General features: G+C 40.8%; 2 protein-coding genes across 2 annotated transcripts; both read right to left on the bottom strand.

Annotated features, from left to right (window-relative positions):
* Positions 1 to 8,156: 8,156 nt before the first annotated feature.
* cd34 (CD34 molecule) lies at positions 8,157 to 28,037 on the bottom strand. The gene is made up of 6 exons (XM_053643863.1): positions 27,762 to 28,037; positions 17,827 to 17,979; positions 17,206 to 17,420; positions 17,026 to 17,085; positions 10,010 to 10,138; positions 8,157 to 8,741 (listed from the first exon to the last, which is right to left on the bottom strand). The coding sequence occupies exons 1-6, from the start codon at positions 27,835 to 27,837 to the stop codon at positions 8,553 to 8,555; spliced, it is 822 nt and encodes a 273-aa protein (XP_053499838.1). The 5' UTR covers positions 27,838 to 28,037; the 3' UTR covers positions 8,157 to 8,552.
* A 24,441-nt stretch (positions 28,038 to 52,478) lies between these two features.
* Positions 52,479 to 286,024, bottom strand: plxna2 (plexin A2). The gene is made up of 32 exons (XM_053643848.1): positions 285,451 to 286,024; positions 242,152 to 243,482; positions 236,069 to 236,251; positions 183,193 to 183,327; positions 152,243 to 152,343; positions 138,277 to 138,400; positions 135,196 to 135,349; positions 133,349 to 133,445; positions 126,328 to 126,442; positions 123,397 to 123,597; positions 122,748 to 122,844; positions 121,272 to 121,471; positions 110,918 to 111,069; positions 107,176 to 107,293; positions 105,192 to 105,328; positions 103,865 to 104,032; positions 101,313 to 101,406; positions 93,189 to 93,422; positions 92,741 to 92,884; positions 90,313 to 90,547; positions 88,764 to 88,906; positions 86,488 to 86,756; positions 76,454 to 76,520; positions 75,680 to 75,826; positions 75,186 to 75,345; positions 73,990 to 74,093; positions 64,625 to 64,724; positions 61,075 to 61,265; positions 60,163 to 60,332; positions 59,800 to 60,012; positions 58,930 to 59,080; positions 52,479 to 54,107 (listed from the first exon to the last, which is right to left on the bottom strand). The coding sequence occupies exons 2-32, from the start codon at positions 243,352 to 243,354 to the stop codon at positions 54,012 to 54,014; spliced, it is 5,703 nt and encodes a 1,900-aa protein (XP_053499823.1). The 5' UTR covers positions 243,355 to 243,482; positions 285,451 to 286,024; the 3' UTR covers positions 52,479 to 54,011.
* Positions 286,025 to 288,358: the final 2,334 nt, after the last annotated feature.

The raw sequence follows: 288,358 nt of genomic DNA, 5'->3' as shown, positions 1-288,358 counted from the left end.
ATTGCAAGTTGTCCAGGCCCTGAAGCAGCAAAGCATCCCCACAGCATCACACTTCCACCACCATGCTTGACCGTAGGGGTGACCTTTTTGTGGAATTCTGTGTTTGGTTTAAGAGAGATGTAATGGGACCCCTGTCTTCCAAACAGTTCTGCTCTCGACTCAACAATCCACAGGACATTCTCCCAAAAGGTTTGAGGACCATCAAGGTGTGTTTTGGCAAAATTTAGACGAGCCTTAATGTTCGTCTGGGTTAGCAGTGGTTTTTACCCCAATATCTGAACCCCATTATGAATGCAGTTTAATAGATTTGGGGAATTAGTAACTACGGGGGCAAATACATTTTCACACAGCCCTAGTTGGTATTGGATAACTTTTTTGCTTCAATAAATAACATTATCATTTAAAAAACTGTATTGTGTGTTTACTCAGGTTCCCTTCGTTTTATCTTAGATTTTGTTTTCATTTCTGAAACAATTTAGTCTGATATATACACAAAAACAGAAGAAATCAGGATGGGGCGAATACTTTTTCACGGCACTGTATATACACAGTAGGGTCCAAAAATCTGAGACCACATTGAAAATCTGAGATTTAAAATGGGAAATAAACAGAAGGGTTTTTTTTAACCTTGATATTTTGAAATATTTAAAACAAAGAAAGTCAATGTTCAATATCTTTTCTCTGATTTAATATGTTTCTAGGTCGCTATTTAAATATAAGCAAATTTGTGATATTGACCATGTTAACTGCTTTGTACAAAAGGTCAGATGTTCCTCATGCTTAAGCAGCATAATTTAAGCATGTGTTCAGATGACCCTCTGATGGATTTGATCTATAATGGATCATAAGGTTTTGCACAAACTTGTGGAGTCCATGCCAGCTCGAGTGCACAGTGTACATTAAGAGTACATTATAGAAAGCCCTAGAGAAATAGATCTGCCATCAAATGGTCTGATGTATTGACTGGAATATTATAGTATTGCCTTACCTGACTAATTTAAATGTCTTTAGAACCTTGTGAACGTATCATACAAAAGCCAGATTATTGTTTTTATCTCAGTCGATGCTATAATAATTGCTATAATTGTGATGATTATGAGTTTCTTGATTGTGTATCCGCTTGAACAACAGTTTTGCCATTTTATCTAATGAAATTAGTAGATTAGTTAGCATTAGTAAATAGCTGTGTAAATGAGAGAAGAACACACGTCATGACAAAACTGTGATGCGGTTAATTACCACTGGGGCCTTTTAGTTACTACTGTTAAAGACAAGGAATTGTTCTAATTGATTAAATGCTTTTGCTATTTAGATGGAAAATTCATTATGTGTGTCGTCCCATGGAGATTCCAAGTCAGTGAATATTGCAGTCATGGTTGAGGCATGGTTATGTTCCATGGTTATTTCTTAATTTGTTGTGTAGTCAAACTCTTGGATCCAAACTGAGTTATAATTTTGGAAAAAAGTTGTTGCTTCTCTGTTATTCAAAAAGGGAGTAGTCACTCGAGAGCATTTGACCCATGAGAGAGGAACCCAGCTTACCAGACACTTTCCTGCTTGCGTGCCTAAGGCAAGATATTTGACCTTTTCCTGAGTGCACATATAAGGGCTATGTCAATATGCAGCTGGAATGCGTGATATACACAGGAAGTATGAAAGTGTTGTGAGACCAGTGGGATATTTCTGGGAGTTCAGCCCATCCATGCGACTCTAACGAAGCCTATAACTGGCAAGTTAACTCTATCCACCTTTTTCCTGGGGGTGCTGCTGTAAAATGATTATGGGTATAACTTCCGGGGGAAGTAGTAGCGCAGAGATAACTAGCTGTCGTTTATATTGTGATTCGTGTGTATTAAAACTAATACTGCTTCAGGTGGGAATATCATTCGTTCCACAGTATTGCAGCTGTGTGACTACAAGAGCACCCCGATGTCTGTATGACACCTGACGTCGACACTAAAACCCAAGCTTTATGGTGTGACACGTTCAGGCTTTTGATTAGGCGCGATGTCAGCTTTTAAGTACACAAAATCATTACCCACATCCTTCAGTAACACACGACTGACTTTATTACTGTGAAGGTACTGCTAAGCCTCCGAGCTCTTCAGATTGCTCATTGCCTTAACGTCACAAGCAACTGGATCAACAAAATAGCTAAATATGCTACCGTAAATGATCAATGGCCACGTTTTAAATTGTCCTCACATTCTCTATTAAGGAAAGGACGGGTATTCTGATGCCCTTTATACGCTCTGTCAGTGTGTGATTCCACATTTTGATACGAATGAATTACTAGCCACACTGCAGCGAAAGGTTTGTTTACGTCTTAACAGAAGTTACTCCCATAATTTGCGCAAAGCATAGGGAAAAGGTGGGTCGTAGGAAAAAGGTGGGTAGCAATGGCTATAAATTCTTAAAGCATACAAAATGCTCGCTGCTCTGTACATGTATGTTGTGCTATAAAATATGTACGTTATCTCAGTCAGTTGTTGTTCTTATTTATAGGCATTATTTAATTTTAAGTAATAAAATATGATGGGCTGTGCTGTCATTGGAAAATAATCAGTGAGGACACAAGGCGGATTTACTGTTACCACTCAGAAGTTGATTATTTCCCAATAACGGCAAGTGTTTTAATCGTCTTATATGGAAGCAAATGGTCAATGATTAAGATTTTTAATTTGTTATCAAATGACAGGGCACACATAATATTTCAGGCCTCCAGGATCACAGTACAACATAGAATATTGGGGGTTTGTACAAGGCACTTCAAAACAGTGTAAAATACGACAACTTTATTTTATTTATCTGATGTCATGTAAACTTATAGGAAATGTATGTAGATGAGAGTAGAAAATGTGAATCGGGACCTGCTGATGAGTCCTGGAGATGTGGGTTAAGTACTTTGTAAGAAGTAACTAGTGCAACACAGTACAATGCATACCTAAACTCTTAAAAATAAAGGTTCCAATTAGAACCAAAAAAAGTTTTTCAGCCTGATTCCATAGGAGAATTCTTTTAACCTTTTACTCTCAAATTCTTCAGAGAACCATTTACTGGTGCTTTAAAGAACTCAGAAATGGTTTTTCACAGCAGTGCCACAAGGAACCATGTGATCATAAGTTATCTAAAACCCCTTAGTTTGTGCTTTAAGGAACCAAAGTAAGGTTCTTAAGAGTGATGCCAGGAGAACCTTTTCCAGTCCCACAAAGAACTTTATAGGGTTCACTTTAACCTGTTAAGGGATGATACCTTAAAGAACCAATACACTGCTCTGAAGAACATAGAATGAAACATAAAGAAATTATATTTATTCTCCAAAGAACCATATAGCTCAACTCAAGAACCCTATACAATGAAAAAATAGTTCTTGACAAGAAGGTTCTTTGCAGAACTTATGGTGCTGTAAAGAACCATTGAAGAACCTATATTTTCAAGAGTGAATGACAGCATGGTACACGTAGCATTGATTCCACTTTAGTTAACAGAGGATAAACTACATAGTGTAATTATGCAAAGCTGAGCAAACGGTGAGACTGGATTTGACTGGAAACCTTAAAAACTCACAGCATATGTAGCAGCATAAAGATAATAGATAGTGTTCCCAACTAAACTCACAATAATTAATGTCTTAGAATGGATGTTATAGGTGGATAGATGTGATATTGTAACCCCCTTTTTTCCCGATGGTATTGTAAAACTAGTAATTATCTTCGCACTGGGTTCAGACTGGAGCGTGAACATCAGGTGAGATCATTCACATTACACTACTGAGAGTTAATGATAATGAGTCTTTATTGGTCACATATACAGTAGAGCACAGTGAAATTGCTTTCTTCGCATACCCCAGCCTGTCAGGAAGCTGGGGTCAGAGCACAGGATCAGCCATGATACAGCGCCCCCTGGAGCAGAGAGGGTTAAGGGCCTTGCTCAAGGGGTCAACAGTGGCAGCTTGGCAGTGCTGGGGCTTGAACCCCCAACATTCTGATCAGTAACCCAGAGCCTTAACTGCCAAGCCACCACTGCGAGTTATGATGATATCTGATACAGAATCAGCTCCTGGAGGCAATACTATACTTGTGTAACATTATCCATGATCCCTGGTGTTGTATTTATGTTTATCCAGAGCATTCAAGTCAAAATACCACTGGATGAAATTGCCATAACTGCTTCCCCTGGGCACAGTTAATATCCATGTGATTCTAAGCCATTGGTCCCTTTATCTCTTCCAGTATCTCACTCAGCATCTCTCACACCCTTTCTCTCTCTTGCCATTTCACTCACACAACAGACTCTGGGTGTTCCAAGCTCATCCGGCATGGTCGGAACCCTGACACATCCCTAACCCTTTTTTTCCTTCCCCTGTCCATTCCTCTGGCAGTCTGTGAAGAGTGAGAGTCAACATGACAGGTCTCACAGCTGCAACAGCATGCAATGGCCCTCACCCGATAAGAAAACTCCGTCTTGTTGTGTGAGCATGTGCATGTGTGTTTAATCCCCAACTCCTACTATGACCTGCATTCACACATGCAGCCCCAAATCACCCTCCTGGACAGTGATTTGAATCCAGCAAAGCAAGTTCAGATGGCCCAAATAGGGCACACTGTATATTTTTTAATGATATGACAGTGATCATTGGTTTCACCAATGAAGTCTTGAACATTTTATCTAGTCATCTTGGTCTGTTTCTTTTCATGTTTTCATTTGGCTTGCTTTATACAAAGCTCACGAAAACCTTGATTCCACAATCTCCCTTTGACAAAACAATTTTTTTTTCTCCAGTGACACTGCAAAAACAACATTGCATTTAATATATAATATTAACATATCGTTTCGCATTTAAATGTTATAGCATTATTGCCTGAGGTCCAGTTAGAAACCCCTGCTGAATTCTGTGAGCTTGATCGATTTATATTCTTCAGGCGATGAACTTATGGCCTTAGGGAGGTTTTTGTGATGTGCTCTTGTTGTTGAGAGTGACAAATTTATGGTGTGTGCTAAAGTCTGGATAAGGTTCCAGAGATCATGTGAGCGTCCTGTGATTGTTGGGGAGAGATTATTATCAGTCCAGTTATAGAGGATTAAATGATCAATGCTTTTTCTTTCAAACTTGGGTGTAACCATTTGCCTTCTATATCATGAAAGGATCTTTATTCTGATTAAAAACAGGGGAAAATTTATGCATGCTGTGTAAATCATTAAGGAAACGATTATGAATGATGCCAAAATGTTTTCCCCCACCCAGTTTCTGGGGGAAAAAAAGTGGAGAGGTTAATTCAGATAAAAACACACATGGATAGCTGATTTTGCTGAGGAGGTCTTACTGGGGTTCATTGCAGAGACAAATCCCTCCACCATGATGTCATCACTCATACTTATACAGGCCAGCTGTTTGCACTTAAGCTATAGAGCCTTTCCAGATCTGCAAGCTATTTTACTTTATTACATTTTATTTTGAATAAGCATGTGTTCTTTATGTTTTTACGTCTGCGTGCACGCAATTGATCTAAAACGGTATTCTCTCAATAAATACCCTTTGCTGCAAATAGTTTAAAATGTCATATAGCTTTAAAAATTAATTGCATGCTCATTTAGTTTCCAAAACTTTATTCATATTCCAAACTTACATCACAACAAGTTCTTCAGTTTATAAGAATTGTACTACGCAGCGCACAGACCCAGAACGGTGGAATGTTAAACATAGGAGGAATTAAATTAAAGAACAGAACATTAATAGTCATGGTTTGCGTGCTAAAACAATTGATAGCATTATGCCTATTGCTATGGGAGTCTATGTACACATTAAGCCAACTGCTTGACTGCTCTGTTCATTGTTTTCCTTTGGCTAATTAGCAATTAACAATCACAAATTGCATTCAAATAGCAGAAGAAGGACAGGTTTCAGGATAGACCACTATATCTAAACAACTATGGAATTCCAGAGATATTACAAAAGAGCATAATACTGGTTTAGGACAAACATACAATTCCAAAGTGTGTATTGGTCCATTGACAAGGCCTACAGTATAAACCCTGGTTGTTTTACAGGGTTTTGAAGTCCGGTTTGAGCTGTGGTTTGCCGTGATGAAAGGAGTTCATGGTAATTGTTATCCAATGAAGTCCAGCACCATACAAGTGCTGTACAATCACCTCAACTCTGCAAGTCATCACATTGTCACATTGATTTATAAACAAAGGTTGGGCAGTACTGTTTACATGGGCACACATGCTTATATCGACACAATGAAATATGCCATCACTCATATTTATAATTCACACATGACATCTTTAGAAATGAAATTCACACATGTGCATAAAAAAACAAACAAACAAACAAGCAAACAGAGTTTGTTTCATTTTGAACATTTCTTCATTGAATGGCCCAAGAAGACGTGTGCTCTTGGACAGACATCCGTATGGAGGTTTAGGAAACTGTGGACCACTGGAACATGAACAGGGACTAACTCTGTCCAAGTCTGTATACACTTATGGAAGATAGCAATCAATCGCATTGAAGGATACCCACCTAAGGCCAGTATTCAACATCAGCTCAGAGAGCCACAGCACTTGCACTCTTCACATTATAATAGACTAATATTGTATAATATTATATAATAACAAAATTATAAAACATTTAAACTGCTGTTTTTAGCATAACTCAAACAACCTAACTTTATTATTTTATGTACTGTAGAAGTTAACTACTGTAGCTATGTTTAAAAGGTTTGATTGTGTGTGGGGAAGGTAAGCGATATAACCAGGTAACAAGATAAGAAACTTGGGTGGGTTTCCCAATAACGATGAATCTTAGTGAATAATGAACAGCTTTAAGAAGGACATACATTACTGTAAATATGAGCCTATTTTGCGAGTGTTTCCTGGGCGCCTTCATTATCAGATATTTAAAGATTGAGTTGTAAGTGATTCTTTGTTGGCTCCGCCCACTCAAAGTCCAAACATTCAATTCACAGTCTGGAGGTAAATTCATAAGATGAATCAGCAACTTAAACAGCATAACCAGCTGCAGATGTTTATAAATAGAGGACGATATACACAAGCATAATCAACAATTTACGTTAAAAATGATGTTTGTTTGGAAGAGCAACACTGAAAAATGCAATATGTCAGAGTTAAGAGAAAATGTATAATATATAATGTATAGTTTGCGTATTGTGGTGCTAGAAGTGCCTGATTGGCTTTAATCACTTAATTATTCATGGCAGTGCATTCTGGGTGTCTGCCCTCTCTGTTTGGTGGCACTGAAACCTTTTATTATTATTATTATGTATTATGCTTCTGAACCATTTTTTTTCTTTACCTTTCTTTACTTAGTGAGGTTCAGTTACTTGTCACACAGTTGCTGCTTATGCTAGGTTTAATCTAATCTTTAAACTTGACTTATATGGAATGAGCGTGAACCTTTATCAACTCTCACTAATATTAAACAAATGTAATTAAACAGTGTGGTATGGTAGTCTAGTAATGGTAATGTCACTCAGTCTTTCAGATCCAGAGCCCTGGGATCTATCCTAAGCTCTGGTAACTGTGTGGAGTTAAAAAAGCATTTTTTTTCCCAAGGCTTTGAATATAGCCTTCATTAACAAATCATTTTGACTGTTAAAGAACAAAAACAACAACAGCAACAAAAAACTGTGTTAAATCAATTCATTCACATGGAACCAATGTACACATCTGAAACAAGTAAATTTCAGTGAACTTTTTTCATTGTACAAAACAACAGTGACAAAGGTGGTACAAACGCTACATTAAAAAAAGTGAATTGAATTGACCCGATTCAAATGCATACATTAATTCCACACAAATGAAATATGTTACATTAACATAAATTTACACTTGTTGGTTCCATGTGAACTGATGACATTACATGAACACAGTTTTCAAATGCAGTTTGCTTCATTTGGTTTTTTGTATATCTAACATCAACAATGTGTAACCCCACATAGACAGTCAACAAAGCTGTGGATTGAACTTACTACACTAGCGCTCTGAGAAGACCAAGCTACCCACTGCATCACAGATGCTAATTAAGCAAGTTACCACTAGGGCAATAAATCACAGTCACTCCATAAAACTGTGAGGCTTTATATATATATATATATATATATATATATATATATATATATATATATATATATATATATATATATATAGGAATGAGCAGCCTCTGCCTTTTTTGAGGTAGAACTGCATGCAAGCTCTGAATAACAAAGTACTTGAAAAAATAATGGGTCAGATTACTCATTCATTTACAAACAAGTTTATGCACTACGTTAATAAAGCATTTCGGTAAATGCTTGTTAATTAAAGAGCATCCTTATGAATAAGATAACAAAGTATTTAGCATTACAAACATTTTGGGAAACCCACCCCCTGGTCATTATCATCTTAGAAGCCAGTTATTAATTCGATTGAGATAAAGAGAGAGAGAGAAAAAAGGGAGCCTGTGCATTTGTTTTGTCAGTTCCCTAGTGTTGTTTGTAGGTCTGGGTTGGTGAACTTTGACCCAGAGCATGTGTAGGTGAGACGGACTCTCACAGCTCAGTGTCAGCTTTGGTGGTAGAGTGACCATTGGTGGCAGCAGGAGGATTTTGGGTCTTCACTGCCTCTAGAGACTCGCCATTCTGGCTTGGCTTCTCCTGGCTCTCAAGTGGGTTCAGAGGAGCCACAGACACTAGAGTGTTGCCCTGGTTATCTTCATCAGCCATGTATGACTCCTCTGCCTGGGGGAAAACACATACCACGCACTGGGTAAATAATAATTTTCTCCCCTTGCTGCATACCCATGATAAATAAGAATGTCTTTCAGTAAATCCATTGTTAGTACCCATTTAACCTCTTTTATATGAAGCAAACATTGTTAGTACTAAAATACTTCCATTAATCAGCAAAACTTCAGCTTCATTTTTTCAGTCTCTTTAAGAAGTTAAGGGCCTTGCACTTTTTTAATGAGCTTCATTGCTTGAAAAACGTGTACCAATTTGACATGCATATAAAAAGGTAATATTTCACTCTGATAATGCATTTGCTCTGATTTAGAGGTGTGTGGTGGGAAAAAAAAAAACCCTCTTCTGATATAGTGTCAGGTTCTTGCCACTTAATCACAAGCCTAACACGTTTCCGGAAAAAACTTGTACACAAAAATCCACTTGAAAATGTCTTGCAGCTTAAATCAGTGGGCTCTGATTAAAACACCCACAGCTGATGTAGATACAGGAAACATTTTCACTGACACACAGAACGTCTAGTATTAGATTATACATGTTTGTTTTAATCTCTCAATTTCACAACGGCAAATGTGAATGAATGTGTCTTCAAAGAGGTTGGACTTCAAATTGAATGTGCTCAGTGGAGGAAAATACATGTAGTCATTTAGGGGATTAGTACTTATGTATAACTGACAATGAATACTTGCAGTCCTACTCAATAACCTCTACATGAAAAATAAACTGCCTTGTATTAATTAGACTTTTATTTACACCTTCTTATAATCTTGAACTTCGTTCTACTCAAATGATTTCTTCTATCAATTGTGACTCAGCTAATGACGGTATGAATTGTCGAAAATTTGCAAGTAAGTCCATGTAATTTAAGTCAAAAACATTCTATTTTATTTTAACATATTTCCGTACATTTAAATTCATTTAAACTTTTGTAACTGTTTGGGTTGTGGACTATTCTCTGCACACCAGACACACTGGCAATTGGTGATATGGTATTGTGGCTAATTATTACAGTTTCATTCAGTCATTCACTGACCACAGTTGATTGGATATTTTAATGAAGGTTTTTTTTTTAAAAAAAACAAAACAAAACAAAACACAAAAACAGCCATGTTGCTGTACCTGATACACTTAGACCAGTGCAACACACTACTATGTAAGGGAAAAGTGGTCGAGCACTGTGTGTCATATGGTCATTAGGGTGAACAAAGGATTTGATTTATTGGAGCTAAAAGAAGATGTTGTGTTTGTGTGTGATTTGTACTCACTAGTTTCATGCTATTGGCATTTGTGCGACAGTGGTTCTTCCATATATATACTCCGACCAGGACAGCAGCAAGGATTATCCCGCTCACCAATAGGGACGTGAATATTGGCAAACTCCTCCTATCTCCCCCCTGCACACAAAATGACATGAATTAGCTATAGATATTTATATTTATAGAAGTCATAGGAACTTACTTAGTGACGCTTTGCTGGTGCTCATAACCTTATACATTCAGTAGATATACACAGATTTCTTTTAAGCCACTGCAAGTACGCCTTTAAAATTAGAGCCTCCAGGAGGACTGTTATTGTCACTGAGTTGTATAGAGAGCTCTTTAACTACTGTTATGCTCTCTTTGTAGTTTCTCTTAAAGTTTAAACACCAGGCACAAGCACCTGGGCATGGAGCCTAGAACCCATCTATATTGCTTGGCAAAACATTGGGCCTCATTTATCAATCTGGATATGAATGGATTTATTCATAAATTATTAGTATGAGTGTTTACACAAGAAATGTGGTATTCATGAAAATCCTGTAAATTTGGAAAAATGTTCGTATCCTACTCCTGCTCCCGAGTGTGTGTAAATTCATGCACGAGAAGACTACCTAACGTAAACCTCGACTCGATCGACTTCAAATCATGTAATCTGGGTAATGTGTAAATGTGTAAAGGGAATATGGCGAGAGAAATGAATAAAGTAATGATTGGTGCTTGCGGAAAGCTTATGTTGGGTGCATTTGATGTCAGTAATGGGTCTTTGGGTGGAGAAGGTTCAGCCAGGAGTTCTCTCTGAAAATTCTCACCCCAGTGAATACACACATCATGTCATACTTCTCTCAAGGCTTCATATTACTCTAAAGCAGGGTTTATATCGACGGCCGTACAATCTCAGTCTCTCAACTGTCAGTAATGTTTTGGATATGGCATTTACTTCACATTCGTACCTATGAATTTGAGGTTAAGCATACATGTGTCTTGGCTTTGTAAATATTACTGCGAAATTTTTCATAAGTACATAGGGCGGCTGTGGTTCAGGTGGTAGAGCGTGTTGTCCACTAATCATAGGGTTGGTGGTTTGATGACTCCACGTACCGAAGTGTCCTTGGGCAAGACACTGAACCCCAAGTTGCTCCCGATGGCAAGTTAGCGCCTTGCATGGCAGCTCTGCTACCATTGGTGTGTGAGTGTGTGTGTGTGTGTGAATGGGTGAATGAGAACCAGCGTAAAGCGCTTTGGATAAAAACGCTATATAAGTGCAGACCATTTACAATTTTTTTTTTTACACGCAAAAGAATAAGGGCAAAAAAGATGCATATCGGTCAAATGGGTTAACTAAACGGGAATAATTGCGATAGGAAATTTAGAATGTGTAGTTCACTTTGCAAATTTAAAAAAATGTTTAAGAATAAGGTGGTAAACAAATATAAAACTCAAAAAATGAATCATTCGTGTGTGTGATATTGAAACTATCCTATTAATGTATGAACGGTGTATCCTGTAGTTATGTCTAAAAGTTTTGGGAAATGACCTGAGTGACTGTTTTATTTGGATTTGGATTTGGATAGATCAAATCTAGTAATGAGAGTGACGCTTACTAGATTTATCATGAAAAAAGGGTAGGCATAATAAGCAAAGGCTTCAGCCTACACCTTTTCCAGTTAATACTTATACTTACTTATACAATTTATCATGGGTAATTGTTTATGAGGACTGAAAATGGATGTTGTTTTTGTTGTTGTAACCCTAGCCATTGCTCTTTTTTGAACACCGTTGAAAGGTTTACTGTTAAATAACACCATGACTGCTGCTTCTTGTGTAATCTGTTCTGAAGACTGATTCTGTAATAAAGATATAAGGTATACTCCATAATCTTTATCAGGACAGAGCTTCTTGAATTGAAATGGGTAAAGCTATGGCCTTTCAGAGAACATAAAAGGCTGATACAGCTTTATCGATGTCCACCTATCTGCACTGAGTTATTATGTCTTTGATAGGACCATCTAAACTCTACTGCCAGTCTTAGTCTAAAGAGAACAATGGAGAACAATAATCTACAAAAGCACAAGGCTGTAATGTAACAATGAGTAACATGTATTCTTCATTAACATACAGAACAAGAAAGTAACACTTCGGCCATTACTAATGAGTTTCAGTTTATTGTTTATACTCATATCCATATATTTAAAATACATGCAAACAACATTCTGTAAATTTTAACAATAAACCTGATTTTCAATGGGCAATTTTGATTGCAACTGTATATACTATACTATTCTTTATATTCTGAAGTACTGAATTATTGTGTTTTCAGTGTTGATAAAAGCAAACCAAGACCTAGACCAATTTCACGAGCCGTGGGGATTGTTTCTCTGGGCATTTCAGAGGAAAAAAAACAAAACAACAAAAAACAGAATTCACACTTCATCAGTTGTACTGAACTTTGAGCTCCAAGGACCAAAATATGCTACTGTGAAAACAACCTAAGAGGTCATACTTCTGTGTCTCTCAACACACACCTCTTGCTGTAAGTGTTACCTATTATTAAGTTTGATGTACACCTTCCCGTCATATTCTGCAATTATTATTCCTTAACTGTTACAATAAAATTGAAACTGATGAAAAAACTACATTGTGTTTTTGCCATAATGCTGCAGTTTTGTTCATTCAGTAAAAAACTGCAGTAGATAGTGTAGTGTGTGTGTGTCGGGGTTAAAACGTCACCCTTATTAACTACGTGGCCAATGAGCTATCTTCGTACCACAGTATATAAGTGGTTGTTTAGGCCTCCCAGAATGCGTCATTGTCGAAAACCCGCCCCTTCCTTTCGTTGCTATGGACTACAGAGGTATGTGTATTTAGCTTTGTCACCTAGCTGTTTGATGCTAGCGTTGTCCATTTACCATGCGATTTACTTGTTTAGTGTGACGTTGGGCTACTGAGACTGTGTGCAGGTGTGATGTGCTGCTCTCTCTCAGTGCGGTGTGCCGTCAAGGCTCCCATCTGTGTAGCATGGTAGTTTAACGTAGCTCCGGTCGGAGCGGCAGCTGTTGACGTCACAACTATTAAAGACGCTGTCATGATTTTCGGTTGTGACATCGTGAGTATCATGTCATCGGATCACGGTAGGTAAATCGTTTAGTTCTGTTACTCGAGCTGAACTATCTTGCATGCTTTTCCAATTGAAGTTGTAACACCTGTTTGTTGTTAGGGTCCTCGATTTTGCGTGCGTTAAGGCGGGCTGAGTGAGGTGTGGTCATATCGGTATAGCCCCTCCACGTCACTCGGAGCCACGCTGCAGCTTGATTCTGTTTGGTGTTGGACTGCTTTGCTTGCTTTTGGCTGCCTTGGGCTGTTTTATTTTTTCTTTATTTTGCTTTGCTTTGTTCTGCTTTGTTTTGTTATTGTGCTTTGTGTTGGTTACTGTCACTGAGATCAGCTTTCTTTAATTCAACTGTGTTGTAACAGTCTTTATCAATTATGCTGATACTGCTATGTGGTAGTAGTGGTTTTAGTCAGTCTTGGTAAACTTGCTACCTGTAATCAGTTGGAGCTCAGGGTTATCTGTGTTTTTGTGACAGTAAGTTTCTTTTTGTTTTGTTTTATTCTTTTGTTTGTCTGCTTTGAGGATATTGTAATTGACTTTGTGTTTTTGTTTTCTCCTTGTAGGAGCTGAGTGCTTCCTGAGGCTGGGGGAGTTCTTTGCTGCACCTTAGGCTCTACCTACCTAAGGGTCGTTATTATCGCTGTGTTTATTTGCAGTGAATGCAGTGAATTTTTGTGGGTATGATTCTGATTGGTGGGGTTCTTTTCCCTTTTGTATAGCTGGAGCTGTCGTACTACCCTGCCCTTCATACAGGAAGCCTCAGTCCTCCTATGATTGTTAATTATTATTATTTTTTTTAAAAAAAATTTTTAAAAAATTTATTTATTAATTTTTTTAATAATTCTTGGCCAGTCTTTTTAACATCAAAATAAAATGTATTTTTGTGTGGAAACCCATGCCTGTTGCCTGTTCTAAGTGTAGTAGTAGTATTTGTGGGTTATTTTCCTGCGTTTTCTCGGGGTGGCGTAGTTGCTGCGAAACGAGCCACATTGCTACACTATGAATAGACAGGATCACTTGATTTGGATGGTCTATTTTAGACACTCTTCAAACCACTTATAGACTGTCAAGAACCATCTTATCTACTGATTCTCAACAACAAAATTTAAACAAATGATGTTTATCTGTTTACCAACATGTCATTAAATATATAAAAGGGACAATGAGATTTGGGTGTGTACACAATATCTACTAAATATCAGCAACCATAAAACAGTGACATAGTTTTAGAATAACTTAATAGACTGGTTGATGAAAGTCACATGACAGACTTTTGACATTCTACACATGGTTTGTTGACTGGTCTACTGCTTGAGTGTCTACAGTGGACTATCCAATAAACGTGGTACTGAATAACCTATCAACATGCAGTGGCACTTCAAATGTGCACTACATGAATGTCTGAAGAAGTTTTACCAGTATTTAATATGAGGTAACTAAATTAATGTGGTAAAAATTGCGGTATAAGAGAGAATATGATCCAGATTTGGATATCGGCGCTGACATGCCTCTGGAAGCGTTTATGAATCACGTCCTCATTTTGAAGTCATAAGGGTTGGGGATTATAGGGCTAGTGGAGACAGTTTATCATTTTCTCTCTTTCTGTCCCTCTTCTTCTCTTTTACTCCAAGGACCATGATCAAGAAAATATTGGAACAGTATGTGCATGAATCTGTATGAAAACACTGCAAACGCTTCCAGAGCGTCACAGTGAATCCATTTTTGACACATATTACTTTAGTCACAGGGTGGGACAGAGCAGACCACAGTCCAAACCCATTCCCTACCTAGTAAACTACAGTTTGTAAGCATTTGTGACTTGACTTACTTGTGTGTACTGTATAGGTTATCTTGGAAGTGATAACTCCTGTTAGGATAGAAATGTTTCATGATATGAGCAGACAGAAGAACCTTGTATTGATTGTGACTGTATTGACTAGTGATTGCAGTGACTGTTCCCTCTAAGAGAACAAGCATAACCCACCTAAACATGCAATGACAGGTACATCAATTCTACTAATGTGTATTCTCTTTAGTGTTTAGCTGGGATGAGGTTAACTCTCATGACATGGCCTGATACATTCCTATCATCAGAATATTTCTGACCACCCCCTTTTCCTAAAAGGCACCATGCTTTTCTTTTACGGCTATTTCCAGTTCTTAGTAGTGCACGCAGCACATGTGTGAAGCAGCGTATGTCCAAACATCATTGTAATGTATGTCTACAATATGGTTCCTAGCTGGGGAATGAAATATGAGATACAATAATAGAAATCACTGCTGAGTCCTTTCTCTAGTAAGCAGGTGTTACATTCCATATGAAGTGCCTCTGCCAGTCCTCCACAAGGACATCTGTGAGGCTTTCATTGTGGTCAGATGAAAGCCCTAGAACATTCAACATCCTGTCATAATCAAAGTTATAGTCAATTGGACTTGATGAAAAATTTTCACATAGAGTTGGCAATTTTACCCGTAAAGGGAAAACAGTTCTTTTCTTTGCTGTTATTCTCACCAGCCCTAACAATGGGACAATGTATTGTACAGATTCCATATCTTACTCCACAGACCTTCACAGACCACTTCCTGTGCCTTGGTGGTAATAACCCAAGGCCACTGGGAGTGGAAGCACCTGTTCCTTCACTGGCTAAACTGTTGTGTGAAAAGATAATTTAGTGCTGCCTTAAAGTGACAAGTGGAACAGAATCTCCATAGTCTGGCCCCATACACTAAATCACCCCAAACCGCCTTAGCCCACGCATTAATCTTTCCTAACTGAAGCTTCCTTCCCTGACAGTGTGCAAAGGCGTACATAGAGACTATTGCAACTGAAAACAACCCATGCTTACATCCATTTTAAGCTTGCAAGAGATTAAAACAATTCATCTACTTCCCGTTGCCTCACACTATGCTGTTGGTGTTTAAGAGCGGTGACATATAGTATATTTCAGTAACATATATTTCTAGCTATATGTGTTCTTATTCTTGAATGCAAAGGGATTTCTAATCGCCTACGGCATCTATTAAAAAATAAAGCAAGAACAAAATAACCATATAAAGCGTGTATCCTCGTAATTATCTCAGTCCTACAGAAAGCCATTCTTTTGAAGTAATTGTTATATTTTTAACAGTTTATTGCATGCACTGATTTTTAGATTTCGTTTTCTATTAAATCATGCTATTAGATTATTACATTAGATTAAGTAAGGAATACCTGATGGACTTTGTTATTATTTTTATTTACTTGTTTGAAGGAATTCGCATGTAACTTTTAATTCGTTTTGTCCGCCCTGTTTTGTACCACAACGGCTCCAAGTTGTGTGAATCACTTAAGAATGTTGTTTGCATATATTGAAACTATATGGATATGAGTTTAAACAATAAACTGAAACTCATTAGTAATGCTTGAAGTGTTACTCTGTTGTTCTTGTTCTGTTAATGAAGAATATATGTTACTCATTGTTACACTACAACCTTGTGCTTTTGTAGATTATTATCGTCCATCGCTCTCTTTAGACTAAAACTAGCTAAATAAAAACAACACTACAACCCTATGCCCTTCCGAGGACACCTGTAATAACTCATATAGACGTTTACATTTTAGACACTGAAGTATTGGAATAGGTTGTAATATATTAGGTCGGAGATCTCCAGACGGAATGCAAGGCTTAGCTAATGGGAATTAATGCTAGTGTGATCAGTAATTAATCAATAAGTTATTTTAAAAGGAACACAGTTAGCTAGTATTACTGCAGGGAAATGTAAGACTCAGTAATTACTTCTTAAGACTCAGTAATTACTGTATAGTTACTAGTGAACTCCTACTAACATATTGAGGAATTAATTAATTAATTAATTAAGAATAAGTGTTAATGAAGAACTACTATTCGTTCTTACTCAGTTCCTGCATAGTTACCTGTGTGTGAGGTGTTGGATTCACGTAGTTGGGAGATTGGTGCTTCACACTTATTACATTCTGAGAAAAGAAAGTAATTGTAAAAAATGTGAGTGCATATTGTGGTATATACGTTCTTGTTTGCGCGGTGACTTGAAAAATATTTTGAAGGAATACACACTGCATGTGAGAATCACTCACCGTTTCATTTGGACTGTTATTCTCTGTGTTGTTGTTGTTGTTTTCGCTGCTTTTAGGATGGTCGTCACCGTTTTTTGCCATGAGTTGTGATGTGGTTTCCTCAGAAGTAGATAGGATTTCAGAAATTTGTGTATGTAGGGGGTATGTGTCTGTCTGCAGTTCTGTGAGTTTTAGGAGTGTATCCTTGGTTGTACCTTGAGAAGTACCTTGAGAAACTGTAAAAATATCATATTAAAAAATATATATAAATATCTTTATATATAATGTAAAGATATTAGGACGTAGCCTATATTATGATTAACAATGTGCAATTGTGATTAATAATCACCAGCTTACTGTATTCTCTCAGAGCAAGACTAGTTGACATTGTGTAGACACATGTACACATAGGCGCACAAACAGTATTCACGTCTTTATTATTTATCTTTTCTCTTTTTAATGGACGATTTTCTGCAATATATTCACAATTCCTTTAAACTAATTTATATATAGTGCATATGGCTTATTGGTGATGCTTATAATAATGGTTAATATGCTCAGACTCATATAGTATGGCTGAATTTGTATAAGCATTAGTAAAAGACCTGTGCACATGGAAATTGTGTTTAGGAGAGTTCTTACCCTCAGTGGTTGGTCCTTCCGTGGGTTTATTTGTGGGGTTTGTGGTACTTGGATCACTTGGATCAGGTACTCTGGGGAACGTCTGCGTGCTGATAGGCTGTGTGACTGTATTTGTTTGAATTGCCACTGTAGTCTCAGTCTGCCCCTGGTAAGCTAAACAGAAAATGTTGGATATGAAAAGTTAAAACAAGCCCAGTGTTCCAATAAGGAATGCAAATGCAATACTAAAATCTGAAAGGATAACGTGATAATCACCTATGCAGATATAATTGTCACGTGAGCATTTTAGAAATGAGCAGTATTGTGAAATCAGGGCATAGAAAGCTGTTAGACTGTACATGTAAAAATCACAACATAAGACAGATTGTTGATAACCTAAATGTTGATAACTTACTGATCTCTGGTCTCCAGGTGTAAATATTCAAACTTGCTTTTTCAGCCTACGTTCGGAATTTCTCCAGTTAACAAACCCCAAAATGTTCTTCATTAAGGTGTTAGTTCATACTGTGTTGATCATTGCTGGTTTCATTTCACTCATTAAGGCTATAGAGTCTATAACCAACGTCCAACGTCCAACGTTAACCAACGTCGATATTTTAGACGTTGGTTAACGCAGGTAATTATTTAGGTTATTTAGTTTATTATCTAAAAACATCAATTGTTAATGAAGTGTTAGTTACTTTGCTAGTGTGGTTTTTCTTATTGTGTATTAATGCTGAAGGTGATGGTTTGTTCACGTTAACTATTGTGTTAAATATTGTCAGTTAAGGGAATCTTAATGTAAAATCATACTGATTTCTTTACAGTGTTACTCAACCTGCTTACTTGAGTGTGCGAGATAATTACTGAATTCAAATAGTTTTCATTAACTTAACTCATCGTCCTTTACATAATACTGTAAGTGTCACCTGGGGGACAAGGGATGACCCACCCATGTTTCTTCCACAGATAATAACATTTCTTTTTAATGTGAAAATCTCCATACCCTGAGCTTTTTAAAGACATTAATCCATCATTTGACTTCATCTTCTTTCTCTCAGCACAACTTTTTTTTAAAAATCTAACTCAAATTTCACATGAAGGAATGGAACCACATGCAAAGCATCTGTATACAAAGCAGTCTAATGAGCTGTTGCACTTTTAGTGTTTCTTTCACAAGGGTGGCATGTTTACTTTGTGGCTGAGGTGAAAGAAAACAATGTGGCATGTTTTTTTTTTTTTTTTTTTTTTTTTTTTTTCCCCCCCCAGTAATGTGTAGGCTAACATTCTCATCATGACATTAGCCTAAAAGAGTCAAGACCTTTAGCTTTGCCACCCCAACAATGCTCCTCTGGGCAAAATATTGAGTCAAATGAAAACCTTAAACGTGTGACATAAATTAGGTTTGAATTGAAATTTTTCTGGAGAATTCCAGGTTCCCCCGTGACCCTGAAAAGGATAAAGCGGTATAGAAGATGGATGGATGGATGGATATATATATTGGGGATAATGTGGAGAAAATATACACTTTTGTGATACCTATTTGCAATAAACAAACAAACAAAAAATTCTGACTAACTTTTGTACATTGACTAACTTTTGTACATGAATGTAGTAAAGCAGTCATGCTTGTGATGACTGCATTGCTCTCGGATTATCCTGTTTGTTGTTTTTTTTGTGTGTGTGTGTGATTTATTCCCTTATATTATTACTTTTGGCAACTTGATAAACTGTAACAGAAGTCTGATTTATTAAAACCTTTTCCAGCTCTGAAATGAGGACATTGAGAACTTTAAACATTAAAACAAGCTGCAATACTAATGTTCTCAATGATGCATATAATAATGAGCCCTAGCTGTTATTCAAATAAATGCCACAAATGTGACATTTACCCTTGTCTGTAATTTTAATCCAACAATTATGGATAAAAAAACAAACAAACAAACAAACAAAAAATCTAATGTATTCATCAGCAGATCATTTGCCGTGCTGACTCTGAGCCTTCTAAAACGAAAAGCCTTGCTTAAGACATTCCTGGCATTCCCTAATCCTCAAACTCATTGTCACCTAAGCTTCAGAATGCTGACTAGGACACATGCTGGGTGGCTTGCCTTTGTGTATCAGAGAACACACTGCCACACCCACAGCTTTCCAACTCTTAAAATCTCCACTGAGGGAATCAGTTAGGCTTCACAGGTGTCAGTCCACATTTAGTGCATATATCAACCCATACTTATATAAAACTTCGCAGTTAAAGTGATTTGATATTAATAATCCCATAAAAATTCGAAAAGTGTTAATCTTGCTAACCATGTGGAGTATAGAGAAGACCTTTATTTCAGAGCTCATATACCACATATATCACAATTACTAAAATGACCTCAATAAACACACCATTCTTCAAAAAACCTACAAAAACGACATGTCTAAAAGATTGCGTGAACATTCTTAAACAATATGTTCCTTGTATACAACTGTGGCCCCACTCGGGGTCACGGAAAAATCACACTGTGTGATACTGGCTGGACTGGACCTAATTCTGAACTGTTCCTAACACAGCACGCTAACTCATATAGACCAGAAGCTGGCATGTTTATTGAAGCTATAACTTTTAAGAAGAATGCGCACACTCTTGCAAGCCTCGGACAAACAAGCGAGTGCTTCTGTTACCTTATAAGTGCACAGCACTCTAGTCACATTCTGGGTATATGCTGTGTGCTGCGTTAAAATAATTACTACATTAGTAAATAACTCTACATCATGACATCATTAAAAACTGTGACAACATATACATAAAGACAGACTTTCATAAAGGGCCTTATGTTTTTGGGCTTTAACAGCTTCAATGTGCTTTGATAGAGATTCTGTGAACCTCTGGAACTGTACTGAAGAGATGAACATAATCCCTCCAAAAGATCTTCCCTCCTTGTCTAACATGGTCCAATGGGTTGAGATCTGGTGAAAGCTGTAGGATATGATTAACATCATTTTCATACTCATAACAGAGCCTTCTGTTTTTGCTTTAATTTGGCATCCATCTGTACATTTAATACAACTTCTTGGTCATTTGAATGGCTGAAAAAATAATATATATAACCAAATGCCCACCCAATTGTGGATCTTTATGTTCTCTTTATGTTCTCATACTCCATTTCAAGACTTGGTCTCTAGTTCTCTAACCACACCCTGAGTGTGAATGAGACACAAAGTGTCGAGTTGCTTCAAAGTACAAAGCTGGCTGTGGTTCTCTTAGTCACATCAAAATATAGTTAGCTTGCATGTCCATGATTTCTGCACACTTAGAAATCGAATAATAATAATAATAGTAATAATAATAATAATAATAATAATAATAATAATAATAATAATAAACACAATTTGATCATTTCAAAGGACATAAGTAGTAATCTCAGTCCAGTTTAACATGTCTGGAATGTCAACACAAGATGTTTTTAATTAAGATGAAGTTTGTGTCATTTTATACATCGCATAATCATATCTGCTGATGTTAGAAATCAGCTATCATCCCAGAGAGATCATTTTGCAAGTCCAAGTACAACTGTACTCCCTACAGTGTGCATCGATCCATGTGTGATATGTGACATATTGACACTACCCGAAGAGCCTCAGTGTTCATCAGAAGCCCTGAGAGATGTCACGTCTAAATGTGTTTTCCAGATTGGAAACGGCACACAGGAAGAGCCAGTGCGATGTTGAAAAAATATACTTGTTCCACCCGTGTTATTATATATTCCCGCAAAAGACGCGAGGAGGTCCCTTGAAAGTACTGAAACTATCCCCAGGAATTTACAACCGTCCCAGAAGAATTTGAAATGATGTCTGATATTATCCAGAACAAGTAGACCACTGAAAACTTTTTTAAAAAAATTAAATAATAATAATAATAAAAAATATATATATATTAGTTCAAAATGATATGTCTTTAGATACAACATCCACATGTAAATTCCTCATTTATAACAATATGATAGTGCTATTGAGAACACCACTTGTAGATTCTCTCTCTCTCTGTCTCTCTCCGTCTCTCTCTCTCTCTCTCTCTCTCTCTCTCTCTCTCTGTCTCTCTCTGTCTCTCTCTCTCTTTCATGAAATGGTTACGATTGGATTCTAATCATAATCCCTCTCTTCCTACCATGCCTTTGGTGTCGAATTTCAGTAGTCTAATTGTGAAAGCCAAACAAACAAATGACCTAGGGCAGAGAGGAATTAAAGGTCATGCTGAGAATCATTATGAAGACTAGTCTTGTAATCAGCTCTATGTTTCACTCAGAGAGAACTAAACATGTGGCATCTGGCAGGGAGTAGTTTCTCCACTGCGGCAGATGTGGAGGTCTCCATGGAGCTTTTCTCCTCCTTGTGTACTCTGCACTAAAATCTCAGACTTGGCCCTAAGCCTGGGGCTCACACAGCTGCTCCACCCAGGATCTGAGAAAGAACATCAGCTTTCCTCATCCTTGTTGTCAACCCCTACTTCCAGATGTTTGTGCAGCAGTTCAGCAGCTTCATTTTGTTCCATCAGGAACCAGTGTTTGAAATGCAAGCTCAAATTCCACAAAGTAAGGTTACATTTATCTACATCCACACTTTGACTGAAATGTTAGCCACACATTGGTTATTCTCTCCACCAGGAGTGAGAGACCTATTTATGTACCTGGACAGGCTAATTGTGAAGGTTTGGAGTCTATACTCCAACAGTTTTTATTTTAAATAAATAAAACCAGAGTAAACGAATTAAATTACCTCCAGTCTAGGAATGTTATCTAAGGCCCTTGAGTCCTCAAACAAGCTATGACATCAACGCTTTTAGGTATGGTCAGACCAGGCCATGTGGGAGTGAACTGGGGCACTCCCCATATTCCAACACAGCTCTCAAAATTTAACCACCCAATGTATTGTCTTAAAACCTTTACAGAACATCTTCAGTTCATTATACGTAAACCCTAAGACATGCAGTTTTTACCATATTCGGATTGTTATGATATGTTAGGCCAAATGCCAGGCTTCTTGTAAGCACCTAGGACAGAATTCAAAATCTGAAAGTTGGATAATTAGACGTTATTTATTTATTTATTTATTTATTTTCAAAGTTGTGCCTCAAACCCTTTTCTTATGCAGGACCCCCATTTGTAATCCAGATATGAGCTTACTCTTGGTCAGAATACTAGCTACAACCCCCAACACCCCACACCCCATTGCTCTTAACAACATGCACTCATGTGCATGGATTGCATCCAAGCTCTGGTTCTTTGACATATGTGTACAGATGAATACAGGCATCGGCTAACTGGATATCTAAAAGTTCGGTTCACTGCAAACTGAACCTACACAATGCTTTTTGAGAAAGACATAGCAGACAATTTGTAGGGCTTCAAGAATACTTTTTTTTCCCCCACAAAAGAAAACTGAGATTGGGGTTTGCACTCTCCCTCCTTTTTGGCTAACCATAACAAATCCCCTGGGGTGTTTAAAAACGGTGGTTATGGGGGGGAATGGCAGCCATGAGAAAGCCCTGGTGCTCTCAGAGGCAGGAAAAGGATACAATCTTATGTTTTCAATTAGGGAACATTAGATCAAATAGCCCCTGTGTTCTTTGTTCACCATTAACTACCTAGGGCAATTACTGCAGGACTTAAAGGGCCGCTATGTGTTTATTCCTCATGCAAACCTTATGCTTGTACCAGCATTGTTTAGTCAACTCTCTTTATTAACAAGTTATTAGTAAGGAAAATTTTTTTACAAATGTAATGACAAGCAAAGAAAAAAATGCATCTTTGTGATTAGTATTTCCCTGTGCTTATTCTGCAGAATTACAAATCATTTGTTGTTACGTAAGCTGGTTGTAAAATGTCTTTGGGGATTCACTCAGGTAAATCTATAACCTAAACTTCTCTATCTGTGGAACTACTGGATTTGATGCAAGCACTAGACTCTGATGGCTTGTGATTTTCCACTGCTCAGAGTTGTGTGTATCTTTGGGCTAATTACACTCTAATGTTTTGACTTAGGTCTTTGGATGTGCGTGTTGCCAGAGCCTGTTGAGCCAGAGTTTCTCATTCGAAATGAATGTGCAGTGTTGGGAGCATGCATGGGTTCTGTTAAACGCCTAGCAACTGTAAAATTGTATCACTATGCCAACAGTGACGGGAACAAAGGATTATGAGGAGAGCAATTACTGAGAAAGAAAAAATGAGTACAGATGCATGTTTTCTCTTACTACCACATGCTGTTGTTTCAAACAAGCATATATTTATGATATGGCCTCTTAGTAATATCCGTACCCTTGATGTTTTTGAATCTCTCGAATGTTGGGTAAGTTGTGTGTTCTTGTTGCTAACATGTACCAGCATTGCCAATAATGTAATGTTGTTGAATATAAGGTGTGGTGCTGTTTCGTCTTATTGTATAAAAATACAGAACTCATTCAGAAATATCTCTTTCATCCATCCATCCATCTTCTCTACCATTTATCTAACGCAGGGTCATGGGGAGCCTGGAGCCAGGGGACTCGGGGCACAAGGAAGGGATTACCCTGGATGGGGTGCCAACCCATCGCAGGGCACAATCGCACACAGACAATTTAGAGATACCAATCAGCCTAAAACACATGTCTTTAGACTGGGGAAAGAAACTGGAGTACCCGGAGGAAACCCCTGGAGCACGCGGAGAACATGCAAACTCCGTGCACACAGGGCAGAGGCAGGGATTGAACCCTCTCAAGATCTCAAGACTCAAGAGCCACCACAACCATTAAAGCTATTAGTGAAGTTGAATGAATAAATGAATAAATAATCATCTCTGCTTGTGTGAGTTCAGCTTGAATTGCCAAACTAAGGCCATCACCTCACATCAATTATAACTCTATACCTTGTTTTGTTGGGTCCCTTGAGATAAAGCACACCCAAAGAGGGTGACCTTATGCACTTCTTTTTTACATAATAGTTCCACAACCGAAAGTAGGCAATGTTAAATGAATTTTGCCAGAACGGTCTGAGACTGCAGAAATGAATAGCTGCAGGCCATGAGAAAGTGAATGGCAATTTTTGGCTCATATTTATTTTGGCTAGGGACTTGACTGTCTGTCAGAGAGAATGTTCCAGATGTGAGGCTGAGTGATATGGGGCTGCATAATGATCTCACTGTTCCTTATGGGATGCTTTTTGTATTGAAATTTGCCATCTGTCTTGCTTTTATTACAGAAAGGTGACTCAATAATGTACATGGACACTTGCAGCCAAGGACTTACCTTCTGTTTGTGCCAAGGTTGTGTGATTTTTGTGCGGCAAAAAGCTAGTGAAAGTTAACATCTGCTCTTCACTGAATAGCTGACCAGTGTTGGTGGAGCCTATAAAAATGTCAGTTAGGTCTCATCTATATTTCGATAATGCTAAGCTGCTTAATAAACTTCAGGGAAGCTAGATGCTTGGATGTGGATTACGTCCTGTGCTCCTCAGTGTTTCTCCAGACTGGCCCAGCTGTTGCCAAGGGTGTTGTGTATGTAATTGGAGCTCTGGACTGGACGTTCTCCTTGTGTGTTGCAATAACAACATTAGCAATGGAAACACGCAACTTCCTGATCACACTGGGTGTGGATATAATCTTCAAAAGCCAACTAGGCCAAAATAACAAACAAACAAAAACTAACAACTAGACAAACTTATTTAGACAAAAAGAGATAACATACACATTCTCCCCTTACTCCCTAACCGATCATGATGAGAAACCTTTTTCAATAGAAATGGCATTGACTTTCTTCTTACCATTATTTACACTGTATCTATTCACAAGCATACTATATACAGTTTGTATACAATGAAAGTCAAACTGAACTAAATCCAAAAAGAGCAAGGGGAACACAGGCAGATGGTCACTCATAAACAATCAGAGGAAACAAGCAAGCGTCCTACAACGCAGGAGAGACGAAGCATGGTTTGCATACAGTAGGTATGTAGTATGGCAAGTCAAATTAAAATGTGAAAATTTAGGATTCTGTCAAATCCAACTACAGTTTGGCTTTCCTTTGAAATAATTCCACAAGGAGACCAGGACAGCGCAACGTCATTTCAGTTAGACGGCTACCGCTCTGCCACCTGACTGAAAAATTCAGGTTCAGGCTCGATTCCAGCCCATGGGGAAATGAACTGAAATAGTACTGATGCAAGCGTGAGAAGAATTTGATCTGTTCACACATTCTGCCTACAATTTTAAGATCAGTCCATGTTTTTCTCTCGTCTACCCGCTTTACTAACAGCTGAGAGCTAATGTCTCTCTAATATAGGTTTTCAAACTGTCAGCGGAGAGATCTTTTATTTCGTGAAACTGTCCAAGAAATAGTGAAACTGCCTTTTCCACTCATGTGTTAGATTTTATTTGCTAATTCAGACGTGGTGCTGACCGTCCCACCTACACCTGCCATCTTCTTTATGATGCATGTCAACTTTGATGAACCTGCTTGCCGTCCTGAGCTTCTGAAAATTCCGTGATCTTTCCATGTTTGACTGGAAAGTGAATATTGACCACCAGAATCCCTCACATTAGTGTCAATTGCACACCAGTGTCAACAATGTAACACACCGGTGGGAATGATCATATGTGTTAGTCTGTGTTCCAAGCAAGGGAGGGGCAGCTTAAAAGTTTTTTGAAGGTTAATTAATTGGGAAACTCTTCAGCCTAGGCTGTGAAATAAACCCGTTCAGCATCCATTTTTATTATTTCAAGCACTATTTAGAATATATAAAGACATGCTTAATATGTTCGAGGTCATCTTGAAGATTTTGGGACCTGTAATCTTTACACGACGTGACATGGACAACCTAAGCCAAACTCTGACATAAATATAACATAAATATCAAATGTGTGTGTGTCTTGTAAATGTGTTTGTGCTGCTTCAACCCACTGCTGCGTTTCCCTCACTATTGGCAGTGTAGTGGTGTGTTTCCATGAACTTCTTGTTGCCAAGTCTACTTTCCTGGTAAAGGCTACCTTGTGCTGCCACCAAGCTTTACAGAAGTTGTTCCATTGGACTACGAGAAAGAAAAAAAAACAGAAAAAAAAAATCGACCTTGGGCCCTTACGTGTAGAGCGTCCAAGTCAGACCTCACCCTGCAATTACCAGTAGCGCTACTAGCTACCTTCAATAGAAATGGGCAGAGTAGAAGAGGCTAGAAATGACTCTATGAAACCACCGAGCATGCCTGCTGCTAAATTGAGTGTCACTTTCAAGTATTTTAATCCAATAAATCAACAGACATGCACTCACTTGCTTTGTTACAAAACATACACACAACCTCGTCCATCATAGTGACTGGTAAAGTAAACACTCATTTCCTCTGGATGAACATGCAGGAAGGACCCCATCCTTTGTGCAGCATAAAAAAAGGCGCTAAGAAGTTTTCCTTTTGAAAAGGCTTGTTAATAAGAGAAGAAAATGGCTGTGTATTGCCTACTGTCTTCTATATTTCCATCACACACACACACGCACACACACACACACACACACACACACACAAACGCCTGCCCGGCTCCACCCAGTCCATGAGTAGGATAAACTCCATAATTATGTTAACGGCAAGTTTCCACTCTGAGCCAGCCCTCTTTGTTTCATCTTCCCGCTACTTTTTAAAACAAGCCTACTTGGGTTTAATAGTTACAAGCTACTTCTTCTGCTTAATGAATGTACCTTCGAGAGCACGATGTAAAGTTATAGACCATCCTAGTGAAATGAAATCATTCTGTCCTATGAGTTCTGAAAAAAATAAAATAAACGAAAAATAGCCATCCTGGCTGAATTCCACTCTTCTAATCATTTTTAGTTAACATAAATGAATTAAAAGGTTTAACGATCAGAAACAGCTCCAAAAGTTAACATGTGGGAATTTAAAAAAATAAAATAAAATAAAAAAAATCAGAATTTACTGAGGCGTTCAGCTTGTACTTACTGTGAAACAGCAGAACATAGAAGACTAAAGTTAGAGCCATCCTTCTGCACATTTCATTCATTCTCCTCATGGCCATCCTCTTTGTGAGCACGCTGCAGTGTGTGAGAGAAGACAGCGTATGTTAGAGTGCTGCTGGAGAGCTTAGGGGTTTCCTGTGACTGAATATGTTCTGCGCAGGACACACTGGCAGGTTAAAGCATGGTTTGTGCTCGGGAGGTTTTATATCACCCCACCATTGCCCCCCTTTCCCCTCCACTCTCTCTCTCTCTCTCTCTCTCTCTCTCTCTCTCTCTGTGTTTCTCGCTCATGATCTTTCATGCTCCACACCCACTTTCTCACTGACTTGTGTAAATTCTCCTCCGTCCCCTTCTCTGTAAACAAACCCGACCACCAGCTTATTTTGTGAGATTTTTCAGTAAAGAAACAAAAGAGGTGCATGCCTGTAACTGTATTTTGTGTTGGAATGTACAGTCATTATATCATTATACACTCATTTACACCATACCTTCTCACCCGACCCCGAGTCTGTATGATCTTTTAAATTCACTCACAAAGGAAAATATAACTTGGGCAGTCATTTTTAAGGCATGTTGTCAAAATATTTGCATCTATATATATATTTAGCACATTTATTTGACTCACACCTCTGGGGTTGGGGCTTCAATTCTTGCCTCTACCCTATGAGTTTGCATGTTCTCCCTGTGCTTTGGGGGTACTCCGGTTTCTTCCCTGTCCAAAGACATGCATGGTAGGCTGATTAGCATCTCTAAATTATCCACAGTGTGTGAGTGTGTGTGTGCATTTGTGCTTGTGCCCCATTCAGGGTGTCCCCTGGGCTAGACTCCAGGCTCCCCCGCGACCCTGTGTAGGATAAGCGGTACAGAAAATGGATGAATCAATTACATCTTTTGTGTCAGTTTATTGTATTTGCACCTGGTCAAAAGACCAAAAGCTGCCTGGAATCGGTCTCATATTGTGTGCACAGCAGAGAGGCTTGTAGAAATCCAAACTGCACTGGGATGCATTTTTCATCTTTACAACTCTAACACAAGAATGCACACATGCAAAAATGTGTATTGCAATTACTCACCATAAACCCTGGGTTTGTTTCCCCCAACACAGGATAGTGATTTTTCACATGAAGCAGTGTGAGTGTGTGTGTTTGGGTGGGGTTTCTCTTAGGCTAGAGAGCATCTGGAAACAGGGCTCTGGTTTATTTTTTCTTGGGGACCACTCACAAGATGGCTTGTTAAACAGTTTGGCCAGATGGGTGCACACAAGTCTCCCACAATACTCATTTTCTTTCCTCAGTTGTTTAAAGAAGGCCACAATAATCGAATCCTCTTACCCATGAGGAGAGCAGCTTGTAAGTACAAACTGACACTTCCATAAACGTATTCATCCGAATAACACTTGTTTGCATACTTGCTGGTTGTCCATCAAATCCAATAATGACATCGACTTCAGCGGGTTCTTTATAATCGAATCCCCAGATCAGGAAGTGTGATACCCATTAAAACCTTACAAAATGTTTTAGATCCTTCAAAGTAACCTTCAGTTGATCACAGTTGTGTTATTTACTCCTGCGTTTCCAACAGTTCTCAAGATGTTCCTATGTGACATGCTAAAGTTTGAAGCTTAAGTCAGAAGACTTGCCATTACTTTCATAGAATGAGCATATGTTTTTGGGCATATTTTTCAATATTGCAAAGATTGGGAGTTTTTTTAAAAACAAAAAACAACAAAAAAACAGGCTTGAATAAGCTTAATATGAGTCTAATGTGAAGCTTTTATAATCAAATTATTTGGTTACCATAAAAAAGTGAATTCTTGCAAAACACTGAAGATGAGTGTATCAAGAAACTATATGCTAGTTTTATGGCAGAATATCCTTAACTGCTGGCCATATATGAACAATTAATCAACACTATTGTATTTCTCATGACAGAATGAAGATGTAATTAAAATGCTGTCAACGTAATTGTCATGTAAGTAATCAGGTGGTATTATTTGAGGTTCATTTGAGGAGTGATAACGTGCTGAAACTTCCCACATGGTTCATTGTGGTCACTGCATCAATTCAGCACCAAGGGTTCCTGACATTCAACTCAGCCAAGAGAAGGATCCTATCCCTGTTGGAGCTGTGATGAAGGGCCTCATAGAATAGGCTACTGATATAATTCTCAGACAGTACTGTTGGGGCTTATACACTGAGAACTGTAGTGAGTGAGCTTGTGGTTCCTGGCTAAAAAGATACAATGGAGTTTTTCAACTGTTCCCACTGAAGTCATGGGGAGGCTAGAAAGGCTGCTTTTTATCAGTAATTCTACACCATTCTAATGGTAATCACAGAGCAGAAAACCTTTCTTGGAGCAGGGTGTCTTTTCTCTGCTCCATCCAGGACCCTGCTTGAAGAAATCTCAATAAATCATATAAAGTACAATAAAGCAAAGCAGTATTGTACACAGGGTGTCAACCCATTGCAGGGCACAATCACACACACATTGACACACACTACAGGCAATTTGGACAAACCAATCAGCCTACAACACATGTCTTTGGACTGGGAGAGGAAACCCCCAAAGCACACGGAGAACATGCAGGCTCTGCGCACACAGGGTTTAGGTGAGATTCAAACCCCCAACCTCAGAGGTGAGAGGCAAACATGATAACCACTAAGCCACCATGATGCGCTCTTTTGTCATATATTTATTGTTATTCATATTTTTATTTTACTTTCTGACTCTCTGTGCTGCTGTAATACTGTATGTGATTTTCCCCATCTGCGATGAATAACATGTTCTCTCGCTCTTTCTCCATCATGTCCCAATAGATAAGGTATACTATCCACGAGTGTACACGAGTGACCAATTTGTAGCTCACCTTTTCTAGCAGTGGGACCTAAAAAGCTCAGTCACACAGTGATAAGCCAATAGAACACTTGATCAGAGACACCACATAGAGCTGCTTTCCTGTAGATATGAATTTCTTGACACTCGCATGCAGTGAGGTTAGGCAGCTCTAGAGAGCAATAGCATGATTTGGAGAATAGTTTTTAACTGAACAGTGACCATGTTCCCAAAAAACATGATCTGATATAAAGTATAAAATCACAAGACCCTGTTCTTTACTCCAGTGAAACTTTTTTTAAGTGCTAGATGCATGAACAACATGCTTGTTCATGATTTGTACTATGCCTTTGGGGGGCACCGCATCACACACACATTTATTTTCGAAGTTCACAGAAAATGAATGTATCGTTTGTCCAAATGTGCAGATGGTAATAACAGCCTTTAGCTTTGGAAAGATTTTGTCCTGTCTTGAGAGGAAATGGGAATTGCCCTGGCGCTCTATCATCTCTTATTTGAAACCTGTTCAACAGAATTACGTTAATGAATGCTATTTTGTCAGTTTGTTTACACACTAAATCATACATGTACACACACACACACACACACACACACACACACACACACACACACACACACACGCACACAGAAATACATTTTTTGAATAATAAAAAAAAAGCATTATACTACACAGGTCTGCACAATAACTGGACATTTGATCCCACAAAGAGTTGAATACATGCACACACATGGTTTTAATTACCACTGAAGAAGAATATCTTTTTTTCAGAGGGTAGTTAATGGATTATGGTCCTTTTCAGGGCAAAAACAACCTTGTCCACAATCTGTTATATAGTACACAATCTGTTTCATACAATTTGCATGACTGTTTCAGTATACGCGTATCTTATTCACTTTTGCTTAAGAATGGATTGAGCCTGAGGACTGAGGGTGGGGCAGACACATGAAGGTTTGTTTGTAGACACACTCCCACTAAACTTGTGTGCATCTGTTCGAACTTCATAATTCAGGATTACATGTTTGATCTGACAACAGGGGTGTAGCAGGAAAACATTAGAGAGAACGAGACAGAGCACGGTTCATCTCTGAACCTTTAGGGAACATGGGATTTCAGGTTTCGTTTGGGGTTGAGTCTTGTGAAAACGGCAGTGGTCTGTGTACACGTTTCTAGTGGCAACTTGAAACCATCCGACATAAAGACTCTTTAATATATTAAACAGAATAATGAATAGCAAATGCTCCAGTTGTAAATCTTTAATAGGCAGTTACAGACTTACCACACACGTGAACAATGACTGCAACATTGTTATATTGCCAGACCTTGGCATCTAAACCTTCCAAACAGCAGCACTACCATGCAACCTGGGTTGGGAATACAATCAGGATAATCCTTTACAAGGCACGTTACACACTTATTCCCACCTACCACCATCATGTTTTTGGGCAGTGAGAGGAAACCAGAGCACCCAGATGAACCCACACAGACACTGGGAGAACATGAGACACTCAGAGTATGCTGAGGTCAGAACTGAATCGGTGACCCTGGAACTGTGAGGTAGCAAAACTTCCCTCTGTACCACCATGTCACCACCACTTAAGAATAAAAAATCTAGATAACTCGGTGGCGACGATAAAATGTAAGCAGAATTGCAGTGATAAAATGTCAATTACAGCAATTTCCACATCACCCCATTGCTGTTTTCCCTCTATTGTGTCCCGCCTCAGAACATCGATCCTCACCTACAATACCAAAATGGTCCCCTACCAACCTGAAGGTAGTGTCTAAACCCGGCACTGTACTGTTCACTTTCTTCCACAAGCATGGCTTGACTTGACCTGCCAAACCCTTAAGACACATCAAGACTTCTCTCTGTGGTGGAAAGGACTTTCCCTGGCTATCTTCAGATGAAGGCTTAACACCCAAATCTTCACAATCCACCTAGGCTGGATTAAAATAAAACCTTCACTTGCACTGTATTTATAGATAACGTCTCTCCGACACGGTTTTAGCCTGATAGTTTCCTTACACCATGGCTTAGCATGTACTTTGTACTAGTGTGAGAATTTAATTTATGACAGAGCTTATGAAACACTTAGTATAAAAGTGTCAGACAAATGCTGTAACTTGAGTAACGCCTTGCACAGAAGAATGCCAGTAAATACACTCCATGGTTGGAGGACTGATTAAAGCTTGGAGGTGTAACTGAAGGAAAAATATGCAGCGCACAGTCATTAGAGTTTGTCCAGGATTCATGTTAAATTAACGTCATCCAAACCGGTGTCAGGAAAAAGTGCCAGGAAGCTCCTAATTCTGAATATGTAACCCACCCTAAATGCCACATCACATAGTTCCGAGAATTCATCATCTACTTTAAAAAGCCCTATGTATAGTTTCCTCAGTTATTTATTCTAATCACAGAACAATGTATGTTTGGGCAGAGCAACTCTATTTAGATTTTCACACACACACACACACACGCACACGCACACACACACACGCTCATACACTCACAGACAGAATCAAGCGTGTGCCAACATTAGGATACACTGCTCTTCCTGTTACTCAGTTTATCCTCTCATTTCAAGGTATTTGATACTATACATGGCCTTCTGTTCATGGGGATCTTCCTTTCTCCTGAGATATATGGAAAATAAAATCCCACAGTCAAGGATATTCCACAAAACTCATAAAGGAAGGAAATGAGTAATAGGATGCAAGAGAAACGTACAAGTTGCACTGTTGCATGTGGGAATTTGATCATATTGGTTAAGAAACATGCTTTTGGTGTAGTAATCGTAGGACTGATTGATTCTTTAAGGAATGCTGTGTGTTGGAGTGATTCGATTTCCCTGTACTTTTGCGTATGCTTTGAATGTGTTTTTATTTCGTTTTATCCTCTTTATACTGATTCTTATTATCTTTGAATGTATTCTGTACCAGAGTGTTCTGACCTGATACAGTATGTCACACCAAAAGTAGATAGAAGGATATCTATCTAGATAGATAAGTGGTACGTTGTCATTAGAAGACCCTTTTATCATACAATGAGCTAAACCTCTCTGATTATGTTATTACATACTGTAAATGATGTAAAAACTTGTTATATATTGGGTAGGCTTTCACACATTTAGCTAGACAGGTAGAGAGTACATCCATCCTACCATCTTCTATACTGTTTTATCCTTTTCAGGGTCACGGGGAACCTGGAGCCTATCCCAGGGAGCATGGGGCACAAGGCGGGGTACACCCTGGACAGGGTGCCAATCCATCGCAGGACACAATCACATACACACTCACACACCCATTCATACACTACAGACACTTTAGACACGCCAATCAGCCTACCATGCATGTCTTTGGACTGGGGGAGGAAACCGGAGTACCCGGAGGAAACCAACGCAGCACGGGGAGAACATGCAAACTCCGCACACACAGGGCCACGGTGGGAATCGAACCCCCGACCCTGGAGGTGTGAGCTGAACGTGACAGGTAGAGAGTATTCTGTGTAATACTGTTGACTGATTGAAGTCAGGTTGGAGTCACATTAAGGACATGGGAAAGCATGCTTGTGGTGCTGTACACAACTTAGACTTAAGATATAGTCTGAAGGTGGCACTGCTAATGTTGTCCATTTACATTTATGGCATTTGGCAGACACTCATGTCCAGAGCGACTTACAGAAGTGCTCTGTCAAGTCTCTATCAATAAGTACACCTTGATACTGATTCACTAGATCACAGACTACGAGCACTATCAATCTAAAAACGCTGCTGGGGAGGTAATATAGTATGAAAATACACAATGCAATATGCAAGTTATATTTCTTCATTTTTTTCATTCATAAAAGTTTATTTATTAGTTATTACCAGGAATGGTCATAATTGATACAGAAACACCAGTGAAATGAATACCATCCATCCATCCATCCATCCATCCATCTTCAACCGCTTACTCCTTTTCAGGGTCACGGGGTGAAATGAATACATTTTAATTAATTCATTAATTAAACACAAATGTCTTGTTGATATCTCCCCAAAATCCTATTTATCAGACCTCTTTATTTCCCTCCACCCTTACTGTCTGCCGCCTGCACCAGAGTCGATGCAGATGTTTCACTTTAGCAGCTGTCTCAAGTGGGAAAAGCTCCAAATGCTAATAAACCGAACCCCACCACACCCTACAGAGCACATAACCACAATCATCTGAGACAAAATATATCTCATATTCAACAGAGGTATGGACCAGTATGAACCCAAGAGCATCAACATACAGCACTTAACACACATAAACACACAAATACACAGGCATGAATAACACAACGCCTAAATCTTTTTCTGTACTACTTATCCTACACAGGGTCGTGGGGAGCCTGGAGGCTATCTCAGGAGACTCGGGCGGACAAGGCAAGGAACACCCTGGACAGGGTGCCAACCCATCACAGGGCACAGTCTCACACACACACACACACACACATCCATTCACACACTACAGACAATTTGAAATGCCACTCAGCCTACCATGCATGTCTTTGGACTGGGGGAGGAAACTGGAGTACCCGGAGGAAACCCCCGCAGCACAGGGAGAACATAGTCTGCTTCGTTTCAATTTATTTCAACATTTAGTATGAACACTTTTCTCCTCATTCCTCCATGTCTCGACAATGCACCTAGAACCAATGTCCTTAACAATATGGTCCTAGTTTCATGGCTTGGCAGACAAACTGAAAAGATATAGTGCAATCACAGGATTTGGAATACTACCAAAGATTAACAGAAGCGAATACAAGAAGAGCATGTCAGACAGGCAGACACAGATACCTGGACCCCTTTATTGTACCGTCCATTTCTGTGCCATGCTAGCAGATAACAACAATGTAAATAACACCTTCACTTTACACAAATATCTCGGCTTTACAGCTGGTAATTGGCAGACAAAGTCAATTTGTGTAGACAAACTGTCCAAAAGTTCACACGTACACATGGAGATACAGTAGTATATCTAGGTTATAGCTCCCTCTGTTGAAAAAGGTGTCACATTGTGTGGCCTAATCCTGAATGATGTTCAGTATCTCAGCAAGTGCACTGTCACTGAGTTACAGTGCTCAGATTGATCTCTGCACATATTTAATCACTCAAAATCACTCATGAGAAACAATTCAGTGTTGGAACTAGAATAACTGATGCATGACATTGCAAACATTTTGAATCAATGTGAGTAGGCTGTTGTGTATCTCACACATTGGTTTCCATTAAATTTGTGCAGCTGAGTCTTCTAAAGAACCAGTTATTTCAATCCACTGGATTAAAAATATCCATGGATTTATTATATTCACAACTACATTTCTATAAAAGGGAAAAAAAAAGATGTTTTTTTTCCTCCCAGCATATTTTAGTTGGGAAGGAAGCATGCAGGGTCAACAGTGATGCAGAGCCGTGGGAGCAGTTGAGGGCTGGGGAACTGCCCAGTGACCCAAAGCTTTCAGGACTCAGTTATGAACTTAAGACTCCAATCGGTAGCCTCGAGCCTTTACCGCTGAGCCAGAATCTAATACGATATGATTTTATTTGTGTAGCACTTTAAACACATCAAAGCAGCTTTACAGAATTTTGGATATGCAGTACAGGGTGTCCCAAAAGTCTCCATACATAGGAGCAGAGGTGTGTAGTACCGTGCTATATTTACTTCGTTATATGTACTTGAGTAACTTTTTTTTTTTCATCGGGCCATACTTATACTCTTACTCAAGTTCATTTTTAATCACAGAAATGGATGTTTACTTTGCTACATTCGGTGGTGTTCCTCCATCACTGTTAAATGTTAATGAATATTTGTAGTTTTAATAATTACCTTATATCACGTCTAATGAGGTCGCAACTCTTGCGATACGATGTAGTGGTCTGAATGCAGACGCACCAACCGCTAACCGCTTTTTTATTACTTTCGTCTCGGAGAGGTGGAAGAAGAGAGAATTTATAGCTATAAATGTTTTTATTTTATGACTTCTACATGATCAAGTCATTACAAAACCATTTTAGATTTCTCAACATTAGTTTTCCAGCCCAAAATGAAATATTACAGAAAAATGCTCGTATGTCAGTAAAGAAAGCAGCATATTATGTAAGAGACCACTTTTCAGAAAGAAAAAAAACAACAAAAAAAACACATAATGAAGGCTGCTGGGTTTTGCTGCAAACATAAGAAACTTGTATTACAGTCAAAGTCTCCAGAAAAGCTGTGTTCTGAAAGAAGCTCAATAACACGTACAGCTCATTTCCTTATAAAACTGCACACATTGTACCTGAGAGTGCGATTTTTTTGTAAGCAAAGGGTCATCACACCAAATATTGACTTTGTTTCATTTATTACGGTTTACTCCTTTTTATAGTATTATTTTTTTAATATAAAAGCATTTTAATTTCATTATTTTTGAAGGCATGTTCACTCTACAGCATTTCTTTGCATGTGCCTAAGACTTTTGCACAGTACTGTACTTACACACACAAACACTCACTCTCTCTCTCTACACACACACTTTCTCTTCTGTTCTGTTCCATACTCTGTTCTTGTCTTGTTTGATTGCAGATGCTGACAAGTTTGTGTTGTTAACATGTTAAGTCAGTCAACTGTTGGGGAAATGTTGGGTTTTTTTTTTTGGGGTGGGGAGGGGGGGGATTTTGTGTCGAAAATGATAGGTTGTATGTTATTGAACCCATCACAGGTCTGGGATATGCTGCTTCATCTTGAACCCAGGTTTTATAAACTGAGGCTGAGACGGAAGCAAGTGCAGGTTAATTAGTTTAATCCAATAGGTACAAAGGATCAGGCAGAAATCAAGGTACATAGGCAGGCAAAGGTCAGTCGATCAGGCAAACAGTCCAAAATAAGTAAGGCGAAGAGACAAGGTCGTAAACGAGAACAAGGTCAAAACCAGTATAAACAAACACGGTATCAAGGCTTGGTAACGACAGAGACAGAAGGCAACTGAGCGTATACTTCACAAAGACTGAGTTTTCAAACAGTCTCTTTTATGTGTGGTGTAATCGTGTGTGAGATCGGATGCAGGTGAGCGTGATTAGAATGAAAGTGAGCGATCTAGGAATTTCGCTCCATGGCGGGCCATGTTTGTAGGCCGCAATGCAGGATGGGAAATGTAGTCACTGGTTTGCTGTGATATGACATAAACAGAACAGACAGACTTTCAAGGAGAGGTGTGACTTACTGTTCTTCATGTAGTCTGAGAGTCAGGATTTTCCATTCATTTGAATCAAATCCAAAGTACCTAGTAACTTGCTACTCGAGTAGTCTTCTCATTGGATACTTTATTTATAAGTCGTTTCACTTGTACTTGAGTAAAATGTTTGGCTACTCTACCCACCTCTGCCACCTCTGGATGTTCTTGGAAGTCCACTTCTTGGTTGGTCCACAACACTTCCAGTCCTTTTGAATTTGTTAATAAGTTTTTCAATAGTGTTTCCTGTGTGATGTGCTTGCCATGTTTCCTGTTAAAGTCCATCACAACCTCGCGGGCGTCCCGATCCAGGCATGAGAATGATTTCAGTACGTTCTTCTGTTGTCAAAGGCATTCTTAAAAGCTATCTGAAAAAATTTTAATAAATAAACCAACTATGATTTAAATAAACCAACTACCAATATTCCAAACGTTTGGAAGCCATGGTGCTACAAATTCTTAATTTTAATCTGTTAATATATGGAGACTTTTGGGATACCCTGTATATCCCTACCCTGCTGGAAAAACAAACAAACAAACAAACAAAAAACAAACTATAGAAACCATCACAGTAATTCTAATGGTTTCCATTACAAATACCATTATAAACCATCAGCTAACCATTAAAACCATTACCATTATTGGTCCTTAATGGTATCCACTAGACATAACATGCCATCAATAGAAGGCAACAAATTACCAGTAGATACCCACAGAGACCATTACAGTTTTCATTAAAAGCACTACTATTCCCATTAAAACCATTACAAATTCTATATAGGTTTCTCTTTTCTTTCAGCTGGTAATGAGTATGCTCCTGAGATGACGAGAGGAAGAAACTTTGAGAGTAACCAGACTCAAAAGAGAACTCATCTTCCTTGTGACACCGGATAGAGGGATTATAAATCATTACGTTTGAAGAAGTGTAAAGGCAGACATTACTATGTTGAAACGATGTCCTGCATAATCATATTGTGAATAAGAGTCCTGACATTACTACTGGACAGTCTTTATAATTTATCAGTCAGTTCATTCTTCACTATCAGGGTACTCTCAGTCTTGGAGAGACCACTAGATGGAACCCTAAGACCTGTTTAAGGAGATGAGATCAATTCTGGCACAGGACTTCGAACTGTAGGATTGGGCAGCTTGGTGCTGCAAAGCCTCCTTCTTGTGGAACGACGGGGAATGTTTATTTTATAGCAAGAACTGCCACAGACAGTTGTCTACAAATATCAAATAGAAACCCCAAAATAAAGCCTATTACATTCAATGTTACAAAATAGCCTGGATTCACATTTAGACGGATGACTGCTTGTAGGACTCGAAGCAATTCAGATGTTGCAGCTCTCTCTCTCTCTTTCTGTATATTAGTGTAATACTGTGTATGAACAGCTGTATTTCAATGCACATGTGAGTTGAGGTGTGTGTGTGTGTCTGTCAGTCTCATTGTAGGCTGCCTCAGAAGTATTTGCTCTGGGCTTCGGCAAAGACTCTCAGGTCCAGCACATTAAATATTCATCCAGCTGCAACCGTTAAACCTTTAATAATTCTCAGAGAAGTGTCCTGAAAGCAAACCCTTACTACCCTAGACACGTTCCTGCCTGGACAATGAGTTCAGATGTGCAGACAGTGAGACTGAGAGAGAGAAGGAGAGAGAGAGAGACTGCAGAAAACAGATGGTCTGTATTTAGAGGAGCGGAAATGACATGCACATGAGGACAGAGGGGCGCGAAACAACCCGTGTTTAGTTAAAATGACGTCTTTCAGAGCTAATGGATTGTCCATGAGGCTAGTGGAATGATTTGTTAAGATTTCTTTAAGTTGCAATTACTTTGTTACATTAAAGTTAAAAAAGTTTCAAGGTCCAGCTTATGGGCATGAGACATCGTACATAAATGTTAAATAAACCTTTCCACAGAAAACTGCTTTTGTTTTCGCTTCTAAATAACAGCATGTCTTTTACTCCATTTATTATTAGGTTTAGATTATGTGTTAAGCAAGATCTTGTGAATTAGATGTTACTATAGAAACGTACAAGAAGAGCACATTGATATAATCCTGTGATTTGCCTTGTACACAACTACTGTTAGAGCTGCTGTTATAGAAAATTAATCAACACCTTCTGAACAATTCATTTAGAGAATTCAACAGTGCTGTGGTACAATACAGGATGTGTGTAAAAGATTTTAAACACATGCTGCATTGAAAGAAAAATGGCACAATAAAAATGCCCATTTCCACCATCATGGCAAGAAGTTCCAGTCAAAGGGAAATGTTATGAATCGACCTGGAATTGGACGTGTGTCTATATCGTCTCAACGCACTGTGAAGAGGACGGTTCGAGTGGATAAAAATCTCCAAGGATCACAGCTGGAGAATTGCAGATGTTAGTTGTGTCTTGGGGTCAGAACGTCTCCAAAACTACAATCCGAAGTCACCTACATCACCACAAGCTGTTTGGAAGGATTTCAAGAAAAAAGCCTCTACTCTCATCCAAAAACAAACTCGAGTGTCTTCAGTGTGCCGACACTACTGGAACTTCAAATGGGATCGGGTTCTGTGGTCAGATGAAACCAGAATAGAGCTTTTTGGTAATAAACACAGAGGTGGTTTTGGTGCGCACAAAGAGGTAGCCATATGGAAAAGTACCTCATGCCCACGGTTAAATATGGAGGTGGATCTTTAATATTTTGGGACTGTTTTTCTCCCAGAGGACCTGGACATTTTGTTAGGATACATGGCATCATGGACTCAATCAAATATCAACAGATATTAAATGAAAACCTGACTGCCTCTGCCAGAAAGCTTCAAATGGGTCGTGGTTGGATCTTCCAGCAGGACAATGATCCAAAACATATATCAAAATCAACACAAAAATGGTTTACTGACCACAAAATCAAGGTCCTGCCATGACCATCCCAGTCTCCTGACCTGAAACCCATAGAAAACCTGTGGGGTGAACTGAAGAGGAGAGTCCACCAGCGTGGACCTCGAAATGTGAAGGATCTGGAGAGATTCTGTATGGAGGAACGGTCTCAGATCCCTCACCATGTATTCTCCAACCTCATCACAGGAGAAGACTCAGAGCTTGACAAACGGAGGTAGCACAAAGTAATGACTACAAGGGTGTCAATAGTTGTTGCACACCTATATTTAACAAAGGTTTTTTTTCGTATAAACCTGTTTTGTTTGATATCCATGAGAGCAGAGTATTTTTGTTAATATTTTGAACAAAAGAAAAAAAAAAAGGTTAAACAAAAATAAAACATTTTCAGCAGCCATCTTTGCATTTGCCAAGGGTGCCAATGTTAGTGGAGGGCACTGTATATATTATTCACTAATTTATGTTTTGACATTTATTTTTGGCCAGTTTTATATATTAAAATGCATTTGAATGAATTTTTGTCTGTCCATGCCACTGAAGACAAAAGTCACCTTTCCAACACATCACTGCAAATGACATCTTAGCCTTGAAAATATCTTGAATATAGTCAAATCTTTCTAGTATGCCCAATTATAAGATTAGAAAAAAAGATTATTAAGCTCATTGCTAGACATTTGCACCAATTTCAAGCTTTACATTTTCATTTCGCTTCTTTCTAGAAATACCGTAAATATTTAAAATGGCCCAAATTATCAGCCAATAGAACAAGAACAAGCTTAAAATTAGTAATATGTATAGAAATAAGTTTGATAATCTTATATTTGATTTTAATTTTAGGGGCCTGACTACATTCAAAATATTTTGACTCGCTAAGATGTCAGTGTAAACTTGTAGTTCAGTCATATATTTTTTTAAAAAGGGGGTTAAAAAAAAGATTGACAAATGCATCATTACGTGGCTGTGGTAAATCTCTTTGCCTTTTTTTTTTTTTTTAAAGCAATTTAACAGAAGACACTATCGTGTACACTGATCTGTAGTCAAGGCAAAGTGAGTAGACAAAGGATCAGTTGAGTAGTAGCACACAAAATGGCTTACAGCGTTCAACTGATATGCGATCACTATTTAGCTCAACATAAACCGATTGCTAGCCAAATCCACTTATGCAAGCAACACTAAACCCTTTCCTCTGGCTTCCTCTCTGTGATAAAGGGCAGTGATGGAGAAGGTGATCTGCTGCTGCTGCTTCAGACAACAAGGCATGCAGTCCAGGATGAGCCAATCATTGTCATCATCCGCTAGAGGGAGAAACACAAGCATCAGCAAATCAGAGAAGCCATTGACAAGCTAAACACAATTCCCACCGGTTATTGAGGTAGGCGTCTGTAAACATCTGCATATATAGTAAAGGAGCATGGCTATTTGGAAGCACTTGGCAGCTTTTTTTCGCGGAGCTGTCCGTGGTGCATGTACGTGCATTGAGTGGCAGGAGTGAGCATTTCTCTTGGCTAGCCATAGTACAAATGGGCATAAAGTGAATCCTTGAGCATTTGAATGTGTCACACTGGGTTGCGTGTATGCTGCAATTCAAAGCTCAGATAACAAAAGAAAACATAATGGCACTAAACCATGTGAATGCCCCCTTCAGTGGTGGACTCTAGAGTGACGGAACACACACACAAACACATATGAAAGGTTGAAGTTTGGCTTACAGATCTGTGTGTAATAGCACCGGGTTGATTGACAACTCTAATGACGTGGGAAGAGATAGACCTGCTACAGGGCCAAGGGAAAGTGGAATATGAATGCAGGTGAAGGAACAGTGGAGAAATTTCCATCTTTCCACACTCCAATCAAGCCAAAATTGTGCATCCAAGCTTAATTGTTGAAGCGGATTTACACTGGTCAGATTAATATTGTGAAAGGTGAAACGCGTACTAGAGGCCTGTGTTAAATAAATAACTAAACAGCTATTCGCCAAGAATGACGTTTTGTATCCATTTGCAGTTAGATTAAATGTTACGGAATGTCAATAAGGGGAACGGTGGCTTAGTGGTTAGCATGTTTGCCTTGCACCTCTAGTGTTTCCACCCCTGCTCTGTGTGTGCAGAGTTTGCATGTTCTCCCTGTGCTTCGGAGGTTTCCCCTGGGTCCTCCAGTTTTCTCCTCCAGTCCAAAGATGTGTTGTGAGCTGATTTGCATCTCTAAATTGTTTGAGTGTGTGCGATTGTGACCTGTGATGGGTTGGCATCCCGTCCAGGGTGTCCCCCACCTTGTGCCCTGGGGTAGACTCCAGGCTCCCCGCAACCCTATGTAGGATAAATGGTATGGAAGATGGATGGACGGTGCACAAAATCAGTTAGTTCCTGTTATCCCATACTTTATAACAGCTGTAATGGGTCATTCCATCATCAGCCACTTTTTTTTTCTCTCTCTTTAGGTTATATCTGAGAAACCACACTACACACTCTCTATTTCCATGTTACAATTATACTTCTTGCACTAAATATGTCAAATGTAAATCATTTACACATCCTCGTACGTTGAAAACATACAAGGTTAGAACTTTCTTGTATTAGAACTTTCCTGCTGTTTGTAAAATAATAATAATAATAATAATAATAATAATAATAATAATAATAATTTATTTATTTTAATGGGGTTTCTTTGTAATGTTTGTTATTTTTATGTTGTTTGCATACTTCATTTGCTGCAATTATATATCTGTATTATTCTGTGTCACATGTCAACTGCCATACTCCCTTGGAGTTCTACTTTTGCCAATTGAATCCAGCTGATTGTCCCTAATTGGTAATCTACTAAGAAAAGGGGAAATGTTTTTTGCAATGTGAGCCCTGAAGAAAGATGAAGAATGTGCTGAAACGCCTGCTTGGACTGGTCTGGCTTTTAATTCACATGCACTTTGCACTTTTTGCACCATGCAGTTTATTAAATAATTTTTTTTTCTTCCTAGACTTTTTAAATGTGGACTGAATTCAGGGTGCGGTCAGCAATTTTTTATTTTTTTTTTGGTTGCTTGTTTGTAATCATTCCCTCACCAGCCACTCTTTTTTCTCTCTCTTTAAGTTATATCTGAGAAACCACACGATACACGGCTCTCTATTCTGAATCAATGGTTATACATTTTCAATGTTAAAGAGCAGCATTTTAAAAACGTGTTTAATAGGTGGAGCATCTGTCATACAAATCTTGTTACTATAGAAACGATAACATACTAGAACTATTCTAGAATTTTTATTACCGACAGAAAAATACTGCAGTGTTGAAATTTTGAAACACTTTCTGGCCAATCACATTTGAGAATTCAACAGGCTGTGGTGTAAGCAATTTGAAGGGTGTAAACGGCTGTCAGTCCAGTTTTAGAGCTGCAATAATACACTATACAGTAGGGACAAAATTATGGGTGGAGCTACGTATAAATAACTGATAAAAAAAATAATAAAAAGTGTGCCCATTACAAAACCATGGGAATTAAGAAGAGTTGCTCCCCCATTGCTGTTATATGAGCTTCCCTTTGTCTGGGAAGGCTTTTTGCTAGATTTTGGAGCGTGGCTATGGGGATTTGTCCATTCAGCCAGAAGAGCATTAGTGAGGTTAAGGAGACCTGGTGCACATTCAAAACATTCCAAAGGTGTTCAGTTTGGTTGAGGTCAGGGCTCTGTGAAGGCCACTCAAGTTCTTCCATGCCAGCCTTGGCAAACTATGTCTTTATGGAGCTCGTTTTGTGCACAGGGGCATTGTCATGCTGGAGCATGTTTGAGCCCCTTAGTTCTAGTTATGGGAAATCTTAATGCTACAGTTCACAGATTTCATTAATTCACCTGTTCCTCGCTTACATTTTCCCTGTAATCGCTATCTCTGTGTTTCTCTCTCCTGTCTTTTCACTTGGTCTCACTGACTAGCTAATTTTTTTTGTTTTGTTTTCTTTCCCCATCAGTCATTCATGTAGAGTAAGCTCTTACATTAATCTTTTTATTCCTCTGTCCATTTATTTCCACCTTTCCAGTAGCTCTTTCTTCATCTCCTCATTTTTTCACCATCCATTACAGCTGTGACTCTCGTCCCTCCCCTCCATTTATCCCCCATCTCTATAACCCCCCTTTTTTTTTTTTATCTCTTTTTGACAGGTAGCACTGGCAAGCTGATTTAGGAGGGAAGGTGGGGTTTTAGCTCATTGTGTGTCATAAAACCAGATTTAGAGATGACAGGAGACAAAATCACAGCTCCTGCTGTTAAACATGGACAAGCACAAGTAATTTTGAAATGTCTATTAGTGTGTCAAAGTGACTGGACTATCCTGAAGACTAACCTCTTATCCGAGGGGCATCACCAATTTTTCTTCAGGACAGAAATCCACAAACTAGTTAGATACAATTTCACAATATACACGCTCAGGATTCAATACTGATATACAGAGTTTTATGCGAGCATTGTGTCTATCCGTGTCTGGCCCTTCACAGTGAAAAGAAAAATAGCAAAATAAAATAAATAAATAAAATCTTGAAATATGCATTTTGCCAAATGGCATTAATTATTTTGGAATTTACATCCTAATCCAGGCGAATATAATCCATAACCTTTGGTTTGTCAGCTCCGTGCCAGTTCCCAAAATGGCATTATAAGTGCATTAAGCCCCATGTGGGTTGGAATTGGTCTCAGTGGTACAGGATTACATTCAGACAGGGATTACCCCCTCTCGTCAATAACAATAGAGTTATGTAAATCTATTTGTGCGTGTGTGTGTGTGTGTGTGTGTGTGCGCGCGCGTGTGTGCGTACGTGCATGTGCAATGAACAAATGATTCATCAGTCCAGCAAATTTGTCCAAAACAAGCATGTGATTTTTACACACAAAAATAATTACTAGAATTCTCTGAATGTTTTAAATGCTATAGTAAATGAATGTATGTAAATATGTGGCTAAATTCCAACTTGTATGTATATCTGATATTAGTTTGGGTTCAATTTAAAATGTAAAGTGCTCAAAACTATTCAGTTCAATCAAATTTTATTTGTATAGCACCTTTAACAATGGACATGGTCACAAAGCAGCTTCACAGAAATATTATATATATATATATATATATATATATATATATATATATATAATGAGCAAGCCAGAGGCCATGGTGGCAGGGAAAAACTCCCTGAGATGATATAAGGAAGAAGCCTTGAGAGGAACCAGACTTGAAAGGGAACCCGTCCTGATCTGGGTGACACCTGATGTGCAATTATAAAGAATTCCATGGTCAAATAGTGCACTTGTGTAAGCAGGAAATTTATACCAGGTGACTTGAGTGCAGAACTGTTCATGGCAATTGCAGTCCTAAAGCTACCGTAACTGTAAAACTGTTACTATCAGTTGCAGTTCAAAGCTATGTCCATGGTTTTTTAGTGGTACCATCCTCAGTAATCTCATTGATCTTTTGGCTGTCCGTTTGGGGCCATCCTCAGCAACAGAGAGTGATTTCCTAGTGATGAGAACTCAAGCACAAGTAGGGCATCAAGACGGATCAAAAACAAGTAATGTTTTCTGGATCTGATTGGACACTTGCTCATGTGCAAATCGACGCGTTCGGACCCGAAGAGGACCATGAGGTTCCTGCGACGGCGCACAGGAGTTATTTTTTTTTTCTATTTCCTTCGCATATGTTTAATACCGAAACTGAAATGATCACAGTCATATAAAATTCAAATGAAGACTGGCATATACTGTATAATGTTGTAGCCGTGCCATGTGTTGTTGGAGGCGTGGCTTTTGAACTCGATTTGCATATGGGTCTGACTTTGAAACTGCTTTCAATTCGGGTTGTTTTTCAGTACTTTTGTATTCGTTTAAAACTTGGGGTTATTGTGTTATGAAATATTTTTGCATTATCAGGTATCAAGTAAAAGTTTTCTGAAAGTTTCCTTTGTGTGTGTGTACCAGTTCAATATCACGTATCGAGTTGTTTCTTCCTGCAGGTTCGGCTGACTCAGTTGTCTTTATAACGACTTCCCTCCAGGGGGAAGGGCATGTTCATATTATGAGTTCCATTTCCAGTTTGTTGTTTACCTACTGTTAGTAATTTAGCATTAATAATGCTAACTAGCTAGTGAAATCAGATCTTTTGAAATGGATATACACAACATGGTTTGAGCCATGTATTTAAAAAAAATGTTGTTTTTTGTTGTTGTTGTTTTTTTTTTTAAACAAATAATTAAAATTTACTTTCCAGTGAAACTATTCACTGCCAGTAAGGCCTCTCACTGTAGCACAGGGTGTAATATTTATGTCAAGCTATTGCAACTTGTTTAATTATTGATACAGTGAGCTTATGAATGTCCAGATGGACTACATCAGACCTCTCGTGACCTCCTAATTAGACATAGACCTGGCAGAGAGAGAGAGAGAGAGAGAGAGAGAGAGAGAGAGAGAGAGAGAGAGAGAGAGACAGAGAGTTTATGCAGATCATTTAAACATGTATTTTTCCACTCGCAAGCAAGCTCAGTGTACTGACCTCTGTGGCCTACGCATCTTGTTTGTTATTCATACCATATCCATATAAGAACAGACTTCTAAAATGTACAAATCCTTGCTTCTAGTGGACATCATCACCTGTTCCCTCACCCGAATGCCTGTGCTTTAAGACATTTTCTGTATTGATTGAAATTCGGTGGCATCTACTGCAATCCCTTACAAATGGCTCCTGCGACCCCCCCCCCAGCATCGAATCGGTAGTCATTACTTCATTTCCACTGTAATATAATTTGTCTCAGAGGGCTGTTGAAAAAGTGTCTAGAGAGGCCTAATGGTAGCCCGTGAAGACAAACTGCAGCCCCAGCCTGCATTTGCACCATCGCTTATCTTGTTACGCCACTTGCCCAAGTGTGAGCATTCACTGATGGCAGGGTTTAAATTGCATGCTAGGATTAACCCTGTCTAAATGGGATAAATGGGCAGCCATTTTTGTCCTTAAGGGTTGAAAGAGGGGGCTTTGCTGAGCTAATATCGGATTTGGTTGTGGTGCTGAATCAGATGTCATTTTTATAACATAAATTAAAAATAATATGCATGTCTTGCATGCAAATGTGGCTATCAGGGAATTTGAACACCAGGATTTAATAAAATGGCCAAAAACCTACTGACTGTAATAAGTGCTTTTTGTACTTTTGTCAGTTGGGGTGAGTGGGGTCAGTTGTAACGTTATCATCTGCTCCAATCAGCAACAAGCTGCACATGATCAATAGCATCCTCTGCCTGCTTGCAAAAGAACAGCAACATAATCACGGCTCTGGAGAATTTCTCGTCAAAAACTTTGAGATTTTTATTCCATCTGCAGAATGTTTTGAATTAGGTGTTCATTTTTGTCTGCAAATGAAATCAAAATAGACTCGTAAATCACTAGGTGATCAAAACCTGTCTAGTTATGAGTAGACTGTCTAGGTGACTAGGAGTTAGCTTGATTGGTAGTTGACAATGCTAAGCTGATGGTTGACAGGTTGGTGTCAGTTGTAACAGTGTTATCAATACAAGTATTTTACTAAACCCAAACGAAATTGTGAAATTGTTTCCTTCCTGGAAAATCAAATGCCGCAAAGACCTCAGTATATCAGTATATCAGTATATCAGCTGCTATTCATGTGATTGGCATATTTGTGCTTCATGCAGTGCCCAACATTATTATGCATCCACTTAAGAGAAGATTTTAGCAAAGCAAGTGCTTCAACTTCTGCAAACAACTACTTAATAATTATGCTATATATATATATATATATATATATATATCTCCCATTAACATACATTAGAGGTAGGGTCAATTGTAACATTTTAGTCCTTTGATTTACTTCTCTATATCCTCTGATATTAACATCCATACTGCTTTGAGTCTGGAGCGCATTCAATGGAACTTGGGGCAGAAGGCAGGGGCTTCTGAACAGGGTGCCAACCTAAAACAGGGTGCATTTGCATATGCATTCACACACTACAAACAATTTGGAAATGCCAATCAGCCTACAACAAACATCTTTGGACTGGGGGATTAAACCAGAGTACCTGGAGGAAACCCCCGAGGCATGAGGAGAACATGTAAGCTCTGTGCACACATGGTGGAGGCAGGACTCGAGCCCCCAGCCTCAGGGCTGCTAGACAAATGGTGCCCCAAATGGTATTTCCTTCTAATTAATAGTTAACAGAAAAGCGTACCTATCACGTGTCAAGCACTGAATGTTCAGAATATTTCACAAATATATCAAAGGGGGCTTTCACACTGGCAGTTCAGTCTGCAACAGAGCACAGTTTGCATGAAAAATTTGTAATGTGAAGGCTGTCACGTGGACCGGGAAGCACACCGCAGTACCCGAGACTGAGTCTGAGTACGGCTGCACTGGAACTGTGCCGCGATTCCTGTGAATGTGAACGCAACTCATACTCGGGTCTGCACTTGCTCAGGAAGTAAAGTAACCTGTGCGTGTGTTTTAGCTGATGATGACATCATTAGTTTCCACATCAGACGTGTACCCTGAGTGGCAGGGGAACGTTGTGGGTCACAGAAGAGATCCACTGCTGCGGATAATACCTGCTGTGCATAATTATTAGAAAGCAAAAGATATGTTGAGTCTCTCTGCGTTGTCCATGTACATTTGAGATGATGTATTGTAAGATGAACACAAATGCACCGGGATTTGCTAATCGAGTGAAGCTAGACCAGTGCTGCAGGGGGCACTGGGTACAACCGCACTCAGATTTGGATTCTAGTGAGACAAATAGAAAAAAAAAAAAGACATTTTCTAACCAGTAAAATTTATTTATATATAACAACAGTACAAATTGAATCCTTGGCTTGCAAAATAGGTGTGCTTCATATTTACAATAGGTACACAATAATATATAACAAAACCTAAAGCAAATAAAAAAGACCAAACTGTTTTTTTTTTGTTTTTTTTTTTTAAATACTTTAACATTCTTACAGTTTTCACAACACTTTTATAAAACAACAAGAACAGACAGCAATAAGTACTATTATCATCATGGTCATTATTATTATTATTATTATTTTTTTTGTATTAACTATATTACAGACCTCCAGTGTCTAAAAAAAAAAAAGAAAATGTTCTATAAAGGTTTGTGTAAATGTAACATATATCCAGGTAGCATTCTGACTGCAGAGATCTCTCCCTTTATTTCTTTTCATCCTCCGATGGATGGCTGGATTGGTAATGTGACGTGTACATGACTATAATTCTGCAGCATGCTATTCGACCACTGATGGCAGGATGTGAGCTCATAAAGTGCACAAAACTGGACGTTTGTGCCAAAAATAGGAAAGGGCTGCACTAGATGCATCACTGCACATCACTTTAGTAGTAATGCCCCATGCTCTGAATTTCTATTCTGTTTTGGATAACAGTGAGAGGGAAAATAAGAGCTCAAACCACACTTTACAAGAAGCATTATGTTACAGAGGGGAATGTTAGACCTGTATGATTGTTATAATAGAGCGACTTTATTTGGATAGGTTGTAATATGTACCAGTGTATATGTGATGTAACGATGACATCCGATGTAGAACGGTTCTATTTACTAAAGAGTTAGCATTATTCTGGATCTTCTCGGATGTTGATTTGAAACCAGGCCACGGTGTCATCGCTACTATTACTAGCTACTACCACCTATCATGAACTGTTATTAACTACCAGCAGACGTGAGAAGCATCTGTATTGTTCTTGCCTTGACAGTACTTTTGATCTAGAGCAATTTGAGCTTGAGGGTTCTTAGCGTTGTCGTGCGTGCTGTGCTGTTGATGGCAATCCTTTATATTTTAAGACTTCTTCTGGAAAGTCGAAAGAAACGCTCACACATAGAGCGGTTTTACCGCTGTAAGTTGCCAGTCGTTGTACTAAGAAGTCCTACTACTGGTTGCCATAGTAACATTTATCAAAGGACGACGCAACTAGCGTTCCACTTTTGACAACAAATGAGTTTTCTTTCTGCTAAAAGATAAAAGATTCTGGATTTTTAATTTTTTTTTTTTTTGTATATAAAGTTCACCAGCGTATATATGTATCAAATCCTACGAATATGATGAAAGAGAAGCAGTGTGTGCTCTTTGCCATTGCGGTCATCTATCTGCGGCGAAAAATGGAAGCTTCGGACTCGCAGGCAGCATGGCGGACCACGGGTCACGTGCGCTCTACCGTATTCACTTCCGTTAGTAGTTGCCACATCAAGTCGCTCAACTTTTCTCAAAAGACACGCCCACATCTAGTCGCCAAACGGTTGCTTTGTCACTGCGAGTCGCTGTATATAAGTGAACGTACCTTAAGCAAGGTTTTTTTTTTATCTGCGATTGTGAATTTTAGATAAAGGAATCATTTTATTACTTAATTCATATAGCTATATCAACATTACATTCCAATTTAAGAAAAAGGGAGGAGCTAAAGGTGTGAAATCTGGGAAAGATGGCTGGAGCTGGAATGGGCTTGTCTGGCAAATAAAAAATATAGGAAGACCTGTTAATAGTCTGAAGCAGGTTGCGCTTCTATATCACCTGATGTCACTGGAATATGACACGTCTTATGTCCATGTGCTTATGTGTGTGCATGTGTGTGTGTGTGTGTGTGATATTCTTAATGAATGCAATTCACATGCTCAAGTGCATTTTAAATGCCTATATATGACTATATACAAACAGCATTCCTGCAGTGTTTCTAACATGCTGTAGCTTGATGAATTAATTCCATGTCAGTCATGTCAGTCTTCTTCTTATTCCTCACTCCCTCCTATTTTTGATGTACGTTCCATGTATGCTCTTTTTTTTATTTTTTTATCTCCTGATCTTGGTGTGCACATGACTAGCTGAGATCAAAGCCACGCTTCAAAGCCCTGGCAGGAAACTGAGAGTAAAGCCCCCCCATCTATCTCTCTCTCTCTCTCTCTCTCTCTCTCTTCCTCCTTTTCTCATCTCTATCCTTCCTAAACACTCAGTGCAATATGGCTAAGCAATAAAGCGCTGCACACTGTCCGTGATCTTTCAACCTTTCTTTCGTCCCTCAGTTGATCGTCTTTTTTTTTTTTTGTGATCGGTCTCAATATTTTGTTTGTCTATCTCAGACTAAACGAATTTGCCGACGCCGGGGGCAAGGAACAATATAGGAACAAAAGAAATAAACAGACGAATGGAAAAGTGGCTTTACATCTGATTGTGAGGTTTCGAAAGTCAATTCAGAGTGCAGAAATTCAATTTTGAAGCAGAATCAGGTAGATTGAACTGAATAAATAACTTCATTTTTACACTGCTGAAAGACTCCTGGAAGAAAATGATGACCATCATGGCCACAGGTTGCGCTATGCAAATAAGTCATCAGCTTAACTCACACACACACACACACACACACACACACACACACACACACACACTGCCTGTAACCATTTATGAGGTTGTTCATTATCATTCAGATCTTTAAAAACAGCTCTAGCTAGAATCATGCATTATAAATTAAAGCTATGTCATATTTTGTTTGTGCATGCTGATGCAGAAGGGGAGAAAAGAAATACACACGCACACACACACACACACACACACACACACACTTCCAATTTTTCAAATAGCATGAGGCACTCACTATCTCTCTGTACTGGTTCTTGGCTTCAGTGGCCACAGCAATATTAGCAGCTATGTCTGCTTTCTCTTTTCCAGTTCTTCTCCAGTGCCACTCTGTTCTCGCTGTTCAAGTTTTGAAGGGTTTGCCGCCCCTTAATAAAGCAATAACCGTTTCTGACATTGATAATCAAGACTGACCTTTTGGCACTTAAACATGATACAACGTCACAGTCAGTTTAGTGCTATGCAAATGTAAGGTTAACAGGATGGGACACTCTATCCTCAGTTTGCCTCTGAGCCAGCCACATGCACAACTCAAGTAAAACCCTTGGCACTTGAAAATATGAACATATGGGAACAAAGACATTATTCTTCCTTTATGAGGTACTCTATAATGCATGCAAAATACACACACATTGGACCATAGGTAATAAGTAATACTGCCTGGTACTGAGGTGAGGTGACCTCAGGTCAGTGCTCTCCTTCTAAGGAATGTTCCTCCACCTACAAGCTGACCTAAAGGGCTCTCATTGCTGCTGTCTCATTGAAAATCATGTAACTAATTGATCCAGATTGAAATCAGTGGTACAGCATATTCTGGCAATGTAATCAAGAATGAAGAAGTCAACGCAGCATAAAAAGATGCCCTTTTGGCCATTTTGCCATAGAGATCAGCTCAACTGACCTCTTCTCTTTTTTTTTTTTTTTTTTTTTTTAAAGAACAAACGAACAGACAAGATAGAGGAACATTTGTACATTCACAAAGGCTTACATGTAGAAAACAGGACGTAGAGACGTAGAGAGATTGCAGGAGGATTCTATTAAGCCAGTCTCGTAGAATTTTCCATGGGTGAAGTGCAGTCTTGGAAAACATGAGGGCTGCGTGGATGAAAAAAAAACAACATGCTGGTCAAACTTTGACCCCTTAAACACCAACAGTCTGATAAGCGTTCTGAAAATACAGCTGGTTGCTCACGAATCCTAGAGAGTTCCGTAAAGTCCACGTTCTTTGTATGATGGGCGTACACGAACACTTAGGGCTGCGGCCTCCGATTGAAAAAAGACGGATATAGAAGTGTCATGATCACGTTATTTGACGAAGAGGACTACTAATGTCACTATGCCTTTAACGATTTGGAGGCACAATCGCAACAGAATAAATTAAATAAAAACAATAATCGTATAAAAATAAAATTTGGAAGTAAAACCCATCCGCTGGATTTAAATTGAGGCATTAAATATCCAATGCTCTCTCTTCTGTTCTTCTGACATGCCACCAGAAAGAAAGAAAGAAAGAAAGAAAGAAAAAAACAATTACAAAGAGGTATTGTAGCTGTAGTCCTGTCACATCTGCCAGTCGTGGGTATAAAACCAACAAAGACTAAATAAATACAAAAACAAACATGCATGATGCTGGGCCCAGCATATAGTTTTAAACAATTTGAGATCTTGAGTTGACTCCTCTTATACATTGGAAGGCAAAAGTAGATGGACGTGCAGACTGACTTGCGGAGGTAACCATTTCGACCCTTTTCAAAGAAATACTATAAGAAGATATCAGAAAGTCAGCTGTATCCCGTTTCCATTTGAGTTGCAGGACCAGGCTTTGGATAAAGGATTCATGGCAGAGAATTTGTGTTCCATTGCTCAATCCATGTGTGTGTCTCAGCTCTCCAGGGACATAGCAGCAATCAGTTGGTCCACCTTGTACGCCAGCCTCTGCTTCCTAGCCTGCTCATCCTGCTCCAATGCGGCAGTGATCTGGAGACACAAATCAACCACTTATTAACACACAGACCATCGCAGCTGATGTCAGACAGGCTAATTATATGACCAAACAGCACTTAATTGCTGACCTAAGGATAGAAATCAAGCATCAGACAGCACCCAGTGCCAGTTAAGGACAATATTTGCAAGCAGAAAATATTTAGCCAGTGTGCTTTTCTTACTGATGTCTGATGTTGGTTTTCTGCATGTGTGGCCTTAGGCACAAACATCATTTGTTTCAGTACAAAGTTTGTTATGAATTTTTATTTTATGACTCCTACATTATTGACATCAGAGTCATGTTAGATTTCCAAACTTTAGCTTTCCAGCACAAAATTAAATGTTACAGAAAAACGTTGCATGTAAGTAAAGAAAGCAGCATATTACATAAGAGACCCCTTTTCAGACAAAAATACATCATGAAGGCTGCTGGGTTTTGCTGCAAAAATAAGAAGAAAGTACAACAGTCAAAGTCTCCAGAAGAGCCGTTCTGCCATTCAACCATTGGACAGGGTGCCAACTCATTGGATGGCACAATCACACACACGTTCACACATAACGAACAATATTGGAAAAACCAACCAGCCTACAGCGCATTTCTTTGGACTGGGGGAGGAAATCGGAGTACCTGAGGAGAACAAGCAAGGCCCATGCATACAACGCGGAGGCAAGATTTGAACCTCCCAACGCGGGAGGTGTGAGGCAAACGTGCTACCCACTACACCACTATGCCCCCCAGGGTCCGGACCACTTTGTCTAATCAAGAAAAGTACAACAGTCAAAGTCTCCAGAAGAACCGTGGCTGGTTCTGCAAGATGCTCAATAAAACCTACATCTCATTTCCTTATAAAACTGCACTAATTGTACCTGAGACTACTATTTATTTTTTTTTTAAAGCAAATGGTCATCACACCAATTATCGACTTTGTTTCAATTATTACTGTTTACTGCACTATAGTATTTATTCAAATGAAATATTTAATTTCATTATTTTTGAAGGCATCTTTGCTCTAGGCATTTCTTTGCACGTGGCTAAGCCTTATGGACACTACTGTATATAGAGCATTTTATAATGTGGCTACACCAGTGACGATTGATTGACAATGGAGAAAATTACATTTATAGATTCAAAGATGAAGAGAAGAGATCTAAAGACGGATTTCCCCAGTCCACCATACATATGCACTATGTTCACGTCCTGTCCTATTGAAATGTGCTGCTTACAAGCGTGTCACGTTAAAACATATGTGATTCTAAGAATACATAAGCTACAAGATGTGAGAGCACTGTAATGTTGTCAGAGCAAAGTAATAAAAATGTTGTTAAATATGCCACAGCACTGTCAAAGTGAATCTAGGCCGTGGATGGAAACTCTGACACATGTCAGACTCTGGACGCTGTCGGATGAACTGCCTGAGACTTTAATGCACTAATATGATATTCAAAGAAAAAAAGTGTCAGTCTCCTATTCTCAAGAGAGATGAAGGAAATCTCTCACAGTCCCATTTCCCTATTAAAAAAAATGTGTGTGTGTGTATATATATATATATATATATATATATATATATATATATATATATATATATATATACAGTATCTCACAAAAGTGAGTACACCCCTCACATTTTTGTAAATATGTGATGATATCTTTTCATGTGACAACACTGAAGAAATGACACTTTGCTACAATGTAAAGTAGTGAGTGTACAGCTTGTGTAACAGTGTAAATTTGCTGTCCCCTCAAAATAACTCAACACACAGCCATTAATGTCTAAACTGCTGGCAACAAAAGTGAGTACACCCCTAAGTGAAAATGTCCAAATTGGGCCCAAAGTGTCAATATTTTGTGTGGCCACCATTATTTTCCAGCACTGCCTTAACCCTCTTGGGCATGGAGTTCACCAGAGCTTCACAGGTTGCCACTGGAGTCCTCTTCCACTCCTCCATGACGACATCACGGAGCTGGTGGATGTTAGAGACCTTGTGCTCCTCCACCTTCCGTTTGAGGATGCCCCACAGATGCTCAATAGGGTTTAGGTCTGGAGACATGCTTGGCCAGTCCATCACCTTCACCCTCAGCTTCTTTAGCAAGGCAGTGGTCGTCTTGGAGGTGCGTTTGGGGTCGTTATCATGCTGGAATACATGCTGGGATCATGCTCTGCTTCAGTATGTCACAGTACATGTTGGCATTCATGGTTCCTTCAATGAACTGTAGCTCTCCAGTGCCGGCAGCACTCATGCAGCCCCAGACCATGACACTCCCACCACCATGCTTGACTGTAGGTAAGACACACTTGTCTTTGTACTCCTCACCTGGTTGCCGTCACACACGCTTGACACCATCTGAACCAAATAAGTTTATCTTGGTCTCATCAGACCACAGGACATGGTTCCAGTAATCCATGTCCTTAGTCTGCTTGTCTTCAGCAAACTGTTTGTGGGCTTTCTTGTGCATCATCTTTAGAAGAGGCTTCCTTCTGGGACGTCAGCCATGCAGACCAATTTGATGCAGTGTGCGGCGTATGGTCTGAGCACTGACAGGCTGACCCCCCACCCCTTCAACCTCTGCAGCAATGCTGGCAGCACTCATACGTCTATTTCCCAAAGACAACCTCTGGATATGACGCTGAGCACATGCACTCAACTTCTTTGGTCGACCATGTTCTGAGTGGAACCTGTCCTGTTAAACCGCTGTATGGTCTTGGCCACCGTGCTGCAGCTCAGTGTCAGGGTCTTGGCAATCTTCTTATAGCCTAGGCCATCTTTATGTAGAGCAACAATTCTTTTTTTCAGATCCTCAGAGAGTTCTTTGCCATGAGGTGCCATGTTGAACTTCCAGTGACCAGTATGAGGGAGTGTGAGAGCGATGACACCAAATTTAACACACCTGCTCCCCATTCACACCTGAGACCTTGTAACACTAACAAGTCACATGACACCGGGGAGGGAAAATGGCCAATTGGGCCCAATTTGGACATTTTCACTTAGGGGTGTACTCACTTTTGCTGCCAGCGGTTTAGACATTAATGGCTGTGTGTTGAGTTATTTTGAGGGGACAGCAAATTTACACTGTTACACAAGCTGTACACTCACTACTTTACATTGTAGCAAAGTGTCATTTCTTCAGTGTTGTCACATGAAAAGATATAATCAAATATTTACAAAAATGTGAGGGGTGTACTCACTTTCGTGAGGTACTGTAAATATGGCGGGTGAGGTAGAGTTGTGTATGTAGAGTATATGTAGAGTGTAGACATGAGTCACATTATTACAATGAGATGGAGTTTAAAACTCAAGAGTCCTTGGAGGCACATTTATCAAAAAAATACTTATTCTTTAAAGTTTTATCAAAACATCCGAATAAAACATCTTTATACCACAAACAAAAACTATCCAAAAGAGATGCACGTATAAACAACTGGACTTTTCTCCAAAATAATGCAACATGGAAACATTCCCAAAAAAGATGGGGGGCAGATTCATCCACAAAAAGAGCACAGTGGATCCTTATCAGGGAACATGTTATTTAAATAACGCTTGAAAGAGTTAGTGATGGTGACGTTGAAGTCAAGCGACCATGGTGTAGTTCGTTTATCGTCTAAATATAGCTTTTTACTTCTGGCAAATTTCAAACTTCATACAAGTTGCATTCATTTGTGAAGATTGCCTTGATGAACAAAATGTGTAAGAATCATAAACTTTTGATTATTTTCCGCAATAATCCAAAAGCCAATGGAAAAATCCCATCATCTTTTTGTCGAAGGAAACAGGGTGATGCTAACTTCCAGGTTGGCCTACAAAAATACATCATGCCTGCAGCACTCTCACGTCATTCTTGCACTGTTCCTTCGCTCTTCCTGCCCCAACACACTTGATTTGACTCATGAAGGACTTGATGGCTGGATGATGAGATGAATCATATGTGTTAAGGAAGTGAATTCACTAAGCTGTATAGACCCCCAGCCCTGGCGTGGAGAAGATGATACTGCATGTATATCACTAGAGTTAAAGGAAAGTTTCTGCACCACTGCTCCCAGAATTTTGATTTACATGAAGAGCTTGTTACTCTCTCTTCCTTTCCATCACACATGTGCATACAGTATATTACAAACACTTCATGCTAAATGCTCTTCCGTGTAAAGGCTGGTATGACTGTGTGGTGCCAGTTGTGCTATATATATATATATATATATATATATATATATATATATATATATATATATATATATATATATTCCTTAACTTACAGTATAGCATATTATACTACATGATGTTTTTGTTATTATCTATAAATAAAAATCAATAGAAATGGATATGGAATATGAAAAAAAATTATTAGTACTTGTTAGTATTTCATCCACAGATGCATGCAGCTCTTACAGTAGTGCCTCTACTTACTTGAACCTGGTAGTGTTGTTACTGTGTTTTACATTTTTCATATATACATATATATATTTTGCACAGTGAGCAGATCAGATACACACATAATCGCATTTGCACAGCCATGGCTCAGTATAATGCTAATAATTTAGCACTTCCTCTTGCACCTCATGAAGTTTGCATCTTTATGTATGAGTAAAAGCAATATAAAAGATATAAAAGACATTCAACGCAGCATAATGTGAAGGTCAGGTGCCGGAGCTGTGTTGCCATTATGAGTGAACATCTCCATCGAGGGAAGCACTTTGATTAGGAGAACCTGATCTTGCTGTGTATAATCTTCCTCATCACAACTCTATTCATCCTCTCTGTTTGCTGTCTTGCTCTTCCTGTGTCGTGTGTGTGTGTGTGTGTGTGTGTGTGTGTGGTAGCTCACCTCTTCGCTGTACTTGCTGACGTAAGAGTAGATCTCATTCAGAGCACTCAGCATGTTAAACTCATGGGAGTGGAGCCGTGCCTGCTCAGCCAAGTATGCGTTCATGTCCTGGTCGCTGATCGCTGGCAGTCTGCTTATATCAGCGTAGTATCTGAGGACACAGAAAGCAACAGTGATAAGCAGATCTGGTTCTTCTATATATTGTGCCTGTTACATTTGTCTCAGGTCACAGATGGACTTCTGAAATTAAACGTCTTCTTTTTTTTTTCCTTTTCAACAACAAACGACTTAAAATATGGCACCTTTTGTTTGAACCCACCCATGTGACTGACGGGTGTTTCTGGCTGCCCGAGTGTGCCCTGTTAAAACGTATTGTGTAAAGAATGTCTACTCTTTGTTTGAGCCATAGGTTTTGCTGTTCGAATACTTTCGGAGGGGACCGTAGATACCCTAAAGATCTGTACATCCCAACGACAGTTTCTCCTTGTGCTCATCCCAGACTTATTCACGGTATGCTCATGCTGAACGCTCTTTAAACACATTAAGGACTGTTTGCTTTTACTCTTTTACAGCTGTATACTGCAATTATTTATGATTTGACTATCCGTTGTCACCCAGAACATGGTGGATTCCCTTTCGAGTCTCACAATTTATCTTGCCACTGTCACATCTGATTTGGTCTTTAGGGATCAAGAGCTTTAGGGTCCCTTTAGGGATCAATCTGGATTTGCTTAAACCTAATTAGTGACCATGTCTTTTGTTAAAAGCAGTGCACAGATAAAATCCCATTGCATTAAATATGAAGGTTCACAGATCGGACGTACCACTGTACTGAAAGCAGGCAAGGGGAATCAATTTAGAGCATCTCACCTTTCCACCCAGTTCTTGTAGTTGGGGATATCTTTAGCATAGAGCAGCTTGTTGGAGGGAGAGTCTTTCCCCAGCCTGTGTTCTGAAGTGGAGCATGAGTCCATGAACGTCTGGGCCACCACGGATAAACACGCGTCTGTGATGCTGCTCTTGTGAATGTCAAATACAAACTGAGGGTTCTTAATCACGTTCACCCAGAATCGCAGTGGAAGGCTGAAGGAAAGACCCACAATAAGATCTCAGCAAACTGAGCAAACTAATGGTCAGAAATGAATCCTTACACATCAAGCATGCAGCTTCTGAATGACAAGCGTCTCACTTATAACCATGTATAAGTTTCGAACTGCCTTGTTCTGCCCTTACCAGTTACTTTTCCAAGTGTGGCGAACATCCATGTCATGGATGCCATGCTTGTCGGCCTGCTCGTCCAGGAAGTCGAACATGTATTTGATTGCTAAAGGCAAGGCGCTGCCTCTATGAACTGTGCTGAACAGAGTCTCAAACAGATCGTCCACAAACTTCTGCAGTGTACCCTAGATCATCACAGAAACAGAGCGAGAGAGAGAGAGAGAGAGAGAGAGAGAGAGAGAGATTGAATACACACTTAATAATAACAAATGGACTGCTATACAGGTGCACTGCTAGTCAAAAGCTCTGGAGTTTATTCTGATTTACTACAATATAAGGAATACTTGTGCCACAGACAAATCTAAAGATATATACTAGCAATTAAAATAAGGAAAAACATTAAACAAGTGTTCCAACACAGATCTAAATCTTTGTATTTACGGACTTGCTGGCAAGCTCTCGGATCCTAATGGGTCTCTAAATTAATCTTTTATTAATGGCAAGTACACTTGGAAAGTAAACCACTTAAGCCTACAGTATAGATAAAGGACTCAGATATAAATTGTAAGACAAATATAGTATACACTGTGAGCTAGAACTGCCCAATTAAAATGCTCAAAATCTATTTTAATTAGATCTAGAAAATAAATGAATAAAAAGTCACACATCAATTCATTCATTTCTATTGCTTACTTATTGTTATTTATTTAAAATTGCTAAAAAAAAAAAAAAAAAAAAAGTTTGACTGGTAGTGCAGAGATTCATAAAATGAACAACCAATCACAAAACACTACTGCATGCTTTTATGTAGTAGAATCCTGGGAAAGAAAAGAAAGCTCATGGCCTTTACTCCAAATTGACATGACTGGAATTTATAAGCTAGACATGAACATATATTTGAAGCACACTTCTATAATCAAATGTTACCTTAGTAGCTAGCAGGCGGGTGAGGTAGATCTCAGACACCATCTTGCTGCCACGGTCGCCCTCCTTCTGGTCTCCGTGTTCATGGTTCTTGACCAAGTGCCACACTTTAACTCCGCTCTCCAGGTCTGGAGTGATCATAGGAGCCCGGGAGCGAAGGCTGTCTGGACTTCCTGTGTAGCGAAATGACGAATCTGTAGAGGGACAGCACAGTTTATGGTGCATTGAGACAATAAGCAGGTGTAGAAGTGCATGCACACATCCAAGCACATATACAGGACATTGAACTGTTCGTATTCCAGATAAAATCCACTTCCAGATCCATCCATCCATCCATCCATCTTCTATACCGCTTATCCTTTTCAGGGTCACGGGGAAACCTGGAGACTATCCCAGGGAGCATGGGGGACAAGGCGGGGTACACCCTGGACAGGGTGCCTATCCATCACAGGGCACACCCACATACACACTCACACACCCATTCATACACTACGGACACTTTAGACACACCAATCAGCCTACCATGCATGTCTTTGGACTGGGGGAGGAAACCGGAGTACCCGGAGGAACGGGTAGTACGGGGAGAACATGCAAACTCCGCACACACAGGGCCACGGTGGGAATCGAACCCCCGACCCTGGAGGTGTGAGGCGAACGTGCTAACCACTAAGCCCCACTTCCAGATGTTAAGTACAATTCTTGTTCATCTCACTGTCATATAGTGGACTGGTCTCAGACTGACTGTCTCACTAATCTTATAGTTTCACTAGTCTTAAGGCTTTCACATTTGGATCCTCTTAATGTATTGTGCTTCTGACATGCTATAAGGGTCTGGACTATCCACTGCTTATCCTACACAGGGTCACAGGGGAGCCTGGAGCCTAACACGTGGGAACACCCCGGACAGGGTGCCAACTTATTGCGTGGCACAATCACACACACGTTCACACATTACGGACAATATTGGAAAAACCAATCAGCCTACAGCGCATTTCTTTGGACTGGGGGAGGAAATTGGAGTACCTGAGGAGAACAAGCAAGGCCCATGCACACAACACGGAGGCAGGATTTGAACCTCCCAACGCGGGAGGTGTGAGGCAAACGTGCTACCCACTACACCACTATGCCCCCCCAGGGTCTGGACCACTTTGTCTAATCAATGTATCTAAAAACCTAAAAAGGTTAAGCCTATTAGTCTCCACTTCTCACAATTAGATTTATGTCTTTTTTCCCCCCACAGTGGTAGAAATATCTCTAAGGTCACAGATCATTCTCTATAGTCCTTACTCTGTCTAATACTTGCTTCTTCATCTGGCCTTTAATTAAAAAGAAGACAACACAACAAGGCAGCTGGCCTCAGTGACACTGAGGTTTTAGTGTAATTTTGTGCAGATTGCTGTTAAAATGACACAAATGCAAGGATTTGGGAATGAGGGGTTGTGAATGCATGTGAGCGTGTGTGCATCATAAGGGAAGTAGGATTGTGGTTGTAGATCCAACTTAAGCTACTGCATATGGCCAACCTCTTGACTATTCCCAGCGTTCCTCTCTCTGGCACCAGTCAAGGTCATGTGAGAAATGTGCTATTTCGGGCTAAGGGTGTTGGCATGCTAAATTCAGGTGAAATGCTAAGTGCTGAGCATTAAATTGATATGAATCAATCAGCGGGTGACTAGCTGCAGCTGTGCCACTCTGTGATTGATGGGCACTGCGGATGTGAGAGCTGTTCTCTATGCACCTCACACACACGCACACACACACACACACACACACACGCAAAATAAAAAAAAGTGCTCTACTTTGCCTCCTCATAGTCATTTTATGACTTTCTTTTATGACTGAAATATTCAACAAGCCCTTTTGTAATATAACAAGTTGAAGAGTCGCTTAACTTAACTACCTAATGCCTAAAAGGCTGCAGGATGTGAAGAACTAAATAAAGCGTGAAACGCACAAATAATGGCTGCTGTTCAAAAGCGTTAAAGTTTCAGGAATGAAACAGCATTAAACAAGTGCTGATTGAGTTCCTAATCTGTTCCCGTTTGAAATGTTGTTAAATGTCACTCTGTTTGTAAATGGTAAGGTGAGATAATTATGTCTACTGTGCCTAAATGACAAGTTTATTCCAGGGCTTCGATTAACTGAAGTCTTTAATGTGCCTACTTGTAAGGACAGATTTCACACGCATGCAGCGAGCTCAAGGTGGGTGACATATTTGAGCAAAGCTGTCTGGGTTGCTAGGTGACAATTCAGGCTCTAGCCAATCCAGGCTCTAATATTTGGCTGTGCATCTTTTGTGGCTTTTTTCCCTGTGTGAAGTTATCATTTGCAGCGCATAATTAGCAATCAGAAAGGCCTGCAGCTCTGTGCTGGAAAATGAGAGAGGTCCAGATGGGAAGCCCTGAGGCACTCCCTTAGAGTTGAGATAAGGGGGGTGCTAATGTGTGTGTGCCCAATACGGATGGCATCCAAAGTCAGCAGAGGTATCAAAATTATTGGGATTTTTGGTAAATGCTATCAATTCTCACTTGCTCTCTTTCTCTCTCTCTCTCTCACTCTCTCTGCCTGTAGGCTCCCCAGGGCTTCCTCTAGACTGTAAAGCAAACTGCAGCATACACACTAGTAAACACTGTCACCAGAGCCATCATTTAAAACTGCACACAAGCAGACATGGGCTCATAGCAGTCTTGTTGGCCATCATACAAAATTATGCATTATATACTTTTTATTGTACTGTCGGTATTAGAGTTTTAGGTACTTGTGAACATGGCCACAACCAACAATGAGGAAAACGGTAGTTTTTTTTTTAGCGAGAACTAATTTAGACACTAAAAGAGTTACATGCACACTTTTCTTATTAATTACTCTACATAACAGTAATGGCTTGCTGTCCACTTGCAGGTAAATGTAATATACAAATGACATATAACAGTTTATAAGAAGGTTAGGACAAATTCTAATGATTTATTAAAAAAAAAAAAAAGTATATTGTATAATATCTAGATCAAATAGACAATGTATTAATGGATCTAAAACATCCCTATTCTATTGTACGAGTGACAATAGTGATATTTCTTCAGTTTTGAGGTTAATAAAAGGCTATGTTTTAATATGTAAACAAAATACATGGTATATCCTTGCCTTCTACTATGTGCTCCTTTAATATGAAGCCAATTCACTGTCAGTTCACTCTGATTTTTAAGACTTCTTAGAGAAAAAGCTCTAAGATATCGAAAGCTCTAAGCTGAAATTAATTTTAAAAACCAAAATATGTAACTCAATCAAACTAAATGGTCTGACTGGAGTCCGAGCAGTTTATGGAAGAAGGGAAAGATAACAGAACGGAAAATGAAAACAATTGATTGAACGTACACATTCCGGATGGTGATGTGTTAACTATGAAACGCTGTGTTTCAGTGTGGACCTCACTAATATGTTGATCCTGGTTACAGCTCTTCTTGTGAATGCACTAGACTGCATAAATTGGCACCGTTTCCTTGGTAATGGCATCTCATCAGCGTTCATGGCTCCAGAGATGTTCGTAAACACTCACCGTATCGGCTGATGGATGTGCGGGAAATGCTGGCTGTGGGAGGAATGTTGTAGGAGGAGGTCTGCTTCGGAACCAGCGCCACTACAGAGCGGTCTGACACCTGCACAAAGACAAAGAATGGCCTAGGTAAAAGAATGTAGTGGGTAAAGGAGCATTTTCAGTGACTTAATGAAGCATAAAGAAAATAATAGCAAAACCATTGATACATGATATTAGAATGAAACTAGCAAACACTAAGATAAGCTTCACAATTTCATTCGGCATTTGCAGCACTTCTGTTCAAGACTCGAGAGCCATTTCACGGTTACTGACTCCACAAACTGTCAGTGCAGTGTGAGGCAATTAGGAGAGTAGTGAGGCAAATAGTTTATCTGCTGATAAAACAAGTGAATGTTCCCTGCATACATTAGATCTGAGCGAACAGAAGCTGAGTCAAAAGACAGCACATACTCGTGGAGGGTCCTCTTCATCCTCAACGAACGTCCTAAGTGGTTTTCCGAGGCGGAAATTACTTTGTTCGTTTACTTAAGCACTATTTGGGAGGATTTGTTCATGACTCATTTGAGATCGAACACTTTTACTCGTACTCAAATAAATGTCCAAGAGAACAAAATATACTTTTTACTCATATATTTTCATTTACATTCAAAGTACGCCTCACAATTATCAAACGGCATGAGATTTTTTCTTTTATTCTTTCTCTTGTTCTGTTCTATCTATAAGATCTTTTGCTGGCGTTTCATACCGCTTCATACAGGACGAGGTGTCTCATTTGCCACACACATTAAAATAAATGCTCAGCCTTGAAACTTTGCTATCAAAGCTAAAGAATAATGTTAAGTGAACTTTAAGTCAGCCGTCTGAAAGCCAATGCTGAGTCTCCGGATCCCCAAAACGGAGAATTCGCCTCATTCCAGTTGAAAAAGTTGAATTCAAGCGTTACTCTTAAACCTGACTCGCCTTCTGTTGCAGTTTGTTTCCCTGCGTCCGTGTGAACATTTCCATTGCAAATGTACTGTATAGCTGTGCTGTAAATCCCCTGGCTGTGTTTTCTTTCATCGCCTCTCTGTGGTCCACCCACTCGGAATGCTTGTCTCGATGAGGCCATTTCAGCGCTCACCTCTTTGGATGCCTACAGAGCTCCCTGCATTGTGACAAATGGCTAGATACAGATTACTCGTTCATAAGTACTAGTAAGATGAAGGGAATCTGATTTCAAGAATGAAGTCTGAAAGCGCTCTATTTCAAGCGCTTTAAGGATTCAGCTAACATTCTTAGATTGAAAAAAGGAGGTGAAAAAGCAAAGCAGAAAGGAAACACAGGGTGGTGTGTCTGTGTGTGTGTGAGAGAGAGAGAGCGTGAGAGAGAGAGAGAGAGAGAGAGAGAGGTCAACTCCAACAGCCTAAGATAGTGAAAGCTTCAGAAAGTCCATTTCACAAAGGAAAAAACAGGTCTCTCTCATCTCTGTAATAGAGTCCATAATCTCTTCTCTTTCACTGGCTCAGTGTAAAAGCTGCCTGTAGTCGGAAATCATCCTGCACTGCTCTTCTTTCTCCTTCTCTCCTCCAGTCCTCCTCCCCCAGGACTATTAGTAAGTGTCCAGTTCAGGGCTGAATCCTACCTTGCATGGGGCTAATGGCCTGGCTGGAGAGACACTCGAAGGAGGGGAAGACTGTGAAAGAAATCATGTCAGAGTCGACACTCTGGTTATCAGACTCTCAAAAAGGTAACCTTTCTTTCTTACTCCTACCCCTTGCTCTCCATGCTCCCATTTTCTCCATTTCTTGTATCTCTGGCGTTCACCCTTGACGCCAGGAAAGGCTCCAGTAGCAGCACCTTTCAGCACTCTCGCTTTCTCTCTCTCTTCGACTTTCTCTATCGAATAAGACAAATGCTTAAATGCTGTCTAAATTTAAAAGCCCCCAAAATGTTGAATGCTGACATTTTGAACAATGTCAACGGTCTGAAACAACTATTAAATTGCAAATGCTAAAACAGTTATCATTCTAGCATTTGCGATGTAGTAGTTGTTATGAAGAGGCATTAAGAGTCTCGTCCATTCGTTTTTCTGGCTGGAGAATCACGTCCTTTGCTCAAATTGCACACGGGGAAACGGCTTTCGTGACAGTGTCACAGTGTTAAATAGAAAACTAAGGAAACCGGCAGTGGGTGGTTTAGATCTTTAAGAGGTCCAACATTCCATATTCCTGTATCTTAAAGACTAGGTGATACATACTTTGTGTAGACTTCATAAGTCTAAGCATGATTTTGAATTGCTGAGGCTTGCAAAAGTGGCTTTTTCTACATCCCTCTGCAACCACATCAGAATTTAGCCATATCTCTGCTAAATTCTCTTTTCTTATACTTCATGTGTGCATATGTGCCTGAGTATTTCATAAAGCAGCAGGAAGCACATGGAGTGTCTATATGGAGATAGATGGCAGATGATTGAAGGAAGGTGGATTTGCCCTTGAGAGATAATCCCGGGCTGGGAAGGCTGTCTGATAGTGGCTGGGTGGAAGTGATAAACGGCCAGCGTTTGGTGAGATAAGACCTCAATCAAACACAAAAAGCCAAGCCTTTTTTCCAATATCTCTGATCCCCATGGCCTTTCCCTGATGGGCATCAGTAAAGGCTCCCTGAGCAGGCAGAGCATTAACTCAAAGGCCACCTTCAAACAAGCGGGAAGTGAAACTGTCATTGCTCTGCCCAGCATTCAGTTCATCTAAAACAAATCTCATAATTAGTGCTTTCTTCCAAAAGAAAAAAATTTACATTAATTTACATTAATTTAAGAGAACCATGCAAATATGCATTAATAAATACATCACAACTATCTACAGTGTAGACTTACAGGAGCATATCCATAAATGTTTGTGCATCCATTTGCATAGGGCTGTTTTTTTCTTTTAAATTGTATTTATTATTATTATTATTATTATTTTTATTACCAATACGTGTGCAGGGGGCATGGTGGCTTAGTGGTTAGCACGTTTGCCTAGCACCTCCATGGTTGGGGGTTCGATGCCTGCCTCTGTCCTGTGTGTGCGCAGCTTGAATGTTCTTGATGCCCTTCAAAGGGAACTCAACGTTGCATGAGCTTCACGTTGTGGGAAGTGCCCTCGCGCATGACCGGTTACTGAAGTACGTGTGAAATCACGGCTATTTATAGGCATGCCATGGTCAGATGACATGGCAATTTCCCACGTCGCGTGACTATAAAAACGGCACCTGCAAACCACGCCGTCAGCCTTGTTTACTTCAGCGAAAGCGTGTATGCCGGCCTGTTCGTGTAAACAGTCCTAAAAACTCTTCACTTCCTCTCTATTTTAAAAAAAAAACTCTTTACTTTTCTGTCCTGTTAAAAAAAGAAGAAAAGCATGAGTCAGAGAGAATTCAGGAAGTGTTACTCCTTTCTCTTATGAGTAACGATAGGCGAAGCCTATGTGGCAGTGGCTCTTGCTCTTTACTTTTCTGTCCTGTTAAAAAAAGAAGAAAAGCATGAGTCAGAGAGAATTCAGGAAGTGTTACTCCTTTCTCCTATGAGTAACGATAGGCGAAGCCTATGTGGCAGTGGCTCTTGCTCTTTACTTTTTGTCCTGTTAAAAAAGGAAGAAAAGCATGAGTCAGAGAGAATTCAGGAAGTGTTACTCCTTTCTCTTATGAGGGTAGGCAGGGACACTTTCTGTGTGAAGCTAAGCTGAAGTGAGATGGGTTTCAGAACCTCAGGACTCTGAGCCGGCCGCTGTCGAGGCAGCCTGGAGGGGGAATTGGAGACGAGCGCTGCTCTATCTCTCGCTTTCTTCTGGATCTGATGCCACTGCTTCCGGGTTTACAAAAAAAAAACAGGAAGATGCAGCTCACGTTAACCCACCCTCGCTGACTCCAAGGATCCAGAGGGGGGAGCCAGTGCATCATTTTTATGAGAGTGAAGCATATATATATATATATATATATATATATATATATATATATATATATATATATATATATATATATATATATTTATAATTTATTGATTTAGTTAATTTACAAAAAACAGGGCACAATGAAGCAGCTCTGCTCTTGGCTCTCTCACTTCTCAGCTGAAGGGTGCTAGGTTCTCCCTCTGCTATGGAGAGTCAACCCACCCTACTCTGACTCCGAGGAGCCAGAGGGGGGAAGTCACTGAGAAGCACAGTGCTTCCTCACTCTGCAGAAAACTCCCCTTTTTTACCCCTTTTCTTCCTGACAGTTTGTGGAGTCAGTAACTTTTTTCCCAGTGCACCATGAAGTGTCATGCTTCTGGGGAAAGCGGTGTTTATTACCCCGCAATGTGGGATTATTCAGCCATTGGGGGGAATAAACAGTACCAGTATTTTGCTATGCCGAAGGTGGAGGAGGCGCTTGCAAGCCACCTCTCTCCAGCAGCAGGCCGTGTAAGACCACCTCGGCATTGGTTGGAGAAGCCTATGTGGCAGTGGCTCTTGCTAGAGGGGCTCAGCATACAATGGCAGTCCTCCTGTTCAGACCTGCTGAGCTGTGAAGGAGGCACAGTAGAGGTGACAGTAGAGGTGATGCCGCATCAAAGCAGCACATCTCTATTTGGATAGTAGAAGCAATCTCTATCGCTTATGAGGCACGTGGTCTCGCTATGCCTCTGGGCATAGGGGCTCATTCCACAATGGGGGAATGGCCCAAATCTAGTAAACAGGAGTGGACCGCCAGGTGCCATCATTCCATGCGGTATGTGGGCCGGATGAAAGTGTCAGGTTTGGGCCGGAGCTGGGCCACAGCAATTTTGCTATATGGGATCTAAGGGGTACCCTTACAGGAACTGTGTGTTACTGGGGTAGTCTATGCCACACACATTCATTCGGTATTATATTTTGGCCTTATGGGCCAGCTCATATATGGTTCTTGGAGATAATATCTCTGCTGTTCACAAGGATCTATTGTCTCAAGCCAGAGGGAGATTTATTATCCTCGGTCGGAACCATGGAAACTGTGAGTGTGGCCCCTGAGGGGCACCAACTCATAGATTCCGGTCTCTCAACCGAGGTTGTAGAGACCATGTTAAACGCTAGGAACGTCAGTGAGACAGAGTAAACTCCGCGATGGCTACAGTCCTGGAGTTCTTACAGAAATGTTTCTCAGCAAGGTTGGCTCCTTCTGCAGTTAGGGTCTACATGGCTGCCATTTCGGCCAGCCACACCCCTATTGATGGAGCATTGTGACGGGCCTTACCCTCAGTATGATGGAGTGAGTATACTCATTCCCACAGTGTGAAGCTCATGCAACATTGAGTTCCCTTTGAAATGGAAAGTCTGGGTTACGCACATAACCCTGTTCCCTGAGAAGGAAACAAGATGTTGTGTAGCTTTGTCATACTGGGGCATGCCTGTGAACTGCGTCTTCAAATAATAGAGGCTAACAGCGTGGTTCACAGGTGCCGTTTTTTAGTCATACGACGCGCGTAATTGCCATGTCACCTGACCATGGCAGGCCTATAAATAAGCATGATTTCACATGGACTGCAGATACCGGCCACACGTGAGGGCACTTCCCACAGCATGAAGCTCTCTTTCCCTTCTCAGGGAACAGGGTTACATGCTTGGCCCAGACAGTTTCCTCTGGGTACTCTGGTTTCCTCCCCCAGTCATAGACATGCTTTGTAGGCTGACTGGTATTTCCAAATTGTCCATAGTGTGTGAGTATTTGTGTGAATGTGCCCTGCAATAGGTTGGCACCCCATCCAGAGTGTCCCCCGCCTAGTGCCGCAAGTTCCCTGGGATAGGCTCCAGGCTCCCCACAACCCTGTATAGGGAGGAAAATGGATGGATAGGTTTGTGCACACTGAAGAATCAGTTTTGTCTCTGCCACAGCATCACTGTGGCTGTTGTGGTGCAGGCAGAGGTGGCTTTGTGGTTAGGACCCTGGACTAGAAGTTTGAATCCTAATACTGCCAAACTGTCAGTGTTGGGTCCTTGAACAAGACCCTTAACCCATATCTGTTCAACTCAATTGTAAGTCACATTGGATAAGAGGCTGCCAATTGAATAAATGTAAATACAAATCTGTTCAAGGTTCAGTCTTGATGAGGAACAGATGAAGCTGTGCTCTAGGTGTCAAGAAAACATGAAATAAATTTGATGCATCAGTGGGGCTGATAATTCCAATGATATGCCATATTTATAGCACCACTGTTATCGATGTGTATCATCATCTGTTATTCTTGTGTCACCAGCAGTAATGAACAAAGACAACTTCCAGAGACATGATTAAGACCAATTGCTTAATATGTGTTGGATTGGCTCATGACTAATTCCATACCCTGTGCTATGTTTTAAAACACATTTTTTAATTGCTTCTTCAAAACTGAGTGGCATACTGTACGAGATATTCTAGGCATGAATCCATTGCCATTGACACTCAAAGAAACAGATGTACACTTCAGCACATTACACACACACTCTTGGGCACACTACTTAGCTCACACTCAGCACATTTGAATTGTTAATTTCTTATCTCTCATGCCATTCAAATCCTTGAAATTGGAAATTCATTTGCTGCCCCAAGAGTACAGCAGCCCCTCAGGGACACACTTCCAGCCTGCAAATGATATTCAACCTGTGCAAGGTTAACCATCTCACCTCTGCTGATTGGACTGAGAAACACTGAGTGACTGACTTTAAAAAAAAAAAAAAAAAAAACCAACCACAAAAAAAAAAAACCTTTCAAACATAAAAACTTAGTTTCTTATTTCAGTTTCTGTTTTTTTTTTCTAGAATGTAAGTGAATTTAACTGAATTGATTAGAAAGAAAGAAGGAGATACAGAGATTAATAGAAAGAAGATAATTGAGAGCAATGCTATCTAGGCTAATGAAATCCTTATTTGATGACCTAATTGACTAATCACCCTTGTGCAATTCTAGTCAGTAATCAGTGGCGAGTGCTTCATGTCATCACATTTCCATTTATAGCTGTTAATCTACTGTAACATATTAGTTAGGAGCTGATTGTTAATTTGGGGGAAATCTAATGGTACACAATAGATTGTGGCATGGCCTTGTGAGTGGTGGGGGTTTGGGGTAGAGGTGTGCATGGCATCCAAGATCTGGTAAGATCAAACCAAACAGTTGTGGGAGCAAAGATTTTTAACTCGTTCATTAACATGAAAGTGTATTGAATATTCAGAATCCTGGGCACAGTGGTTTAAATGACTAATTTGTTTATATTTTGGGAAACATATTGGGAAACATATAACGTAAAGTTGTTAGAAAATATCATGGACGGGTGAAAAAAAATAAAATAATAATAACAGTAGGAGCAGGCGAGACTGGTCAGAATTCTCTTACAGAGTGGTCAAGAGTATCTGTCGGAGACCAAAATCAATGCCAAACTGCATTACTTTTTCATTACTGCTCAAAGAAAAACAGCTTTGCAGTGAACCCAGACATTTGGATTCTACTGTACACAATTTCTGAGGGTACATAGTGATATTCGCTTGGTAGAATTGACTACAATGTTTCTGTGGTCTACAGAGGCATACACACTTGTTGCTTCCATGGATGCGATGGATGGAGTGGACATTTTATATGCATTGAGACAGATGAACATAACTTTTTTCCTCATCTACGTATGTAATTGAGCAATTCTAGATTTACCGCTTATACTACACAGGGTTGCGGGGAGACTGGAGCCTATCCCAGGGGACTCTGGGCCAACCCATCACAAGGCACACACATTCGCACACTATGGACAATTTGGATACGCCGATCAGCCTACAATGCATGTCTTTGGACTGGGGGAGGAAACCAGAGTACCCAGAGGAAACCCCCAAATCATGGGGAGAATATGCAAACTCGGCACACACAGGGCGGAGATGGGATTTGAAGCCCCGACCCTGGAGGTGTGAGGCAAATGTGCTCACAGCCACACACATACACACACGCACACAAAGCTCTTAAGAACGTTAAAGGATACTTATTCTGTATTAGTGGCTCATAACCAGACGTGTGGCAAGGAATTTTAAGCTCCACTTATCACAGTTAATGTAATTGTGTACCTCTAAAAGATACAAAACACCTGCTCTTCCTCTCTCATCTCCTGTGCCTTTCTTTTTCTTGATCTCTGCGAAGATTTTCAGGCTGTATTAAGAGTTTAGACAGCCCCAAACACAAATCACCTTAGATCTATCATCAATGCTGTAGACGCGGATTATTTTCGCGTATGCGTGAGTCATGTTTCTCTTCCACACAGCTTTCATTCTCGATAATGACAGTGATAAAAAAAAAAAAGGTGATGAGCAAAATGAAGCAAGCTGAGATGGAGAGAAATCAGTCTACAAACAAACACTCCATCATGATGCTGTTAGAGGAGAGAAAGGCGGAGAGAGAGAGAGAGAGACATATTAAAACATATGACCAGTAGTGATTCACAATCACTTTTCCTTTCATTTCTTCACCTTCCTTGTTTGTGTAACGCACTGCGTTCTGCAATGTGTAGAGTTGAGATAAGTTGGGGCAAGGATACACTCCAGTACTCAGTACTCAGTACATGGTTAAAAAAGCACAACAGGCAAGAGCCTCCAGTCAAAACCCACACACATTCTCTCTCTCTCTCTCTCTCTCTCTCTATCTATATATCTCTCAAAACATACATCTCTTTGCTCCACCAACTAATAATAGCCATTACTGCATGTGAATGAGAGAAATACTGATAAAGGCTGCAGCTCTGATCTGTTTTCTCCAAAGCTGCTCACTTCAGACCACTCAGACAGACACTCACCCACAGACTGTCTGATGTATATTGTACACTTAGCGGCCACAACGATCAGAACTTTGCCAATTACAATCTCACTGGCGATCAATGAGCTGCTTTTTATCAGTCTGACGGGCAAACAAACTGTGACAACGAAACACTTTTAAAGCAGGATACTGCCAGTTTTTTGCGAAGTTCACATCCCATCTATAAAAGCAGGTAGTGGAAAGAGAGATTCTCAATCTCAAACGCTCCACCCACATATCTCTTAGCAGTGTAGGTGCTAGCAGGTGGTTTCTTGGACAAATTGAGTGATGAGTGCTACCGAAAGCATAGCTTTGCTTCCAGAGCTAGAAGAACACCGTTTCGACCGACAGGATGAAATGCTTTGTGTAGGAGTCAAACGTTTCTGTTTCTTTTCAGAGTTTCTGTACCACTATCGTGATTTAATCGTCTTTTAATATTCAGTTACACAACAACCTGATGTGCCAGGAAAAAGAAAGGACTTTTCTTGTCCTCAATGACTTTGGTTTTGCTAGTTACTTTCTAATTTTGTTATACGTTGGCTAGCAACATCACTGTTCAGCTTTCAGTTATGAAACCAGCAACAGAACAACGTTACCTGATAGTGCATGAGAGTGTTGAGCCTCTTCCAGTCATTCTCAATCTTGGTGGTGATATCTTCATCCTGCAAGACCACTCGTGCCAGCCGGCCTTGACGCCACTCTGGAAAACATCACCCACACATGCATAAATAAGGAAACACTACAGAGTGTGTTGATGGAGAATTAGACAGGTTCAGAGGAAAAATGATCATCGATTTTCCTCTCTGTTGAATGGTCCTCATTAGACTGTGTGCTTGCCAGATGCACAGATGATGGCTGTTTAAAAAAAAAAACCAACCAAACAAAAAAAAAAAACATGCAGAGCCGTGCCAGTTCCAGGCCCAAAAAGCTTGCAGTGGAAGCGGTTGTTCAGGCCAAGGTGCTGGAAGGCTGCTTTGAACCACTGATGGGAAGCTTTTGTGCCGTATTTATGTGGTAAATATGTGTGCCAGAAATGAGGCAGGGAATTGGGAAAGGTTGATTTCTTTTTTGTGCATTTAGCAAACTTATCCAGAGCAAATTCTAGAAGTTTTTTTTTTTTTTTTTTAAATCAAAATCACATCCTCAGGCTAGTACAAATAGGTCAGGGTCTGAGAATAAGCTAAAACCCTATTAAGGAGGAGTTCGTGCAACAAGTTGGTACAGAAACAAAAAAATAATGAGTCATGTTTTTTTTCGTATTGAGATATCAGTCTTATTCTGATAAATTCCATAGTTGGGGTCTAGTCTGATTTTGGCTTTATACGCAAACACACTGTTTAAATCTGACCAATAACATGGCTGAACAATGTAAAATCACCAGTATATTTTACCAAGGGGAACACACACAGACATCTCACTCGCTCTCAGCTCCTATGGTGTTGGTGGGGTAGCTGACCGCCAATTTACTCAATGGCGTATGGGGAAAATTATCCTCTTAATGCCTGTGACAATAACTATGATTACCACGACGATGACAGCCTGCCGAGATGCATGCGTGCGTGCGTGCGTGTGTGTGTGTGCACGTGTTCATTCCCGTGCATGTAGGTTTTTTTTTGTTTTTTTTTTTGTGTGTGTGTATGTGAAAAAGACAGAACAAGTATGAACGAGGCTTGCTGCAGATCTGTCAATCACACATGCACACATCCAATGACAGGGAAATAACTAATGACAGGGAAAAACATTTTTGCTATGTGTGCCATCAGTACACACGTACTCCGGGATGAGTACTCACCCAGGTCCATGTCTACAGCTCTGGGTCTCTGAGAGTACGGCATATTCTTATAGATGGCATCCAGTATCTTTTCCTTCACCTGCGTAATGGTATCACAGTTCAGCACCTTCACTGCAATCTCCGGACTGTTCTCGTTATCTGGATTCACACAGTTCAATATCTGAAAGAGAGAGATAACAAATGAGGTCGAGGTTGATCTGGATGAAGAGTAATCCACAGTTGGAGCGCTGTGATGGAGCCGAGCTTTGGGTACATGGCAAGGTTGAGAGAAAGGCCATTTGCTGGTCCCACAAATCTAATTTCACACCCACTGCAGGAGCCCAATTTCAGCTTCAGCAGGGTATTAGGGCTTAATGAACAGTCTGTCCGAGCACAAAAAAACACGCACGCATACACACAGGAAGCTATACACACAGGGCATATGCAAATACATGTCAACACCACTCACCCCAGTGATACATATGCAGTATAGGGGCGTATGTTAGACTACTAACCAATGTTTTGTACTCTATTTGCTGTCGGATGAGCTTGTCTTCACTGAGTGAGTAGCGAGCTTCCCCAGTGATGGCATCTATAGGCCCTTTCTCCATCTGCTGCTTAATAGCACAATAAAGCATAAACAAAGGCTCTCCAGCACACTCCTACAGATAAAAAGAGAGAAAACAGCAGAGAGTAATATTAGAGATAAAGCATGTGTAAAAAAAAAAAAAATAAAATAAAAAATGTTTACTTCATGAAGGCTAGCCTGCTTTTTCTTTGGTCTATCCAAATGAAGGTAAGTCTACATGATTCTGTATTAAATTGCGTTCGAAAATATACTCATTCATCTTTAATTTAGGTCTTATTGTGCCGCTGGAAGGTGATTATTATGCATACAGGGTATGCTGTATGTCTCAATTTCTACAGATGCACTCGAATACTAAATATAAAAAAAAATGATATGTTGTTGTTGGTTTGGATAAATAAATGATACACACACCTACACACATCATGGGGAACTGTATGCTGTCAAACAGTACGAACAGTAATTCAGCATAGGCTAGTGAAAGCTGAGTGGATGGATTAGCTGAACTCCAATACGAGATGCATGTTTCATTCACCATCTTACTTACACATGCACACCGATGCACACCAGAAAAGGTCTTACAAACATTACATTTTTTTTTTATATATATATATGAGTCCAGCACAGAGTACATCTACACAACGTGTGTAATGATTTTGCTTCATATGAGTGAAGAAAGGCATCGGTTTACTACTGATATTACCTTGAGGAACTTGTGAAGGAGGAAAGCGAACCAGTTGGTGAGCATCTTCTCAGCTACAGACTCAGTCCTGAAAAACACACAAAAAACCCCTTTGAATTTAAAATAAGCATTTTAATTGGCTTATATTTTATATTTTAGCGTTGGAAAAGTCATTCGACGGCGAAATTCAGGCAAAGAAAGGAGGATTTTTCTGCCTATAACATTCTTTGACACTCCACCTGAAACCATAAATACATTTCACCCAAAGGACATAATCATATTACATTTTAATCTTGACTTTGCTATCGTCCTGCAAAGATCATGTTGGGAAGGAGTCAGTTCAACAAACACAGTGGTAAGAACAATCAGCCTGCCTAAAGACGTCTAAAATCCTGCTAGCGATGTGAGATTTCCTCACACCGTCTCGACTTGATCAAGTTCTCGGATAGTCACATGACATAGGAGAATGGACGTATGCCGATTCGATCCAGTCTGTAATCAGACAGTCAACATGCTCCCATGCAGTCAGAATGAATCTTCAAAAGCAAAATTTCTCTTTTTTGACTTTCGGTAGTAGACAGACTATAAAAATGATATAGCTTGAGTTTGAGAAACATGTGAAAGGGAAGCATTTTGGCCAATCACAAATATATTCTTTCATTAACGGACTTCACTCTTCTGTACAGTACAAAATGTGCTACATAAAACAAGAAGCGAGGAATCCAGGCTACTATGGTATGTCCTGTATTGCCATCATTATATTCTACAGACCCCTCTGAAAGTATTGGAACTATAACCATACGGGTTTGAGATCAAAGCCATGACATTACCTCCACCATGTATGACGAGCTCTTATGTTTTGGATCATGTACAGATCCTTTATTTCTCCACACTTTGGCCTTTCCATCGCTTTTGGTAGAGGTTATTCTTGGTTCCCAAAGTGTTGTGGCTCATGTCTGTATTTCTTTGAGAATTCCAATCTGGCTTTCGCTGCTGATGAGTGGTTTGCATCCTGTAGTATGGCCTCTCAAAGTTTTCTTGAAATGGTGGATTGTGATACCTTGTTGGTGATGTCACTGGCTGTTGTTTTTGGTTTTTCTTCACAGCTCTCGCAAAGTGCCTGTCGGCTGTTGTTTTCCTTGGCCGACCTGTTTGATGTCTGGTTGTTCGTACGCCCTTCGTTTCTTTCTTTTTCAGGACATTTCAAATTGTTGTACTGGCTATGTCCAGTGCTTGCGCAATGGCTCTGATTGATTTTTCCTCTTTTCTCAGCTTCAAAATGGCTTGCTTTTATCTCACAGACAGCTCTCTGGCCTTTACGTTGGTTTATCCTCTTTAACAACAAAAGCAGTCTTCACAGGCGAAACCCAGGGCTCAAACCAAGAGTAGACATTCAGGACTATTAAGTGTTTAAACAGTCAATCTAACATGACACACCTGAGATACAAGAAACACTTGCCAGTCACATGTTCCAATATTTCTGATCCCTTGGAAAATGGATGGGATCAAACAAAAGGTGCCATCTAGATGTAAATATCAGGATTTTGATCTATCGTCTTATATTCATCTTTTGATCTCAAACCCGAAAGTCTTCAGTGTATAGCAAAGCTAAAAGAACTGGCTTTGCCTTTCCAATACTTTCAGAGGAAACTGTCTACAGTGTCAGAGGTGAAGTATAGGTGTGGAGGAGAGAAGCAGTACTTCACTTCTTTCTCCCACAATTCTTTTCACTATCCTTCTCTCTCCATTTCCATATTTTTCTGTCTCTGTCCTGACCGCAGACCCTTTCATGTTTTGCTTGCCTTTGAAGCAATGCGAAGGATACACACACACACACACACACACACACACACACACACACACACATTCCCCCATGTGAACTGTATTAAACACATTCATAAACAGATTTTCATGCTGTTCTCTAGAGCACATGAGGATTATTTTGGAAGGGAGATGAGCTGATGTTTTTTTGTTGAGGGGAGGAAAAAAAAAAAAAAAAGGATCAGGTAAAACCCAGAAAAAGAGGGAGAGAAATAAGAGAGGGAACAAAAAAGAGGGAGAACAAACAGCATCCAGACAGGAGTGGTTAACGAACATGAAAAATACATGAAAGAGTTACTCTCCCACTCCGAGAGATCAGCATGCCTGTGGAATACCAATACCTTTCCTCCTTCTTCTCTATCACACACACACACACACACACACACACACACTGCCTTGTCAGAACATGCATGAATTTTGTGTTCAAACCAATATGCAAACCAATACATTTGTCTCCTGAGTATGTACACACACACACACACACACACACACACACACTCACACACAGGCTATGAAGGGTAGCTGTTCATCAATTTAGCATGTAGGGAAAATGACTCTCCTAATGCTCATGAAAATAACTGTTATTATCTCGGAGCTGACAGAAGCGTGCACGTGTGTGTCTGTCTGTGTGCCAGAGAGGCGAAGAACGAGGTGGGTGGGACAAGGCTTACTGCAGGTCTCTCTCCCTCGCACACACATGAGAAAGAGATAATGCTCTCACTGCACTCGAGACAAGAATGGAGAGATGACTATACAGTGTGTGACTGAGAGGATGTAACCTCGCTGAATGCTGCTTTTACTGTATTGTACGTGAATAGAGCATCCTCGTGCTGACCATGTTACACACACTAGTGGATTTTTAGACCACAATAACAATACACACATATAGTGATTGATCTGTATACTCGTGATCACGTTCCCACTCCGTCTTCTACTCCTCTGTGTAGGTCTTCTACAGTCCCCTCTGAAACTATTGGAACGGCGAGGCCAGTTCATTTGTTTATGATATACAGCACACCACACACAACACATATGGGTTTGAGATCAAAAGATGGATATGAGACGAGAGTTTAGGATTTCAGCTTTTATTTCCTGGTTTACATTTAGATGTGTTATTAAACATAAAACATGTATCAGACCACACCCAATTTTTTAGGTGAGCAAAAGTATAGGAACAGACCGATCTTGAAGTAAATTAAAATAATAAAACACTTAATATTTGGTCGCATATCTTTTGCATGCAATTACTGCATCGAGCCTGCGACTCGCTGACATCATTGTATTGGCTATGCGTGATGTTTGTGCAATGGCTGGGATTGATTTTTCCTCTTTTCTCAGCTTCAAATTGGCTTGTTTTTCTCCAATAGACAGCTCTCTGATTTTAATGTTGGCGTATACTTTTTTATCAACAAATGTAGTCTTCAAAGGTGACACTGAAGGCTAAAACCTAAGATCTATTGTTTAAACAATCAGGGCACGCCCGGGTAATAAGAAACACCTGTCAGACACACGTTCCAGTATTTTTGCTCGTCTACAAATTGGGTGGTCGGAAACAAAAAATAAATGAATCGGCCTTTCTGTTCCAAGTTTCGGAGTGGACTGTTAGTTTCGGAGTGGACTGTAAGTAAAACCAAAGACGTGGGGAAGGCGGCTTTCAGCTCACGTGTCATTGGTTCTTTAAATGACACGTAGGTTTCGGCTCTGCGTCTCACAGCATAAATGATGCATTCAATTAGACTTGTAATTCCTGACCTCTGACCAACAAGAACTGAAAGAACACGCCCCCTCCCTCAACTCGGAGTTCCTAATCTCCTCAACACGGCAGCACACAGCATCAGCAGTAAACAAATTAGCGTGTGTTACCTTTAAAAAACATACTGTATTTACAAGTTACGATCAATCAACATATAGACATGGTCGCCTATTAAATCTATAACTGTGCAATGTTTTGAGAAGGAACATCTATATCACTCATCACAGTTAGCTGGCTAGCTTGTTGCTAACAAAAGGTGAACAGTGGAGGCAGCCATGCTTTTTCGCCCACGTTAAATTGAATGCCGCATAAGAACAGCGAGTTATATCCCAGTTTACACCGTACAACTACAAACCTGTTTTTACTCTTGCAGACAAAAATCGTACACTAGTTGTGAGTTGAGGTCAGTGGTCTTAGAATCGATATTAAGTCGATTGCGCAATTCCACTTTTGTGCATTCCGATTTGGAAAATGGCCCTAGCTTTATCCATTTCCTTTTTTTTTCTTTTTTTTTCCTCTCTCCTGTCGTACCATCACTCAGCGGCCTGGATGCAAGTCATGTCATCCCCCAGGAATGCCTTCAAACAAAGGAGCTGTTCGCTTATAATAACATTTTTAGGCGTGTTTTCATTCGCAGCACAAAGGTGATATAATTGCAGCGCTCCATTACTATGAAAATCAGGAACAATCATAAACCTTTCCCCGGCATCGCAAAAGGAGAAACAGGAAGCAACGGAACTAGTCGAAGCGTTCACGTTACTCGGCGTGCAGGCGAGAGCGAATGGCTTCCGTGCCACGTGCAGACCACACCAGGGTTTGGTTGAAGCAAACCACAGGCCAGCGTTTTCAAGAGGACCAGCGATCGATTCTCCCAGGATTGAAAAATAATTTTAAAAAAACACATTATATCAAAGGACTACGTTAGCAGACGGAATACATTCGAATTTGTAAACGGATTTGTACGTACCGCCATTACAGAGCAGAACATGTTAATAGTTTGCAGCTATCAGCTATACCGCCGATTCAAAACTGTTTTAATAATTTCATGAGTTAAGGTCTAGATGCAAAATTCACCTCTGTTTATATGATACTTTCATTTATAAAAATGTGTGTGCGTGTATATGTGTGCAGGCAAATTGGAAAGGAAGTACAATATCTTTATTTACTGTATGTGTTCGCTGAAAGAATGATAGATACACACACACACACACAAACACGCACTATTAACTGAACACCGCTGTGTTTAATATTGGTTGCATCAGGCAGGGACAGATGGAGGTTCTTTTGCCTGCAATCACAGGCAGCCACTTGGATGACAGCTGCACACACACACACACACACACACAGCTTTCTTTTGCACAAATATGACTTGAACTGACAAACATTTTAGACGATGGCCGTGTTCCCATTTTCTATTCAACCGTGGGTTTGGCAGACACACAGAGAAGAGTGAAAACAACTGAGCTTCAATTAGAGGAGAAAAAACGTTAGAGAGAGAGAGAGAGAGAGAGAGAGGGAGAGAGAGAGAAGAAAAAAAAAGCAAATTTCTAAAAATTATTTATTAAAATCCATTATGTGTCAGATGTTTCCTAAACACTTTTACATAAGAGTCTCTCAGCAGCAATGTACCCTACAGAGAGCACCCACACACACACACACACACACACACACACACACGTACATTCACATGTGTGCACCCCCAAAACACAAAACACACTCATACAGAGACAGATCTTAATGGGAGCTATTTGCATGACTAAATGAGCTTGCCTCATCCTCGAGAAGCAAGCCAAATAAAATCTTTTGTGCTTTCTCCCACTTCTCTCCCCTCTTAATGTCACTCTGTATTTGAATGCTTTAAAAGGAAGAGTCTCTCTCTGACTCTTTCTGCAGCCTTTTAATTGAGTATCATTAATGAACATCACGGTTTCATTAGCCAATTACACACTGTGCGTGTGCGTGTGTGTTTGAGTTTGTGTTTACGGGGGTAAAGGAATGCTTCGGGGGGGGGGGGGGGGCATACAGAACAATGTTCCTCTAATAGTCCATTCCTAGCTGCTCTGGATGGATGAAAATCTCATTACTGAACTCAGAGAAGCACACACACACACACACACACCCACAAACACACACGATAAAAACACGCGTTCACACAGCGTGAACACCATGAGGGAGAAATGGCCGGAGGCAACAGAGCCATACCATTTTTAGCTACCATTCCCTTCAGATTCAGAAATTTACATGCAGAACTATAGATGGGAGTGTGTGTGTGTGTGTGTGTCTGTGAGAGGGAGAGAGATCAGAATCATATTTTACACACTAGGTTAAAGGATGGCCATGAAGACAGTGAGTTATAACTATATGACTCAAAAAATGAAACACATGGGGAAGGAGAAGAAGAAGAAGAAGAAGAAAAAAGAACATTTCTTATAACTTATGAAATATTAATGTTCATTCTATATTTACTACTGTATGCATTCTCTCTCCAAGCACTGATAAACTCATCAGTGATACTACATAAGTATGGAATAAAACATGACCAGGCATGTTGTTTTAGGAAAATAAATAAAAACAACAAGGAGTGCCATCACCACACTAAAGCTGAATGCTAGAACAGTACATTCCGAAATGTTTTACTCCTCTTATACCTCAGCAGCTTGCCCCTTGATTATTAATTAACAGTATAAATAGTAATTCCATCTCTGGCTTTTTTTTCTCTCTGTCTTGAAATTTAAGACAAATAATAATAATAATAATAATAATAATAATAATAGCTTTTTTCCAGGTTTCCAAGAAACCGGATCCCGAACTGATCACATAAGTCTTCATCATATACACTGATCCGCCATGACATTCAAACCACCTGCCTGATATTGTGCAGGTCTTTCTTGTGCCGCCAAAACAGCTCTGACCTTTCGAGGCATGAACTCCACAAGACCTCTGAAGGTGTGCTGTGGTATCTGGCAGCAAGACATTAACAGCAGATCCTTTAAGACCTGTAAGTTACGAGTCGTCCAGCACATCTCACAGATACGCGACTGGATTGAGATCTGGCAAGTCAAGCCCTTGAACTCTTTGTCATGTTCCTCAAACCGTTCCTGAAGAATTTTTGCAGTGAGGCATGGTGCATTATCCTTCTGTAAGAATCCACTGACATTAGGGAATACTGCTGCCATGTATGGGTGTACTCGGTCTGCAACAACGTTAAGGTAGGTGGTACGTGTCAAAGTTACATCCAGATGAATGCCAGGACTTAAGGTTTCCCAGCAGAACATTAACTAGAACATTAACTTCCTCCGCCGGCTTGCCTTCTTCTCATAGTGCATCATGGTGCCATCTCTTCCCCAGGTAAGCGACGTACACACACACACACACACACACACAGCCGTCCAAATGAGGTAAAAGAAAACGCGATTCATCAGACCAGGTTACCTTCTTACATCGCTCCATGGTGCAGTTCTGATGCTCACGTGCCCACTGTAGGCGGCGCTCAGCATGGGCACTCTGATCAGTCTGGGGCTACACAGCCCCACACGCACCAAGCTGCAATGCGTTGTGTGTTCTGATACCTTTCTATCATAGCCAGCATTAACTTTTTCAGCAATTTGTGCTACAATAGCTCTTCTGTGGGATCGGACCAGACGGGCTAGCCTTCGCTCCCCATGCAGATCAATGACCCTTGGGCGCCAATGACCTTGTCACCAGTTTGGCCCTTGTCAAAGTCGCTCAGACCCTTACACTTACACGTCAACTTCGAGAACTGACTGTTCACTTGCTGCCTAATATATCCCACCCCTTCACATGTTCCACTGTAAAGAGATCATCAGTGTTATTTACTTCACCTGTCAGTGCTTTTAATGTTATGGCTGATCGGTGTAAATGATTATATATTTAATCTAAAAAAAAAAAAAACACACGCATTTTTAATAATTTTTTATAATTAGACTTAAATTTTGTGGAGCATCTGTTACTATAGGAACAATAAAATATCACGGTTAACGTTTCTGTTATCGATTACGGTATGTTATGTTATAGCAGTGATAAATTGTCATTCCCTCCCCAGCGTCTCCATTTCTCTCTTTTGAGGTTAATGAGATGAAAAAAATGCAGCTTGTCATTTTACTGAGAAACCATAAAAGCACAAACTCCTCTTTCCTGAAGACTCTCCCATGCTGGGAAATTTTACAAAGCGCTGACAAATGAAAATCCAAAAAAAAAAAAAAAAATCCATCACATCAACGATTATATGTTTTTCTCTGTTACAAAAAAAAACCAACAACAACAACACAGCTTTAAAAAATAAATAAATAATTCGCTTATCATTAGGCTTAGAGAGTGTTAAATGTCCACCATACAAGTCCCTGTGTATGGAGCGGTTACTATAGAAACCAAAAAACATTTGAACCAATGCATTAAAATCAATGTAGCATTTATGTCACAGCTATTATATAAAATGAATCCACACTTTCTGACCAATTAGAATCAAGAATTCAATAGTTTAGTATAATTCTAATAAATTCTCAGTGTTTACTGATTTATTGACGATATCAGAATGTGGATGCACGCTACATGCAATTTACAGAACCTAATTTCCAAAAATGACCATAGTTCAGGCATCTCAAAAGTTTTTTTTTTTTTTTTTTTCCACCTCATTATTTGTTTAACTATTATTAAACGCATGTGGGTCAGTCTGAGAAAATAAATTACTCACTCTGATGACATTGTGCACAATTCCTCAAAGATGTCTCATTCGCAAGCAACTGCCTCAGGGGTGGCTTTGACATACATACTGTCAAATAAATATAAGCGTCTTTTGTTCTGTTCATTTCAAGGAAATGCTGTAGAGTTGCACATGTCATCAAACTACTTCAGGTGCTTCTTGTTTTGTAGCATTATAAACAAGTCCCCCCCCCCCCGTTTGACTAGTAAATACAACACAGATGTTGAATGATCAAGTTAAAAGATCTCGACATCTGCGATCCAAATGTAACCTACTGGGCTACTGTAGTGTTTCAAGCTCTTTAACACATCATTCCATTAAATCCACTCGTAAGACTTGGACATAACTTAGACTTAAACTGACAAGTGTATGACTCGTATACATGTGCGCTACATTAAGCCAGTGTGGTCAAGCGGAGACACAGGACGAGAGACCAAAAACAACGTGTCATGTTAGGAAGAGATAAAATTGCAAAACAGTGAGCAGGGAATGACGGGGGGGGGGGGGGGGGGAGCGAGCGAGCGAGAGAGAGAAGAGATTTCCAGCGGCTCTGCTGCAGCTAGCTCTTTACTTCCACCAGCCTCTTTTTGACAGGGTGAAGGGCGCCGAGCACGAGAGAATACAAAAGGAGCGTGTCGAATTGATAATCCCTGAAAATTTCAGGAGGAAGAAAAAAAAGTATTGTCTAAAGCGATGGGCTTCTCAAGCTGGTTGTTGCGCGCCCCCCCCCCCCCCCCCAGCACAGGAGGATTACAGCATTATGCTCCTAATGACGACTGATAATGAGGGAGATGCCACGTCTGTCACGTTAAATAACAGCATAATCCGTGCTTTTGCCTCCACCACTTTAAATGTATGCATGTGCATGTATTTTCTACGATTATTAATGAGCCTCACATTGAAGAACATACTATTACAAATGGAGGGAAGCAAGACAGGGGAAATTAAATAAAAGAGAGAGAGCGAGAGAGAGAGAGAGAGAGGTCCTAGATCCTAGATTGAAGCCCTTGTTTGCTGCACAAAGACAACTTCATTTAAGCTCAATCAAGCCTTCAGGAGTCTGAGTCTTTGGAGCACCATTTAATTAATCAATATGACATTAAGAATGTCTGGGTAAAAAACGAGGCCTTTCTTTGATCGACACATAATTCTGGGAGATCAGAAAATCAAGCCAAATGTGGAAACGTCGAATGATAGAAGCCCGGAAGGAGGGAGAGATAGAGGAGAGAGATGAGTGTGGAAAAAGTGATTGAGATAGAGAGAGAGGGCTAAAGCCCAGCTGCTCCTGCATGTTTTATGAGGTGGTAGAACACAGACGATAAACGACACTGACAACCGCACCGCATTCTCAGCCCGGAGAGAGAGGGAATGAGAGACAATAGCTGAAAGAGAGACCGGGCAAAAATAGCGAATAACGAGAAAGCGATGCAGAAAGAGGACATCGTAACATTCCTCTGCTCCTCATTAATAATTACCATAAAGTTCCGAGCCATAAGCTTGAGTGAGATAACAGATGAACAATCGCCTTGGCCAATTTGTTCCATTTTTAGTATGTGCTCTGTCTTATACACTATATGGGTGACGCATTGTGTGTGAGAGCCTAGCATCGCGACAGTACTTCTCAACTCCTCAATTCCTGTGCAGTGTGTTAGTAATCGCAAGCCTCTGCTCGGCAACTTCACCGGTAAACTTTGACAGTTTTTGACAGTTTCTACCGGAAAGTGCACGTTTGTGTGTATGCGCACGTGTGTAGGATCCTACCTGCGCAACAGCAGCTTGGGGTGGTTCTTACTCTCCAGGTTCTTGTCGATGAGGTCAGAGAGAAGGTGTTTGAGAACATCTGTTGCGTACTCCAGTCTTCCCTGCAGCGCCGTCATGATGAGCGAAGCCACATTGCCGCGGTCTCGCATCGAGAACGAGCGCTGCAGCTCAAGCGTACGAATAAACGTCAACAGAAACACTTTGTTGTTGATCAGCTGTGCAAACAGCTTCAGAGCCTTTTCCACCGTCTGCTGTCCGTTACCCGAGACCTGCAGACACACACACACAGGCAATGCAGGGTGGTCTTTTAGTGGTCCTCTGTTTGTTAAAGGAGTACTTCATTGATCTTTCATCTTATACAAATCTCTATGTACTGTATCTGCAGTATATATGCGATTACCCAGACATTTCCCAGTACTGAGAAAACATTTTTTTTTTTTTAAATCGAATAGTGGGTAATGAATTCTGTCAAAAAAAAAAAAAAAAAATTACTTAAAACTATGTATATCACACAAATCATATCATACATTGAATTTATAAAGCAGCTCTACATAACTCATAAATGATATAAGATTTAGATTCCTAATTAGCAAAGCGGAGAAAACCTTCCTGAGATGAAATAAGGAACAAAATCCGTACTCTTTTGGGATTTTAAATCATTATAGTACATAATTATAGAAGAGTAAAGGCAAACAGTACCAGTGTGCTGAAAAGATGTTCAGTATGAGCATGCCATCCATCCTTCCATTTTCTATACTACTTATCCTACACAGGGTCGCAGGGAGCCTGAAGCCTATACCGGGGAACTCATGGCATTACGCAGCGGACACACTGGACAGGGTGCCAACCCACTGCAGGGCACACTCACACACACATTCACACCCTACAAACAATATGGGAATGCCAATAGGCCTACAGCGAATGTCTTTGGACTGCGTGAGGAAACCGGAGTACCCAGAGGAAAACCCCAAAGCACTGGGAGAACATGCAAACTCCATGTACACATACGCCACTAAGCTTAGTGTGATCTGACACACACAATTTTGGTTGTAGTTGAGGCTGATTTAGAAATACCATTGCTTGATGATTTAATGAAAACCATCCATCCATCCATCTTCTATACCACTTATCCTATCTTCGGGGTCACGGGGAAACCTGGAGCCTATCCCAGGGAGCATGGGGCACAAGGCGGGGTACACCCTGGACAGGGTGCCAATCCATCACAGGGCACAAGCACATACACACTCACACACCCATTCATACACCACGGACACTTTAGACACACCAATCAGCCTACCATGCATGTCTTGGGACTGGGGGAGGAAACCGGAGTACCCGGAGGAAACCCCCGCAGCACGGGGAGAACATGCAAACTCCGCACACACAGGGCCACGGTGGGAATCGAACCCCCGACCCTGGAGGTGTAACGTGAACGTGATAACCACTAAGCCACTGCGCGCCCTTATTTAATGAAAACATTCTACATGAATATAGTGTTTCGCATAAACGTTTACACTGCTTGAGCAACTGCTTTTAAATGTCAGTGCTAAGTGAATTTGGAGTAATCAGGTTTCCCATTCTTTCCTCTTTGCAGGCAAACAAGTGTAAATTATTGTGTGTGTGTGTGTGGTAATTCCTACAGATATAGAGATTAGGTTACAGAACCTGATGCGGATACTCCATTGATGTTTTACATTTAAAATGATTCTGTTTGTAGCTTACAGATATTGTGAAGCACACATTAAAAGTCAATTAGGAATGAGCGCCTGCTGGAGGAGAACTCCTGTTCTCAATAAGGAAGTGGAGGAGAATGGCTGGATAGAGACATTGGGAAACCATTTTCTATCTACAGGCTTCTGAGCAACTGAGCACTTGCTACTCCATTACTCCTGATAAGATGACTGCTGGTGGGTGAAATTCTGCAGCGCTCGGTATGTGTGCAAGGCTCTGTATATGTGTGTGTGTGTGTGTGTGTGAGTGTGGAGCAAACGCCATGCTGGCCCCTGTCTGACAAAAGACATTGAGATGCATAAGGTAGGCATAATGCGAGTGTGTGTATATACACGTGTGTGTGTGTGTGTGTGTGTGTGTGCGCAGAGATCGTCCTTGTGATGTCGCTTTGTCTTTTCTCGAGTTTGTACTTCTTTCTACTTCACGTCACAATCTCCACACTGACACTGCGTGTCTTTGCTCAAACGCAGAGTGCGGAGAATATCCGTTCCACTTTCTCAAATGAAGCTCATTCATGAATATTCGTTTGGCACGTCACACATTACCTCGAGCTCTCGGAGAACTGGGTGGTCTTCGATGCCAGGGAACAGCACTCTCATGGCGTAAGTGCGGTAGTCCAGGTGAGGGATTCCAGCTCTGTCGAGATCGCTGGTCAACTCGTTAATGTCTGTTTGCAACTCCGCGAAAGCTGGTGAAGGAAAGAGAAAGGATGTGTTTAATATATTTATAACGAAAGGCTTAGACATATCATATGATGATGACAAATAATGTTAGCCTCAGGTTTTGATCAGGATGTTTGACAGTGAGGATCTTGACTTTTAGTCAATGGTAATTCCGCATTTGATGATTTCTTTAAAGCCCCATATGGTGAAGAGCACTTAACAGTATTGATCAGCTTGACTGTCTGTTTTAGACGTCAACGCCTTCAATCGGTACTTGTGCCATTTGAGAAATTGCCAGAGACTGGCTTGATGTGTTCCGTCAGCAAAGTGTCTCTGCAAATAAACTATATTTTCCATCAAGCTACAAGTTGAAATTGTGGTACTGCAAAGCTGTTGAATACGTCTCTGAAGCATTGGGTGTCAGATTAAAAAAAAAAATATATATATATATCTATATACGAGCTCTTTTGTTAATTTTTCCCCAGTGTAACTGGTGCCTTTGAGACTGACAGTTAAGCTTGCTTGCTCTACCTCCCACGCACAGACTGATGTGGCATCAGTGGGAATTAAATGCTTATTTCATTATCTAACATCCACATAATCAGTTCTAACAACGCAGATGTTTTATTTTCAACCATACTTGCATGGATCCATGCATGCACACGCGCACACATATACAGACACGCACAGATGTGCAGATAATGAATTGACTGTCTGCTCAAGTGTGTGTCCCCTGCTGCTGGAGAGCGGAGGTGAGGCTGCTTTAATTGGGTCCATTCTGACTGAGCAGCACTCTACCCTCAGGGAGTCTCTCTCCTATCTCCTATCCCTCATTCCCTCTCTCACTTTTACTTTTCTCACTTTTCTCCTTTTCTCTTTCTTTTCATGACACACAAACAAAATCTTTCACCCACACACGCACGTACTCTGAAACCCTATACGACATGGATTCAGGAACAGCCTCGTGCCCCATGCCCATAACTCACCAGCACAGCGCCTATTATCCGCCTGAAAGCATGCGTGTGTGTATGTGTGCGTGTGTGTGTGTGTGTGTGTGTGTGTGTGTGTGTTTGTGTGTGCTACACTCGCCTCATGAAAAGTTCACTTTAATACAAGCAAAAGAAATGAGTGGCTTGCCTGAGTATTACATCACTGCACCATGGCTGAAGGCTTGCTGTGTGTCATTTAGCTACATCATTAACCACAGAAGACTACAGTAATTGAGGTGAAATCGAGCATCTGAAAATAGGACCAAAAAGGAGCGTGATTCAGGAGGACATCACGGGTGAGTGCTTGAAAGAGTGGGCACCAGAGAACAGGAAGCTGATTGAGCTTGTGTCTTGAACAGAGTGAAGTTTTTTTTTTGTTTTTTTTTCCGCGCTAGTTCGATTTCATATTGTATTGCTGGATCAGTGTGTATCAGTCTACTCACCTTCTTTGCACTCGAGTGCCACCCTGGACTCCAGGTTGTCCATCTGCATCTGCAGCCGCTTGAGCGTTAGGTCGTTCTCACGCGACTTACGCTTGTAGGCAATGAGGACGAGGATGACGATGATCAGGAGAAGACCTCCGCCAGCTGCTATGCTTACGATGGCAGGGAGAGTCAAGAGACTGTCTGATAGGATGTTCACAGATCCAGGAGAGACGTGAAGACCGCCTACCTGCACCTGAGCAAGAAAACACACACCCACACGCACAAATTCATACTGTCAAGCATTTCTGTCCGAGTTATGACTCAACTTTATAAAGTTATACACACAGTTGCTAGCCCATTTAATGCACATACCAGAGATGACCACAGAGCCACCTATGACCAATATTACATCATTACACCTTATTATTTGGTGGGGAGATCAGCATTCTCTGGCAGTGACACTGTACATCAGATGCAGTTTTATTGCTGGGATTATTAAACGCTGTGTTCACCTTATTAGACCACATGCCTTGATATACCGTTACAGACTTCAGCTTATTTTACAATGTATAATTTGTGTTAATCCCACTCCAGCCCCTTATTAATGATCACTTTCTGCCTACTGAACTGATGTCTGTGTTGGTGGACTAACACAAACCCAGCAGTGACACTGACTACGTTTACATGGACAGCAGTAATCTAATTATTGACCTTACTCTGAGTAAGACAATATTCTGATTAATGTGTTTACATGAGTCACTTTTAGAATATTCCTTTCATGTTCCTGTGTTACATGTTATAGAACATAGATGGATTAATGGCACGCGTCATTACATCACCGCGCCACGCCGTCCGACGTCCCTTCAGAATTTCACGTACCGACATACAGTTGGTCTTCGTTATGGTACCGTATACAGTTTTGTATGTTTCATTTTTAATTTGACGAAAGCTTCAAGTGCAGTTAATTATTTGTCGTGCTGTACGTGCAAACAGACGACTGCTTGAAGCCGTGGGCTGCGTCCCAAACCGCGTACTTACCGTCTATATAGTAGCTGATATGCATGTATTTCTCCGACTATATAGCAGGTAAGTACGCGGTTTGGGACGCAGCCGTGCTCTCTTGTTTGCCGTAAAACGGTTGAGCACTGCCGTGTGTGTACGTGTCCTGTCTCACAATGTGGTGAAAACTCTCACACGACGTTAATAGTGTGATTAAGGTGCGTACATGTCTGTAACGCGACTAAAACAGGAATACTCCACACGTCTTAATTCCATTTGTGTTTACTTCGAGTATGACTTTAATCGGATTAAGATCATCAGTAATCTCTGTTTACATGCTAGTTTCTTAATCAGAGTATCGTCTTAATCGGGTTCATATCGGATTATCGTTGTCCATGTAAACGTACTGACTGAATCCCAGTAATGTTGAACCTGATTCACTCGTAACTCCACCACAGACACTAAGATACTGCGATCATGTCAGTATCAGTGCTGAGAAAAGTCATTAACTAAATAATATCTGGGCAGTTGGGATCTTTTACTAGGTGGACAGCAACAGATGGGCTAAATATATCTACAAAGTCACCTATGAGGCCAATGAGTGTAGTTAGCTTGTATTGTACTTGATCCGGGTCAAGTGGTTAAGACATTGGACTCCTGATTGGAAGGTCATGAGTTCACATCTATGTCACAAATAGTCACTTCTATGATTGCTAGGCCCTTGAACAAGGCCTTTAACTCTCAACTGTTCAGTTGTATAAATGAGATAAAAGTAAGCCAGTGTATAAGGATGTCCACCAAATGCTGCAAATGTAAAAGCGGATAGAAAATAACCCCAAAATTACATTAGGAGTGCCCGTTCAAACACATACGATTAAATGACTTTGGAGCTGAGCTCATAATTAATAGCAATAGCAATTAATAGTCTTAAAGCAGCTTTTAGCCACGAAAGCACTGAGGCTGCCAGAGAGATCTGACTGGGGTAAGAAACGCTTACACGTTCTCGGTCATGCAACCCACAACCTTAACATCTGTGCACGAAACACCAGCTGAATTTAAGATGACCTTTATACAAATCCATGAGAATTACACTATTAAGTAAAGAACACTGGGATCCTATACAGGAAGTGTCTTGGAAAAGCTTTCAGATGGCATACCATATTTATATACACTTACAGCATTTTAATATCTGGATACCTTCGAATGTGAACAGGGGAAACGATGCATTTAAAGATTCCACTTTTATACACTGCAGCTGGTTAAAAATCTGAATTGACTCAGGTCTCTTTTGCAGTGGCACAAACAAGATTACGCAAAAGAATTTCCATATCGTTACTGTTATTTTGTAATAATGTTTGCCAGAATTCAGCCACGACATCCAACAGCTTTTCCTAGACCACCACATAAATGCTAGTCGTCTCTTGCTCACATACACATTCTATCTTACCATGACTTTGTACTGGCCAGTGAGGTTGGGCGGCTCACACAGCAGCTGAGTGTCGGAGACCGTGACGGAGCAGGGCGTCTCTCCCAGGAGCACAGTGTAGTTCAGCTTCACTCCGCCTGAGCCTGGAGGAACCAAGTTCTTCCCCTGAGAAAACACACACACACACACACACACACACACGTCCATCATACTATCCTCATGATATCATTATTAACACAGCTTATTCGTACACCAAAATCTAACCCTTACTTTAACCTCAGTTATTATTATGTATACAATTACTTTAAATGTCATGATATTAATAGTAAATGTTTTTTTTTTTTTATGTTTATGTCCTGCGTCTGTCTAAATATGAATGGGCAGTGTATGCTGTACTGCATAGCTTTTGTGTGAACATGTGAGATCGGATTGCACAGTTTACAACTAGTATGATGAATCATGGTGATACCTTCAGAATAATAGGAGAGCCTGGTTTCTGCTCCAGGACTCCATTGGTATTGAGAGGCTCGAAGTAAGGGTTTGGGTAATACAGGAAGTTAGTGTTGTTGTAAACCAAAAGGGCCTGCACGTTATTAAAAATGAAGCCAAATTCGTCTGCGTGCTTTACTGAGTCCAGCCCAGAGTCCGCCGCCAGAGATGGTGCAAAACAGCTCATAGTGGTGCTATTCTGGACCTTACACACCTGAGAGAGAGAGAGAGAGAGAGAGAGAGAGAGAGAGAGAGAGAGAAAGGGCAGAGAGAAAAAGATGTTCTTCATGAAATGAAACTATCAAATATGTAGGAGCTATGACAAACAAAGCATCTCTTGTGGTCATGTTTCTACCTGAGACAACACAAAAAGCTGTATAAAACTACACCGAGACATGAAATTGCTCTTTGCTTTCCGTTGTGCCAATACTGACAAGGAACAAGCTTACAAAAGCTTGTCCTTATCACAAATGACCTTTCAGCTCTACGTGGACATGCACCAAAATGAAAGGTGCAGGTATCTCCTGATGTATTTACCATGCTTTTACCGTGGAAAAAAACAACAACAAGTGAACATTTTAGTGTTGTTGTTTTTTTTTTTCACCTACTCGACCTTTCTTACAATGTAGTAAATGAGCTTGTTCTTTTCCCCTAAAAAACACAGTCATGCACAGAGACACGACAACACACAAACCCCATTCACATTGATACGCAGGTGCTGTGCTTCTCCTGCACGCTCCAGAGAGCCTGGCTAAACCTCGAACAACAAAATTGATTGCCGTAAATCCCTGACTGTGCTGGGAGGGTTTCATCTCATCTCTTTCGCCTCTCCCACTCTCCAGGGAGAAACTTAATTAGAACTAAATATCTTCAAAGCACAGCAAACACCACGCCCCATACCTGTAGTTCTGGCCTGCATGGTGACGGAGGTAATCGATACAAACTCCTTTTAGCCACACAAACTTGATTTTTTGCAGATGTGAAATACGGCCCTCTGGAGTCTGAGAGCGTCTGGGTGAATCTCATTTCAATACCTTTTGTTCCTGTACGCTTTCCTTTAGGAGGATGCACGCAAGATAATCTGCTTCACTGTTTCCCAGGATAGAGGTTGTCCATAAGGAATTTTAGCATGACGTGCTTGACCAGTGTACTGATAACTAATAAAAATTATGAGATATCCATCCATCTTCTATACCGCTTTATCCTTTTCAGGGTCACGGGGAAACCTGGAGCCTATCCCAAGGCGGGGTACACCCTGGACAGGGTGCCAATCCATCGCAGGGCACAATCACATACACACTCACACACGCATTCATACACTACGGACACTTTGGACACGCCAATCCGCCTACCATGCATGTCTTTGGACTGGGGGAGGAAACCGGAGTACCGGGAGCACAGAGAGAACATGCAAACTCCGCACACACAGAACCCCCGACCCTGGAGGTGTGAGGCGAACGTGCTAACCACTAAGCCACCGTGCGCCCCACACAAGATATCAAACGCTAAAATAAGTCTTGGACACCACCCAAATAATAATGACATATATCTCAGATATCTGCCAAGGGACAGTGAAACAATGGTATTCTGGGATAAATATAAGTATAGTTTTTGAAAAGGAGATGGCAGGTTTGCTTTTCTGGGTGCTGTGCTGTCTTGGCCTCATCCACAGAACAGCCTGTTTTGCATTCTCTGGTTTCAGAAGAGAGTGAGCTTCATCCAGAGTGCATGCTGACAGAAACACAGATCGAGCATTACAGCTGTGTGGGTGGACCGATGCAGGGCCGCGCTATCGCCTTGTCCCAAACATTGACTGCTGAATGGAAACAGTTTACATTATGCTAAAACTGTCACAATAGTCATATCTCCATCATGACAGACATGGTGTAAGCATGTTTCAAAATGAACCGCACCATGATATCGTGCTACTCCTGAGTCTCCCGTCTCCAGTCAGAGGTCAAAAACAGCTGTAATGTTGCCTGTCTGCATGTTTATAGCAGGGTGTGTGTAAATCTTTAAAAGAGGCGGATATATTATTATTATTATTATTATTATTATAATATATTTATATATATATATATATATATATATATATATATATATATATATATATATATATATATATAACATAACCAATGTGGCATACAGTGCAAATGAACATAGACAAAAAAAAAAATTTATTCTTCAACAAATGAATTCTTATTTGTAAATTTCACACAATGAAATGTAATACTCCTTTGCTACCCTGGCTCTGCGCTACAATTTGAATCTAGCTGTTCCTTGGATGTTGTTCTTTTTCCCTCAGCAGACGTGTCATGTGACAGGGAGCAGGGACAGATGCTACCACAGCAACACGCTTCATGCTGCCTGAAACCAAACTTGCATTAGCATTTTAACTCTGGCTCACAATACCATCTGCTCAAAATTGTCTGGAAGCTGCTTGGTTTTGCCACATTTCTGCTCACTTCAGGCATTTTTCACTCGCCAGGCTGCAAATACCCTTCTTTCCACACATTCTTTCAGTCCCAGAAAATACAACTGTCCAAAATGAATGAATTTGGCCTTGTAACAAGCATGTGTGAATTGTAGATTTAGGATGAAGCGATTTTGGTGTTACTTTAATGTGTAGAAATAAGCAGGTTTTCCCATACTATTCTGTATGTTATACAATCATGTGTGCTTTTGTCACTTGTGCGTTTGGTATATCCAGGTACACGGGATTGAAGGCAAATAGGAAGGAATGCACTCATACTGGATATCGATGTCAGGGCTAATCGTAGCCTGTAGCCAGGACACAAATTGACTAAAAGCATTCCACTAACATGCCCGTGAGGTTTTGTACAACTTGCTTCCAGAGGGTTCTGAGAATAGCAGCATCACGTCAGTATTTGGTATCAGCTGATACTTAGAACTATGATATCAATATGGTATCAAAGATGGTAAAATGGAATGAGTCCATACAGATGTACGACATGTACGATACCAGTGATGTAAGTTGGGACCTGCTCGTAACATATTTTCTTTATTTTTAATGTTTTCCCTAATTTTTATGTGAGTAAGAGTGGATAGTGAATAACAGTTAAAGACAGCAACATGATAATAATAAATAGTATAGAATTTTTCACCACCCAACAAAAAAAAAAAAAAAAAAGATTTCACAATTCAAAACAATCTTATACTTTTAAGACACCTTTGTATAATCTTGCCATTGTCTCAGTCATCTTCACAGGAAGCTACAGCGGATGTAAAAAGTCTACTGTTAAAATGGCAAGTTTTTGTGATGAAATAAAGGTAAAATAAACCAAGATGAATCATGTCAGAACCTTTACAACATATAACAACACATAAAAACTAAGTGAAAAACAATCATAAACAAAGGACAAGATCAAAACTTACCAGGGAGGGTGCCAAGAGACCTAGAGTACTGATTAGAGTAACATTAAAGGAGCTGCAGGAATCTCTGACAAGTATTGATTACTCGCTGCATGTGACAATGATCTCTTATATTCTCAAATGTCTGAGCTATGGGGTAGGGTGGCTGGATGGAAGCCCTTTCTCACAAAAAACATCCAAGCTCAACTAAAACCCATCCGTCCATCTTCTATACCGCTTTATCCTTTTCAGGGTCACGGGGAACCTGGAGCCTATCCCAGGAGGCACGGGGCACAAGGCGGGGTACATCCTGGACAGGGTACCAGTCCATTGCAGGGCACAATCACATACCCATTCATACACTACGGACACTTTGGAAATGCCAATCAGCCTACCATGCATGTCTTTGGACTGGGGAGGAAACTGGAGTACACACCACGCACACACAGGGCAAAGGTGGGAATCGATCCCCCTCATCATTTTTCTGATGAGAAAAATTCAAAAAGGCATAATAATTTCCTAAGTCCAAAAGGTATGTCTGGTAGAAAACAAAAGAACACCATACCCATGGTGAAGCATGGTGGTGGCAGGGCTGCTTTTCTTCAGCCAGAACTGGGGCGCTTATCAAGGTGGAGGAAATTATGAATAGCTACAAATACCAGTCGATTTTAGCGCAAAATATTCAGGTGTCTGCTAGAAAGCTGAAGATGAAAAGGAATTTCACCTTTCAGCAGGACAATGACCCAAAGCATACATCCAAATCAACAAAGGAATGGCTTAACCAAAAGAAGATCAATTGTTTGAATGGGCTAGCCAGAGTCCAGACCTGGATCTACAAATCTGTGGGGTGACCTGAAGCAGGCTGTGCACATGCCCTTGCAATTTGCTGGATCTAAAATGTTTCTGCATTCTAGATGCAAAAATACAGTGGGAAAATACGGATGTGCCACGCTGATAGATTTTTACCCAAAAAGACTGAGAGGCATAATACAATCAAAAGGTGCTTCAACAAATACTAGTCTAGGGGTGTGCACACTTACCCAAACAGGTTATTGTAACTTTTTTATGAAAGCTTCTGATTGTTTTTCACTTTATTCATATATTTTGCAATTGCAACATTAAAGGTGAGAAAAGATCTGACATGACTTATCTTTTACTTCACAAAAACTATTTTTATATCCATTGTACCTGGGGTGATTTCTCATAAGAAGAATTTCCCTTCATATGCTAAGTACTCGTTTGGCTGCGTTGCCTTAGTTTTAAACAAAATAAAATAAAACAAAACAAACAAACAAACAAAAAAAACTTAGGTTTCAGCTTCACTATTTACATCTCAACAGATCATCAAAGCTTGAAAAGAAACATACAGAATACAATTTTGCTATCACTGTGAATCAGAAATCAGTAGAATCCATGGCCCCACTGGCCTTCATTTTAATAATCTCTCAACTTCACACTTTACATGGGTTTTTAGCATCTCAGGTGCACCCTGGCAGCTGGCAGGTGCACCCTTTCCCATATGGAAACGTGTGTAAAAAAAAAAAAAAAAAAAAAAGGAGAAAGTATATTCCATACTTGAAGGATCAGGATCAGAGAAACCACTTGAGGCAGATTTTGAATAATGCCCTTTGTTGTCTGTCTATCTATACATGCGTGACCAGGTAGAGTACCTTAAACTGACTGACTGAAGAGAATCTTAAATAATTCAACTGTCCATGCATATGCACACAGCTCACTGTTGAACTGGTGAAGGGGTGCATAAGCCATCAGTCTTTTATCATCTGTTTGAGTTGGCGTTCTTTTAAGAGTGGTGTCTGAGGAGGTCTCTGACACTGATTGCTGGGAACATTGTCTGATTGCATGTGTTCCTGAAGTACTTCCCTTCAGAGCTGTGCAGAAGTACTGTTCTGATCAGCTAAGATAGCGACTGATAACACTTTAGGAATCCATCTCCTCACATCATTATTGTTTCTTCCTGCCATTCCATGCGCCTGCTGCCTCTTTTTACTTCAGAAAGAAAATGGAGCTGGGGGGGATAATCTTTCCCCCATAATCAGGACAATGATTAATGTCTCCATTGTAGGCAGGTGACAGGTACGGCTACATGCACAAAGGCAATTGTCTCCAATTTTGCAGTAGCTTTTGAGAATTCTGCCAGGTAAGGCAAGGGGGAGGAGGGGTAGCGAGGAGAAGCAATTTGGGCAGGAGGCAGGTGACAATTTGAAGGCTGCATTGACAGGCTCTCTGCTCTGATTGCCAGGATGTTCCACTGTTTGCCTCTCCTCAGCGACAAAGGCAAGAGGGAGGGATGAAGAGCTCTATAATTGTAACCTCAGCAGTTAATAAAAATTCACCCTTTCAGGCCACGAATCAAAGCCGGGCTATTCTATAGTGAACGATCAGACAGGGTGGAGAGGTGGGATAGATTGAACTTCTTTTTTTCTAGCAGTTACAAAGAAAGATATATAGCAAGAAAAGGAATGAGAGTAAGAGAGTGACGGAGAAGAAGAAGAAGAAAAAAAAACCCTGACAAATCAGGCAGTGCCCACCCAACACCCATATATCAGCAGTGCTCAAAAAACTCACAGCTCTGCGAAGCATGCTGCAGCATGAAGCTTATGTCATTCCTCATTGTATTCTTGACTTCATCATTATCTCTGAAAGTACTAGTCTAGTCAGGAAAGTTCTCATACTGTAAGGGTCTCATCAGCATACTTCAGTACATCATCAGAAATGCAAAAGAATTAGAATAACCATGGGCGTAACCACGCATTCTTTTGGGGGGGGGGGGGGGGTTAGGGGTCGTGTCCCCCACAATGTTGAGGAAATACCAATCTGTCCCCCCCAATGTACAGTACAAAATATTTTCTATATGCCCCTCTTTAATGAACCCTGCCAACGGATCTGTCTTTTCTTCATCTATTCTATTTATTTACGTCTATTCCTTTTTAATATGTTTCTGTTTGTTAAGGAGAATAGGTGTGCCCCCCCCCCCCAAATTGTACACTTGGTTGCGCCCATACTCAACGCCAGTTTGTTGATATATTTTAGCTGCTCAGTCTGTAAAAAAAAATGGAGACAGCAGCCAAGCGTAGAAAAGTGCAGCAGAGCATACGAGCTTTTTTTCAGACAGTCAGTAACTAGATACCTAAATATTAGGTGACCTTAGCTTAGTATAGAAGACATCATAGCATGGCTTGGTTTGTTCTTAAGAACGTCAATAAACGTTTGATATTTGCACACCCACGAAGTAGGCTAGGCTAACATCAGGTCCAGTTCTTGACCATTAACGTTATATTCCCTTGCACATCCTCCCACCGAGTTCGTTGGACCCCCCCCACAATGTCCATACCATGGTTACGCCCTTGAGAACAACAATTGTATAGCTGTAACATGAAAACCTTTTCTGTGAGGAGACATCGAGTTAGCATTTTTTGTAAGGAGTCTACAGTGTCCGTGCTTTCTAACTGTCAGAGGTAAGACTGCTCGTTTAAGTTTTCCAACAAACGTCTTCAGGATGGAAAGCTTTAAGTTTTTTCAGTAAGCATTTTTAACGTCAACAGTGAGAAAGAGAGGCTGGTGAGGGAACAACTTTTTTTTTTGGCTGTTATAATGTAGGTGATAACAGGAACCAAGTTGTTTTGTGGATGTAAGACAAAACAAGCTGCCAACATTAATTATAAAAAATTAACCAGATTAAAAAAAGTATTATTTGTCATCCTTTAATTAATTAATTAATAATAAATGTTATTGGCAGAAAACTACTGTGGCATTAGAGGAGTAAAACTATTCTAAATCTACGTCATATTATTGGGAAATAATCAGCTTCATGCTTGCAACAACCCTTCACTTCATGTCACATCACTCCAACCTGTCATTGATTATTTTCCTTAAACAGCAGCCAACCTGTCATGTTTTATTTCTTACTTATGGCATGGCTGTGTAAACACACTGTCATCACACTGTCTGACTGTGTAAGGTTTCAGAATTATTTCATGGTATCTCCCTCCCACTATCCAGTCTCACAACCACTCTTTCCTTAATTAAATGTGCAGTTCCAGCGCTAAAGAAACACATGTGATTTATAATGATTCTGTGCCTTATTTTGATTACTGTAGGTCCTTGAATATATGCTGATGAAGGCTAGTAAATAGAGTTAATTGTTCAGTCAGCAAGGAAGAACGTCTTCCCACTTTCCGACCTCACTCTTCTCCCTAACACACTTAGTATGCCATAAACACCCACTGATGCATTTCATGCAGAATGTTTTACTCAGAATAAGAACAAATAGCCAAGCGGTCCCTGTCTGCAACTTGTGGTGGTTAAAACGATCCAATTAAGCATTTCTTGGAAGCCTCATTGTGGGCACTGAATTATTCAGAGGGGCAGTTATGTCACTTACAGAGATGCACAGCTCCATAGTCGGGGTTGATCTGGATTACGTGTGTAACTAAAAAGGACAGTCTGAAAGTGCTCTGTCACACTTTGCTTCAATAATTCACCAATAATTAAGACCAGGCAACAGACAAAGCATGTTGATGCTCGAGGTTGCGAACCTCTGAGGTTGAACTGATGCAATTTCGGTTTCATTAGCCATTCTCTTCCCATATATAACCATACACATTCTACTAAAAGCTTGGCACAGAGGTAACTGAGGTCATGGTGAAAAGACAGGACAAAGGATTTAAAAAAAAGGCAAGAAAGGGAAAAAAAATATTTTATCGCTACATACATTTACTGATTCGTGTCCGCCGTACTTGACCCGTATTCGGGGTTCCTGGACCACATCCAAATTGGTTCCGGTCACTACAAGGGGAGTGTGTCCACTAGAACCAAAAGAAGAAGAAGAAGAAGAAAAAAAAACATGGTCAGCTTAACACCTTGAAGAGAAAGTTAACTTCCAGTATGTTCTCTATATTTTAAACCCTTCCACAGACCCACTCTGTAAAACACGACCGCCCCATTACGTTATGTGAACTCATTTCTTCTCTTTATCTCCAATTGTCACGACAAGTTAAGGAAATTGAACTTAAAGTAATCCATTGTCTTGACTTGTAAAACTTCCCAAACAACCTTTTTTTTTGAGATGAAACAACGGTTATTTTAAGTTTACTAACATTTTTAAGGCAGCAGGTGAACTTTCGTTTCTAAGTTTAACCACCTGAACTGTTTTATAGTGCACATAGTCAAACGGTGCTGTGAAGATAATAAGCTTGCAAAAAGATCATGATTAAAGATGCTTTTAACTGGCTTCAGTAGATGAAATCAAACACAACAGATGTGCCTTTGGAAACACCAAAGGAGCAGGAACCACAATGATTCTAGTTAACATTCTGCTGTTGTCCAGGACTTTAAAATATGCGACAAAAACAAGCATGGAAACATGGACTGGCGACAGGAAGCTGCTGGTTGCTCTTCATAAAATGTCGCAAACTAGTTCCCAGATCCACTACATTAGCCATGCTCAGCTTGTAGTAGAGAACCATATGGCTTTTGGTTTTTAGCGACGCTCTGATGACATTAGCACAGTGTAAATGCTACAGCTGCTCTCTGGCATGGACTGGACCATTCTTCCTGAGTATCCCGTGCACTTCTGGACCACTACTGAAAGTGTTTTTATTCCCCTATCATTATAGGCTACTGATTACTCTGTAGCGAGCATCCTTTATCTAGCTGCGGTGTAGAAAAGTTCGGCTAGATATCAGCGCAGCAATCATCATTCGTTCGTTAGCGCTATAAAACTCATCAAATATTACTGCACTTAGACATGCGTGCAAACTTAAAATAAAATGACCCATGAACGTACATACAAAAAAAAAAAAAAACTTACAATGGGCTTTTTTTTTTCATTTTTTTTTTTTTTTTTTAAATGTGTAAATTATATGCAAATATAATTGCAAATCATGCAATCATGTGGTTCGGGTGTGGCGTGTACTATACAATTAGTGATGCATTGTGCTAAAATGTTTCAGGAAATTATATATAACGGAGCGAAAGACGGAAGTAAGGCTAGCACTAAGAAAGCAAGAAACGCAAGAGAAAGAAACCAGTATTCGGCATTGCTATGTCTATCTAAATGATTTCAGATCATTACAAAAGCATAAAGAGAAAACTATATCCAATATATATATATATATATATATATATATATATATATATATATATATATATATATATATATATATTACATTCTCATCCCACATAGACAGATGATAAAGGCATGATTAGAGTAAAAATGCTAATGCGGAAAAGAATGGAAGCAATTAGTCAGTTGAATCTAATTGACTGCATTTGTGCTGTCACTTAGACATTTCTCTTCACAATCTAACAAGCTGTTACTTTTCTTAACAGCCTGTCCCATAAGTACAGAAATGCATTTGTCAGTCAAATATATATTGTACTTTGCACCTTTGTGCGTTGACATGGAGACACTGAGGAAAAGAAATTTCCTCTATTTCGTAAACACTCAGGTTTAGCTTTGAAGGTGAAGGAGATGCTGGAGCACACAGTTTTTGCTCATACACTAGCATCCTCCTAATTTGTTTATCAGCAGGAGAATGGATGCTGGACTCCAACTGTTCTGGACTAAAGGTGAAGAGAGGGCTGCTGCATCATTCACATACGCATGCATAATTCATACCTGCATCTCTTATCCTATCATGATTATTATACTGGACTTATTTTGAAATGAGTACATCGTCGTGTTTAATGATTTAGCAACAAAATGTATTCATTGGTTACTAATATTTTCGTTTTCCTGAACGAAATCAAACACCGTTTCTTCTCCCTTTCCCCTTCGCCTCTGTGTCCTGGGGTCCTGCTGTAAGGTCTCACACTGAAATTAATTTCCATGCCATCTGCTGCATACTCACACCTCTGCCACATGTTCTGCGCATATCCTTCGATGTCCTGTTAAAAACACTCATCAGTCGCGCTAATTTCAGACCTGTCAGCCCTGCAGTGGCGTAATCAGGGGCAGCCAGCACCAGATGGACGCACACCGAGACCTTCCATAGTGGCTGCTTTCACTGACCCTTCTTTTAAACTGATCCACAGAACAGAAACTACAGTAACCTATGGATGAGACGTATCTGGCGTCCATGTGTCTGTCCATTTTGTTAAAATGGACATCAGATGATAATTTAGATCACATGGTTGGGATAACGTTTTTTTTTTCAAAAGTTTACTCCAGGGTAGTTGTGTGTCAGACTGTATTTCTGCGCACTAGGAACACTATGATTCAGTTCCAGATGAGGTAGAGGAGTTATGATGGGAAGTTGTTACCTTGCAATGCTCCATTCAGGCTCGACGCGGTGTACAGTGGGATCATCGATGTACTCAAAGGTGAGTTTCTCTTTCACCTGGGCATGGTCCACACTTACATTGATCTGCACTGGACCCACCCCCGTCAACGACGGAGCAGAGTAGCACACAATCTCCGTCATAGTCCGTCTGTGAGAAACAGCCATACATGCATCTCAAATATGACACTGCCATGCATTACAACCGCTTATACTGTTATTACAATAACACGTTTCACTACCTACACTCTCACATACACAAACACACACTTTCCTTCTCCAACCTTTAACAAAGAGAGAAATGAGCCAATATCATCCAACGTAATCAGCGTAATATAAACCTTACAGCATTACTATATTGATGACTAATATAGCTATTATTATGTCAGAAAGACTATTATTTCTCTATTATACCACAGTATTGTTGAATTCTCGAGTGAGCGATCAGAATGTGTTGATTAATGTCCTATTAATGTTCCTATTATTATGGAACCAGCGCTGTTCCAGCTGCAATGCAAGTCATAGATTTACATTAATGCGCTTGTTTCTATAGTAACTTACAGAGGCATTGAATGCCTAGAAAACAGACTAAAAAATGTGCGTAATTGTTGCCATCTTGAAGATTTTTGTAAGGAGGTGTTTATTTAGCATTTTTAGAAGAAGTCTCCTGTGTCAGCGCATTGTAACTCCGTGAAAAACATTTATTTGACCTTTAGTGAATTGGACATTTAACTGTTGCTTGTCGATTTCAATTTAAATATGTAAATAAATGATAGTAACCACGTTTAAAATACTTATCAAATAAGCCTGTGTCACTTGAGTTCCTGACTGGCGATCACATGAGGATACATAATTCCTTTTTTTGCCCTGGATGACAGCGGCCATTTTCTCCACCTCAGCATAGTGCTCCTGCAGCTATATTAAGTTAACTTTACTCATGGCAGTTCATTTGTGAGTTCATCGCCATCATTTATTCAGGTAGATGGGCAAGATTAGATATAGTTTACCTGTATTAAGTAAAGAAACCTGTTTACTGTGTCATCATATGGCCTTTATAAATATACTGATTGTAGTCTCGATGATTGTAGTCCTACAGTGGGTATTTTAATCTCTTATTGTGTATGGCAGTACAGGAAAAACATATAAAAATTCATGTCAGTTGTAATCACACAGCTCCCTGGGATAGGCTCCAGGTTTCCCCCGCGACCCTGAAGAAGGAGTAAGCGGTAGAAGATGGATGGATGGATGGATGGATGTAATCACACATATACTACGGGTGCGGTTGACAGCTGTTAGATGAAAGTTCTTACTCGTAGTACTCGCAGGTCTGGTTGCCGAACACAACGCGGACTCTGCTACCTGCACCAAGATTCACTCCAATGATGGTCACCTTAGTGCCCCCCGATTCTGGACCTCGACTGGGTGATAGTCCAGTTACAGATGGTGTCTGAGTTAAAGAGATAAATGGACACAGAGAGAGAGAGAGAGAGAGAGAGAGAGAGAGAGTAAATTCCCAGGACAATTAATGCAGGTATAACTAGACATTCTGAACAGCTTTGGATACCAGTTTTAGGTATTGAGGAAAAACCTATATTCTCACACAAGCATGTCTAATTTGTAAAATTCACAGAGTGAAGACCCCAAAAAGACTGTTCTCTAACCAACCAGAGTGGTGATATCTCATGGAAGAGATTTCAGGACACAAATGCTTAAAACCCATGAAAAATATCCTCTAAGCAATCCCCAAGCAATGCCCATTTCCCATCTTCCCGTCATCTCTATCTGCAGCGCTACCCTGCGTTTCATTCCGCAGACTGAAAATAGCATGTATGTACTGTACTCACAGCCTCTGAAGACAAGCAGATGGAGAAATACACAAACACACAGCTCTGAGTCTTAAAAATAGATGGTGGCCGACTCCTCATGCACGAGGGCGAAAAATACATTAACAGCATTTTCTGACTCATCTTGTGTTATAAAACAGGTATCCACTTAGGAATTCTACTCTGTTGTCCATGCAGCTTTAGTGTAAACATTTCATTTTGTGTGTGAACAGGACATGAAAGGTACAGACACACACTCATACCGAGTGTCGTAGGGAATCCACAAACTCATAATGAAAACGGTTCTGATAATAACCAGCAGCTGTTAATTGCTGGGGGAGGGGTAATTGTGTATGTGTGTTTGTGTGTGTGAATGGCGGTGCTTAAGTGTCCCCTCAGGTGCTTTTTGGTGTAGAGGAACATGGCTGCCATCCTGCCTTTAATTCAGCTAACAGCTTTCATTGTCTCTGTGTTCGGCGTGCTTTCCCCATGGTGCCACACGTTTATAATTGCTCTATACTAAAAACTAATTTGATTATGCTGTCAGGAACTTTGCTTCACAAGCAGGAAGCACAATTCCTCTTCTGCTGAAACGCAGTGACAAATTAAGCCTGTAATTTCTAATCGTGTGCAATTTTTGAAATCAGTTCATTGGAAGGGTCCACAAGCAAAGACTCGATTCAGTTCGGTGTTTCGCATCATGGCTGCATTAGACACATTAGCTCACTAATAAGTGTGCAAATAATGCCGTTATCCCTCTATGCAAATCAATAGAGAGAGAGAATAACAGCAGGAAATAAAAAAGGAAAAAATGAGTCATAAAAGTGGAATTTATTTACCTAGTAGTGATAAACACATTTAGCTTCAAAAACGCTTGGTGTCTTAATGGATTACAGAAATAAATAAAGCTGAATAGTTCATGAAGCGGACAATATATGGACCGTATATGTAAATAGTGAAATAATGATTAGTTTATTATGTTATGCTCTAGGGCGGCATGGTAGCTTAGTGGTTAGCGCATTTGCCTCACACCTCCAGGGTTGAGGGTTTGATGCGGGGGTTTCCTCCGGGTACTCCGGTTTCCTCCCCCAGTCCAAAGACATGCATGGTAGACTGATTGACGTGTCTAAAGTGTCCGTAGTGTATGAATGGGTGTGTGAATGTGTGTGTGATTGTGCCCTGAGATGGATAGGCACCCCGTCCAAGTGCCCCCTGGGATAGGCTCCAGGTTTCCCGCGACCCAGTAAAGATAAGCCTCATAGAAAATGGATGGATGGATGTTATGCTCTCACTTAAAGCTTTATCCTACACGTACCTCAAGTTCAAATCTGTCCTAATGCCTAAAAAAATTGCTGCGTCAATATTCATGAGCTCTTATAAGTGGAACTATTAAAGTACTACCAAAATAACGGCAAGTAATACGACGTCCTTCTTGCATAATTCACAGGCATGCTGGGATTTGAATCCTTACCACAAAGGAATAGAGCTGGGAAGAGCGAGCCTGCAGCTCAGGCTTACACTCTCCTACGCATAGCTGCACAGGACCAGCCCTGGTGTCTTCCGGAGCTGCATCCATCTCACACACGATCCTGAAAATTCACATCAAATTCACAGCAATTAGAGCATTGTATTTAGGATTGTATTCTGTAGGACTCTTATTTATAATGCGCAAGTGTCAACATTGCCAACATGAAAATCCTAGCAGGCAAAACTCCTAGTGTGTGTCAGTGAATGGAACAACTTCATGAGCAGCATGAGTAAGGAAACGTATTGGCAGAACTTATATTTAACTACACTCTGCAGAAATGTTTAGATTTATAAGCAAATGAGCTGAGTGTATATTACATATACACAAAAATGAACAAAAGTGTATATCCAGTCGACAGTCCATTTTGTGGTCATTTTCACAACACAGTTTTCCATGCTGGTGATTCAGACGAGTGGTAATGTGATTTTGGAAATCAGGGGTAATGTTAGATTCTTTTTCCCAGAAAACGAGACGCAAACGTCCGGAGCTATTTAATAATTAGAAGCACCTCTTGTTTTTTTTTTTTTTCACCCAAAGAGACCACAATCCCACCCACTTGCTTTCTATAGACTCACAAGGCTGAGGTTTGTTCACCTAGGTCAAAGTTCACCTAGATAAAGCTGCAAAATCAACTGCTACAAGAAGCACATGCCCCTTTTACATCATGCACCCTTTTCCCTTTTCAGTCAGTTAGCTTTCCCACCAGGTGAATTTTATTCACAAGTGGTCTGACTGCTGCTTTAGAAAGGAAAGCATGCCACAAATGTACTAAGCTATAAATGTTGCCACCTCTGTGTAATGAATTACTGTGGCAAATACAAGGCCAACCTTCTACGTTGATTTCCTGTCAATACCATTGTATTTTTGCCCTTGGATGCTCAATTGCTATGCCACAAATGTTCAGTGAAGAGGATCTGGCCTTCGTATGGGCATCCGAAGCAGACGTCTGCCCAACCCTCGTAACGTTTGCACCCTGCCGTGTCATAAATTTGGCCCCTAACAGAGAGCTGAAGGCCTGTGTAAATCACAGTGAATAGCTGCAGCAGATCAATACTGTTTTATCATACTCCCTGATCTGATGTCACCCGTGCAGGCAGGTGGCCAGATCAAATGACATAATAAAAATGTGCCACTCATCGATTGGCACTTGTGCAGAGTAGAAAAGATCGCAATGCAATCATGCTTGCTTAGTGCATGTGGCATGTGTGCCGGTGTTAATCTACAGTTTCAGGATATACATACATAGCTGTAAAACGACTGCATACGAGTAGAACTTCTATTACATTCTGAAAGCAACTCTAAGCAGCAGTGTTAACTCTGTGCCAGCCTAAGATAAATGACTGTAGCTGATGGTACTTGGGGTGATGTAATGGCTCTAGAGGCTACACAGTGGAGAATTTCTGCTTCGTAGGCGCTAGTATCTTGTGTAGCCCCTTTCCTCATTTCCTCCTGACACTCCTCCACAGCTCCATACAAATGAATTCACCCCGGCTCTATCCTACTTGGATTAAACTGCTGTCAGAGGCGAGGAGGACTGACAAATCTCCTCCCTTGCACGTCACGCATTTCAATTACAGCTGCCCTGGCTTGCTTCTGCCCCCTACGACATGCCACACCGAGGCACAGGAAAAGAAACCAGACCGGACACACAGACAGGAACTATTTATAGATCCTCAAAAGACACTCACACGGCAAGAGAAAATTCTGCACCCACTGTGCTGTATCCCCGGCTTGGAGTCAAGGCTAACCTTCCACATCTCTACAGATTTGCAGTACAATAAGGTCACGGTATAAAAACACTGTCAATTGTAAAGTTCACAGAATCCTGTAATTCACTCAACCTTAAAAGGCCATGGCACATTGTAGTAGCTACATTGTACATTCAGCACCAGCATCTTCCTACAAATGGCCATGTGTGATCACACTTCAGGACGTGTAAATAAGACTGCAGTACCCATGACATTAAGGTGTAGACTCAAGCGGAGGGTGGTGTGTATATACTCAGTACTTACTAATTAATAGTCTTCCTTATTAGCGCCAGAAGCCTTTGCCTGACTACAAAAGCGTCTTTATTAATTCCGTGTCCATTTTGAATCAAAGAGAGTATGTAAAAGTGATCGCTCAAAGAGAATGGTGGTTGATCCCAAGTGGTGAGAGTACTATATGCACAATTCTAATGTAGAATACAGATCTGTTTATCTGATAGGGACTAGTGCTAGAACAGCTAATCAATAAAACATGATAATAAATATAGCTGGCGTATAAACATGCAACCTGAGCTTGCATGAGCTCAAAGAAGGCCATTATTGGGTAGTGTCATTGTGATGGATGGTTTTGCTCTCTTGGACTCCCAGCCACAGACGGCTGTGGCATTACTGGGATTCAAACTTGTAACCTCTGGATGACAGGGCAAATGCTTTCTTGTTACACCACTTTGGAATTCACTTATTGATTATGTTACGCTATGAAGCATGCTGCGGCATGCGCTACGTCACCTCACTAAGATTAAAGACACATTTGATTCAAACGGCAGAGAATGCTATTACAACAAAGAAAGTGGTGCAACCAAAATGTTGGAACACTTTACATTACACTCGTCATAGCGTCATACAGTGACTTAAAAATACATTTCTTTGATCCTGGTATGGTCGTTGATGGTATGGTCGTTGGTCTTAACTTTAGCTCTTGATGTGTATCTGCATGATTTTATGCACTGTGCTGCTGCCACGTGACTGGCTGATTGGATACCTGCATACAGCTCTTCCTAATATAGTGGATGATTAGTGTAGTAGTATTAGTAGTAGTTGGTTGAAATGCTGGAAAGAAATAAGCATACATATATGCATATTATATATATATATATATATATATATATATATATATATATATATATATATATATATGGCATTTAGTATATTTTCAGTTGATAAATAATCCAACTAATCAATGATAAGTTATGAACAACGTTCCATATTTCTGTATTCAGCAGGGGCTCTTGTTGATGTACACGGTGCTGGCTTGGAGATATTTGCAGAAGCCTGTAAAAGCTGGGTTAACTAGCCATTCAGCAAACAAGTAAACACAAACAGATGCTGAGTGATTATTGAGGAGTGAGGGAGTGGGAGGTAGGGTGGGTAGCAATCTCCCAGCGGAAGGAGACTAGCCAGGTCTGCCTCTGCTCTAATTAGCCTTTTTTTGTCCTGCTGGGGATGGCTGTGAACGTAATCTTCAGGATAGCCGTCCATCATGAGTTGTTTGTACTGCTTTTGTGAAGATGTTCCTGTGTGAGGAAAACTGCCAGCAGGGTCAGCAGAGCAAAGCAGAACCCCCTGAACACCCCTTTCGGAGTGGCTAGCACTTCTTACGGCTATGAAAGCTCTAATTGGCTGCTTTTGACTCTGGCTAGACTATAATCTATGTTGTCTCCCAGTGTGTTAGCGAGAGCGTTCTATTTGTAACAGATACTTTTTTCTGTTCTGCAGGGGGGGGTTAATGTAGGACATTGTGTTTTTCCAGTGCATTCTATTTTGAGCTAAACTAGTTTTTTTTTTTTTGTTCCAATCATGACATAGTTTAATTTACAAGAAATATTGACATTCTGAAAGTAACCTGGTTTAAAAGATGTACAGATTAGATCAGCTCAGTATGGAATCAGGTTTGGTTTAATGGTTATTTAAGGACTCACTGTTCTGCAATGATGTAGCCGTCCTCCTTTGGAGTACACCGAACTCCTGCCACCTGTACGTTATCTTCCATTTCAGGGAAAGACAGACCCAGATTCACCCCACGGATAGTCACCCTGGTGCCCCCTTCTGGAGGCCCAGCTACTGGGGTCACCTGTATGGAAAGGAAAAAGAGAATAAAGTTAATTACTTAATACAGATCTATTAGAAGAGATGGAATTGTTTTTATACAAAACTACAGATTGTTGGGTTCCATAACTGCGTTTATGCCTCAAGACTAGGGCAGGTACCTTCACACACTGAATGTGTTTATAAAAGATCTGTCATGGGTGCTAGCTTATGCATGATATATGTATCACTAAAGGCCTCAAAAAAAGATTCTGGAGACCTGCTTGAATCAGATCTGCATGCTGTCGCCAGGGGCAATAAACCAACCATGAGACCATATCAGTACTTATTGCTGCCCATCTTCTCATAAAAGACAATATGGCAGCACAGCATGACCTTGGCTCTGGGTGGCATGCAGCCTTCTGTGCTGTTAAAACCCCTGAGTACATCAGTCCCTCAGTCCTGGCCCTTCTCCAGAGAGGATAGGCAGATGGAGAAAGAGTAAGAGATAGAGGTAGAGAGAGAGAGACGTGTGCACTCAACAGTCCACTACATACACAATCAATAAACCATTAGTGGGTGGGCATGCAAAAGTAAAAGCAATTCAACTACAGTTCTTAGGCTGTGACTGTTCACTGATCTGAGACTAGTCACGTTCTGTAATCTCACCCAGAATACCCCAAGAGAACTGAGCCTACACGACCCAGTGGGACTGCTGTATTGTAGTCTCAATTTAGTGGACATTAATTGTTCAGGATGTAAAGGAAGTACATCACTGCAATGCTGGAGGGCATGAATACATGAATCTTATATTAGTTCCTGGCCATGAAGTACCCTCGGAGGCAAACATTGTGGATAAAAAAGCAAATGAGAACGTAATTCTAAATATATCCATATCGGACTACATCTGTCATGACTCAATCTAACTTCAGCCAAGGAAATAGAGGAGCAAGAAAGACAAGCCCAGTTTTTTTTTTTAGTTTTTTTTTATGTGCACCACCATACAGAGTTAAAGACTGCTTTTTTAAAGCTGGAATAGCTCGTGCAGAGGGGAAAAGTAGAGAAGATTCGCACCAAACCTAATAGAAGACGAATCTGTCAGAAAGGAAATAGAGTGCTGTATGTGCTCACTCCAAAGTCTAGACAACAATAGACTATCTATCAGTAGAAAGTCTGGTAGGTTCATCACTCAACACGATCAAGATTTGTGTGCTTTCACAGCAAGAACTTTACCTCAAATGGCCGACCATGGATCAGACTCACATGCAGCAACCTGGAAACAGTGTTTACTATAGTCTTATACACCATAGCTATAGACAATCTGAGATTGGGACACGGTGCCATGAGCCTCGAGTGACTATATATTGCTCAGAATAGTTTTTGTCACTATGTTCAAATGTTCTGCTGCAGGGAAGTGTGAAAAACATGCAGACCTGGATAGCCAATGTGATTGTAACAGTCAAGATTATTATAGTAGTATAAGCGTACAATACACATCGTATCGATCATCTAAAGCTGAGACTAACAGTGCGTTTTCATGTGCAGTGTTTACTTTGTTTAAACTGAACCCTGGTGCATTTTTCTTCTTTCAGGCAGTTGAGAACACAGCATTCGCACTTGGGTATGAACCGAAACGGCAGATCTGAACTGAACTGAATCTGCTTTGAAGCCATCTCAGGCATCGTTCCGTAGTAAGAAAAGAGATTTGACCTTGAATCATTCCAACTGCAGAACCTGAACCCTATATGAGCTGGGACACAGAACTGAAATACCAGACAAATACAATGTGTTCTAGACATGTTTTACCAAAGATGGAAAGAGAGCGAGAAAGAAAGAAAGAAAGAAAGGGATATGTGAAAAGAAATATTAGATATCAGGTAGACTGAATGTTTTAAACTGTTATTATTTCACTGTTTATTTAGCACTGACTCTGGCTCCGTGTTTTCTGTGCTCCATGATTTCAGAATGTGCTTATCAAAGGTTTGTTTACCTTTTTTACCGAGTACATTTTGCAAATGTTTTATGAGTATGTTCTCAACCCTGTCCCCATCTACATTCCCCATCAGCTAATGCGTTTTGGGTCATTTACTTAAGCATAACACCAAACCAAACCAAACCAAGCAGTAGACAAAAATACCAATTTCACTCCGATTCACACTCGGCATACTGACTAATAGATTTACATCTGACATTTCCACATTTGGCAGACGCTTTTATGCAAAGTCACTTAGAATTGAGCCGAGCAGGTCAGGGTCAAGGGTCATGGGTCCAATGACGGTGTGGTAATGCCTGGATTTGAACTCATAATCATCTTATCAATAGTCCACATCCTTGACTTGCTGACTACACTCTAAAGAATCAAACACCGTGAACTGAGAGTGACTGGCCAGCCATGACATCCGAGTGTTTTTTGTGACTATATCTCGGTCTGTGAGTTCATACTTTAAACGTCTTTATCGTGCGTTGACGAGACGACGCCGTGATGTTAGACTCGGTGGATGGACCTACTGTAACTGGCCTACAATGCGGCAATCCTCAGAAAGCTTAGCAAGGGGCAGTAGTGCAGTAGTGGCACAGCAATTTCACCCTCATTAACTGTCCCAGTTCAGGCCTGGAGAAACGAATCAGAGCTTCCAACAAAATCTTTACGCTTCACACTCTTCTGAAGGGAGCTGCTTCCCTGGGGCTAACTGAGATAACATACATTCATACTGTGTATGCGTGTGAGTGCTTGACAGCGTCTCAGCCTCACACACACTCGCTCACACAGAGGCCAGTGTGGTGTCTTGACTGTGTACACTGGTGTAAAGCGTGGAGTCCCTCTGCTCTCTATGTGCGCATATCCTGTGGCTCTGTTCACAGTGTAATCCTGTTAAGAGGACAGGCGTTGCCCGCCTCACTCCCTTGACTGTCACATTCAAAGAAGGCTAATACGCCAGAGAGGAAAAAAAAAAAAAAGGCAGCCGATTTCCTCTTCTCACACTGGTCAGGGAGGCGGGGGGTTAACTGCATATGCTGGATCAGGCTGTTGATTAGAAAATCCGCCATAAACGAGCTGATTTGGCATGCTGCGTGCCTTGCGAGGAGCCCAACTTTATGGCGAGCACCAGCGAATTCCTTTGCGCCATACTGTAATACCCAGGTCATGCTTGTAAGTGAAAATTATGAGCCAGAAATAGAGGATGCTGGAAACCCAGTATGAATTGTACGTGTGAGATGGTTTATTCAAGCTTAAACATACACAACGTGTAGCAACGCACGGGTTGCTAGACACTGACAGAAGAGATCTGTGTTTGCCTCGGGGGGATCTGGGGACGCAACATCCTCAGTGCTTTTACTCATAATTCCGAGAAAAGCTTGTTCTATGTATCAGCTTTAATATCTACTACTGAAAGAATGTTGTCCTTGAGCTAAAACTGTGTAGTGTTCCTACTGTGGCAGTTTTTAGCTCCAGACAATGACAAAGAGAAAGAGAAAGAGAGAGAGAGGAGGGAGAGACGGTGGGGTTATAGGGAGCGGTATAATATCTGAGCAGCTCCTGAGCTAAATGTGACGCTGACACGCAGAACAAAAAGCCTGTCAATTGGGAATAGACACAAGTTTTATAACAGTATATGCAAGCATAAATGGTGGATTTATTTCCGTCCTTTGAGAATTCTTTCTCTCTCGCATTGTCATGTACCATATAACAAGGGCGTCGTAATAAAGTGTGCAAAGGAACGAAGGTATGATTTGTTACCCCAGCCAGTATGGACTGTTTTATGGTGGCTCAAGCATGTCCCGTTTTGCTGAGGGAACAGACTTTATGGGCTTGATAAAATTCAGATTATGACTTGTTTCTTGCTGCATAAACCCCACACTAAATGCTCTATTTGTGTTTAACTGCCTTTTAACTGATGGCTGGCAGAGATAAAAAAAAAAACAACAACAACAAAGGAAAGAAAGGTCCTAACAATGAATTTCTGTCCAGCTGATGTCAGCAACACAGGAGGAGAGAAGGGAAGGAAAGAGTGGAAAAGGGAAGGCATTTTGTTTTGGGAGCACTGGGCTTTTTGGATGACTGAGTTCAATTTAATACTCTTCTGCAAATAGACTTGTGAGCCCAAGAGGGACAACGCTGTCACAGTAATGCTATGTTTGTAGCTGTGAGCGGTGCGGCGCTTCAATCAGGCCGATATGATTTATTTATTTTCATTTCAAAGTGGATGTCTTTTTCTCCTAAGGCCAGTCCGTGCATGTGTGTGTGTGTGTGTGTGTGTGTGTGAACGAGCGAGTCAGAGAGAGAAAAATCGGACTATGTGGATGACTACGGATGCTGCTTGTGCATGCATGTGTGACTATGAGTCTTCCTTCTTGTCACATCAGTATTTATGAGTGCAGCGTGTGTAGGTTAGAGGTGCTGGAGAACGGCCATGAGTGTGCAAGGTCGTTGCTAAGTTAAGCTGGCCTGTGAAGACTCTGTAAAGTCAAATGAGATGTGCGTGTGAGCTCTTTAAAAGCACCTTCTGTATATTACATTCTTTATGTTCCAATTAATCTCACGTTTTAACGGAGAGATGTGAAATTATGCGCCCGGGGACGACGGAGAATGAAGCTAATTTAAGAAGCATTTTAATACACATGCGGTAAGTAGATGCCTCGAAATATGTGATTGTGCCTTTTTTTTTCTTTTTCTTTTAACTGATACAAGTAGGTCTGAGGAACTCTGAGTCATTTCAATAGTCAGCCCAACGTGCCGATAATAACTAGAAACAGCAGAGTGTTTTAAGTTTTAAGACGAACTTTCTGTTCTGTTCACTTTCTGTTGTTTGCGTCGGTTGAGATCACTCGATACAACTGGACATTTTCACAATTCAAACTCTTAAATCATTTGTGTGTGGAATTTTTTTTTTGTTCAAACAAACATTTTTTTTTCTTCTTTCACTGCATCCCACACGCTCATCCACTTCTGAAATAAATGAAGCCGACTCAACTCCTCATCTTGTGCATTTTTTAAAAGCTATTTCAGAGCTTTTATATCCACACAGAAGCTAAACGAGCAGTCGTTTACTGTGCGTGCCATCCCCCCCACCCCCCACCCCCCCATTTGTCATCAACGCGTCAATACGCCAATTGAACAATGCAAAAAGCCAAACTGTGCAAAATATAAATGGAAAAACCGACAAAAGACATCTGTCAGATTGTAGGTGTGTCTGATTATTTTCAGAGCTGCATCGCTTAACTGAACATCTGATAAATGGACTACAGTCTGGGAAAAACTCGACTTGTCTAGACTTTTTAGATTTTGTATGAATGATATTCAAATATTCCTGTATTTCTTTTTATTTGTAGAACTTTGATTTGCAAAGTAATATGCCCAGAGAGTAATTAACTCTTCATGCGAATGAAGAAACAAAACAAAACAAAACATAAAGCAAAACAGAAGCTATTTACTGCAAATGAACATCCTGCTTCATCTTATTCCCAGTCTCATTTGATGCCTGTCCCTCTCCATTTAACAAAGCTTCTTAAATATTAATGGGTCTTTGGAGGAGGGATGGAATGTTGTTAAAAGAAGCATTCATTATTCATGACGTTCCTCATCTCAGTGGCAGCGTTGCTAATATCCATGTATGTATACAAATTAGCTTATAAATCTGAGTTTAATACAGAGCATACTAAAAGACAGAATTTCTCCTGCTCAAGCCACACAGTTGCCGGTTTAATCTTGGATTTTTTTTTTAATGCCGCCATGTTGAACAAACCAAATTTCTGACCATCACAGAGATGCACCTTAAAATTCTGCTTTGCCATTTCGAATTTCTATATATACAGAAATATAACCTAAAACATCATCATATTTTCACACAAGTCTCCTAATAGTAGATAAAGAGAATGCAATGAAACAAATGAGACAAAAATATTACCAATATTATGAACCAATATTAGATATCTGTGAGAGGTAAAAGTATGTGAACCTCTAGGATTAGCAGTTAATCTGAAGGTGAGATTAGAGTCAGGTGATTTCAGTCAGTGGGATGATGATGATCAGGTGTGAGTGAGTGAGTGATCTGTTATATTTACAGAACAGGGATCTATCAGAGTCCGATCTTCACACCACATGTTTGTGGAAGTGCATCATGGCATGAACAAAGGAGATTTCTGAGGACCTCAGATAAAGAGTTGTTGCTGCTACTCACGCTGGAAACGTTTATAAAACCATCTCTAAAGAGTTTGGACTCCACCAATGCACAGTCAAGGCGAGGAGAAAGGAGAAACATGCGTTACTGATCAACAGTTAGTTGCAGTTATTGCTGCACGCAGATTGTGACCGTAAACAAACTCCTCATTGCATTTCAGCTTTTCTTCATTCATTATTCCTTATGTAAATGATACCATAGATTTTAAGTTACCATTCCTTTGACTTATTTTTCCACGTTTCATTTACACCTCTCTAAAATTCAGAATGATTCAGAATGCAGCAGCACGCCTCGTCTTCAACCAGTCCAGAAGATCACACCCCTCTTCATCTCCCTCCACTGGCTTCCTGTAGCCGCCCGCATCAAATTCAAGGCCTTGATGCTCACCTACAAAACCTTATCTGGAACACCACCCCCTACCTCAACTCTCTCCTGAAGGCTTCCGTTCCCTCACGCAATCTGCGATCATTTAAGTAGTACCTACTCAGCGTGGCTCAAGATCCCTTTCCAGAACCTTCACACTAACCGTCCCTCAGCGGTGGAACGAACTTCAATCCGGACCGCAGAATCTCTCACCATCTTCAAGAAACAGCTAAAGACCCACCTCTTCCGTGAACACCGAACTAACCCCTAAAACGCCAACCCACATTATACTTTCTAAAGAAAATAATAATAAAAAAACCTTCCTCTGGCACTTACACCTCTACTCTGTGCACTTTGCTTTTCTAGAACTCAATTATAAGATCTTGTATGGTAGCACTACTTGTATTATCCTCTGCTTGATATATCGCTTTGCTTGTATTTCCTCATTTGTAAGTCGCTTTGATAAAAGTGTCTGCTAAATGAATAAATGTAAATGTAAAATGCGTCCTTGAATTCCACGAAGCATACTCCTACTCCATCATGCAAGGATGCAAATCTACAGTAAATAGTAGACCATCCTACCTTTGGGATACACATTTCTACATATTACTCTTTGGGACACACTAATTCTAATCCCGGATACTATTCAGTACAGATAGTAGGCGAATTGGGATGCCACAAAGGTTTCATACACTTTTTCCATCCAATAATTTGACTTAAAAAATGGCTCAGGATGGTTTTTAGGAATTGTGCCATCTGTGCAGGAGACTTGAATGAATACAGAAAAGCGTTCTCAGAGTAAACTGCTGTACTATTAGATTTGGCTTGAACAAAGAAAAGCTGAGCAGACCTCAATGCTCTTTCCCTGACCCCTTGCTCTCCTTGCAGTCTATCATTCTCTCTCACACCTTCCATCATGCCCTAGCTGCTGATTGGTACTTTTCACTTGTTCAGCCTGTCTATTCGTCTGTTCCCGTCTCCTCTGGTGCTCAAGGTACCCTTCCAGACATTTATATATAGCACCAAATGAACGCTTCAAACCCTGATCAAACACAGACTTGCACTCATACATATATATGTCACTACATAGACTTAGCGTTCTACCTTGAAATGAGATTATTCTTGTCGGTTGCACTTTTTTGAATATGTAGTATTCAGCTATAGAAAGGAATTATTTATAATCCCATTATCAGGTGTCACCCTGATGAGGACGGGTTCTCTTTTGAGTCGGGTTCCTCTCAAGGTTTCTTCCTCATATCGTCTCAGGGAGTTTTTCCTCGCCACGGTCGCATCTAGCTTGCTTGTTATGGATAAACTTATAAATTAAATTTCATACCCTGAATTGATATATTTCTGTAAAGCTGCTTTGTGACAATGCCCATTGTTAAAAGCGCTATAGAAATACAATTACATTGAATTGTAGGTATTCGTGTGGACTGGGCAGCTTGTCTTTATTGTTTGTATTTACACAAAAAATAAAAAGGCAGTACTAGCAGAGTCATTACCTCATCCGTTTTAATTGGCTTGTCTGCACAGGTCCGGAAGGGACACATTTTTCGACGTGTATGTTCTGCACCAGGCCAGACCCCAAACACGGTCCAGCCATGCGTTACACATGCTAATTATACATCATGTCTTACTTTCTCCCTGCACACACACACACACACACACACACACACACACACACACGCAGAGTAGGACAAAGTTCTATTTCTGTTCTCCTCCTACCATCGATAGAGGCATCGATAACTTCAGCTCAGTCAAACCACAGACTGAAACATGATCACTGCTACGTCTTTACTACAGTCTATGTGTCTGTGTGTGTGTGTGTGTGTACGTGAGTGCACAGAGATCATGTTCTGTCTAGCTTGCTCACTTGAACTGAATCCTTGTACCTGTATTGAAATAGACGGGTGACAAATTCGTGTCTTAGTCTTATTTTGTGTTCGGCAACAATGACCGTCCAGAACAGCTTCAAATCTTTAAATCCTGGCATCAAAGTCTCCTATACGTGTTGATTTGGGTTGAGATCTGGTGAGTGTGAAGGCCGTAGCATATGACTGACATCATTTTCATCCTCATCGAACCATCCAGTGACTCCTAGCGCTCTGTGGATGGGCATGAGGTCATCGTGGAAGTGGCCGTGATCATCAGTGATCAGTTAGAAGAACTTTGTATTGATTTGTGGCGACTCAAGTATAACAGAGCTACTGTTTATTTTCCTTTAATTTGCCACCTGTCTGGACTGAAGTGATGTGTTGGACACTAAATTTATTGTATAATTCTTTATATACTTAAACGACAGAAATCTCTCTTTCTCCTCACACAAAGACAACACACACAAGCAGCGAAGGATAATGTTTCACTGCTGCTATCTTGAGTCTGGTCATTGCACCCTAGAGTGATGGCTAAAACTTCTTGCCCTTGCAGACAGACTGAAGGTGACACACACACACACACACACACACACACACGCATATATATGTGAGTCACTCAATGAAATCAAACACCAGCTGCTCTCCACCCTGCATAGTGATTTGAGGAGAGATAGTAAGAGGAGAATGAGGTCGGACAGACACACGGAGACGAACAGAGTGAATGTTGCACAGGCTCAGGTAGACTGCTGTGCTGTGTCAGAATTTGCATTATAGATGTAGCCATGTTACCATGTAAGAGAATATATATATATATATATAACTTAACATGGTCAATATCACGAATGTGCTTACATTTAATTATATATATATATATATATATATATATAATTAAATGTAAGCACATTCGTGATATTGACCATGTTAAGTGCTTTATAGACAATGTCAGATTTTCCTCATGCCTAATCTCTTCTATTGAAGCATGTGTTCAGATGACACCAATGGATTTGACACACACACACACACACACACACACACTAATATATATATATATATATATATATATATATATATATATATATATATATATATATATATATGAAGCTTTATGCCTAATTACTGTAGGTTCCCATTTTAATGTCAGTAGATTGCGGTTGTTTGTGCTGAAAGCATCAATACAGATGTTCAATATCAATGGGTCCTTCAATATAATCAAATTGCTCTCGCATTGTATTTTCAACAGAATTTTTTCCGTCAAGGGCTTTGAACTATAAGGACTATAATTTACGGTCAAGGGCTATGAATAACAGTAATATCATGCTAAACACTGCCGTAATGTAATTACACACCTTGATGTGTCTATATTAGTCCATGTGAATAGTTCTACAGTTCTACAAGGTCATTAGTATTGCTAATAAAATAAAAAAAATTAAAAAAATAGATAAATAAAATCAACCTGGAGGCACATCCTTGTCTATATCAATGCCATTTATTCCTCAGCACTGTTGATTACTCGATTCTGATTGGCCTGAAGAGCAGCTTTGACAGTAGTTCCAGCTGCATGGTTTAGACAGTATTAATGTCCTCTTCTAATACGCTGTAATGCACATTTATGGAATGAGTCTCCAGTGTCAGTGCTTTGTAACAGTCAGAGGTAAAGCAGATCCTTTAAGCTTTCTGGCACCTTAGATATTGCCGATATGTAATAAATATTCGAAATATTCAGCATTCACAAAAGTACTTTATAGTAATATAAGTAGTCCGTGTTAATTTGACCCGACGAAGAGTTCATTCATGTTTAATTAGTAAAGTGAACAGACGGGTTTACTGACCTCAGTGATGCGAGGGTTGGTGCACTTGACGTTAGTCGTGGCTAGATTTAGCCAGCGGTTGGTGTAAGGGTTGATCATGGGACAGTGGTGCTGTAGGGTGCAGCGGCCCTCCATACTGCACCAGCCACATTGGAACTTCCTCTCCGCCTTCAGGCACATGCCACAGCTGTCTCTCTGAGCGCCACACTTGTACAGATGCACTGTGAGGAACAGGACGCATCCATCATCATGCTTAATAAGCACAATCGAGAACAGACCTCGGTCGTGCTGTGAAATCTATACGTCCGAAATTTGGATGACTTTTCGCTGAGGCGATAGTGTAATTTAAGTGATTATTGACGAGGTCAGTGATGTTCACTGCAGATCAGCAGGTTCCCATAGTCTTGGCTCCTTCAGTTATAGTAATGCTGTTCTACACAATGCTATGCTAAAAAAACAAATAAACAAAAATAAAACTTTGAACTAGGCACATTACACAGATATTACATTCTGTACAACTTGTGTTAGCAGTTTTTACTGCACTCTTCAGGTACAGTAGAAATCACAGCATTGATGCGAAAGAAATGTCCCCATAGAGGCGTTTTAGATGTTGTTCATTTTAGATAGCTTAGGGATGTTTCAAGATTGTGAAAACAGAATGTTTTAATAGAATGGTCCTGCAGTGGGATAGTGGAACAAAACATCACATAGTCACTCGGTTGTAGTTTCAAACCGATGCTAATGTTTATAGCGTCAAGTTTCTAGCAGTTTATACAGGATTTCTCAGAGGTTTTTTTTTTTGTGATTGCTGCGGCCGAAAATGCCTGATTTTTCTGACACATTTTTTTTCTTGTTGTTGCAAAATTTGCGTCATTTTTGTGCTTTTTTTTTTTTTTTTTTTTTTTTTTTTTTTGCAGAAAACTACTTGAATTGGCAAAACTGCAATTGCATGGAATTGTTTTGTTGATGTTTGTTGGTAAATGAGACCCTTTAGCTGTACTCATGTTCGAAGCGTGTGAATTGAAGAGGGCTTTGTCTGAATACACATTGTGATGATGTCACATGAAGCATCTTGGCCCAATTCTGCAGACACTGTTGAAAATTTTTCGAATTTTCCTCCGAATATCGCAGCGTTTGCGTGAATTTGCGTTACATTGGGATTGAAAACTGCAGAATCCTGGAGGGACTGTTCTAGAAACTTCTGTACAGAAACTTCTGTAAAGCTGCTTTGTGACCATGCCTATTACGCGCCATATAATTAACATCCAATTGAATCGAAGCGTTTATGAGTAAGCTTTCCTTTGCCTCGAGTAAATAGACTTCAGTTTGCTTTGTGTGTGAAAAAAATAACGGTGATTCTTGAGATTGCAGCATTCGGTTTAAAAAAGCCATGGTTTAAACACAGAGAGTTTGTGTGTGTGTGTGTGTGTGTGTGTGTGTGTGCTATGCTCTGACAAAAGGGGCAGAGTTCAAAGGGGAGCTCTGTTGGAGTGTTACCTCGAATGTTCTCAGGATTATCGATGATGAAGTTGCCGTTCCACACCACAGAGAAATCCACCGGCAGCTCACTAATCCTCATACCCTCATATAGATACTGCAGAGAGAGAGAGAGAGAGAGAGAGAGAGAGAGAGAGAGAGAGAGAGAGAGAGAGTACTAGGACCTCACTCAATGACGCAAAGACTCAGAAAGTCTGTTCACCTCAGTGTGCAATGCTTATTAGTAGGTGTTTGTATGTGTGTTTTTGTGTGTGTGCGTCAGCTTCAACAACATTTAATCCCGTCGAACCAGTTGATTGTGGTTAATTAAATGATAATTTTTTTTTTTAATCATTAGATTAAAGATGATTTATTGTTCATTCCTGTTGAGCTGTTCCGTTTGATCGATGTTCTAATTTAGGATATAGTAGATTTAGCAGATTTTTACTATAATTCGGCACGGCCATGCCAGTGAAGCTTCTCTGAGATGAAAGAGAGAGAGAGAGAAAACAAAGGAACTGCTGATTTTGCAGAAGAGTGGAGGGATTTTAATGTCATGAGGTCTATGCAGGTGCAGTCATTAGGAGCAGATGCGGAGGCACCTCTATAGGGTACTGGTTGCACTGTGTGTGTGTGTGTGTGTGTGTGTGTGTGTGTGTGTGTGTCATACCGAGCTGTTCTGGCACTGTACACTGGAGCTGTTGAAGCGCAGCGCTGTGACTCGGTGGCTGACCCCCTGGATGTGCAGCACACACTCATAGCCACGCTGACCTGACTGAGGCTGTGGAAGGTTCCGGGCCTTCAGCGTGATAGGCTTCACTTCTCCAGCTGGGATCAGAATCTCCTCAGAGCGCACCAGCTGAGGACAGTCCTGACAGCACACACCAGGAACACCAACAATGAACAAACGCCCGTACTCATACAACACACACACACACACACACACACACACACACACACACACAATTATTCTGTGTAGGAAACAACATAAATAATAGCTATGAGGACACAGAAGCTAGGTGTGTGTGGGTGTGTGTAGGCATGTGTTTGTTTTTCCTCCACCACCTTACATCCACAGCATTCCTCTGTAGCCTGGCACTTAATCACTGTTTAAATCTACTGGATCACAGCACTCAGAGGAGGGACTTGCCAATAATAGCACTACTGCAAAAAAAGTGTGTGTGAGACAACGGGACATCTCACTGGAGGCTTGGTGACTGCCATGTGCATGCATGTGTGTGTGTGTGTGTGAGTGTGTGTGTGTGTGTGTGTGTGTGTGTGCGCACACTTGCAGGTGTTCACTTGATTAATGTGCTGCGTTAGAACCTGTCAAGAGGTAAACACACACACACTCGCCCTCTCCTCATGAGTAATTAGCAGCTGATACCAAGAATCCAAGAATAGTCTTTCCCTCTACAAACACACACACACACACACACACACACACACACACACACGCACAAACACACACAAACACATGCACAATAGCTAAAAGAATAACCTCAACTGACATCAGTTAACAAAAATGAATTTGAATAATTGACCAAATGAAAACTAGAGTTGTGTTCCATTCCAGTCCTATTTCTGTTGTTGTTGTTGTTATTGTAAAAATACACTTATATTACACTTATATTATAAAAGTACATATATATATATATATATATATCAGTCATGACATTAAAACCACCTGCCTGATACTGTGCAGGTTCCCCTTCTGCCATCAAAACAGCTCTGAGCTGTCGAGGCATAGACTCCACAAGACCTCTGGAGGTCTGCTGTGGTTTCTGGCACCAAGATGTTAGCAGCAGATCTTTTAAGACCTGTAAGTTGCGAGGTGGGACCTGTTTGTCCAGCACATCCGGAGATGCTCGATCGGATTGATTGAATTCTGGAGATTTTGGAGGCCGAGTCGACACCTTGAACTCTTTGTCGTGTTCCTCAGATCATTCCTGAGCAGTTTTTTCACGGTGTGGCAGGGCTGAAGAGGACTCTGTCATTAGGGAATACTGCTGCCATGTAGGGGTGTACTTGGACTCCAACAATGTTCCGGTAGGTGGTACGTGTCAAAGTAACATCCACATGAATACCAGGACTTAAGGTTTCCCAGCAGAACGTTAACTAGAGCATCACACTTCCTCCGCCGGCTTGCCTTCTTCCCATAGTGCATCATGGTGCCATCTCTTCCCCAGGTAAGCGACGTACACGCACACGGCTGTCCACATGATGTAAAAGAAAACATGATTCATCAAACTAGGCCAGTTTTTTTATCTATTGCTCCATGGTCCAGTTCTGATGTTCACGTGCCCATTGTAGGTGCTTTCGGCTATGAACAGAGGTCATCATGGGCATTGCGGCATGACCCTGTTGCCGGTTAACAGACTGTCCTTCCTTGGATCACTTTTGGTAGGTACTAACCACTGCATACTGGAAACACCCCACAAGACCTGCTGTTTTGGAGATACTTTGACCCAGTCGTCTAGCCATCACAATCTTGCCCTTGTCAAAGTCACTCAGATCCTTACTTTTGCCCATTTTTCCTGCTTCCAACACGTCAACTTCGAGAAATGACTGTTCACATCGCTGCCTAATATATCCCACCCCTCGACAGGTGCCAATGTAAAGAGCTAATCAATGTCATTCACTTCACCTGTCGGTGATTTTAATGGTATGGCTCATTAGTGTATATAAATATACCATAACCATACTTTTCTATTTTTTTTTTTTAACCTTTCTGATAAAATGAACACCTTTAAGAGGAGTTATTGTAATGTGTTGTTTTATTGGGTGTCTTTTTTTTTTTTGGTCCTGCTCATTTGACATCAGGCTCAAGTATCATGTGGCTCCTTAACTAAAATGAGTTTACACTCTTGATGTAATTAGGTACACTGTAGTTTGGTTATACATTGCTTTGAAATGAGAGTGTATAAATGTTACTACACACAAGACCAGTCTATTGCAGCTTAACACTCTAGTGTGCCTTGTAGTCTGTACCCGACATGTCAGATCTTTTAGACGTTTCAAATTCAGATATAAAGTGCTATTATGTAAGGAATAAGTTAAGTTAAAATAAAAATAAAACACACTCTTCTTACAGTAATTATTGAGTGAGTATTAAGATTAGCAGGAGCTAACTGTGCCTGGGGAAAGTGAGGGAAATTATATACTTACATATATGGATAACAATCTAATCAACCCATTGTCCATTTCGTATGTTGTTTATCTTTTGTTAGCAGAAATATGAGTGATTCAAATTGGAAATTGTAGTCTTTTGTGTGCGGCAATCACAAAGTGCTTCAGTGCAGTGTAATAGCATGCGGCGCTCGGTCTGAGCAAGAAAACAGTCCTGCATGCTGTGCATGGGTTCGGTCTTTGTGCGCAACACTTTTAGCGACTTACGCAAGTGACTCGGCAAGTGGGCCGATATGTTATTATACTGTAATTACCTTTTTATTATCGATTAGCCATTATCTACAGACACCCCCGCTCAAGTTCTTATTAAAATAGTCTGCATGCATTGCTGGAAACATGAGATAATTAGCCATCCACAAGGAGAACCTGCAGAATGTACAGACTGTGAGTGTGTGTGTCTGTGTGTATATACCTCTGAGGCATTGACCCGTCCCTCCTGGAAAGAGCAGCTAGATGGGTCATGTGTACACAGGTTTCGGTACTTGCACCAGTGGCACCGGAAGGAACTGGTTACACAAGACAAACACCTAAAGACACACATGAAGATAAAAGTTTTATTCGACGTTTCGCTCTATAAGCAAAACTGCCTTGTTTTGTTACCTGAAGTACACGTTTAGAAAAGAAAGACACACAAATGGTGCTTTCACATATGCAGCGTTTAGTCCATATGAATCCGGACTGGTGTGTTTTCCCCTGCGGCGTGGTTTGTTTGCGCAGATGAGAACACGGGTGAAGTAATTTGACTCTGGATTGACCGAACAGCAGGAAGAGAACCAAATATAACATGTATTTTGGGTTGCAGCAATTTTTTTTGTTGTTTTTTTTTTTTGTAGACGCAAGCTGAATAATCACGAATGACAGACGAAGGACAGCGCTGTAGTGCTGCATACAAAGCATATACAAACCACATCTCTGTTAAAAATGGCAGGGTTTTGTGAAGTTCAAAAAATGACATTAAGACAAATCATGCCAGATCTTTTCTCACCTTTAATGTACAAATGCAATGTATACAAATAAAGTGAAAAAAAAAAACAATAAGAAACATTTATAGAAGGGGAAAAAAGAAAAAAGGAAAAAAAACTAGTTGCATAAGTGTGCACACCCTTAGACTAATACTTTGTTGAAGCACCTTTTGATTTTATTCCATCTCTCAGTCTTTTTGGGTAAGCGTCTAGCACTGTAGCACATCTTGACTTGATTTTCCAATACATTACATTTTGGAATGATGTTGATACATTCTTGGTGATGTCGTCATGGCCTTCATGATGTTCTATGGTACATATAATGTTTTGGAAATGTTTTCGTAACCCTCTCCTGATTGATTATTTTCAGCAGTGAGACGCTGTACAGCTCTTTGCAGTCCATGGCTTGAGCAGTCAGATAAAACCAAGAAGATGGGAAGAAAATGAGTAATTTCATTGATGACAGCTATTACTGTCATAAATACTTTCATCCATCTTCTACAACACTTTATCCTTTTCAGGGTCACGTGGAACCTATCCCAGGGAGCATCGGGTACAAGGCAGGGTACACACTGGACAGGGTGCCAATCCATCACATGGAACAAACACATACACATTCGTACACTTTAGACACACCAATCAGCCTACCATGCATGTCTTTGGACTGGGGGAGGAAACCGGAATACCCGGAGGAAACCCCCACAGTACGGGGAGAAACTCCGGGCCACGGTGGGAATCAAACCCCCGACCTTGGAGGTGTGAGGCGAACATGCTAACCACTAAGCCACCGTCGTGCGCCCACTTCATAATTACATTTGAACATGAGATTGAATGTGATTGGTTCATTCTGAACACAGCCACATCCCCAATTATAAAAGGGTTTGCACACTTATTCAACCAGATTATTGTAACTTTTTTTTATTATTATTGTTCCTATTTTCCCCCAAAATGTTTCTGATTGTTTTCACTTAATTGTTATATGCTGTAATGTCACACTGAGGGTGGGAAAAGTTCTGAAATAATTTATCTTGCTTTCATTTTTATTTCATTTTATTTATTTTTTTTTACACCACAAACACTTGACATTTTAACAGGGGTGTGTAGACTTTTTTATATCAACTGTAAATGCAATGTGTTCTGAATAATTGGACCGAATAAACTCTGAATGTGATGCACAAAAGGTTCGAAACTGATTATTTCTATAATGATCAACTCACTGTTTAGTTTGTTTTGAAATGATTTCCGAATGTACATAGCAAAAGTTTAAGTACCCTTCCCTTATCTAATTTCTGACAAAGAATGAAATGAGCGAGCTTCATGAGTATGTTTTCAGCCCTCTGCTAAACTTTTTTGTGCTTTGTTTAATTACATGCAGTGTGAAACCGACCCGAACCAAAAGTACCCAGAGAATCCAGAAACCAGCAGACCGCCGTTGTGCTCTGTAACCCCACAGGAAAGTGCTCAAATATTCATATCCCACTCACCTTCTGTCGTGTCCTTGCTGGGATTCTGCAAATTCTGAATAAGTAAATCTTTGTCCCAAGCAGTAACTTCTTTGACTATTCATTTAGCATGCATTGGTAAGTAATTGTGCATTGCACATTGTTCATAATGACACCGACACAGTGCACGTCATCTCACACCTTATTTGAATAATCTACCAATTCAACATAATCTGAATTCTCCAGCTCAGTGTCCTTATCCTTAAAGAGATCCGAAGGTATATATATATATATATATATAAAAGCCCCGAATTACGAGGACGAATAAGAATCGATCTGTAATAAACGCTGCTAATGCTACGAGAGATGGATTTGAAAGGACAGCCTGTTCAGAATGAGCTGAGCGCTGGAGGGTCAAGTCTGTAAAAATCTGGTGTTAGAAGCAGTGATTTTTCTTAAGTGAGTTAGAGTCTACTTCAGCTCTCAAAACAAAAGATTGGACTTTATTCACATGAGATGACATGTGGGCAGAAACAACGCCGCAACAAAAAAAACAAGGTTGAGGAAAAAGCGAGTTTTATAAATGAAAAAGAAAAAGAAAACGTTCATGGAGATCATTCGAATATTTGGTACTTTTCAACCACTTAACTTAAACCTGTCTGGAACTTCTCCAGACTTAATATGGTGACACTTTCCTTCCACAGTATGGCATCTTCTCCTCAAAGCACAGAGAACGTACTGCACGGGTCACTATTGCTAGCTCACTGGGAACATACAGTATGCTCCATCTGACTGAAGGTCACAACTCATAATTCCAGATCAGGAAAAAAACTAAGAAAAAGCCCACTCAACCTGGAATTCCTACTTGATATGGTCTCCTCAACGTCAGCAAGAGACATCTAATCAACATGGTTGCGCACAGCATCAGCAGTAAACAAAGCAGCACTTCTTAACTTTAAACGAGTAACACTGTATACGCAAGCATTTGCTTTGGATCAATTAACATAAAGACATACAGACATCTAGAACACCGACTATATAGTTACTGCTTTTGTTGCTAATAAAAGATAAACATGTAGGTGTCTGGGTTTTTTTTTTCCCTACTTTGTAGCTCGAATGCACAGAAGTTAAAAAACGACATCACTCTGAACTCCGAGGTGAGTCAGAAGCAGCAATAAAACACAGTGAAGATGTTTATCAATCAGTCCATACAGGCGTTCCAAAGTTGTTGTTTTTTTTTGTGATTGTTGTGGCCAAAAATGCTTAATTTTGCTGTGGCTATTTTCATAATTTGCAGATTTATTTTGTGCTTTTTTTGTTGTTGTTGTTTTTGTTTTTTTTGCAGAAACTAATAGAATCCGTGAAATTGCAATTGCACATAATTGTTTTCTTTGTTTCTGAAAACCAAGTTCAGTCTACGTGAGTTTATCATCTCAATATTTAAAAATGTGTGTCTAGCTGCAGCCCTAAGAGATAACGGCTCGTTGTTCTATGTGTATGTATAGGCATGTTTTTATATTTTGGTGGGGGCCATATGTCCACACAAGAATAGGAATATCTACCATTTTTGACCTTGTGGTGACATTTGTCGTGTCCTTGTAAGGAAAAGTGGTTCGGTTTCCTATTGGTTATTGAGGTTAAGGTTAGCATTAATTAGCTGCATTAATAATTGTGTCAGTGGAAGGTCCTCAAAAGGATAGCAAGACAAATGCGTGTGTGTGTGTGTGTGTGTGTGTGTGTGTTTGTGTAAGCGCGCATGTGCCTACTGATGACTCAGAGATCCTCCTGGAAAGGATACTATCAGCACATTTATCATGGAGGAAGGGGAACAATTTTTCCACTCCTGAAATGTAGGCTGTCCAAAATACACAAAGGAAGGATCTTATCTAATTTGTACGGTAGTTCTCCCTTAGAGTGTCCAATACGAGACACATTTTTGGTGAAGCTGAACACGATCGAACATTATGAGGTATCTTTTAAAAGAGATCAGGAGGATTGAGCATCCATAGCCGTAGTTCCACTGAAATGACTTTTTTCAAGGGAGCATTTGGTTCCTCCAGACCTTTGCTGTCTGAGTTTCCATCGCGGTCTAAAGTACCGTGAAGATTAGGCAAATTAGTCTGGTGACGTATGACTGCGCGCTACAAGCCCTTGGCGAGGATATGAAGCCTCAAAGTATGCTACAATCAAATGGATTATTGCTACAAAGTAAGCTGATTTTAATGATGTAATAATGTAAAATGTTTGCTCAGCTCATAAAAACACGCAGCAGGCGCTGACTGGAACACAAACCTTTGAACAGTAACAAAAGCATGTACAACAACCAAGCTAGTAGTCTAGTGGTTAGGGTTTGGTGCGCTCACTGCTGCGGCCCAGGTTCGAGTCACGGGGTGAGATTTTTTTAGATAAAGGTTCGTGTTTTAAAAACGGACAGTCTATTTTCTGAAATCTGATGATAAGGGCACTGCACGGCAATTCAAACTGTGCTGCTGTTGATTTATTGCTTTGCTACAGAGGTAATTAAGAAAACGCCGGAAAAGAGACGAGCCGTGGTAGTAAAGCGGATTCAGAATGCTCGTAATGATAGACTTAAAGTAAGCAAATGAATTTTATCGGCTATTGCTGAGATGACGGAGACGAAGACGTGCGCACGAGTTTCTCTCTGGACTGTTTTCCTGTGTGAACATCGCCCAGCTTCGCTTAACCGACTTGATATGTTTAAGTTTACTTTTTCGTCGCGGGTTGCCGTTTCCAGTTCCCAGTATTTCGTCCTCAGCATAAATACTTAATAAGGCCTGAACCTCGTCGTCGGTCCATCGGTTGGATTTTTAAGAAACTCCATTGTGCTGATTTCGAATCGCGATAAAAACTGTTACTGTTCGCACCGCAATAGACTTTTAAAAATGGCGGTTGCAAAAAAATGCTGCGTGCACTCAACCAATCAGCATGTTCAGCGACCAAGTCCCACCCCCAAATGTTCCTGGCTTTTGAAAAAGTACCACCTCCTGATTAGGGACTTTGCGAGGGCTAAATATTTTACCCAGAACTTAATTTAGACCCGGGTCGCTGCGGTGGAAACGCAACGAGTACCCCCAAAAGTCCCTAGTTCCTGGGGACAGTTCCTGCGGTGGAAAAGTGGCATATGATGTATGAATATTAGTTTCTGCCGACATGTTAATCTATAATGAAGCAGTGAAGTGCACATGCTCCTGAGGAAGGATCCGTCGTCTCAGTGGCCTGTATGATGCCTCTGAGAAACTATTTAAGGGATTTATATCTGGGGAGTGAAAGAGGAGGAAGAGAGGATTGTGGGGAGGCCGAGCGTGCCAAGCACTTAGCCAGTGTCAAAGCGTGATGAGATGAGATGCAATTCCATGCCACCCAGAAAGAACCATTCTGCTTCACTGTACCCATAATCCCCCTTAGACATGGGCACAGAGAGGCAGCTGGTGAGACACACCAGGAGGGTAAAAGATGTGACTATGTGTGTATTAGTATGTGTGTTTGAGGGATTACTCAGGGGATCGGATAGAGGGAGTTTGTTTGATTAGTTCCAGATCTGCTCGGATGTTTGTCGGACATGGTACTATGAGAAAGAATGGCTTAAGAGAGGATGGAGATAATCGGGGTGACAGAGGGGAAAAAGTGGAGACATGGATGCTAAAGAACAAAAGCTTTAAAAACCTAGCCAGTCGTCTCCTACTGTGGCAAGCACCTACTCAGTCATTTCAGGAAGCTCCCAGCCAACCAAGCTCTTTCATCGCATGTGCCGAAAAGCATCTGCTTTCCACAGACTGCACCAGACACCACATACACATGAGCAGCATATGAACAGCCCACTTACAGCCGAGAAATTCCGCTTCTGCACTTGGGAAATGTCAAACAATATGATGGCATTAGCTTTAATGGATGCTTTTTATAATGGTGAGGGCCAAAGCCAGACATGGCAAAAGAACATAACGCACATGCTAGTTAGATCTTTTAGCAAATTACTGCGCACCCCCCCACCTGGAGGGGTCTCTCCGCACTCCATAGTCACTTTCAGCTCCACAATACTAAACTCAATCCTACTCAGTGTGCACGAAATGCCCTTTGGGTCAGAAATGCTTACTATTGTCCATTTTATGCAACACTTCCAAAATATCTGTCGTGTAGCCAGAGTCAAGGTTACAGAGCTGCAGTGAGTCAGTGCTGTCACCACGAAGCACCAGCAAGACAGAAAAAGCATCTTTTATGCGCTTCACAAATGCAACACAAACAGCAGACACAAATACACAACAGTGTAGAACGAATAAAGCTTACGTAGTACAGTCCTCTCCCAAACTATTGGAACGGCAAGGCCAATTCATTTGTTTTTGTTTAGACTGAAGACATTTGGGTTTGAGATCAAAAGATAAGCATGATAAGAGAGCGTAGAACTTCAGCTTTGGTTTCCTGGTATTTATATGTAAATGTGTTAAGTCATAGAACGTAACACATTTCGCATCAGACCAGCCAATTTGTAGGTGAGCAAAAATATTGGAACACGACTGACAGGTGTTTCTCGTTACCCGGGTGTGTCCTGTTAGATTGACTGCTTAAATAATAAACAGCGCTAAACATTTACTCTTGGTTTTTGCCTTCAGTCTCACCTGTGAAGACTGCATTTGTTGTTAAAATGGATAAACCAACATGAAGATCAGAGAGCTGTCTACAGGAGTAAAGCAAGCCATTTTGAAGATGACAAAAGAGGGAAAGTCACTCAGAGGCATTGCACAAACATTAGGTGATACAAAAGGTTCTGTGTCCTATGCTGTTCGACACATTTAGATGTAAACACCACTAAATAAAATCCGAAACTCTTGTCTCAAACCCAACTTTTGATCTCAAACCCAAATGGTGTATAGCACAAAAAAAAAAATTCAATGGACTCGCCGTCCCAATAGTTTCGGAGGAGTCTGTATATTGATAAATATTAATGGACTGTGAGTGTAAACTTTGCAGTGCATTTCTGTACAGTGCATAGATGAGGGAAAAAAATGATACTCACAGCTGGTGTACACTGCAGTTGTAGAATTTAACCTCAGTACTGATCAGCATTTGACCCGTCTCCTTCGAGTTCAGCCTGAGCTCCACCCCAGACCAGTCTGAGACACACAGACAGACAGATGCACAGGCAGACAGACATGAGCAAAGTGAATCCTCATGACAATCACATATTTATTAATACACAGCAAAGCCGCAGTGTTGAATGAGATATTATTGCAATGTCCAGCTGGTCTTAATTGAATCGAACACTGTTACACACGGTGGTTCGACACTTCAGTGTTCTTTTCCTGAGCACGAATAAAGGCTGCATATCTTTCCCAGACAATATATGTTTCTTGGTCTGCTGCTCACACTGTGAGGCATATGGCTACAAAACTGCTTTATCCTGCTTCACCCTGCTTTGTACCTACAGCGCACGTGTGAGGTTTGATACAGTGGTGCAGAACGCCTGTGTTGATATGAGATGGTGTCCGTGGGCCGCAGCGCTGAGTGAAGAGCCAGCAAAGCTGCTGCCATCGGCACGGAACGCAGCCAGCTCTGTCTCATTTGGCAAAGCATTGAAAATGTTAAAAACGTTCAATAAGCAGCCAGCTCCTCACACTCGGATGAGCGATTGGGCACAAATTCGGCTGGCATACCGTGTGTAGGAGTCAGCTGTGACCCCAAGCTATCCTTCACACCTGCTCTCTCCACTTTCTTCTGCTTTTGTGTTTTTTTTTTTTTATTTTTTATAACACATGCAGGGGTAGTGGATTATTTTTATTATTATTATTTCATTTCAGGATTGTCTTTCTCAGTAATCCACATAAGTATGTATTTTGCTTCGGAAAATAGACCAGAATGGGAAATATCAGTCACTGCCCACTACAAACTCGATTCGCCTAGCCTCCAAGCTATTTATTCTGGGCATGATCGATGTTCCTGGGCGATGGTTAATAATCTATACTGCCTATTGCGTCTGAAGGAGACAGAGGGAAATATGAGGTTTAGATGACATTTACCTGAGGGCCCACACTGATTGGGCCATGCTCCTTGTGGGAAGTAGAGGATTGTGGGTAAACAAAGCTGTCATTTACCCTCAGAACATGTAGGCTTACTCACACGGTGGCTGCCTCGTACAGGTGTCCGTCATGACCGTCTATCTTTGATCAGGAGGTACCGTGTGACAGAGCGTGACTAATTAGCGAGCTCATGCTCTTCTGAGACGCTTTCTTTCACTTAAACGAGCTGTCTCTCAGAGCTCTATCATTAGCCTTTCATCAAAGCCACCGTGAAGAAAACTGACCTTTTGTATCTGACACTGAATGAGCTGTACTTTTTTGACAAAAACCTCAAAATATATCTCTCCTAATATTTGTGTTCATCTTCCTAGTTTTCCCTTCCGGCTCATGTCTCTTATCACAGCTCCCATTCTCTCTTGAGCTGAGTGTACCCCCCCTCCCCCCCCCCAAAAAAAAGGCGACAGATATCACCCGCAATAGGTGTAAGTGTGGCCGGGAACACGACTCCAGCCGCGACGCTGAGGTCAGTGTAAGCTCATTAGAGCTGCAGTGTGTGTGGAATCGATGGGCGTGAGCGTGCAGAGCCCTGCTGAATGAAGGCAGAGGAGCACGCATCTGAGAAGCTCTATTAATAGAACATCTATAAGAGAGCTTAGCCAAAGCCACGCCCCTTTGGGAGAAAGGGGAGGAGAGAGGAAATGGTAAAAAGACAGAACTGAGGACTGAGAACGGATGGAGGGATAGGAAGCGCGTTTGAGGGATAAAACCAAAATCGAATTTGTGCATGTGAGTAAACTGGAGGAAGAGAAGAACAGATTAGAAAGAGGCTAGACCTTTAGAGCTGTACCTTGATCAGTAGGGATTACAGGGACGTCTTTAGCAGCAGGAGAGATGCACAGGATCTGATTCCCATTCACTGTTCCCTCTACTTCAGTCAGATTCCCAAAGGCACAGGTGATTCCCGCAGAGAGATCGGGAACATCAGTCACCTTCACCAGCAGCTGAACACAGAGAGGCGGCAGAGGGAAAGAGTGGTAGCTGCTATTAGCACTGCAGTATTTTCAATCAAGCTTCATCAGGTACACAGCAGATGGCCTGAGCATAAGGCAATGGCACAAACTGTCAGCCAACGCTTAGCCCTCAGATGCAGGTGAGCAGGCACTATAAAAGGGTGCCAGAAAGGCTGTGTTTCCTTTTTCCTTTTTTGAAAACAGATGAAAATGGACATCTGACAAATTCAATCCGCTTCTTGAACTTCTCTCTCACTTCACACAAAAACACATTCACACACATCCCTTTTGAAGTCATTCTCTGGGGAGCAGTCACAGATGCTGTAGCACTCTATAAATAAACATTTCCAGTTCTCCGGACTAGGTGGGCGCACGCGCGCGCTTGCGTGTGTGTGTGTGTGTGTGTGTAGTGGTGGTGGGGGTTTCAAACACTGCTCAGGCAGTAATGACTGGGTTGACATTTGTAAAGATCGCCCTACCCGCTTCCCATTTTACCTCCTTGTTTGAAGTTTTCCATTGTTCAGCTTGTCTAGAGCCTCACGCCGAGGACCCGGGTCAGATTCTCAGAACTCTAATGTCTTACCAACAAGGTCTGATTAACCATCCTACCTGTCGTGCACACTTCCCGTGCCCTTTTCATCCGAACTTCCTGTGCAGAAGAATGTCCATAAAGCAGCTAATTACCCCAAAACCTCATGCGCTGGTCACGGCTGCAAAACTAGTGCTCTAGCAATAAGAGCCAGAGGGCTTCTAATTGCTGACTGTGTAATGTGCGTGTGCTAGACTTTTCACACGATGAGAATGGAAGCCATTATTCTGGTGGCTACCAACCCTGTGTTTGAAATGCCACCATGTTCATTCCTTTATTCATTGTCGAATCAGGAGCACTTCTGTCTATCCACAGTGATCACAAACCCTGCAGCATATTATTGTCCAAGTTATAAAACATACTACCTACAGCGGTGCTTGAAAGTTTGTGAACCCTTTAGAATTTTCTATATTTCTGCATAAATGTGACCTAAGACATCATCAGATTTTCACACAAGTCCTAAAAGTAGATAAGGAGAACTCAATTAAACAAATGAGACAAAAATATTATATTTGGTCATTTACTTATTGAGGAAAATGATCTAATCACAATTACATATCCGTGAGTGACAAAAGTATGTGAATCTTTGCTTTCAGTACCTGGTGTGACCCCCTCGTGCAGCAATAACCACAACGTGAGAGAGGACTTTAGCTGCTTAGAAGTTACCCTGGGTTCCTTCGTGACCTGGAGTGATCTTTGTTGGTCTCCACTCCTGGGGAGGGGAACAATGGTCTTGAATTTCCTCCATTTGTACACAATCTGTCTGACTGTGGATCGGTGGAGTCCAAACTCTTTAGAGATGGTTTTGTAACATTTTCCAGCCTGATGAACATCAACAACTCTTTTTTTTTTCTTTTTTTTTTTTGAGGTCCTCAGAAATCTCCTTTGTTTGTGCCATGATACACTTCCACAAGCATGTGTTGTAAAGATCAGACTCTGATAGATCCCTGTTCTTGAAATAAAGCACTCACACCGGATCGTCATCCCATTGATTGAAAACACCCGACTGTAATTTCACCTTCAAATTATCTGCTAATCCTGGAGGTTCGCATACTTTTACCACTCACAGATATGCAATATTGGATCATTTAACTCTATAAATAAATGACCAAGTATAATATTTTGGTCACATTTGTTTAACTGGGTCCTCTTTGTCGACTTTTAGGACTGTTTTAGGTCAAATTTAGGCAGAAATCTAGGAAATTCTAAAGGGTTCACAAACTTTCAAGCACCACTGTATAGCTTGTGGATAATATAGCAGTGAAGAATCACCTCATTCAGTCTGCTGTAGGATCTATAATATTAACACGGTAAGGTAGAGCACCATAGACCACGCAGTATATCAGTATAGTTGCTTGCAGGGCAGTTTTCACAGTTCGCACAGGTTTCACATGATGTTTTCCTTGAGCATTATCTCTCTAGCGGACTTGGTGTAGGTGTTGCTTTTAGTGCATGTGTACACGCAGAGCTGGCTAATCACTACCAGCATTTTTAATAAAAGTAATTTGATTGTTTTCGCTGCTTTTCGTATTCCCTTGGCCCCGGAGCGGATGGGCTTTGTTGTCATGGTGATGGTTCCCTGCCATCGGAGCAGCAGTGACCCTGTTGTCGTATTATGTGCAGAAGAGCCAAACAGCTCATTTACAGACAAACATATCGTTAGCACATACTGTTTAGGCACTCTACATTTCAAAATAAATAAATAAATAAAATAAAATAAAATTTAAAAAATAACTATTTTGATATTCAAAGCCCAAGAAATTTAACAGCCACCTACTTGTTTGTGTATGAACGACACAAAGAATGAAGAACAGAGAGACAGAAAAAGAGTGTGATTTCACTTTGAAAAGCTTTGAAAAAAGGTACCAAAAAAAAAAAAAAGACAGAACGCATAGACATTGACTCCTTCTTCTCTGTGGCTGAATACACACCAGGCTCTTCTGAAACAAACCCCCCACATCAGCCTACACACATGCACTTTTTGGCATCTCACCCACACACACACCTTTCACCTACACGCCGCTCGCTCGCTCAGTATCCCATCCACCCACACCACGCATTACCGCTCAACCAAAAACGCAAGCGAGAAAACAGCCCATAAACACATCTCCATTCAGACCGAATCTGAATTTGTGTTCACAGTCGCTAGAGAGAGTGCACTCCACATCTGTTTCTCAAACGCTGTAAAAAAAAAAAAGAGTCTGATCGTCAGTGCAGAAGGAGGATTTCCTCATACGGTTCAGGTATACTTCATGCGGTTAAAATCGTAATGGCGCAAAGCCTAGTTCAGAGCTCTGAATACGCACAGTATGGGGGAAATATCTCTCACCGGTACACTGGGTTCGGAAACTGCAATGCTGTCAGGATACACCGTGGCCTTTATGCACTGGTTCAGCGTGGCCGCAAATCGGTAGGGCTCGTTGGCTCGTTCGCACCGATCCCTCTGAGAACACCTGTGGAGGAAAGAGTAACAGAAATATAAGTCATGTTTGCTTGGGTTTTGTTTTCACATCAATATTCAGACAAATCAATTTTACTGTGTTTATTTTCCACAATCTGCTCGAGAGTAGGAATCTCAACATAGGAGGCGGGACTGTCGTATTACCGTAATGGAATTCGATGCTTGCAACTTGCAATTTTTCAAAATGACTGCAGATTTGGACTAATACGTGTCATGTGACGTCATCACGACGCGCCCTCAACCAACGCCCTCTTCGAGTCACGTGCGTGGAACATGAGTACAGCTACAAGGTCTCATTTGCAAACAAACATCAGTGTGAAAGACCGTGCAGAACCATTGAGTGCGATTGCAAGTTCGCCAAATTCAAATAGTTTCCTGCAAAAACTGCTCAAGTTACATCACAAATTTTGAAGAAAAAAAAAAAAAGCCACAGCGAAATCAAGAAAATGTACAGACTGGGTTCAGGCGTAGATCACTACGTAATGGACATCCTACGGTAAAGAGGATTTAGCAACAGGGTAGCAGTCACCGAGTGAGTGAAAATGAGAATTTTCCATAAATCAGTGACAACCGCAGCGATGCAAGTGAGAAAGGGCAAAATGTTTCATCTGAGAGGTCACTACTGTATCCTGTTACAGTTCTTGCCTTCATTGTCTTGTGAACTCCAAGGCAGGGCTGAGAGGAAGTCGCTGTCCTTGGTCCTGAATACAGCACAATATGCACATCCAGCTGTTTTCGGCAACTGTTGCCCTCAAATTCACCCCAAATCATCCAGATAAGCCGCTGTGCAGACTAAGCACGTTCCTCACAACGAGCAAGCGGCTCAAGTGGGTTCTACCGGTGAAACATCTGAATTTGGATTTGTGTAAAATTTCCCAGATCAAGATTTGAGGCCTTTGTTCAGATGATACTCCTAACAACGGATGGTTTGGCTGAAAGCTTTCTGAAGCAGAACAGCACATTAAGGTAATTTGAGTGGCTGTCGTTAGTGTGTGTGTGTGTGTGTGTGTGTGTGTGTGTGTGTGTGTGTGTGTGTGTGTGCGTGTGTGAGTGCATGTGTGTGTGTGTGTTACATAGAATGCGGGCTGCTTTCAAAGTGTAATATTACAGTAAGTCATGCTTTTTTTTCTCCAGATTTATGTAAATGAGTATTGTATGACTTTGCTTCATTAAATCTCTCTTTGTTTTCGCTTATTTCTTGTGTGCTCTCTCTCTCTCTCTGTCTCTCTCTCTCTCTCTCTCTCTCTATCAGGCCTTCCTGACAGGGAGCATGTCGACTTGCAATTTGCCGCATCTCTTTTACATTCCTAATGCTCGAGGGAAAATGACACTTAATGCGCTTTCAGATGTCTGGGATGGCTTGTGAATTCTTTACTGTCTGAAAATGTGTATGTGTGTGTGTGTGAGTGTGTGTGTGTGTGTGTGTGTGTGTGTGTGAGTGTGTGTGTGCACTGCAAATAAGCTGCCAAAGCTCAGCATTGATTTTTATTTTGGGGTTGAGAGGGTATGGGGGTGCTGCGGTTGCCATGGTGCTGATAGACGGCCATTGTGTGTGTGTGTGTGTGTGTGTGTGTGTGTTAGATCCTTCTCTCCTTGCTCTCATTAATTGAAGTGTGTCCCCACCCTACCTGTCTGCCTGAGTCGGTCGGTCTGTCTCTGGCTTTGTCTATTTTATGACATCTCATGGCCATCTCTAGGGCTGTGTGGAATGCTTACAGGGTCGACATCATTAACAGACTCTACACACATGCTTCTGCTGTGTGTGTGTGTGTGTGTGTGTGTGCGTGTGTTCAAGTGACAAGGGAAGGTGATGGCGATGACGGGCTAACCTTTGGGCTCTAGTCTGCTGCCTGCTTTTAGCCCTGTGTTTCAGACAGGCAATTACATTGTCCTGTCTCTCTCTCTCACACACACACACACACACACTCACACACACAAACACACACACACACACACACACTCTCTCTCTCTCTCTCTCTCTCACACTCACACACACACATACACACCTCCATCTACACTCCAGTGTGAAGCCACCAGATTGATGACAGAAAGAGAAGGGGCGAGAAAGGAGGAAATGTAAAGTAAAGAGAAGAAAAGAAGAAAAGCAAAAAATGAGAAACGATGGGAAGAGAAGTGAAGAGAAGAGAAGAGAAGTAAAGAGAAGAGAAATGAAAAGAAGAGAAGAGAAAAGAGGAAATATAAAGTAAAGAGAAGAAAAGAAGAAAAGAGAAGAAAAGGAGAAGAGAAAAGAAGAAGAGAAGATTTAAGAGAAGAGAAGAGAAATGATGAGAAGAAGAGAAGAGGTGTAAAGAGAAGAATAGAGGAGAAGAGAAGAGAAGAAGAGAAGTGAAGAGAAGAGGAGAAGAGATGTAAAGCGAAGACAAATGAAGAGAAGAGAAAAGAGGAAATGTCAAGTAAATAGAAGAAAAGAAGAAAAGAGAATAAAAAAGAGAAGAGAAGAAAGAAGAGAAGTAAAGAGAAGAAGAGAAGAAAAGAGAAGAGAAGATAGAAGAGAAGAAGAGAAGTAAAGAGAAGAGAAGAAGAGAAGTAAAGAGAAGAGAAGAAGAGAAGTAAAGAGTAGAGAAGAAGAGAAGTAAAGAGTAGAGTCAAGAAGAGAAGAAGAGAAGAGAAGAAGTAAAGCGGAGTGAATCCCAGCACCTTCATTACTATAACATATGTTGTTGCTCCTTCCCCATAACTGCACTACACTGAGCTCACAGCGACTGCAGTCTGCCTCCTGTATCAGCTCCATCTCGCCATCACAGCCATAAACACACCTGCATTCATTTTGTCGTGTCTAGGAGCGAGTGCGGGCTTCTCTGCCTTCTTACACATGCTGAAATCGATACGCAGCTGGGAGACTATTTGGTGTGCTGATAGATAGTCTCAGGGTTGTGATCCGTGCTAACGTAAGACTTGTGTTCAACACGGATAGTGCAAGCTGGACCATGTAATGACCTCAGTGTGCTGGATATTATCCTCACTGTGATTAGTTCTGCTTTGCTATGATGGATTCAGTTCAGCCGTTAGGGAGCTGGTATTTTTAGCCCATGCTGATTGGTTGTGTATTGATGCTAGTTTAGATGTGTATGTAAAAAGTGTTCGCGGGTTGTACAGCATACTCTTCCTTTGCTGTCAAAATGGATGTTATGTTTCAATCCCTGGTTTATAATGGAGGTTTAAAATGCGGGCGAAGTCCAGAATAAATCACGTCAGATCTTTTCCCAACTTTTAATGTGATATAGCGACCAAAATGTAATTCAAGTGAAAAACCGATAAAAAAAAATCTTTCAGGGCAGAAAAAAAGAAAAAAATAAACACTCTTTTGAGTCCAAGGCTACCAGTATACAGTAGCCCATCTTGATCTGGCAGTTACAACCCACTCGTCCTTGCAAAAACGCTCAAAATCTATCAAGGTTTTGAGTAATTATCTGATATCCCCATTTCTGATATGTGAATGTGAAATTATTGGACTGAACTAGAAGTTCTTTATGTAGCACCAAAACTACCAACTGAAAGCTACGCATAGCTTTCCTTCTTCAATACCTTGGGGATTGTGGGGAAAAAGCTCTCCCATTCTCGCCATTGTTTCGCTTTGTTTGCTGTATACATAGAACGTCCTGTTCTTCTCCGTAATTATGCCATGTCTGAGTAAGCAGTGGTGATTCTGCACTTTCCTCCACGGAGGAACTCAAAGCTACGGCACGACAGTAGATAACAAAAGGAACTCTGATGACCTCTGACCACGCTGGAGCTCAGCCAATCAGATCTCCAGGATTAGTGTGCTTTGTTGGCGAGATTAATCCTGCCGGATCCAAAAACAAAGTTTTCCAGCTCCTCGTTCGCTCTCATTTATTTATTTATTTATTTATTTATTTATTTTTCTTCAGCATAACAGCTTAAGAATGATTTGGATAAGCGGTGTGTGATAAATTGTCAGTGTCTGTGGGCAGCATGGTGACTCCAATCTCTAGGAGTTGTGAAAACTTAACAAGCCATCAGCATTAAAATGGATCAGGGTTGAGGAGTGTTGACTGGTGGTGGGAAATCTTATAGGGACTCAGTAATTATGAACGACGCAAATGAGATCAATTGAGATGTGGTTGTATTTCAGGACATATTTACACCCGTGCCTCCTCATACTCCATCCAGAAACGTAATACCCAGAAGAGCACACTGACATAGAGCACTACAGGAAAGTTATATTAGTAAGAGTAAGAAGTAAGAAGTGAAACTGAAACTGATCATGCGTGAGATAGTGATGGTTTTATTCTTCAGACTCAAACGGTTATTAAATAACTGTCTAAGAGGTTTAAGGGCTGGGAAATACTTCCCAATTAATCCAGGAGGTTGAATTGATATATAAAATTGTGCATTATCTGAGATAAAAAAAAATAAAAATAAAAAACGGCACGACAGTTTAGTGTGTTTGTAATAAAACTGGCAGTCAACATAAATACAGGTGCACCTCAAAACAATTTGAACGTGGTGGAAAAGTTCATTTTTTTCCCGTAATTGAATTCAAAAAGTGGAACTTTCATATATTCTAGAGTCACTACACATAAAGTTACATATAAAATTTCAAGCCAAATTTTTGCTTTAATCTCGATGATTACGGCTTACGGCTCACGGAAATAAAAATCTCAATATATTCGAATGAAGAATTTATAATACAGAAATTTCGACCTTGTGAAAAGTTTGTTAATTTATGCGCTGATACTCGGTCGGGGCTTTAATCCTTTTGCAGGAATTACTGCATGAATGCGGCGTGGCATGAAGGTGATCAGCCTGTGGCACTGCTGAGGTGTTCTGGAAGTCCAGGTTGCTTTGATAGCGGCCTTCAGCTCGTCTGTATTGTCGGGTCTGGTGTCTCGTAGATTCTCTATGGGGTTCGGGTCAGGCGAGTCGGCTGGACAATCAAGCACAGTAACACCACGGTCAGCAAACCAGTTACTAGTAGTTTTGGCACTGAGGGCAGGTGCAGAGTCCTGCTGGAAGAGAATCAGCATCTCCATAAAGCTCATCAGCAGATTGAAGCATGAAGTGCTCTAAAATCTCCTGGTAGACGCTGCATCGACTCTCGAGTTTGCATTTGAGTTGATTATCTGATTAGAGTCTTCTCAGGTCGACATTTCTGTATTATAAATTCTTTATTCAAATATTTTGAGATACTGGATTTTTGATTTCCATGAGCTGTAAGCTGTAATCAAGATTAAAACAAATAAAGGCTTGAAACATTTCACGTCATGTGTAATGAATCTAGAATATTTGAAAGTTCCACTTTTCCTCCATATGATAATTTTTTGATTTTTTGATTCGCCATAAGTGAAATTATTACAACAGCAGTAAACACAAACGGCTAGGTATTATAGAGAAAGAGCAGACATCATCATAAAAAAAATAAAATTTAAAAAAAAGCAGAAGCAAAAAAAGCTGATGTCATCTTTCTGAAGGAAAGACAAAGCAACATGAATAAGTTATAAAAGAAAGATTTGTGTGAGAGCGTGCATTGAGACTGAGAGGTTTTTGAGACTGAGAGGTATTTTATATGTGTATATGCTCCAGCTGTAGGAGTGAAGACGATTCTCTTTTGAAAATTCGATTGAAGGATTTTTCATTTTAGGCATTGGCTACACTGTAGGGTTTTCAGCATGGACAGGAATGAATGAGTGAAATAATGGAGATACAATTTGCTGGATATGTGGAGAAATTTTTGGTCAGTGACCAGTAAATGTGAGCTGAGTCTGGACTCTTATTCAGTATTCAGTGCATAGTATCCTGTTGTGTTTTCAGATCATTGGTTCATGGTTCTGTGTACTATACTTAAATGTAATGGAGAACCACAAGGTGCATAATAATGCATTTAGATTAGGTCAATTTTAAAGAGGTTTTTTTTTTTTTTTCCTCTGGGACACTTCTGAAGTCACTTTTCTCCCGGTGGTAGTGGTGGAACGTGGCAAAAGTTCCAATAATTTTAGCACTTAAAGTGGAACTCCAGGATTTGGTGGAGGCCATGGGAAACCGAGTGTAATATGATGCTCTCAAAGTAAAAAAATAGCTTTGCAGGGGGTGACGGTCTGCTCTCAGTTTAACAGTGTGAGAGATACGGATGGTCCTTCCGAGCTTTTCTTTGATCTTGAGGAAGAAAATGAACAAAAAATGGTTTATACAGATTCAGAGGTTCTGTTGTCAGACTGTACTGAAGTCTGTAAGCAGAGAGATAGCTTTCAGGGGTGCGAAAGGTAGAGGAAATTCTTCCCAAAATCACAAAGCAGTCAGTTGACATGCTTGACAGGGACCTGTCCATAGATGAGTTGCATACAGCTCTCAGAGGCATGTATAACGGACAGACATGTATCATTGATTGTCTTCCAGTTGAGTTTTATAAAGCTTTCTGGTCAGTGTTAGGGCAAGGCTTGTGTGATGTGCTTCCAGATAGCCTAAGGGAAGGAATGTTGTCTTGACCCGCTTGACTGAGAATGAAGACTACTGACCTGGCGCCTGGTGGCTTTGTTCTGTTCTGACTAGGGAAGGTGACGGAGCAAGCCATTCTCTTTATCCAGATGTCTGGCAGGGCAATCTTTGACAACATTTGCTTAATTTGGGGTATTGTGGACATCTCCAGGTTTAGTCCTTTGTGGACAGTTTTAGAAAAGTAGGTTCTCAGTCTTTCTAACCATTCTCATCATTCTGGACTGTGATATTGAGAGTGCACTTAAAGTAAACAGTGGGTTATGTGCACCTTTTAAAGTTTAGAGGGGTGATAGATTGGGCTGCTGTCTGTCAGGCATGCTGTAAGATCTAGCTATTGAACCACTGTGAATGAAGAACGAGAAGAACAACAAGAAGAAGCCTTCATTTGTCACATATACATTACAGCACCGTGAAAATTCTTTCCTTTTCTGTATTTGCAGGTATTTTCAGTGTTTGGGGGTTGTTTTCTGTATTTGTGGGTATGTTCAATATTTGTGGTTGTTTTCAGCACTTGTGGGTATTTTCAGTATTTGTTGTTGTTTACAGTATTTGTGGTTGTTTTCAGTGTTTGCAGGTACGTTCAGTATTTGTTGTTGTTTACAGTATTTGTGGTTGTTTTCAGTGTTTGCAGGTACGTTCAGTATTTGTGGGCGTTTTCAGTATTTGTGGTTGTTTTCAGTGTTTGCAGGTACGTTCAGTATTTGTGGGCGTTTTCAGTATTTGCGGTTGTTTTACAGTATTTGCAGGCATTTTCAGTACTTGTGGGCATTTTCAGTATTTTCATGTGTTTTCAGTATTTGCGGGCATTTTCAGTATTTGCAGGTATGTTCAGTATTTGTGGTTGTGTTCAGTATTTGTGGGCATTTTCAGTATTTGTGGTTGTTTTCAGTATTTGCGGGCATTTTCAGTATTTGTGGTTGTTTTACAGTATTTGCGGGCATTTTCAGTATTTGTGGTTGTTTTACAGTACTTGTGGGCGTTTTCAGTATTGTTGTGTGTTTTCAGTATTTGTGGCCATTTTCAGTATAAACCATTTCGTTGGTTTAAGGGAGTGACGTTTTTGTTCCTTGTACATTTCCAGTTAGTTGTTGAGCGCAAAACAACAGCAAGAAGCGCTTTATGCACAGTGAGGTCGTGATAACAAACTTAATAGTGCAATTAAAATGTCAACATTAAAATTAGCACCATGTTGTTAGGTTGTTGGATGCTCTCTCAGGCCTGGAACTAACCTACTTTCAGAAATTAACGTGTTTAGATTTCTGGGGGAAATAAATAATAAGAAGACCTGTCTTTCTTCATCCAGAAAATGTGACAACACAGACGGAGATAAGAGTTATACATGTTGTTGCTCAGCTTTTAGAAGAGTGCATACAAAGAGTACTGTGCTGGGGAAGTCAGTCCAAAGGAAATCATGCCAGAATGTGGAACGAGCCATTGTTTAAGTTGATTGTGTGAACAAGAAAGGTTTGGATATGAGCGCTGACACACCTTGGTGAAATGTCCTTGGGTTGAGCAGTGATGTAAATTAAGGATGGGGGGCACTAAACACACCGGCGTTAACTACAAAAGCACGATCTTAGATTGTGTTGGAAATTGAAATTTGACCTGTTGGAAATTTGATAGAATCTTAACGTTAATTATTCCTTGCGGTTTTTCATCTTTGGTTTTTAAATGTGTGAGAAACGAAAGATCTAAGTGCTAGCTGATTCATTTCATTCTTGGACAGACAAAAAAACCAAAAGAGAAAAACAATATACATCAGCAGTGGAATAACACCAACTCCAATGACACAAGAACTGTTCAGAGACTGGACAAATCAAGGAGTTAGGCTCTACAAAAGTATGAGGGATTTGGAAAAGTATTTATTTATTTATTTTTAAATGTGGTGCTACAGAAAGGCAGTGTGTCTGTGTCTCTTGATGAGGTTATCTTTGCACTACAGTTCTAGAGTAATAAGGGATATTTAATTGGAAAAGAAAGTAATTAAGTTTTTACTAGTTAATTATTGCATATCTATCTATCTATCTGTCTGTCTGTCTCTCTATCTATCTATATATCTATCTATCTATCTGTCTGTCTGTCTGTCTATCTATCTATATATCTATCTATCTGTCTGTCTGTCTGTCTGTCTCTCTATCTATCTATATATCTATCTATCTATCTGTCTGTCTGTCTGTCTGTCTATCTATCTATATATCTATCTATCTGTCTGTCTGTCTGTCTGTCTGTCTATCTATCTGTCTGTCTGTCTGTCTGTCTCTCTATCTATCTATCTATCTGTCTGTCTGTCTGTCTATCTATCTATATATCTATCTATCTGTCTGTCTGTCTATCTATCTATATATCTATCTATCTATCTGTCTGTCTGTCTGTCTATCTATCTGTCTATCTGTCTGTCTGTCTCTCTATCTATCTATCTATCTGTCTGTCTGTCTGTCTGTCTGTCTATCTATCTATATATCTATCTATCTGTCTGTCTGTCTGTCTATCTATCTGTCTATCTGTCTGTCTCTCTATCTATCTATCTATCTATCTGTCTGTCTGTCTGTGTATCTATCTGTCTGTCTATCTATCTATCTATCTGTCTGTCTGTCTGTCTGTCTGTCTGTCTATCTACCTATCTGTCTGACTGTTTGTCTGTCTATCTATCTATCTATCTATCTATCTATCTCTCTGTCTCTCTATCTAATTATTTAATAATCCAGTACATTACATGCAAAATGTTAGTGTCTGCATCATGGATAGATTAAAATAAACAATTTTCTAAATTCAACTCTCTCTCTCTCTCTCTCTCTCTCTCACACACACACACACACACACACACACACTCTATTTCTTTTCTCTCCATCCTCCATCCACCCTTCTGCAGCCTGTGAATGTCCTGAATGTGGACAACAAGCAGGGAAATCTTTAGAGCTTGAGCTTTGGGAACGAGTGTGCGCATAATGAGGACGGCGCTTGAAGCTTGCTCTTATCCACACCCATGAGACTCGAGTGTGCTTGAGACAAAAGCGTGTTTGCAACTGCAATCTAAACGCTGGATGTTTTTGTGTGGCCCTGGCATCAAAATCAGACTCGTTTCTCTGGCAGTCGCCCTCTCTTCTGCTTGCTCTTTCTTCTTCTCCTTCTCTTTTCACTCATCAGGCAGCAGCTGCCGGTAATTACAGGGGCCGTCAGCAGATCGCGCCATTCTGTGGCGAGAGAGAGGGGGGGCGGTACAGAAAGAAGCGCTAGTCTTGACCACTTTCTTCACTGTGCCGCTCATCGCTGGTGCTGTATCATGCTAATGTGCTGCCATGTAGCTAATTACCATGCCCAGAGCAGCACTAGAGCACTGATATAGAGGGGAGGCGAATGTGTAACGAACAGCAAAAGAGGGAGCGAGAGAGAGACCCATTCACAGCTTCAAAGGTGTGAGAGATTATGCATGAAGAGCCATCCTTCTTTTTGTCTCTCTTTCTGTCTTTTCTGTCATATCTAGAGAAAGAGAGATACTTAAGGGGTCTGCAGGAGTGAGAAATAAGCAGACGTGAGCCAGGAGACGAGAGCGAGAGAGAAATGAGAGAGAGACAGCTAGAGAGAGGAGGCTAATTTCATCCAGACAACATAAATTGTGGAAAATGTGCCCATTGTGGCTGCATCTGAGGCTGAGGGTATGATGGTAAGGCGGTAGGGGAGAGAGAGAGAGAGAGAGAGAGAGAGAGAGAGAGAGAGTGAGTAAACTGAAAGGAAAATGAGAGAGAAACACATAGGACAGTGATACAGAATAGACCGGAAACACTGCTGTGCTGCACATAAAATCTTAACGGAGAAGCTTAATCAAAAATAATTTACAAAATAGATTTTTTTTTTTCCTGTTATACTAAACATAATAAGATTTCAGATGGAAAAGAATTCCAGTACCTGCTATGAATAAATAACTCTAGTGCAAAAGGAAAGCAACAAATTTGGCTGATCAGCAGCATTTTGAATAACAGTGTGTCAGCGCAGCTCTAACCACATTTACCAAATGATTCCATATAGCATCCCGTAACACAATCACACGAAACTTCCGTGTGTGTGATTGTACATATGAGAATTTATGTAGCATACACAGACTTTATGAGAGGTGTAGCATCTCTATATATAACTACATATAACTATATACATAGATGAACACAGTAGAATAAATGTAATTTCTGAAATGAAAAGTCTTTAAGCACACAGAGACTAGCAGCACCTGTTCTGGCATGCTGAAGAGACACACTAAAGTACCTTGCACTCGAGCTGTTATTTGTCCCCATTGCGCCGCAAGGGCTACGCAAATTACTTTAAGTGCACTCTTCACAGTGCTGCCACCATTAGGAAAATGCTAGTAGCTCGACTTGACGGTTATTAGGATGAAGCTGTGTTCATTGTGCCAGCAGGGAAAGTAGACAAGAATTAGCAAAGCAACTGCAAACAAGGACATACTGATGCATACTGTAAATTCCGGCCGGAAAAACAAGGCATTTGATAAATTTTGAAAAAAAAAGAAAAAAAAAAAAGGGTAATCCATTGGAATATGCTGCTAAAATAAGTTAAGATAAACTGATGAAGCTGGGTGTAGTAACACACATGAGCCACCAGGTGACAGTGACGGACCCTACGCTGTGTGCTGGGGGCTACTGTGGGAGCGTTTACTTTCTCACAGTGTAAGCCTACTTTTTTAAAAGCTCAGAAACTGCAAACGTGAAGAAGAAGAAGAAGAAAAAAAAAAACCCAACAGCCCACAGACACTTAAATAGAAAATCTGTTCTGCACACATCTGTTCAGCAAGAATAAAACGTAATGATAAAACGTGTTTACACAGAATGGCACGGCGCAAAGAATCCTTACTCAAAATAAAACATGGAGAGTGAATGTGTGAGAAAATGAGTGCTAAGACAACATGAAATTCAAATTATTTGTAGCATGTGCTGTTCATACTGGCCCATATAGTCAAATCTCACAGTGAAGCAAGTGTACACACGTTGCACTGACGGTTTTGCTAATCATCAGTTGCGTCTTTGGCATGTGTTACCAAACTCATGTCTGCTTGGAGTGTGTGTACATGGGGTGGCTGTGGCTCAGGTGGTAGAGCGGGTTGTCCACTAATCGTAGGGTTGGTGGTTCGATGACTCCACGTACCGAAGTGTCCTTGGGTAAGACGCTGAACCCCGAGTTGCTCCCGATGGCAAGTTAGCGCCTTGCACGGCAGCTCTGCTACCATTGGTGTGTGAGTGTGTGTGAACGGGTGAATGGGACACACTGTAAAGCGCTATATGAGTGCGCCGTTTATTTATTTTATTTATAAACGTGAGGGAAACACTTTAACTTCTTGGTCTGCAGTTAAATCATCGAACTGAACATCTGCATACAGGAGTATGTATATAATAATGCTGATAATCTCACAAATTGTGCATGTGGGTTTAGTGTCAACATGTAATTTATAAATGCGAACTCAGTCTCAGACCTTTATCAGTTCATTAGTCTTTTAACTGAGTACTAATTGTTTTTGTACTAGGTTTTTTTTTTTTTTTAACTAAGTGTTTTTGTGTACGACTACAATGAGTCTTAGAGAGATAGCACGAGCTGTTTATGGCACATTTCTTTTAAGGGTATTATCATTTCATATCAACACACCGAAGACACGTTTGTTTGTTTTGTAGTCTTCTTTTCAGCATTAGATTTTTTTTTTCTTTTTTCTCTCAACATTTTGTTTGTTAGGAAATAAAGATTGATGGTATTTATTTGTTTAGCGTGGAAACTTGCCTCATAGGCGGCATTTGCTAAAACGCAAGAACACAAAACCCCTACACTTCCATCTTACTAGCAGTGTGTTGGTGAGCACAAAGCCGAATTAAAGCCAGAATGAGCTACATATTTATGAAAGCTCTCCATCAAGAGTAGTGCTTAAATGACATGCTTAGTGCTTAGTAAAAGGGGTTCTTCAAGAGTTCTTTGAGGATTCATTGCTTAATTAAGGGGTTTGATTGTCATACTCAAGTTCTAAGAGGTATAAAAACTAATATTTAATAAGTAAAATTCACATGACTACTTGCTAAGCTGGTGAAGTTGCAAAACAGGCCAGTTTTCAGCTTTATAAAAAAAAAAAAAATAAATAAATAAAAGCACATTTCCATAATTGATGTTAACTGCCTGAAATTTTTATCTGCAGCACCATGCACCTCTAATTTACCTTCACTGATATCCCCCCCCTCTCCATTTACTTCCTTGGCTCACTATCCCAATATATTAGAGCTATAGACATTCCTTCATACATTTTCTATACTGCTTATCCTACACGCGCTCACAGGGGAGCCTGGAGCCCATCCCAGGAACCTCAGGACAGAAGGCGGGGGACATCCTGGAAAGGGTGCCGACCCATCACAGGGGCACAATCGCACACACACACACACATTCATACACTACGGACAATTTGGAAATGCCAATCAGCCTACAATATATGTCTTTGGACTGGGGAGGAAACCCCTGAAGCATGGGAAGAACATGCAAACTCCGCGCACACGGAGCAGAGGTGGGATTTTAACTCCCAACCCCCAAAACTCATGTTTATTAGATGTATGTTAGGGCAAATTAATGTGTGGTGTGCGCATGTAAAATCTAAATAAAAGACTAGCGGGTAGGGGCTTGTGTACACGCAGCTGAAGCTGATTGAATAACCGTGCTCAAATCACCAGTGACTGTCGTACATGCACTCACATCTCCTTTTACACTTTATTATCATTATCATTACTTATTATCATTTAAAAATCCTGGTTTTATCTAATCTGTCAAAATGCCATGAGATCTGATCATGCTTATCTGTAAGTGACTGCAGCGTCATACAACGCATGGGGGAGGTAAAAATGATATGAATCATTAATATCATTTTGAAGTTTAGCCAGGGATCATTGTGCCAAAATGCTGAACTTACCTGTTTCATTTCAAATAAAATGCATTTATTTGCATTTCACATTGTCCTGAGGTCGACCAATTGATGGTTTTGGCGATTAATAGATTACGTGAACTATCAGTTATCGGCCAAAATCCACACCGATAGTTTTTCCCGGTGTTGCGGGAGCGGCTGAGAAGGATCCGCTGTCATTATACAGTACGAGAGCGGCCTCTAGAGGCGGAATAAAAACAATCACTGACCCATTTTGATGTGTTATTTGAAGTGTTTTTGATTCACTTTGGATGTCTCTATGTTTATTTGTTATTTGGAGTGTTACTTTTTGGTTCAGTTTGGATGAATGTCTTTTATCTCATATATCTCAGAGACTGACATCACAAGCTCTCTTTTATTGTCACGGCGTAATCGACAGCATAGCAAATGTTGTGTAGAAAGAGCACTCACATGTTGTGCAGCACACACCAGCCGCAATGCGGGTCTCCAGAGCTCAAACACTCGTGACACGTCCCGTACTGCTCGCATGACTCGATGGGCACCTGCGTCACCTGTGAAGATTAGACGGCAGCTGTCAGAGTCTGCTCACCAACACACACACACGCACACACACGCGCGTGCGCGCACACACACACACGCACACACACACATACACGTAAAATCTGTTCCAATCAGATTAGATTTGTTTTACAGATCATATGAGCGACACCATCACAGGGAGCTCATTGAAAAGTCCGACTGAAGCATGAAACGTGTACTTTCATTGACTTCTCGCTGAGCTGAAAGCAAGCTTTTCATTATTGGTCAAACCTAACAGCGGGGTGTTCAAAGGAAGTTAATTGGATCTAGTGGAAAGTAGATAAGGGTCAGATAGAAGGCATATTGATTTTTATCATCTCAGGAGGGCAGAGCCAGCAGGAAAACTTCACAACATGCATTTTATTCATAATACATAACAGCAGTGGCTAAACACTAATGTAGCACACAGGAGTGTGTGTGTAAAGGTGGACAATGAAGACATTAATGCCTTTTTTTTGTGTGCGCACATGTGTGTGTGTGTGTGTGTGTGTGTGTGTGTACTGGTTTGGGGCGGTTGACAGGTGGTCAGGAAAGTGTGCAGCAGGAGCAACTGATGCAGTCTGTGTGTGTGTGTGTGTGTGTGTGTGTGTGTGTGTGTGTGTGTGTGAATTTATGTGTGTGTATGTGTGTTTTAAAGCTTATCTGAAAGATGAACACCAGTGAGTGCAGCTGTAAGGGCTTTGCTAAACAGGATGTGACCAAAACAGTAATCTATTGTACAACAGATACAGTGCATTTGTGCAGTCAGGTATGAGTCTCACACACACACACACACACACACACACACACACACGATCACACATGCTGCAATGTCTGTACTATAGCTTTTTTTTTTTTTTAATTAGTACTTAAAATGGAAAGATAAGTGCTGGCATTAGTGTGATGCTCTATAGTCAAATCTTTATTTCAGAGATGCTTCACATTTCCACGACGACAGCAGACTTCACTTATACGGAAAATAAAAAAAAAACATCAACACACACGTCTCCACATCCGGGTTGTAGTTGTGTAAACCTAAATCATTGCACATTAGTCTTTTTGCTTGTGGGCAAAGTGGTTTATGGTTATGAATGTGATTAATCTTTAATTGCTAACAAGATGCACAAACCGTTCCCTCTACTACGATGTCTCATAAACAAAGACACACACATACACACACCAATCAGAACAGCAGACGGCTTGTGAGGAACAGAGCTGCTGCTTTCCTTCGCTGAGCCACAATGCCCTTAGCCACTCTGCACATGCCTGACATGCTGGGGCAGCCTTGTCCTGACAACCAGACTGCTCGTCTTTTCTTTCCTTTTGTTTCACTGTAGTATATTTGTAGTATATGTTTTTAGCTTGCTTTTCTAATGAAGCTAGCTCAAATTGCTCCTCTTCTTGTCCTATAAAAAAGTCCTATAAAATACACCTGGATAGCTTACACACACACTCACACAGACACACACACCGGCAGTGCAAAGGGACATACAGTTTGTTTACAACACTCTATCACCATTAATAAAACATGAAGGAGGTCATCCATCCATCCATCCATCCATCCATCCATTTTCCATACCGCTAATCCTACACAGGTTCATGGAGCCTATCCCAGGGAACTCGGGACACAAGGTGGGGACAACCCATCGCAGAGCACAATCACGCACACACATTTATACAACCATTCATGCACTCTGGACAATTTCGAGATACCAGTCAGGCTACAGTGCATGTCTTTGGACTGGGGGAGGAAACGTGCAATGGAGAGAACATGCGAAAGAGCGCCGTTGGTTTTAATTAAACTTAAACTTGATGCCTGGATTTAAGCTCAAATCCATACGGATGCAAAGCTATTTGAATATGCAGTTTTCATGTTTAAAAAGTCCACACAGATAGAGAAAACGCCGACTGTATTTTGAGCATGCGCATATTACCTCAGCCGGGAAATCTTAGGATTATTTCTACCAAACAGTTAAATATGGTTTGTGCCAGTACAAACAGTGTAGCTAAGCGATAACATCAGGAATGCTTTCCTTGGAGGTTACGAGTTCCACAGAAAACACACTTTTGTCAAAACAAATACAGTAACATTTATGTTTAACCACTTAAACTTGTAAGAACTGTCAGCAGGTCCTGACTTCAATTCCACACTCACAAAACGACACACCTTCTCCTTTCAGTAACACTGTAGATATTGAATAATATATTTACTTTCTGTTTCATCATGTGCAGCAGTAAAACACCTTGGAGTGATTATTGACTCCAGCCTATCATTTGATGCTCATGTAGATAATATTACTAGGATAGCTTTCTTTCATCTCAGAAATATTTCTAAGATAAGAAATATATTGTCACTACATGATGCAGAAATATTAGTTCATGCTTTCTTCACCTCTAGATTAGATTACTGTAATGCCTTACTGTCTGGATGTTCCTGTAGGAGCATAAACAAACTCCAGTTAGTCCAAAATGCAGCTGCTAGAGTCCTTACTAGAACTAGAAGATACAACCATATCACACCAATATTATCAATACTGCATTGGCTCCCAGTGGAATCTCGCATTGATTATAAAATACTATTATTAACCTATAAAGCACTAAACAGTCTCGCACCACAGTATCTAAGCGACCTTTTGGTTTTCTATGATCCGCCACGCCTACTTAGATCAAAAGATGCAGGCTATTTGACGGCACCTCGAATAGTGAAGGCTACAGCAGGGGGGAGAGCTTTCTCTTATAGAGCCCCACAGTTATGGAACAGTCTTCCTATTAGTGTTCGGGACTCAGACACAGTCTCAGTGTTTAAGTCTAGGCTTAAAACATATTTGTTTACTCAAGCCTACCCTGACTAGACTTTCTGTTACGCTAAGCACAGTCCTAATAATCTTTTCTCTCCCTCTCTCCTTCTGTCAAGCCACACACGATTTTATGGAGATACTAGAGATCCTGATCCTCTCTGCTCTCCGGACTTGCCTGATCCGTTTCGGATGTCCTACCTCTGGATGGAGCTCTCATCTACTCCAATTCCCCACCACCGTCACCACCGGCTCGCTCAATAGGGATAAATTCACACACTTAAAATCTGTATCCTGTGTTTATATGTTTCTGTAAAGCTGCTTTGAGACAGTGTCCATTGTTAAAAGCGCTACACAAATAAAATTTAAGGGACTTTAAGGGTTTACAAATCAGTGCCCAAGATTAACTCTTGATCACATTACGTTTCAGTGTTAGTCAGAGGTGTAGCTACATGCATAATGCTAATAATGACTCCTCTGTATTTAACCATCCCAGCCATCAAACAAACACGTCCGTTGGGTCGTTTAATCACATTTCACTGGCTATCAGCTACTATACTCAGAAACAGGAGAAACCAGTCAGAATCATAGGGATATCAGCTCAGGGATAACGAGGTGATTTCCCATGAAATACCGGAATGTTTTCAGCAAGAAGAGAAAAAGAAGCATAGATTTTATACTGGTTTTATAAAGTAAGATGTCAAACCCATGTTCAGTTACGTAGTGTCAAACCGCTCCAAGTGGATAATTATTCAGGGCCAAAGAATAAAATCTTCGGGGGGAAACGTGATTTATTTTAAAAATGAATTTGACTTTGATTGTTACTAACAAAAGTAACAATTTTTTTTTACATCAGTAACTGTAATCAAATTACATACATTTAAAATGCCATGCGTTACATTACTGGAGTCCACCGTGTCCCTGAGTGAAATCTAACATGAGGCCAGTAAGCACTTCTCATGTAAGGAGAATTCTTTTCTTTCTTCTGCACCAAATGTTCAAGAAAAAATGAAGGAAGCTTTAAGATGGTTAAGCTCACGGTGTGTGTAACAGGATGGGGTGAATAATACTTAGGGTCATGTTGTGTATGTGTGTAGTAGTAGTAGTAGGAGGAGGAGGAGGAGGAGGACCGTGCTTAATGTCATTAGTGTGTTTGAGTAGAGAAGCAATGCTCCACTGTTCCATCACCATCGTTTCTCTTGACAAAGATGCACATGCATCTCCGGCTAATCAACAGCACTTCTGTTGTCTGTAGCGAGCAAGGCACTCACTTTTGCTTGATGAGTCACACACACCCACCCACGCGCACACACTGTTTATATTCACATACAGTGTCTCTCAACAGCAGATATGAAAGCTGACTGCGGGGTGACGCTCGCTTTCTTTCTTCTTTCTCTCTCTGTGCCCCAGGACAAACAGGTGGTCTAAAGTAATGAGTCCATCACATCAGGCGTTTGCTAACAAACACTCACACCGGGGGCCAAAACTAACAAAGCAGAGTGGCCAGCGGCTCTCGGTGCCTCCCGACACCATCCTCACACTGCAATAACACAAGACAAACTGGCCCGCTGCCAGATGCCACTCTGTCATAGCCTAGGCTTCTGGTGTAGTCTTTGGGACCGTGCCTCGTGTGCAGTGTGAATGGATGCTGCTGATAAGCAAGGCTGCGTTTCTCAGAACGCTAACCGGGGAGGAATATTAGTTCAGGCGAACTCTCACTCAGCCAGATGTATGGATATGTGAGAAGCTGATAAAAAAAAAAAAGTAATGGTAGAGAGACAGCTGCCAAGCATGGTGACAATACTTCAGCAGGTGTGTGTGTGTGTGTGTGTGTGTGTGTGTGTGAGGGAGAAGTGGGGGTTGTAAATGAGAAGAAAGGAGTTTGGGGTAAACTGCAGCAGCTGTTGGCCAGTGTGTTGTCCACATTGACATTGACCACACGCCACAGTCACTCAACACAGCGAGCTAACACAATGAGGCCTGTTCTCCTACTGTGAGCAGGCTGCATGTGTGTGTGTGTGTGTGTAAATGTTTCTAATATGTATAATCATTCATATGCACATACACTGAATATGCCAAAAAAAACCCAAAAAAAGCACAATATATGTATATTTTTTTAAAGCACAATTTGTATTGTCATTATTGTATATATATTCACACTAACAGTGTAAAAGAGCTCTGTTGATACAGTACGTAATAATTTGTGATGTATAATAACATGCGGGGGTTAGATGGCAGAGTAGCTGCTTTGTGTGCTGTGCTGGAATAAACGGTAAGCCCTCTGTCACACTAAAATACTAATAAGCATCTGGGGACCTTATACACACACAAGTGAGTCACCTAGCTACACTGACATGAGATCAGAAGATATATGATGATTCGAGTCCAACATGAAGATGCATAAGGTTATGAGGATGGTGACCTGATATCATGAACATAAAGATGAGGTAGAGCTGAACTGGGCTGCAATAAGGATTTGAGTGCAAGGTGAAGTTAAGCTGATAAGCTGATCTGAGACCAGGAGACATCAGTAATAGACAATGAGGCTTGTGAGGACAAGGCACAGCTTAACCTGTTAGGCCTGGTTTATAGCATTATTATTCTTGCTGAAATAGGACATTTTGTTTTGAATTTGTTAAAAATTTTATAGTACGTTTATTAAATTCGAACAATACTGTAGCCGACCATGGTAGCTATATTCTTCTATCAGATGTCTGTGAATGATGGCTCAGCTGCAGTTTGAGTTATTGGTTTATTGCCTATAGCCTAAATCCTGACCAACAATATAAAACGTCATATCACACGGTCCCTCCAGGATTCCGCAGAAAGTAACGCAAGCAAGCACTGCAATATTCAGAGCAGCTTGCAATTTTTCAAAATTACAGCAGATTTTCCACAGATTTGGGCCAAGATGCATCATGTGATGGTATGGTGAGGGAAAAAAGCAAGAAAGCAAGCTATATTAACAGCCAGTTAAATTATAACTTGTTGGTTCTGTTCGGTTGATAGCAACTCACAAACCATGCACGGATGAAATTTAATCTTGATAAACGCGCTCTATGTGTAATACGGCGTGAGATGGTCCACGCAGCCATAATTCACTCCCATAATTCATTCATTTCTTCATTTTTTTTTTTTTAAATCCTTGGTTCAGTAATTAATATTTAGTACATAATATTAAACATTTCTTGTTTTTCTGTTTTGTTTTAGAATTCACTCAGAGCTTTCTGGTCAAGTTACTGTGCTTCAAGTGTGTGCATGTGGCTATGGTCGATGGTTACAACAAATAAGACGGAACGGTGGCTCTCTGTTTTATGTCATGTTTGCTCTTGAATTAAATTGCTTTGAAAAACAAACAGAGATCACCGTTTTTAAACTTTTTTTTTTTTTTTTTCCCAGTCCTAGGTTACCCTTCGTTATCCACATCTAATCAGCGTTTGCCTGAAGACTGATCGACGCACAGCACCATAGATACGCACAACGTACTGTTAGGAATGGGGATGACTGAAGGTGTGTCTGTCAGTGTGCATTGGTGTGCCACGCTTACCCATAAACCACGTGATGCAAATACATATGCAAATTGAAGTATAAGCCAGCCTTTAAGAAAGCACAGGTGCTTCCGGTGTTTTACACGAGAGATTATTCTGATCTGAGATCAGGATATGAAAATGAAGCAGAGTTTGAATGATCAGAGCTCTGGAGGCATAATGACGATAATGGAGAGTTAAGCTGATCTGAGAGCTGGGGCCATAAGAATTCAAATATGAGCGATGAGACAGCGAAGTTGACGTCAGATACGCATATGAAAATGAAGAACTGATTGGGAATAAGGAGACATACATAAATGAGGATGACACAGGACTAAAGTGACCTGAGATTATATGAAGAAAAGCTCAACTGAAGCGAGAAGACATCCTGGTATGAAGATTAGGTAGCATTAAACTGATATGAGATCAGCAGGGGCTGAGAATGAAGGAGAGTTAAGTTTATCTGACATCAAGAGGGTGAGACAGAGGTAAGCTTATCGGAAATCAGAGCTTATCGGAATAAAGCAGAGCTAAGCTGTCCTGAGATCAGCTAGCATGAGGACATGCAGCGAGGAGGTGAACTGCTGGATGGATGAGAAATGAAGCATGCTGTAAGTGCTGGGAGCTACTTATAGACATGAGGAAAAAAATGTTCACATTAACTCCTAGACCCCCTGGCTGAGAAATGAGGAATGGAGGACCATTAGAGAGAGAGAGAGAGAGAGAGAGAGAGAGAGAGAGAGATGTGGTGGGAGGGAGAATAAAAGAGGGGAAAAGCTGGATTTTTTTCCATAGGTGTAAATAGAAAAAACAAAAAATGTGTAGCAATTTAGACAAAAGTGTCACCAAAAAAAGACATAAAGAAATGGAAAGAGAGATGGAGAAAGAAATAGTAGAATCATGGCAGTTCTACACAAATGATTAGAAGCCATGTCTGGCTTAAGCACAAGCGGCAACGTTTCCTGATGTACAGTGGCACTGGAACTCACCACTATAAAACCACATGCAACGAGAGCCTCAGTTACTATAGCAACCTGCCCAGCCTCTGACCCCTCCCACTCTGTTCTGGTGGAATGATAAACAGCTGGCACCTCTGGGATAGACCACCACCTCACGCACACACACACGCATTCATTTTTAATGAGAAGCGGTGAGTCTTGCATTAACTGCAATGGGAGTTATCGATCATCTCCTCTCAAACACACAAACTATTGCTCCTAATACCCCCTCTCCCACCCCCGCCAACACACACACACACGTGCACGCACACACACTGCAATAATCTCACTGCCACACGGGCCCAGAGCTACTCCTGCAAAGAATCTGTTAAACTGACAAACCTGCAGGGAATAACTATAGGGTGTGCATAACGCATGCATCATATCATGCACATTTCATTTAGGAACTAATGTATTCCAAATATATGTCCACACACACATACATATACACACGCACACACAAATCCACCTGGGATAAATCCACGCTTGGCTAAGCTGAGGTCGGCATGTGAATGACCCCTTCTCCATTCCCCTTCTGCCTCTGTGTGCCACCGTGACAGACATACAGCACAGAGGGATGCAGGCTAATCTGGCCTTTTAACTCCCCAGGTGAGAAAGAGCAGAGCAGAGCAGAGCAGAAAGACACACACACACACACACACACACACACACACACACACACACAGCCTTAGGCTTGCACACATTCCCAAGTAGACACCATGTACAAACTTCCTAAATGTTTTCTGTCACAGAGTCTCCTTCATTTCAGTTTGCCTAGAACACACAAGGTCTACAAGCATGTGCTTGTGTGTGTGTGTGTGTGTGTGTGTGTGTGTGTGTGTGTGTGTGTGTGTGTGCGTGATGAAAACTCAATCAAATGATGCTTGATTGCAAGAGGAGGTCTCGCAGCAGGGCTCCAGAATGCTGCAGGCAAATGAGAGAAAGTGTGTGTGTGTGTGTGTGTGTGTGAGAGAGAGAGAGAGAGAGAGAGAGAGAGAGAGAGAGAGAGAGAGAGAGAAGCCTAAAAGTGGAGGTTCAGACAGAAGCAAGGTGAGCAAGATATCTTTTTTTTTTTATAACTTCATTACAGAGGGTGGATGAAAGAATAGTTGGGCAAATTCATGATTACTAAGGTGGGGTTTTCTTCTTTCATTAAATAATAAGCGCATTTCCATGACAAGAACCTTTTTTTTTTTTTAGAAACCTGGGAACTTTGATAACTCATACTATTTCCACCAGATTAACCAGGGTCAATTTGACTTCCTGGTTTGTTGTTCTAGGTATATTTTAAGCTCCTGTGCCAGACAAGGCATTTCTTTACAGACCAGGAATTATTCAGGCAACGCTTGGCATTTTGCAACAAGCAGCAGAGCACATTAAACGTTGTCGAGCCTGAAAAAAAAAAAACGGAACGTTTGGTCGGTTAGGTTTAAGAAAAAATAAACCTAATTTAAACAAGTTTCTAATTGTAAGATTGAATTACACAAATGAAGTGTGATTGAGTCAGGTACAATAACCATAGTATTTAAATAAACACGACTAAAACACGTGTGCTAGAATAGTGCCGCTGTAACGTCCTTGGTGTAGAACGCCAGTAACGGGGGTTCGAGGCTCAGCTCAGTAGTTTTTGTTTGAGTGCATGTGTAAATTTGAATGTCCTTCATTTCCTTCAACGTAGTGTTGAATGAATTCCATTTTCTCCTTTCTTGCCAATGTAAACTTTTATTATTTATAAGACAGAAAAAAGCCCTTCATCACTGAGAAGCAACGAAGAGCCAGACTGAGGTTTGCAAAAGACCATAAGGATTGGAACGTAGAGGACTAGAGAACGGTCATCTTCTCTGATGAGTCAAATTTTCAGCTTTGCCCAACACCTGGTCATCTAATGGTTAGACGAAGACTTGGAGAGGCCTACAAGCCACCCACTGTGAAATTTGTAGACGTTCGGTGATGATCTGTGGTTGTTTTAGCAAGGCTGGAATCAGGCAGATTCGTTTTCGCGAAGGACGCCTGAACCAAGCCATGTACAAGGTTATCCTCGAAGAAAAATGACTTCCTTCAGCTCTGACAATGTTCCCCAAATCTGAGGATTAGTTTTTCCAGCTGCCCAATGCTCAGGCAGTTCAAATCAAGGTGTGGATGGAGGACCACCAGATCAATACCATGTCCAGTCCAATCTCCATACCTGAACCCCTTTGAAAACCTCTGGAATGTGAATAAGAGGAAGATGGATGGTCACAAGCCATCAAACAAAGCTGAGCCGCTTGAATTGTCGCACGAGGAGCGGCATAGAGTCACCCAGCAACAATGTGAAAGACAGATGGAGAGCATGCCATCATGCATGAAAGCTGTGATTGAAAATCAGGTTTATTCCACCAAACATTGATTTCTGAACTCTTCCTCAGTTAAAACGTTAGGACCGTGTTGTTTAAAAATGAATATTTCTTTGCGTTATTCGAGGTCTGAAAACACTGCATCTTTAATGTTATTCTGATCAGTTGTCTGTTTGTATTTGGAATTTGTGAGAAATGTTCTCAGTATATATATATATATATATATATATATATATATATATATATATATATATATATATATTAGTGGTCTGATAACTACAGACCTTCCTGAACTGAAATACTGTGTGCATCATGTTTCAAGTTACTGCATTGCAAAATCTAGCTACCTTCAATAGGAAAAAAAAATAAATAAATAATAATAAAAAATAAAGCTTTCATTCCGCCTGTGGTGTAGGAGCACTGTGGGCATTTTGAAAGGCAGTATCTGATTACAAAATAAATTGATTAAAATGTCCATTGCGTCATGGCACGTAGCATGTACCAAGTGTAGCATTCACTGTGTGAGGAAATCACACTTTTTTAGACCTCTTCAGACAGAGTGACTGTGTTTTAACCACTGCATTTGTTAAACTGGCAGGAGGATTATGGTAAGAAGCCAAGGCGAGATTAAAATGTAAAGAAAAAACATTTCCACATAGTTTTGGTGAAATATATTTATGGGTTCTTTAAGTTGAGGTTTCAAATTATGCTACAGGAAGAAATCCCCTATTTAGGCCAAAAACTGGATTATTTTGTCTTTTTTTCCTGTTTGCCAGAATCCAGCCACAACAACAACGACAGCATTTTTTTTTAATCTCAGACTACTACACTAATGTCTTGCTTCACTTGTTAATGGTCACAGTTCTGCAGTGTCTTGTAGTTCCTCATCAGGACAGAGCAGGAACTCTTGAGTTTCCAACGGTTCTGGAATCTCAGTGAAGAAACATGTGTACGGAGGAGAAAACGTCAGCATTTTCAACTAGACAAACAATCACTGAATCCAGGGTTTTTAACTCCATCGAGGATTCAAAAGCAGCCACCTTCCTGTTCATGGCTGTTGTGCTCAATGAAACTGTGTCATTTTCCTGTGATGCCAGCATTAATGTGGTATGGCACTACAGTGTTCTCAGCACAATGTGTCCCCCCAAAAGCATTGCTGAAGACAAACTTTAAGCTTCCATTATAAATCAGGTGAATAGTATACATGTGTTCAGCAAAGCTCATCCAATGCACAAAGCACATCCGATAATAGTAAGAAAAGTTTTCTCAAAGTAAGAAATGTAATGTCTAAATGTAGTACTAAAATAATAATAATAATAATAATAATAATAATAATAATAATAATAATAATACATCCATCCATCTTCTATACCGCTTTATCCTTTTCAGGGTCACGGGGAACCTGGAGCCTATCCCAGGGAGCATGGGGCACAAGGCGGGGTACACCCTGGACAGGGTGCCAATCCATCGCAGGGCACAATCACATACACACTCACACACCCATTCATACACTACGGACACTTTAGACACGCCAATCAGCCTACCGTGCATGTCTTTGGACTGGGGGAGGAAACCGGAGTACCCGGAGGAAACCCCCGCAGCACGGGGAGAACATGCAAACTCCGCACACACAGGGCCACGGTGGGAATCGAACCCCCGACATAATAATAATAATAATAATAATAATAATAATAATAACAATATTAATAATAATAATAATAATAATAATAATAAAAATGTTTTTGTACTGACTCGACAGTGTAGAAGTCATAAAATAAACATGTATAACAAAGTCTGTACTAAAAAAATAGATACTGCACAGTACTAAACACACACACACACACACACACACACACACACATGTATATATATATATATATATATATATATATATATATATATAAATGCATCATGAGGGGTTCTAATATTTTGGCACTGCAAATTGCTAAATGTAACTGCACTAAATGCTTTTGCATGTCTATGCAGTTCTGTGTGTGCTTCTGTGTCTGGACCCCCTTGGTGAGCTGTTTCTGTCCCATTAGCACTGTTTGTTTATGGGATTTGGCCTGAATGCCCAGACTAAGCTCAGCTGAAAAATTCCAACACTCCAGCACCAGGAAGCCTATTTATACCATAAAAAGACAGGAAACATTTACAAATAAAATACAGCATTTTAGTGCTTCTAGTGATTTACTGAACAAGTATATCCTTCAGTGACTCAGCGTGATGTCAGAAAGTTAAAGCAGTATTGGGCTCATGGCAGATCTGCGTCATAGGGCTCCCAGGCTTGGGTCACATCACTGACAACACCAGGTCATTGAAATAAACCTCATTGTTATGCTCCATTACTAGAGCCTTTATCTCACATTCACGTGTCTTGCATTGATAAATGACTCGCAGGAAAGAGCTGCATCACACAGCCTACTCTAGTGAATCAATTTCACTATAAAGTCACATGAAAGAGCCTCATTGTGAAGCTCAAGTTCTAGGCCTATTGTTCTCAGTCATACTATAGCTCTCCATCAGCGCAATGATGAATGACTACGTTTCATGTTTGTAAGCCAAGCAGTTCTTCATGCCAAGGTGCAGAACAGTTTTCGTAGCATTGTTTTTTTTTTCCTTTCCTGAAATTATATGCATAATATGAATAGTTCACCTCACTGCAGGACCTAACAAAATGAATCTTTATCCAACTAAGAGAGCTTAGCTTAGTAGTAAGAGCTTAGGGTTGAGTTATGACGCTGTCCATTTGAAAGCAGTTCATAGTAGTTCATTATTAGAAGAGTTCAAAAGTCATTATTAGAAGAACAATCTACACCAATCACTGAATGCCAGCACAGGTCACAAGTCAGAGGATCACACAGGGCTGCTGCATCTATAACGTTCTCGAGTTGAAGCCTCTAAGAGAAGACGTTTATTGGCTAGTTTATGGAGGCACTAATTCGATTCAATTCGGCTTTATTTGTATAGCACATTTAACAACAGACCTTGTTACAAAGCAGCTTTATAGAAATCTGGATGTAGATCGAAATGCCTAATGAGCAAACCAGAGGTGATGGTGTCAAGTCAAATCTAGCCACCCGTCCTCTTCTGGGTGCCATCAGAGAGTGTGATTATAACTCATTCCTCTTCTACAACTGAATACTATAAAGTCAATCAGCGCTAAACATGTTGAAAGATTTGAGCATATTATGAATAAAAGGCCTTGGATGAGCACAGGTCAGTCCATATATAGTTGAGTTTATCCACTAAAGCAATGGTGAGGCTGTTTTGGTTATAATCTTTAGAATATCTATTCACAGCCAGCAGAAAGTGAGTCCCAAGTGCAGAAGCTCAAAGCATCAGTACAGCATCAGAATGAATACCTGAGTGAGCATTAGTGAATGAGCTTTGGCCAACGCCCTTCACCCTGTCCTGATGGGTCTTTAAAAGATGCAGAGTAGGAGTCATGGCATTCCAGGAAGCCCTATCTAACTCAAACAATTCAGGAGGAGAAGAACCAGACTGATGGATAAAGAATAGGGTAAATCGACCGGAGATGGGGAGCTAAAAATTGCAGCCAGTCGATACAGAGAGCAGTATATTAATTATGTATGACTGAAACCTTCTTTTGGGAAGCCAGAGAGGGGAGAAAAGAGGTGAGGTAGGAGTGGGTACTACTGAGACATTATCTGTGGGAAGAGAGCTGACTGGTGCTTGTATGCCTACACACACAGTGACACTGCCATATCACTATCAATTCTTCTGCATCATCATAACTTTCATATTATAAGTTTTTTAAAAAAAAAATCTGTTGGTTATCAATAAACAACAGACTGTACATACGTGCTTAAGATATTTGCCAATATGCGGCTAATAAAGACTATAACTCTAACTATAACTCTAATGAGAAAGACACAGACACAAAAAAGAAGACGGGCCAAGCCTCCTGACACAGCTGCTAAGCCTGATCTGATGCTCCTTAGGGAAGCAGCACAGAAAGCCCACGGTGTCTGTCTGCCAGTCAGTCTGTCAATTAAGCTCAAGTATCTTCCTCCCTGTGATCCATGGGTGTGCAGGTCTACAACTCCATTCACCATCAGGGTGAGAAGCTTCGACTGGTCACAGGACTCACAATGCTACCGTCAAATAAACTAACTGATGAGGCTGCTGATGCAAATACACAGATGCTCTGTTCGCTATGCTGCACGGAGCAGAATTAAAACAATAAAACAAATTAAAAAAAAAAAAAGAATTATCAAAACGTCCATAATATTATTATGTCCCAGCAGTGAAAGACACCAGATGCTTGATTGCTATGGATGGAGAGATTTGCAGCAGGTTTTTATTTTTATTTTTTTTTTTCTTTACCAGCAGCTCCATCAGGTCCCCAAGCAGCGGTAAGCTAGTCTCTAAGCTAATAATGTAGTCGGCATTGACAGCAGGCAGCGCCTCAGCCAGTGTGCTAGGAGTTAATAATGCAGCCATCCCAAGCAACAGGCTGAGGTCCCTCTATCTCTCTCTCCTTCTATCACACACACACACACACACACACACACACAAGTAGATCTGCAGGGGAGACAGCGGGGGGCTTATTGATTTAAACACAGCAGCCAGACAGAGTGTCGCTCTGATCCCAGGGTTGATTGGGAGCCCACTTGATTGGGTCTGTGCTTTGGGTTTTGGGTTTTGCGAGCTCCGCTGTGAGTACGTATTCAGGTTTTATGTGTGTATTTGTGTGCCTGATAGAAGACAACAGACATGTTTGTAAGGCAATTCATGCTCTGCTTGGCTGACAAGGGCTGTACATTGTTGTGTGTATCCATTTGTTTAACTCCCCTCTGCTGGCTCTTTGTCTCCCCTTCCACACATCATGGTGTATGTGTGTGTGTGTGTGTGTGTGTGTGTGTCTGAGAATAAGAATATACAGATGGCAGGTTTGACTGCACCCCACTGGTCTGGTGCCTGCTCAATAGGCAAGTGCCTAGCATGTTTTTTGGCTAGGTTTAAGAAGGTTTGGGAGGAGGTGGGGGTGTTATGTGGCTCAGGTGCCTTCGACTGGTACCCAGTCATATCACAAATACACATCCTCATCCAAGCAGCAAACCAACCCTGAGAAAAGCCCAATTTACAAGAACTACATTGACACCTGGGAGTGCAGCTGATGCTCTGTACCCGTCCGATTCACTCCGCTGATCTCAAGATTTCCTGATTATTATGTGACAGAGATAGAGATACAGATTTTTTCTCTCTCTCTCTCTTTTTTTGGTTGCAGAATAATTTGTCCACCTGTGGAGCTCGAAGAAGCTAAGTAAACAATGTCCTTCAGCTCTGTGGAGTGGAATGAAAAGCAGAGCTATGCTGTTGCATACTCCTCATTAATTTCAGCCTCTCAGCGGAGTCCTTCTCATTCTCGGTGTGACAAGAGGCCAGGAGAATGCACTGATAACGAAGCTGTCTATAGTTCTCTTTGTCTTAACCTCGCTACCAGCCTGAGAATTCATAACTAGTGGGCGGTCTCAAGGAAAACATGCTGTAAGGAAGACATAGAGTCTTAGAAAAAGGGTTTTGTTTGGATTGAGCTTCTAAGCGTTCTAGTTTCCTTCCTAGATTTCTCAGCTCTGTAAATCAAAAACATTTGAAATGTACTACATAGACACTCAGGAATAACAGAAAACATGTCTGAAAATAATAAAAAGCAGTCATTTTAAACTTCCAGCACTAAAAGCAGAATGGCATTTGCTTCACTTAGCGTGTTGCCAGCGCAGCACTTGAGAATGACATCCATCATTTGCTCTGTGGGTGGCAATGAGCCTGTTCACATTACCATTATTGCCTCTGTTAGTGCTGCTATAGAGATACACCACAAACACCAAATGATTCACATTGAATTCACCCAACTCCTTTATCAGCGACTGTGTATCTCAGCACAGGAAGGATACCTGAATTTGTAGAAGATCTTCAATAAGCAGGCTTGGGCTGCAATTATTTTCATAATCAATTAATCTATTGATTGGTTTCATTAATCAACTGAATTATTTTATCGCTGCATGTTTGTTATAAGATGAGTCAGGACACTGTTGGGTTTCTGTGTGTAGAGTATCATGACTGTGTGTTTAGCTGCTGGTGAGCAGAGTGATGGGAAAAGGGAGGGGTGTGAGCCCCCTGCTGGGCAAACAATTCACACGTCTCCACAATAACACTGGTAGAGAGATCAAACAGACAGCACAACTAAAGCTTTTTTGATCGTAAAACACTGTATACAACTGCCATGATAAAATTATATCATTTAAACCTAGTAGGCTAAGTAAAAAATAAATACTTAGGGTACTTAAACTGCAAATTCTTAAAGCCCTGAGTGTCTACTTTCATATGAGCCATTAACCACTACCGTGGAGTGTGACATCACAAACCGCCATAACAGACACAAATTCCATTTTTTGGCCTCTGATAAAAACAGTTAAATAGCTTTGCTAGTCCCTGCCCAATTCATGCATGCATAAAGATATGGGCTTAAATATATGTATATGATATACTGTATGTTTAAATTGATTTGGATGTGTGGATGTGGATTTATTTCTCAGAATTGAGACTAAAACAGGTCCAAAAGCAGCTCAAACAGGCCAATATTCATCTTATTTGGCTGTGAGTGCTGACCAGATGGAAAAGAAAATATACATAGTTGTAGTTGCAGACACACACACACACACACACACACACACACACACACCATTACCATCTATCAGAACAGCTCAGTCTGACAGCTCTCTCAATATGGGCAGTGGAGGAGGACAGGGGGAGTATTGTTGGCCGGTGCCATTGCTCTAAGACAGAGACCCTAGGCACTCTTTTGGCATATACAGTTCCGGGAAAACCTCTGTGTGAGCAAGGAAATCAATTGTCTCACATGGTGCAGGGTTTTTTGCTGTTGTGTCTAAGGCATTAGCAGCTCAGCAGCACAGACAAAGAGCATATGTGGGTCTGGCAGGCTCCAGAACTGGATAGTAGTGTGGGAGGAAGGACCGGGACGCCTGCCAGCCTGCCCGGCATTTACAGCTGAACCTGACGGGATGCTTAGGGCATGCTCGGCGGGCAGGGGGGCTTAGTTTACGGTCCTCCTCCCCACAAAAACAGGAGGGGAGCCCAGCTCACAGTGACATTCATCAGCAAAAGAGCAGGTAGACATTGACAGCTTCAGTCTTGAAGCACGCAGGCGCAGTTTACGGCTATTACGGCTTGGCACAGCCTGAGACCCAGCTCACATGTGGTTGGCCATAATCGATAAAGAGGAGCTTGTTGTTCTGCTATCTTTGGGGCCAAGGATTAATAAAGCCTGAATGCGATAAATTTAAAAAAATAAAGATTTGCTACCATGCCTGGTTAAAAAAAAAAAAAAAAAGATCATCCTCTCTTGACAAACGTTTAGAAAAAAACATATAGTAAACCACATATAAGAGGTTATTCTGAGTTAGCCAAGAAGTTCATTGAGTCAGCAGCACATTTTGAATATCTCAATGGAGAGGAAGAAAAAGGACATGTTTAGCTTCCCATATAAGGGATTATCTCCACAATCACACTTGCTTGAGCCGAGTTCACTCCACACCTAAGCAGTTGGCCCAGACAGACCTCTTTACAATTGTGCCTAACCTAAACATTGGTCCGACTGTGCCGGCTGATGAGCTGCCGTCCCTCCCCTCTCCCTAGAGTATTTTAGAACAAAGAAGCCCAGAGATATTTAGAGAGTGCTGTTTCAGTTTTCTATGCACTGGCAGAGAATGAAATCATTAGGCACTCTCTGTCTCAGTTAACCAGTTTGTGTTCACTTACTGAGAGAAAGCGAAACGAGCAAGTCATACAGGACTGCCTCCACCAATTAGACAGCTAGCGATAATGATAGCACGCTAGTAGCGTTTCTCCTGCTGCTGTCTTGCCTCTTGACACAACCGTGCGTGCTTCCTTGAACTAGCAGTTACTTCTCCTGAAGATTTCTTTTTTTTGTTTAATTAGGCTTGTAAATAATTATTGCAATTAAAGCCTGCAATTAGGAAAGAGAAGTGCCATTATTAGTGATGTGTTTGAAGTCTGGGAGGGTTTTTTTTGCATGGTGAGGCACGCACAGAGGCTCCCCCATTATACAGTCACTCGGTGACAGCTACGACGACTACTGACACGCCAGAACATTTTAATTGCGGATGTTATTATCCTGCCATCCTTGCGCCTGATTCCTGAGCCAACAAGCCAACGTCTCTGGGAGAAGTGAACTATGAGAAAGTTACAGAACTGTCACTTCACTGCCCACACAACCATGATAAATACAGGGAAAACTTGTTTATTTTGCAAGATTTCTTTCCCTTTAAAAAAAAAAAAAAAAAAAACAGATTGCAGAAGCACCGCTTAGCCATGTGTTTGACTGATGCCTGACAATACATTTGATGCTACACTGACATATCTCATTGTCATATATGTCCAACACAAGGTTGATGAACAATGGACAGACTGAGGAAATGTGAACACAGCTGTTTACAATTTACGGGGGCTGGTGCGTTCAACAATGTTGAGTTTTGTTATTTTTCCCCCCTGAAGAGTGACAAACATCTAAACAAGTGTATACCACCGGATTCCAAGTATTCCCATTCTCATTAGAGGATATTAAGTCAGCAGAGAAGTGAAAACTCCCTGGAGAGCCTTTAAGACAGTGATGAGGGTTGAGCAGGTACAGAAACTGCCTCTGGCCCCTGCCTCAGCTATACACTAATAATACCAAGTGTGACACATGCTCGTCTCCGTATGCAGGGTTAAATCTATAACCTGGCCATCAGGTCAACAGGAGTTTGTTCAGATGGTTTAGTAGCAATAACAAAGACTGTGCAGTGTTGCCCCAAACCTGAGTGCAACAACAGCACACAATACCCTAGTAGCAATACAGCAGAGAAGACAATGGAAGTCTAGCAATCATAATTAATGCGCTAATTGAAGCTGACAGGAGGTTTACTATCAAATAAAGAGGTCAGAATTGGAACTAACCATGCTTAGCCTTAATCCAAGCCCTAAAACGAATCGTTATAGAATGGAGTTAATGCAAATATGAGGGTTTGGGTTTTTTTTAGATGGAAAAACAAAAAACAAAAGAGGACGCAATTGATATATCTCTTGGATGATACAGGAGGATCACATGATGTTCTTCAACCTGCAGTATCCACCTAGAGCTGACCTCGAACTAGAGTTGACACTAGCACTTTGATACACTGCTGAGGTCAGGAGCTGACCTCAAAACCACAACACACCTGAGTCCCGATGACACCAGGCCTCCGAGGAGAGTAGGGATATAAGCAAGTATGAATACATTATTCCGAACGAACAGATAACGTGTTCTGAAGTTCAGATACAAAATACAAATACAGATAGGAATAGGAGGTGCACTACTGGGATCCCATGGTATGCAGCAAAAAAAACACTTTCGTTCAGGTGTGAGTGAGCATATACACGCAGCGCTGTGCGACGAATTTACAGCATCTTTAAATGCTTGATTGCGACGGTTAAGATCGAGATTGCGGTCGTTAAAATGATTAGAAAACAGTTCTGTGCACATCTCTAGAACTCATAGTCCATGCTGATAGTACTAGCACTTCTGTGGTTTATTTATTTTTTTTTCAGTGTTGCTGGGGGCATAGTGGTAGAGATAATATTTTATTCATTTAAAAATTCGGTATGAATATTTGGAATATACTGTACGTATGGAAGTACAGGTACAGATAGAGACAGTGGCATTGTTCTACACTCTTAAAAGAGAGCATGGGATTGTGACTAGCTTTCAGAGACAAGTTAAATAGCCTCATCGATATCGTCATATGTATTGACAGGGGCATTTATCAGGATTTGTAACCGTGTCAATAGCAAGAGACGCCATCAACCTGCCAGAAGCTGACACCAGCTCTAGAACAGACTGTATCGCTGGAATTGATTCCTTTCCCACAACCTCTGTTTTGGCAGCACCGACCCCCTTGGTAGTCTGAGATAAGGAATGATGTTAAATAAATCAAACTTCTATTAGCATACACCAGGCTTTTTTTCCATACTGTCAAATATATCCTGCTGAGAAGTAGCATGGACGTTAACTACGGAACCGATAATGATCCATGTGGGTCTGGGTTGAACAGTCACTTTCCACCACGAATCCTAGTCACATTGGCCTCAACTTGTCTTCCAGAAAAATGCAGATAGAAATTTTATGAATGCATTGGATGTGTGGTACGATACTGCCACATGTGTCATGTAGGGGAAATTGCATTTGACCCCACTCCAAAGTTCTGCCAATAGTTTTGGGCTTAGGGCGTTATACTTCACGACTGATGTTCCTTGATATCATGCATGAATGAGCATCTCCAGAGAATTACAGGAACAGGATGCAGCCACAACAAATGTTTTTTTGTTTTTTTTAAAGCGACCAACGTGCGACCAGATGAGAGTACTACCTGTGTGACTAGCATATAATTCCTTTAAATATCGGCTTTCTTGGGTTTTTAAACTGGTCTCTGATTGATCAGACGAATCAAGAATGTTTGCATTGTTCCCCTTTCACTCGTGTGGTGACTTGACTTCATCAACGTCTTTGTCCCGAACAGGCTGCACGACATTGATTGGTGAGGAGAGGGAGGGTGAAGGTCATTGGTCAAATGACTTCCTTGTAGCTTTTCTTCAACAGGCTTCCTAACAGGGGTTAAGAAGAGACCAGTGGGTGCACAGGCCAAGAGCTGAAAATCTTCTGTGGTTCAAAGCGAACCACTGGAATTGGGGTGTGTCAAAAAGAAACACAACAACACCACACACACACACACACACAGTCAGAACTTACATGATAGCTCAAGACAGCTTATCTACATGGTTGTATGTCTCGCTCTTTTTATCTTTATTCAATACGGATTTCAGAACCACCGCATTTCTTTTCCTGGTTATTGTCAGGGAGATTTATGAATATACCAGGGGCGTTTTGTGTATGGTGATGTATGTGTACGTGTGTGTGTGTGTGTGTGTGAGAGAGAGCGTGCACTGCCCTTAACTGAATATTAATGCCGCTTTGTTCTCATTAATCACATCCTTTGCTCTGCTGATTTCCTGTTAGTCCCTCCATCACATAAAGGCCTCCCCCCTAACAACCCCCACAGACACACGACACACACAAACCCATGCATAGACTGCCACACACACACACACACACACACACACACACACACACACGCACGCACACACACAAAGCAAAAGTGGCTATGTGCCAACTCAATCTGCATCTGCTATGAGGGACAGTGCAAACAGGGGGGGTCGACGACAGCAGTAACCATGTTCATCACAAAGCCATAAAGCACGAGCTACATCTGCAGGAACATCAGTGCACACAGGCCATGTGTATATATTTTGTAAACGTATTTCGAAAACGTGCACGGCGAATATGTTTTGCAGAATTATTTAGCATCCCATACACATCTATGCTGTAGCTTTAATTGTATTGAAGCCAGATAGAGAATAAGTATATGATATCTGCTGAAAGGCTCCAGAGGCATAATATGAGCACTAGTGGGGTTTTTTTGGTTTTGTTTTTTTTTTCCCTGAGTGGCAGCTCCAGCTCTGCATGGTGTGGGAGGCAGAAAGAGGCTCTAGCCAGTCTCTCTCTGGGTGAAGAAATCCTATTTCCCAGTCCTTGATAACCACACACCTCATTTCCTACACATCCCTCATCCCTGGCCAAACAAAGGTGGAGGTGCTTCGAGACGGGAAGAGATGTGTGTCGTTTTTTTGTGCAAGATAGAGGTTAAAGGGTTGAAAAGACACAAAGCAAGTAATCTGGGTTCCCCAAGCAGGAAAAGAAGGAAATCATGCATGGATTTTAAATTTCACAGCTGAGTACTTGGGGGGGAAATTGCTAAGTTTAAAAAAAAAAAAAAAAAAAGAAAAAAGTCTCCTTGATTAGCTGATGATCTCCTAAGTAAGAATGTTGCTTTTATGGGGTGAGATGGAGAAGGAGGGAAAGAGGCAGGCTTCAGAAACATGCTGAAAACTCATATCATTCAAAATACGACCGACGAATGACAGGGAGTCAGATCGTCTCGTGAAAGTTGACACTACTTTCGCGAGCCCACCCGTGTTAGTCAAGTTTCACACTCGTTCTCATAGAAGTGTGGGCGCAGAGAAGACGTTGTTAAAGCGTAACACTCTTGGGCCACGTCAAGACTCACTTTACACGTCATCCCATCATGCACTGGACTTCTCTTCTCTCTTAATTTTCTCTGCTCACACTAAACGGAGACAGATGGCAGCCCTTTACAAGGACATATTTCTGTTTGATGCTGCCTTTCTCTCTACACTCATCCAAGCTGTATATACGGGTGCAAGTCATAACGGACAGGAGCACATGTTCTTTACACGTTATAAGAAATCTCGCTTGCCTTTTGTTATTTCAACCTCGACTGGAATTGAACCCAGGCCTTCGCTGAACAAATAACTAAACGAATAAATAATTCATCCTGAATCATCTCCCGGCTCATTATTATTAACCTGGCAGAAGTGCAGATCAATTTTAGTACCGCTAATAAGACTGTTAAAAAGCCACTGATGAGTTTATTCCATTCATTCCTTTTCACTACAAGTTAGATAAAGAAAAACAAGTGAGCGTTAACACCACACAACAGACTGTGGTCACTACCTTTACTTACAGTTCATGTAGTCAGATGCAAACCATGTCCTCATTAGTGTTTAACAGGGTGTGTTTTTCATGCTACACTTACAGCATGTACAGTATGAGGCCGGATCATGCAAAGCTTCTAGGCATGACATATTTGCTTATGACTATATGACCCAGGTGTGGCCTTGTTTCAAATTCAAATTCTATATGCTTTTGCTGTCTGGTTTATTGATCTAAAACATGGGGTGCATATTTTGCTATGGTTTCTCAATGCTGTACTGTGTACTCAACTCAGGTGGTCTCAGTTTACCAAAGAGGCAGGAAGACAAACAGAGTTACCACACAGCAGTTTTTAAAACCCGAGAGAGGGAGACTCGTTCCTGCAGTACACTTTGACACGTATTCACCAATGCTCATGACATTGTTAAGTCTCCAAGTTTCACATCGCTTACAGTATCTCTCCTTTGCCACTACTCCGTGTCACGCTTGGAAACGACTCTCAGCTGAAGCCGGTTGACATTTTGAAACTATTAGCCCAAGGCTCTTTTGTCCATCGTTGCGTCTGCACGCTATGAAAATGCACACGCTCAGACGGAGGAAGCACAAAATCCCTAACCCTTAAGCTGACTATTTTTTGTACGATACAGTACTCCGGAAAGGATGGAAATGGGAAACAATGCAAGTGTAATTCTATTAAATTGTATCGCATAGATCTTTGCAATGGCTTTTATAGAATTTCTGAGTGAAATCTCTGTATAAAGTATAATAATGATAATATAATAATGACACCAATATCCGTGTATAATCGCATATTATTACATTGACCTTGGTTGAGCCAATTTTGTGTAAGCACACTTTATTTATTTATTTATTTTTAATAGACACCGTGCTTCAGGCAGCAGCCATTAGCACTTGAACAGCAAAATATTTGTTTCCTCCTGATATGTGCAAGCTCAGAAAGTAGGAACCTTGCTCACTTATTCTTCTTCTAAGTGTAACGCGTATTCTCATGATATTAAAATGGAGCTGGGTCATCTAGCAACAGATTAAGGATATATATGGCTTAAAACGAGTGAAAACTGAATACTCTTATATCTGATTAACAATATAACTTGCCCATATTTAAGATACTTTCACTTGCTAAGATATAATATTTCATGGTGCAAAGGCCATTTAAGGATGCAAAAGAGCCTTAATTATCCAACGAACCCTTAAAAAAAAAAAAAAAACCCTGTTATCTTAAATATAATCATCGCTCTTGACTGAGGGCTGTCGGAACTACTTGGTGCTTTTGTGGCTTTAACGAAGCTTTACCAAAGAGGCAGGAATTATAAAAACACATTTACCTGTGATTAACACATTTACTTGGTGCAGCGTAAATAGAGCGGTTTTATGTTTTTGTTCTTTTGAATGTCAGCGAGTGATAGATGATCAAATACAACGAGAAAAAAAAAAAATCACTGTTTAATTGAGCTGACTTCTATAACTGAAATATTATGTTGTAAAGCCTGTACAAACAGCACGCAAAGCCAGACACACACACACACACACACACACACACACACACACACACACACACACACACACACACAATGAGCTGTCTGAGTCAGAAATACACCTTAAAAACTAGTAGGTTAGCAAAAGCATAATCAGATTTCACTAGATTTTTTTTTTTTTTTTTTTTTTGCTGCATTAATAATTTAAATGAGTTTTAAATATGCTTCATGCAACAGAACAGTGCTTCTCAAGGTGGGGTCTGGGGACCCCCAGGGGTCCAAGGAGCATTCATTTTTTATAATTGTTATGGTGGTAATAGTCACAACCTACCATCATCAATGTTATTCTACAGTATTTATTACTGACCAATTGAATAAATGACAATTTTAAGAAAGGGAAAAATTTGAACGGGTCCTTTTGGATCCAAAAATCTGCACTAGAGGGTAAATGAATATGATTTCTGAAGCATATAAACGAAATCTGGAAAAAAGAGAGAATACAAAAAATGAAAATAAAATGTTTAGAAAAAAAAATAAAATACGACAGAGACGACTCGGCTTCAGAGCTTCAGCTCTCCTTTGATTTCATTCAGTTCGGCTGTGCCGTGGTTTACAACAGACATCCTTGCTCAATTTTTTTCACATCTCTAAAAGACAGACAGACAAAGTCGTAAACGCTGCAGAACCAGTCCTAATGCAGGCCAACACATGAACATCCTTCATTGTGACACGGAGACAAAGAGGGCCAACTCTGCTCGAGAGGACGTGATCTACACACTTCAGCTCTCCAGCGGCAGAGAGGAAATTCACCGTGTGCATGAATCAAGCGCTCGCTCCGTGTTCTCTGATTACTGTCAGTGATGACACAGTGCCCCGCAGTCTCCGTAAGAATTCACATTATTTCTAATAGAGGAGCAGAGAGGGGAACCTAAGCAGCTGCATCTTCCATCCGTTCCACAGCACTGCTCGAAAATGAACCAGTCACTCGAGACCGTTAACATTCTGGAAGCTGTCGTCATTAAACGTCCAAAACAAGCGCTCCCGCAGACACACGGACACACAAGAGCGTGTGAATTACGATATTCTCTCAGGGGGTGTGTGTGTGTGTGTGGGTGGGTTTATGATGTGTTATGTGGAGTATACGAGAAGTGAGGGAAGGATAACTATGCTTATAGAACGAATAGAATTTAGACGTGTGCTAGAAACATGAAATTTGACTTTGGTTTTGAGGTCAGATTGGCACCCTGTCCAGGGTGTACCCCGCCTTGTGCCCGATGCTCCCTGGGATAGACTCCAGGTTTCACCGTGACCCTGAAAAAGGATAAAGCGGTGTAGAAGATGGATGGATGGATGGATGCATGGAGTATGTGGGTGTTCTATGTGTAGTGTGTGTGTCTGCTGCATGATAATTTGTTTATTTGAGTGGTGAAGACGTGTATGTCCTTGTAACATACACTGCCGATTGTATCCACAAAGCAGATATGATTTGTATAAGTGTCTGAATAAAAATTTCCTCCGGTGTTTTACATTATGCATCATTTCTGGACTCTTTCTACAGTCTTGAACTGTGTATCTCTAGAGCGGACTATATACGAAATTCTGCAAATTACCAAAACTGTAATGTGTGGGTGGAGAGCAGAGGCTACAATTACAGAGAGAGGACCTTAATCCTGTTGTTTTCTCATTAGGCTAATGCATAAGCAGGGTCTGCGGCACACACCGTATACATGTAGAGTAGTGTACCGCCTCTGGAAATATATACTGCATATTTCCATTCAGACGAGTATATAATGACAAAGATGTAGAATATACTGTATATATCTTCAACACATATCCTGGTAGCATAGAATGACTGAAGAAGTGCTGAGAAATGATCCAGAATCTATCTCTCAGTCATGAATAGGTAAATACACTCTCAGAAAAAAAGGGACTAAATTATACAAAAAGCTTGTCGCTGGAGTAGTAGCCTCAAGGGTACGTCTTTTGTACCTCTTGTTAGAGGATCATAATTGTAGAGAAACCTCATTAAGGGCTATAATTGGACTTTTAGGACTGCTGTTGTATCTTTGAAAAAAGGAACAGTTACATTGTTTATACCTTGGGGAACAGAAATATCTCTCTACTGTACCTCTTGTGATAGTGTTTATAAGTCAAACACGGTGTTTTTGCCTTTCATAATATGTGTGTGTGTCGGGGGGTGGGGGTGGGGGGCTGGGGGGTGCGTGTGTGTGTGTCGGTCTGGAAAACCTGACAAATATCTTTGTGGCAGTGAAAAATATACTTTCTAAGCTTCTCTAAGGCTTTCTGCGTAAATTATGTTAGGTAAATACACTGCAAAAAAGGAATATCAATAAAGTAAAAATAAAAATAAATAAATAAATAAAAAGCCTTGCTTCTGGGGAAATTAATCTTATTTTTTGTGTAAAAAGAGAAATAATCTTGTCACGCATATTTTGTATTAGAAAAGCAATCTCATTTTAAGAAAATATACCTAACTTTGTCTTAATAAGATATTCCAGCTTACACTGAGCAATATTTAACCAGTAACAAGCTACAACAATGGGTTGCCTAATACACCAGCAGAGGAGTAATACGGGTTTCTTTATTTTAAGACTAAGAACACTTGCACACTTCAATTTTTCAATGAAACAGTTATGTGTCATGGTTATGCTGAAATACACACTGAACTACATTACCCATCAGCCGCAGTATGTCACATGTCCCACTGATCACTCACACCTGTTCTGTGTTACCCCTAACAAGCTCCCCTATAGAAGATCTAGTTTTTTAGCACGTAATTGTCAAGCTTTTGTTGTCGTCGTGTCCATGTGTTATCGTGTGTCCTACAGCCGCTCTCGTAGTCTGCATGTTTTTGTCGTGTCCATTGTTACGTTCTTGTTTTCACAGTTTTGGTTGTTTGTTTTGCATTTTATAAAATAAAAATCTGTTCCTGCATCCGCCGCCTTCGACAATCCCTGACACGACTCTATGTTGCAGTACGGTTTTCATTAAAATTGCTAAAAATAACAATGCTTCTGGTGCCTTAATTTTAGACAAAGTCACTTATTTTTATTACGCTGTTTGAAGAAATCGTGTCTACTTGTAAGTTTGTTTGTTTTTTTGCTAATTATTAATCTTAGATTAAGGGATAACTTATTAAAGTCAACTCAATCAAGAGAACAAAATACTCATTTTGAGTAAGTCTATCATGAATAACTGAGTTTTCTTGCTTAAAGTTTGGTATTTTTGTCTAGTTTTAAGATCCAATGGCATTTTTAGTGACTAGATATTTGCTATCTGGGCTCTAGGCTCTGGCTTACTGATCAGAAGGTTGGGGGTTCAAGCTGCCACTGTTGGGCCCTTGAGCAAGGCCCTTAACCCTCTCTGCTCCAGGGGGCGCTGTATCATGGCTGACCCTGCGCTCTGACCCCAGCTTCCTAACAAGCTGGAGTATGCGAAGAAAACAATTTCACTGTGCTGTAATGTATACGTGACAAATAAAGACTCATTATCATTATCATTATTTTCAAGAACTCTTACCAAGTCAGTTCTGCTTACCCCATTGGCAGATTTTGCTTGAATTTAGTACATCTAAACTAGATTTAACTTGCTCGTTTCAAGAAAGGTATTTTTTGCAGTGTAAAGAGTGAGTTTAAAACAGCTGCTTAAATGGCTGGAGGGTATGAATGAATGCAGATATAAAAGATAGCTATTGTTTTTGCCTCCTGAGTAGGGAGATTGCAGGTTCGAAACCCAGTGATGCCACAGCCATATGTGGCTGTGAGTAATATCCAAACGGGCTATGCTCTCTGGGTGGAAGGGATGGCATACTCAATCAGTCACAGCGACTCTAGACATTCATGCATGTCTGTAAGCTCCTGCATGCATAAAAGAGCAGATAGCACTTTCCTCTGATTGTGTTACACTGCCCCGTGATGCAGCAGGAGCAACAGTTCGAAAAGGTGCAGCCGGCTTGGCTTAACATGTTTAGGAGGACTGAAAGGAGGCTTTCACTGGAGGAAGTGGAATTTTTCAATGCAATTTTCTCCCTTTTCACTTCTGAGGGTAACCAGATTTTAAAATGCTTTACAGCATGGCTCTGTTCAATTTTCAGATCAGAAGGTATTGATTAATTTTCTATAACAGCACTGCTATGACTGGAGCTCCTGATGTAACATAAATTATAGCTTTATATTAATGCACTTATCCTTATAGGTTTTTCTATCTGTAGTAACAGCTCATTCCTAGAGACTTCTCTGGGTTTTGCTTCACACAATCTAATACCGGTGAAGCTTTCTCTTAAGATACATTTATGTAATATTTATGGAACAAGTCTTGGTTGTGAGCACTTTGTAACAGATAGTACGTTTTACACCAGCAAGAAGCATCTTTAGGACAGAGAACTTTAAGCTTTCCAGTTGCTCTGTAACGTTACAGGTGGCCTGTTTTTGCCTTATTAACTTAAAAGAATAAAAGAGAGGCTGAGTCTGGTTTGTAAGAGTGGAGTGTGCTAAGCCTGTTGTCCAAACCAGGTGAGTGAGAGTTCTCGGAGGGTCTAGGTCTCTCAGGCTGGGTTTTAAACTGAGTGACGCTGAATTAATCAGATTGCACTCTGGGAGCATGGACCAGAATGGGGTGAGACAAGGACGGGCACTGCTGATGGTTCTTTTATGATGTGATCGGTCTTTGTTCTACCACACTAGCTAGATCAATTGCATGAGAGCTGGGGTAAAATCAGTCCCCGAGGACTGCTCAGTTACATAAAGGAATGTGGCGTGTACATGGATGTGTGTTGTATGTAGCTGTATATCAGTGGTTGTTAATTCTTTGTCTCAAGGTCTGTGTGATGCAGGGATGATGCATGGGGCTATAAAGTTGACAGAGTGTTAGGAGCTCATCCACTTGCGAAATATAAGCATGTGTGTGTGTGTGCATAAATGCATAAGCTGCTGACTCAGTAAGTCTCTGTCTCTCTCACTCACTCTTTCTTTTTCTGTCTCCTCTGGGAGTGAATTCTAATCAGAGCTCACATGGGCCACTCTGTGCACTGATGTGTGCAGCTCATGACATCTGCACAAAGTACAGCTAGACACCGCACTAACAAAAGTTCTGTACCTCTGCACCACTCTCTCTCTCTCTCATTACCTCAGTATCACCCTCCTGACTTCATTCAGGCCACATGGTCCCAAATGAAACACCAAGGGGACATGCTATCCAACGCAAGGGCTAAAAATGTCCACAGAAAAGGAAGCAGGGCATTCATCAATCACAGACACTCGTTTTTTTTTTTTTTCTTCACAGTGTCTCCTTTCACAGACATGTTCTACTCCCCTGACGCTCCTGATGCTTAATATGACAGCTCTGATGCCTAGCTGCCATTTTACTCTCACTCACTTCATTACAACCACAGAGAGGTGACCTTGCTCTCTGTCTCTTTTTCCTCCATCCCTCCTCCACCTTCCCCCTCTCCAGTCCAGTGCCACCATCTCTCTTATCCCCACTGCCACAGTCACTTCACATGCCTTTATTTCTTCACACACACACACACACACACACACACACACACACATATATATATATATATATATATATATATATATATATATATATATATATATATATATATATATATATATATATATATATATATATATATATATATATATTTCCCATGCCCTGGGTGTTGTGAATGGAGTGTAGAGAGGACTATGATGAGAAGAGAACAGAATAGAAGACAAGAGAAAAGCACAGAAAATAACAGAACAGCAGAACATAAAGGAATATAATAAAACAGAAGAGAGGACAAGCAAACAGACAAGAGCAGAACAGAAGAGAACAGAACAGAAGAGAGCAGAACCGAAATGAACAGAGCAGAAGAGAAGGGAACAGAGCAGAAGAGAAGAGAGCAGAAACCTACAGATCAGAAGAGAACGGTAAAGAAAAAAACAGAGCAGAACAGAGCAGAGAAGAACAGAGAAGAACAGAGCGGAACAGAGCGGAACAGAGCGGAACAGAGAAGAACAGAGCAGAACAGAGAAGAACAGAGCGGAACAGAGCGGAACAGAGAGGAACAGAGCAGAACAGAGAAGAACAGAGCAGAACAGAGCAGAACAGAGCAGAGAAGAACAGAGCGGAACAGAGAAGAACAGAGAAGAACAGAGCAGAGAAAAACAGAACAGAGAAAAAACAGAGCAGAACAGAGCAGAGAAGAACAGAGCGGAACAGAGAAGAACAGAGAAGAACAGAGCAGAGAAGAACAGAGAGGAACAGAGCGGAACAGAGCGGAACAGAGCGGAACAGAGAGGTACAGAGCGGAACAGAGCGGAACAGAGCGGAGCAGAGAAGAACAGAGCAGAACAGAGCAGAACAGAGAACAGAGCAGAACAGAACAGAGCAGAACAGAGAACAGAGCAGAACAGAGCAGTGTACCAGAGACAAATTAAACACATTTTCATGTGCTGATAAAACAGTAGAGAAGGTTTTTAACTGAAACTTGATTATAATGGGAGTCTAAGGGCAGTTGTAATAATCAGTAATAATCCAGCCGAAGTTATATTTGCATTTTGTAAACGAAGCTCTAAGTTATCATATTTTGTTCTTTTAGAGATAGGAGTTTTTAGAAGGAACATTTGTGGTTATTCTTCATCAAAGTAAACACATACATATGGAGATGCCTCCATTTCAGTGAGAATGCATGTGGACCCCACAAAACCTTCACCCAGAATCAGTTTTTACTGTACTGCCCTAGTATTCAAAAGTTGTATAAAACATAAACAACTTGTTCATCAGCTTTATATCATTCTATGACCTGTGTTGTCACAATATGATGTTCTGAATTTGCATCATATGCTTGTTTTGTCGACGGAGTTTAAGAACTGCCCTTCAGACCTCTGTTATAACTGGGTTTTAAATACATTTCTCCATTCTGTTCTTAGTCATTTCTCAGGAAAACTGGGCACTTTGAAATCGTTTTAATTGACTAGGTGATACATATGTGTTCAATAAAGATTGTGTGTGTGCATGTGTCTGTCTCACACTGACCTGTCTCTCAGACATGACATAGATATAGTTATAGTCCAGCGAGAAGGCCATGTCTCTGAGAATGGGGATCCTGTCCTTATTGACAGACACTGTCTCGTACTGCACACTGCCATAAGGAGGTCCATCCACACGGATCTGAAACAGGACAAGGAAGTAACACACACATACATAAGCAAATATCAACTGGCACACAACAATACAGCAGGGTGATAGCTTCCTTCTTACTGGTATGCTTTGCAAATGATCAGTTATCAGTATGGAAATAACCAACTATTAAATCAGGCTATGAGAGCTTACATGGACATCTCCTTCATTAGTCAGTAAGACATTTAGTTCCACTCAATAAACATCCATTATGGGCAGCAGACACACATACATGTGGCTTGTGTGGGGAGGGTTGACTCGAGGTCAGTCATCTGTCTAGTGGGACTTCACAATGGCAGAATATATGGTGCGTCAATACAGAAAACAATGTAGGAAAACCACACAGCCCTGTCTGGAGGTTTTCTTTCAACCCCATGGAGAACAAAGCCCTATAGAAAACAACCAGAGAAAATATCTTCTGACTGACATTGCATGCTGGAATGATATTTAATGAGACAGTAGGATTGCTGCTAATGTGAAAAAAAAAACTCCTGAATGTCCATTTACATAAAATACCTTGCTTGACAAACATGACTCCCTTACAACAACGGTTACCTTTTAAACGATTAGTGACTGGTTCACGGCTATAAATAAGACATATAAACTGTGGAGAGGTTATGTTTTGTTTCCGAGCGCCACCTCATGTTGCTACATTTTATTAGCGCTACAGACTCTGAACAGATGAGACATCTGTTTTGAACATGAAGCGGAGAATAAACGCATGACTCTGTGTCCACAAGGCATGTCATGACCTAATCGGACCACAACCTAATTCCTTCCTTGAAGAGATAAATCATTTACATAAACTCATGTGAATTTTCTACAGAAACATGGTTCATGGATCGTGTAGGGCCTGTTTTTCCATATGTTTATCAGTATCAGTGTATCAGTATTGATATAGTACTTTTGAACTGAGTGCACAGTTCAATCCGCTGAAATACTGAAGTTCTGTATATATATATATTTACTACAGATTTATGCCTGAAGAAGCAGACCCAGCACAATGAAATCTGCCCTCTTATTTAGTGAAGGAAAATGTGTTTTAAATCCAAAGCAACTTTTTTTTTTTTCTCTTCTAGCAAATCAAATACTACTATATAAAACTACAGTATTTGATGAGGTACAATTTACTGCCTCCTCATTCAAACTCATTCAACCAATCAGCGGTGCCAAATCCAGAATTCATGATGGGTGAAACCTGTTGAGACTCCCCCAAAACACAAGTCAAGCCTGATGTATGGTAATTCTCCCTCTACAGCAACATGACCTTGAGCAAAGTCAAGGATAAAACCATCCAGCGCACAGGCTTCAAACAATTCAGCATCACTGCACAACAGAGATATATCATTGTGGATGAGAAAACCATGCTTCTTGAGGAAGGCAGAAGGTCTCCACAGGCTCACAAGTCTCTAACCTGACATTTACAGTATGCCAACGCACAGTCGTTAAAAGTACATACCTTCATTCATAAAGCATGTCACTTTTCTCTTCCCTTTCTGACCTGAGCGTGACCCTGATCTGACCATGTGTGTGATGCACCGATCGTATGTCACAGAGACCTGTGTGTCCACTACACACACAGAGATCACTCAGAGGTACGCTGCATGCAGAGCTAGAAAGCAGTGGTGCATGGTAGCTATGTGATTGTGGTCTTGTGAGCTATAGCTCAGGAGGATGCTGAAAGGGATTGTAGTTACAGAGGGGAAGAAGTGTGGCGGGTTCACAGAGTGAGAAATGATGTAAAAGTCTATTTAACCAGAATGCACAAAAACACCCACACCCACACCCACACACATTTATAAACGCACAGACATACTCAAGTATTGTTGGTTCCATGTAATACTCTAATCCTAAAGGCAAATTCAAATCAAAAGCAAATCTGAAAAATTGTTCAGCCATGATTTTGACAGAATAAAGATCCATGATGGGAAAACACTGAATTCATTAGCTAGTAAAAGCTCTGACGTGCTCATGTTTCAGTTGCCCAGTAACCTACATGCTAACGTCATTTAGAGGGTAACGTAATTGAACCCAAGCTAGTTATCTAATTAAATGCATTAAGGCTGACTAATGAGAATAAGTGAAGACTAAAATTCATAGGGAGATTGATCCTATGTACTGTACATCCTCATCCTGTCCTCAAAATGCCCTTGATAGCGGCGTCTTTATTTTCGCTTGACATATTAGTAGCACAGGAGAATGACAGTTTTGTTCTGCAAACCTCCTTTGTATAATTTGCTCAGGTTCCACATCCCTGTGTATTTTTGATTCATCAAAATGTTTCTGAATCTGTTCCTGATCATTTATTTATTTAGAGCATTTGACAGACAACCTTTATTCAGAGTGAATCATGATATTTAATCTTTTCTCTCCCTCTCCCCTTCTGCCGAGCCACACACGATTTTATGGAGATACTAGAGATCCTGATCCTTTCTGCCTCTGGATGGAGCTTTCATCTACTCCAATTCCAGACTGCTGGGACTACGGCTGCTCCTAAGGCCATACAGACTTCATATAAATCCATAATGAACTTTTTCACACTATCTGTTGTTACCCAGATGAGGATGGGTTCCCTTCTGAGTCTGGTTCCTCTCAAGGTTTCTTCCTCTTAAAACATCTTAGGGAGTTTTTCCTCGCCACCGTCGCCACTCAGTGGCTTGCTCAGTTGGGATAAATTCGCACCTTTAATATCTGTATACCATGTTGATATTTCTGTAAAGCTGCTTTGAGACAATGTCTATTGTAAAAAGCGCTATACAAATAAAATTGAATTGAATTGAATTATCTTTTTTTTTTTTAAACAAATAAGCAGTTGAGGGTGAAGGGCACAGCGGTGGCAAGATTCCAGTGCTAGGAATTGAACTCACGACCTTCCAATCCAGCATTTTACCCACTGAGCTACCACTTCCTAGTTAGCATACTGTAGTTCTCACTGATGAGCAGAACGCATCCACGGTTGTGCACGTCACGACATCACGAAACGTACACATCAAGTAAAAAATGCTTAGTGAAAGTCAATAAGGTGTTTTTTTTTTTTTTATGATAGGTAGATGGGAGATTGTTAAATGTTAAGAGATTGTTAACCACTTTCTCAAATGTCTACTAACTATTAATCGCCCCTACTAAGCCTACTTATCTGCCGCAGATGAATAAAAATTCAGTAGTCTGCTTTAATGTAATCCGCTTCTTCAGACGCACAAGCTACTGATTTGTTCACCGCTGAAAGATATTTCCATTCGAACCATTTTTTTCTGTCTACACCAGCTCTATGAGATGCTGACTTAAAAAATTCAAGCCATCTGTCCTGCTGTTGTTGTTTTTTTTGTCCCATGTTAGTCCTTCCTTTTTCCTTAACTTGCACATGTGAGGAAGTGAGGAAGTGGTCAAGGAAATGAATAACACACTTCCACGTGCTATACAATGTGAAATAAAGCATGGTTGTACGGTGATGCCACTCATTTAACACAGGAAATGTGAATCAACGCAAATATTCCGTTTGTTTACAACAGCTAAGAAAATGGCTATGTTTACATGCAGCGATTGCAGATCTGTTTATATGTACCCTAAACACTGCATTCGTTTATATGTGCATTATATGTATTCCGAACAAAACTTCTTCCCGAGTGCACAGCGTACACCATCGGTCGTCATGCCAACCATACAGTAGCAGAGAAAGAAAGCCATGGGCGTGACACCAAATGACCTAATAGGATTTTTTTTTTTTTGCTTTGTTGACATATACATAATTGTGCCCTGCGATGGATGGATTGGCACCCTGTCCAGGGTGTACCCCACCTTGTGCCCGATGCTCCCTGGGATAGACTCCAGGATTCCCCGTGACTCTGAAGGAAAGGATAAGCGGTATAGAAGATGGATAGATCAATGGATGGACATATACATATACATATTATATATGTCGGCAATGTTTGTTTGTTTTTTTTCCCAAAATCTTACTCACTTTACTCGGACAACAAAGAAAACAACAAGCAACATCCTGTGTGTCTTCACCACATTACACTTATGCCTATTCCACCTCCAATAACCTGCCAACTCCACATGAAGGTACCAAGTCAAGATTGGTGGGAGAGAGTTGTTCTTAAGGAGTTTACAGACGTGGAATGAAAACAGAATTTTCCAATGACGTGGCATTCTTTTTTTTTTTTTGCTTTATGTTGTGTTATGAAAGAACACATGAGCTCTGCACAACGTACGCACCATTGCACTGCACATGTGCACAAGGTATTTTTGAATCTGATTGAGAGAAAATAATAGGATTCAAACGTTTAATGGTTTTCCTTTCGATCGGATTAGAAAAGGAACAAACCACCCCTAACAATCAGATCCAAATGAGTGCTTACGTGAAGGCTTTTCGGTCCGATTGAGCCGTCAGTCGGATTACTATCGGATTATTTGGTTGCATGTAAACGTAGCCACCGTCTCATGTTACATTTTTGAGTGAACGGTGTTGTAATTACAGCTGGCCTCACTCTAACTGTCCTCACACCACATGTTATGCTGACCGTGGTGAATGTATATGTACTAGTTTGGCTTGATGAAAGTGCCCTGTTCTCTATTCCCACAAAACTGTCTGAGGAGCAGACAAAAGATCTTTTATGCTATGACTTCTCTGACGCAGACATGCTGCTTATGTGTTAAATCTCTCTCTATTTCCTGTCCAAACTTGTTTTTTATTTAATGCAACAATTTATCCTCAATCTCAATCCAGATTTGTGGTTACATTTTTTTTTTTTTGCTTTTTCTAGTCTTGCATTTGTGAGCTGCTTCTCTCTCCCTCCCTCTCTCTCTCTCTCTTTCTCTCTTTCTCTCTCTCTCACTTGCTCTCTCCGAAGCCTAAAAATTGCAGCCTTTTCCAGCTGGTTTTTACATTACGGTGCTGCCACTAGAGAACTACAGGATGTATAAAACACATTGTATTATGCACAGCCAAGTTTCACTTCATCTGTATGTAAAACACTGGACAGTGTATGAATGTCCAAGACACACACACACACACACACACACACACACACACATATCCATTGTAAAGGGCGTGTTATGCAGACTTCACTAAGCATTTCTCATCTCACCTTCATCTCCCCTTCTTTCTGCTCAGTCTCTTGCCTTTAATTATTCACACGCTCCTTACTGATTGTTCCTCCAGACTGAACTGGAGTATAAAAGAAAGCAAAGATTTGTTTGCATGCTCTCTTACTTTTGTCAGGGCTTTTTTGTCTTTCTGTTCTGTTTTCTGATCGAACTCTAGTTTCAAGGCTAGTGGGTGGTCTAGCACACAGTATGATTCCCGAATTGTTTCTGAATGAATCTACATGCAATTTTGGTCCACTTGCATGTGTATAGAAAAACAAGTGTGTGGGTGTGTGTGTGTTATGTCTAACAATAATATGCAAAGTCAAAGTGTCTTTGGCAACATGGGCTCCACGTCAACCCCCTGGCTGGTTTCTGCGCTTTATTCTGAGCACATCTACGTTTACAGAATTCTCCAGTTCCGCCGTGGACTTGCTATCAAAGCAAAATGCCTCTCTCACTCCCGTCCATACTCTCTCAGTCCCTCCCTTCCTCACACTCCCTCTGAGGCTGAGTACTGTTTCAATGCTCAGGGTGCGTGGATGTGAAGTGACATGAGCCACTTGAAGGCCACGGTTGTAACACGCACATTATGGAAGATGCTATTGTAGTACAGCAGGAAGAACAAAAGAGTCTGTTTGAAACCATCAGAGAGAAAGAGAGAGTGGGAGAGAAAGAGAACATTCGCTGGCACCTGAATTCTTCAAACTGACATAGGTGATGGATTAGATGTGTAATCCAGGCAGACCAGGACTTGGGGGAAAAAACTGTTTCTGCAGAAGTGAATGAGACCGCCACGGAGAGAGCGATGGGGTGCAAGGGAAGGCTGCAGAAGTTGAAATTGCCTTGTTCTGTCCATTAATAAACACAGCCAAAAAGAAAATCTACTGTGTTTTCAAAGAGCCATATGCACACACAGAGGTCTGAATGAACAATATGAGGTGATTTGTGTCTTATGCATGTGACAGTGAGTTGTTAGTGTCTTATGACACTATGTCTAGCTGAACTAATGGAAGCATGTTCCAGTTAAGAATAATACATAACATCAGCACTTGATAGATTACAGGAAGAAACCTCCTCTATCCTCACAAATCTGACATGGATCTGATTATACAGCATGGTCAATAAAGCTTTCTTTAACTAGAATTGATTGAACTGATGTTGAGGTTGAATTCATGAGGAAACAATCATGACTCTGTAGATCATGACTACCAGCAGGATCGTGCCACTATTGATATACAGGGATTAAACAGTCCCTCTAGGGTTTAGCGATTTTGCGATGGCGGAAATTAACACAAAATCAAGGAAACGCTGCAGTATTTGTAGGAGCTTACAATTTAATTTCTGCAGATTTGGGCCAAGACAGATCATGTGACATCATCATAACAACGTGCATTCAGCCAAAGCCCTCTTCGATTCATCTGCATTGAACGTGAGTACAGCTAAAAGGTCTCGTTTACCAACTAACCTCACTGCGAAAGACAAATTGCACAAAACAATTTCGTGCAATTGCAATTTCACCAATCCAAGTAGTTTCCCACAAAAAAAACCTCAAAACACTCTGCAAATTGCATCGCAAATTTTTTCAAAAGCCACAGCAAAATCACTCTGTGAAATCCTGTACGGACTTCTTAATGTAAGCTCCGGCCAATAACATAAAACCTAGGCCAGGGTTCTTCAACTTTTCGGATGCAGAGTATTTCAGTGGATCAAAATGAGCACTCGAACAAAACCAATCATCCGTCCATCCATCTTCTATACCACTTATCCTTTTCAGGGTCGCGGGGAACCTGGAGCCTATCCCAAGGAGCATGGGGCACAAGGCGGGGTACACCCTGGACAGGGTGCCAATCCATCACAGGGCACAATCACACACACATTCACACACTATGGACACTTTAGACATGCCAATCAGCCTACCATGCATGTCTTTGGACTGGGGGAGGAAACCGGAGAACCCAGAGGAAACCCCCGCAGCACAGGGAGAACATGCAAACTCCGCACACACAGGGCCACTGTGGGAATCGAACCCCCAACCCTGGAGGTGTGAGGCGAAAAAATTGTCTGTAGTTCAGCGAGTCCAGTTTTTGTTGGGTTCTTGTGTTTCTTAGTTTGTTTGTTTTAAACACGAACCTTCTGTAGCAGATCTTCTGTTGTGACCAATCACATGAGCATTCACAGACTTTTATACAGTATATTTATCATCTCATTTACCTTCCCTGGTCTGATTAGTGAAAGTTGAAGAATGATTACAGCTGATTGAACAGAAATAGTTTATTCACCTTGCTTCAAAACAGATGTTTCTTCTATTCGGAGTTGATGATGTTAGTCAAAAGTGGTAACGTGAAGCACCGGTGAGAAACAAAGCATATCCCCTTCAAATTGATGTCTTATTTATAGCCGTAAATTAATCACTAATGGTTCGGCATTAAAAGGTAATTGTTGTCGCTATTCATTCATGTTAGTTGCTTACCCATTTTAATTTATTAATTTATCTGGGAGGTTTAGTGGAGGAGTGCGTAACTCGAGTGCAGGAATGTGATGAGGTGTTCTCTATCAGTTCTGCTTGTCTGCTTCTGCATGCACAGTTGTCATTCTGTCACCTAGAAGACACCTATCTGGTGACAAGTAGTTAGCAGCAGGAGAAACAGACTGGGCTTACTATGCGTGTTAACCCCACAGGCTTCTGTTTTAACCCATCCTGAGCAGGATGAGCAGATTACATTTGACCCTGTTAGGGTTTGCTGTTTAGAGGAATTCCTGAGGCGTGAAGTAATTAGTGTCTGTTACTATGTGCTGCATGAACGGACTCTCTCTCTCTCTCTCTCTCTCTCTCTCCCCTGAATCAGCCAGATAAATCAAGAGTGAATGTGCGTGAATGTGAGTGAATGTGAATCAACACACATCAACACAGTTAAAATGGATTACAGCAGATTGGAGATAGACCACCGGAGGGATTACACCGTCAATCTGAGATGAAAAGCACTCTCTCCCTCTCTCACTCACACACTTTCTTCCACGCTATATTCATGCACACTCGTAGACAAGGTACCCCACTGTGTATGATTCCTGCTGAGCTCTCAGCAGGTCTGAGAGATACCCTTCTCAAGCTCATGGTTTACACACTTTAAGTTTACCCCCTTCACTGGAATCTCCATTGGAGTGCTGAGTAAATATATTATAATCCTGACTGACTATATGCTAGAACCAAACATAAAGTGTCCATCAGCTGTCTTTGATGCAAAGATCTAAATAAGAGTATTGACTCTGTGTTGTACTGATGAGTTCTGGGTTATCACTGAGTGGTCGTTTAGCCTAGCTTACCGCTCAGCCTAATAAGAGTCGCAGTATAATTAAGACCTTGTACAGTCCAAAGCCGAAAGAAACAGCACACATCATATATCATCTCAATATTCCACACACAAACTTGCAATTCTATGAAATCTGCTGCAGCCGGACATTTTCTGCCTTTAGAGAATGGTTACAACACTTTCTGAGACCTGTTTCACGAAGTGAGTTGAACAAACTCCGAGTTGCAGAGTAAATGTATTTTTATAGGCTCAAATAGGAGAATAAACGGATTGCAAACATATAACCCCCAACTTATTTCATGTAATTTCATTTCATATGAATGCACATTTTTTCAAAAATTAAATACTAATCAAATAAATATCAATTTGGGAAATATATTAGGACAGGAATAATGCCACTGCATGAAATGTAGGGTTACCACTCAAAAAGAACTGCAAAGTTTGCGGTACAGTAAGAGCGTCTCTTCGGCATGTCAGAAATTTTAATGCGCCGCTCAAGAAGCCGGCAGAAATAAACCATCTGCCAAACATGCATATCTTTCATACAGATGGTCATCAGGAAAAGCCAACACAAACACTAAAGGGTTAACTTTGATGCGTCAGATCTCACTTTTGTTACAAAGCGTAGACGGAGACAAGCGCGGGCGAGCGGAGGAATGACGAGAGGAAGAATCCAGAGCGAGAATCGAGTCAGGCCAGGACAGGAAAGCTGTGTATCAGGGACGTAGGCAAAAGCGTAGTGAGAGACGAGCATGAAGTCGAGCACTAGGGAAAACACTTCTAATGATATCGGCTTAGTAAACAAACAGAGACGAGGCTGCTGAGCGGTTACTTCGCAAGCGGCTCATGCTAGGGAGGCCCTTATATAACCTTAGGTGTTTGCAGGTGTTCGTAATTAGAACTCCGGTGAACTTGAGCACGGGTATGACTGGGAAGTGTAGTCCTCCTCCGCCACGTCCCTGGGCGGCACTACACTTTGTGAGCTGCCGCGCCAAGGTCGCCGTGTCGTAACAGAGCCCCCCCCAAAGGGCTCACTCCGGGAGCCAAAGTTCTCCGAGGCCCCCCCCCCCTCCGGGGGGCCGGTTTGTCTGGATGAGCCGCGTGGAAGTCCTTACGCAGGCCTGCGTCCAGAATGTCTCGGGCTGGGACCCAGCACTGTTCCTCTGGTCCATACCCCTCCCAGTCTACCAGATACTGAAGTCCCCCTCTCCTCCGTCTGGAGTCTAGAATGTCGTGGACGCGGTAGGCTGGGCGGCCTTCTATCTCCAACGGTTCCGTTGGGGAATCCTCCGGCACCGCTGTGGCCAAGGGGCCTGAGATCACAGGTTTGAGAAGTGAGACGTGGAAAGACGGGGCGATGCGACTGTGTCTCGGAAGATCCAGACGATACGTGACTTCATTAATTTGCCTCAGTATTCGGAAGGGCCCGATATACTTCGGTTGAAGCTTTGTGCCCGTGAGGAGTCTCAGATCTCTTGTGGAGAGCCACACCCGGTCCCCGGGTCGATAATTAGGGTGAGCCCTCCGGCGCCGGTCGGCCTTTCGTTTAGCGATTTGGGACGCCTGCACCAGCTGTTGATGGGCACGCTCCCAGACCTGTTCACTTCCGCGGAACCACTCATCCACTGCTGGCGAGTCCGTGTGAGACGCGTACCAGGGGAATAGTGGCGGTTGGTAACCCAAGACACACTGGAACGGGGTGAGCTGGGTGGCGGAATGCCGTAGCGAGTTATGGGCGTATTCCGCCAATGGAAGGTACTTACTCCAGTCCCCTGGGTTGGCAGAGCAGTAAGTCCGAAGGAACCATATGACTTCCTGGTTGGCCCGTTCTGCCTGTCCATTGGCCTGGGGGTGGTAACCGGACGTGAGATTAATGGTGACCCCCATCTTCCTCATAAAGCTGGCCCAAACCCGCGATGTGAACTGTGGCCCCCTATCAGTCACAATCTCCTCGGGGATGCCAAAGTAGCGAAAGACGTGTTGAAACAGGAGTTCTGCTGTGGTGAAGGCAGATGGGATGGCTGGTAATGGAATTAAGCGCAGGGACTTCGAGAACCGATCTACGACCACCAGTATTGCGGAGTTCCCCTGAGACTTTGGCAAGTCGGTTATGAAATCGAGGGCCAGATGGGACCACGGACGTTCAGGTATGGGTAAGGGCACCAACTTCCCAGCTGGGAGCGCACGTGGGCCTTTGGACTGAGCGCAAGAGGAACACGAGGATACGATGCGCTGAACCTCTCTGGGCATGTTGGGCCACCAGTACTTCTCGGCCAGCAGTTGGTAAGTGCGGCGGGCCCCCAGGTGGCCCGTGGCCAAAGTCGTGTGGGCCCAGGTGATGAGTTCGATACGGTACCGCTTAGGCACGAACTGTTTGTCGGGAGGACAGGCTGCTGGGATTCTTGCGCTGCGAATACGGGCTAAGTTCTGTGCTAGGGGCCACTCCAGGGCGCCCACTATGCAGGAGGGAGGCATAATGTAACTCTCTTGCTCCGTCGGCCGCTCTGGGGCATAAATGCGAGACAGAGCATCGGCCTTTGCATTCTTTGAACCAGGTCGGTAAGACAGGGTGAACTGGAACCTGGAGAAGAATAAGGACCAGCGGGCTTGGCGAGGAGTGAGCCGTTTGGCGGTTCGTAGATATTCCAGATTCTTATGGTCCGTGAAGATAACAAATGGGTGTACTGCCCCCTCCAACCAGTGTCTCCACTCTTCTAGGGCCAGCTTGATGGCCAGAAGTTCACGGTTCCCCACATCATAGTTGCGCTCTGCTGGCGACAACTTCCGGGAAAAAAAGGCCACGGGGTGTAACTTGGGACTCTCGCCAAACCTTTGCGATAGAATTGCTCCCACTCCCACCTCTGACGCATCGACCTCCACGACAAACGGCCTGGAGGGATCCAGGTGTCTGAGAATGGGAGCTGTGGTGAAAGCCCGCTTAAGTCTCTCCAGAGCCTCCTGGGCAACTGGGGTCCACAGCAGTCGCCTGGGCTTACCTCTCAGGAGCGACGTCAGGGGTTGCGCTACTTTACTGAAGTCTCTAATGAATCTTCGGTAAAAATTTGCAAAGCCAAGGAAACGCTGCAACTCCCTGACGGTTCGCGGAGTGGGCCACTCCACGACCGCCCGAATCTTACGCTGGTCCATGGTGACTCCCCTTGGGCTAATGATATACCCCAGGAAAGAGATTGTGTGCTGGTGGAATTCGCACTTCTCGGCCTTTACGTACAGCTGGTACTGCAGGAGGCGTTGCAGTACATGCCGGACATGCTGGACATGCTCCTCCAGGGAGGTCGAATAAATCAGGATGTCGTCAATGTAGGCGATGACGTACCTTCCTAGCATGTCCCTCAGAGCGTCGTTGATCAGGTTCTGGAACACGGAGGGGGCGTTAGCGAGCCCATACGGCATGACCAGGTACTCATAATGTCCAGAGGTGGTGCTGAAGGCCGTTTTCCACTCGTCCTCCTCCCTAATACGAATCAAGTTATAAGCACTGCGGAGGTCCAGCTTAGTGAAGACGGTGGCGGACCGTAACTGTTCCAAGGCTGAGGGGACAAGAGGCAGCGGATATCGGTACTTAACGGTCACTTGGTTGAGGGCCCGATAATCAATGCATGGTCGGAGGCCCCCTCCTTTCTTCTCCACAAAGAAAAACCCGGCAGACGCAGGGGATGTGGACGGTTGTATGTACCCCTGCCGGAGAGCCTCCTGAATGTACTCCTCCATGGCCTGCTGCTCCGCTTGGGAGAGCGGGTAAACACGGCCCCGAGGTAGGCTGGCCCCAGGGAGGAGGTCAATGGCACAGTCGTAGGGCCTGTGAGGTGGGAGACAACTGGCCCTCTCCTTGCTGAACATCTCATGGAGGTCGTGGTACTCGGGGGGGATTTTAACTGAGGTAGGCAACAGGGGACTCTCCACAGTCGTGGTGGCCAAAGGGACCGTGGGGCCCCTCAAACAATTCTGCAAGCAATACGGGGACCATTGGGTGAGTTGCTTGTCAGTCCAGGAGATTTGGGGGTTGTGCAGTTCCAGCCAGGGGAGTCCGAGTATAACGGGGTGTCTGGTGGAGACCGTGAGGTAAAGGACCAGAATTTCGTGGTGAAGGGCACTAACTTGAAGGCAGACAGGGTGTGTGCTGTGAGATATTACGCCTCCCCCTATAGGCGACCCATCAATGGATTGGAGCTCACGAGGACGGAGGAGGGGACGTATGGGAAGGCCGAGCTCCTGCGCCGTCTTCTCATCTATGAAGTTCTCCGCTGCTCCGGAGTCGATGTGATGAAAGAACAAAAGAACGGCCTGAATGTTCTATCACGACAGGTACAGAAAATACCTGAGCCATAAAAGACTGGTTAGGACTCACCCGGGCATGACAAGGTGGGTTGTCAGTGCGCCTCCCGTTCCCTCGGCGCCTCCTGTGCGGGCATTGGCGGACGGCGTGGGTGTCCTCACCGCAGTAGAAGCACCGGAACTCCTCGCGTCTTCTCTCCCTCTCCTCCTCGCGGGACCGTGCCCCTCCGAGCTGCATGGGTTCGCTTGCTGCGCCCGGCTCAGCTGGCAGTAAACCGTGCGGTATGGGACGGTTGGTACGGCGCAGACGATCCAGCCTTATGGTCAGATCCACGAGGTCATCAAAAGTTAGCTGTTCACCCCGACAGGCCAACTCATGCAGTAACTCCGGATCGAGGCCACGGCGGAACGCGGTCTTAAGGGCTGGTTCGTTCCAGCCACTTCGGGCAGCGATAACGCGAAACTCTAGTGCGTACTCTCTTGCAGTACGAGAGCCCTGTTTGAGTTGCATGAGCTCATCACCAGTCTCCCAGCCATCAGGAGAATGGTCAAAGGCGCGCTGGAACCGGGCAAGGAAGTCATCTAATGAGGGTCTGACGCCACCTCCTCGCTCCCACTCAGCTGTGGCCCACGCCAAGGCTGTTCCGGAGAGTAATTCCATAAAATGGGTCAACTTACGGACCTCAGGCATCTCTGGGTGACTCTCGAAGAACAGCGCACATTGTAAAATGAAGCCCTTGCATCGCTCCGGCTCCCCAGCGTATCTCTCTGGTGTGGGCAGAGGCGGGTCGTGTGCCAGCGGCGCAGGAGTGTGAACAGCCGGCACTGGAATGTGCGCAGCTGGTGTCGGCTGAACATACGCTGGGGTGGTCGGCGGTGGTGACGCGAGAGCCGGGGGCGTGGCGTGGGTGGATGCGGAAACGCTCAATCGCGAGACTTCGGCATGCAACGCGGATATCTCAAACCGGCACACTGCTAGCGCACGGTCTTGTTCCAGGATGACATGTTCCCAATCTGAGGTGCCCGCTGCCTCCATAGTATGGCGAAGTAATCTGTTACGAAGCGTAGACGGAGACAAGAGCGGGCGAGCGGAGGAATGACGAGAGGAAGAATCCAGAGCGAGAATCGAGTCGGGCCAGGACAGGTAAGCTGTGTATCAGGGACTTAGGCAAAAGCGTAGTGAGAGACGAGCGTGAAGTCGAGCACTAGGGAAAACACTTCTAATGATATCGGCTTAGTAAACAAACAGAGACGAGGCTGCTGAGCGGTTACTTCGCAAGCGGCTCATGCTAGGGGGGCCCTTATATAACCTTAGGTGTTTGCAGGTGTTCGTAATTAGAACTCCGGCGAACTCGAGCGCGGGTATGACTGGGAAGTGTAGTCCTCCTCCGCCACGTCCCTGGGCGGCACTACACTTTGTGAGCTGCCGCGCCGAGTTCGCCGTGTCGTAACAACTTTGTTCACAGCTGATCGGTCCAGTTTGGGTTTGAGTTTTCTTACCCAAAATAAAACCCGCTCTGGAGCAAGGTAACCATAGAACGTAAGTTACCATGGAGATGAAACCCGCTAAAAACTAATCTACCTGGTTGAGACTGAAAAACCAGAGTTTGCTCAAACTAATCTCAAACTAACCTGGGTAGCCACTGAAACCGGCTTCATGGGTGATTCTTATGCATTGTTTCTGAGGCAGTCTACCTACACACCTATTACCAAACGAAATGGAGAGAAAATAACTTTTTGAACACTGGATGGGTCACTGTCTGAAAGTCAAATCAAATTCAGTTCACAGACTAATAAATTTCAACACGTTTCCCTGCGCAGAGAAAAACAACCAGAAAACATATTTGCTTAAAACTTGCCTGAGGAAGACTGGTGGAACAATCTATAAATGTTTTCTATAATTTCTATAAATGTAACAGGGGGGTATGGTGGCTTAGTGGTTAGCATGCTTGTCTTGCACCTCCAGGGTTCGATTCCTGCCTCTGCCCCATGTGTATGGAGTTTGCATGTTCTCCTCGTGCTTCGGGGGATTTCTCCGGGTACTAAGGTTTCCTTCCCCAGTCCAAAGACATGCATTGTAGGCTGATTGGCATTTCTAAATTATATGTAGTGTGTGAATGGGTGTGTGAACGTGTGTGATTATGCGAACGGTTGGCACCCCATCCAGGGTTGCCTTGTATGCCGAGTCCCCTGTCATAGAGTCCAGGTTCCTCTGTGACCCCGTGTAGGATAAGCGGTACAGAAAATGGATGGATAGAGTATGTAGCACACATTACAAACTACAACCACCGTACTCTAAAAATAAAAGCTCAAGGATGAGACTGACATGAGAGAAATTCTTACCAAAGCTTTTATCTAACTTTCAAACACCACAGCAATGCAGTACAAACACACTTGACCTTTCCTAACCTCCATGTTCTTTCAGCTACACTGACTATACTACAATCCATTCTTCATTCTGATACAGTAATACTCTGAAAGGACAATTTACCAATGAGGCCTTCAAGAAAGTGCATATTATAAAAAAAATATGTAAGTATGCATTGTCAGTTTGGGGAAAACCCATCAGATGTCACTGTGGCTGAATTCTGGTAAGCAGAAAAAAAAAAAAGGTTTTGGTCAAAATTGGGCTTTTCAGTCTATAACAAAAAAAAAAAGTGGAAATGTTTTTATTTACTTTTCATCCTTGCTTATGCAAGTCTTTAGAGTCACTACCTTTTAACTTTTGGTAGTAACTAGACTGAAAAATGCTATAACTTTGCTTGTGGTTGAGAACAAAAAGGGAAATACTGTATATTTTTAGTTCAGAAAAGTTTTCAGAATTATCAATAGCAGAAAACGTCAAAATGTAACCATTTGAAGGGTTTTCCAAGGCCATACAGGGAAACACATTGACATTGTACATGGTAAATACCCGTATATAATCCAGATGCAGTTGATAAAGACTGGAGTATACTCCACTTGGTTTTTACTAATATTGGCTGCTTGGGAAACAACACATTTGTGAGGGACAAAGAATGGATGCTTCAATGTGTGTGTGTGTGTGTGTGTGTGTGTGTGTGTGTGTGTGTGTTTTTCTCATTTAAATGCAAAGTTCATACTTTAGTATTGTTTAGCCATCCCTAGATTAAAAAAAATAATAAAAAATCCCACGAATGCAAAATCATATGTAAATATGAACACACATGCACATCGCATACATGAATCGCATCAATGTGCAAATTAAGCCCTCAATGTGCACACACTGTTAACCTATTATGAATGCTCAATTAAAATATTGCGTAGCTAATTGGACAATTAACTCCTACATACATTTAAAGCTGAACTCAACGTTTACTGTTTGAAGTGTATCAGTGAGGCTCATTTTGGTGTGAGGATTTTAGGTGAAGAAAGCCGTGTTACTATACCCACACGTACATACTGTATATTATCAGAAGTAGCCTGTACAAGGTAATGGTGTATTAATGTACACAAATCAATACACACCATTTCCAGGAACTGGCAGGTGGAAAAAAAATGAAGATTTAATCTATGTTCTTAGATTGGGATTAAATCTATTAGCGAACAATCAGGAAATCATCCATCTATTCTAGTGGAGGTGTATGAAATAGCTAGGCAAGACTTAGTGACTTCGTAGGTGGATGTCACATACCTCATTAATATTTCATCTATATTAAGTGCCTGACACCCTGCAGCTAAAGAACTCATGACATCCCTATTAAAAGAATTTCCCATAGTGCCTGTGACCCTCTGTGCCTCTGTCCCACGTGTAGGAGATGTGTTATTATGGATCCCATTGCAGTTCTGGGCAGAGGACTCTGACACATTTAAGTGTCGAATCGAACACTCTCTGTAGTATTGGCAAATCATCCCGCTTTAAATACCACTAATGCAATTTTGATGCCCTTTGTAAATAATTTAATGAATAAAAAGTCGTTTCTTTTTAAGTTTGAATTTTAAAAAATGTCAGGAGATAAATATGTAAGTGTACCAGAACTTCTTTTAGATGTTTATGCATAATCTTATTTAAACCAGGCTATGCACTGAAATGTTGTTTTACTGGGTGACAGCTATTATATATTCATAGCATATCTCATAGGAGAATAATTCTCAATGAATTAAAAAAAAAATGGAATGGAAATGTATCAAATGTTTTTACGCCTTCAAATACTACTATCAATTGTACTGATATTTTAAAAACACCATTCTATATTGAATGTCATGGCCTGTTCCCTAGGGTGGGGAGGATGAAGGCTAACACGTGCTTCTTCTGAGGCACATGAAACCCGCTTTCGACCCTCTTCTGCATGCATGAACTCACAGATGGCTATGATTGGCTAGTGTCCCTGTGATTGATAGGGGAAAGAGAGTAGGCCACCTCTCCCACCCAGAACACATGGCCAATTTCACTCTCTTGGAGTTCCAGCCATGGCATCATCAGGATTCGATCTCAGGATGATAGGGCAAATTCTTTTCAACCAACCACTCGGGGGCCCCCATGTTACTCTTTTTTATCTTTACAACACGGGTGCAGAGACAAAATCCTGAATAAGTACTGTGAAGCAATTTGAACGTCAGTAATATCTTTCTTTTTTTTTTTTCTTTTTGTAATGCTGCAGTTTTGTAGTGCTTATAAGCAGTCAAGTAAATATAGAGCTGTGTTAAAACAGCAGACTCAGCCCAAGTCTCGAGTAACCCCTGCTGAACTTTTTGGTATTTGGTGTTTTTTTTCCCTCTGCTTAATTGGCCTAAATGTCCCACTTTAGGATTTACTAGGAGGCCACATTCCTCTGTCCTGCTTTTTTTGAGTATCCTTTCCTCCTGCAGTCTGAACCGCAGAGCTGTGTAAAGCAATTCAGAAGGGGAAAACAGCAGCTTTTTTACCCTTTCCTTTTGTTTAGGTTGGCTCGTTATACATTTTTCCACCATGAGAATTAAAACAACACTTGGATCAATTGTATTAATCATTTAAAAATGACACTTATATTACATAAATGATATGAATGTGATTTTGAACTCAGTACAGCTGAAGTCAAATAAATAAATAAATAAATAAATAAATAGTAATGAAAAAGAAGCTCACAGTAAAAGTAAAGAAAACAAGGTTATTATAGTCCACTATAAGGAGTATTCTCAGGAATGTGAAGGGCATTTGTGCGTCTATAATATATATTAAGTGTTAAATGTTAATAATATTACATTTTAAATGTTTATAATAGTGAATGCTAGGATATACAGTGGGGTCCAAAAGTCTAAGACCACTAGTGAAAATGCTTCTATTTTGCATTCTTTACTGATTTAAAGAATATAAATTTTATTACAAATTTTATTATTGACAACAACTTGAGTGAAAAGTAGAATCTTTGTAATATTTACACGAATTTCAGAGTTTCTTAGTAATTGGTGTGTGCCCTATTTTGCGTTAATGACACTGTGCACTTGAGCTGGCATGGACTCCACAACCTTATGATCCATTTTAGATCAAATCCATCAGAGTGAACACATTGCTACAGTAGAAGAGATTGGGCATGAGGAACATCTGACCTTTTGTACAAAGCAGTTAACATGGTCAATATCACAAATTTGCTTACCGTGTAAACAGGGACCTAGAAACAGTGCAGAATCTTGAATATTAAATATTCAAGATGTTGAACATTTACTTTCTTTGCTTTAAATATTTCAAAATTCGAAATCCTTCCGTTTACTTCCAATTTTAAATATTTATTTTCAGATTTTCAGTGTGGTCTCAGACCTACAGTGGACTCCACTGTATTTGCTCCAAGCCACCATTTTGGTGCCATTCTGAACCCACTGAGGTCAGGACCCGGACTCTCATGGGTATATTAAAACAGCGATCTGTCAAAGTGATCTTCTGAAGGTACTAGAGAGCTGTCAGGATGTTTACACTTGGGATTAACCAACTTGCTAACTTTGCAAGGCTAAGGAATATAAACACATAGAACAACAACCTCACTGATTTGGGCTTATAAACTAGAAGTGTCTCAGAAACCTCAAAACTCCAAGAGCAAATAAACTTCCACATCGTTTCTTCTAGAGTGTTTTTACAGACCAACAGTCTGCTTAGTAAGAAATATTTCAGTGTGGTAGTTCTATTTTATGTGTATGCAATTGTTCTATTTAATGGATATGAACTACACCGTAAGCCACATTATAATCTCTGTGTCAGCAATATCTAAAGTCACAACCGCTTCCCCAACTACCCACATCACCCGCCAATATCTAAAATAAGTCCCTCGTGTTGAGGTTAGAACTGGCAAATGAGTCTTTTAGAGTTGGAGAGAGGCACAGCTTAATGGGGTTTGGGGGATCAAAAACTATCAAAGGAGTGAGAGGAAACCAAATAAGCAAGAAAGCTAGAACATAATCAATGGTGACTGCACAGAGCCTCTCAGAAGTGCTGCATCTATAATTAGCGGCACTCCATCAGGCGACTTCAGAAAGACCTGCAGGGATGAAATTCAGCAATACACAAGATAATGTCGCTCTTCTCCAAGTAATTGCTTAAAATGGACTCTAATGTGAAGGATATCCAGAGGACAGCCTAACCTACCAGTATAAACAATGACTTTCACACATACAGAACTGCAACCTGGAACTGATCAAGATGCAGTCTGCTGTCTACAATAGTTGAGTAAATTTGTTTAACTTAAATGTGTTTCGTTAGCTAAATGTCACAATGCATTTTAACCATGTGGAATAAACATATAGTTTGGCCATAAAACTAGACCTAGCCTAACAGGCCACCTACAGCTACCTGCTCTTTCTCCTAAGGATCAGCTCGTTAGCGCCTAGCTTAGCTAACCAATGATGTTATAACGCAAGAAATTTTAGCAACCTACTATCTATAGTTAAGAAAGCAATGAAGAAAGTCAAAACACTAGCAATTAACTTCTAAGTGTTGTTAATGATAGTTATTTAGCTACTATAAAAAGGTCTTGATATATTAATTTTACAAGAAACAGGGGTGGACAAATGATATATTTATTAGCTAGACCACTGGGCAAGTGAAAGCTTCAGTGTGCTACAAGTCCCATGTTTGGTTGCCCAGAAACCTAATAGACTAGGTTAAAAAGTGGCAGCTAACATACATGTTATAACATAGTCAGCTAATAAGCTAGTTAAGACCAGCTTAAGTTACAGACTAAGGGAAACAAATGAGTATATGAATTTCTGGGGACTGTGTTGTCATATTTATTAGTGCAGCACATGTTTGTAACTTGACAAGAGGTTAAGTCATTGGTGAACATTTCAGGTAGGAGCTGTGATGTTTTCTACTTGCATCAAAAGTAAACGTGTTATTTCAGTCTGGCATCTTTGTTGTCTCTTGACATGTTTAACTGTGAGGTGACGTATTGTTTGGGTTGTGCTAACAGGAGAGTGTTATATATATATATATATATATATATATATATATATATATATATATATATATAAATGCTTTGCTCTGAACTTTATTTTGCCTGGCCTCGCCAGTGTTTCCGCATACCCTGGATTCAGAAGCACACACTGTAGCACTGAAGTATGAAACACCACTTTACAGTACATTAAGGATAAACATACACACCAAACAGCATCAATAGTAGACCAGAAGTAGGGTCTGTTTTATTATTTTATTAAGGTTAGAGGCTCTCACCATTTTCAGGGCTCCCCATCTGATTTGTTTCTTGCTGCAGCCTTGAACTGACTCTAGGCCTCTGTCAACCTTATTCAAAACATCAAAAGTGGGTAACTTTAATGGCTTGTGAGCTGCCTTTTAGGAAAAAGAGGGTGAAGGTCTTTAGAGTTAAGAAGTTATGTTTATCTGGAGGCCAGGCGAATTTCAGGGACAGGAAAAGGCACAGCAATACTGGCTGTCAGATTTGATATTATTGTAGATTTGAAGCACTACTACAAAAACATAAACTGCACCATTAAATGTTTAAAATCACTGCCATATGAGAGTGCATTTGAAAATAATTACATACGTTTATTCACCAAGTCTCACTGAAGGACCATTGATTTTGTAACAAAGTTTTGTGCTTTCAGCAGCTGTTAAAGTCCACTGAGCATCCCCTACTGTAAGCAAAATCAGTTTAGCGAAATCAGGTTACCCTCAATCTCCTGTCCATATTGCATTTTAGCTTATTGCGTATATAAGGCAGTGAGCGAGCTTGTTGGGACTTGACAGATGTACTTCACTGCTTTATCACACTGACAATCTGTGGCATCTTCATCAAACAGACATTAGCAAGAGCGATTGCTGGCACTTCCCACAGCAGCCTGTTAAGCTCAGACAGACGGCATGAAAGAGGGAAGGATGAGTGAGAGAGGGAGGGAGCGAGTGAGCGAGGCAAGAGGGTGAAAGAAATGGAGGACGGGAGAGAGACGATGGGATGAGAGTGTTGAATGTTGGTTTGTCAACAGTGAGAGAAGGATCGAGCTAGAGAGTATTCAACATTCAACTTGCTATTGTTAAACTGGACTGAATGACTGATTCCCATTCCTTATAATACTTTGACTAGTTCTATTAGTCTCGCTGTGTACCACCCATGCCCACCCCTCCTCTCTTTGTCGTTCTCTCTCGCCTTATTCATTTCAGTGGCTTGCTTTCCATTCTTCTTTCTGATAAGGTCACTCACTTCCAGATTCTTTTCCCTTACACTGCACTTGCAATTAGGTTTCCATCCTTCCTTTCTCTCACCCAGCAGGGAGTAATAATGGCCTATAAGGGGCTAAGCTCTCCTCCACCTCTGCCATTCCTCTCTAGCTTTCCATCACTGCCGCTGCATGGCCTGGTAGATATTTAAAGAGCTAGATTGCAATCTGAACTCCACATATGAGTTGGCTTTGGGCCAAACATCGTAGCCCTTGATCTACTATTGTACACCGAACAGCACTACAAGACCTCAGAAGCGATCGGAAGTGCGTTCAGAGGAATACTGCACTCGTTCACATTTGTGTCTGTCTGTCTCACTGGCTTTAAAGATACTTTAACAAATCCATTCATGTCGAACAAAAGTTTAAATACAAATGAAACATTGGAGGTTTATCTGGCCAGATATACTCAACAGCATGCACGATTTGGGTTATGCCCAAATGACCTAAACCTAGTCAATATTTCCCTCAATATCTCACAATGCCTCCTAGCTAAAACTGCTATCCAATGACTTTTCAGGCAGTGCCAGTGTAGGAGGCTGTGAGCAGCACTCTCAGATGAAGAGCGCTAGCAATAAATCAGCTTTACGGCCACCTACAGTATGGGGAAGGCTCCTAAAAGATTCTGATTATGGAGCTCACATATCACTCCATACTACTATGCTGAAATCTATGTATGGTCACACAACTCCGAAAGTGTGAACATGAATGGTGAAGGCACTAGAAGGAAGAGGAGAGGGAAGAAAAGAGAGGCAGTGTGAGAAGTGGAAAAAAGTGTGATTGTACAAAAAAAAAAAAGTGTGATAAGGACCATGGAAATTGAGACGCAAGAAAGAACAGTGGGGGGAAAAGAGTAAAGGTGTCATGGAAGGAAAGCTAGATATAGATAGACGAAGCAATAAAGTGTGCGTGTGTGTGTGTGTGTGTGTGTGCGCTGCTTTATTCATTGACCTGAACTGGCCATCAGATAGCACACATAAACACACACAGTCTAAGGGAACATGTTTGACCCGGAATGGCTGCTGCTCTAGTTCACTGTTATCATTACACCCACTTTCCTTTTTTATATTCCGCCAATTCCAACAATTGTACTTGCCTCTGGAGCTACACACTGTCACTGTCGTGTCTCTCCATCCTTCCCTTCACCAGTGCTAACCAGCATTATCCTGTTTCTGACTGACCTTAGAGATACTTATTTATAATGAGTGTTTGGGCTGCTCTCTCTGTCTCTCTCTCTCTCTCTGTCTTTCTCTCTTATACCCAACCAAACACATATACGTGCAGTGTATACCAATGCGTGTGTTAATAATCATCATCATCATCATCATCATCATCATTATATATTCATCTTAAGGCACAATATACACAAACTTCTACAAATTCTCATGCAAATACTCAGAAAAAATCATAACGATATGTCATTTTGACAGTTAGGAAATGTACTTATAATGTTTCATTATTTAATTGTATTTTTGTTTCATTATGCATTCATTAAGTAAGAAATAATACACGTCAGGCTCTTATGGAAGAAGAAGTAATGCTGTGATGTTGTGACCATCCCCAAATTGTACATCCTGAAATGTTTTATTTCTGGTATGCTACAACAATGAGTCAACAATGACAGTTTTAATTTATCAATGAAATCCTTTTATTTATTTATTTATTTATTTATTTATTTTTACCATGTATAATTATATTTGATGCTGTGGAACATCCATGAGACAAGTTAGCGCTCATCATCCCCGTACATAGCAGCTATAAATAACCTATAATAATCCCTCACCTTCCTCTTTTCTCTTAGCCCCAGCCTTGTTTCCTGTCCGGAAGATTTTCCTGAGGTGGAAAACTTACTATTACAAAAGTGCTGACCCAAAGACTCCTTGAATGCGTGTTAAATAAATGTCTCACAAAATCAGCATTTCTCTTTTAAATAACAAAGTCCAACAAAATAATCCATTTATTATTAGCCTCACTCACCTAAACTAGCCTAAACTCACAGCAATAAATATAAAGACATGTAAATCCTATATAGCACAGACAAACAAACAAACACACACACACACACACACACACACACACACACACACGCGCACACACACACACACTCACACAAGCACCAATAGTGACACATGCTGCTACACACACAGATAAATTGTAACAGATTGCCACCACTTTAAACGATCAATAAGTGAACAGGCAGACGGAAATTTGCTACAAAGGAAAGATGATCACTAGCACTAGTTATCCTGCATGAAGGGCGTGTAGGTTTGGATAAGATTTGATCAAATTTGAGAAGGTCTCAAATTGTCCCTGAATACCCCTACATCTTATGGAGACAGTGACCACACATTCAATTCATTTCAGCAGGATTTTTATACTGTCTCGCCTCCTCATGGGTCGGTACGCACCACCCAGCATGTCATATGTAACGTAAGGCCACTATTATTATTTTTACAAGACTTGGAAACGTCCGAACCAACCAGGTGGCAACTTGGCTCTACGAGCTCTCTAGCTACACCATGAGGTGGTACAGACCACACTTACATGATGGCCCCGGAATTATCTTCAGGACAAAAGTGTGACAGGAAGGGAGGTGATGGGAAGCCGGGGGCATGTGGAGAAAAGAACCGGGACAAATGGCTGCCTAGCCAAGCATGACTATCCCCTGATGAAAGACAGCAAGCAGGCGAGTGTTCCTGTATTTCTCTCAGCACCTCTCAAGGCTCAAATGAAAAATAGGGAATGCAGGAAGCACCAAAGGAAGAGAGGAGAGGAGTGAGGCAAGACAGGAAGGAAATACCTCAAGTGTCATTATAATCTAATAACAAGGATTAGTTTACACTATGACTGAACCTGGGCAGCATAATAATAATAATAATAATAATAATAATAATAATAATAATAATACAAGTCTTCATACATTGGGGAAATGAACATTTTTTAGCAAAATGTCTTCGGGGGTTCAATTCCCACCGTGACCCCATGTGTGCGGAGTTTACATGTTCTCCCCGTGCTGCGGGGGTTTCCTCCGGGTACTCCGGTTTCCTCTCCCAGTCCAAAGACATGCATGGTAGTCTGATTGGCGTGTCTAAAGTGTCTGTAGTGTATGAATGGGTGTGTGAGTGTGTATGTGATTGTGCCCTGTGATGGACTGGCACCCTGTCCAGGGTGTACCCCGCCTTGTGCCCCATGCTCCCTGGGATAGACTCCAGGTTTCCCCGTGACCCTGAAAAGGATAAGTGGTATTGAAGATGGATGGATGGATGGATGGATGTTTTTCAGATAGCCTTTAAGACACTCTTGATAAACTTATTAACAAATTCAAAAAGACTGGAAGTGTTGTGGACCGACTGAAAAGTGGACGTCCACGAACATCCACAACCGACGTGCTGCTGGCACACACAGACACCCTGTACTACTACATAATGCGTTATTCATAAAAGAACTTTCATAGGACCACGTAGCTTTACAAAAATTTTATGGAAAAAAAAAATCTAAAAACTGAATTAAAGAAACAATAAAGCAAAAATATGAAAGTTGTTCTCTTCAGAGAGGTAAGAATCATAAAGCAGGTGAAAAAGTCAAAGCCAAAGCCACTGGCTGGTGATTAATGGGACATATCCGTTCACACAATTTTGTCTCACTGTTACGCAATCATTGGCATTAACACAGCAGCTACTATTATTCAAATGTCTGGCCAAGGCTCAGTGTGTGTGTGTGTGTGTGTGTGTGTGTTCATGCATGAGTATACACACTATATTGTATCTCCACAAATCTCCCTGCATCAGATCAAAACAATTGCAGCAGCTGCCTCCATTTCCATAACACTCAGTGCGTTTGTAGTGAAATACGGTCTGAAACTCTAAACAAAGGAAACGGCTGGAGTCAGAAGTGCACAGTGTAAATCAGTCGCAGGTTGGGCTTTATGGTAAACACCGTAACTGCCATCCTTCCCTGATTTATCTCGGGGGTGGGGGGAGACTTGTGGAGACCAGCTGACAGCGGCACACACTGGACATGTATGTATTGTTTTGTGTGTGTGTCACAGGAACGGTCATGAGGGCTCCAGGAGGGAGAAAAAGAGAATATCTTACAGGAGACCTTCAGTGACATTGTGTGAAAAGTGTTCGAGTGACAGCATGACAGAAAAGAGAGGAATGTTCATTCTCCACAATCACTTTTCATTATCCTGTTTCAAGAATTTCATTTTTCAGATTGAGAGAAAGAATGAACTAGAAAAATATCAGAACAGAGAGTGAAGGAAGGGATGACATGAGGGTACAGAGACAGAAAGGTAGGTCTATAACAAAAAGAGATGTTTATTAAAATATGTCATAAACACTGGCATTTAGTGTGAATATGAATCATGCAAACTGCCACAGGATGCATGGTGGAGAGACTAGCCTGGAACAAACTGTATGTAGGCCAATGCCATTAGGCCATTAGTGCCGGTCATCGCTCAGTCACAGAGTGTGTGTGTGTGTGTGTGTGTGAGTGAGAGAGACAGAGAGACAGAGAGAGAGAGAGTTTAAAGTCTGCTGGGCAGGATCAGAGAAAAAGACACAAGATTAGCATACTGATACTCATGATACTCAAAAATGGAGGGAGCTGCATGTGTGTGTGTGTGTGTCTGTGTGTGTGTGCGTGTGCGTGCGTGTGTGTGTGTGTGTGTGTGTGTGTGTGTGTGTGCACGTGTACACAACTCCAACTGTCCATCCTTTCGGCCCTTGGGGCCACTTCAAACCCCTCATTGTGCAGGAAAATGACAGCATGCTGTCAAATTTGGGTCACACAGGGATCATAATGATTTCCATTCCCAACGCTTGATAAAGGTAAATATGCATTACCCAAAAATACAAATCCTTGCCAATGCGTACTGTGTTTTAGCCCTGGGATATAAACATTTAAGAGCTCTGCTGCACCATGAAATACAGACTTGTTTAGTACTCAGTCAAATGATGAAATACCACCGCGTGTGGTAATGCAAGGCGTAATATTCCAAAGCTGCATGTTTGTTGTCTTGTCTGCTGGCTGCAGGGGAGATTCTGCAAGTCTCAGTGTCTTAACAGTGTCCACTGACTGATTCACTGGGGTATTACCTGCGTTATAAACCATTTCCTCAGTGTAAATTGCCTTCGTGAGGTAACGTCTAGCTCTCAGCCACAGTCTGTGATTGAAGATGAGCTCCGGTTCTTACTAATCTGTTATAACTGATAGAGTTGACATATTTATGAACCTACTGTAGTTAAAGATAATTACACTAAGTCTGTTCAGTAAGTATGATTTTACAGCACAGAAGAAAAGGATTGCCACATTCCTTCACGCTCTCACACATTCTCTCTTCCTTTCAGGCATTTACCACAGACTCCGGTCAGTCGGCTCTGTGTTTGTCCAGATTCCGGCCATGTTTTCCGGCGCTTGAGTTTCCTGTTGGCCAGGCATAGCAGAACTGAACTTGGGTTAAAACTAGGCACTATTATAGCATGCTCTCTCTCTCTCTCTCTCTCTCTCTCTCTCTCTCTCTCTCTCTCTCTCTCTCTTATCCTTTCTCCTTTCTTGCTTTTGTCTAGCTGCTTTCATCAGACACAGGAAAACAGAATCCACTACTCAAATTTTCCTCCACTCCCACTGAACATTACTTGGCCACTGGCAAAGACTGAGTGGGAGAGAAGGGAAAGGAAGAGAGAGAGAGAGAGAGAGAGAGAGAAACAAAAGCACCATGCTTTATATGTGTGCACACACATTACACAGTATTAAACAGGGTTTATTACTGATAACAGTGTGTGTGTGTGTGTGTGTGTGTGTGTGTGTGTGTGTGTGTGTTCATGATTGTCCATGCAGTGTTCACACGGAATTTAAGCAACGGCTTGAGAGTGAGACATGAAGAAAAACACTCAGTGTGTGTGTGTGTGTGTGTGTGTGTGTGTTGGGGGCGGGGGGTGAAGGGGGGTTATTAAAACACTAGCTTTATAGGTGACCTTAGCCTCGTGCCTTAGCCACAGGACGTCTGGGAGAGAAGCAGAGAGTAGCAGAGAAGGAGAAGGCAAGAGAGAAAGCGGAGGGGAAAAGAAGGTGGAGGGGAAATAGTATCCTGTTTGTTTTATTTTTGTTGAGTGCTCTGTCTGCACTCTGTGACTTGGTGGTTTAAGACAGTAATACAAACCATTCTTTCCGTGAAGCCAAATGATCATCCCAATTGATTCACATGCAATTGTGTACTAAAGGATTTTTTGTAATTACAAAAGCAGTATAGTACAATTCAGTGTCGTGTGGTTACAAATGAATTCAGTGTGAATTGTTGGATATTTTCCTTTAACAGAACATCCGTACGTCTTTTATTCCTTCTATACCACAACAATCTGCAAACCATTTTTACTGTGATACTTGCTTTTTTTTCTTTCCCCATGTCTAGTTATATTTACATTTGTATAATATTTAATGTTGTAGAATGTCCACAAAATGTGTCAGTTCCTGTAATCCATTACACTCTAGCGTCAGTAAACAGTAATTCCCTCACCACGTGAAGTTTCCCAAGTCAGAAACTTTAACGTTACACCATTTCCCCTGATTGCTGCAAAGAAGAAAAGCACTGAAAGCGTCATCATACTGTATCAGCACATTTTTAATCCATTTATATCTACGTTAGTTGTTACTATAGAAACGGTACCGTACAAGAATGGGAACTTAAATATAATCCTGCGATTTGTTTACAGCGCTGTCACAGAGAATGAACCAAGACCCTCTGACCAATCAGAATTGAGAATTCAACAGGTTTAAATAAAGTGATAACCGTAACAGCGTCAAATGAATCGAGGATTAGAGGCAACGTTAAAATCACTCAGCATTCAGCATTGGCCCCATGTGAAAAGTGAGGAGGCTGGGTCACACACAAGCAGCCGTGTGGAAAGACAGAAGTCTGCTGTAGTATCTGGGAAGCCAGGATCTCGTCCTTTCTCTGTTTGTCACCCCTCTTCTATCTTTTCTTCCCTTTCTTTTCTGTTTCTCCTTCCCTTTTGTGAGTGTTATTACTCTTTGCTGGGTCACGTGCTGATGCGTTGAAGATGCAGTGTGAAGCGTTAAACCTCTACAAAAGCAGCTTGTGCCCAGGTGGCCGTGCCACGCTTCGGAGGGCTGCACTTCCTCTGACCTTCAGTGCTCTGTCTGAAGGGGTGAATGTGCGTGGGTGAAACTGTTGGGGGGGGGGTGCACAGAGAGTGACAGAGCTTTACCATAATTCAATAACACTAATCCCCAATGAAAAGACAATGGAGGAGATGGTGGAAGGGGTGAACTAACCGAGCGTGGCACGCCAGGCCCTGGGGCCCGTCGAAAGGGGAACGAGTGCAGCTGACAATCTCTCTGCGTTCAAGTGGGGAAATTAGAGGTTGGGGGTGTGTGGTTCCAGCTGTCTCCCTGTCAACCTGGTGAGTTACAGCGTACAACCACTGTGTGTGTGTGTGTGTGTGTGTGTGTGTGTGTCTGACTGAGATGAGCCTTTCCCCTTTCAACACACACAATTGATCATCATTTGAGCCATTCAGCCACCATCATTCGCAGTGCTGTCAGTTAGAGGAACATACTGGCGTTTGACCTTTAAGATAGAGTTAGATAAAGTCCATATTGTCTATAGATATGTTATCCAAGTCCTTTCAATCTTCAAATGTATAAACGCAGACATGGATACACTTTCAAAAAGGGCTGAAGAGCAAAGTTTGTGCCCTCATTAAAAGCACAGACAAACAATGACTATGTTTACATGGACAGCAGTAATCTAATTATTGACCTTACTCTGAGTAAGATAATAATGTGATTAAGGTGTTTACATGAGCCGCTTTTAAAATACTCCTTTCACAGACACGGCACACGTCATTACGTCACCGCGCCACTCCGTCCGACGTCCCTCCAGAATTTCACGTATCGACATACAGTTGGTCTTCGTTATGGTACCGTATACAGTTTTGGGTGTTTTTATTTATTTTTTATTACGAACGCTTCCAGTGCGGTTAATTATTCGTCGTGCTGTACGTGCTAATAGACGACTGCTTGAAGCCGTGGGCTGCGTCCCAAACCGCGTACTTACCGTCTATATAGTAGCCGAGATACATGTATTACTCCCCACTACAGGCCTATAGTAGGTGAGTATGCGGTTTGGGACGCAGCCGTGCTCTCTTGTTTGCCGTAAAACGGTCGAGCACTGCCGTGTGTGATCGTGTCCTGTCGCAAAATGCGGTGAAAACTCTCACACGACGTTAATAGTGTGATTAAGGTGTGTACATGTCTGTAATACATGTCCATAATGCCACTAAAACAGGAATACTCCACACGTCTTAATTCGATTAGTGCTTACTTCGAGTATGACCTTAATCGGATTAAGGTCATTAAAAATTGCTGTTTACATGCTAGTTTCTTAATCAGAGTATCGTCTTAATCGGGTTAATAGTGAAGTATTGTTGTCCAAGTGATTGTCCAGTGGTGTCAGTTCAAATAGAAATCAGTGATTTAGACAATGATCATTTGTGTTCTAAATTCAATAACCTTACAGAGATATGTGATTCAGTCTACTTGTGCTTATACAACAGAAGATAATTTAGCAATACTGGCTATAAGGAGTTGGACTTAAAGATGCATTAGCACTTTCATTCAATTTATGAAATGACAGGACTACGGGATCCTCCAGACTGTAAGTTGCATATCTTAAATCCTTCTTGCTTAAAAATCATGAAATATGTGACTTTCAATTTTTTATTTGACATAATTTCAGTTTATTAAAAGCTAAATTGCAGGTAGTGTTGGATGAATGAAAAATGCACGTCTCATTTTCCCCAAAAGTTACACAACATGTTAACGTGTTCCATAAGCTTTTTATATCTCTTTGTTTACACTGTACCACATCACTGACGAATTCTTGAATCTAATTGGTCAGCAGGCATTGATTAATGCTCTGACATTAGTGCTTTTTTGTCTTATTATCTTCAAGACCAGGGGGAAAAAAGAGACTGATGAGTGACCAACTGTTTATAGCAGTTGTAACATAAGTGATAAAAAAAAAAAAAAAAAAAATCTGATGACACTGCAGGAGACTAATGCATAAATTATTACACACAGTGTTAGAGGAAAAAGTACATGAAAATTTCAGAAGTTGACAGCTAGATCTGTTCTAAAAAGAGAGGGTGCAGTGGTTGACAGATGTTCTCATAAAGACAAATAAAGTATGATGATCCATATTATGTGTGACATGTTACAGAACTCAGCAGACAAACAGAGCTGTTCTCATTAGCCGTCTCTCTGCTACATCTGCCATCCAGCCAAATGAATGAGTTTACAGGACCATGGCCTCAGACACTCTCCCTGGGGCCTTTACATACACAGCTGACATGGCGATGACTGTTACGTGTGTGTGTGTGTGTGTGTGTGTGTGTGTGTGTGTGTGTGTCTGTGAGTGTGGAGAGTGCTTGTAAGCTGTTTTTCAGGCATCCATTGTCAAGGCAACATAGAGTATATATTCAGAAGGTAGTGTTCAGTCACAGCACCCCACCTCTGTCCACACACACACACACACACACACACACACACACAGCTCTACTGGAATTGTGAAAGGCGCATGACCCCAAATGATCCTTCATGGGCCCACAGTAGACATGGCTCTTATGCCACAAAGAAGACCGCAAATATGCACATAAGCACACAAGGACACACACACACACACACACACACACATACACACACACAGAGAGAGTGGACGGCAGGCTGTTATTACCAGAGGAGACTGAAAGGCTGCATATTTAAATCCTCAGTGTGCAACAGCAGCTCGGTATTGGTAGCAGATTGTGATTGGAGGTTTGGCTGTCATTTGGAATCATCTAAAACTGCGGCTGTTAGAGCCATCAGACCACCATGCATCGTAATGTGTCTAACTACAAATTAACTAGAATTTCATGGTTCATGGTTTAAAGCTCGTTGCACTCAACACAATTCCATGTAGAAAACAAAGGACGTAAGCACTGGTTTCTCTGTCTTTATTATGTGTCACAACTCTGTGCTTCCCTCAGAAATATATGCTTTAAGACAATACACACTAATGACAGCTTCACAGAAGGCCATTTCAGAACGTGGTGGCCTTCACACTGTGTCTGACTCCTGCATCGTATCAACAGCTGCTTCACTGGATTAACTATACAGCATGTATGCAGGGGAAACAGTGAGAGTCAGTGTCTCTGGATCACTGCTACATACCTGAGGAGTTTAAAAAAAAAAACCTTCCTCATGTGGAAGAGAGACAGAGAAAGAAAAGCAAGAAACTGCTGTGTTCTCTTGAATGCTTATATATCACTTGGACAAAGCACTTCACGGGAAGTTCCAGCAATGAGAAACGAAATGAAACTGAAGGGCTGGTGGTGTAAGTTTTAGTTTTAGTTACTGAGATTAACTGTGATTATGCTATACCAGTTCAGATACTGATGCCACAAAAATGTTCTTTTTTTTTTTTTTTTTTTTTCCAGATGTGGCAAAAAAGTCCTAGATTTGAATGGTTCTTTGCAGTGTTTAGTCTGTTTGAATCAACCCCCGGTGTGTTTTCATTCACTGTGCGGTTGGTTTAAGCAGGTGAGGAGACAGCAGTCACACTCGTGTACTGACGTTCTGTCTGAGAGTGCACTTCTTCTGTCGTGAGAAAAGGATTCGACCCTGAACTGCAGGGAATGAATCAAACAAGTTGTGTATTTTGGGTTGCAGGCTGCATTGTTTTGTAGTTGCTCAACTGACCTACGAGGTGTGGGGGTTGAGGTACTTAGCTTAACCCCTTTTGCCTCGCACCTCCAGGGTTGAAGGTTTGATTCCTGCCTAAACCTTTGTGCATGTTCTCCATGTGCTTCGGGGGTTTCCTCCAGGTACTTCGGTTTCCTCCGCCAGTTCAAAGACATGTGTTGTAGGCTGATTGGCCTGTATATGTATGCACATGTATACTTATACCTTTTCCTGTCACTGTATTTCTGAGCAGTGAAAGAAATGAATAGGTTTTGAGGTAGGTATTCAGCTCTACACGTCTCTCAGACAATATTATTTGCCTTTTTGGTTTGGTTAATGATGTGCTGTGTGAAGCCAAACCAAACAGCAAACAATACAACACTACATCTATAACTACATTATACCCATTCAGCAAATGTGTCATTAATGTCACTTTCTTTCAAAATGCAAACTACGTTAACAGATACTGTGATAACGAACAAAGTATTACCGCTGTATAGATATCACACTGCGACTTTTTTCACACCATTACAAGCCTAAAGAATATCTCAACACTCTAAGTGTGTCTACTGACAACAGTTTTAGAGAACACAACTCCGCCAAAATGGAAGAGAAAGTTCTGAGCAGACCTGCATAATCCTTGCGGCACTGATCTTGGAAGGAGGAAGTATTAAAGGTAGATCTGAAATCGACGCCTGCTCAAGTGTCACAGATGTTTGCTTTGAGTGCTGGGATATTAGTGAGTAATCGCTCTCCTGTGGGAACCTGCACTTCTGTCTGAAACCAGCTTAGGGAGCAGACATACACAGGCCTCTGCAGTCTTTTTCCATCTCTATTTCACACACACACACACACCAGTAAGGATAGCAGCCCTTGTTTTAAGAGAAAATATTAACATCATTACATGTAAAGAATGACCAGAAGCAACACAAATCACATACCTGAAACACATGAGTAACACGGTATTATACCGACAAAAATGACTCACTTATCATCTATACTTATATCAGAACCTAACCAGACAGCGGCGTACACACACACACACACACACACACACACACACACACCAAGTGGCGAGACGCTGAGGCGTGGGAGTGAGAACAAAGCTTTGAGCCATTGACTATAATATCAGACCAATAGACTCTGTAATTGTACTATGGGAATGCAGAAAGATTGCGAAAGACCTTAGTCCATTAGTGAGACAGCCCATAGTGCAATCTCAATAGCTGAACAGATGACGAATGGCAGCCACTTTCTGCTGGCTCAAGAAAATGTCTAACATTAATAGTAAATGCACAGCACAGCACTGTACTGGACTCTAACCTCAGTGATCTATTAGCATAAAAGTAACCCTAGGCAAGGCATTTTGTTCATGTCTAGCCCGCGTGAAGTTAAGCAGAAATGTATTTAAACAAGCATTCTCTTTCACACAGCCGTATCAGTCTGGGTATTTCGGTACACGACATCTCACAGCCAGTATGCAATGCTCACAGTTATTCCCGAACAAATGTCCAAGTCCGTCCAAATGCTCAAACAGCCAGAAACGTTCTCTTCCTCTTCCGTGCTTACCGTAGTCTGATTTCAATTAAGTAGAAAAATAAATCATACCCACCTAACATTTGCTGTAGCGAAAGCCATGAGTCAAAGATATTGCACTAAGGCAGAATATCAATAAACCTTATACTGCACTGGCAAGCAAATGATAAAAGGGAAAAGGAGCTTAAGATTTTTTAAACTTGAAAAGATTACAATCTTTCTTTATATAATATTACTGTCTGATTTTTATCATCTACTTTAAAAAACGTGATAGCACTCCCCCAGCATTGTGAGCGTCACGCCGTACACTGGTTATTCGTAATGTCAGACTGAACAAGCTTTCCATCTGGATATGCCAATCAAAAGTTTAGTTCAGTTCCTGGTTTGCAGTAAGTTCACATATTACAGACTACATAGGTTCATTTGTTTTTGGACAACTACGGTGTATCACACTGGTAAATATTTGTGAGAGGAAAAAAAATGCAGATGTTCTGCTGTGCCTCTTACAGGACTTCCCAGAGGTTTCTGCTTGGACACCTTTCACAAACCTTCCAGTTTCAGACCTCCCTGAGCTGCCTGAGTCAAGGTCAAGTCACTGGGCGGCTATTCTATTACAGAGAGTACTGCTTCTTCTAAAATTACCTCTTGCGTTACTTCAGGTCATGTTTGTGGTAGTTCAGAATTCATTTGTATTAATATACAATGCAATTGCAGTATGATTAATTAGTGAAACCTCATTATTATGAACACATTAGAGAAATCCAGTAAGTATATTACTCTAAAATATTCTCCATCCATCTTCTATACCGCTTTATCCTTTTCAGGGTCATGGGGAAACCTGGAGTCTATCCCAGGGAGCGTCAGGAACAAGGCGGGGTACACCCTGGACACAGTCACATAAACATTCACACACCCATTCATACACTACGGACACTTTAGACACGCCAATCAGCCTACCGTGCATGTGTTTGGACTGGGGGAGGAAACCGGAATACCCGGAGGAAACCCACACAGCACGGGGAGAACATGCAAACTCCGCACACACAGGGCCACGGTGGGAATTGAACCCCCGTCCCTGGAGGCGTTAGGCGAACGTGCTAACCACTAATCTACCGTGCGCCCTCTAAAATATTATACCATGCAATAAAACACAAGTTTCTCCAAACTCTCAGAGTAATGAGAAAAACAGTGATATGGAGAAAAACAAGCAGAGGACTGTGCTGAAACAAATGGTGTCTCACGGGATTGGCAAGAGATTGTGTTGCGAATTTGAAGAACCACAGCAAAGATATTAAACCCTTTTTTTTCCCCGCTTTAATTTGACAGAAAAAAAAAAAAAACTTACTTGACAATCCTCAAGTTAGAAAAAGCAATTCCAATTGTATGTTGTTTTTTTTTTTCTAAACTTCCTGCAGGTCATCTAAAAACTGCACTCTTCACAATACTAAATTCCCTACTGGATGGGCATCTAGAGATGTTGCTTCACCTTTTGGTATAAATCAGGCTAATTAGTCTGTAAATGAGAAGGCAAATGTCAACCCCTGCTGACTAGTGGGGCTTGGAGGACAGTGCTGGAGGCATTTTGAAGAAAAAGACAGCTCAGCGTTTCCTGCCTGTCACCATGTAAAAAAAATAAAAAAAAATCTCACAACAATCTGCACAATGACGAAAACTTCTCTGCGTTCTTACGTGGATGTGTTTTCCCTAATTTCTTTCACAAACTCACTAATGGCCATAGAGTTGTTTTTTTTTTTTTTGGGCTTGTTTCCAACAAGGTACTGATCATGGTAGAGTAGCTCATTAGTGTGCGCCTAGCAACAGCTCCTTTTACAAAACCTACTCGCTTTGATTACATGTTAGGAATCCTTAATAACTTTGGGAGGTTAGCTGAAACAAATCATAAACCCAGTTGCATTTTTATGTTCCATTTTTCAGTCTGGATACCGTTTTGTGCATCTGTCTGAGAACCTTGATTAGTTGAGATGAAGTACTGCTAAGATGCACGTCTAAACATGCTTTCACAGACTTGTCTAAACAGATTCTACACATTCATTAATCTTTAGCCAGCTTGTGTGTCTCGACTAAAAAAGAACCCCAGTAAAACGCTGAGACAGACAGTGAAACCTCAACTTGATTCACACATTTCAAGGTTGTCAGTGCTTGTTGTTTCCCTGTCATGAATCTAAAGACCGGCAGGGTTCCTTCAGCTGTTCACTTCAAGGTTCTCAGTGTGTTCTTTCACTCGACAGCTGGTTTAAGGCCCAAATCCCCTCACACACCCATCTTTACTGTAACTCTAAACCCCTCTGACACTTATTTTAGTGCACATAAAGAAGAGTGTAAGCTCTACTGGACCCCCACAACGTTCAGACAAATAAACTTTCTCTGACTTTTAAAGAAAGCTCACTAGAACCTCTGTACCCCTCGGCATGGGGCCGAGCTGCCGTCCATATGGTGCCCCCTCAGTGGCATACTGAAGCTGAGCTGCATAATTTGGTGGCCAAGAGAGCCATTAAAAAGTCATTAATTGTAAAGTTGAGGTCTCTCATGGCAATGATATGCTAATATGTTAAAGCATGGAAGAGCACGGTCTGAAGAAAAAAAAAAAAGAATTGAAGAGATGTGTGTACAAAAGGCTACAGTGGTGGAAAAGGCAAGGGGGACAAAAAGGGAATGAAGAAAGAAAGGGATGTAAAAAGATACCAAAGACATGCAACAGACCTCTCCAGCCTCCAGCTCACAACAGCAACACACACACACACACACGCACTGACACCGTCTGTAGTACAGAAAGAAGCTTCAGGCATCAAAAACAAAGAGGCCTGTGTTCAGAAAAACAGTTTTAAATTTAAGCGATTTGTTTTAACTTTGTCCATTTAGTCACAAAGCACATTCAACCACACACACACAGAGAGAGAGAGAGAGAGAGAGAGAGAGAGAGACCAAACGTTTATTTTTATTAGCAAAACCATCCTGTTATTATGCTTATCGGATGTTTTCTCCATTTAAGATGGGGCTCAGGGAAAATCAGAGAGGCTAAGCGGCACAAGCAGCTTACCCAAATACGGTTTGAACAGGGATTTATGCTGCTTCACCCAAGATTTATTCATTTCATTAGCAATTACTAACCATATACACTTCCTAGGCTGGCAGTAAAATATAAACATGGACTCTGTTCTGAGATGGTCTGGAAAATGAACAGACACCAGGAGAAAATGTCACTGTACATTCGGCTCACGTAAACATGCGATCGTATTAAAATAAATGCCATTTGGTCTTTTTGCACTGTAGACAAAACTGTGTTTCAGTTAAGATATGAAAATGTATAAAAGCAGTGATTTGTTTATTGTGGCCTGTTGTTCAGTGCAAGCCAGTGCAAAGTAATAATAATAATAATAATAATAATAATAATAATAATAATAATAAAGAAATAATAAAGCAGAAATACGTTATTGGTAAGAAAGTATTTGACTCCAGTATCAAGGTTTCACTAAGATTATATATATATATATATATATATATATATATATATATATATATATATATATATATTTTTAAAAAAGGTACATTGTTATTTACTATATTACTGGGGAAGAAATTACCCAGCTACTGTTGTTATTTACTGAAATTCATGATTTATATAGACTATTAAATCCACATACAAAATGATGAGCCCTCTCTTAATCCGCTTTTCTCTAGAACTAATATTGTTGTTATATAAAAATATAAAAAGACTCATCTGAATTACGCCGAGCGCATGTTTGTTTTCTTGTGTAATTGTTGTTGGCTTGTATTTTTCACAATGTATTATTTTGCAATAATACTTTTTCAGATGATGAAATCCCAACTACTAGACATGCGCATTGCTTAAATCAGAAAATCATTTGGCTGAATTAAGTATCAGCGAATGGCATCATCCACACTGAACGAGGCCAATGAACCGCTCACACTGCACGGATGGTCATGGATGCACTCGCATCATCTCAAGCTATACCATTTTAAAATGTGGTTATGCCTGAACGTGAAAAAGAGAGAAAAGGACACACATCATTCCTACTCGACTGAAAGACACCAACATAATGTGTGTTTAAAAGCAAATACTGATTTAAGAACCATTTAATTTAAAATAGCAATAAATAAATAAAAAAAATTCTAATTTTTTTTTTCTCATCTTTTGGCTGTCCACAGTGACATCTAACAAGTTTTTTTTTTTTTTTTCCCCAAATCTCATTACATATAAACAAAACTGAGTAGATTAATCTTGTAAAAATGTATTTTACTTTCACAATTATACTGAAAATCATGTTGTGTTTGCTTACTGATTATTATTCGGACATATTAGTTGGCGCAAATATGGCACTGACTATATTAGGGATTATAAGATGTTAATAAGGTACTGAGAGTAACGGGAGAGGGGCCATATTCCCCGAGTCCTGCCTCAGAAGGATGACTGAGTGAAACCAGCCCCTTCCCTGAAAGATTTGGGTTTAATGATGAGATCTTACAGGGCCTCTTCTCAGCCAGGCCTGTAGTGTGGTACTGAAGGTAATACTTTAGAGAGTAGGCTTAATCAGAACCAGACTGGCAAAACATCAGGCCAAACCACACACACACACACACACACAGAGAGAGAGAGAGAGAGAGAGAGAGAGAGAGCGAGACAGAGAAGGAGAAAGACTAGCAGAAACATCCTAGTACATCTTACTTGTAAAGAAAGAAGCAGAGGATAATTTTGGGATTATGTAAAAAGAGCCAGAAAATTAATGGGAGAACGAGAGTATTAAAAAGTTAATGGGTCTGTTAGGCTGACAGCAGCTGCCTTTGTCTGTTTTATGGCTCCTTATTATGCTTTTATGTGTTGTCTCTCTCAAATGCTTCACAGTTTATTCAGATGTGGTAGCTTGTGTTTGGACGTGGCCAGCAAAAAAGACTTTCTAAAGAAAGAAGAACATTTCTAAATTGCATCTGCTACACTCCTCAGTGGTGAAGTTTACCCCATATAAAGACCCCAGTGCATGGCAAAAACAGAAGAGAATGGATTATTGTTCTTTTAAAAACCCTTTCTTTTAAAAGACACCCAAAGGTTGATTCCTCCAGATATGATATGCAGATGTGCCCAGATCAGTTTAATACAGAGGCTTTCAATTGGATTGTTTTGATCTGAAGACGTAAGAAGAGAGAGAGGGAGACAGAGACAGAGAAACATAGAGAACAGAGACAAGACGGATATCTTAGAGTGCCTCCACCTGCAGAACATATACCGTTTTCCTTCACTGACACTTGGCGATACTTCTTTTTGCTTATTTGAAGGAGGAAGTCATTGTATTTTCAAAGGAGAAACAATTTCCTCTCAACAATAGCTTCCAGCGGAGACACTCTACTATTGTTACAATCCCAGACGCTCTTCTTTATTTTGTTTCCAGCCCTCCCTTGGTTTTGTCTGTATAATAAATTCATTAAACAATCGTTGCCACTTTATAAGACCCTAGAGTGCCTAAGGTAACATACGCCAAGTGACCAAAACTATTCCTCCCTTAAATGTGCTAACATATTCACCAAATGAACTCTGTAGGAACTAAAGCGCTGGCCTTGGCAGACTTTAAGAGAAAAAGAAATCATTATTTAAATGTGTGGCTTTTAATGCCAGTTGTGGGAATTCAATTCTGTGCACATTTGTGGTTTCCGTCTCACACACCTGGATGACCTCATAAAGTGTCTGATAATAAGCTAATGAATGTTATTACGCGGTAGAGCAGGGAAAGCCCCGAAATATTCACCATGTGGGATCTCTAAAAAAGAACCTGAAAAGTGCACAAGTTTTACCTTATCATACGTAAATATAAACAGCAGCCAGACACTGAACAGGCATGACAGAAACGATCCAATGAGTGAGTGTGAGAGAGAGAAAGTCAGTGGTGAGCTATGGAAACCTTATCTGGTTCTGACATGTTTCATCTTATTGGAGTCACCGTGCTGTTTTTAAACGCGCCAGCACTCCAGGGAGAAGCGCAGACCAAACATCAGACATATTGTGTTACAGAGGAGAAACCCTGGAAGCCATGACTGTCACCGGATCCCCCTCTTTGCACACACACCTTTCAGTTTTTACGTCCCAACAACACATTGCATACCTGTGGAAAGGAGTTGCAGCAAATGTAGCATCTGGTGAGTGTTAGCAGGATTTCTCCTCATGGATTTGATTTTGGGGAATCATCTGATGAAACCAAATTTGGTTGTTTCAGAATTATTTTCCATTTCCCCTGTTAGTGCTGAGAGCCACTTACAAGCTAGTGCGGTCAAAGTGGAAATCCAGAGGAAAATACGGAGCTAACCATAACGACTTCACTTAGCATTATCTTATCCCACAGGGAAGTGTTTATGCCAATGTCAACAGGGACATTTTCATGCTGACTTCAGTGAAACGCAGAAAACACACCGCCTCCAGGATTATTAGTAGTTTATCCATTCTGATGGTGCTGAGCGCATATTGACCTACCCTGAGGTGCAGCTGTTTACTTGCCCTGGTGGGGGTAAGAACAAACAGACAATGGGTCAGGATCTACACACATGCGTTCACACACACAGTGCCTGTGGGGCTGAACCCCTGCTGGGGCAGCAGCTGCTTTCATTGAAGCCTAACACTGTGTGTGTTTGTGTGTGTGCAACAGCACCCCACACCACAGAGGATAACCCTATCTGTCTTACTCAACGGGTCAAAAACCAGCATTGCAGCTGTTATGGAGCTGAAGGTAAAAATCATTGATATAAGATATTCCCAAGGGTGATATTTCAGCACAAGCCAAAGCGCAACTAGACATCACAATATATATTACGAAGATACAGGATCATACAAACAGCACATCATTTGTAGCTTCTCACTGGTACAATCCCACAAATCCAGTGTATGATTCTGGCGGCTACTGCTCTTTTAAATGCATCAGTCATTAAATATATAACAGCTATAATAAATGTGCACGATAAAACTCACAGCTACAACGCACCTGTTAATACATACACATCAAAAGTTTGCTACAACAACACTATCAAGGTTTCAGTATTACTGAATGTATTTAGGCAGGGCTGGACAAATCAGACATTTCTGAGTTAGCCCACCAGGCATGTACACGCTTCAGTGTGCTTGCTCAGGTTTAGTTGCCTGAATACCTAATTGACTAGGCTAAAAAGTGGTAGCTAATGTGATATAATAGTAACATATGACAAGCTAGGTATCTAGTTAAGTGCATTAATACAGACTTAGGTAAACTACTGAGTATATAATTATTGTCCACTTCTAATAAAGTTTCTAATAGCATGTCGTGTTAGCACCGTTGACAAAAAAGTCAGCAAGTCATTGGCAAGCTGGTGTTCTGTTCTTGTACGGCATCATTTCAATTTGTAGCCTTTATTTGTTTCATTGCTGTAGCATTTATTCTTTTGCCTTCCTATATATAGTAAGCCATGGTAAAAATGGTAAATGGTCTGCACTTACAGTATATAGCGCTTATTTAACCTTAGCGGTTGTACAAACACTTTACACTGTGTGTCATTCACCCATTCACACACACATTCACACACCAATGGCTGCAGAGCTGCCATGCAAGGCGCAAGCCTGCCATCAGGAGAAACTTTGCATTGGGGTTCAACGTCTTGCCCAAGGACACTTCGGCATGCGGAGGCATGTGGGTCGGGAATCGGACCGCCAACCCTACGATTAGTGGACAACCACTATATATGTTTATTTTGCATATAATAAATTCCCCTGAAATGTAATATCCGATTTTATTCTTTTCCTAGAAGCTGTTGTGATGACAGTGCACTCAGAGTCATTTAGGATTAATAGACATCTGCTGAAAGTATTTTAGATTAGATGAGTTCTACAGCATTCTGCTAGCATATTTGCTGTGTTCTGTCCCCCATCAATTCCATCACACACAGTCTGATCCACCTAGGGCTTACACAGTCACGTCCCTAAGCTAGTTTCCCTTCTCTTTCCCACTTTCAGATTGTGTAATAGCATTGCATGGACCCGACCTTGCTCTTTGTTCCAGCACTCATATTGCCCTCTGAAGCAACTCCCAGGCACCACATAATGAAAGAGCCCAGAGCCAGCCAACCACATAGCAAGAGTGACGCTGATGGGATTCAGAATGAGAGAGAGAGAAAAAAAATCCATCTCTACTTCTCTATATATGACAGAAGGTTTCCAGGTCCTTACCTGCACACACAAAAAGCTTGCCAGATTCACACGTACCTAAAGGTTTTGAACATGGTGTACAAAATACAGTCCAAGGGCAACAGAAGTGGAAGTATTTAAATTGGAAAATGAAAAAAAGCAATACATGTTTAACTCACTAATGATAAGCTGCCTCGTGTGTACCTTGACGGGGTGCCACAGTGAATCGGAATGTGATTCAGTTTAAGTAGGTACCTCCCCATAAGGGTTCTTTCTAAACTGCTCTGAATGAAAAGCATTGAGATGCATGGGGGAGTGGAACCTGTCAATGCCCATTAGGCACAACTGAGTGTGGCATCATGGGGAAGTCAGCCACTGGGTAAGAATCAGGCCTGTATCTCTGCTTTCTGCCAAGGTGCAGTACAGAGAGGAGATGGCTCGCAAATGACTTTCTGAGGGAGATGTTATTACCCATCATTTGAAACATTATCACATGCTATTAGATGGAAGTCAGAACTTGTTAGGGCTGATGGTCTCTAGCTTGAAGCCCGGCGCTTGCTCCTCCGAGGCTGACAGAAGGAGAAAAAAAAGAGGCAGACAGCAACAAGAAGAAGACAGGAAACTCACCGATGTCAGGATAGGAAAAATGTGACCTCAACTCAGTGGTGTACAAATCAGAAAGAAACAAAGCACCATGAAATATATCAACTAAAATTAGTTTAGACACAGAGGTTGGTTCAGAAGGTAGCAGTACAGTTCCCTAAATGAGACTTTATCATCAGAATTTACACATGCGTGAAAGGGTCAACGTACTTATTTAACCCTCTACTTTGCCTTCTATATATTATGTACAATATATGGGGATGATGTATTTTCAACTAGTAGGAATTAAAAATATGTTCAGTAGAAAATTCTTTCATCTGCACTGCCATATGTGCTCACTGGGGCAGTTGGCAGAAGCTCAGTTCAATTCAGTTCAGTTCAATTTGATTTATATGGCACATTCAACAATAGACATTGTCACAAAGCAGCTTTACAGCTACAGCTTTATGAATGTAGATATAGATCCCTAATGAGCAAGCCAGAGGCAACAGTGGCGAGGAACAACTCCCTGAGACGACACAAGGAAGAAATCTTGAGAAGAACCAGACTCGGAAGATAACCCCTCCTCTTGCGGGTGACACTGGATAGTGGGATTATAAATCATTACGCTTCATAATTGCTCTCCTCAAACCAAATACTTATACCGAACATCTTTCAACACATTCAGCACTGTACAGTATAAATCAAACAGCACGGAGTGTGTTGAAAAGATGCTCAGTATGAGCAGATTGGGAATAAGAATAAGTAAGCAAAAAGTAAAAATCTGCAGTATCAGATTTTTACAGTATGTGTGAAGTTCCCCTGCAAAAATGTGAAAACTTCAATGTAGTATTTAAGAACTTTGCAATGCAAGTGTCAGTGCATATTACAATGCTTTTAAAAAACTAAAAACGTTATCTCCCTATATATATTCATCTTTAATCCAAGCATGTATAGATAAGATCATGTAGAGATGTCATGAAAAAAAATAAAATGTGGGATGGACAACAAAGCATGTAATTTTAGCTTAAGCTAAGCTGAGCTAATTGGTTTAGAGTGCACTTTCCCCAGCCAGACATGCATATACAGTACGATTTAGGTTATCCCATCTAGCCTCGCTTTTATCTAATTTTCTACCACTCTGAAAGACTACAGTAATGAATTGGGTAATCACAGATATCCAACCCATTCGAGTACTTTGTAAAGTAAATCAATACAGTCTGGCAGCAGGCCAGTGGTTCACTCTGATGGATGGTAAAAATCTATATTTAGATGCACTGCCAAAATAATGTAATGTTATTCTCTTACTCTCTCTCTCTCTCCCTCCTTCTCTCATTCAATTTAGCCCATGGATATTTAGAACTTTGGTTGAAAAATACATTTGAAAATAAATGTCTAAAGGTCTACTGCTTCCGTAGAAACAGATAATGTGAGCAAGTGCAACAGATAAGGATTATTATGGGGTTCGAGTTTCAAAGCTATCCCTCTAGTGCGAATGCTGGCTGAAAGATTCTTTGAATATTTATAAGCTGCTACAACTTTCTGACATGAAACATGAACTTTGGCTTTCCATCTCAACAAAATGAAATACAAAAGTAAGTAAATGCATTTGTAATCAGACCACTCAGGTTTTGCCTGTTCTAAGACCAGTGGACATCACTGCTTCTGATTTTGACCCGAGATTGGCAAGATTACACAAAATAAACTGGAACATCTTAGAATGTAGTGCAATGGTAACATATTACTGATTGAGTTAGGCGTGAACATGAAGTAGGTGGATGTGCATGTATTTATAGTAATTTTTCCTTCTCTATTTAGAAACATTAACCAAGTTCACTACAAAATCATGTCACATTGTTATATTAAATCAACATGGATTTTGCTGAGGCCTTTTTATTTGGCAAAGGAGTTCAAGTTGCTGAAAAAGCATTTCTACTCAATTTCAGAGTGAGTGCTCACTCAGCTTTGCTAGAGCAGATAATATTGAGACATGGCAACCCCCAATCATTATCCACTGCATTTCTGTTCCAGCCAAGGGGACAATATTAAAGCAGCAGTGCCCACAGACACTCAGACGATAACTGACGCTAATCATGGAGAGGTTCATTTATTCATTTCCTGATGTGAAGAGTGATTAACACTGCCAGTCAGTGGGGTCATTTGTTAAGCTGCAGATCATCAGCATGTGCGATTGGAAATAATAAGTCAGGGGAAGGAAGTTTATTGGCAGCCGTTTAATAATGAGCATGGGTATGAATAAGCATATCCTTTATGTGGTGGTACATGAGTGCCAAGAGGTCCTGAAGGGTTACAGGCATTAGTACACAAACGCCTGGCTAATCAACACTCCAGGCATGGAGAAATGTGAATGCAATACACGCCTGATAAGACACAGTCTAGTTATATGTTGTGTCTGGAGCGTGTGCTTGTCAGTTCTCAAAATGTAGGCAGCGAGAACACGGGCTCAAAATCAAAAAGCAAATACAACCCAATAAGAGTGATATATGCATGGGATGATATATACAAGTGATGGCTGGAGACTGAAACCGGTAATCACAATGCATGGAGCACCAAAAATGCTGCTAAAGAGAAATGGAAAGGACGAGAGACTTCTGATTGTCAGTGATGTGATCACAGTCATGGGGACATTGCTGTAAGAAGACAACTAAGTCTTCAAGAAGAAGGAGGAGGTAAGTGACCAGGGTTCCAGGGCAAGCATGTGTGTGTATCTGTGTGCATTCATTTGTATGTGCATGTGTTTTTGTTTTGAAGGATGACTGTAACAGCAGGGGTTGTCCAGCTCTTTGTCCTGAGCATAAGGCGGCTCTTCAGAAAGCTCTGAGGCTGAGCCAAGGCAGACAGGCATCACTCAGGCTCGGAAGATCTGAATGAACTTCAAAAATCGTTCCTCCACTGCCAAGCAATATGTTAACTGCTGCTGTTTCATCTGTCCACAAGGTTAAATGCTGGATCATCATGAGTCAAACTGAGGTCACATCAAGGTCAACACTGTCTCAAAACATTCAATCTAAATAATTATGTAATGAAGGTGCACTCCAAAGCCAACTCAATCATGAACACCACTCATGCAAATGCAGGGCTGCACAATAACACGGCGCAGTTCAATTCTGGAAGACAGTGTCAAAGTCATTATAATGCCATTACTCAGTCTGCCAGAAGAAAGACTAAGTAGTGCCCATTTTACACCGATTAATATATTTACAGTGATTAAAAGAATTAAACAAATGTGGATAGAATCTCTCTCAGTTCTTTTAACAGTATCTAGCTGAATGTTGTGGCCAACCTTGTGGATATAAAATATCAACTGTAGCAAATTTCACTCTCCAAAGCCAGTTATTGTTAGGCCTTCATTGCTCTTTATCTAATCCAGGATGAATGCATTTTCTGTGATATTCTTCAGTTACTTTTCTTAGTTCTTTTTTCCTGAACTAAAATTGCTGCTTGTGCAAAGGTACATTACAGCTTGCCAGTTTCTCCACCCAATCAGAGGCTCTCATTATTGCCAGGAGTCTAATTGAAGTGGAATTGCCCAGCATACAGTAACATGATTAGGAAGCTTGTTTGCAATTTTGTTGAGAGTCAGCAAGGTAGTGTTTCAAAGGAAGCTGAAATCATAGTAGATGATCATTTTCACTCTGATAACTTGTTTACCCCATCAAGAGAGTTCTAATCAAAATGTATCTCCTATATCTACATAACAAAATCCTTAAGCTGGTCAATCCAACTTCCAAAGTATTAAAACAGTTATTTCAGGCAGTCAAAGGAGAAAGAGAGACCAAGTCATTATTAATTGTATTCATAAAACCAGTGAACAACAGATTTTAATACAGTACTGTATGTTCCAAAGCATGCCGATGGCATTTAACAAGTGGCAATGTTTCATTTCCACCAAATCCAAGGTTGTGGTATTTAGAATACTAGATATCATGGACAATTATCTTACAAGAAGAGAGTTTTTTCTTTAACCTTATTGCATCTATAGAGCTAAAGAAGACCAATATAATATGGTTCAAATTGCCACAAGAAAAGAAAAGCAGTGTGGCAGATGACCCTGACTTTGAAAAAAATAAATTAGCACTGAAATATCAGGCGAGTTTTTCTTAGAGGGCAAAGCCCTGTGAGCATTTTCTCTGCTGACAGGCTCACTGTAAATGGCTCCTCAGTGAAGAATCATTCCCACGCATCAGAAGAATAAAGCTCTACACATGAGAAGGGAAAACTAAAAATAGGAATGTTATAATGCAAAAATCAGCACATAATTGTGCCAATGTGTGTGTGTGTGTGTGTGTGTGTGTGTGTGTGTGTGTGTGTGTGTGCGTATGTACATGCATTCTTTTGGGTAAGACTGGTTGTGGTTATTGTCTTGCTGCAACTGGAATGATGAACTCCTCAGGGACGGACGGAACGCTATTCAACCGATGTCACGAGTGTTAACTGTTGCTAGGGATACTCTTCTTCATATTGGTTTGGACAGATACCCCTGGCACAAAGGCACACTATAAAACACTCCCTCCTTCATCCTTCAATCATCTGCTCTGTCCAACACTATCCTGTCTATCTCTTACTGTCCATGTCTTATCCTGCTCCCAGACAAAGCTGCATACCTCTAGCTGATGCTGATTAGGGTGTCAGTGCATGGAGAGTCACATCACAGGCTGTGCAAGGTTAGGCAGTACAAATCAGTGCAACAATGGCTTACAAACAAGTGCCAGATGGACTTCAGTTGATGTAAACAAGGTGGGACATGATAAGGATGTCTGTCCATCTGAGCAGAACAAACACAGGAGGCCAAATGGCACAGCCACATCTGGGGGGTCAAACTTGCATGTTTGAGCATGACAGTCAAGAAATCAAAATGCATCTGTGAGAAGAAAGATGGAAATAAGCATTAGGAGCATCTGCCGATGTCGCTCTTCGAACCAGCTGGCCTTTCATGTAGTATGGTTGGGTATAGCACGCTGCTGTGTCCCCGGTACAGTCTCATGCACCAGGTCAAACAGATCAGCACAGTTGAGAGGAAACTGGGAACAGAGCCCAGATGCTTACTTGACCAGTTCAATGGGAGTTTGAGTCCAATTACTGTTTCAGGCGTTTGCCAGGAGGGACACACCTGAACTGTGCTTTCAAGCCCTGCTGATGCCCTGAGCAAACAAAATACTGATTATGCACTGGAGCAACATGAAAGGAATTAATTAGGGGTCTGCATGTACACAAGGTCTGATTATGCTCCCTGTGTATTGTACAGAAGTTCAACATAACTATACCAGATGAGACAATGTTAAAGGCTCTTTTCAAAGCCACTTTTCAACTGTAGGGCTGATTGGTTCAGAGCAAGGGGAGAATCTATTCTGACAGAATTTCCACATGTGCATGGTTATGCTTTGTAATGGCTACAAATACAGATATGAATAGGATTTCTCTCTCCCTCTGTTTAAAGCTTGCCAGGCTCACAGGACATCTAGCTGAGTTAAAGGTGTGCATCAGGACTGAGATCCCACAGAACACAACTAAAAAACTCATGCAGGCAGGAGGTTTTTACTTTCATGTGTGCATGTGCGAGTGCTCAGATATAAAGCTTGCGGGACAAACAAATACCACACTGTTCAATTTCATTTCATTTAAGACATGCTGACAGTGCTGGCATGTTTACCTCTGAGGTTTTTCCCCAGTATTTCTGCGGCATAGCGGTAGGGCTCATATTTAATTAAAAAAGAAAGAAAGAAATACCAATAAATAAATAAAATAAACAGCTACACCAACTTGTCCAACAGGCAACTACAATTTAAAAAAAAAAAGACAAACCTAGACTAGTTTGCCTACCCCTTTCCTGATTTCTGATGTCATTTCCATTACAATATCTTCACAGGTACCACCATAATTTATTCTACAGCGTGTCCCAAAAGTTTCCATACATAGGGGAAATGAACACATTTTAGCAAAATGTCTTCCAATATTTTTACTTAGTATACATTATATATATATATATATATATATATATATATATATATATATATATATATATATATAAATATATATTTCAGATAGCCTTTAAGAAGAATGTATTGGACTTTAACAGGAAACATTGCAAGCACATCACACACAACACTTTTGCCAAACTTTTTTACAAATTCACAAAGACTGGAAGTGTTGCACCAACTGAGAACATCCACGAACATCCACTGACGAAGGAACAACCGACGTGGTGCTGACATACGTAGTCCATTATGTATGGACAATTTTTGGACACCCTGTATATATATTTAGAAATCATCAGTGATATACAATACTGTATGTGTTCCTTCGTATGGGTATTGAGGACATGAGAACACAATAAGACATTAAATAACCTGAATTCATCAAAAGCATTTTTTAGATCTGTTACTTTAACTAAAACAAATCTGGCACTGTCATGACTTTTAAGAGTTGCATACAATATCTTTTTTAATTAAATGACTCCTAGTTCATACCCTGTTTATCAATCTGCTCTCTCTTACAAATGGAATTGACATCCTTATGATAACTCTTAAAGCATAATATCAATAAAAGCCTTATGCAAGCCTAAAAATACCCAGCTTTTGGTACAGCAAATCTGAGCCACCTGGCTCACCTCACAACTGATCCTGCCAAAAAATACTGTTTGCAATACAAATCAGAGAAAGCAGGCCTTATAAATTCTCCTGAGAATAAGTGCACATTTATATAGCCTAATGTGTGCCTCTATTATTCTTTCCAACTTAAATATACAACCAAAGCCTCTGACAAAAGACAGATAAAGCAAGCCATAGATTCAGATCAGCCTCTTTCTCATACACATTTTCTGCAGCAGAATAAAAGGCCGATTGCTCTCTCCTGCTGTTGTTCACTGTCCACTCTGTCTTGGTCTACAGCACCTTTTTTTTTTTTTTTTAATTATTACATGTACTGTATATTCTGCAAGTAATGCAAATCTCAGACAATATCACCATGCATTATTTTGGTTATATACCTTTATACTTCTGATTAGCACATTAGTACCACTCGTTAATTCCTTCTCTTGTTTCTCACCGCTCTAGCTACCCCATCATGGGTAGAACTTCACCCCGGTCTCTCTACATGCTCTACCAGTGCCTGAAGAATAGCAGCCAAGGAAGCTTTACTGAAGAAGAAAAGCAAGAGTCAGAGTATGTGGAATGAATGAGGGAGTGGTGTGTGTGGGTGTGCATGTGCTTTAGTTTGTAACAGTGAGAAAGAAGAGTTTGTGTGTGTATGTGTGCACAATCCGTGCTTGTTTTTATATCTTGGTGGAGACCAAAATGCCCCACAATGGTAGATACATCTGACCGATTTTGACCGTTTTGAGGTCTTCAACACAAAAATGCTACTTATTTAAACATAAGTATATCTAAAAAAAAAAAAAAAAAAATATTCTGTTTTATTCTCATTTCATAGCATTAATTAGCTACAGTAATAAGTCCTCACAAAGATAATAAGACCTGGTTTATACTTTATTGTGATTGTTGAATATGAACATGTCTTGAATACTGCTAGTGAAGCAAAGAAATCTCACATGATCAATTATAATCCAAGAAGCATTTTCACTCATCTGTATTATCAGTACTGAGATCGTAGTTTTCTGTAAATAAATTCATGCCACTAACACTAACTCAAGAAAAGAAATGTGTTGTTAATTAATAGCTGTCCAAATACACATTTAATCATAATGGAGACATATTATCACAGACACAATAACTAGAAACCAACAGCGTAAGCGTTTTTTTTTTTTTTTTTAAGCTTTTTTCTCTTTCAAGCTATTATACATATGATTATTAATGGAATACGTCCCTAATATCCAAAGATTCCCCAGCTGGGGAAAGTACTGGATGAGATATGGGAAAATTGACCTGTTTACACTTTATTTATTAAAAATTTGTTGTTTAACCTTGGGATGTATTTGGAACAATATTACTCTGAAACCCTATATAAAACCCATGGAGAAAGGGTATTAATTCCTCATCACATCATTTCCTGGTACACAGACAGATACATTCCCCTCCTTCAACCAATCATTGTTTGACGTACAGACATGCCTGACATGCTGTTAGCTTCTGGAAACTATTGCATGTTAGCACCTGTGCCTCTTTGTGCCACTCTTATCCATAAACCTCCTTTGTCTGTTGCGAATACATATGCAAATACATAAATACATTTCAATGTAGAGGTATAAAGCGGCCCTTAGACACACACGTGTGTGTGTGTGTGTGTGTGTGTGTGTGGACAGGGGAGGGGATTTGCTCTTTGGGAAAGGAGCCAATCCAAGTAGAAGCTGCAGTGCGAGCCCAGTTTTTTTTTTTTCTTTTAAACTGAGTTAAATTTACATTTCGCCAGTTTTTTGCCTTCTCTGTCTCTGTTACACTACTCTCTCTTTTCAGGTCCCACCTTTCTATACCACATTACACCAACTCCAGTGTGACATCACGGAAACCTATATCCTTCCCTCACAACTCAGAAGTTACACTACAAAAGGCAGATTGTCAGTGCTGCACAGCTTAGAAAAGGCTTATCACTAGACTGCAAAAGGACACAAGCAAATGCTCTGAGCATTTTGAGGATCTCTGAGCCTGCTCGTGCTGTCCAAAACATGCACAGAAAGCTTACCAACCCCCAATAAAAGACAAAAAACCTTGACAAAGTAGTCACATTCTCATCCACACACACTGTCCTTCGCTCCAGCAGCTGTGTGATCACAGTCTCATGGGGCTTCAGGCAGCAAAATATAATGCAAAGTCTCCCTACACATCCGGGTGACGTCCTTCACCACAGCTTCCTCGCTGACAGACATGGGCTTTGGAGGAATGCTTGTGTGTTTGTCCTCGACTGCTTGGCTACACCTGACCAGCTGCCGCATGTGTGTGTGTGTGTGTGTGTATGAGCAATGAGATTAAACTACGAGCATCAGAACAAAGCAAATGGGCCATAGCACCACTGTGGAGAGCACTACACCTCCTGCCTAAATCAATTCCACTATAGATGGGAGGCCGGATGTTAGTATGAATTATTAACCTGCTCAAACAAGGGGATTACACAGAATGAGATGCTCAGATGCCACTTCCTGATTATACCACCGATTCAATTAGAGATGAATATGACTTCTGTGTTTGTGTGAATTGGAGAGTAAGCCTCCAGCTCAAGCAAGAGAATGAAGATAAATCAAACAGGCCATGTTGCCATGATGCCACTTCAGCAACACAGGCATCCCTCAATAGCCTTTGCAGCCCTCTCATTACCACTGGCACATCCATGGACCTGTCTATCATGCTAAGCCAAGAAGCTACTATTTATGCAATAACGAATGAGGCAGCTAACCCGTCAGGATACCGTATCATTATTTGAAATTTCCAATTTTATATTATTTTATTTGTATAGCAGTTTTAATTATAGACATTGTCATTTAAGCAGCTTAACAGAAATCCGAATATAGGTTTAGATCCCTAATGAGCAAGCCAGAGGTAACCGTGGCAAAGGAAAACTCCCAGAGATGACACAAGGAAGACTCATCGAGAGGAACAAGAGTCAAAATTTAACCCGTTCTCTTTTGGGTGATATCAGTGGTGGGATTATAAAACATTCCATACTGTAAAGCAGACACCCCACTTCTCCTAGAAGTTCTGGGAGTCTCCCACATATTGATAGCGGCTCCAGGAGGTGAGTTTAACAGTTAACAGGTTTCATTCGTTCATTCGTTCATTAACATTATTTAAACTAGCTGGCTAGCTGCTAAGGAGCTACTTCCCTGAAATGAGTTTTTCTTAACATAATCTAAACATAAACATTGTGGGGAAATGTGTTCTAATCACTCATAACTTTTCAAATACTAGAAGTACAGATAACCTCTAGATCACGGCAGGTTCAGGTTGGTCACAGCAGACTGGAGGACAGCCAGGATAATTCTGTATCTAACCCTTTCTACTCAGCTATAGGTAGAGTGGAGCGAATTGAAGTTAAATGCCCTCTGGAGGTACTAGTAATTGAGATCTGCCTTTAAATAGAGTTGGAAAGGGGCCAGGAAAGTTCTAAAGGACAACATTAGGTATTCAGCAAAGGCACCTAAATATGCACTTTAAATTGTGAAATATGGCACAGTTCAGTGCTGAGCCATAATGGCCAGCAAGCTATATTGCTTACGCCTTATAACTATAAGAGAAATACTGTACTTAGAGACTAATAACTTAAATACAATTTTGTTCCAAAGCCAACAAGTTATCTCTTGTCCAAGTCATCCCTGAAAGTGTAAAACATGACAGAATTAGATGAACAAGGTGGGTACAGTGCAATAGAAAACCACAACCAAACGTACCTTTTTCAGACGTCCACTCTTTGTGCCAACAAAAGCCACGCAGTAGCCATTGTACACATAGGAGTTCACTGAGGTCATGCGGTCTCTGCTTTCTGTGTAGAGTGTGTATCCAGTCACCAGCTGAGAGCCACCCAGGGGTTGATTAATGTCCAGACCACAGAAGGAGTCATCAATGGGCACTGGCTGTACGTAAATAAAGGCTCATATTAATGATGTTAATGAGGATGTGACTGCTTTTCAGAAGAAGGTAATGGTTAATCTGAAAGACAGAATGGAAAGCAATAAGCAAGGTGCTTTGGCTCATCACTGCCTGGTTACAGTACTGTAGCCCCATGAGGGACAAGACTAGACTGTAGACATCTACCAACCAGTATTAAGGCTTGCCTTAAACTTCTAAATCACAGCTTACTAAATGATGATGCCTTATTATGAAAGCTGTTGTCCTGTTCTGGTAAGCTCTCTGTCTCTCTCTCTCTCTCTCTCTCTCTCTCTCTCTCTCTCTGTGTGTGTGTGTGTGTGTGTGTGTGTGTGGCTTTACCCACCTGGAGAATCTGAACAGAAGAATGTGTTAGATTACACTTGGATTCAAGCATTAGTCACACTGAACAGTGAATGCACTTTTTCTCGTGGAAAAAAAAAGTTTGCATTCAAAGAAAATGTCATAGCATAGGTGATATACAGATAAATAAAACTGTTAGAAAACATAGAAACCCTCTTAACTCTACCCCTTATCTTCATATCTCTTTATCTGAATCGAATTTATGTGGATTGTTACAAATTTGCAAGTGTGGGTGAATAGTGGAATACTGTCTCGCTAGCAAATTTGACCTGTAGCCTAATACAATCAAAATTTCCTATAAAGGAGCAATCAAGCCACGCCTTGTTTGTTAATTTGTTTGTTTTCTTACTTACTTCAGGGCCGATTGTATCCTGTCAATCAAAAGAGGGCGGGAAAACACATTGATGTGCGTGCTGTGTGTAAAAATTATGTCTCTTGTGTGGAATGATGAACAAACTGCAGTGTGTAAGCTCTGTAATCTCTGCACTGATAACATTTTACACCGGAAGTGAGTTGCAGTGAAGCGGGAGTTTCAGCGTCGAGTCAATTTTTTTTATTTTTGTTTCACCCCCCGTGCTGCCCGCTCACCCTCACGCTGAATTAAAAGGCCAGTACACCATTGAAAGATGAGTTGACAAAAAGTCTATATTGCACAGAAAAATATATTTATAGAGTAGTATATTTTACATCCAGTTAATTTTAATATATAAAAAGTTGATATTATATATTACCAGTTTGATGTCAGTGATGAAGTAGAAATGCTTGTATTTGTGGAGAGTGAATGTGAGACTAACAGGAGGTTTTTTACAATTCAGACAATGTTAATATGAATTAATAACATTCAATAAGTTAATAATCTTACTTTAATCTTCAGAATGTAGTTCATGTGTTAATGTTAATCAGAGTAATGTGTGTTGTGTTTATGAGACCAGTTACTGTCAAACAACTTGCTGAAATGGAGAGAAAAATTTTTTATTTGCATTTCTTTCAGAATTCTTTTAAATTAATTATTATTAATTTATAAGAAGGCATAAAAGACAGAACTATCGGTATCAGTATCGGTATCGGACGATATTACTCTGAATAATCGGTTATTGGTATCACTGAGAAATTTAGTATCGGTGCATCTCTCTCTCTGTCTCTCTCTCTCTTTCTCTCTCTCTCAATCTCTTTCTCTCTGTCTCTCTCTCTCTCTCTCTCTCTCTCTATATATATATATGCATATATAGTTTTGAACATTAAAAGTATAATAAATAATAAGAATAAGAATATCCAATATGGCAAAGTAGGTTTTAATTGAAATCTCATTAAACTAACAACATTAAGATAACACCACCATTAGCACACATGCATAGGCAAAGATGGAGTTTTATAAACATTTACAATATTAAAGAGGACACACAGTCATTTTTCATGTTGAACAGAGCCCTGACTTGACATCAATCTCCATTCAGAAAGGAGCAGTAAGTTACAGGCTTCGTAGTCAGCTGAGCGATCGTCTTGATTCAGGTCAGCGAGAGCCCTGTGACTGGCACTGGCCTCAAACTGCCACAGAGAGTCATCGAGAGGAGCACGCTGATGTAAGCGCACTGTTCATCACCTGCACCACAGCCATCACAGACATTAACACTGACTTTCCAGCTACAGGCTGTAAAATTTTATGGCTGCTCAGCCAGTTATATAGGCTCAGGGAAAGCAATAATGCACAGAGGGTATAAACGTACGCAGGCCCTCCATGCCACATTCTCTTTTATTTCCCTTCCCAAAATAGCTGGAGCAATTCTCACAGGTGAACTCAAAAGCTAAAATGATTTAGGTGGCTACATTATGTGCTCGCACAATGTATTTTTGGAGCTGCGAGTGAGATCAGACAGCTTGGGGCAGGAGGTGGGGCAGGTGGGGGTGTGTTAATTGGAAGGTGCACCATGAAACCTCACTCTGTAACTGAGACCACGGCTTTACTAGCCATGTAAATTGAAAAAGTGTGTTGGTGCAGTGTTGCAGGTGCAGCTGTGTGCCCGAGACTGTGAATGTAATTTAGCCCATTTGGTTTCCATTAGAGTGTGAGTGTTTAGATGATGTGCATAGATGACGACCAGCAGATGCAAATCTGCATCCTTTCCTTTCCTTGCTATAGTCATTCCCAATTCCAGCTGGTTTGAAGCAATTTATTCCACTTTATTAAGGAATTATAAAAAAAATGCATATGTATATGTATATACACCAATGGCCACTTTGATATGAATACCTTTGTCCCTGCTCATTCATGCCAATCATGTGGCAGACAAAAAACATCAGCTCGTCTTTTTTTTTTTCTTCCAATCTTCAACTGTGGCCTCAGACTCTTGTTCTTGGCTGACGGGGTGGAACCCGATCAAGTCTTCTGCTGTTACACATGTGCCTCAAGGTTCGATGAGTTCTGGGATGCTTTTCTGCTTACCATGGTTGTAAAGAGTGGTTACTTGAGTTACTGCAGCCTTCCTGTCAGCTTGAAAATATCTGCCCATTCTCCTCTGACCTCTCTCATCAACAAGGCATTTCCCCTGCAGAACTGCCACTCACTTGAGTCTTTGTTTGTTTGTTTGTTTCCTTGTTTGTTTTTTGCACCATTCCTTATAAACTTTATAGATTCTGGGAGATCAACAGTGCGTGTATATACTGTATATATAACTCCCTTGCATTTCAACCTTATTTAATGTTTAATGTTTGAGTCTGCGCCTGTTTGGTTATATTATTTGCAGAAAAGTATTGAAGAATATTAACTAAATGTACATTCAGTAAAGGAATTCACTCGTTCCCACACATAGGTCATACTTGTGCACCGCACCCAAATGGATGACAAGTCAATAAGATCAATATTTCATGTTGCCAGTAATGCGGAGTTGCACTTTAAATGCTCTTTCAGCTGCTCAGACTGTTTCTCACTCAATCGCACTTGAGCAATTAGTGAGGAGCCACACAGGTCTCCTTCATCAAGAGTAGAAAACATTCGTCTAAAACAGTACTGATGAACTACCATTTTGGTTTCAGTGGTTTGTACTCTTGTATGAGCACCATGATGTCTTACAGCAGCACGCTTGTATTTAGAATTTCGCCAAGACTACATCGAGGTTGGGAGGCCTGTATGATTTCAGTTTGCACCTGTAACGCTATACACTTCTGATTTCCAGTCCCTGTGCTACATTAACCTTATTATAATAAAAGTAAAACCAGGCGGAATGCTTAATTATTTGAGACAAATCTTTGAGTGAAGTAATCAGGATCATACGGCCAGCATTTGTATGGAACACTGCAGGTTTAATGAATTTTAATAAAGTTTGAACACTGTGATTTAATACAGAAATTCATAAGGACAAAAGTTAAAATGCTAAATGTCTTGATATTGTGCATGCAGAAATTCTAGTAAACTTTTGTGTTGTCAGTTCCAGGAGATCTGTGGGAAACACTGGAATTGTATTTCCTTGCTAGATGCAGGAAGTTGATTACTTGGCTGTTAAATAGCCTAACAGGAATATAAAAGTTCAGGAATTGTTTCCTGATTCACAAGGTGGCCTTATTGAATATACTGCTGTTGTCAAAGGGCCCACTGAATATGAGCGAGGACTGGGACCTGTACACTTTGTAAAACAATAATTCCTCAGCTGAAACAGTGCATGAGGGAAATATGCTCCACTGTTTTCCACAAATAAAGTACAATGTGTTAATAACTAGACATGAATTTAACAGTGCTTTCACAATAAATAAAGGTTCATTCAGCTAGGAGGTGCCCAGTGACATTAGATGTATTATTAGATCGTTATTATAGCCTTTGCTTTTATTACAGGATGAACACAGGATTTAAATTTTTTTCTTTGTATTGGTAGTCCTCATACTTCATTATGGTCAGTGTGCTTACAATACACTTAGTTAACATACATCTCTCTTTCTTACTTACTTTGGGGGAAAAAAAGAGATTGTGCGTCTCTCTCTCTCTCTCTCTCTCTCTCTCTCTCTCTCTCAGGGTGTTATACTTTTGCGAGAAGCCAGCCGAGAAGGCCACATCTGGTGCCATCTAAATAGTCAGGAATAACTAGCAGGAAATTAAATAAAAACACTCCTGTCTGGCTCCACTGAGCGACTGCACTGAGCATGGCCAATTTTTTTTTTTTTTTTAAGGTAAAAGGAGGTTATTTTCTATTTCAGAGGGAAAGGGGTGGGGTGGGGGGGAGGGGGGGGTGGTTGCTGAAGAGTGTATTATTTCTTTGGAAAAATATTTTCATACTCCTGCTGGACTTTAAAAAGAAAAGAAAAATAGCCATGTGGCAGGAAGCGGGCACTGACCCCTTCAAAACCCCTTACTAGCAGAACTGATCTGAGTAAGCGTAGAGTGCTTCCTGTGTGACTCATTAAAATGCACCCAGTGCAAGCCATTAAATACTATAGATTTATTGAGCAGGTATTGAGCAAAGCATTTTTTCTACGTGCATCTTCTCTTAAGTGATGACACATTCCTTAATCTAAAGAACAAAGTAAAAATGGCTGGAGACTTAAGTGCATTGTGAAGTGTTTTAATGAGATCTAGAAATACATGGCCTGGCTGACAGGCCCATGGGTGTTGATGGGAGATGTGTCAGTGGGGGTGTAATGGGGCTGGAAAGGTGGAAACCATAAGAGAACCTCCCAACTGCTGCCACTTAAGTGGTGCAAACAAGTGTCACATCTTCCTCAGGGAACAGCTGCCAGCGTTTGGCTGATAACTATCATAATTCCTTTCATTCCTATTATCAACTAAGGAATAAAGACACAGAGGACATCAGTCTCCTGCGGCTACATTTCTTAACTGAATTTAAAAGGACTGTAGATACTATGTAGGGACATACAGTAGAGTCCTGCTCTCGGGTATTTGGACACAGCTTCTTTTCTCTCACTCTCAGTCTGTTTCTCGCCCATGCTCTCTCTCCTATCCCTCTCCATCTCCATGCTCTCCTAGACTAGAAAGGATTGGTGTATTTGTATTGCAGTGGAAGAGAACTGCGTTAATGCTTGCCAAGAAAAATAAATCCATTCTAAGTTGCGAACATGTCTTCAGATAGATTCAGATAGATTTTAATATGACTACTTATCCTATCAGGGCTATAAACTAATTATTTTTAATTACAACTAAACAAAGATTAACCTGATAAGAGATTTACATGATAGAAGGAATTTGATAGGATTGAGGGTTTTATTGAAGCCCTGTTGTGTCTGTGTCGGCTGTTACTCTACATTCAATCTGATGGTTATGAATGGTTGGTGTCATTGGTAGAGGCGTTTATAACTCAGTACTGCTACTGAAAGTGTGATTGATGAGACGTTCTTCAAATAATTTCATAAATAGATACTACTTAATAAATATTAAGGCCCTAATACAATCCTCAAAAAGGAATCAAACAAAGTGCTGATTGATCTATCTGAGCATTTGCTGAACAACACTTTCTTGTAATAGTACTATTTTAGGCTTCTTACATAAAATAACATGATGGTATTATAGCAAAGGGTGCCTTACCGCCTTGGTGCACTGAACATCTTTTCCCAGCAGCCAACTCAACTCCAGGTTGCCTTCTCCTTGGTAGCAGGACTGCAGGCGCTCCTTGATGCGGGCATTGATGTCCTTGATGGTGAAAACGCAGAGGGCTGAATCGTCAGGGGGACGGTGGTACTGCTTCTGGCCTTTAGAAAAGATGGCAAAGAGCACATCATCGGTGACACTGATATTGAGTGAGGTGGCAAGCACTCTTCCTGGTTTGGCAAGGTAGGCTGCCTGCAGCAGCCGGTACTCTATGCCATTGCGCACACAGCCAATGGGCAGTGACACATAGGAGTGGAATTTGTGGTCGTCTTTGCAGAGCCGGACAATGCGTGAAATATAGAAGAGATCATTTGAGGAACCACTGGAGGCCATGCCATTTTCTGGGGTTTCTGGTTGTACGGTCAAAAAGTACACAAAATTGCCACTGGCAAATCCATAGATGTAGTATATGTCAAAGTGGGAGACCAGTGCTAGGGTGTCTGAAGGAATCTTGATTAATGATGAGACAAAATCAGTGTGCAGTTCGTAGTCAAGCATGGCTGAGGACTCTGGGTCACGAGGAAGTTTGCGGCTTGAGATAGTTGGAAAGTAGTCTTGCTTCCCATCTACTGCAGTGCCAATGAAAAGTGTGCCATCTTTGCCCTGGGAAGGCACAATAACTCCATACATAGTGCCTGTCTGATTGACACTAGAGAGATAGTGCTCTTTCTTGTGTGAGGGTTCTACCAGTATGAAGAGATCATCCAGTCGAAGTAGCTTGCATACACCCTGATAGAGACTCCCACAGGCCAGCAGCCTGTTCTGAGAGTAATCAATAAGGAGAAGCTTGTTGACATTGTTGGTAGAGACCAGTGGTTCAGAACATGGTTGGACTATGAGAGGTGGGTAGCAGGCCTTGTTGTCATCTTCTGGGCCAGTGTCATGGGAGACCAGGAGAGTGAGGTTGCCAGAGAGCTTGTAGACACGATTAACAGCACCAATATAAAGTGCCCCTGTTGTCTGATGGACCGTCATATGATTGAAAGACCATTCTCGCTTCTCAGGGTGAAATGTGGTAAATGTCTGTCCACTGCATGTTGTAGCAAGGGTTAGCACCAGCAGCCATACACACAAGGGCAGTGTTAAAGAACTAGAAGAGTTTACTTGTAAAGTCCTTTGTGAATCTTGCTGGCCCTCCATGATCCCTACGGATGGCAAGGAGGAAACAATACTAGAAATCGTTCAGGGTATTACAAGTCACAACCTTTCTTTCCGAGTCCTAATGGTTAAACTGTATGGTTCTTCTATTCCACTGTCTTCACATGTTTCTGAAAAAGACAGAAAGAGACAGAGGGCAAATGAGTAAGACTAAAGTCATCCTGACTCACATGTAAGCTAAATGAAAAGAGATCAAAGTCAACAGAAAAAGCTGATAATTCACCAGGCCTCTGAGCCGCCATTCAATTTCTCATAGAGACAATGGGCAGAAAGCTTTATCTACACATTCCAAAGGAGTTGTCATGTAGGAAAGTACAATGACGGAAGCTGAAGCTTTATAGCAACGGAACTTAGCATGAGCTGATGTCATGCTACCAACTCATACACTAAGTACAGTGTTTAACTAAAGTTTGAGGCAAGATTTGGGTTATTTTTGCTCAAAACAGTGTCTAACTAGCAACATGGCTGATAACCAAGCCCATTATTAAATGGCTAATTTTTAAAGACATAAACCAAATGACCATTACTACCAATAAGCAAAATTGCTATGAATGCATTTGAACATTTTTGAATTATGCAATCATGACAAGAATCAAGGTTAAGAGTTCCTCATTTCCATAATTTTCATTTCTAGCAAATATCAGTGATGCACATTCATTTTCTTCACAAGTGTCATTTATTTCCATCTGGCCTTAATTGCTTTGACAGTCTATCAGTAGAAGAGAGAGAGAACGAGAGACAGAAAAAAAAAACAAGCACAGTATGGAATTGTTGTAACAGCCTTTTGAAAATAGCTTCAGAGATCTGCCTACTTTATACAGTAAATCAAAAGGGAGGACCCTTTCTCAAGTGTATCTTGGGGAGTTAATTATCTCATCCACCACACAGTGAGGCCTGAATCTTATTACTGAAACAAAGTGTGAACAAATTGGGTGCCAGTTCCATGTACCTTTCTTTACTCTCTGCTCTTTAAGAGGGCTGTTTAACAGGATCTGAATCTATTAATTATGCTTTCCAATTTTGTTCCTGTGTTTTTTCCTCCCCTCTTTTTTACCTCTACATCTGACACAATCAAAGCCTGGGGGAATTAATCATTGGCAGCAGACTAATCATTCCTAAACGAATCAGGCCACCATTAGAGATACCAGTGCTGTCATCCAGCCACATCCACCACATTTGTATTCTTTGTTATTCGTCCCTGGCTGCTCTGCATATATTATCACAGGCGAGCGACATAAGAGGGCAGCAAATGGAGACAATGGTTGCGCCTCTGAAAATCAAGTATGTGCTTCTGAAAACTCAGCTTAGCAGCCCAGCATATGTAATTATATGAATTAAAGTGGCATGTTTAACACAATGGCAATCAGTGGAATATTAGATGCCATTATTCCTTATGCTTACGTTTTAAAAAGAAAAGATTAGATTTTCCAAGATTGCAGTCTGATGTGTTTCAGACAAGTACTCCTGACATCGCCCAGACCTGTCCTTGCTCCTGACTCACTGCTTCACTGCTGTAGTACCTGTATTTTCACTGGGCTCTGGGGGACCCTTATCAATCAGAAAATTGATTGGTCCTTTTCAGCAAATAGGGTGGCATGGTATGAGATGTCTTGCTCCCAAGAGCAGAGCATTAGCATGGCCATAAAAGGGGTTATAAAGCCAGGCCTGTGCCTGACCTTCACGCAATTTCTTTGTTACAGTTTGCACATACTAGAGATGCAAAAGCACATCCCTCTGGAGCAGTTATTAGAGACTTGCTGAGGTGGTACTTTAATATAACACCTATATACCCCTTTTCCCTTAAAACACAAACAGTACCACTCCCCTTTTCACCAATTTTAGTTCTCACAATTCACCACTCTCTTAATCCTTTCTCTCTTTGTGCATCTCTCGCTCTATCCCTTCTGCTGGATTCTGTCTCAGTGTAAGAAAGAGTGCTTCTCTAATTTTTTATATACCAGCAGCAGCTGTGTTCAAGAAGGGAGAGAAAATTGGAAACTGTTTAACCATGCTACTGTAACAGCAAAGCCATCAGAAATGTAAGGGTTTTTTTTTTTTTTTGTTTATTATGTTCTGTCCATTTTTTTTATGTCTGATATATCTCTTTTCATTATGTAGCCCAGATACGGAACTAAAGAGAGCGGGCTGATGTATTCTTGGTATCCTTTTATTGTCTGAGGTAATTATTTTTGCTTTGAATCTGTGAAAAGAAGTAAGAGATTAACATGTCAATGTTAGCACCTGCAAATCATGGCCATGTCGACCCACAGCCTACAGTACATCAAGAACAGGGCAATTTCAACATTGTTCCAAAGTCTGGTAGGGATAAGAAAACGAGCATGTTGACAGGATTGTAGTTTGCCATAGCGATGAGTCACAACCTCACATTGCACCAGTGGGAAAGTAGCAGCTTTCTGATTCAGCTTCACTGCTTTGACCACACAAACACTTTAGTTGAGGGTCGCGGTTATAAGTGAAAATTCCACCCACTGATTTACAGATAGGTTGCTATTTCTGTAGATGCCATGCAAAATTATATATGTTTCTGGCAGGCTGACAGCCAGGAACAGCTGTACATCCTAAATACAGATGCACATCTACCTCCAGTACATGCATTAACTAGTGTCTTCATCATCCTTAATTTCATATATTTTTCTTCATTTCCCTTCAGGCCTTATTCCGCAGTAACCATCCATCTGGGCAGAGAAAGGTCACACATGCTTCTTTGAAGCTGCTAAGCCACCAGCTAGGCAACATTCCCGAGCAGCTCATCACGACAGAAGTGCTAAACTACTTTCTACATGTCAGTAACTATGACCAAAATAAAGCAATATGTCTGAAACTGAGTAAAAAACAGTGACTCATCAGTTCCTCATCTGCTGAAATGCATCCAATTGCATTGCCCTTTAATTTGTTTCCATTGTCAGTAAATGACATAGTGTGCATTTACTGGAGCCAGTCAGGCATTTTGAGTTCTAAGGCATAATTTTAAAATTGGAATTCCAATTTAGAGCAACATTATAGATGATTATGACTGCAGTGGCACTAGAGAGGCCAGCTGTAATTTTTGTACGCTGGATTTCAATGGGCATCGACACATACAGTTACTGTACATTCATAGATAGTTATAGTTATAGATATAGTAATTCTAAAATGATCCTCAGTGCATCTTGATTCTATATGTGATGGATTATTTTTATTAACTAAAATGCTGTAGCTTGGCTCCAGCAAAAGCACATGTTTTCAACAACAGCATAGCAGTGCAAAGGTTTTTGTGACAAAACTTGCAGTTGAACTGGTAATTTGTTTTATATTATTTATTTATTCTATTTTTATTTCTATTCTTATGTCATTGATGATATGGAAACATACAACATGATTCCCCATATCGTTGTGTTCCTGAAATACTTTATCCTGATATGAAAGATCTTGCACCTGGCATCTAGAATTTTCTTCTTTTGTATGTGTGTGTGTGTGTGCGCGCGCGTGTGTGTGCTTCTAATTCATAAAATCCAAAACCTACCCAAATGAAAGCACAGGTCTGTGTGTGTCCATCTTCAAATCTGAGCTAGCTAACTTCTAATTAGTTAACATATACATTGCACACTTGCTAGCCTACACCTTTGTCTTTTACCAGCTAGTTGGATTAAGGTTGTGGGCAAAAATATATATTTTGGCCAAAAAAATTCAAAGATAAGCTAGATTAACAAAATCAACAGCAACATGATTCACTATAAGTTCAAAAAGGCAAACTATAGCAATCCTAGCCAGTGCTGTGAAAACACAAAGTTATGAGTATCTCTGTAAAATAATTCTGAGGAGAACAAGTAGAATGGAAACAACAGGAAACCACTGCATTCCACAATCCATGTGGCCTATGATTATGGTGTGAAAATAACTGTTGTTTTTCTTAATGAACAGTAAGGAAAAGCAAACCACATGTTAGTGTTAACAGCCCCTACCACACAAGTACCCTGTGGACTGCCTTGCTTCGTCAGCTCATCAGTGTGTTAGCATCTCCACATTGGTGTTGGCTAGGCTAAGCTAAATTTTAGTATGCTTTGCCAACATGAATCCTGCCAGTAATATTGAGGTACATAATCTCTGGAAATGAAATCTTTGCCATATTATGGCTTGGATATGAATAAGTATGTGCTGAATAGGGCAGGAGGGAATAAAAGGATTGAATGCCACATTGTCAGTCAGCTGAAACACTGCCCATAATTTAAAGCACAGATTTCAAACTCCCTGTGCCAACAACTCTGTAGTCACCGAGCCCAGCTTAGGAGCTGAAGCTGATTTAGTCAGTTGAGCCAGCTACTCCACACTCAGTCCTTATTTCCTTCCCTTATTAAGATTCTTAATAATAGAACAAAATTTGTTTGCTCTGATACTTTCATATTTACAGCTAGAATACAGACAAGAACCTAAAGCTAAATCCTTTTAATGGTGGAAAATCATTGTGTAATGGAACAAAATTGCACTTTGTTTCTGCGATTAATATTATCGTTATCAACAGTCACATTTAAGCAAATGATTTGAATGGTTAAATAAAACGAGAATAATAATCAATATACATTTGTATCAAAGCTGATAACAGACATGATCAAACTATTTGAGTAGCTTAAAAATGATCAAATTAGGGGAAGTACTCCCTTCTGAGTTATTGTCATGTTAAAAATAGAAGTTTAATAGTTCTTGAAGCAAGTTCTTCTTTTGTGAGTGTGTAACTGATAAAACAATTAGTCCGTGAGGTTAGTCCATTAGTCTTTATTTCTTGCCTGACATTCTCTGGTAGTGATAATGAGAGGCTTTGCTAGTGTGGGGTGTCATGCCAGAGTAGTGATATTTATCATTTCTTTTGTCTCTATTAGATCCAACTGCAGCATGAGGCAGCCTTGCTCTCCATGTGCTAGCTCAGAGAGTTAGCACGTCAGCTTCCGATATACAGCACATTTACCTCCCACTTGGGAGGAATAACACAGTAAAGTGGGCAAAGATTACATTCACCCTGACTGCATGTCTTCCCATCAACTCTTCTCTCTGTTCTCTTCTACTTGGTCTGTGTTTGGACTGAAAACCCAGTTAAGTTGACTTAACTCACAGCTTTGGCAACAGTAAATGTATAACCACAGCCATAGTCATAGAGCATTTTATATTTTCTTCTATACTCAAAGTTGAATGAGAAGCACAAATTAATAGTGCTCTATAGATATCTGGAAAACCAACCACAGTGACAGAGGTGTGCATTGGGAAATGTACTCTATAGGGCTAGATGTGCACTACACATGGCATGAATATCTCCCTCTGCTCCCATCTCCAGTGCTCGTTGCTTTGAGGGAAGTGTCTGTCTACACTGCATGACCTGAATTAACCTGACAATCATGTAATAATAGATTTCAAATAAATTATCTTTTATTGGTTAAACTGTCTGTGGGAGTGGGCAGCTTGGGTAAACTGTCTGTGGGAGTGGGCAGCTTGGGTAAACTGTCTGTGAGAGTGAGCGGATTGGTCAAACTGTCTGTGGGAGTGAGCGGATTGGTCAAACTGTCTGTGGGATTGAGCGGATTGGTTAAACTGTGTGAGAGTGGGTGGATTGGTCAAACTGTCTGTGGGAGTGAGCGGATTGGTCAAACTGTCTGTGAGAGTGGGTGGATTAGTCAAACTGTCTGTGAGAGTTGGTGGATTGGTCAAACTGTCTGTGGGAGTGAGCAGATTGGGCACACTGTCTGTGAGAGTTGGCGGATTGGTTAAACTGTCTGTGAGATTTGGCGGATTGGTTAAACTGTGTGAGAGTGGGTGGATTGGTTAAACTGTCTGTGGGAGTGAGCAGATTGGGCAAACTGTCTGTGAGAGTTGGCGGATTGGTTAAACTGTCTGTGAGAGTTGGTGGATTAGTCAAACTGTGTGGGAGTGGGTGGATTGGTCAAACTGTCTGTGGGAGTGAGCATATTGGTTAAACTGTTTGTGGGAGTAAGCAGATTGGTCAAACTGTCTGTGGGAGTGGGTGGATTGGTTAAACTGTCTGTGGGAGTGGGTGGATTGGTCAAACTGTCTGTGAGAGTGAGCATATTGGTTAAACTGTGGGAGTAAGCAGATTGGTCAAACTGTTTGTGGGAGTGGGTGGATTGGTCAAACTGTCTGTGGGAGTGGGTGGATTGGTTAAACTGTCTGTGAGAGTGAGCGGATTGGTCAAACTGACTGTGGGAGTGAGTGGATTGGTCAAACTGTCTGTGGGATTGAGTGGATTGGTTAAACTGTCTGAGGGAGTGAGTGGATTGGTTAAACTGTCTGAGGGAGTGAGCGGATTGGTCAAACTGTCTGAGAGTGGGTGGATTGGTCAAACTGTCTGTGGGAGTGAGCGGATTGGGCAAACTGTCTGTGGGAGTGAGCGGATTGGTTAAACTGTCTGTGAGAATTGGCGGATTGGTTAAACTGTCTGTGAGAGTTGGCGGATTAGTCAAACTGTCTGTGGGAGTGAGCAGATTGGGCAAAATGTCTGTGAGAGTTGGCGGATTAGACAAACTGTGTGAGAGTGGGTAGATTGGTTAAACTGTCTGTGGGAGTGAGCAGATTGGGCAAACTGTCTGTGAGAGTTGGCGGATTGGTTAAACTGTCTGTGAGAGTTGGTGGATTAGTCAAACTGTGTGAGAGTGGGTGGATTGGTCAAACTGTCTGTGGGAGTGGGTGGATTGGTCAAACTGTCTGTGGGAGTGGGTGGATTGGTCAAACTGTCTGTGGGAGTGGGAGGATTGGTCAAACTGTCTGTGAGAGTGAGCATATTGGTTAAACTGTGGGAGTAAGCAGATTGGTCAAACTGTTTGTGGGAGTGAGCGGATTGGTTAAACTGTCTGTGGGAGTGAGCATATTGGTTAAACTGTTTGTGGGAGTAAGCAGATTGGTCAAACTGTCTATGGGAGTGGGTGGATTGTTCAAATGGTCTGTGAGAGTGGGTGGATTGGTCAAACGGTCTGTGGGAGTGAGCATATTGGTTAAATGGTCTGTGGGAGTGAGCAGGTTAGTCAAACTGTTTGTGGAAGTGGGTGGATTGGTCAAACTTTTACTAGTACATGTGGGGGTAAGAATAAAAAAAAAAACTGTTCCATGTATACCTTTACTTCACATTCTCTCTAATTGGACAGCCGTGTTTATGTCATTGCTCCACATCAACAACAACAGCTCCACAACAACAGGGTGTCAGCCACCCTGACCTAGGCACAGTGACACTGATAATCAATGTCCTTCTCATTAATGCTATGGAATGTAAACAAATAAAAATATTAATGAATGCATTTTGTCTCAGTGATTCTCAGAGGATTCTTATTACACATACTATGAGAGTAATACATACAAAAGATCCACTAGTATAAATGGATCAGCACAGAGGTCACTGGTTACTGGGCAACTAATTATCAGTGATCTGAACCTGGACTTTGTTGTGTAGTGGAAAGCTCAGCCTTCATGGTGGTTCAAAACGTGTTGTGAATTTTGCTGTATTCTGCTCATAGGCAGCATGTTTAGAATTCGTCTCGATTCTTTGGGTCTCCATGGCTGAGTGATGTAGCACTGAATGAAGCATATCAAAGTGTATTAAATCCCTCACAGAATGCAATCCTCAAAAAAGGCATGTCATAATGACATTAGAATTAGCAGGCATCAAATGCTGCTCTTATCTTTCAAGACAGGTGTTTGGATCTAATCTTTACCTATCACCCTGAACCTGCAGAGATACCCTGCTGCCTCCTCGTTCTTGCTTCAGTTAGGCTCAGATAAATGTTTAGCACTTTCCTTAGCTCACTGTTATACACTTCTGGCAACACTCAAGAATGATCCGAATATTATTGTTTATTGCATTTTGCCTCTGTGCTCACGATCACAGCTCCTGAGGTCACATACTCACATACTCACAGACTCACGCACACAGAGAGTTAACTAAAGGAGGATATGGTCTATGGTCTTCACTTCATGCATCAGGTAGTTACTTACAGCCTCTTGAGGGGTTTACACACACTCACACCCATGCCCACAGGTTCAACCAGTTCTCATCAGGATTGCCTGTCAAGCCTTTTACAGAATTCTGCTAGACCTTTAGCATACATTTCAATTGAAAATTTGGTGGTATGGAGACATGAACTAGAAACAAGCAATATATGCAGGGGCATGGTTTCCCCCAATATTTATACCATGATCAACTGAAGTAGAAGTAATTTATTTTGTAACATTATTGCATTGCTGGTCAGAGAGGGACAGTAAAAAATATGAAACATGTACTCAAGAGTTAGGATAATATGGTGTTATCTAGCTAACGACAATCCACATATATTGAAGCTAGCTAGCTAATTCACTGCAATTTAGCCATAACTATTCCTCTAACAAGTGAGCGGGAAAAAACTGCCTTGTGTTATGTTAGCTAAATTTTATTTTAATAGTTCCCATTATTATCAACAACAAGGTTATTCACAATAAATGATGTGTATAAGTTTTAATCAGTTACAGTGTATATACATTTGGACTGTTATTATGCCCTGTGTAATTTATTTTAATGAAATAATCATTTGATCATAAGTGCTTGTGGACGATACACAGATAGATTAGACAGATGCATGGATGGGTATATAAATAGATAAGCAGAGGATAATTATGTAATATATATGCATATATAACAAAACTGATTATTTTTCCCCTTTAATTAATAAATATTGGGAAGCACACCCATTCACACTTCAACCCCCCCCCCCCCCCCCCAATATTCAAACCAAATCTACAACCATGAATATATGTCACCAGAAGCCACACATACGAGATGTAAATCCTTCAGTTCTGCAGATATGAATTGAATTAGGCACTTTGATTGCCAATGCATATGCTTTATTAAATAGGAACTCTCTGTCTGAGATGGTGGATAAAGGATGGGGGGACTGTTAGTGATAAAATGTGTCACTGCCTGCATTTTCTCAATTTTAACCCATTTCAATACCCAAGCTGTTTATTTACAGGAGGTTCAGTGGGATTTCTTTTCAAATTGCAGGCACAGACATATTTAGTCGACTCAGATCTTTTCAGTGTGTCTGATTATCTATCTAAAGCCCTAGATACCCAGTTCATTCTCACAACAGATTCAACAAATATAAAACAGATTGTAATTGTGCTGTACTGTAAACAGACAGCATTTATTTAATCTGCTCTCTACCTTTGGATTTTAAATTCTGAATCTTTAATGTGTTTTGTTTTTTAATTGCAGTACAGGAGATTTAAATGACGTTTAGTCGATGTACTCAACAGATTCACCCAAAGGTCAACGAGATGATGAATGAGATTAGGGTTTCTATATGATAGATGTCATGCTTCTGCAGCTACTGCTGCAGTGCAATTATGGAGATGACCAACTTTTAAAGTTCAGTGAAATATTAATCCTCTGTCCAATTATCAAACCAAAACTTTTCTAAAATGTGACAAATCTGGACCGCTTAAAAGGAAAATGGACCATTTTTTTAAAAATCCCACCCATCCATCATTCCCAAATCACCTTAGGAGCTCATTGATATCCAATTCAAAAGAAGACTGATCCTCGTGCCTTTAATCTTCAACTGAACCAAGAGAAGTATGATTTCCCAGAAGGCACCTGAATGAACAGCTTTCGTTTACCTTGGGTCTGTGTGTGTGTGTGTGTGTGTGTGTGTGTGTGTGTGTGTGTGTGTGTGTGTGTGATCATAGGCCTGGCTTGCAGCTTGGTAGGGAAGCCTGCCCATGTGACTCGCTGGTGCCCAAGAGAGAAGGAGAGGCAGAAAAACCAGAGCCATTCATTATTCCAGCTGGGCAACAACCAGTTACAACAGCAGTCACAACTCCAAAAACTGGCATTCACCCACACAGAGACCATTATCTACAGCAGATTTACACAGCCTGGCAAAGAGAGAGAGAGAGAGAGAGAGAGAGAGAGACAGACAGACAGACAGACAGAGTGAGAGAGAGAGAGAGAGAGAGACAGACAGACAGACAGGCAGCCAGAGAGAGAGAGAGACAGACAGACAGAGAGAGAGAGAAAAAAAGAGAGAGAGACTTATGGTAGTCCTTAAATAGTAACAGACAGTAGAAGATAAAAGATAAATAATGGAGGTAGAAGAGACAAAGGATGATATAAATAGGTAGAATAAAGGAAGCAGGAGTATGTGGATTTTACAGCTTAATAAGCTTCTATGCACTGTTTATTGCACAATGAAGGCAATCAAGGCCAGTGTTGCTTCAGTCAGCTTAGCCTAAAAGCCTCCTAAAATCCACTGAGTTACATAACTGATTCAGAGAATTGAAAGGGCGGTTGCTTCATTCAAGGAGCTGCTGTTTGGGCACGCGACTCTCGTTAATCATTAATCACTGCTACTGTGTATATCATGACATAGTGGTAACACAGAACTGCTCTGTACACATCAAGGACCAGAGCTAAATACTCTCTTACTACAGAGCTAATGCACAGAGAAACACACACTCATCCTAAATGCAAGTACGAGTGCAAGATATAAGATAAAACTGTATGCAGACACAAATCTGATCCCATGCATTAGTATACAATATAGAGTATGTTCCCTTTTCTATGGATGTCCTCATTACTCAGTCATTACACGCACACACACATCACAGCATTTAGCAGGGCTGTACAGCAGTGACTCTCTATGTTCTCTCTCTGGCTGTGCCCGCTGGGCCAGCCTGGCCCCCCATCATGCACTGATAAATTAGATAGATGCCAATCCCTTTAAACCCAGGACGATACCATACTGCACAGCATCCCATTGTGCTACACACCAAAAACAATGTCAAAACTGAATCCTCAGTAACCCATGTTGCCTCGGTAATCAGGAATAGTGTAGCAGTATTAAAATCCAGTAGTTTAACAGGTCAGGAATAACACTGCATAGGTTTAAATAAATAATAATCTTCCCCGGATTATTCCTGCTAGAAAATGACAATCTTCACGAAGGTCATTCTCAATTACTTTCATTACTAGTATCTCAGCACCACTCAAGTCTGTCAATTATTTACCTTTACTACTTGCACTTCATTGGTAACACACATGGTGGACCCTATCAATGTGTCAGATGTGAATTCTTCAATACAAATAAAATTGTAGTGAAGTAAATAAGTGCATGTAAACACTGTTTATGTAACCCATCATTTTAAATATATAAGCGTGTTCACTTTTATTCATTTGCTGAATGGTAGAGCAAGCATCTCATTGAAGACTTTCTCTACCCGTTAAGATCATAACTTTATAACCGTATTCTAAGAAGGTTACAAAAATAAGGTTTCTACAATCTTCGGATGAAGAAACATATGCTCAGACAACATTCCCACATAGACAAAACCAACATTAAGGAAAGATCAGCATTTCCTAGCATTAAAATGTTTGAGGAACATTTCTGCTAACTGGAAATATAACTGGGCTATATATTAATTCTCTATAACAGCATGGCTCTGACCATAGTTCTGGCTGTAACATAAATGATTATAGTAACAGCTCATTCAAGAGGGACTTGTCTGGTGGACAGTCTACATAAATGATAATAAACTGATAAAAAAATGTGATGTTATAAACAATAATTGATATTATGGTGAAGTTTTCTGTTCTGTTATGTATCATTTATGAATGGAGTCTCCAGTATCAGCATTTGTAACGGTCAGTAAGTTTCCCGACGTCTTCAGGAGAGAGGGCTTTGCATCTTCTAATTTCTCACATGACAAGCTGTGTTTCTTTGTCTTAGCTTCAACAGAGAGAAAAAAAAAGAAGGGCTGGTGAGGGAACAATTGTTTATTATAGCTGCCATAACGTACGCGAGAACAAGAACTAACTTGTCTTGGAGAATTTCCACTACATTAAATGTGACTATAAACGGTTACAATAATTTTTTTAATAAATTAAAAAATTGTAAACATTGGCAAATCACTGTGGTATAAGTGGAATAACACACTTCAGACATTGCTGTTATACAAAAATAATAATACACATCAGGGTAATAATGGCCTGGTCTTTTTCCAATCTTTCCCTGTCCAGTTTCAGTGAGCCTGTGTACACTGTATCCTCAGATTCCTGAGGTTTTTAGCTGAAAGGAGTGCAGCTCTTGAAAAACATCACCTGGTCTGATGAATATGGAATGACATGTGAATGGTATTGTCAGAATTTGATGTCAACGGCATGAATCTATGTACCCAACCTGGATTGTGTTAACAGTTGATGCTCTTGGTGGTGGTGTAATGGTGGGGGAAAGTTTCCTTGGAACACATTGGGCCACGTGAATTCTGCAGCCTCTCTGTGTACTGTTTCTGATCATGTGCATCCCTATTTGGCTGCAATTTACTCATCTTATAATGGCTACTTCCAGCATGATAATGCACCATGTCACAAAGCACAAGTTATCTTCTACTGGTTCCATGAACATGACAATGCGTACTTCAGTGGCCTCCCCTGTCATCAGGTCTGACTCCAGTAGAGACACTTTTGGGATGTGGTAGAACAGAGATTTGCATCACGAATGTGCAGCTGAAAAATCTGCAGCAATTATGTGATGCAATCATGGCAACGTAAACCAGAATCCATGCCATGAAGAACTGAGGCTCTTCTAAGAACAAAGTGGAGTCCTACCCAGTATTAATATGGTGTTCCTAATAAAGTGGACAGTGAGTGTATATATGGGGGGATGGTAAATGGTCTGCACTTATATAGCAATTTACACTGTGTCTCATTCACCCATTCACACACACACACCAATGGTAGCAGAGCTGCCATGCAAGGCGCTAACTTGCCATCGGGAGCAACTTGGGGTTCAGTGTCTTGCCCAAGGACACTGGCATGTTGAGTCACGTGGGCCGGGAATCGAACCGCCAACCCTACGATTAGTGGACAACCCGCTCTACCACCTGATCCACAACCACCCTATCAAATATCATTTAACTTAAACCTACTCATAGTTCACCCTTTCATATTCTTTACAGAACAGACTTGTCAAGGTCAACCATAAGCGTGACTGCAGTCGATTGGTCCATTTATGTTCCATTTTCATTTAGGTAGCTTCCATAGTTTGAAATGTCTGTCTAAAGCTTTTTGAAAGTAGGGCACTACATCTCTTTCATAAATTCCACCAGCTGGTTAAATTCTGAATTAGCCAATTAATTTTCTGCTAGTAAGTAGGCTGTTTAAAGTATCTGCTCTTCACCCTGTTACCACACAATTACAATGCCATAGCATTATTTGCTGCTTCTCTCTCAATTTTTTTCAACTGCTTCTGTGTGTAACACCTTGTGAGTTACGTAACACTGCCTGGTAAGTTGCAAACTACCAAACATAGTAACTAAGCAACGTGTTTCTCTATTGTTCTTCGCCAGTCACAGACATATTCTAAGCCAACTAACCTTGACCCCGGTGTTTGGCGGTTCATCATTAGGTCTTACATTTCAGGCATGTTTGTGTGTCTTTTTTAACTGAAGTTCATGTCACTGTACAAGAGCAGATGCTTTTTTTTTTTCTTGTTTATGTGTTTGTTTGTTTGTTTTTTCCTGGTCAAAATGCTAGAAAGACAAAATGCACAAACACTTGGCTCCACTCTCCAGTGAGACGCTAATACTACATGCAGAAGGTATGTAAAGTAGAGACATTGAGAGAGAGAGAGACTGCAAGGGAGATTGAATGTGTAAGCTTGAGGGCACATGAAACATTGAAATAATAAAAAAAAATTCTATTCATTTGTTAATTTAAGATCTAGATATGACTACAGCTTTTAAATGTGTGCGGGAAGTTAGGATAATAGGAAAATAATCAAGGACAATGTGGTGCAATGAGGATAATAATAATAGCATTTCCCAAAGTGTCTTATTCCTCTTGCAGCACAGAAAAGACTTTCTGGCAGTAAACATACTGACCAGTATAAAGCGCTGACAGTGGAGACTCCTTCCATAATTGTTCGAATAAACATCTCCTTCCAGAAAACCTCACCATATCAACAATTATAAATTTGTTGTATATAAATTTCCCTTAAGTTCACAATTATACATTTTCTAAATATCAGCACATTTTTAAACAAGTTTATTATTAGTCTTATGTCATGTGGAACATGTGCCATACAAGTCCCTGTGAATGAGTTGTTAGTATCGCATTAAAAATGATAAAGTACTAGATCAATCTCATTAACCTGTGAATTCTTTTTAATTAATTATTCAATTAACACCCATCAGACTGCAGAATTCAATAGTGTTGTGGTATAAATATGTATATCATAGCTAAATATACTATATTCAGAGTAGAGTTTCAGGAACTGCACAAGTTATACTGCTATTCAACAATGTGGCAGAAAACCCACAAACATCAGCTGTCAGGAACCATTAGCTATGCTGTAAAGGCTTTCATGCTGGCTAAAGAAGGCAGCTTCTAGAAACTACTTTATGGGCTTGAATACACCAGTCTGTGCCAATCCTTTCCAAATGCTTACTTTATTAGACTGTGCAAGAAAAGCTATGAGACATTCAGAGTAACTCACAGAGCGCCGAGATACAGCTAATGTGTGTACAAATGAGGTTTGCATGAAACTGGAAACCATGTTGTTTTTTGAGCAACAATTGCCTTGTAAATATCATGCCGAAAGAGCTCGAGAGGTTTCAGTAGCTATCAGTAGGTGCTGCCTGTTCTTTTGTCTGACATGCCTATCACTCAAACCTGACACAAAAAGAAAGTGTTGCACTTCCAGCATCTTTTTTGCTCTTTACACCTCTCTCATATTGCACTCGGATAACCTCAAATCTCATTCTGAGCATTGGAGCCCTATTTCAGGAACCAATATTAGTCCATTATAGAAGACCGAGCCCAGGTATCTGAAATCTCTCTCTCTCGCTCTCTCTCTCTCTCTCAAAGTACGTTTAATTTCATCAGTAGCAATAAAAACTCAAATTAAGTCCATAACTTGTTACTCAGCCTAATATCTGTCTGGAAGTGAGGCAATAATAAAGGTGTCTATACTGATACATGTCTCCCTCTTCATAAAAAGCATCACCAGCTTTGTTTTCCAGCTACAAAAGTCTAACCTGATTGGCCAGCATCCAGTGTCAGAGGTAAAGCTGTCCCCTGGACGTTTTTTTTCTTTTGGTGCTATTAACCACCCTGTTGCTGATTATTTTCCTTTAACAGCAGACCCCATCATGTTTTATTCCTTACCTAATTATCAAATTGGTATGGTATATAGCAACAACACAAAAGCGTCAACAGCATGGGAAAAACATAATTTTCTACATAAAATATACAAAAAGTTCACCATACTTATAGTCTATAAATTGATGGATCATCATTGTTGATTGATTTTCATCATCACCATCATTTTTTGTATGTAAGGCCATTTATTAAGTACAGTCAGCACTGGCTGGCAATAAAATCTCTGATCATACGCATTATAGATATTGTAAAGTAGTTGTATAGTATCTTTATAGTATCTACTGTATAATGAAGGAAACACTGGGTAGACCATGAGTGTCTATCTCTCTGATAGTGAATCTCCTAACCCTATGGAAGTGCAACATCATGGCCCTGTCTAATGCTTCCGATGTTTAGAAGTGTCGAGTCATACTTTCCGCTTAGCTCTGGGTCAAACGCCAACAGGATGGAAAATAAGTGCAAAGGCTTCCTGTGAGCTTCATGTCCTGTATGCTCTGGCATCGTTTCACCCAAGTCAGAATGCACACTTTGTTTAACATGCACAAGTAGCAGGTTTTTGCCTTTCACAAAAGCACAGTGAGGCTACAGACCAATGCCCAATGCTTTGTAAATCACAATTAAACTGCCTTCTGTCTGATGCACTACTGGAAGCCATAAAATAAGTAAATAACTAATGGCTACAGTGCCTTACTGTTACAGAATCTGATTAGTATATATACTTGTAGTAACAGCAATAAAAGACACCTTCAGCAGCCGATGAGTGCTGATGTATTACTAGCTGTGTGATGACCTACAGTATCCGATGTGGCCATTCTGAAAGTGCATTCATTACAAAATTGATATTGCTGCTTCACTTGCAAAGGCAATAAGGAGAGAAAATGTCAGGCTGACCCATGAGTGCGGCACTGAAGAATCGTGTGTCATGGACGCAATTCCAAGGATCTGGCATTCTTCACTCTATATCAGGAGCTGCACACAATCCAGACTGTTGGGCATAAGAGTGTGAGCTTTATTACAAACGTGCCAGATGAAGTAAGAATTGCTGTTCAGCCGACTGACAGAAACCAGATGCTGAAAGCTGGGAACCTATGGGACCTTCATTTCATGCATGTGATTTCACAAAGAAAGTCTGGATGTTTATCCAGTCTTGCTCTCAGGATTCATGTTCTCTCTCCTACTCCTTTCATTTATTAGAATTTTTCCTCCTTTGATAGCTGGGGTAATGGCTTTGGGCACAGGTAAGCTCAGAAAAGGGGACAAGGGCTTACGCAAGGCCTGTGTCTGTCAAAGACGTCACCATTAAATGAGTTCTCAGGCACCGCTGGGAGAGTGTGTGTAAGGCAGGAGAGTGAAAAAGAGTGAGAGATAGACGTGGGGGAAATAGAAATGAAGAAAGGAGGTAGCAGACAAAATAGAAGATCTAGGAACACTCTTGGTTATGATTAAGATTTTTTAGTTGCACCTTGTGACAGGAAAGCTTTTCTCAGAGAGTCAAAGGATTCTCTTTCTTTCCTCTGCCTTTTGCTCAGGAACTCGCTTCAGGAATCACCCCATAACTCATTCTGATACAGCTGCTGTAATGTGGAGACCAGGGTTAATGGAACACGCTTATTGATATTATCACACGCCAGGACCCAGACCTACTTTGAGAGTGAGTGAATTGAAATTCAGAGCATGGATTCACTAAATCCGACCCAGTGTGTGAACAGAATAATAATAGGATGGTAGCACTAGCATAAGGCTTTACAGATCCCAATAATACCCAGCTATACCTGTTGGATTTTCCAAAAGAAGTTTGTCGTTCATTGTATAGATTGGAGACAAATGATGTGCATGCTGCATGAGACATTTATTACATGATTGCAATATGAGACAATTATTATGTATGTAGCATTATCTAAAATCTCTCTCGCTTATTGTCTTTTCGTTATTTCTGTATGTCTGTCTTTCATTGTCTGTCTATAACAGCTTCAGAGAAGGCTCAGAGCAAATTTAAAAAAAAAAAAGGATTTCATGCCCTTAACCAACAACATGGACACTTCATGCATTGCTTTAGATCAGGTCTGTGCATGTGCAATGATTAAAATTAGCATCTATTTCACTTGGCTAGGAGTGACATCAGGCTGAAATCAGACCCATCAAAAGTAACAGGAGACAAGGAGAGCGGGATCGATAAAGAAAGGGGAAAAAAGAGACTGAGCAAGAGTGAGAATAAATGACAGTAAAAGAAAGAGCAACAGGCAGAGAAAGAGAACAGACAGGAAGAAAGCGTGTGACAGACGGCGACAGAGAAAAAGAGAGTCAGTGTGACAGAGGCAGACAGACAAAGACAGATAAAGAAAGAGTGAAACACACAGAGGGACAGCGAGATCCGTGAGTAGGCAATAATGGCTAGTAGCTGGAACACACTGCACATATACCTCCACCTGCCTTTCAACATTAATAAGCCCATCAGTGGCAGAGCAGTGGGGGGTAAGACAAATCAGGCTGATTTTGACAGTGAAGACAGATGGGCCCGAAAAATGGGGCCCAACATGGTCCAGGGTTCCAGCTGACTAGGTGCATCATTTTGGGTTATGAACACTGGAGGAGTTTACATCAAGGAAGTCCAGGGGTGAGTCCAGGGGGATGCTACCCAAGGAGAAAACTTTTAGCATTAACCAAGTGTTTTAAGCAGGTTTGGTTTGAGGTTCCAAATATCCAAAAAACCATGATGATCTAATTATTGGCTAATTATTTTTCTACTGTGTTTGATAGATAGACAGATAGACACAGAGAGAGACACAGAGAGAGAGAGAGAGAGAGAGAGAGAAAGAGCAAATACAAAAAAACACATTTCTAACACATTTTTATTACTTTCAATTAAATTTAAAAAGTAATTTAATTAACTACATAGTTAGATTCTCAAATAATAGCCTATATCTGTCTCTGCCTCTTGACTGCAGAGTAAATCTGTCTGCAGTTCAGGTAATGCTAGCTATGACCAAGCAGAAAAACAGCATCAAACTTAACTAGCTAAGGCAGTAGTTTTAAAAGCGGGGGCCGCGGCCCCCTTGGGGCCACCAGGGGGCACCCGGGGGGCCTCAACAGTTTGGTGTGAAAAATGAATAAATACATGATTTTTTCTTTCTCACGCTCAGACAACCACACACACACACACACACACACACACACACACACACATACACATACACACACAATCAATTCCTAATGTAATTTAATGTAAAGATGTAAGATGTAATTATTAATAAAAAAAAAGGGGATATATTCAGAAGTCTGTATTTTAATGTGTTTTAAAGACATCTTTCAAAAGGGGGGCCTCGGTCAAATGTTAATGCCATTTCGGGGGCCTTGCCCTGGAAAAGTTTGGGAACCCCTGAGCTAAGGCATTCATATTAACTGGGACGTTAATGATCAACCTTAGTCTTGCTGTTCTTAATCGTGCCGCTTGAAAGTACTCTATAAACAGGGCAATCGAGAATGGCATACCATAAAGAGGTATATCAATGTATTATTCATATAAACTGTCATGATGTGTTTTACTAATGAAGCACCTGATCCTTGCTGCTGGTGCAAACAAGCTTTTAGAATCAAGTTTTCTTACCTCTCATACTAGTCACAGGATAACTTGCCTGAGGGAAACAGGCTCCAGCTACCCTCCAGATCCTACTCCAATAATCCTTTTACTAGAAGCGCCGGTTCCTTTCAGAGTAGCAATGGCTGAGTGACCTGTCTCTTTCTCTATAGTTAAAGTTATACATATACCACTCATAAACAGTATATCTCAATACCATTATTCTTATCCATTCTTACCCATCCACTTCTGGCTAGCACTGTTAATTATGACCTGTTTTCATATTCGATAGTCTAGATATGGAAGGTTATAACCTTCTATTTCTAGACTATCTAATATGAAAACAGGTCATAATTAACAGTGCTACCCAGAAGTGGATGGGCGCCCCTGTTGAGTCGCCATTGGTTTTCTCACTGGGGGTTAAAAGCCTGATGTCTGTAAAAATAGCTTTGTGACAATCTGCATTCTGAACAAAACAACAGCTTTGTCATGCTTTAATGCCAAATAATTATCATTTAGCAAAATAAAGAATTGGGGATGTTGTATGGCCCAGTTGTAATTACTGGACAGTTACAGCCATCCCACCCCCTCTGCATTTACGAGGCAGAAAACTAGACAAAATTATAACTTCTCAATCATCAACACAAACATGCCTCAATCAAACCATGAGAGACACGAGACATCATCACATGGTCGTGCATTTGTTTTCTTCAGCTGAATGCTTAGAAGATGAATGGTAGCTAGTAATTGCAATTACAATGAACAAAACAAAACAGGATGCAGGTATTATGAACAGTATAAAAACAGTGAGACAATATATGTGTCTGAATCAATTGTAAAATATCATGGACATAATTGGTGGGGAAAACAGTGTTATACTTTCCTTCCCCAAACTAAAAAAAAAATATATTTTTTTTTAATTGTCCAAATCCAACCCCCAATCACAGCAAAGTATTTCTGGGGATCATACCAAACACTTGACGCAAATAAACTTTAGAAGAACTGCTCAGCAAGTGAACCCCCCCACCACCCCCCCCATACTTTGAACAAAAACCAACAAGGCTTCTGTAGCAGATCCTCTGTTGCAGCATGTTGTAGCCAATTACAAGCATTTATTTAATTATTTACCTGAACGCAGATCAGAGATGACTCTTCATAGATTTTTTCATTTTTATTTCATTTACCCACTTTGGTCTAATTAATGAACTGATGACATGGCCTATTAAAAAGGAAGTTTCAAGACAATTGGACAGAGAGGTATATGGTTATTCTCTGCTTCATGTTCAAAACAGATTAAGTTAAAGTGGTATGAAACAGTGTAAAAAAAAAAAAATCACTAATAGTTACTGTAGGTAACCTTTGTCACCAAACAGTCTTGTTAGATGGTTATCCAGACCTTTTTAAGCAAGGAATTTATAGTAGCTGGATGTTCACAAATTTTAGTTGAATACCCCTGCTCTGTTTTTATCTTGTACTTTGCAGGCCTGATCTAAAATCAATATTACTTCATCCGAACACAAATCAATCTGCACGCCAGCCAGCACATCTCTTAGCCTGCACACTCCACATTTACAAGTTCTATCCTAGAAGAGCGAAGAAGGCATAGACTTAATAGATTTTAATATTGCTCATCCAAGGAAGTATCTGTCTTCATGACCTCGATCCTGTTCTTCCAGAGTCGGTCAAGCCACCAATCTTTCACCAGCTTGGTGCCAGCTATGCTCTAGTGGCTGGCAAGTAGATCCCAAAACACTTTCCTTTTCCGGCTCCAGCACCATGCCCCATCTATCACACTTCCCCCAAGAGTGTCTGATATTATAACCCTCCCAGCACCAGTTCCTTCCTGTTCATGTCTTGCTTAGCGTCATGGGGAACAACCCAGCATAAGTTCTGTGATGTTCCTCTTTGCCTTGTTCCCTGACTGGGCTGTCATGGGCTGCAGATGCTGCCTACCGGCATGATAAGTGATTCGCAAGACAACAATGACCTGAGAGGTCCCCAGCTACAAGGACTGCCATGTTGGGAGTTAAAATTTTGTGTCCTTAAAGAGCAGCACTGTGCCTAGATATTGTAGAAGTATGTGATGTCCTCCACCACCTGGTCACTGAACCCTCAGTGAGAATCATTAATGGTCCTCTCATTATATATCATAGATATCAAAGGTATGAAAGCAAATAAATGTCAATGTGGCAATTCAGAATTTGTTGAATCAGTGGGCATATTTTGCTACTCTTATTCTTTGTAAAGAATTATATATTAAAAAAAATAAAATAACAGCAGTGATCAGTGGATGAGAATGGCAGCTCAAGCTGTCCGTACATTTGAAGAAGGCCAACAAAGGCAGGCAGATTTTAATCCTTCACATTACTGACAAAACTGTGTGTGTGTGTGTGTGTGTGTGTGTGTGTGTGTGTGTGTGTGCTTGTGAGCGCCCATTAATGTATTAACATACTGGGTATCTGCCAAAGTCCTGTAAATAGCATTGGGGAAAGGGCAATGCAGGAGCTGATAGCAGGCTTGACAGTGGAGGGCATACTAATATCTCCACTGCAAGACAAACACATAAACACACACACACACCCCTCCTACTCCACATTCTCTTGTTTCACCTTCCTGCCAAGACAAGAACTCAGCCTAGGAGGAATTAGGAGATGAAGAACGGAGAAAGTAAAAAATGTTGCGTGTTACAAGCTTTTAATTGCCAGATTTGAAAAGCCACTGATGATACATGCAAGCAGACTAATGAAGGAAAGATAATGCATTTGTAATCCCCTATGCCATGAAAAGCATTTTTCCAGCATGGCTAACTAAATACCTCAGCAAAGCCCATAATTGACAGATTTGTTCTGAAATATGAAAATAACTGGGAGCTAATGAAATGAGAATATATTTCACTTCCAGAAATATGCACTATAGCTGAGGCTGTGAAAAACATTCTTTTCTTACGTAATATTAACATTTCGAATTCTGCCCCTGTAATGGGTTTACACCGCATCCAGGGTGTCCCACGCCTTGTGCCCCAAGTTCCCTGGGATAGGTTCAAGGCTCTCCAGTGACCCTGTGTAGGATAAGCGGTATGGAAAATGGATGGATGAAATCTGTCAATATATCCATAGACATGATGTGGGCAGCTTGCTCAATTCAACACTGAACTGACCTACCACACAGAGTGCTCTTTAATACCCAAACCATGAGGAAACATCTATCTTCATTCTTAGACAGCGGAGCTGCCATCATCTCTTTGCAGTACTTTTTTTTCCACCAAGCAAGGCTTAAAGCCAGAGATTTAAAGCCAGAGACAGCAGGCATGCTGGATATTGGTGGCTCAGTGGTTAGGAATTTGGGCTTACTGACTGTAATATTGTGAGTTCAAATCACAGCACCACCAAGTTGTCCTGGATCAAGACCCCTAATGCTCAACTATACAATGATGTCCTCTCTGAATAAATAAATAAAGGTATGCAAAATAGTAATCAGTATTATAAACACCAAAAAGGTAGCATGACCCAGTGGTGCTCTGAGGAAACATAACTCCAAAACTAAGGCGTGACATTGATAAAGCAGTAAAAATGAAGCGCTCTCGCCTTTTATGTTCAGGCATTAAACTGCATTAGTAGGTGATCCACAACTGTTACACACAGAAACATGACACTACACTCATTCACATCTTTCAAGTGATAACTTGCCCAGCACTCTTCTATCCCCCCTCCCATCTCTCTCTCTCTATCTCTCTCTCCTTATCTCCCACAACTTCCCCCCCCCTCTCTCTCTCTCTCTCTCTCTCTCTATTTCTTTTCCTATCTCTCTCTGGAGACAGCAATTCCGACACAGTCATATTTAATCAGCATCTCAGCGGACAACACAGGACTCTGCAGTCCTCTGCCTAGCCTTTCAGTGCCGTCACACTTATAATTGTCTTAGATACCCTAATTCACCAGTTGCTCTCTTAGAATGCAAAGGAAAATAAGCTTGATTGACCAACATTGATGCTGATCTGAGAATTACACATTATGTCACCGTTTGATTATTTATTTCCTGTGACTTTAGAGTCAAACGTCTATGTTCCTAATTATGCTGCTTGTGCAGAAGCAGTCATGCAAGGCAGATGGGAGATGTTGCTGTCATGTATCACATTTCATTCATTTTGACACCAGAGGAGCCATTGTATTAAATCTGTTGAGGCACTTTTACGAAGCGTACACATTTTCTGTTGCTAAACTGCATACATGCTTGAACGAGAGGGGTGGAACCAACCATCTCAGACATAAGGGATCAAGGTTTTAGTCTCATCATCTCCTGTTAATATATTTTCAGAAACATTGTTTTAGGGGGTACATATGCAGCATCAATCAAATGTCCATACACACATCTACTCAAAAGAGTTTTCCTATTACTGTGAATTACAAAACTATGAAATAAACATTCCACATAGGAAATTATGCAGTGACTAAAACTGTATTAAAGTTACAGCTTTTATTTTTGCTTACAGTAATTTATTTAAAATCTATGAAAACTATTTTGCAATATTGCGTTACAATGTAACTCTCTAGTTTGTTTACAAATGCACACTACACAACTTAAAAAATCTCAGCATCACTGGCCCACTCACACTACACCACTTTAATAACTTCTATAACCAATCTGTTGTTTGGCGGATGTAGGGGTGTGTACACCAGTGGTTTTCAAAGTGGGGGCCACGGCCCCATTGGGGGCCGCCAGGGGGCGCCTGGGGGGCCTCAACAATTTGGTGTGAAAAATAAATTCTCACTCTCAGACAACCACACACACACACACACAATCAATTCCTAATGTGATGTAATGTAACGATGTAAGATGTAATTGTTAATAATAAAAAAAAGTCTGTATTTTTTTTATATTATTTTTTATTTTTTAAAGACATCTTGTAAAAGGGGGGCTTCGGTCAAATGTTAATGCCATTTGGGGGGCCTTGCGCTGGAAAGTTTGGGAACCCTTGCACTACACAATTGCTCATAGATGAGGCTCACACTTTCTTACAAAAGTAAATGTGAGAGCAGTATATCATGTGATTTTGTGGCTTTGTGACTATTTTGTTCAGAAACAAGAAAAACAGAAATAAGACACAAATGTGGAGCAAATATTGCTGCAGGCACAGGATTGTCTGTTCTGCAAAGAGAACCGGAGATACAGTGCAGAAACATGCTATTTTTATACTGTGAGTCACCAGGAGTCATGAGTATTTTTGCTGTTCCTAACAACCATTTGGGTATGACATATCAAGTAATTTCTTATAGAAACGTTTTATTTTGCTTTATTTTTTCCCCTTACACTCACAATAAATAGAATAATGATAAACTGGGATATTCTGCACATCTAGGCAAATTAATTTAATTTCCTCTTGGACTCTCATTCACTGTTTCTTAGCACTTTTCTTGCTGTTAGTCGCAGAAGAGCTTACAATATGTGATTCTTCACCAAGAATATCAAAAACATGCTTGAAATTGCTGGGGGTTCAGAGACAGCTCGCAGACTGAGGAAAAAGCATTGATGAACTGTGCACACATTAAAATTAGTTTAGTGTGCAGTAGGATTAAAATGAGATATAGATAATCTCAGCATAGAGGGTGGAGTAAGTGGGGTGGAAAACAGAAGGCTTGTCAGGGATTTTCGGTGCAATTCTGAAGCACAAACTGCTTCTCTAAATATTTCATATTGTTATATATTTCACCACATTTCATTAAGCAAACACGGCAGGTTATCTTTTAAGGTCAAATGGATATGAACCAGTAGAAAAAAAACACACATAAACCACACTGTTGTGGGATATCATCAGTTTTGTCTAGCCCTAGTCAAACTTTGAAGACATCCAGTCATCCATACATCGCACAAATAGCACAATCTAGTCTTATTACACTCTCCTGGGCTTTCAAAGTGAAATGATAGATGAAAAACACAAGGGGAGAATGTATGAGAGGAATGAAGTTGCTCTGTCTCAAAATGCTCCTCTTGTTGTAGGAGTCTCCTACCAGCCTGGCCTGTGTTTTAAACAACACATCCAGTACCTTCAACATTGATTCTTGTGTCTGTGGTTGATGTGCCCTTGCATTCTAGTACGAAGCAGCACTTAACAAGGGGATGATGGGAGTGCCATGCAAGGACACGTCACTTTCAAGTTTTTAACTTGAGAGTTTCAAGGCCTTTCATCATAGCTTCGGTTTTGGGATTGTTTTGCTTGACACTCTAGAAAATGTTTATCTGGATGACAGAGCAATCATTTCTCTCTCTCTCTCTCTCTCTCTCTCCCTCCCAATCCTTTTCTCCTATTTTTCTTCCCCACACTCTCTCCCTTCCATCTGAGGGGCTGTGTCTGCTATCTGGCCCAGGAATGAATTTTGGAGGCTTATCTCTGCTTTTCCCAGCTATGGCGGAGAGGATGTGTTAAGGCGCCTGTCTCCCGACAGGAATGACGAGCTATCTAAGCTGATAAGGCCATGGCTGGCTTGAGAATTGTAACAAAGCCAATGGCTCGGGTGCAGGTGGGTACATGTACAGTGCCTGTAGGTGAAGGGAGGTTAAAAGCAATTACCTTCCCACAACAAAGGGGTCGTTCCTGTCAGCACATGGCAATGCACACCTGGGCTGGACAGAAAGGTGCAATTTGCGTGCATCCTATGATTCCTTTAATGACACAACGGATCACTGAAAAAGGATACGAAAAGTATAAGCTTGATTATGCCTGATGAGATGTGGGTACCTGATACTGACATACTTCTGTGGCTCCTCTTACCCTCTGGTTCTGCTTGATGTCGTGGTTTGTTTTTTTCTTGCCACTCTGACTTGCTCACCGGGAATCTAAATATACATTTCTGTTAAGCTGCTCTGTGACAATAGCCATCATTAAAAGTGCTATACAAATAAAACTGAATTTGATTCAATTGATTATTTATTCATTTACAACCAAGTTTTAACAAGTGGGGAATGTATATTGAACAGCTCCCCCCCCCCCAAAAAAACAAACAAACAAACAAACAAAAAAAAAACTACACTTTCAGTTCAGTGAAAGAGCTGGGTTGTAATTGGCCCGAGCTGGCAGCACCACTGACAAGCACTGCACCTCCTCTTGGTAACCATGGAAACATTCAGAAGTGGGCAACATGGACCCCAAAGCCCCTACCTATGCTTGTGCCCTCTTCCTTTCTCAGGCTACACACATACTGTCAGGCCACACACACTGTCTGTCAAGAGCAGATGCCCATCTGGATCTACTGACACCCCAGTCCACCCCCCAACCCCTCGAGCATACACACAAACACACAGTCATACCCAATCCCACCCCGGACCTCTCACTCTTTATTCTTTTGTTGTTCACTTACTGTCGACTTCCATAGGCAGACAATAAAACACATCACACAGCTACAGCATGAACTAATTGATTATAGACGCTGTCAGAGTTGGTGTTACATTTAAACATACTTTAAGAGAAAGTAGCGTGCTGAGAGAAGGCAAAGACTTTCAGAAATCACAAAAGAGCACAAACAAAACAAAAGTACGAGCTCCTTTTATTTGTAGCAGTGTGTATGTTATGCAGTCTTGGGTGAGTTGTAGAGTGGGTTTGGACAGCTTTAGTGGTCTGTGCAAGAGACAAAGAGACTATGAGACTACCCTTTACTGTGTTAGATTGTCTTTACTGTGTTACTGTTTCAGATTCAACATTAACATTCTAATGGGCATTACATGAGGGTCTGAAGTTGCCTCGTAGCCAAGATGGACTATGGAGAAGGGCAAGTATTACTGATGGATAAATTATTATTCTTATTTGTTATCAAGTGTATATACTTAGTTGTATATAGGTTATTTCTACACTTATGAGCCTGAGCTCCTGAGAATACATCACAACTGAAAGGGAATATTATATATTCAGGAATGGCAATGAAAGAAGAAAGATGGGGTGAGAGAGACAGAGAAAAAGAGAGGAAGAAAGAGTTAAAGTAGAGGAAGACAGAAAAGGATAGCCTTTATGTTCACATATTCAAGTACAGTAGAGTGAAATTCTTTTCTTCACATATCCTAGCTTAGTAGTAAGCTGGGGTCGGTGCTGATCCAGTGCCCCAGGAGCAGAACGGGTCAAGGGCTTGTTCAAGGGCACAACCATGACAACTTGGCAGTGCTAGGACTTAAACTATGACAATCTGATCAGCAGCCCAGAGCCTTAACCACTGAGCCACCACTGCCCCAAGAAAGGGGGAACAGAGACAGAGGGTATGAAAGGAAGAAAGAAAAATGGCAGAGGAGAAAGTCAGAGAAAGAAAAACAGAGAAGAAAAGTGAAGCACACGACTATAGTGAGTGAACATGAATGGGTGAAGAACCTGTTGTTTAAAAGGAGCTGATGTATTGAATGTGGCAGCCAGACTGAGGCGCTGAAGAATGGCCATGATGAGTGAATCCGTCCCATGGAAATGTGTCATGAAGGCAATTCTATTAACATCTTAATAAAGGCCGCAAGGGCCCAGGAGAGCTTTGAGGCAGTGGCTACTGCTTTAAACGAGTGGCTACAGCTGAAAAAGAAACAGAGGGCTGCACTGGCTCAGCTTAGGGGCATTGTCGCGATGCTGTTTTTGTTTTCGTAGGACCGTTAGTCTTCCCCATGGACTGGCCATTTTCCATCATGGTCCACTAACTCTCTCTCTTCCTAAGTGTTTTTTTTTTTTTTTTCATTTACCATCTTCTTCTCCATCTGCCAAAGTGAAGATCGAAACAAAAGGCTTTATTTTGGCAAGTTGGCAGCTGCAGGGCAGAGACGTGAAGACATGAGCTGGACATTTCTCAATGGCAAAGCGAGTACACTTACTATTTTCCTGCCATTCTTTTTTTCACTCACTCTGTCTCTCACCCTTTGTCTGTCTCCCTCTTTATCTTCTTTTGCTGTCCGTCATGCTCTAAGAAATATGCCCTGACAATAATCGGTTGCCTATTTTTAATTGACTAACTTAACAATTATTCCCTGTTCCAATAACAATAATAAGGAATTTGACAAGTTTATTTCAAATGATTCAAACGTATCATGTTTATATCTTTCTCTCTATAACATTGGCTAAATCAGTTGTGTGAAACTCAACTTCAGTTCGGGCCACATCAGCATTTTTGTGAGTCCTTGAAATGCCATAAACTAAGGCTGTTCATTTTATTAATGCATTATTATCCATTCTATAAATAAACACCAATAAATTAAAGTAGAATGGTATGTTCATATGAAAAGAAAGAGATTTATGAAGAACTTACATGGGCTTATATCTCTGCTATGAAAATACTCCCAACTCCAAATTTCTTTTAGTCTCTACACTGGTGAATCATTTCACGATATGGAGTTGAATCACTGAATCACGTTAAAAGTCAACATCCATTTTTTTTATTTTTCATCATACTGAATTATTTTTAGGAGCAGGTCTGATTGCAGTAAAAACAACAGATCGGTGTCAATTGTAACCAGCACTTCAGCCATGTTAGAAGTGAGCCCATACACACTGTACAGTGGCATGTACAGACCACAGGCAGATCTGGAGTCAATTCTAAATATTACTGGTCTACATGGGAACGTATTGTGTATTAGGCAGCTACTACATGCCATTTTAATATTATTTTTTTGCAAGTTTACACCGGCCTAATAAATCAAGACAGAAGGTTGTATTGGTTATATAAGGCCCATGGGCCTTGAGATTGACACGTGTGATCTAAACTGTACTGAATCAGGAGCCTATATGTAGACATGTTACCTTTCATTCATTTGAAGAAGCCAAAATTAAAAAATACTGATTTCTTTAAACTACGATGTTTCCATGCTATTGTTTTACATATTTACTACTTTGACTATACAATCAAATATCAGTCAGCTTCCATTATATTTCATGTAATATGGGGATAATTACATTAGTCTATTTCACTTATCAAGTGAAATGCATCAGCAGTCTGCATTATACTCACATGAAGATCGCAGAGCAAAGAGCAAGAGCACACAGCCGATGTGACCATTATTTAATAGATAGTCAGACTTTCATGTATCGTGTTTACATTGCATAAGAGAGTGTATGTGCTTTAAATAAGTTGCTCTGTTCCCGGGGTCTATTAGTGTTTAATTCCATAGTTAATACATAGTTTCATTATTATTACATAGTTACTTTATATTTGTGATAATAAATACTACTCCTACTCCTGACAGATACTGAAAGCCCATCACACACTGCATATCTTAGCAGGCCAGTTGTTGTTGTTGTTTTAAAGCCTTGTATTTCAGTAATGGGTATAGAGTATATGTGCATTGATTTTTGCTTTCTGTGTTATGTTCATATTTGACATTTGTGGCCCTGTGGCTAGCAGTCTGAAAATGGCCTCAATGAGATGGCAAGTTCTTTAATATTTTGGGGCTGTTTTTCTGCAAGAGGACCTGGACATTTTGTTAGCATACACGGCATCATAGACTCTATCAAATATCAACAGACATTAAATGAAAACCTGACTGCCTCTGCCAAAAAGTGGTTGGATCTTCCAGCTGGACAATGATCCAAAACATACAACAAAATCAACACAAAAATGGTTTACTGACCACAAAATCAACGACCTGCCATGGCCATCCCAGTCCCCTGACCTGAAACCCATAGAAAGCCTGTGGTGTGAATTGAAGAGGAGAGTCCACCAGCGTGGACCTTGAAATTTAAAGCTTCTGGAGAGATTCTGTATGGAGGAACTGTCTCAGATCCCTCGCCATGTATTCTCCAACCTCATCAGGCATTATAGGAGAAGACTCAGAGCTGTTATCTGGGTAAAGGGAGGTAGCACAAAGTATTGATTAAAAGGGTGCCAATAATTGTTGCACACCTATATTTAACAAAATTATTTTGGATAAACCTGTGTTTTGTTTGCAATTGTTTGATATCCATGAGAGCAGAGTATTTTTGTGAATTTTCTTAACAAAAGATCAAAAGTTTTAACGATAAAAACAGTTTTTCACAGCCCTCTTTGCTCATATTAACCAAGGGTGCCAATATTAGTGGAGAGCACTGTATATATAATAGACTGATATATATATCATATATATAATAGACAGATATAGATATAGAGAGAGATTTGGTCGCTAATTAAAGGAAAACCCTAAATAACTTACTGGAGAAACATAACAGTTGCAGATGCTTTCAGGCAGGCACTGCTGATACATTTAAGCAATTAACATCCTGGTATGCTGTCTAGCATCTACATGGATGCTGACCAGATACAGCTGACCTCAATTTTGGATCAAGATGCCAAGAGGACATATCTAGGTGACTCTAGGGCTGTGCAATTAATCAAATTTTAGATTTCGATTTTTAGTTCAGCTCGAGCCAAGATGACAGAAAGAGAGTCTTTGGTCGACAAGAAAGATAAAACCATTTCAGTCATTTGGAAACAATTTGGTTTCAAGAAGTCCGATGTGGAACAAAAAGAAATAATGTTTGGTATCATTGGAAAGCTCATTTCCTCTAGCATCATGACAGCTGGTATAAATACAGCCATTTTCTTTCTAGAGCTCACGCAGAAACAACAGGTCGGTAGACAGGATTTCATTGGCTAAGGAAGTTTAAAGTTAATTTCTAGCTATGCGATTCGCTGACATGTGTCACGTGATGTGCTCCACCAGCTTTGTTTAATTTATTTAATTAAACTAATTTATTTAATTTTCTTTTACTTTTTTTTTTCAAGGGCACATGGTGGGTTAGTGGTTAGCATGTTTGCCTCACACTGCCAGGGTTGGGGGTTCGATTCCTGCCACTGCCCTGTATGTGTGGAGTTTGCATGTACTCCCAGTGCTGCTGGGGTTTCCTCCGTGTACTCCGGTTTCCTCTCCCAGTCCAAAAACATGCATGGTAGGCCAAAGTGTCCATAGTGTATGAATGGGTGTGTGAATGTGTAGGTAATTGTACCCTGTGATGGATTGGCACCCTGTCCAGGGTGTACCCCGCCTTGTTCACAATGCTACCTGGGATAGGATCCAGGTTCCCTGTGACCCTGAAGGATAAGCAGTATAGAAGATGGATGGATGGATATTTTTTTCAGTTGAATTATATTCAAGGAAATCCACAGTTAATTTTTTTTTAAAGTTCAATAAACGCTTAATGTTTCCAAAGTCAATGAGTAATTATGTTTAATAATCGTGATCTCAATATAGACCAAAATAATCGTGATTATGATTTTTGCCATAATCGAGCAGCCCTAGGTGACTCTTAAACAGTGTCATTTTTGTGATATTATTGCAGGAAATTTACTCACAAAGACCACTCAACTGGTGAGTGTTTCAATAGGAAAATACTTGTTAACAAGAATTTCTAGGAGTTGACACATATGGTCCTAAAGTTAAAGGTTATATTTCTCTCATATTATTAGTGTGAGAGTTTCAATGGAAGTTAATTAACCATAAAATACTTTTTCCCATAACATTTTACTATTTTTTAACCCATTTTTATCAAGGGTGCCAATAATTCTGGAGCACTGTGCTATACAACACCAGGTTTGCCAGTCTTGGACCTTGCAGCACATGGAGAGTCAGTGTTGTTGTTGTTTGTTTGTTTGTTTTTGTTATTGAAGATTAATTGCCACATGTGAGACGGATGCAAAATTGCAAAATGTGTCAGTGTCCACACTTTTCCGTGTACCACTGTGCATACTGGAACCTTCCAACCAAGACCCTTTCCACCTCATCCATCCATCCATCATTCTATCCATCATTCATTCATTCATTTTCAGTAATCACTTTATCCTAGTCAGGTCTGTGGTGAATTTAGCACCAAGTTCTTGCATATAATACACCTACCGCCTTGTGTTTGTGAGGTGGAGGAAATCAGAAACCAAATTCTGCAAAGACAGTAACCCAAGCTCAGGATCATACTGGTGACCCCTGTGACCCACCTGCTCCCAATTATTAGCTTCAATGATACAAACCTAATTAAAGTGAAACTCAGATCTGGGGTCACCCCTCAAAGTGACAGCAGTGTTAAAGACAAATTATGCCAGCACAGTGCTTACGACCTTTTCTGTAGATAAAGCCAAACACTGGTGGAAAGGGCAGCTGATGTCCACTGGGCAGACTGAGAAAGAGTCAGTCCTGTTATCAGCACAACATTGTTCTGTTCACAAACAAATATGTAGCTATATTACACATACACACATAATCCATAATCCATAATCCATACATGAATCCATGGAATGAAAGCGCTTGATGGTGAAAAGGTCTGTATTCCACATGTTTAATGGCAGGTACACAGGCAACATATTCTGAGATGCGGAGAGAGCAACTCTTTCTGAGCGTTACAAATAAACAAACAGAGCAGACTTACCATCAACCATTTCTCCTGGCACGCAATCACGTAGTCTCTATGTCATTACCACGTAGCACGAAATAGAAATGAATGGTAAATGCACTTATGGTCTGCACTTATATAGCACTTTTTTAACCTTAGCAGTTCTACAAAGCGCTTTTCACTGTGTCTCATTCACCCGTCCACACACACACTCACACACCAATGGTAGCAGAGCTGCCATGGTTAGCTTGCCATCGGGAGCAACTTACTGTTCAGTGTCTTGCCCAAGGACACTTCGGCATGTGGAGTAATGGGGGCCGGGAATCGAACTGCCAACCCTACGATTAGTGAACAATCCACTCTACCACCTGATCCACAGCTGCCCTAAGTGAAATGGTCAGTCTTTTAAAGGCACCCTGCATACTCATGTGATGTATATAAATACATAGTTTCGGCCATTACAGATTCCCCACAGGAAAGAAAAAGGCTGCCCCCAGCCGTACACAACATAGGAACAACATTCAAATCCAGCCCCACACATGGAAACTTGGAAATCCTTCAAACCATAACGTGTCTCACACACACAGGTAGATAACTCGCATACATGTCAGTACAAACCACACACTAAACAGTATGTACTTCAAAGACAAATCACTTAAGAAACTAAAATATGTGTAACCAAATCATATATGCAAAATAACAATTTTCATTAACACATGAACCAAGACCATACTCTCCAGGTCCTATTCCCATGCAAGAAATGATCATCTTATTTGTAACATTTAAACACATAAGAAATGCAAACCATTGAACCCATTACTACTTTAGGTCCAATCTGTCAGTATGATACTCATTATTCCATTTATTTTCTGACTGCCGTGGGGTGATTCTAGGGGCCTTGCTAAGTCTGAGATTGTAGCAATGCCCCTACAGTTCAATGTCAAAGTCAGGAGGTTGAGTATATCCTGTAGATGTGTTAATGGAGAGCCAGTTATGTGAACAACACAACTCGTGTCATTTCCAGCCATGTCATGAGCATCATCAGTGAAATGTTCACAATCAACGACAGCTTCAGCAGGCAGAGCAGAGCATGGGTTTTGAGATTGATCCTCACTCATCTGTGTCCCCAGAAGACTGTCCTCCAATGATTCATAGTCTGTTACAGTCCCATCCTGAGGCTCATTTTGAGTATGGCTGCTGCATGAGTTCCAAGTGTGGAAAGGTTGCATAATCACCACATGGAAGACACCAGAATCCTCTCCTGTTTCCAACTTTGCTAGTCTGTAGTTCACATTAGATAAAACTTGAGTGACACAGTGTGGAACAGAGTACAGAGTGCCAGCTTAGATGTAAAATTGGTTTCTGACTGTTAAGACTGGTTTCCAGGGCTACCCTTACATGATCATGAGCTTCTTGCAATCACAACCTTAGATGCTCAGGGTAGGGGACTCCAGGCTCCTTCATTCCATCCCAAACAGGCTGAGTGACCAGGTCCAATGTAGTGTCCAACTCCCTCCCATACAACATAATGGATGGGGTTTGACCCATGCTCTCATGTGGTGCCATTCTTAGGGCAAAGCAAATTTGCAAATTTGGTCCCAAGTGGTGTGTTTATCATTCACATAAGAACAAATCGCCATCTTGAGAGTTTCTGAGGCATTGGTCTGTGGGTGATATGCAGTTGTGAGCCGGTGCTCCGATCACAGTGAAGCGAGCACTTGCTCAAATAGGTCGCTCAGAATAGTGGAACCCCTGTCCAAAATGAGGTAGGTGGGGGCCCCGTGATGGGAAAAAACTTCACTCAACAGTTTGCTTGCCGCCACTTGAGCTGTAGCTTCTCTCAGTGCCACAATATCAACCCACTTTGAAAAATAATCAACAAATACCAAGATGTAAGCATTACCACAGGAGGTACGTGCAAAGAGCTAACGAAATCAACACCAACATACTCCCAAGGTTTCCTGACTAGCACATGCCACAGCTACATCTCTGCCATGCTGATCTCTCTGCATCAAAGCAGCTGCAAGTCCTTCGTCACGGGCATCGGCATAAATAAAGAAAGGGCAAGTGAAATCAGGGAAACTTAGCATCAGCGCCGAAGTTAATTTTCCTTTCAGAAGACCCATGGCAACCTGGCAGGCACCATCCCAGAGAAAGGGAACATCATATTTTGTGAGCGTGAACAGTGGCTCAGCATGGCGGGCGTAGTCTTGTATAAATCGGCGGTAATACCTTATTAGGTCCAGGAACTGTCGCACTTGCTTCACATTGACAGGGGTTTTAAAGTCTGCAACAGCCTTTACTTTGTCTTGGTCTGGCAGGATGCCACTTGGACAGACATGGTAACCCAAGAAGGTAAGCATTTGGTGAGTTTAATTGTCAACCCAGCGGACTTGAGCCATGAAAGTACTTCCCTAAGGTCATTGAGATGTTGCTTGAAAGTGGGCGAAACCACAACAATGTCATCCAGGTAGATTGCACAGGATCTATAAATGAGACCAGCCAAAACATTGTTCATAAGCCTTTAATAGGTTGCTGGTGGATTGCAGAACCCAAATGGAAGCACACGGAACTGAAATAGCCACAATGTGAAACAAAAGCCATCTATGGTCTTGAGTCGTCTGTCATGGAGACTTGCCAGTATACCCAAGCAAGGTGGATTGTGGTCAAGAATATATCCCAGGAAAGGAAGTCAAGGGACTCATTGACTCTCGGTATTGGATAAGAGTCCTTTACGGTGAGCTGGTTTAGCCCATAGTAGTCCAAGCAAAATCGTGGTTCACCACAAGAATTCTAAACGATCACAACAGGGGCAGCCCAAGGGCCTGTTGCCGGTTCAATGATGCCTTCGTTTAACATTTTTCCTATTTGGTCCTCTATTAACTGCTTTTTGGCTGGGGAGGTTCAATAAGGGGGAAGGTGGACTGGCTTGCCCTGTGTCTATGTATGCTCTGCTAGAGTTGTATGGCCCAGGTGACCGTCAAAGAGGTCAGAAAAGCTTTCAAGTAGCTCTGTCAGCTGTTCCTTCTCGGCAGTACTCAGACATGCTTCCTCATCTTTTTCCTGAAGTGCTGAAGATGGGACTTCCATGAACAACAAACTGCCTTCCGACTCCTGTACTTCCCTGCCTTCCAACTCTTCTGTGAATAAAGGCTCATTGCCTATGGCAACAGTTCCGGATGGGATGTGAATGGTGATGGAAGCATCACTTGCAATTGTCCCATGCCGCAGCATGAAGTCCATCCCCAAGACCGAGTTGAGGGTAGGCATGGGACAATTGCAATGGTGATAAAAACGTTGTCCCATGAAGCCAAAAGCTAACCATGTCAGCCCTAAGGGTTGGCATGCCCCACCATCTGCTTGTTGGATTCGGGGAGCAGTCCATGGTTTAACATTAGCCTTCATCTTGGCTTGATCCTGAACTATGTCTGCTTGCACTGCAGAAAGCGATGTGCCAGTGTCAAGTGTAACATCCAAAACCTGGCCATGTAAGTTAAACTTTACTCTAATTGGAGTGTTCCAAAAGGAAGGTGATGTCGTATCCTCCACATGACAAAGCACAGGTTGTTCCGGAATGGTTGCATTAGTCAGTTGAGGGAACTGTATCTTCTGAAGGGAGGGTTTCCCTTCTGCCTGAAAAATGTACTCCCTTACACTGCATCACTGCGTTTGGGTTTGTTTGTATTCCTTGGATCACATGTAGGCTTCGAACGCACATCAGGGAACTCAATTTGTTGTGAGCTCAACCTAGAAAGGCCAGGCCACGAGCATTTATAACAGTAGGTTTCTTTGCCAAGTTTCTTCACTCTGCATTGAGGGCGGGAAACAGTTACTTGGTCCCAGAACCACATGGAGCTCATGAGTCCTTAGAAGAAGATCCATGACTGGGGAAACAGAAGTTCCATAGAGTGCAACTCAGTACTTTTCAAGAGCATGTTTACAAATAAGATTTATTTGTTCTTGTTCGGGTGGGGGAGATTTTAACTTCCTGAACTCACTTAGCATGTGGGCACAAAAGCAGGGAGGGGCTCCTCAGGACTTTGTATACAGTCCAAGATACCTCTCATTATTTGTTCCTGGCTGTCAAAAGGAAGAAAGACTTTCCTGAAGAAGTCACAGAAATTAGCCCATGTAACAACATGTGTGTTGGGGACAGTGAACCACTTCTTCGGCTCTTTTGCCAAAAACCATGGCAGCTCAAGAAGTATTTGGGCATCGGTTAAGTCAAGGGAGGTTCTGTAAACACTGACCGATTGAAGCCAATCCACAGGGTTAACGTGTCCTTCTCCTGCAGGCACAGTTAGCTCAAGCCTTGACTGGTACAGTACAGATGCACGGATTCTGCTAGTGTTACTCATATCAGAAAGAGTGGGTTGTGGTGAGCAAGTCACGCTTCTAAGGGTAACATTATTAGTCGTACCTTGTAATTGCACCTGGACTGATGGAACATGGCTTTGAGGGGTAGAGCTGGCCATAGGAGGAAGCTGTGCATGTGGCGCTGCTGGGGAGTCGACCTCAGGACGTGCAAAGCGTGTCAATATGCTCTGCTGCAACTTCATTAGACCCAAAGCAAGACAACACATTGATTTGAATCGAATAGAATGTTCGTGATTTCACTTTACCAAGTTAATGTGTCCAAAAGTTAGAATTCAACCTTTAGTTCAACATAAGCATGTTCAGTTCATGATGAAAGAAGGAAAACTGTGTTCCAAAAAGTGTATAGCTTCCTCAGAGTGCTTAAAACATAATTCGGATGCACAACAATTCAACACGAATACCCTTCTCTGTCCACTTATGCGTAACGCATACACAAAAACTGTGCTGTAATGAAATATTCCAAACAGTCCAAGGAGCAAAATATCAGCAAAACATATATTTAAAAAATAAGGTTAGCAACTGAATCAACTGAAACAAGCAAAATGATCCTCCGTTCCGATCGGACTTCTTCACTCAAAAAAAAAAACAAAAAAACCAGAACCGTAAACCTGAAATCTGTATTAAAATGTCAGATAAAGCACAAAGTCTAAAGATTTCAAATTATTTTTGCAGCACAAAAATATTTGGTTATATAATCCGCTCATACTGCAATACATATGTTCCTCGCACACATGGCACCCAGTGTTAGCAAGCTAATCTCACCAGCTTGCAGCTTCAGCAATGAACACCAATTAACCACTCCCACTACTCTCCTCAGCTCCCATATTTTCAAGGTTTGAATCGATGCAGGTTCCACGTAGATGACAGATCCAGATTCAGTTGTTCGGGTGCTTTACCCGGATATCACTCAATAAACCCATGGAATGAAAGAGCTTGATGGCGAAAAGGTCTGTATTCCACACATTTAATGGCAAGTACACAGGCAACGCACTCCTCTCATACATGTGAGAGCAACTCTATCTGAGCATTACAAATGAAAGCAAGAATAAAATTATAACAAACAAGCAGAGCTGCCTTATCAACAACCGTTTCTCCTACACACACACACACACACACACACACACACACACACACACACACAAACCCATGAGTCATGTTCTCTGTTCTAGAGAGAGTAGCAACTAAGGGTCAACGTGATAAAGATCTCTGTTGTGACAGCTGGACTGGTGAGAATTCAGATAAACAGCATGGCCATGAACCAATGAAGGAGGCATGACCAGACACATTAAAAACTAGACACTATATTCACACACTCAGAAACAAACATCTCTATCTTAAGTGTGTGTGTGGGTGTGTGTGTGTGTGTGTGTGTGTGTGTGTGTGTGTGTGTTTATATTGTGATGGGGAGGAAATAAGGATAGGAGTATCTGACAGATATGAGCGTCATGTGTGGGGGAATTTGGTTACTCCCCACAAGGAAAACTTTTTTTTTCTCATGAGTTAATAGCACAACATTAATTAACTGCAGCAATAATTATGTCAGTGGAAGGTCCTTACAAGGATCGTAAGACAAACGTGTGTGTATGTGTGTGTGTGTGTGTGTGTGTGTGTGTGTGTGAGGTCAAGTTTGTGCAGGGCAGAAAGCTTGCCGCAGAAAACATGGTCCCCCTGAACACATTTTGCACTGTTCACTCATTAAGAAATAGGTCAAGGATTCCGGCTGCATGCACAGCGCCTTGTCAGAATCTCTCAGGCTAAACAGGGGCAAGCCCACTGGGAGGATGTGAGATAGAGAGAGAGAGAGAGAGATAGAGAGAGATAGAGAGATAGTGGAGAGGAGACGAGAGGTGACGATAGAGAGAGAGGAGCCTTGGAAGAGCTGTGAAGGTGCCATACTCACTCGTGACACGGTGTGCAACTAAAACACACAGTGCCACACATCCAAGACAGATCGACCTCTGATACGCCATACTCAAAATACATGCAGCATCACAAGCCACTGGGAATCTGCAGTGCAATGTTACATCAGTGGAACTTCAGAGGCATCATAAGTTCTCACTGGCTGCACTCTCCGGTTCACTAATTTCACCAAGTTGGTTTGCATCAATAGGAGGCGCTACTGAGCCGTGCTGGTATGCCAGACTGTCTCTCAGAGGGAACAAGGGTCTGAGTGCTGACAGACGGTGCGTGATCAGACAACATGCATTATAACAACTTCAAAATAAGTATGTTTATTTTTATTTATAAAGCACATTTTAAAGAACATCTGTAGATGAAAGTGCTATATTTAAACATTTTTTCCACCAATTACTTAAGCTCTATCCCACTTTAGACAATAATATATGAAGACATACATATACACACAAATCAAACCAGCACATTCAACCATTCCAAAGTGCATTCTCACAGCTGAGTGAGTCAAACGATGAAGTTATTGTTATTAAGGTTTTATATACTACAAGACCTACAGATAGTACCAACTTGCATTTAGCCTATTACTAAACCAGCTTGGTGCACTATAGAAAACTGAGAAACTTAAACCTTACTACAAATACTGGCAAACTGGGAGCTCTGGGAGCTCAGGGCTACATAGAGCCAGACAAACCCCCGTTAAGCACATAATACCCCCAATTAGCCTCCAGGAAACATTTAACGAGCTGGATTGACATACGCAAATCAATACCATGCGTCCGGGCATTAGAGGCTGAAAGGCTTATTTGACAATTTCACTGAACATTGAAATCCAACCAAAGAAGCTCATGCTGCGAAGGGAGCTTTTATCTGGCTGAGTGTGACTACTGCTGGATCGAGTTCTAGTGAAGTGATGTACTTGGTACACAGCGTTCGTCAGGGAGGACGATGGCTGCAAGTCGTGACCCCATGGCTTTGTGTAGTTAACCTTATTGATTAAAGAGTGTGATGTGGAGATGCTCCACACTCTTTTTATGTCTCCCATGACTTCATTGAAGAAAATAAGCTATGGATGGGTCTGTGCTTTAACCCATTCGTGATTTTTAGCCCACAAAAGCATTAATGCTTATGCTTAAGCAATGACAATATTGGCAACTCTTGTTCTCTTTCACCAGACAACACCAAGGAGCCAACAAAGGAGACCCAATTCAATGGTAATAAAAAATTTAATAGTAAAGCCATGCTTTTGTTCTACCCGAGCATTTACACACATGATTCAAGATCTTATTCTTAGACAGAATTCATAGAATTAGCCATGTGTAGCGGCTTGTTAGGATCAGTTATTTGTAAGCTCTTGTAATCCTTTTACTGCAAGCCATCACTCGGAAGCCTCTCTACCATTCCTTCCATAAGAGATAACAATAACACCACAGTAACTTTAGCCTAAGCCATAAAATAGTGGCATTTTGTTTTCAGTGTACAGCCCTTTGCATGCACAAAATAACTGACAGGGATGGTCATGCCTCCTGCCTAATGAATACTGCTGGATCACGGTGAAATTTTTGTTGGTGATAATTGAGCCCAGAGCACTCGAAAGGACTTTTTTCTCTGAGCATCTATTTTTCATAATATCTCTTAGAATGTAAAGGGACTTTAACATAAGTCTTCTTTAAAAAGCTTCTTAACCATACACTGTGGAGTTACTGGTACAGCCGTTCTCTAAAAGACCCTGGCTCTTTCACAGACATAAATCTTTAAAACAGCTATCGCAATTTTCCACTCACCAACTCTCAGAATAGTCACGCTTTCAAATGCAATACCCTGGATATAGAAACACAAGTCAATCATACTGCTGCACGATGTTCGTCCCCATATGGCCCTATCACAAACATTTCACATTCCATCGTATGTTTTTCACTAATGACTAATTAGTGACTAATATGTGATCGTGTGCAAGACGCGAAGGTGCATTTCAACGTTAGTCCCTGAAATTTTCACCTGTGAGCTGTGAAGCGCACGTGTGACTCCATGTGAAAAATGATCATGCAAAAATAAACAAATCGTATGCAAAATCACATGAAAATAAACAAATCATTGAAAGAAACACAAATAAAAACGCATTCACTATACTGTACGTGGAAAGTCCACATTAGAAAAATAGTGTGAACGTTGATGTGACGCAGCTAAATACCATATGTGTCAATTTCACATGTGAATCACGATTATTTATGTTTCATTCATATGATTTTTCTGTAGGGGTCTTTTCAGAATTAAAATGAAAGTTAAAACCCCACACCATGATAAGCCTACTGTCATCAGTAATACAAGTAGTGCTTGTAGCTTACATTAATTGTTGATAAAAAAAAAATTTAAAAAAAAAGATATTTCCATTGATTGTGTGTGTATTAGCCTAATGGGCTCAGAGAGAACAGACTAAAGCCGACATGTAGCACAGCTTAAGGTAGAAATTAAAAGGATGATCACACTTCGGCTTAACTTCACTCGTTTGCCGCTGATAAAGCAAGTTTTGTTGGCTCGTAGTGCGTAACAGATGCAATTTATTCTAATGCAAATTTAGAGCAATTGTCAACGTAGAAGAACAACATTCCCGTGTCTGGACAGCGTGTGATTAAGCGTGCTGGATGAAATGAAGTGACGATTTGTGTACAGCCTACATCTTCTGCTCCACTGCAAAATCACATATGATCAAAGAAGCATTTAGAATAAACCTTATCTAAACGTGCTCTCCTAGACCGGTGTTAAACTGTGTGAAGACATCAGTATGCTATTTCACATGTGTATTAGTGAGTTGCCTGGATCATCATGATTCCCTTTACTGAATCTGATCGAAGCATCATAGGTATATAACTATTTTCTTATTTCATGTATTATTCATTTAAATCATCTTTTTTTTTTTTTTTCATGAACTAGAAACGTAAGAGGACACATCGACGGCTAATAAACGTCAAGCACATGAACGTGTTGATGAATAACATCACGGTTCTTGTAGCACACTGCGTACAGGCAGCTTACACACTCGTCATATTGAGATTCCTATATTATTATATCCACAGGTCATTCAAGGTTCTTGGAGAGCTGAGCTAAAGAGTAGTCTAGGCAAGGTCTAGACCTGCTAAATCAAGGATTTCTAACATGTTTGAAACCCGCAAGAGAAATCTCCATATCAGCTAGCATAAAACAACTGCCAAGGCATCTCCATTCACATAACCTAGCTAATGTAGCTTATGTTCAGAAAGATGCTGAGGTCCTCAGGTGTGTGCGTCTTATATACATATATATATATAGAGAGAGAGAGAGAGAGAGAGAGAGAGATGGTGTTATCATTCATGAATTCAGTTATTCCCTGATTTAACTGCTGTGTGTATTTACATGAAGATGTATCTGATGTGGATTTATATAAAGAAATGTGAAACAATGTATCCGATGATTGGATGGATTTATCCAGGCAGGCTACTGTTCGGTAAGGGCGATGCGTACACACGAACAGAGCACAGATGTGAAACACACACAGGTCAGCTGAGTTGAAGTCGGCTGAATACGAGCTCGCTGTCAGTTGTAGTTAATGCAGCCGTCAAAGCCCGACAGCTCGCTGCGTTTGCCGCGGAAATGTTCAAATGTGCCGGCGGAAAGCATTAGTATTCACAGCCACATGTCACGCATACCGCCGCGTTTAGGTCCAAACCGAGTCAGCATGCGATTCCCACTCACCTTATATATAGAAAACACTGAGAATGTGCGCTGTGTTCCTGGGTCTGGGAATAAATCCACATCCGGCTGTTCGGACCGTCACCGAATAATCAATCTGAATGAACTATTTCCTGGCAATTCCTCGAAAAGATCAATAACATCTGCCGCTTCAATAACAGGACGCAGGAAGGACGGAAGGTTCTGCGCTTTTCCCCCAGCTGTGGTCTCTTCTGTCACTCGCCGGTTTCTGGGATGTGAGATGCAGCCGCTCGGTCCTGCTCATAAAGCTGGTCATTTACAGATGTCTGCCAGCTCCATGGCACATTCCGTCTGTGCAGGAGGTGTGATGTATTTCATGCTACTGCTCGGTAGTTGCTTGCGGATCTCCAGAAGACACACGCGCTGTCTCACGCGCTGTCTCCAGTTTCACTTCACTGATGGTCTTGTGTTAGAGCAGCACGAGGCAAGAGCGCACGGTACAGTGGATGTGTGCGAGTGTGCGCGCGTGCGTGTGTGTGAGCGTGCGTGCGTGCGTGCGTGTGTGTGTGTGTGTACGGCATTACTCCACTGCACAGCGTTTAACACACACACCCCCCCCCCCCCTTCCTCATCCCTCCTTCCTCATCCCTCACGCGCTAGCGCTCGAGGGAAACACGGTACACTCATTAATAACAAACACTCAAATATGAAATGTAGCCTGCATTCAAGAAAATAAAGTAGCCTTCATATATGATGTGTCTACTATATCTATACCATCTATATTAGGTTACATTCCACCACTGATTTTTTTTTTTTTTAATCTAGGCAAGAAGAATACTTTATTAGTTGCAGTTCCACCAAGGAGCCAAGTTCTGCTCACAGCTGAAGCATGCACTTTGGTAATGCCACTGCCAAATGCTGGGTATCTTAAGGAGCTGTCCTTTATCTACTGTACATGCAGTCAGTTTCACTGCATTTTCTGGCCTTACCTGATTTCTTTGACAGTTTGAAAATTATATCATGAATATCATCGAATGTCTGGAAGCCTATGTAATTGCTCTATTATAGTATCTTCCATCTATGACTAGGATGCCGTGTATTTTGAAGTGGACCTGCAATGCTCATACTATAATACCCATAATACACCTGTGCTTTTCATTAAGCAAACAGGTGTAATGGCTGGAGTGGTGCTTTAATTTGTCTTAAGGTTTATTTGCATTTATTGTAATGCTGCATAGTATTTTTAATTTTTTTTTCCTCCAAACAACACGCACACGAACGCGCACGCGCGCGCGCACACACACACACACACCCCTCTCCATTGTGTCCATTATTAAATTATCATTTATGATCCAAGGTTTAGTTCACAGTCATTCGTTATATCCAGGTTTTTTTGACGTTCTCCTCCCTCAGTTAGAAACCATCATTTCTTTTAAAAAATTGTCATCTGTCATCTTCCTAAAAAAAAATATTTTTTTATTTTGGGGTGTGAATACATTATTGTGGACACATGACACAAATTTTGTCATGCGTCCTTCAGCACAGTAACGTAGCCACATTTTAACCATAATAATAATAATAATAATAATAATAATAATAATAATAAAAGAGAATAAAAAGAAGAAAAGGTAGAATAACAATTTATTATTTATTTTTTAAATAATAAAAACAAAAACAAAATAAACAATAATAATAAAAAGAAGAAGAATGGAGAGAGAGAGAGACAGAGAGAGAGAGAGAGAGAGAGAGAGAGAGAGAGAGAGAGAGAGAGAGAGAGAGAGACTGTAATAATTCTGTTAGGGCAGTGCCATCTATCGTCCAAAATCCGGAATTACAGCATTCTGTTCATTCGAGTTAAACTCTAGTATATAATTATATATATTTCTCTAATATACAGTTTACAATAAACAAATAACAACAATAATAATAATGATAATAATAATAAAAATAATCCATCCATTTTCTGTACTGTTTATCCTACTGAGGGTCGCGAGGGAGCCTGGAGCCTATTCCAGGGAACTCGAGGCACGAGGCGAGGGACAGCTTGGATGGGGTGCCAGCCCATCGCAGGGCACAGTCAGACACACACTCACAAACCCATTCATACACTATGGACACTTTGGAAATCCTAATCATTCTACAATGCATGTCTTTGGACTGGGGAGGAAACCGGAGTACCCAGAGGAAACCGCCAAAGCACGGGGAAAACATGCAAAGTTTTCTGTGCACACAAGGTGGAGGCGGGATTCAAACCCCCAACTCTGGAGATGCGTAGCAAATGTGCTAACCACTAAGCCTCGCACGTTCCTTTTGGATATCATTTACCTGTGACATTTTATGGGTGGGTAGATAGATAGATAGATAGATAGATAGATAGATAAACAGACAGCTTTATTAATCTCAGAGGGCAATTTACAGATTACAGCAATAAGCAAAAAATAGTGTATGAATAAGAAATATTCAAGAAGTGATAGCAATAAACATATTCAGTAAAAGGTAGAATATGTTATTGATCCCTGAGGAACCTTGTTTTGTTGCAGTACCCATACTTAGTAAACTAAATTAAGTAAAAAAATAAGATGCTAAGTAGCAACAAAAGCAAGTAAAGTGATTGTAGTGCAGGGGCTGATCGTAAGGTGACGGATGTTCGAATGTGTCCATGAGAAAAAGAGTAAACAATGTTGCAATAAGTGCAACAAATTTACACTTAAGGTCATAACTTTACATATGCCTTACATAATCTGCATAATGTTAATAATTGAAAAAAATAGACTTCATAAAATTTGTGTTTTGTTTATTACTGCCTTGAATAAGCTATTTCACATAACATAAATTGAATTTACACAAATGAACCAGTTCAAAAGTTTATACACCCTTGATTATTAATACTGTGTGTCGTTACCTGGATGATCCACGACTGTGTTTATATTTTGTGAGAGTTGTTCATGAT

Source organism: Ictalurus furcatus, chromosome 15 (genome assembly GCF_023375685.1).
Source record: "Ictalurus furcatus strain D&B chromosome 15, Billie_1.0, whole genome shotgun sequence".
NCBI classification, from domain to species: Eukaryota; Metazoa; Chordata; class Actinopteri; order Siluriformes; family Ictaluridae; genus Ictalurus; species Ictalurus furcatus.
The sequence above is the reverse complement of the archived record's forward strand: the minus strand, read 5'-3'. Positions and strand labels throughout refer to the sequence as shown.

What these genes read in the sequence shown, in the direction of transcription:
- cd34 (XM_053643863.1), bottom strand. Translation starts at nt 27,837, where the DNA reads ATGGCCATGAGGAGAATGAATGAAATGTGCAGAAGGATGGCTCTAACT. An exon ending in GGAAGGACCAACCACTGAGG is followed by an intron (nt 17,421 to 17,826) that starts GTAAGAACTCTC and finishes ATATTTTTACAG; the next exon opens with TTTCTCAAGGTACTTCTCAA. An exon ending in ATAACAGTCCAAATGAAACG is followed by an intron (nt 17,086 to 17,205) that starts GTGAGTGATTCT and finishes TTCTTTTCTCAG; the next exon opens with AATGTAATAAGTGTGAAGCA.
- plxna2 (XM_053643848.1), bottom strand. Translation starts at nt 243,354, where the DNA reads ATGGAGGGCCAGCAAGATTCACAAAGGACTTTACAAGTAAACTCTTCT. An exon ending in ATGTTCAGTGCACCAAGGCG is followed by an intron (nt 236,252 to 242,151) that starts GTAAGGCACCCT and finishes ATTTACGTACAG; the next exon opens with CCAGTGCCCATTGATGACTC. An exon ending in CCCGCCTGCTAGCTACTAAG is followed by an intron (nt 60,333 to 61,074) that starts GTAACATTTGAT and finishes GTGATGATCTAG; the next exon opens with GGTACACTGCAGAAGTTTGT.